Source organism: Anabrus simplex, chromosome 5 (assembly GCF_040414725.1).
Source record: "Anabrus simplex isolate iqAnaSimp1 chromosome 5, ASM4041472v1, whole genome shotgun sequence".
Taxonomy (NCBI): domain Eukaryota; kingdom Metazoa; phylum Arthropoda; class Insecta; order Orthoptera; family Tettigoniidae; genus Anabrus; species Anabrus simplex.
Genome location: NC_090269.1, coordinates 108,801,749 through 109,090,106, shown reverse-complemented (window position 1 = coordinate 109,090,106; position 288,358 = coordinate 108,801,749). Strand labels below are relative to the sequence as shown.

The 288,358-nt window shown below is 41.3% G+C and overlaps 1 protein-coding gene across 1 annotated transcript; it reads right to left on the bottom strand.

The window, feature by feature from the left end:
* Positions 1–54,280: 54,280 nt before the first annotated feature.
* Positions 54,281–213,767, bottom strand: LOC136874663 (uncharacterized). Its single transcript, XM_067148294.2, has 4 exons — positions 213,598–213,767; positions 135,114–135,287; positions 75,850–75,951; positions 54,281–57,110 (listed from the first exon to the last, which is right to left on the bottom strand). The coding sequence occupies exons 1-4, from the start codon at positions 213,745–213,747 to the stop codon at positions 56,961–56,963; spliced, it is 576 nt and encodes a 191-aa protein (XP_067004395.2). The 5' UTR covers positions 213,748–213,767; the 3' UTR covers positions 54,281–56,960.
* Positions 213,768–288,358: the final 74,591 nt, after the last annotated feature.

Below are 288,358 nucleotides of genomic sequence, written 5' to 3'. Positions count from 1 at the left end.
GTTACCATGCGGTGTATCAAAGACTTGTTTGTGTACAGTACCGACCGCATGCGCTGCTGAGCACTGTTGTCACGTTTATTTCAATTACCGCTGTGTAACATATACAGAATAATCTATCGCACGGAATTTCTATCTATCTATACTGACATCATATAAAGAGATAATAATAATAATAATAATAATAATAATAATAATAATAATAATAATAATAATAATAATAATAATAATAATAATAATATTTGTTTTACGTCCCACTAACTACTTTTTAAGGTCTTCGGAGACGCCGAGGTGCCGGAATTTAGTCCCGCAGGAGATCTTTTACGTGCCAGTAAATCTACCGACACGGGGCTGTCGTATTTGAGCACCTTCAAATACCACCGGACTGAGCCAGGATCGAACCTGCCAAGTTGGGGTTAGAAGGCCAGCGCCTTAACCGTCTGAGCCACTCAGCCCGGCCATATAAAGAGAGATTGTGAGGTTGTGTATATGTAACAGGTAACCTCAGAAACTACTGCACCGATTTTCAAATTTATTTCACCACTGGAAAGATAATACCATTCCCGGCAACACAGGATATGTATTATCCCGGAATATCAAAGGGTTGCCGCAAGAACCGTGATTTGAGGAAGACAAGGGGAGCAATAATAAATCTCAAAGTTTGTATGTTTACCTTCTGTGTTTTTTCACGTAAAAACTACTTAACCGATGGACCTCAAATTTGACAAGTTTATAGCTGATAACTTTGATAAACACACAGGCTGCTTAGCGTCACTTTATCTTTTATGTGACTTATGTAGCGAAAGGAAGTGTGAAGCAAGTCAGAGGAATACATACGCTTGATACCCTTAAAGTTGAATACGTTGCCTAAACGGTTAGTCCTATTAAACACTGAAGCGCACCAGTGTACCTGAAATTCGATTGACCAGAAACAAGTTTATATTAATGTTCTTCGTATCCCTAATAGCTTTCGAGAAAAATGTTTTGCTGCGTTTTGACATATGCTTTATCCTTGGTCTGTTTGTATTGGTTTTGTGACCGGCAGTGGGCAAGGAGGCCTGTCAATTTACAATTCAAATTCCTCAACCCGGACTTCACATGAGGAACGGCGGATGGCGATCACCTCGTGCTGTTTCTCGGGTAAGGCAAAGGGCCATGCGTTTGTCAAGAACTAGCATTTCTTATTTTCAGTGCAATGCAGCTAAAAAGTTAACTCGGTTAACCAAACCAAACGAAATGTAATTACATTGTAACGAGCCTTCAGAGACCACGGGTCCCTGATACCAATATACTCAGAAGGTATCTCTGAAGAACCTTCGAAACTTTGTCAGTGGAGTTCCGCTTCACCCTGTGTATGTATTGCACCCGATAGGTGGGGGGGGGGGGCGGGTGCAGTGTGTATGTATGTATGTATGTATGTATGTATGTATGTATGTATGTATGTATGTATTTCAGGAGAAAATGGCTGACCAGAATTTAATGGAAATTGATATGTAAAGTCGGGGAATAAGGCACTACAGTCTAGGCTATAAATAATTTTAAACATGACCATGGTTTTTTCTAGGAAGGCCTTGTCCGAGACTGTGAGAAGAAGAAAGGCGTTTGCCTTTTTTAGTGCCGGGAGTGTCCGAGCAAACGTTCGGTTCGCCAGATGCTGGTCTTTTGATCTGATTCCCGCGATCGACCTTCGTGTCGTGATGAGGATGAAATGACAATGAAGACAACACATACACCCAGCCCCCGTGCCAGCGGAATTAACCAATGATGGTTACAGTTCCCGACCCTGCTGGGAATCGAACCCGGGACCACTGTGACCAAAGGCCAACTCGCTAACCGTTTAGCCATGTAGCCGGACCGCGACTATGAATTAATTCTTTCTGAAATAATATGAACTTTTTTTTTCAGAATTCGTTTTACGTCGCACCGACACAGATAGGTCTTGGCAATGATGGGATAGGAAAGGCATAGGAGTGAGAAGGAAGCATCCATAGCCTTAATTAAGGTATAGCCCCAGCATTTGCCTAATGCGAACATGAGAAACCAAGGAAAACCATCTTCAGGGGTGCAGACAGTTGGGTTCAAACCCACTGTCTCCGGAATATGTACTCTTAACGGTCACTATTTTCATCACCTCACGATAGAACAAAATCTGTGAAACGCATTGTGAAATACATCATTTAATGAAACTTGTGACTGGTAACAGTTTAAATCATTTCATTTACACTGGCTGAAATGGTAGTTTAGGGGAAGGCCTAATATTTAATTCTCAGATATGTATATTACTAGTGGTTCCGTCGATAAAGACTACTAACACAAGTTATATAAAGCACAGTTTATTATTTATGTCGTGTACAGTCTTACCGTACCGGCTGTAACAACACATTAGACATATTCATGAATTTATACTTTTCTTGATTAGTGCATATCAACACCGAGCATCGTGTTGACTGGCGATGATCGTGTTCTTGTCATGATTGTCTTAAGATGAAAAACCGCGTGCTCATAGTGCATATCGGCACGGGAAATTGTAAAGATGACTATAGAAATGAGAAAAATTTGTAAAGGAACGTGTTGAAAGGAGGAAGATGGGCCCCCTTTACATTGAATGTCCTAATATCACAGTGAAAAGAAAACTAGTATCGAAAGTCAATTGATCAAAAATAACATTACATCGACTATTGTTTGTCGTGATGTGCTTTGTTCTCTTCTGCTGACACTCATCTTTGATTGATGGCATTACTGCTGCATGCCGCGTGGGCTAAAGGAGTTACCTACCTGAGTAAAGCAACCTGCCTGAAAGTAGTCGGTGAGTTAGATAACTTTCGTTTTTAGTATCACATTACTCTAGTTCATACATGTTCTGATAACTACTGGTACGTGACTCACTGGTTTATCATAATATTCCAGTTATTCGATCTCTACTATGACGCGCTGATAGGGGTGGAGAGTGTGCACACTTAACGGAAAACGGCAGAGCAGTGTTGACGATCATCGCTGTTTGTGGCCGGATCATTAAACTTAGTAGAATGCCACCATTGTTCATGAAATATGAGAAACTGTGTGGTTTTTCATTTCATCGAACATTTCATATGATAGCAATGCTTTTCGACATTCCAGTCGGTTAACATTTCATTCTGACAAGAATACTGACTTCGTTGAATGACCTACGCTCAGATCAGTTTAATTGCTCTTCGTCACTTCTTCCTCACGATCATTCAACCTCTCTTAAACTACTGACCTCCTATTTGGACAACAGCCTCCCCCTCCAATACTAAGCAGTTAGATAGAGCAGTGTCCTTCTTTGCTGCAATTGTAAGGAACAGAAACCCCAAGCTCAGAAATCTGTCTACGCAGCAGGTATTAATGGCAATTAATATGTCACCGCTGCACATCAGGTGTGTAAATAGTCTCTTAAAGATAAGTTGATGTGAAGGGATTAAACCGCCATCTTGACCCACGACGACTTGCCTATGAACATGGACATTCTCATGGTTTTCTATTTGGACAGTTGTTATTAGTAGGCTGTGTACCTGATCTTGTTATATTTTGTTACGTTTGTTATATTTTATTATGAAAGTTTACGTTTGTTAAATAGTCTGTTGACAGTGCAAGTGAAATTTGCTCAGTGTAGCTGTATCTTGTGCTTCGTGAATAAATAAATAAATAAATAAATAAATAAATAAATAAATAAATAAATAAATAAATAAATAAATAAAGTTGTCAATGTTGACAATATCTTAACAAAAACAATTAACGTATAGACCTAGGTTAATGTTTTAATTGAAATCATTTAACGAATACCTTTTTTTATCTCAGTTTTCATTTTTGATGTTTCTTTAATTTCTAGTAGACCCCACATGTTTAGGTAATTCATTGGATAGTTTTGACAAGTCGTAAGTAATACTATTTAATCCATATTTAGTTAATTTTCTGGGCTGAAGACGTATTCTATTAGAGTATCTTGTATTATACATATGGACATCAGAATTTCTTTCTTTCTTTTCTTAATCTGCTTACTCTTCAGGGTTGGTTTTTTCCTCGGACTCAGCGAGGGATCCCACCTCTACCGCCTCAAGGGCAGTGACCTGGAGCGTGAAACCTGGCATAGGGGATACAACTGGGGAGGATGACCTGTACCTCGGCCAGGCGGCCTCACCTGCTATGCAGAACAGGGGCCTTGGTGGGGGATGGGAAGATTGGAAGGGATAGACAAGGAAGAGGGAAGGAAGCGGCCGTGGTCTTAAGTTAGGTACCACCCCGGCATTTGCCTGGAGGAGAAGTGGGAAACCACGGAAAACCACTTCCAGGATGGCTGAGGTAGGAATCGAACCCACCTCTACTCATTTGACCTCCCGAGGCTTAGTGGACCCCGTTCCAGCCCTCGAACCACTTTTCAAATTTCGTGGCAGAGCCAGGAATCGAACCCGGACCTTCGGGTGTGGCAGCTAATCACACTAACCACTACACCACAGAGGCGGACGACATCAGAATTACTTGGTTAATTTAAAATTTATATAAGTTCTACCTGTGTATCCCTTCAAACTTTTACACGAAAATAGCTCATGGCAACATTTATTTAGAATTTTTGTTCCATAACTTTTCCCGATACAGTGACAAATAAGTGAAATATCAATGGTAGTCGTGTGCAAGTTTAAATCCATGAGACTGTAGACTGTAAAGAGACTGAAAGGATTATATTGTATGATATGATCAATTTTGAGCATATTCCAAAGTCAGTGCCAAATTGATGAAAGTATCACATTCGTTCTTGCCCTTAATCTGAAACTGAGCTTAATTTAGCGTCATGGATGTGTTATGAACTTAATAACATTGGAGTTACTGATGTGACCTCACAGGATTTTACATTTGGTTTACTACATAGCCAATTTTCATAACTTCTGTAAAATGCATTATGTTTTTCCTGACAAAAGCATACACTACAGCGTGTAAGTTATGGAAAATTTATGTACGGTTATCATTAATGTATCTTGGACTATGCCTACGTTTTTTAGGAGACACCTTCTAGAAACTGCCAATTGAACAGCTTGAATTGAAGTGACCCTAACTATTCAACTGAACAGGCAAAGAAACCTTTATTTTTGATTTTGCATTGGTATTTTCCCTTTAAGTAGGGTTCATATAAATTCTTCTCTAAATACACGAACCCAGAAAGATTATCTTCATCAGAGCAGCGTCTCTTGATAATTGTAATTAATTACATGAAGGGTAATGGCGTTATTCTCATTAACAAGCAATTGGTTCAGAGATGTGATTAAACTGCGAATATTTGAGATCTGTAGTGGTTGAAGTTACTTACAGCATTTTGTCGTTCTCTTGAGGGAGCTCACCACAGTCAACAAACACAGAGGATCAAGTTACGATCACATACAAAACATATGAGTAATTTTTTCCACTGCTTCGGTAACAGATCTAGTGTATCCTCGCCTTATTGATCAAACTCTCCGTTTCCAAGGCTCCCTGTAATGTTTCTCGCCAACCAGGAACGCGTCATGTGGGTTCTCACATGAACATTAAGGGGAGGTTCTTATGGAAATCGAAACGAAACTTAACAAGGGGCTTGAGTCTTATAAAACAATCATGTAGCAATATATGAATGAAACAATATTAGCTACAATGGAGGAGATGAACGTTTTTCTCTCATATTGATCCTTGGAGATATTTACTCTAAGGAATTATTTTTTGCTCGGAAGAGGTCTTCGTTGCTCGAGAAGAGAAAACTTTCATAGCTCAATGCGTGCGGATAATGAGCTAACCGTGATCCAATGTTCTTATACTCTGTCTCACAATTACGCCTCCATTAATTGGACAGCGGATTCCGTCGAAATAACTGGATATTATGTCGCTCATATGATTCTCTTCTTGCGATCTATTGATCATTGTATATTGATATAAAATGAGAGATCGTAGTCGATGCATAGTAGCATAGTAGACATCAGTTCAGTCTATGATTCTCTCAGTCTAGAGTGCGATACACTCGAATTCCTAAAGAAAACTGGGAAGGTTAGAAGGTTACAAACACTAATTATGTCGTCCTAAATGTGATAGTATGTGATATATGTGATAGTACATATATCACACCCCCGAATTATATGTAGAAGTTAGAGATATTATTGTCAGTATTTGATTTATTATTATTATTATTATTATCATTATTGTTATCAGTATTCCATTTGTATATTTTGCCATTTATATTTGTAAGCTGGAAGATATCCACATATGTAGGTATGAGTAATTTGTTTTGCACGAGTGGGAAAACATTGCTTTAATAACTCTGGTAATTTGGATGAGTCATGTGGCTACCCCAGTGTTTGTTGTGATGTACTTGTGTCGGGAAATTCCATGAGTAATGTATATATCCCAGCCTGATGAGATGAGCTTGTTGTTGTATTAGGGAAGTTCGTTGACTCATGTAATAAACCCCAGAGTTTGTTTATCTCTTGGGAGCAAGGTTCACTCATGATTGGCTGGCAAGCACCAATCCAGACGTATCATCTGAGAGGAGGGGGATGTAGATGTCTATAAGAGTTGATCATACGGCGGCAACCAGGGACATTGTAAAGGAACGAGAAGGAAGACAACTACAACCAGTGACACTGTATAAGAGAACCACTCGGTACGGACAAGAAGGACAATTGACGCACTGTACGAGTAGGAAGTAGTGCTGGATATAAGGTATTCGAGTGACACGGTTGCAATGGACTGGACTTCAAACGTTCAAGGAACGTAGTCTTGTTATGTTCTTGGAAAGTGGATAATCAACAAATTGTGGAGGGCGTATGCATTGAGTATTGTAGTACTTGTGGAGGTCTGGCATTATATGTTGGTGAAAGCTATCTCAGACTTTCCATAATTTACGTTGAGGATCGACAGACGTGTGTATATATCTTTACAACAAGTGTTAAAATATGTGAACACAGTATTACAAGGTACAGTATCTGTGTGATGTGATAACTGCCGATTATGAGAATCGGTAAGTCGAATTGATATAGAGACAGTGAAGGGTATTTATCTTCATACATGTACATTGTTCATCGGACTATCTACAAATGGTAGCTTAGTTCTCGCTTTCGTTTTCCCACGGTTTTCATTATTGTTGTTGTTGTAAATATGGATTCTTCCAGCAATATTTTGTGTGTGTATTATATGTATAATGTTGTGTGTTGATGAGGTGCTCATGCACGGATTTTGTTAAGAATATAGTTAGCTATTTTAGAATCAGTGGAGTTATTGATGAACCTAGGTGCAGTTCCTACGTATTTAGTCGTTTTCAGGAGGTTAGGTAAGGCCTGCAGCAGATGTACCAGTACGCAGATTATGTACACGCCCTGGGATATATTTATCATGCTCTATCTAAATTCGAGGGATCCATTCTGGTGAACTCTGGCGCCCATACTACGGACATTTCGATTAAATATTTTTATTAATTTATTTCAAGTATTCTATGAAGTTTTTGAGCAATATTTTTTTATTTACATATTTTATTCATGATTTTATTTATGGTAGTCATCAAAATATTACATGGTATTAAGTTCGCTACAACCATTTCCTCTCCAATCCATCCCGTCTTAAGAAGGTCGAGGGTTCTCTCACATGTATATATTTTCTTATTTCGTTGCAATGCTTCATCAACCCAGAGAAGATTAATCTTCTTTTCCCAATACGGTCATTGGATCAGCTTTGCCGTATCCGTCATAATATCTCAACAGCTGTTATTTGATGACGGGGCTGGTGAAAAATGATCAAATACGGTGGTACGTAATATATTAGAGGACTCCTCAGCTTCTTAAAGACACGCACAAAATGACTAGGAAATCCGTTGTTTTGTACACTACGATATAAGGCCCCACTCAGCCAATCACACACTTGCGATGGCTTTACCACTGGGACGTTCAGGATAACACTTGTCCTGATCTGACACGGATTGTATCCGTCTTCTTGGGCCACTGAAGAGGAAGGGATCGAGGGAGTGACTTCGCGGTTTGGTTCACGTAGCTGTCAGCTTGCATTCGCGAGATAGTGGGTTCGAAAACCACTGTCGGAAGTCCTAATATGGTTTCCAGTTTTCACACCAGGAAAATGCAGGCTGGGGCTGTACCTTAATTAAGGCCACGGCCACTTCCTTCCCACATCTAGTCTTTTCCTATCCCATTTTCGTCATAAGACCTATCTGTGTTGGTGCGACGTAAAGCCAAAGTATATTTTTAAAGAACCTCCACTCCTCCAAGGATGGACATGACTTTCCTTTTGTAGATGCAGCTTACGGTGGTCGGTCATCTCGACTTTTGGACTTGTTCGATCCCTTTTGTCTCATCTTTCTTTTTGTTTCTATTTTCAGTGGGCTTGAAATGTCTTTAAACTAAGATATTGAGACATTCCGGAAATTTTCACACAAAATTCTCTATTAGTTCACAATTTATTAATTAAGTTTTCTTACATATATTATTACAGATATTAATGTACCTGGCGTGGAGGGAACGAACGACACCTTTCAGTACAGTACGTGCCATAATGTTGCGGTCCCAAGTTGTAGCCATTTCATTGCTCTCTCCGAGCTCCGACTTCACCACAAAATGGCGGATAAGCGTGCCACTCGCTATTACGTCGTTTGACCTTAAAAGCTATATGGGTAGATTCTTTGAGCCTTCCTCTTTTCAAGACAATGTGTTACATTTTTGTTAGGTTTTGTAAATTTGGAAATTGTCGAAAAAAGTTTGGTGGGAGGGTGATTAGTTGCTGACTCTAACTCGGAGGGCTTAGGATCGAATTACGGCCAATCCGGGGTTGTGATATTCATCTCAAAGGACAAGGTTAGAGGAAGGGTATCCGGCCTTTAAATCTCCTGACAAAAAACAAATGAGCCTGCATAGATCCAGCTACCCCAGAAATACCTGCGGTAACCTGAAGAAAGTTTTTATTGAAGAACTTCTGGTAAACCCTTTTGGGATACAAAGATTATAATTTTTTTTTTGGTGAGGGGCCCACTACTGGAACAAAATAACAAACGTATTCTACGTCAATTAGCGAAATTAGAAGTGTAACCACTCTTGAAGAACACATGTAGAATTTCTACGCTACACAAAAACTATCAAGCAATAGATCCTTTTATTCAGTGTCAGATTCTTAACGGACACACAGAGGTGAGAGGTAAAAGAGGTAAAAGACCTAAATCGTTCCCCCGCGGACGAGGTTTTCTATCAGCAGTTGATGTATTGAGTAGTCTTGTAGCGCTTTCAGTAACATCATCAACATTGCTTCTCTGACCTCGAAGTGAGATAGTTTTCGCGTACGTGTAAAAGGGTAAATTATACGCGTGAAACGTATATCGCATGCGGTAATTAGGAATACATTAATAATAAACAAGTTGAACATTTTTCACACTGTTTCGTTTATTCATTTAAATTCTTATTTGCACAATTTTTGCAATTATTATCAACATTTTATTGACCAATGCGGAATGATGTGAGAAAAAAAGAGATGTATGATCTGCAATGTCTTTTGTTTTACAGGCGGCCAGCACTGTGTCGTTCTTTTGTTTTACAATTTGTTGACGACAATGGGATAGGAAAGGGCTAGGAGTGGGAAGGAAGCGGCCGTGGCCTTAATTAAGGTACAGCCCCGGCATTCGCCTGGTGTGAAAATGGGAAACCACGGAAAACCATCTTCAGGGCTGCCAACAGTGGGGTTCAAACCCACTGTGACGTTCTGTAGATGTACTGTTAGTCCTTGTTTTGCTATTGGCTTAACGTCGCACCGACACAGATAGGTCTTATTGCGACGATGGGAGAGGAAAGGGCTAGGACTGGGAAGGAAGCGGCCGTGGCCTTAATTAAGGCACAGACCCAGCATTCGCCAGGTGTGAAAATGGGAAACCAGGGAAAACCATCTTCAGGGCTGCCGACAGTGGGGTTCGAACCAACTATCTCCCGAATACTGGATACTGGCCGCACTTAAGCGACTGCAGCTATCGAGCTCAGTACTGTTAGTCTTCTTCCATGCCTTGTTGAGTCTAGTTTTCTCCTGCGTATGTTTTCTGCTGTACGTCCGGAGAACTCTTATACCCTTATACAACTTTCAAAGACAAAGACGAAGACACCTCCGTACAGGCCATGAAGACCCTTGGAGGAGTGAAAGGTAAAGGCTTCCACCATTCTTAACTGCGGCACGTGATGGGGTAGAGTGGTTAGCTCTACGCCTGGCCGCCTTTGCCCCCAGGAATTAACCTGGTACTCATTTTTGGTGTAGGCTGAGTGAACCTCAGGGCCATATGCACCTCCGGAGGTGGAGATCTCGTTTCTTAAATTTTACGACTTCCTGACGGGGATACGAACCCACGTCCTTCCGGGCGAACCGAGCACGCCTTTACCGCCTCGGCCAGGCAGCCCCTCTTATATAACTTTCAGTATAATAAAATTAATTTAAGAATGAACTTACGCTTACAGTAGTTGTCCAAGGGATCCAAATGTGTTCTGTCATGTAGAACACACATTTCCACGCACCTCCAAGTTCTTCGTGACAGTTTTTCCAACATTTCAGCCGTAATCGAGCCGGTGGTATCCCGTACTGCTTCTTCTAGTTCAACGTTCCTCTTGAATGTACCCCGCAATGACAGTGATGTGCGCCAATGGCGCCAGGGATCGAGACAGTTGATTCTTGCGAGTCCGAGCCCGCACTCAATCGCGATGACGTACTCTGTGCCACTGAGTCGCCTTTATGCAACATAGTTCATATGAGTGTATGTTAAAATAAAAATTGACATGACGTTTAGTTTCTGAAAGGGAGGCATCCTGATTCAAGGAGAGGTGTTTGCATTAGGGACTACTCATCCATTTAAATGGAATGTCTTTCAAATAGTAATGGCATATGGTCTTCGGAGAGGCCTGGTACAGGTCTTCTCCTAGTAGTCGGTCTATAAGCGACCTGCATATTTATGAGGATGGGACCATTCCTAAGATGATTTCTAATAAAGAAGACGACACACACAGCCACTCTCCAGCCACCGAGCACAGACGAATTACGGTTAAATTCACCGACCTGTCCGGGATAGAACCCCATACCCTCTGGACCAAAGGACCAGAATGCTAACTGTACCGGTTGGTACACCTCTACGCCGCACATTTGAATTTTCCGCCTTAAAGTACTCCTCTACAGCTGAAACTCTGAACTTTAAAACTGAATTAATTCAACCGTTTATCAGAAGATATCACTGTGTTAATTTCGAATTGTTTTTGTTTACTAATTATCAAGAAGTGCGGACATTCTCTCACAGATGTCTCTACCAAAAACTATGATCATGCACCCTGGTGCGAAGTGAAGGAACTTTTCTTGAAGATATTTTGTATTCGTAAGTTTGTTATTTACTAAATGTTGTTCTTTCATTTGTGGGTTGGCAATATTAATATTTCTTTCCGCCAGTTTTGAAATTAGCCAATCGTAAATTTCTGTCATTAATTTTTAGCCAATGGCGTCTTTCTTCCCCATTGTTGAGGTGTAACTGTAAGCTACCCAATAAACGACTGTGGGTGTGTCTTAATCATTCATGAAAGGTCTCGAATCTTCCCCGAGAGTATAAAAACTGCTGATTTTCCTGGCTCTCGGCCACTCGTACAACATCTAGCTTAGTGTATGGAAGTATAGCAGAAGGCGGGAAGCGCCTCTTTCATCCGCCAGCAGCTCTTCTACAAGGTAATGGCCTTTTAACATCTTTAATTTTTGCTAGTTCAGCAGTTTAGCCCTTGGGGAAGGTGCGAAACCTTTTCAATGTAACCTACCTTTCAAAAAATGTAACTTAGTGCCGGCTTATGTAAAAGTTTCTTATTACTTTAACTGTAAATCGGGGATAGAGAGTGCTTTACCCTCTCGAGCTCCCCTTCATCTTGAGTTGAGGTGATTACGTTTTCATAACCGATTTTCTACTCTTAATGTCTTAAAATTTTCTTATACGAGTCACCTCCCTAGCTTGGGAATAGGATTTGTAAACTTGTGCTTTCGTTTGTAAAGTTATAATTGTACCTGCTTTTTTATTGTTATTTCACCTAGTGAAAATTTGTTAAATCTTGTTGTCTATTGAAAATATAACCTTTATTTAAATTTTTAATTCATCTTTCGGACTTGTAGTTAGATCCATTCCAGCCCGCACCTTCTTTCACCTCTGCTGTTCCACAGAGATCTCGGAACACTAACAATTTATAATAGTCATGAAACCGGACAACGTCTTACTGGTTGTTATGAATGAATTATGCCACACAACGAAATAACAATTTAACCCGTAGTCTCGAAACAATATTACACACCTTGACATGCAATTAAGCACTGAACAGTGTTATTTGTGCTTATATCCTGCGTCCCAATATACCTAGTACACTCATTAAGTTCTGAGACTGACCGTATGATGGAGCTGTGGTGCATTATATCGCATAGGTGGCACCGTAGTATGGTACCATGTCAGTTAGTCCTCGTCCCTGAAAGAGACAGTTGAGTGCATACACTGGAAACAGACGTACGGTCGTTGTTGTGACGGTGATTTGAATGCGCCCGTTGGACCTTGACATGTCACAGTTTGAGCAACGGGCAAATATCAGGTTCTCCCAGAACTTAGGCAAAACCGCCGCCAAAACGTTTGAAATGATGCAGCAGGTTTACGGTGAGGACGCATTGAGTCACAGTGTTGTGTTTAGGTGGCACCGACGTTTTGTGCAAGGACGGGACAGTTTGGAAGATGATGTGCGCACTGGTCAGCCACAAACAGTTTGAACGGAACACGAGATCCAAGAAGTTGCAACGTTGGTGCGTGCTAACCGTTACCAATCGGTAGACGATCTCGCAGCAACAATAGGGGTCAGTTATGGTACTTGCCAAAAATTTCTGACGGATGACCTCAACATGTCTCCTGTTACCTAGCACAGTGTGCCACGAATCCTGTCGCAGGACCAACGTGATGATCGCATGAAGATTTATGGTGACCTCATCAGTAGTGCTGACGATGATCCGAGGTTTCTCAATCGGATTATAACTGGAGACGAAACACGGTGTTTCCTTTCAGCGGTGCTTCCAGCAGCTGTGGCAACGTTGGCAAACGTGCATTACGGCCATCGGTGACTATTTTGAGGGTGGATGTGGTTCTGTTTAAGTGGTTGACGGCCAACGACGACTATTTTGAGGGTGGATGTGGTTCTGTGTAGGTGTACGCCGTGTAACGCGGCATCGTGTGCAACATACAGAGTCGTGTGGGTGTCTATCCTCCAGGCGTCAAGGCTCAAAACTTAATGACTGTACTACGTAGTTTTTAATATCACATAGAAGTTGTCTGTGGAAATAAGCGACGATGAAAAGAGTACAAGAAAAAGTTAATTGTACTGGGTTACAGTTACCTAAGAAATATGTTGCTTAATTCTTTCTTAGTCTATTTATCGTCCAGCGTTAGTTATTCCCTCGGACTCAGAGAGGGATCCCACCTCTACAGCCACAAGGGCAGTGCTGTGGAGCGTGAGACATTTGGTAGGGGATACAACTGAGAAGGAGGACCAATACCTCGCCCAGGCGGCCACACCTGCTATGCTAAACAGGGGTCTTTGGGGTTGGGAAGCTTGGAAGGGATAGGCAAGGCAGAGGGAAGGAACCGGCCTAGGCCTTAAGTTAGGTACCATTATTTGCTTGCAGAAGAAGTGGAGAACCCCGGAAAACCACTTTGAGGATGGTTGAGGTGGAATCGAATTCCTCTCCATTCAGATGACCTCCCAAGGACCCCGTTCCAGTCCTCGTACCACTTTTCAAATGTCGTGGCAGAGCAGGGAATCGTATCAAGGCCTCCGGAGGTGGCAGCTAATCACACTAATCACTACATCACAGAGGCGGACAAGAGTTGATGATGATGATGCTTGTTGTTTCAAGGGGCCTAACATCTAAGGTCATCGGCCCACGGACAAGAGTTAAGACTCCAGCACACTCTCGTGAGAGCAGGCATGGCCTAGAATACATTCGTGCTCCCTGTGTGTATGCATCTGCATCATAGATATCGCCACGTGTTCCTCGGAATCAGATGCTCGGTTCCCCAGACCAAGACCGACCATTTTAATCATGTGCCGTCCGCTCCGCCTACATGGGGTAACGATTAGCACAATTAGCTGTCGTTCTCTGCGGCCCGGGTTTGATACTGACAGAGATTTCAGAAACAGGAGGGCTGTTATGTGGTTAAAATGGCACATTCAGCTCACCTCCATTGAGGGTGTGCATGAGATGAACTACACAACATCGGACGAGGATAAGAGTTTACTTTATTATTATTATTATTATTATTATTATTATTATTATTATTATTATTATTATCGTGGTTTGGTAGATCAGCAGAGGTGAAAGAAGGAGCCGGGGTGAATGGGTCTAACTACCAAAACAAAGTTAATTTAAAACTGTAACAAAAGTTATATTTTTGCTTTCTCTTAAAAAAAATTGACAATCAACCAATAACAATATGACAGGTACCAGTAGCAAAAGACAAGTCTAGATAAGACAAGATTGTTGGTATAAACAGAACTTGTGCTTTAAGTCCTCACTTAACAATTCCTGAGCTTCGCACTTATTTTTACAAAGAACACCATATTATGCAAGGGCAGAACACCCCTCAATACATGGAGCACTAGCTCCGTAATTTACAATGTCAAGCCTCCTAGAGGCACTTTTACAATATTTGAAAAAAGCAGTTTTTCCAGCCTAGTCAAGGCAACACCAAAAATGTCTTACACTTTCTGGCCTTCCATGGCCCAGCTTACAAATTGAAACAGAGGTATCTCGTACCCAACCTACAGGGCCTTCGAGGAAAAGAAATGACCGTTAAATAAATGGCCCAAACAAAAAAAGGAAGGAGGCGGATACTTGCACTCCTCTATGTAGCTTCTTAAAACCTAAAAGGCACTAGGCCGATGAAACAGGGGCTATTCCCAACCTATGGAGGTGACTCGTATATGAAAGAAATTTAAGACATTAAGGAAGAGAAAAAAAACAGTTACCAAAACGTAGTCACCTCAAACCAAAATGAAAGGGAGCTCGAGAGGGTAAATCACTCTCTATCCCAGAATTACAGTTACAGATTTAATTAAGTATTTACATAAGCCGGCAGAAAATTACATGTTTAGAAAGATAGGTTACATGGTAAAGGTTTCGGACCTTTCCCGCGGGATATACTGCTGAGCTAGCAAGAAATAAAGATGTTAAATGGCCATTGCCTTGCTGAAGACCTGCTGCCTGATGAGAGGCACCACCCGCCTCCTGCTTCACATCCATACACTTAGATAGACGTTGATAAAATGGCCAAGAGACGTGAAAATCAGCAGTTTATAAACCCTCGGGGAAAGTTCGAGACCTTTCATGAATAAAACAGCCACACCCACTCAATTTAATTGCGTAGCTTAAAGTTACACACCAAATCGAAGAAGAAGCTTGTGATTGGTAGGAAATTAATTACAGAAATTCTTGATTGGTTAAATTCAAAAACAGGCGGAAAGAAAGGATAAATATTGCCAACCCAAAAATGAATGAAAGAAATTTATTAAAGGAAAAACTTATGAAAACAAAATTACTTCGCACCAGGGTGCACGATCATAGTTTTTGTAGTGACCTCTATGAGAGAATGTCCAAACTTCTTGATGCTTGATGAATGGAAAACAAAAACAAGTAGAATTTCACACAGTTCAGGAAAATTACGGTAGTGACATCTTCTGAGAAAATTTACAAGTTGGTCCAGTTTTAAGTTCAGAGTTCCTCCTGTAGAGGAGGTTTTCTTGGCGCAAGATTTAAAAGTACGGCGTAGGGGTGTACCTCCCGGTACAATTATTATTATTATTATTATTATTATTATTATTATTATTATTATTATTAGATTGGGTGGGTATATTGGTGGTGGTATAAATTCCTTGAAGTGGTACTACTCTTCCCCTAACGCACCAGCAGACTGAAATACTGCCATATAGTTCTATCCTCTCCCAATGCCAGCATCCCTGCGGAACGATAAGATGTAGTTTTCGAAGATCAGAAAAATTCATTCGAGTGTCATAGCAAACCCAGTTATAAATATATTCAGTTGACTCTCCCATGCCAGTAAATAATAATTTACGCCAATACTTTGCTCGGAGTGCAAGTTTCATTTCCCGCAATATCTATCCATTTTGAAGTTATTGCGAGTATATCCAATTTTAATAATTTATGGACAATAAAGAAAGGGTATTAAAAGTATAGTTACTGATGCAGAAGTTGGATAATCTCTGAACTGTGACTGCTGGAATGCCGTGAGGTCACGAAACCATTGTGGAACGGAAGATAGGGTAGGAAGTAGTCGAAGTACTGTTATTATATTTGCCGAAGACAGACCAGAAGTCAATAGATGAGCAATTTTTTCCTTCACAAGATGTGTTTTTACTATTGCTATGAAGAAGCTATTCAGTAATATTCAGTCACCAGATTCTGCAGGAATTTCGCCTCATACTCATAATTGACATTAGTAATAAAAGGTTCCAAGAAATGACGATGAGTTAGTAACTCAGATCCTGTTCACCTCACCAATAGGCCTACCTGCAGATAAGACGTGGCAATGAATGATAGTTCCAGTATATACAGGCGTAACCAAGTTGTTGGACTAACATTATGTTCTGAACTTCGAATTTAGCTAGACATTTTCCTAAACATCTGAAAATGCGCTTGTCATTCCTACCACTTCTGAATTCAAGCTTTGCAGCTACACGGGTCGTTCCATGTTTTATTATTATTATTATTATTATTATTATTATTATTATTACTATTATTACACATGCAGAAATTTAGAATGGTAAAAAGGAAAGAAGTCCGCCTCTGTGGTGTAGTGGTTAGTGTGATTAGCTACCAACCCCGGAGGTCCGGGTTTTATTCCCGGCTCTGACACGACATTTGAAAACTGGTACGGTGAATTGAACGGGGTCTACTCAGCCTCGGGAGGTCAACTGATTAGAGGGGTTCGATTCCCACCTCAGCCATTCTAGAAGTGGTTTTCCGTGGTTTCCCACTTCTCCTCCAGGCAAATGCCGGGATGGTACTTAACTTAAGGCCACGGCCGCTTCGTTCCCTCTTCCTTGTCTATGCCTTCCCAAATCTTCCTATCCCCCCACAAGATCCCTGTTCAGCATAGCAGGTGAGGCCGCCTGGGCGAGGTACTGGTTCTCTTTCCCAGTTGTACACCCCTGACCCAAAGTCTCACGCTCCAGAACACTGCTCTTGAGGCGGTAGAGGTGGGATCCTTCGCTGCGTCCGAGGGAAAATCCAACCCTTAAGCGTAAACGGATTCAGAAGGAAAGAAAGAAAAGGGAAAGAAGAATGTAATCCAAAGAGTAAACGCAAGAAAATTGAGCAACAGCCCTTGTACCGTATTGTCCCTAGCCAAACCAAGGTCTTCCGGAATGTACAATTCTATAAGTAGCGGGCGTTGTACAGATACATCGCAACTTATTTACCCTGTGTCACGGTCATAAGGAGGGAGAGGAATGCTGCAGACAATTCAGTTTGGACAGATGTTCTTTCGGCAACACTTCAGAGACTTTTCAAAGTTGCACGCGTTGCCCCTCCTTGATTGTTGCCTGGCGATTAGTTGTCTGATACAGTAATGCATTTTGTGGTATAACTTATTTAGTCTAATGTGGATGAATGTGGACGTATACCTAAAAGTTCCATGGTAGTAGGACACTATTCTTGGACTTCCAGCTCCTAATAGGCCGAAGATATCCGAATGATTCAGGTTCAAGCTTTAGTTCCATAATTGTTTGTTTTCGTAATTTTTATGATTGAGAATGCTCACTGTGTTACACTGAGACATTCTGTAGCTAGCCTACACGTTTTCATTACCAGAGAAATAATCTTACACTACTTAATTTGATAGCACTCAAGTACTGGTTGAAATGGTGAAGAATCCTCTAGCACCAAGGTTTATAACTGTGCTGGTTGGCCACGACAAGTGATTATGGAACAGCTCTGAAGGTGATAACTATTTGTCCCGGAGAAAATCAGACCCATTTCCACTTTTTCAAAAAATAAAGATTTTGAACTGAGAATGATTGCCAACTAACTCTCTGATTTAATGAGGATCCAACGACTATAAATATCATTTTGTTAAAACTTAGGGCAATTGCTAAAGACTCGAGTCACAGTCTTCTCGGTTTCTGGTACGGCGTGCCCATGTTTGTGCGAGTACATGTGAATACAAGTGAGCTGCAAGGAAACGTATATTTTAAAATTTATATAAAAATATAATTACTTATATGTAAGCCTATGTTGGACAGTCGAAATTACTACGTGAAAATTTGAAATGTAGCTTAAAAGCTTTCCAGTCTATTAAACGAACAATTTTCAATATAACCTACCTGTAAAAATACACACTATTAACTATTTACAGGTACGTTATAGTGTTATAATTGTATTGCAATTCATGTGTGTGACAGACTGGAAATCTTTTAAGTTACATTTAACTAAGTTGACGCTAGAATATTTGGCTTCTTTCTTAACAACATTTAAAATGAACACGTTAATATACTGTATACTAGTTCGCTCTCTGTAAACGAAAACGTCAAAGCAGGTAGTAAGTCGTTGTTCAGTCTTACACCGATGGATGAAGTTAATAGTTGCTACGTTCAATAAAATTACAATTATCACCTCACTTAATGAGAGGCATTTTGTCGTGAAAGAATGAATCTTAAGAAATTCCATTTCGCCCTAATCATACCTACAATGTCGCATCAACGATCAGAATTTGTGAGGTGTCGTTCTAAAAACTCTTATAAATGGATGTAATTTCTCAATAAAAACTTGCTTAGTTAGTTACTTACCTTCACTGTAGAACTCCTTCACCAATTCAAAGCTCTTTGGCCTGAGGGAAAGCTTCACCTTCTAAGAGGCCCGCCGTACCCCTTCAGGGTGAGGATAATTCATTCACTTTGGTGATAGGAAATAATCAACAAACAGTACACATATGGTTGTCATCATTGTATTGTTTTTGTCATCTATACTGGTGCCAACTTCGGCTGATGAAATGTTTTTTCCTCAGCATCGCGGAGAAAGGCAGACAGACATAGTATACCGGGTTATTCACCTAAGATGTTACACCAAAATAACTTGTAATCTATTGAAGATGAAATGGCATTAAGGGGCTCGTAGAATATTGTACTACGTTTTCCGTAGGATAATTTGTAACGGATGTATTGAAACTTAATTTTTTTAAAGGAACTACAGTATAATCATGCCTGACACTAGCAGAAAAGTACTTACTATTACAACTTGATGCATGCAGTTAATTCATACATCGGACAATTATTTGTTGATCTATCAATAATACTTTAACTCGCTGTTGTAGTGGCTGAGAGCGGGCACTTGTCTTGAATTATCAGACGGCATTCGCTGGCGCAAACTGTTTCCTTGTTGTGCTCCCAGCTAAACAACTGGTTCTGCATAGTACGTACAAGCATGTCTCGTAAATGCAATGTGATGTATCCCTTGGGTTTTTAACGTGTTTATGACACGCGAACTAGGGCGGTTTATATTTTTAAAAGAAAATGGTGTTGGTTGGTATCATCGCAGCATGTTGTGCGATATCGCGGCAAACTCTTTGGTTTATGGCATCACATCTCGAAAAAAATTGTAGATGTGCATTGCTGTTGATGGTCAATATTTCGAGCACAATAGGAACTTAGTTTGATGATCAATAATTTCCTTATATCCATTGTTCTTGTGATAATTTCACCTACTGTCAGCCAACGAGTGGGCACGAGCAGAGAGTCAGCGTAGTGCCTTTATTACATAAAGAAATACGTAGGCAAGTCAATAAGTACGGTATCTCCAATTTTGCTCCAATTGTCTTTACGTTGTGTGTTCACCAGCCGCTAGATGGCACCGTTGTCTACGTGTGTGTTAGGTTTCAGCGTTATCAGATCAGAACAGCTTGCGCTGTTGCGAGGTAAAGATGGCCGCACCACTCTCTGTTTGTACCAAGAAAAAACAGCGTTCCATAGTCCGTTTTTTATGGTCTGAGGGTGTACCAGGAGAGAAAATTCATAAAAGACCTTCAGCACAATAGGGGACAACGTTTTGCCACAGCAAAGTGTTTACCAGTGGATTGAACAGTTCAAAAGGAGTCGCACGAGAGTGAAGGATGAGGAAAGATCCGGGCATCTGTAACTGATGCCAATATTGAACAAGTGCATGATATGATCCTGAATATCAGTCGAGTGACTGTTGATGATGTGGCGAACCATATGCACATTAGCCATGGTTCCACATATGAAATCATGTATAACAGGTTTTACTTTCACAAAGTCTGTTCGAGATGGGTTCCGAAACAACTGAATGAAGAGCAGAAGCGTAATCGTGTAAGAATCTCTCACTACCTAACGTTTCTGTAACGGATCATCACTGGAGAGCAAACGTCAGAGCATGGAATGGAAGCATCCCGGATCCCCAGTCAAAAAGAAATTCAAGAGTCAACCTTCTGCAGGAAAAGTGATGCTCACAATGTTTTGGACTCTCAAGGACGAACCCTGGAACATTACCAGGAAAAAGAGTGGGAGTGGGGGTGGCAGTAAACATTGAACGTTACGGTGGTATGCAGGTAAACAAGCTGAAACCTCCAATTCGCAACAAACGCAGAGGTCGATTGCCGGAAGGAGTTCTTTTGTTGCGCGTCCACCAACCGCCACCAACACCGTTCAAACTCTTCAGATGCTGCGTTTCGAGATGTTGGACCAATCCTGCGTTCAGTCCCGATCTCGCCCGGTTGGATTACTATATGTTTGGTCCACTTAAAAATGCTCTAATCGGCTGTCCATTCAGCTCCGATCTACAGGTGAAGGAAGCGGTGCATACGTGGCTTGCTGGGCAACCAATATCCTTTCTTGCAGAGGGCATCTGATAGGTTGTGCAACTGTGGACCATGTACATTGGAAAGCAGGGTGACTGTGTTGAAAAACGATATAAATAAAAAAGGTGTACTCCTTTGTAATAAATTATAAAAATTGACTACAGATACTTCTTGACTTGCCCTCGTATTACCTTTGCCTACACCATTTCTAATTGCAAAACTTTTGTAGTGTCATAAGTCACAACAATTAAACAGACGATACTGGATTATTATATCTCCGCACCTTGTCCATTTCCACCATTAACAATGAAACTTAATAAGGAGCTGTTTAGTTTTCGATTCACATGTACTGTATTCTCAAAACAGAGGCAATAAAGCTTTAGTTAGTCTTTTGTAACCAATACTGTTATTTGATTTATTTTAAAAATATAAACCTTCCTATCCTGCCTTTACTACACACGTCATAAAACCACATATTGCACAGTATTTACGAAACATGGTCGTACCTACTGTGCAGTACTAGTTGTGTGATTGGGATCGCAATAAGGAAACAGCCATTCAGCCAAGGAAAAAGTCATAGATATACCTCAAATATTTAGTTCGAATACAAACCTATTCTAGTTTCTCAATAATAAACCTTCTCTAAATGGCAGCCATTAATATGTAGTTATTTACAAAACTTGCGCGTCTTTTATCCGCTAAAAGACAAAATAATGATTATAGTCTTATCACCAAAAATGTCCGACTCCGTGGCTAAATGGTTAGCGTGCTGGCCTTTGGTCCGATGGGTCACGGGTTCGATTCCCGGCCGTGTCGGGGATTTTAACCTGCATTGGTTAATACCATGCCTCGAGGATTGACTGTGTGTACCGTCATTAGCATTAGAATTCATCTTTGATAGGGCCCCATCCTCACAGACGTGCAGGTCGCCTAAAAGGAGTCAACTCGAAAGACCTGCACCAGGCCTCTTCGGAGGCCACACGCCATTATATCACCAAACGAAGCCGAGCATCAATACTTCAGATTCAGTTCTATTCAAATAACTATATGCATTTTCTTTGTAACTCCAATGTTCAGATGTAAGGATTTTCGGGTGTTTGCTCTATTAACCAGCGTTTCGTCTTAGGTCTGACATTAGACTCATCAGAGTGGGATGTGTCAGACCCTACCCACTGATGCTGGGGTGTATGCAGGTGAACTTATCAGAATCCCTTATAAGAGGCACAGTCTGATAACTGCATACGGGAGATAAATCTCCACGATGGAATTATTGCCCGCCTAGCAATTCCGAATGGAAAATTCTAAATTCTCATTGAGGGAATTAAATCCATTAATTCCATTGTGGATATTTATCTCCCGTATGCAGTTATCAGACTGTGCCTCTTATAAGGGCTTCTGATAAGCTCACCTGCATACACCCCAGCGTCAGTGGGTACGGTCTGACACATCCCACTCTGATGAGCCTAATGTCAGACCTAAGACGAAACGCTGGTTAATAGAGCAAACACCTGAAAAGCCTTACATCTGATATGTTTTTGACATGCTCTATTGGTGAAAAGTATCTAATTCCCTCCATGGGAATTTAGAATTTTCCACTCCAATGTTCTCCAGGAATTTCGGCTTTCATGCGTTAAAGCACGCATTTCAAGGCACCTGCCATCCGAGCACTATTTGGCTGTGTATTTAGCCGATTCATGGTGTGGGTCCTGCTAATTCAGACTGGATGCCAGAGTGTGACAAGGCCGCTGCTTAATAATTACTTGTCAACGAAGGTTACAAACAGAAGCCATTGATATTGCCAATCACTGGCTCGTCAGCAAAGGATGCGTTCTGCTAGCCTTCATTGAACTTCAATGTTTGTTCTCATGTCATGGTTCACATAATGAAGTTTCACGAAATGTCCACGAAGGATCCACTACAGGTGGAAGCAAGTGTGCATCATTAAAAATGGTGCCAGTCGATGATTTGAGGCGCCTCTCAAGCTTGCAAGACGTGCGTTTCCTCTCGACTGGTTACCAACACTGTATGACATTGCTCCCACATCTTAGACGAGAATGTATGTAATATAATGTTATTTGTTTTACGTCCCACTAACTACTCTTCTACGGTTTTCGGAGACGCCGAGGTGCCGGAATTTAGTCCCGCAGGAGTTCTTTTACGTGCCAGTAAATATACCGACACGAGGCTGACGTATTTGAGCACCTTCAAATACCACCGGACTGAGCCAGGATCGAACCTGCCAAGTTGGGTCAGAAGGCCAGCGCCTCAACCGTCTGAGCCACTCAGCCCGGCGAGAATGTTTGTTCAGTCCGTCAGCGATTCCACTGATGGGATCCTCAACAGCTCTGCCATCAGCTCTCATAGATGGCCTACGCATCACTGAAGAGGCGTACTAGGGAAATGAGAAGTGAGGTAGTTTCCCGTTGCTTTCCTCACCGAGCCAGAGTTGCTATTACGTGTCAGTCTGCCAAGCCCACTGAAATGCATACACCAACCGACCCTATGAGCAACATCTTCACACCATTCATAGCAGGCACTGGCTGCATAAGGATTGGCATTACTAGCATCGCTCATACTTCAGTCACTTACATATTGTCAAAGCCAAGGATAAGACAGAGACAGATCTATGAAAGTAACAAAATTGCTCTAGCCTATACCAGAAGACATAGTGCACTGTAAACACTAGGTCCTGCCAGCAAAGGCATAGACGAGAATGTAGTAAGATGTATTAAAAATAAATCATCCATCCTCCAGTGAGGGTGACCATAATGGTTCAGAATACATAACTTTCGGTATATACTTACTGTATAATAATGAAAAAACATTTTTTTTCTAGAAAATTCATCGTAAGGTGATCACGATTTCAAGTATAAATGCAACTGTATCATTTGAAGAGATTCTCTTATGATTTGCAATAGGATTGTCTCTGTGTCATAAAAAGGAACTTTAAAATGTTGTTGCATAGTGGTTGTGTCCTTCGGCAGGGTACCTCTGGATCCAAACAGAAGGTCTCTAACAACCCTTTGACCAAGACAAATATTATATTCGGCTGATAGATATGGCAGACTCGGCGTATAAATTGCTTGGTTTTCCAGATTAACGTTCTGAGCCTGTTGCAGGTCCCTCTTGAAGCGAATGGTAGGATCTAACACCATCGCTTTATTCTCTTTCTTAATGGCGGCTATGATGTCCACTTTTCTCGTTGAGTCGTTGGTAGAGACGCAGTGAACTTCTTCGTGCACCTCCCATCCACGCTGCCTCAAGGCCTTGAGCAATTGATGTCCTTACTCGATGGTGACGATTGTTGCGCAGTAATTCAGTGCTCCTGCAGAACCCCAGCACATGTCCAAGTGTTTCGGTCTCGTTGGAACCGTTTTGATGGCAACGGGTTGAACTGAAATGTCTGCCTGGAACTGATCTTACTGCGGTCAGGTTGCACGACATTTTTATATAGCATTTATAAATTTGGATGAAGATAAAGGTGACTTGCGAAACTTCCAGGGGTTTGCTTTTGGGTGATCGGCGTACAAAACTATTCCTCTAATCGTCACTTACCAGTTTATGCGGTTTTGCTGGTCTAGAAGGTACTACACTCTAGATTAACATCAAGCCCCCCCCCCAAATATCTGCAGGTTTCTTTGTCCAAAAATGCTTTTAATTTGAATCAAAAGTGGAATGAAGAATTTTCCTCCATTGGTACGCCATCAAGAAGCAGAACGGAATTTGACCTACCCCGTTTCTTTGGGCTCGTCTTAATGGATCACGAACCAATCATGGGCGCTTTGCTGTATCGGCGGTGAAGTGGGGGTTAAGGTATTTAGCTGACTGTGACTGTGGAAATGATAACCAGACCATCAGTCACATCGAATTTGTGTGTGCTGTCAGGTCGTATGCAGGCAAAAGGGACGACTTCATTGACATCACTACACGTCTGTGATGGCTGAAGAACCTTGATTGTCAGCTGTGAGGGCTGCTCCATCACGGGCCATTGATTTCTGTCCTTTTAATTTTAAAAACATGTACCTTTTTCAATTTTACTTTCTTTAAATGCTTTTTGTGCCATGCGCTAAATGTATACATTAAATAAATAAATCATATGCATTAGATACATATAAAAACAGTGCAAGTAAAAGCGCACCAGTGTGGACATAGCTATAGGGCAAAACCATCACCCGCTTTCAGCCACAAAATCTCAAGTTGAAGTATTATTCATATTTCAAGAAGTATGAATTTATTACATAATATTGAGTCGTAATAGTACAAACTTTTCTGCTAGTGTCAGATATGACTATAGTTCTATTAAGAAAAACTAACTTGATGATAATATGTGCGGAAAACTGAGCTCGATAGCTTCAGTCGCTTAAGTGCGGGCAGTATCCAGTATTCGGGAGATAGTGGGTTCGAATCCCACTGTCGGCAGCCCTGAAGGAGGTTTCCCGTGGTTTCCCCATTTTCACACCAGGCAAATGCTGGGACTGTACCTTAATTAATGCCACGGCCGCTTCCTTCTAAATCTTAGCCCCTTCGTGCCCCATCGTCGCCATGTGACCTATCTGTGTCTGTGCGATATAAAGCAACTCGTGAAAAAAAATGTATCTGCGGAAAAACATAGCACAGTATATTACGAGCTCCGTAATACAACTTAAGACTATGGAAACATAATATCGGTACCTTCAATGGATTAGAAGTTAATTTGGTGTAACATTTTAGGTGAATAACTCTGGATATAGATATTTTGTAATAATTTCAGCTTCTTTATGTAACACGTTTCTAGTGATAATAATCCTATGTATTAATTAGCAAATCAGAGGATTGTACGGTACATTCTTTTCAGAAATACAGCGGTGTATTAATGTTTCCACCTAGTTATCCTCGGATGTAACGTATACTGTGGACTATGTTAATGAAATGCTCCTAAAGGGAGTTGTGCCCCATAAACCTGTCTGGTTGTTATTTCCGCATCAAATGACCACACGTGTGTATGTTAAAGTATGTATACGTGCTCGGCAGGCTGTAAGTTATCATCATGTTGTGTGCTATGACTGACGTGCTACAGAGCTTGGTCGACAGATGGTGTTGTAGACCCCGATGAAATTACTTTCAGCGCCAATGCAGTTACAGTTAATTATTTTGACAGTTAAGAGAGTGCTATCAGGAAAGACATGCATCAGTTAGATGTGAAACTTAAGCACGACTATGGCTTTTACTGAGACTAGAAGAGAAATCAGTTCACTCCTGGGTAATTAGTCTAATTAGATTACGAATAATGGAAGTCTTCACCATGCTCTTCTTCTCCATGGCCTACATTGGAGACGTCTTTGGTAATAATGAATAATGATGGTAGGAGTTGAACGTCCCTTCAAACTTTGTCGATCTTAAGACATGTCAAAGTGCTGGAATATTGCCCTGAAAGGGGCTTCTTTATGATGCATACAAATCTAGTGATATGTGAGGGGTTCAGAACCACAGTGAACAAAATCCATCTGTGAATATTTGAGGGAATGTAGCCTATAAGTTTTTAATCGTCTTTTTTTACAAGTTGCTTTACGTCGCACTGACACAGATGGGACTCATGGCGAAGATAAGGCAGAAAAGGGCTTCGAGTCCGAAGGAAGCGGCCGTGGCATTTATTAAGGTGCAGCCTTGTGTGAAAATGGGAAACCGCGGAAAAACATTTTGAAGGCGATCGAACCCACTATCTCTTGAATACTGGATATTGGCCACACTTAGCTACTGAGCTCGGTTAATAGATGATCAATTCCTCTGAAGCAGCAATGTAAATATAGTACATAATATACAGAGAAAATTATTGATTTATGACTGCCTTACGTTTACAAATTACAAATAAGTTATTTATTAGCAATATTTATCACTGTGGTTAAATTCAGATCTGGATTTAAATCATGAATGAGGAGCTTATTCTTTACCAGAAGATTCAGAATCTTTACTCATTTTTGTTTTTACAATCAATCGAATAGCTAACGATAATTAGATCACACTTAAAAGTGCCTATTACGCCTTATTATTGCACCGCCGTGAGATGTTGTTGGTTAAGAAAAAATACCGAGCTCGATAGCTGCAGTCGCTTAAGTGCGGCCAGTGTCCAGTATTCGGGAGATAGTAGGTTCGAACCCCACTGTCGGCAGCCATGAAAATGGTTTTCCGTGGTTTCCCATATTCACACCAGGCAAATGCTGGGGCTGTACCTTAATTAAGGCCACGACCGCTCCCATCCCACTCCTGGCCCTTCCCTGTCCCATCGTCGCCATAAGACCTATATGTGTCGGTGCGACGTAAAGCAACTACACAAAAAAAAAAAATTCGGTGGCGGTATTTGAGGATCTAATCAGTCACTGAACTGATCCCTGCAGTCACTCAAGATGTACAAAGATGCAACCTTTAAAAAATCATTCACTTCTACGAAATAAAAAAATCGATACACAGAAGATGATAATAAATTCTTCATTTTCATGATAATGACATAGTGGCTTATGGGAGCTTCGCTGTAGTGAACCGAGTCTACCTTTTCTAGTAATTTAAGATAGCTAGTGCAAAAGTTACAGGATACTTTGTTCTCTACATTGTCGTACTGAGCCGAGTTATTAGTTAATTTGCCGTCCCAAACTTGAAATCATTGTAAAGAACAAATGGAAAGAACTGCACTGAATTGAAATGGCGTATGGCTTTTAGTGCCGGGAGTGTCCGAGGACATGTTCGGCTCGCCAGGTGCAGGTCTTTTGTTTTGACGCCCATGGGCGACCTACATTTCGTGACGAGAATGAAATGTTGATGAAGACAACACATAAACCCAGCCCCGTGCCACCGAAATTAACTAATGGCGGTTAAAATCCCCCAACCCTGTCGGGAATCGAACCCGGGACCCCCGTGACCAAAGGCCAGCACGCTAACCATTTAGCTATGGAGACGGACAAAACTATACTGAACCACTGTGAGTGTGACGGCCTCACGACCGCAAGTTTTGTTCGAATTTACCTGTCTGTCCATTTCAGGTGTAGAGGTGGAGAACACTATACAGCAACGGTATATTATATTGTGCGCGCAATGATGTTCTTATTTTCATTTTACGATATCACTAGCCTGCAAAATAAAACTTTTTGTGCGATAAAAACGAAACTAGGTGGGTTTTATGAATTTCTTAACGCAGAATTCGAGAAAACAAATTAGTTTTGGCGAATCACGTCTGGTTTGGTGGCAATTTTACAAAATATTATTTTGTTCTTACGTAAAATTGTTGATACTTAGTATTGATTAAATTTGATGTATTAATGTAAATTTCAGCTTGAAAAACGCAATCATATTTTTCATGCATTGAATACACATAAATGCTGCTTTGTAAGCAAGTAGGTAGTATGTATTATATTTTTAATGTATATTGAAATTCGTGAAACTGAAGCATAAAGCGCCTATTTAGTTTCAACTGTACAGTTGCTTTTAAATTAATATAACCGTACCTTGAATAAAAATTACATGGTTAAACATACATAGTTTTGTTACTTACATTATGTGCAGGTTAGATTCACACCTCCGTCTTTCCCGTTCTCCGTGGAATTTCCGGGTTTTTGAAGTTCTTGAATGATCTCTAGAAGAGTCGTCTCGTGCAATCGACCAACAGTAATCGGCCATCATATTCACATCCCAACGTCCCTGATAGCGTCGTTCTGCATCTTTGAGATCCTGGTGAAACCTTTCACCTTGTTCTTCACTGAGAGCTCCGAAATTTAGAGGGAAATAATCCAGATGCGAAGCTAAGAAATGAAGCTTAAGGCTCATATTACAACCGAGTTCCTTAAACTTTACCAACATTTTCCTTACAATTTCTTTGTATTGAGGGTCCTTAATGTTGCCAAGGAATTTAGTCACTACATCTTTGAATGCGTTCCATGCCTCTTTCTCAATTTTGGTCATCGTGTCTGTGAAAATTTTATCCTTCATCTGATTACGAATCTGTGGTCCAACAAATACGCCTTCTTTGATTTTTGCATCTAATAATGAGGGAAATTTATTGGATAAATATTGGAAGCAAAGGCTACTTTTATCTAATGCCTTGACATACAGTTTCATCAATCCAAATTTGATGTGCAAGAGTGGAAGCAAACTTTTTTCACGGTCAATAAGACTTACATTCAAGACATTTTTGGATTCTGGTTGTAGTTGTTTCCTTTCTGTCCACTTCACTGTATCCCATTGTTTATCCCGTGCCCTGCTATTCCATTCGCATAGGAAACAGGGAAATGTTGTATAGCCTTTTTGTTGTCCCAGCAACAATCCAATGATCTTCAAATCACCGCAAATTTGCCACCCATGCTCATGATATTTAATTTTTTCAAGCACCAACTTTAAGGTCTCGTATGTTTCAGACATTTTTGTGGAGTGTGCAAGTGGACGGATGCCAGAACATTTGTATTATAAAGCAAAACAGCCTTTAAACTTATTTTGGAAGAGTCAATAAAAACACGTCACTTACTAGGATCATACTCTTCCTCTCCCAATCGACGTAGAAGATTTGAAACATCCGTACAAAATACAAGTTCATATTCTTGAGTATAATACTTTCGGACTGTTATCTTTGAAAGGAAACTGCTTTATCAGTCCATCATAAACATTGCATAAGGGCTGGGGCTTTTAACACGTCTGATTATATATTCAAGTGGTCTAAGATGAAAGACAAACTCTCAACTGTCTTATCTTCAATCCTATATACCTCGCGGTCTATTGCGTATCTGGGGGAGTTAGTTATGAATTTACCAGGAAATCCCCAACTACAAAATGACAGCAATAAACCTATAATAAAATGCAAACAATAACAAATCAAATCACATAACTGTATTCCAAAAAATGTTGCGCGAGAACATCCCTCAACATTACATCTTACGAATTCATGCAGATACTAAAACACCGAATTGCGTCAAAACTAGACGTGATAGGAAAAAAATAGCATCATTTTCGGAATCAGGGCAGCGATTTCCTTAAGAATTACATATTTTCTATTTTACCGCAAAATCATGTTGGCTAGTGTATTTGTTATTTTTCATGTAGACAAGTTACAATAGGTCGGCGTCAGGAGATTAGGAATGAAAAACGTGCTGTAATTGTTACTTGCATAAGAAAGGCTGTTCGGCAAGGAAATTAGCATAAAAAGTTGGAGAGGTCCAATCTGTTATAAAGGGTATACACCGATGGTGTAACGAAACCGGAGCAAATACAAGTGGTTCTCGCACTGGAAGATTTAAAGTGACGTCCTAAAAGGAAGATAGATATATTGCTTGTCGCGATAGTTCAGTTTTTCAGGAGATAAAGTTGATGATCTTATAAGGAAAAAAGGAAAACATTACCACAGAGATATGCCGTTCCCTCTGGGAAGAACCTTGTTGGTCGTGGATTTGACCGACAACGGAACAATAACCCAAAACATATTTCTCATTTGTACATAAATTATGTAAATAATAAAGGAAAACCGAAGCGGTGCAAAATACGACCTGGTCAGTTCAGATCCCTGATCTCAATACAAATGAACTTTTGTGTAATGATCTTGATAGATAGGCCAGAAAACAAGGAGCAACTAGTAAGGACCAACTGTGAGAATATTTATAATAGTGCTGGAAATAGATATCCGCTTCGTCATACGATAACTTAACATCTAGGACGCCAAGAGTTTCTTCGACTGTTCAAAAATTAAGAGAGGCTATATCGAAGAAGCAAAGAATCTAAATAAAATTGTTTCATTTCCATGTTTCTCGAATAATAATGCTAATTTTCGTTGTTATATTCACGTTCGATTACACAAGAACTTTGTTTGTCCGGCCCTCATTAATCCGGATTTCCAGTTCATGTGGATCGAAAATAATAAAAATTTAATTTTACTTGTACAGTATTTCTTTCACGGGCTCGATTCTTCTTGAATGTCTTTTCCGCCAAGGATAGCTAAGGACAGGAATTGGAAGTAATTCGGCCACGGTCTATCAAAGGTACCGTCCCGTCATTCGCCTGGAATTGAGAATAGGAAACTGTGAACTTTTCTGATTTTCTGACACATTTGAACGCATTCCCGGATGTTCGGACGTAGATGTGAAGGACTTAAATGACTGCTTGAAAAATGACAGTAATTCAGGCTACACCATAATACCACATGAATAAAGTATTGCCTCTTACTCCTCGGCAGGTAATGATGAGAGTGATGGTGAATTCGAAAAACGAAACCGGCGCTCCATCAGAAGAAACTATGACTCATGGAGAGGCAACAATGCAGCTGGACAAACTGATGGCCTATTTAGAATCCCAGACTGAAACCACACCGGCAGAACTGATGTTAGTAAAACGTCTTCGTGATCGTGCTGCGCGCAAACGCTATACAAATGTCAAACAGAAAAACTCACACATTATTTTAGTGCATAAAACAGAGTCGTAAATGTAAGAAAAGTGTTCTTATATATATTTTTTGCTAGTTGCTTTACGTCGCACCGACACAGATAGGTCTTATGGCGACGATGGGACAGGGAAGGGCTAGGAGTGGGAAGGAAGCGACCATGGCCTTAATTAAGGTACAGCCCCAGCATTTGCCTGGTGTGAAAATGGGAAACCACGGAAATCCATTTTCAGGGCTGCCGACAGTGGGGTTCGAACCTACTATCTCCCGAATACTGGATACTGGCCGCACTTAAGCGACTGCAGCTATCGAGCTCGGTGTTCTTATATTTTTTCGTACAATTGAAAAAAAAGGTATTACTGTACAACTTATGTTAATAGATTATATAACATGTAGTACTGTATTTATTTTTTTAGTTTTTCCGGATTATCCGGATTATCCGGACAAAGTGTGACATAATATTAGCGGACGCAATATTTCTCTTTATTGGTGTGTATACAACCGGTGTCAATAAAGTTCGGCGAATAGTCCTGTACTATCAACATAGATGAACAATGCATGACAGTGATCTTACTGTCCATCGAAATAGTCCCCTCCCTTAACTATGCACTGCTGAGATCGGCGATACATGTCTTGGAAACTTTGCATGAAGGCTTCCTTTGGGATGGTGTTCAAAAGCCTCGTAACGTTTCTTTGGATGTCAGTAATATCGTCAAATCTCTTTCCTTTCAAAGCGACTTTGAGTCGTGGGAATTTGAATCAAGTCTGGAGGATTGAGATCTGGCGAGTGTGGGGGATGAACGCCATTCCATGTTTTTCCGTTTCGTTTCAGCGTCGTACCTGAGACACCAGGCTTCATCCTCAATGACAATACAGTTCAAGATACTTGGTGTCGCATCCGCCGTTTCGACAAAATTCGGCGAAACCTCTGAACGTGCCTGCTTCTGATCGTCAGTCAAGTGATGTGGCACAAGACGAGAACACGTTTACCTCTTACCTAACTTCTGGGTAACGATTTGTCGCTCATCCGCTACCATGCGCACAGATAATCGGCGATCGTTCGTGATTAATGTCCTCACCTTCTCAATGTTTTCGTCACTGCCGGCGGTCGCCGGTCTTCCGCTACCGGGATTGTCAGACACACTCTCCCGGCCTCATAAACACGTATGAGCGTCGCATGCGTTTCTTTCGGTGTCTTGCCAAGCTTAAAAATAAAGCTGTACATTGATCTTTTGGTCGTTCATGTTCCTGTTCGCAGTTCAGAACCAACATACTAAACACGCACTGTGTCAAACAGGTCTTACACGGCACACATACGATGCTCAAGTGAACAACGTTGGGAGCAGGTGGTTAAAACCTGCTGCTACGCAGGTGCAGCGTTGCGTGTCGCCAGTGTTGCCGGATCGACCGTTCTGACTTCATTTGCCGAACTTTATTGTCACAGGTTGTATTTATAATTTTGGCTGTGTTGGGAAGAGTGCTGTTGTGGCCTATTTGGTAGGTGGCTCTCTGACAGTCATGGAAGGATGAACGAGGAATTGTTATTTTGTTTTATGACCGAGCTGGGTAGCTCAGGCGGTAGAGCGCTAGCCTTCTGAGCTCAAATTGGCGGGTTCGATGGCAGCTCAGTCCTGTCGTATTTGAAGGTGCTCGAATACGCTAGCCTCGTGTTGGTAGATTTGCCGGCACATGAACGAACTCAGCGTCTCCGAAAACCGTAAAAGTAGTTAGTGAAGCCAATTTATTTTATAATAATAATAATTTCGTGTGGCTATTTCTAGCCGAGTGCAGCCCTTGTAAGGCAGACCCTCCGATGAGGGTGGGCGGCATCTGCCATGTGTAGGTAACTGCGTGTTATTGTGGTGGAGGACAGTGTCATGTGTGGTATGTGAGTTGCAGGGATGTTGGGGACAGCACAAACACCCAGCCCCCGTGCCATTGGAAATAACCAATGAAGGTTAAAATCCCCGACCTGGCCGGGAATCGAACCCGGGACCCTCTGAACCGAAGGCCAGTACGCTGACCATTCGGCTAACGAGTCGGACATTTATTTTATGATCAGTAATCAGATGTTAATCCTCTTGACTGGCAGGCAGGCAGTTGTAATGATGAATGTGACTGCTTCAGTTATCTTTAAATACCTTATCACCTAATTGATAAAATCTGATTCTGATGGTCCCAGATTTGCTTCACACTCTGGGAAAAGAATGTAAGGTAGCAATAATTCTTTTTACATACTGATCCATACGAACTTGTACCTGCTTAGTACTCGCAGGGATGAACGAATGAACGAATCAGCGACCATAACCGACGTCTTCATCCGCCATTGAAACCCGCTTTCACCTAGGCAGATCTCATTATACTCTTGGACCTCTGATGAGTAAGCCCGTTGTGACGTCTCGCTCAGAACGAGACCCGTAGCTGCATAGACTTTTGACTGTTACGTTTAGGAAGAAGAATGCAATTTTATATCAGTTGGAACATTTCTTTTTCCAGGACGTTGAAATTTGGTTCAGTTCGAAGTTCATGTATTTTTTGTCAGTCAAAGAAATTCTGGAAGCCGTTGCTAGAGATCTGCACAGTCAAACAAATATATGTCTGGGGCCACATAGAATAGTTGCTAGCAAAAACGCTGAAAGCTGGCTTTGGTATCCCCATGTCACTGAACGGGCATCTGGATGGAGAGCGAGGAAAAAAATAGGTGGGGGCGGGGGAGCGTTTGGCAGGCTACGCTGATGTTACTTTTTATTTCTTAAATTTATTTGGCTTTAGGTCAGTGTCAGATCAGTCATCTGGATATTACAACGTGCTGGTTTGAACGTTACAATTTATTACTATTCATTGACATAGTTTGTAATAAATCTATAAAAAGACATATATGTTGCACACCTTCACATTTTAAGCACATAAATATCCATATAAATTCAGTCAAATTTGTAGGCAAGTTTCTGTCTCATAGTTTCTAATAATAGTATACGAAGTACGTCCAGAAAGTAAGTTCCATTTGGTAATAAAACTAAATTGTATACGGCTACAGAAAAAATATTTATTGTACAAAATTCTACAACTCTTAAACTACTTTTCCACATAACTGCCGAAATTTTGCAGGCATTTGTCATAGCGGGGCACAAGTTTTTGTATACCTTCTTCAACCAGTTGGAAACATTTTCTTTCAGCTCTTCGTCACTGTTGAAGTGTTGGCCGCCAAGGAAAGACTTGAGATGTAAGAACAGATCAAAGTCGCTAGGAGCGAGGTCAGGGCTGTACGGAGGATGCTCAAACACGTCCCAGTCAAATCCCTTTAAGGAGGTTTTTCGTCACATTTGCAGTGTGTGATCATGCGTTGTCGTGAAGGAAAACAACACCTTTTCACAGCAATCCTGGGCGCTTATTCTGTATTGCGCGGCGCAATTTCCTAAGTGTCTCGCAATAAACATCTGCTTTATTGTTTGACCACGCGGTAAAAAATCAATGAGTAAGATTCCTTTGCAGTCCCAGAACACTGTGCACATCATTTTTCGAGGTGTCAAGATTTGTTTCGGCTTAACCGTTGCTGGGGATGAAGTGTGCCTTCATTCGATTGATTGCCGCTTACTTTCAGGGGTGTCGTAAGAAACCCATGTTTCATATCCTGTGACTATGTGTCAGAAATTCTTCGCCGGCTTCATTATAACGGGTCAAAAACTGAAGTGCACTACCCATCCGTTTTGTTTTGTGTTGCTCAGTAAGAATCTTTGGTACCCAACGTGAGCAAAGTTTACGAAATTTCAGTTTTTCGGTAACAATTTCATGAATTAGTGATCGTGAGATTTATGGAAATTCCATAGCGAGAGCACTAATTGTAAACTTGCGGTTTTCCCGGATCTTGTCATCAATCGCCAAGGTACGTAGAATACAAGGTAGTGGTCACGAGAGAGGTGTACAGTAGCAAGCAGAGCTGTGACGTCACGCAGGACCCTCGCGTTGAATCTGTTCTGAATGTGGTAGAGGCAGTTCGAATAACAATCGCTGTATACGCAGAAGCTAGGTGCTAATTATACACGATAGTAACATATCTGTGGTGTATAAGAAACGGTGTGTGTTTATTTTATGTGATAAAACGTAAAAAGCAGTAATAGGGTACACTTTTCAATATGCTTTGTCATGCCATTGCTGGCTGCACAAATCATAACAGGCACGCGAAGGAACGAAACATACACATTCATGTATTCCCTAAAGCCACTGACCTAAATGAATGGTGACAGAAGTAATCAAGTCATTATCGAAAGCTATATTTCTCAGCTTCGAGGGTTCGGAAGGCTTTATGACCATCCTCTTCCGACAGCTGTGACGTGAAAGGTGAGATCATTGCTTCTTAGCCTCAATGCTTCCGAGGCGATAAGAAATTCCATCTGTTCTTCGAAAGATTATGAAACATTACGCCCAAATATGTTACATGCTACTGATGAACTCGATCAAAACTCGGATATCGTGTGCCAGTCTAAGGCCAGCGTTGAGCCCACAACATCCCATTATTGACCGGAGGATGAGCAAGGAGTAGTATAATAGGACAGTTCGGCCGCCACCGCCACCGCGGGCTCCCAGAGGCCACCTCCACCGCCACCACAGCCAGAGGCCTCCCAGATGCCTCCTCCACCGCCACCACAGCCAGAGGCCTACCAGATGCCTCCTCCACCACCACCACAGCCAGAGGCCTCCCAGAGGCCTCCTCCACCACCACCACAGCCAAAGGCCTCCCAGAGGTCTCCTCCACCACCCGCGGGAAATTTGAATTTGTAAACAAAGCCACGTGCTTTTTGACAGCTATCATCGACAACAACGCATCGCTAACCTCATTACTGCCATCTTGACGGGCCTAAACCTCAGTAGTACCAACTTAACCTAACTAGCGCGAGATTTGAATAGGTAAACAAATCCACGTGTTTTTTGACAGCCACGTGCTTTTTGACAGACAACAACATATCGCAAACCTCAGTGCAGTCATCTTGACGGACCTAAACCTCAGTGCTACCAACTTAACCTCACTAGCGCGAGATTTGAATTTGTAAACAAATCCACGTGCTTTTTGACAGCTGTCATCCGCCATCTTTAAACTACAGAGCACCGTGCTGCCCTCTTTATCGCAGTAGCTGCAAATTCGTCACCTGTCATCGGCAGTGCTGCCATCTTGGCGGGCCTAAACCTTAGTGCTACCAACTTAACCTCACTAGCGCGAGATAAACAAATCCACGTGCTTTTTTGACCGCTGTCATCCGCCATCTTTAATCTATAGAGCACAGTGCTGCCCTCTTTAGCTACTTACCTTTGAAATGTGGTGGCGGATAATTTGAAAAATGCTTTTTGATAGCAGCCATCTTTAATCTAGAGAGCACCGTACTGCCCTCTTAAACAAACTCACGTGCTTTTATCTGACAGCTATCATCCGCCATCTTGCATCACAAACCTCAGTGCTGCAGTCTTTAGCTAGATACCATTGAAATGTGGTGGCGGCAATTTGAAAAATTCTATGTGCTCTTGCTTGCAAACAAAGCCACGTGCTTTTTTGACAACTGTTATCCGCCATCTTTAATCAATAGAGCACTGTGCTGCTATCATGCGGGCAATTTCGTCAACTGTCATCCGCCATCTTTCATCCACAGAACACCGTGCTGCCCTCTGTAGTAGCGGGCAATTTGAAAAGTTCTGTTAGCTGTCATCCGCCATCTTTAATCAAGAGAGCACCGTGCTGCCATCTTTAGCTAGATACCTTTGAAATGTGGTGGCGGCAAATTGAAAAATTCCACGTGCTCTTGTTTAGTAAACAAACTCACGCGCTTTTTGTCAGCTGTCATCCGCCATCTTTAATCTATAGAGCTCAGTGCTACACTCTTTAGGTACATACCTTTGAAATATGGTGGCGGATAATTTAAAAAGAAAAATTCCACAGCAGCCATCTCTCGACGCTAATTGCATAAGGTGGTGGCTATACATGACTCCTTAAGGGTGCTTACGCAAGATGGCTGCTATACACAGGTTCTTATGAGACGCCCTTGGGATGCTTGCGCAAGATGGCAGTTATACATGGCTCCTTATGAGATTCCCTAGGGATGCTTGCGCAAGATAGCGGCTGCTCTTATGGGACGGCTTAAGGGTCCTTGCACGAGATGGCTTGAGACGCCCTAAGGATGCTTGCGCAAGATGGCGGACACAGGATGGCGGCTATACACAACTCCTTATGAGACGCTTTAAGGGTGCTTGCGCAAGATGGCTGCCGCTCTTATGAAGAAAGCTAGCTTAGAGGCTAACGTGTCGTGCTAGTTCGATTCATTAAATTTGGGGCTTAAATGCAAAATGTTAAATATCTCGAAAACGGTGCACCGTAGAGCTAAACGGACGAAATTTTTCTGACAAACACCCAGGTTCGCAGTATGAGGAACATGATAGCATAAGAAAAACATAGTCTATCAACGGTTCGGTTCCTACTTAGGCCCTTTGGCATTCGCTCTGTTTTAGCTTGTATTGAAGCGAGTCTTCATAAGATGATCAGGCCTAGCTATGGTAGAGAGTATAACGTACCGTGCTGATTCGATTCATTAAATTTGGGGCTTAAATGCAAAATGTTAAATATCTCGAAAACGGTGCATCGTAGAGCAAAACGGATAACATTTTTCCACCTGATACCTAGGTTTGCAGTATCAGGAACAAGAAAAAACATAGTCTAATGATGAGATCGACGGTTCGATCCCTACTTAGGCCCTCTGGCATTGGCAGCTATCTAATTCTACAAGATGGCGGCTATACATAGCTTCTTATGAGACAGCTTCAGAGCGCTTGTACAAGATGGCCGCTGCTCTTATGAGACGCCCTAGGGGTGCTTGCGCAAGGTAGCAGCGACAAGACGGCGACTATACACAGCTCCTTATAATACGGCCTAGAGGTGCTCACACAAAATGGTGGCTGCTCTGATGAAGAAAGCTAGCTTTGCATCGTGCAGGTATCTTTACAGCTCTAAACCTCATACCTTTGAAATGTGTTGGCAGGTAATTTGAAAAATTCGACGTGCTTTTTCTTAACAGCAGCTATCTTTAAACAATAGCGGCTATACATAAGCTGTTAAGGCCTCCTCTTATGTCAAGGCATAGCTCTATCGAACAAGTTTAAATCTGCATCGGGATAGCTAGAGTAAGCACGTGCTGCAGTGATGACGTCATTATGCATGTTTAGACTTGCAAATCACTAAAGAAACATAACAAGACTAGAATCGAACACTGCACTCTATGCTGTTAACTTTATCATGTGATCGGAACATTGATTGAAGTGTTTAGAACACTAAATAAGTGATCAAGACTAAAATAGAACACTGTACTCGAACCAATATGTGTTTAGAACATGTCAGGGGATACCTTTGTTCTAAGAAGATTAGATTACCGCACATTCCTTGTAGGGCTAATAGGCTAAAGGGCTAATGGGCAAAAGGGCTAAAGGGCTAATGGGCTAAAGGGCTAAAGGGCTAGGTGCCTCTCCTCTCTTTATCCGGGCTTGAGACCGGCTCTACAACTAGAGGCGGAGTTAACACCCTAAGGAAGGGAGAATGTAGGGAAATAATCTATACGAATATAGCTACGCGATCGACTTTATACTACAGATGGATGACTTAGGTGAGGGTAAGCGCTTACTTAATAATACCTATACGACGTAATTCATGCTCTATTTCAAAAATATCTTCTTTGTACTGTGTGTAACCAGCATCATGATAGGCTCTTAGCAGTTGTAAACGTTTTACCAGTACGTTGGGGTCTTTACAGTAGCTTATATCTACATAGCGTAACAGAGGCTCGTTGTGAACTTTGAGTCTATATGCAGACAGTTGATGTGTAGGGACTTGTTTTGATGTAATACGTGCTTCAGCAGTAACGTTTCTAGGTACAAACTTAACTTGTTTCGATAGCGATGAAGCGTTGAAATTTCCTTCTTCTTTACCTTGCATCTCTTCTTGAGATGTTTGCACTGCGACAGAACGTGTAGTAGGCTTAGGAAATGAAGTAAAATCATCAAGCTGTAATGGCAATGAAACATTCAGATTTTCTTCTTCTACTTTCCCTTTACTACTGTTTTGATCAACATCATTATCCTTATTATCATAATCATGATCTTGCCTCTCTTTATCTTGAAGTTTGTGCTTAGTAACAGAATTCGCAGCAGGTCTAGACAACAAGGGAGAATTAAAAATCTCTCGCAGAGGTGTACTTTTTAAATATAAATCAGTGTTCGCTGGAATATGGTTGAGCTCCTTGTATTTTGTTCCCGATGAAGCTACATTACACGCGGCTTCATGACGTTGAGCGTTGTATGCGTTCTTGAACTCTCTTCTACAATGTTTGCATTGAAAAATTGTCCTACATGATATCTCATGACGTCTCCTGTGATAGCTTCGGGAAAATGCTTTTCCACACTCTTCGCAAATATACCTAGAAATAGGTTTTCCCATGACGGACTTTTACCTTCTGCTAACAGATTCTTCTTTAAATCTACTTGACATTTGTTACTCTCTACTTCGATGATGCGAACAGCTTAGCGATTAACAGTAAACTAACACAAAAGCGTATAACCAAGGTAGCAACAGTAAGGTTTAAGCCCATCAAGATGGCAAGAGTGAGGTTAGCGACGTTCTGTTGTTGGATTTTAAATTCCGCGCTATAACATGCATAAGGTGGTAGCCTTGAGGTTTACCGCCGTAAAGATGGCAGCAGTGAGGTTAGCGACGCTCTATTATCCTCCAAAGTGAGGTTAGGGTTCGTCAAGGAGACAGCTGTAAAAAAAGCACGTGGCTTGGTTTACCAAACAAGAGCACGTGGTTGTGACGTCATGGTCGCGAAGTATGCTGCTTCAGCGTGCAAAGTTCAATGTCTACACCTACGTAGTTAACACTCTGCTATGTTCACAAGATTTTTACACATAACTGTTCTTTATGTTTTAAGTTCGTGCGCATAGGTCATGCTAAAGTAGCAGCGCAAACACATGTGAACATTGTACATTCTAGCGGAATGTGTTTGGTATAATAGCTGATGCATGCAAAATCGATAGGTGATGTGTACACGCTTTGAAACTTAACTATTCTTCGTGCTTTATGTTCGTGCACATAGGTTATGCTATGATAGCAGCACACTCTAGCGGGAGAAGTTTAGTACTCTAGTTGATGCATGTATAATCGATAGGCAATGCGTACACGCTTTTAAAAACATTGCTTTTCTTACTGCTGCTGCTATGTTCACAAGATTTTTATACATCGCTATTCTTTATTCTTTAAGTTCATGCGTATAAGTTATACTATGTTAGCAGCATAGTTATAAGGTTGTCGCACGGTCTAGTGGAAGAAGTTTAATACGAAAGTCGATGCATGCAAAATCGATAGGTGATGTGTACACGCTTTGAACTTGGCTATTCTTTGTGCTTTAAGTTCCTGCACATAGGTTATGTTAAGATTGCAGCACACACAAGCGATGATTGCACGCTGTTGTAGAAGAAGTTTAGTACAAGAGTTAATGCGTGCAAAATTGACAGGTGTTGTGTACACGCTATTCTTTGTGCTTTAAGTTCACGCACATAGGCAGCAGCACACAATTGCGAACGTTGTACACTCTAGCGGCAGAAGTTTAGTACGATAGTCGGTGCATGCAAAATCGATAGGTGATGTGTACACGCTTTGGAGCATAGCTATTCTTTGTGCTTTAACTTTATACACATACGTTAGCAATACACATATGCGATCGTTGTACACTCTGGCGGTAAAAAATAGTCGATGCATGCAAAATCAATAGGTGATGTGTACACGCTGTTAAACATCGTTATTTTTTGTGCTTTAAGTTCGTGCGTATAGGCTACGCTAAGATAGGAGTACAATCTAGCGGAAGAAGTTCAGGGTGATGTGTACACGCTGTTAAACGTCGTTATTTTTTGTGCTTTAAGTTCATGCGTATAGGTTAAGCTAAGATGGCAGTACAGTCTAGCGGAAGAAGTTTAGTACGATAGCTGATGCATGCAAAATCCATAGGTGATGTGTACACGCTGTGAAACATGGCTATTCTTTGTTCTTTAAGTTCGTGCATATAGGTTATGCTAAGAGAGCAGCACAATCTAGTAGAAGAAGTTTAGTGTGATAGTTGAAGTATGCAAATCGATAGGTAATGTGTACACGCTTTTAAACATGGCTATTCTGCGTACTTTAAGTCCATGCGTATAGGTTATGCTTAGATAGCAGTACAATCTAGCGGAAGAAGTTTATTACGATAGTTGATGCATGCAAAATCCATAGGTGATGTGTACACGCTGTGAAACATGGCGATTCTTTGTATTTTAATTTCATGCGTATAGGTTATGCTAAGACAGCGGAAGAAGTTTAGTGCGATATTTGATGCATGCAAAATCGATAGATAATGTATACACGCTTTGAAACATGACTATTCTCTGTACCTTAAGTTCATACGTATAGGTTATGCTAAGATAGCAGTACAATCTAGTGAAAAAAGTTTAGTATGATATTCGATTCTTGCAAAATCAATAGATAATGCGTACACGCTTTGAGACAAGGCTATTCTTTGTACTTTAAAGTCATGCGTATAGGTTATGCAAAGATAGCAGCACAATCTAGCGGAAGAAGTTTAGTACGAGAGTCCATGCATGCAAAATCGATAGGTAATGTGTACACGCTTTGAAACATGGCTATTCTTTATACTTTAAGTTCATACGTATAGGTTATGCTAAGATAGCAGCACAATCTAGCGGAAGAAGTTTAGTACGAGTGCGTCGATGCATGTAAAATCGATAGGTGATGTATACACGCTTCAAAACATGGCTATTCATACTGCTGCTCTGTTCCCAAGTTTTATAAAAACATAGCTAATCCTAATGTTGCTCTTAACGACTAAGAGCTAAGGATTGATTACGTGACCGTGACGTCACAGCCACGTGCTCTTGTTTGGTAAACCAAGCCACGTGCTTTTTTGACAGCTGTCTTCTTGACGAACCCTAACCTCACTTTGGAGGACAATAGAGCGTCGCTAACCTCACTGCTGCCATCTTTACGGCGGTAAACCTCAAGGCTGCCACCTTATGCATGTTATAGCGCGGAATTTAAAATCCAACAACAGAACGTCGCTAACCTCACTCTTGCCATCTTGATGGGCTTAAACCTTACTGTTGCTACCTTGGTTATACGCTTTTGTGTTAGTTTACTGTTAATCGCTAAGCTGTTCGCATCATCGAAGTAGAGAGTAACAAATGTCAAGTAGATTTAAAGAAGAATCTGTTAGCAGAAGGTAAAAGTCCGTCATGGGAAAACCTATTTCTAGGTATATTTGCGAAGAGTGTGGAAAAGCATTTTCCCGAAGCTATCACAGGAGACGTCATGAGATATCATGTAGGACAATTTTTCAATGCAAACATTGTAGAAGAGAGTTCAAGAACGCATACAACGCTCAACGTCATGAAGCCGCGTGTAATGTAGCTTCATCGGGAACAAAATACAAGGAGCTCAACCATATTCCAGCGAACACTGATTTATATTTAAAAAGTACACCTCTGCGAGAGATTTTTAATTCTCCCTTGTTGTCTAGACCTGCTGCGAATTCTGTTACTAAGCACAAACTTCAAGATAAAGAGAGGCAAGATCATGATTATGATAATAAGGATAATGATGTTGATCAAAACAGTAGTAAAGGGAAAGTAGAAGAAGAAAATCTGAATGTTTCATTGCCATTACAGCTTAATGATTTTACTTCATTTCCTAAGCCTACTACACGTTCTGTCGCAGTGCAAACATCTCAAGAAGAGATGCAAGGTAAAGAAGAAGGAAATTTCAACGCTTCATCGCTATCGAAACAAGTTAAGTTTGTACCTAGAAACGTTACTGCTGAAGCACGTATTACATCAAAACAAGTCCCTACACATCAACTGTCTGCATATAGACTCAAAGTTCACAACGAGCCTCTGTTACGCTATGTAGATATAAGCTACTGTAAAGACCCCAACGTACTGGTAAAACGTTTACAACTGCTAAGAGCCTATCATGATGCTGGTTACACACAGTACAAAGAAGATATTTTTGAAATAGAGCATGAATTACGTCGTATAGGTATTATTAAGTAAGCGCTTACCCTCACCTAAGTCATCCATCTGTAGTATAAAGTCGATCGCGTAGCTATATTCGTATAGATTATTTCCCTACATTCTCCCTTCCTTTGGGTGTTAATTCCGCCTCTAGTTGTAGAGCCGGTCTCAAGCCCGGATAAAGAGAGGAGAGGCACCTAGCCCTTTAGCCCTTTAGCCCTTTAGTCCTTTTGCCCATTAGCCCTTTAGCCCTTTTGCCCATTAGCCCTTTAGCCTATTAGCCCTACAAGGAATGTGCGGTAATCTAATCTTCTTAGAACAAAGGTATCCCCTGACATGTTCTAAACACATGTTGGTTCGAGTACAGTGTTCTATTTTAGTCTTGTTATGTTTCTTTAGTGATTTGCAAGTCTAAACATGCATAATGACGTCATCACTGCAGCACGTGCTTACTCTAGCTCTCCCGATGCAGGTTTAAACTTGTTCGATAGAGCTATGCCTTGACATAAGAGGAGGCCTTAACAGCTTATGTATAGCCGCTATTGTTTAAAGATAGCTGCTGTTAAGGAAAAGCACGTCGAATTTTTCAAATTACCTGCCAACACATTTCAAAGGTATGAGGTTTAGTGCTGTAAAGATACCTGCACGATGCAAAGCTAGCTTTCTTCATCAGAGCAGCCACCATCTTGTGTGAGCACCTCTAGGCCGTATCATAAGGAACTGTGTATAGTCGCCGTCTTGTCGCTGCTATTTTGCGCAAGCACCCCTAGGGCTTCTCATAAGAGCAGCAGCCATCTTGTACAAGCGCTCTTAAGCTGCCTCATAAGAAGCTATGTATAGCCGCCATCTTGTAGAATTAGATACCTGCCAATGCCAAAGGGCCTAAGTAGGGATCGAACCGTCGATCTCATCATTAGACTATGTTTTTTCTTGTTCCTGATACTGCAAACCTAGGTATCAGGTGGAAAAATGTTATCCGTTTTGCTCTACGATGCACCGTTTTCGAGATATTTAACATTTTGCATTTAAGCCCCAAATTTAATGAATCGAATCAGCACGGTACGTTATACTCTCTACCATAGCTAGGCCTGATCATCTTATGAAGACTCGCTTCAATACAAGCTAAAACAGAGCGAATGCCAAAGGGCCTAAGTAGGAACCGAACCGTTGATAGACTATGTTTTTCTTATGCTATCATGTTCCTCATACTGCGAACCTGGGTGTTTGTCAGAAAAATTTTGTCCGTTTAGCTCTACGGTGCACCGTTTTCGAGATATTTAACATTTTGCATTTAAGCCCCAAATTTAATGAATCGAACTAGCACGACACGTTAGCCTCTAAGCTAGCTTTCTTCATAAGAGCGGCAGCCATCTTGCGCAAGCACCCTTAAAGCGTCTCATAAGGAGTTGTGTATAGCCGCCATCCTGTGTCCGCCATCTTGCGCAAGCATCCTTAGGGCGTCTCAAGCCATCTCGTGCAAGGACCCTTAAGCCGTCCCATAAGAGCAGCCGCTATCTTGCGCAAGCATCCCTAGGGAATCTCATAAGGAGCCATGTATAACTGCCATCTTGCGCAAGCATCCCAAGGGCGTCTCATAAGAACCTGTGTATAGCAGCCATCTTGCGTAAGCACCCTTAAGGAGTCATGTATAGCCACCACCTTATGCAATTAGCGTCGAGAGATGGCTGCTGTGGAATTTTTCTTTTTAAATTATCCGCCACCATATTTCAAAGGTATGTACCTAAAGAGTGTAGCACTGAGCTCTATAGATTAAAGATGGCGGATGACAGCTGACAAAAAGCGCGTGAGTTTGTTTACTAAACAAGAGCACGTGGAATTTTTCAATTTGCCGCCACCACATTTCAAAGGTATCTAGCTAAAGATGGCAGCACGGTGCTCTCTTGATTAAAGATGGCGGATGACAGCTAACAGAACTTTTCAAATTGCCCGCTACTACAGAGGGCAGCACGGTGTTCTGTGGATGAAAGATGGCGGATGACAGTTGACGAAATTGCCCGCATGATAGCAGCACAGTGCTCTATTGATTAAAGATGGCGGATAACAGTTGTCAAAAAAGCACGTGGCTTTGTTTGCAAGCAAGAGCACATAGAATTTTTCAAATTGCCGCCACCACATTTCAAAGGTGTCTAGCTAAAGACTGCATCACTGAGGTTTGTGATGCAAGATGGCGGATGACACCTGTCAGAAAAAAAGCACGTGAGCTTGTTTCCAAACAAGAGCACGTGGAATTTGCCGCCACCACATTTCAAAGGTAAGTAGCTAAAGAGGGCAGCACGGTGCTCTCTGGATTAAAGATGGCGGATGATAGCTGTCAAAAAAGCGCATGGGTTTGTTTCCAAACAAGAGAATGTAGAATTTTTCAAATTGCCGCCACCACATTTCAAAGGTATCTAGCTAAAGAGTGCAGCACTGAGGTTTGTGATGCAAGGTGGCGGATGATAGCTGTCAGAAAAAAGCACGTGAGTTTGTTTAAGAGGGCAGCACGGTGCTCTCTAGATTAAAGATGGCTGCTGTCAAAAAGCATTTTTCAAATTATCCGCCACCACATTTCAAAGGTAAGTAGCTAAAGAGGGAAGCACTGTGCTCTATAGATTAAAGATGGCGGATGACAGCGGTTAAAAAAGCACGTGGATTTGTTTATCTCGCGCTAGTGAGGTTAAGTTGGTAGCACTAAGGTTTAGGCCCGCCAAGATGGCAGCACTGCCGATGACAGGTGACGAATTTGCAGCTACTGCGATAAAGAGGGCAGCACGGTGCTCTGTAGTTTAAAGATGGCGGATGACAGCTGTCAAAAAGCACGTGGATTTGTTTACAAATTCAAATCTCGCGCTAGTGAGGTTAAGTTGGTAGCACTGAGGTTTAGGTCCGTCAAGATGACTGCACTGAGGTTTGCGATACGTTGTTGTCTGTCAAAAAGCACGTGGCTGTCAAAAAACACGTGGATTTGTTTACCTATTCAAATCTCGCGCTAGTTAGGTTAAGTTGGTACTACTGAGGGTTAGGCCCGTCAAGATGGCAGTACTGAGGTTAGCGATGCGTTGTTGTCGATGATAGTTGTCAAAAAGCACGTGGCTTTGTTTACAAATTCAAATTTTCCGCGGGTGGTGGAGGAGACCTCTGGGAGGCCTTTGGCTGTGGTGGTGGTGGAGGAGGCCTCTGGGAGGCCTCTGGCTGTGGAGGTGGTGGATGAGGGATCTGGGAGGCCTCTGGCTGTGGTGGCGGTGGAGGAGGCATCTGGGAGGCCTCTGGCTGTGGTGGCGGTGGAGGTGGCCTCTGGGAGCCCGCGGTGGCGGTGGCGGCCGAACTGTCCTATTATACTACTGCAAGGGTTCGTTAAAGCCCTTGAAGAGCTAGTAAAACAGCTCGAGGACAGTCGCGAAACCTACAATCGTGATGAGCTGCTTGAAAACATCACAGGCTATATTGTAGATTTTAGGGTAAAGAAGAAGAACCTCGATGTAGAAAACAATTACGGAGAGAAAACAGGTCAGACTACAAGGGGTGGAAATTAGATTTCAAAAAGAGGTCCATTTTTCTTGCAAGATGCTTTACGTCGCACCGACAAAGATAGGTCTTATGACGACGATTGGACAGGAAAGGGCTAGGAGTGGGAAGGAAGCGTCCGTGGCCTTAATTAAGGTACAGCCCCAGCATTTGCTTGGTGTGAAAATTGGAAACCACGGAAAACCATCTTCAGGGCTGCCGACAGTGGGGTTCGAACCCACTATCTCCCGAATACTGAATACTGGCCGCACTTAAGCGACTGCAGTTATCAAGCTCGGTAGTTTCAATTTTACCACGGGAAAGAACTGAAAGAGGGTTCTAACATCATCACAAACCTTACGGATATCCTGAAGAAGGAATTCCCCGAAATTTATGAGTTTGCAAGTTGCTTCGTGAGAAGCCGTTCTTTTATTCGAATGGGCGCTTTAAACAAAAGTAAGACATTCAAGAGACCGGCTTTCAGTTAATAAAATACCGATATAGAAAGAAGAAAAGCAAAGATATTCCATTGATGCTAGGGATAGGTGTGTTTGATATTCTTTTCTTTTAAATATCAGCATTACACTTTGTGTATAAAGTACCTGTTATTTTTTTATGAAAGGCATTTTATTATGTTTTATATGAAACCAGTGCTAAGAATGTTAATATGCGGGCTCATTAATTTATATGGCCTATCTAATGTTAACGTGGAATTTGTCATTTCCTGGCACTTGGAGAACATTCACTGTACTGTTTGTGTTGTGGACAGTTTCCTAACATTTGCTGTTTGTGTTGTTAACAGTATACATAGTTTCCCAATATTGCTTGTAACAACGGACATACATTTCTTGCAGTCATCAAGCTTTAATGTTCGAGTCTGTAACACTTAGAGCCCCTTGTTACTGTTATCATGCGTGTTGAGAACATGAACATATGGAATTGTCATTCCACTGTGATCACAGTCTTAGCATTGTTACAACCTTTTATACAGATCGAAATACTTCAGAAACGCAGCTGGATTCACACTGTATTTGATCTCCCATTATTACTCTACTGCAATAGTGAAGTGCAATGCCTTTTGTGAGGTGATGTTAAAATATCAATGAAGTTCTCTTATTTCTAACTTGTGGCTAAAACAGAATAGCTTACAGCTGTGTATTAGTCTACCTCATGCAGAACACAAGGCGCTGAGGGTTCACGTGACGTCATCGACGGCCAAGCGTGGTGGGGAGACCTGCGCGTGATCCCTACCTCTTACTCAAACTACCTTGATCAATCGCGTGAACCAGTTCTTCTGTAACCAAAGATGGACGCCCACTTCGTTCTTCATCGTGCACGTCACTACGTCCTTCATTGAACTGTCGGACCCACCTTCTCACCATTGAATCACTCATCGCATTTTGTTCGTAAATTTCGCAAATTTGCCGATAAATTTCAATTGGTTTCACTTTCCTAGCATTCAGAAAACGAATCACAGATCTGATTTCACAAGCGGCGAGATTTTCAATCAACACCGACATTGTAAACAAGCACAACAAAGCGTACGTGGCTGACAGCGATCTCAAAATGCACACGCTTCTACTCCTTGATACAGAGCGTCTACCGTGCATGTGCGGAACTACGATCGCAGCGCTGCAGCGGAGATAAATTGAAACGGAACTTACTTTCTGGACGTGCCTCGTACTATTTTTTTTGTCTTTAGTCGCCAGTAGAGTACTTACACATGTTGGTAACTATTGCTTAGCGTGAATCAGAGATGCAATCAACAAAATTTGCTGTTGTTAGTAATGAGCACATGCAAAGAGAGATGATTTAGCTCCTGAATCGACTGGCTATCACATGAACAGTATGGTGTGTCCACTAGTTGATGCGATAAAGGTGAATTCTAAAACTTCCGTGACTGAAGCGCATTCGAGTGGTTGTCGAGATGAATCATCTTTGAGTGTTCCCAGGACGGCGCGGGCTCTTTGTTTCCTCCCACTTCTTTCTCCACTGACTATAGGCTCTTTGGTACGGTATATAATCACTGTGTAATCCATGAAGTTGCTGGTAGATTCATGACCTGTCCACTGACACATGATTCCTTCGCTAAGGCATTAACGTATTCATGCGGTATCCCGACGTGGGTAGGGACCCATACGAAGTTTACTCTGGAACCGCGTCTTTGGAGTTCATATGTTTTTTGAATATTACTGATGTGGTATATATTGGGTTTCTGGAGGAGAAGCGGTGTAGATAGTGTGGAAAAGACGCTCAGTGAATCGGTAAGGATAGTGATACTGAAACGGTAGAATCGTCTGGCATCTTTGAGGGCTTCTAAAATGGCAATAGATTCTGCTGCATAGACAGAAATATGTTCTGGCAAACGAAAATCTTGAGATTCATGTTGATCAGGACAATAGAATGCACATCCTTCGCCGCTTATTGGTATTTTTGAACCATCAGTATAAACCTTAACAGACGAAGGATATTGGAGAGTCCATTTTGACATAACTGCGCCAATCTGCGATATTTTTGTAGATATGTTAGTGATATATTCACTTCCATAGGTGCTCAAATAGAATGTCATATATGTTTAATATACTCTTTTGACAGTGTTGGGTCAGTAGTGAGTCTATATACGTGACACTTTGCAGCAGGAGATATCTTTGATTCAAAGAAAGCCGGTCTTGATCGTCTGCTAAGTGCTGTCATCTTCGAAGAGAAGTTAGAATTGTTGAATGTTTGGTGAGGGTTTGCTTTAATATGAACTTATTTGAAATAAACTGTGCACGGATATTCAAGGGCATTTCTGCGGCTTCTTATAGAACAACATTAGTTGGCGTGGTTTTCATAGCTTCAAGGCAAATTCGAATGCACTGAAATTGAAGACTATCCAGTTTATTTATGAGGCGTTTTGCCACTGATATAAAGCATGCTTCCGTATTCCAGCTTCGAGCGAATCAGTGTGCGATATAGCAGTAATAGTATAGATGGGTGTGCTCCCCACAAAGTTCGAGTTAATGTGCGTAGAATATTGATCTCTTGTTCCAATTTCGGAATAACATGTTGCATATGACCAGTCCACGTGAGTCTGGAATCGTAAACCAATCCAAGAAATTTGGTTTTTGAACGTAGGTTTTCGTCGCTAGTTGTATTAACATAAAGAAATATGTGTAAGTTATAACTTGAATAAAGCCACTCTCTATATATTTTTTTAATAAAGCCGAGCTTCTCTCCAAATTGCATTGGCCTTCATCAGGGCATGTTAAGTTCTGCTTCCGACAGTGAGCAAAGAAATTCTTCGAAGGAACATGGAAGTCATGACCGTACTATCCACGGCCTACCTCACTAACTGGACTCAAGGATCGTCGCACAGTGCTGTGGCGGTTGGGAGGGAAGTTACTGATTCACCGCCCCCTGTCGACAGTTTCTGGAGTGCGTCCCGCTGTGCCATGGTGGTGTTATGCATGTATTTCTACATTACAGGTCTCCATGTACTGAATTTGATAACTTGAAGCCGTCTTCCCTGAGCTGCGCCAAAATAACATCCACAGGGACCTACTGCTGGTCCAGGATGCATGATTTTATATCCAATAAATAATTTTCTCTTCGAAACAGACTTTCAACGTATTAGCTCGTGTTACGTACGTGTAGTACGTGTTGAAGAGATGTTAAGTACAGAACAAAAATGGCCAGCCGGACATCAGTGGGATCCGAACCCACAACCTCCCGATTTCGCGTCGGTTGCTCTACCAATTGAGGTATGGTGGCCTAGGCCATCTTTGTTCTGTTTGAAAGGATCTGAGCTACAGGTCTGGCACGGCTGCTAGCACATTGTAGAGTGCGTTTAAGTCGCCCGTTGTGGGGCATGTCAATGAATATTGAATTTTTACGACCGCATTGTAATCGAAACAGACTTTCGACGTATTAGGTCGTGTTACGTACGTGTAGTACGTGTTGAAGAGATGTTAAGTACAGAACAAAAATGGCCAGCCGGACACCAGTGGGATCCGAACACACAACCTCCCGATTTCGCGTCGGTTGCTCATGTCGGTAGCTAAATTTTATTTCGAGTTATCAAAATTTCGAGATATAGAGAATATAGTTTTTGAGCATGTATAGCACACAATTGATTCATATGTATCTACGGGGTTATACTGAATACAGTATTGTTTACAGCGTTTATAAATAAATATAAATAAATAAATATAAATAATAAGTTTATAAATAAACTAACAAACTCGTATTTTACGGTATCTTAGAGGTGAAGCTTCCACGGTTTGTAGTATTATTTAGTTTATTTTCCGGTTTGAACCGTGTTGTTGGTTTCTGTACATTCTGTACAGTTTGCCGACGTTTCGAATACATTGCAGTGTTCTTTGTCAACGCGACTGAAATACCCCTACTCGATCCGAGGTTATCAGTTCCCCAGGCGGAAATCACATTACAAAGAGTGGTTCCTGACCTTTGTCCATATATCCTAGCCTTTCTGGCTGATGTAAGCCCCCTGGCTGTCTTGTGAGAATTGTGGAACGTATGTGTCACAGCCAGGTAGTGGGGTTTGCCCGCGCCGTTATGTAATAGGTGTTTCGACCTGCGTGTTTATGTTGTGGTCTGTATTTTTATAGGCATCCAAGAATTACTGATTTTATATCCTGCATCTAAATTCATATTGTTCGCATGTTTCTTGATTTCTATAGCCTCGCGGATTTTCCTTTCCAGATTCCAAGGGATAGCTGCTAAGATCTTGGTCTTGTCAAATGATATTCCGTGTCTTGTTTCGTGGGAATGCTTAGCTACCGCTGAAATATCTGTGTTTGATTCTTGGTGTGACGGATATGTTCTTTTAGGCGGGTGGAGATCAGACGTTTTGTTTCAACAACATAGCACTTTCCGCAGGTACATTCAGTGTGGTATACTCCAGGAACCTGTAGTTCTATTGTGTCTTTTACTGGTAGTAGATAACGGGATAACTTCCGGTGTGGTTTATAGAATGTCGTATTTGTCCAGTATCTTGTCCATCTCTTTAATTATGACCCTTATTAAAGCAACTTTTCAGAAGACGGAGTACAATGCAGTAGTGAAACAAGAAACATACCTCCGTTAACACCTTTGTAAAAACCTCATTAGTTGTTTTTTCGCCGTTAACTTTATTTTCTTCCACATACATTTCAACAAAATTTATTACTTAGAGAAACACTGTCATTTATATTCGACTGACTCTGTATGTAGGTTCGAAACACACAGCCAAGATTCGTTAAATGGAGCTTGTCATCCGCGACTTCGAGGGTTGCTTTCGTACGTGACCGGTAATGAATTCACCACCCGAAAAACAATGAGGCTTCGCAGATTTTCCGATTACTAGAAGTTTGTTTTTCGGTTCCCGTCATATTAGCTCGCAGCATCACTGTATCCCTTTCTTTACTTGTTAACTGTTCCTCACAAACTATAAACGCTGTATTGCTCAGTCAATGTTGTACAAAATTCGAGTTACAGAGTATTTTTTGCTTCAAGAGTGGGAACGTTTGCTTCGAGAAATAATAAATTCGTGTAACCGAATTTCGAGTAATAAAGAAATAAATACACGTGAAGAATAGGATAAACGGCCGGGAATTTGAAGTTTCTTCGAGATACTGAAAATTCGAGTAATGGAGGTTCGAGATATCGATATTCCCCATTGCTTTCTTTATACTGTAAACGTTACACAGAGTCTCTTTATAGGTGTAATACGTCAAACACCAACATCTGACCACCAAAATGGCGCCATTCTTCCATCCATATGACGTACCCTGGTTGCCTGGTTACGGTGTCCGTATTTTGTCGACGCAAAATTATTTACGCTAATTCCAGATTTCCCTGCCCAAAAGCATATCTTTGTTAAAAGACTCAGTTTGATACAATAGGGATTAAATGCTTAATATTGAGTCAAAGAAGCTGCGGGGTCCACATCATGATTTTTGGGTCACAGAAAGGCACGTTTCGAGTAAATGAACTGCACATACTGTGGTCGTCTCACGAGACGGGGTAAGGGGTTGCTGCTCATGCGCCAGTCTCAAAGCTCAAGACCTGACAATAAACATCAGTTCCGTCCACGATGATTCTTGCGAACTGAAGTGCCGTTGTGATGTTTCAAAGTAGTAATGCAAATTGTTCTTTAGTTACACATTAACTGTAAGTACTATTCTCAATGAATAAGCCTCCGTGGCTCAGGCGGCAGCGCCTCGGCCTCTCACCGCTGGATTCCGTGGTTCAAATCCCGGTCACTCCATGTGAGATTTGTGCTGGACAAAGCGGAGGCTGGACAGGTTTTTCCCCGGGTACTCCGGTTTTCCCTGTCATCTTTCATTCCAATAGCACTCTCCATTATCATTTCATTTCATCTGTCAGTGATTGATCATTGCCCCAGAGGTGTGCGACAGGCCTCGGCAGCCGGCACAATTCCTATCCTCACCGCAAGATGGGGACTTCATTCATTCCATTCCTGACCCGATCATTGACTGGAAAACAGGTTGTAGGTTTTTCACTATACCTAATGAACATTTTAATAATAAACATGCGTCTGTTTCAGGGAGCACGCACTCTCTATCACGACTAATGTTTGTAGCTGTTGCTCTGCCGTACTTACAACCTGTCGCGACTTCTCTTCAGACGTAGATAGTACTTTTGGTAACATAACATTTTTATGTGGCACAATCGCCGCGCAGAAAACGTTTGTCACCGGACACAGGATTGATAAAAATAAAATTCTAACAGGTAATACCTTTCAATTCGGAGATTTTGATTTGTATTTACTTTTCAACAAATTGCGAGGAGGAACTAGAAAGAATAATTTGCATGAGCCCCGCGATCTAGAAGTATCAAGCTTACCACTAACCACGTCCGGGAATTTTTACCTGTGCTATATTGACGTAAACCACATAATTAGGTATACTGTGTCTTCTTTTTGTGCGAATACTTCTTGAGTTTTTCCTGACTTCCCCTTATCCTCAAATTCTGTCATATACTCTCTCTTTGTTTTCTTTTTAATTTAACTTAATTTTATTTATAATTTTCCCTTCTCGACCCTACATCACCAACAGTTATATCTCAGGTGTCAATAAAGAGGTGTTCTAGGGAAATGCTGAGTGAGCTATTTTCCAGTTTCTTTTCTTTCCTTGCGCTCTGAAAGATACAAACCAAACACAGTTTATCAAGGAGACTGGCTACGTAAAGAAAGATGTTAGTAGCATCAATCATACATCAATCACTTTCATATTGTCAAAGTCAAAGATAAGAATAAGACAGATCGATTAAAGTAACAAACCTGATCTCAACCATACCAGAATACACAGTCAGTTACGTATCGGTCGTGTAGGTGTATAATTGGCTAAATATGGAGATTAAAATTTGTAGGCAATTAATTTCCTATGTATGTAAACACCTAAGTAAATAAGTATGCATTTATAATCAAATTTATTTCATTCCTTTATTAGTAGTGACTTAAGGTTTAGAGTATATGAATACAACTAAATACAAATTAGGACACAACACTAACAGAATAAAATACTATATAAAATTGTGCTAACATAAAGAATACTTGGGTTCACAAAGATGATGATAGTAGTGAGAAATGTTGAGGAAATACTGCAGATGCTCTTGTGAGGACGTGACTGGTAAGTCCAGTCCTATGATTGCACACCACAGGCATGTTCATTGGTCTCTAATAATAATAATAATAATAATAATAATAATAATAATAATAATAATAATAATAATGTGTTGATATTCCTGTAATATGTCCAACAATGTGAAGATATACAGTTAACACTCAACATCAATTGTTTTACCTTAATATTTTACACTCTGAGATTTCGTGTGACGTTCAGGGAACTTGGCGCCATTTCCGAGCTAAATCTTGACAGAATGTTAATACTTAACGGGACACAGAATGTCGTTTGCTCACAATGTTAAATTATGCATCACATTAGGAACTTATTGAAGTTAGACATTTAATTTGACTAGGTACTGAAACTGATTTCAAAAAATGACTTTTTATTTGTGAATTTTCTAAATGTCTAATTTTCAATATCTTTTCTCAATATTTGTCTAATAACATATGTATATAATGAGTTTCCATGACTCAGGAGGCAGCGCGCCGACTTCTCACCGCTGGGTCCGTGGTTCAAATCCCGGTCACTCCATGTGACATTTGTGCTGGACAAAGCGGAGACGGGACAAGCTTTTCTCCGGGTACTCCGGTTTTCCCCGTAATATTTCATTCCAGCAAAATTATCCAATAACATTTCACCTGTCATTCATTATTAATCATTGCCCCAGAGGAGTGCGACAGGTTTTGGCAGCCGGCACAATTCCTATCTTCGCCACTAGATGGGGCTTCACCCATTCCAATCCTGACCCGGTCGAATGACTGAAAACAGGCTGTGGATTTTTCATATCTCATACATAACCTATCACCAAATTATCAACTCAGTAAAGGCAATATGAAGGGAATTATAAAGATTCAAGAACCTGCATTTTAAAAAGACTGAGAAGATGCTTTAAAGGAATTAAATAACTTACATGAAATGACAGTTGAAGTCATTGGTTGTTTCCATAGAGCATGTGTATTGTTGAGATATTAACATAATATGTACGCCATAATAAGGGAAATTTTCACAAATTAAAAATTAAAGAATTGAAAGGGGACACGGAATACCATAATTTATAAAAACAATCATTTTCTATTTAGTATAAATAGAACTACTTCCATGTTTATTTTCTTGATATGCTTTGCTCAGAAACTATAGTAATTAGGAGAATGCTTTTTTAAGTATGCTAGTAATACGGAGTTTTTAGTTTTAAGTAAATGGAATTTGATATATAGGTTTTAATGTTGTAACTGAAATATTTCTGAAACTTTCACAAACCAGAATTCCTAAATGGTCCAAATTTTACGGCTTCGTTATTATTCTGCATTAAAATGTTCTCAGAAGGAGCATGTGAAAAGAAAACGAAATTATCTCTTTGTTTTTCTGAACTGTGCAGAAACTAATAGGGGCCGACGATCTAGATATTAGGCCCTTTAAACAACAAGCAGCATCATCAGAAACTTACAAACAACACAGTCCTCATGTTCACAACGAGACTTAAAATTTTATATCGTGATGTAATGAAGATAATGTAAAAGTTATTTTGTGTTTTCTCAATACTTTTTATGAACAGCAATCATTGGCTGGAAATCGTGCAGACTGTTTAAGCAAAATTAAATGAAATGGTGTATGGCTTTTAGTGCTGGGAGTGTCCGAGGGCAAGTTCGGCTCGCCAGATGCAGGTCTTTAGATATGACTCCCGTTTGGCGACCTGCGCGTCGTGATGAGAATGAAATGATTATGATATAAAAAGTAAATCTCACTAACGTAAAAAAGTAATAATTCGTTCTTAATTATCAATAAGGATACAAAATTATAGAGGTTAAGTAAATTAATTTTGGTGATTTTTAGAAATATGTGTAAAAAATGATTTTATGTACATTATTCTATAAATTGTACAAAGCTGTTGTATAATATGGTTTGGCATAATAACAGGCTTCATAGCCATATAAGAAAAGCAATAAACTAAACTAAACATACATCTAGACCCCGTGCCAGTGAAATTAGCCAATGATGGTTAAAATTTTCGACCCTGCCGGGAATCAAACCCGGGACCCCTGTGACCGAAGGCCAGCACGCTAACCATTTATCCATGGAGTCGGACACTGTTTAAGAAGAATGACCATAAGTGCTAAGTTTGCTGATAAACATGTTATTCTATGCATTTTAAGCAGCTATAAGAACACACAGTGAAACTGTGTAGGTAATACAATGTTTGTCCATATTAACAGGAGGCTGACAACCATAGTTTCAAGGACGTCAACTTGTGGAATTTAATTTATAATTCAATGTCTACGATATTCTTCAGGAACAAGTGGGGCATCATTTTAACATAGTATCAGCAGTTATATAGAAGGAAGGGATGATCATATTCAAAATCTAGCAGTTAATTTCAGATGATATAATTACGGTTAGTTTTAAGTTAAGGCAGCCAAGTTCCCGTTAAGAATGAAATGAGAATTATACGATAAATTGATGAATAAAGGACGACGACGATGACTGGCTATACGTAGACAGATTTGCGAGCTGGCTGGCGTTGTTCAACGGTCGCTGGGTCTGTTGCCACAGGAGGTTCTTCTTCACGGTACCGCCACATCACATACATAGCAGCTGCATTCACCGCCAGTAGCAAGGCTCCGATAAGACCAAGTGGCTGAAACATAGCGACATTTGTTATCATATGTTGTTTTCAGTCTTGAACGTTGCTTACTACACTAAGAGATCTCTCCCATCCAGCATCACACCCTTCACCTGTCATGTACTGAACTTAAGCCCTCGGGATAATGCTACTGACACGATCGAAGAAAGAAAGAAAGAAAGAAAGAAAGAAATAGCAGTCTGCACCTCGAGTTGCAGATCCAAAGAAAACTAGGGTTGAATTATGGAAGTTTAAAGTTTCACGTCAACACGTTGGAACATGTGAAACTTGAAGGAAAGAAAATAATGCTTCCTGGTTATGAGGAATCCTGGACTGCATGGAAGTCGCTGAAAAGACTAAGAGTTGGAATTGGGAGATCCACGATCGACCTAAAGACATGGTGTTTCTTGAGAGACTTGTGCAACTGTAGTGAACGTTAAACGACCCCCCCGCCCCGCTTCTCAGTTGAACTGCTCCTTGGACCCCATAGCAGTGTTCATCTCTGATCCGGTACTAGTGAGTACCAAGGCCATAAACGACGTAAATATTTGAGGATAATGCTACTGACACGAACGAAGAAAGAAAGAAAGAAAGAAAGAAAGAAAGAAAGAAAGAAGTAGCAGTCTTAACCCTAGCGACTTGTCATTACTATAGCCCGGATTTCCAGGCATTATCAAACCTCAAAGTATGCATGCATTCATGCACTATCATATGGCAAAACATGAACAATAAACTGAAAAATATCCACTATCAAAATTCAGTTCCTTTTTAAACTTTGTACAATAACTATCGTAATTTCTCCAAATTGTCTTGATTTAAGCTCATCCGTTTATCTGTCAGCACATTCTTAATCGCAGAAAATGATCTTTCTACGTCGCAGCAAGTGACAGGTGCATACTTAAATGAAGATATTTGGAACAAAGTGAGGTCAAATTGTACGTTGCTTGCATTTTGACTACAGTGGGTCTTTTATAAGCTTGACGCATCTAAAATAAGGATATGGACGGATCACTTTGTTGAACCTATCTCTACATCCTGCAGTTACTTCTCGGTGCGATGATTGCAGACACATTTGAATGTCCTCAATAACTGGTAACGATTGCCGCTTGCCACGAGTAAGAGTTCCGGGTAGGAAATTCCAGGACAATAACGGAAGAGGGTTCAGTGCAAAACCAAGGTTTGTAAGTCGCTATGTCATTAACGCGACGTTACAGAAGTGTAAGACAATGAGCCGCACAATGAGTAATGCACAATTTACGGTTCAATTTATAGCATTGTATAACTGGGGCAGTTTATTCCAAAGAATTACAGAGATCGACGTGGGGCCTTCCGGCTTACGTCAATGTTTAGTCAAGCAACAGATAAGAAAGTGCCTACCAAGCTCGATAGCTGCAGTCGCTTAAGTGCGGCCAGTATCCAGTAATTGGGAGATAGTGGGTTCGAGCCCCACTGTCGGCAGCCCTGAAGATGGTTTTCCGTGGTTTCCCATTTTCATACCAGGCAAATGCCGGGGCTGTACCTTAATTAAGGCCACGGCCGCTTCCTTCCAATTCCTAGGCCTTACCTATCCCATGGTCGCCATAAGACCTATCTGTGTCGGTTGCGACGTAAAGCAAATAGCAAAAAAAAAAAGAAAGTGCCTGGTTAGTTGGATTATAGGACCACTACCGTATTTACTAACTTCGGTTATCTCATAGGATACCAGAAATACGCCTGTGTCTCTCAGTAATAGACATACTGTACAATGTGGAAAAATGACCCCAAATTCTGAAAAACCAACATTCATAAAAGGCACTATCATGCAAGTTAACATTATATATGCGCCAAAGTCAGAAGAAAAGTCATATTAGGCAATATAAACGTCCAATGTATTCGCTATCAAATCCAAAATCTTCAAAATATTCATTATGCATGAATTTTCTCCTAAAAAGGCCAAAACATGCAAACACACAGGGGAGAAAGAACTGTTATTTGGAATCGTTAAGCCATAAAGCGAATATTTGCAAAGTTTGAGAACTGTAACCAGCTTATTCAAAAATATGCATTTGCATAGAAATCCGGGCTCTAGTGATTACTGATTAGTTCCTCAATATAGTACATTACGCAACAAGTCTATAGTGGCAATAATTAAGACACGAGCATGTTTATAAAAGGAGCGAAGCGAGTTTTATAATTTCTATACGAGTGTCTTAATTACCATTACAGGCGAGTTATATACGACTGTTTATGCTCGTCGATAATTATAAATCTATTTTTTAAATATTCATAAATTTCTGTAGAAATGTCGCTTAACAGTTGAGTTGAATGAAAAGAGCGCAGAGCACATGCGCTGGGTTATTGAGTTTCCGTGAGTGGATCAGAGACCTTGACAATGTCGTATGTTTTCAAAGCTTTGATAGACGGTTATCATAACCTAGCTTTATTTCAAATACAAATTGCTAATTGTGCAGTTGGTGAAGTGAATTTGCGGGAATGTGCCGTGTGGTTGTGGATTATTGGAAGTAGAAGGTGCATTAATGTTAATATATGTGTCCGACATGTTTGATTTTGGAAACCAGTGCGAAGCTAGTGCGTTGAGCGTAGGTGCGATGCTGCCCTTACCTTAGTAGTATAATTGGACAGTTCGGGCGCCACCTCCACCTCAGGCTCCCAGAGGCCACCTCCACCTCCACCTCAGCCAGAGGCCTCCCAGATGCCACCTCCACCTCCACCTCAGCCAGAGGCCTCCCAGATGCCTCCTCCACCTCCCGCGGGAAATTTGAATTTGTAAACAAAGCCACGTGCTTTTTGACAGCTGTCATCGACAACAACGCATCGCTAACCTCAGTACTGCCATCTTGACGGGCCTAAACCTCAGTAGTGCCAACTTAACCTAACTAGCTCGAGATAAACAAAGCCACGTGTTTTTTGACAGCCACGTGCTTTTTGACAGATTTGTAAACAAAGCCACGTGCTTTTTGACAGCTGTCATCGACATCAACGAATCGCTAACCTCAGTACTGCCATCTTGACGGGCCTAAACATCAGTAGTGCCAACTTAACCTAACTAGCATGAGGTAAACAAAGCCACGTGCTTTTTGACAGCCACGTGCTTTTCGACAGATTTGTAAACAAAGCCACGTGCTTTTTGACAGACAACAACGCATCGCTAACCTCAGTACTGCCATCTTGACGGGCCTAAACCGCAGTAGTACCAACTTAACCTAACTAGCGCGAGATAAACAAAGCCACGTGCTTTTTGACAGCCACGTGCTTTTTTGACAGCTGTCATCCGCCAACTTTAAACTACAGAGCACCGTGCTGCCCTCTTTCGTCACCTGTCATCGGCAGTGCTGCCATCTTGACGGGCCTAAACCTTAGTGCTACCAACTTAACCTCACTAGCTCGAGATAAACAAATCCACGTGCTTTTTGACAGCCACGTGCTTTTTTGATAGCTGTCATCCGCCATCTTTAATCTATAGAGCACAGTGCTGCCCTCTTTAGCTACTTACCTTTGAAATGTGGTGGCGGATAATTTGAAAAATGCTTTTCGACAAGCAGCCATCTTTAATCCAGAGAGAACAGTGCTGCCCTCTATGTGGTGGCGGCAAATTGAAAAATTCCACGTGCTCTTGTTTGAAAACAAACTCACGTGCTTTTTTGACAGCTGTCATCTGCCATCTTTAATCTATAGAGCACAGTGCTGCCCTCTTTAGTTTGAAATGTGGTGGTGGTAAATTCCACGTGCTCTTGTTTGGAAACAAAGCCATGTGCAGCTGTCATCCGCCATCTTTAATCAACAGAGCACTGTGCTACTATCATGCGGGTAATTTCATCACCTGTCATCCGCCATCTTTAATCCACAGAACACCATGCTGCCCTCTTTGTGGCTACTACCTTAAGCACGTAGTAGCGGGCAATTTGAAAAGTTCTGTTAGCTATCATCCGCCATCTTTAATCAAGAGAGCACTGTGCTGCCATCTTTAGCTAGATACCTTTGAAATGTGGTGGCGGTAAATTGAAAAATTCCACGTGCTCTTGTTTGGAAACAAACTCACATGCTTTTTCGACAGCTACCATCCGCCATCTTTAATCAACAGAGCATAGTGCTACCCTCTTTAGTTTGAAATGTGATGGCGGCAAATTCCACGTGCTCTTGTTTGGTAAACATAGCCATGTGCTTTTTTGACAGCTGTCATCCGCCATCTTTAATACAGAGAGCACCGTGCTGCCCTCTTTATCGTAGTAGATGTAAATTCGTCACCTGTCATCCGCAGTGCTACCATCTTTAGCTAGATACCTTTGAAAAGTGGTGGCGGATAATTTAAAAAGAAAAATTCTACAGCAGCCCTCTCTCGACGCTAATTGCATAAGATGGCGGCTATACATGACTCCTTAAGGGTGCTTACGCAAGATGGCTGCTATACATAGACTCCCTTGGGATGCTTGCGCAAGATGGCAGTTATACATGGCTCCTTATGAGATGCCCTAGGGATGCTTGCGCAAGATAGCGGCTGCTCTTATGGGACGGCTTAAGGGTCCTTGCACAAGATGACTTGAGACGCCCTAAGGATGCTTGCGCAAGATGGCGGACACAAGATGGCGGCTATACACAACTCCTTATGAGACGCTTTAAGGGTGCTTGCGCAAGATGGTTGCTACTCTTAGCTTAGAGGCTAACGTGTCGTGATAGTTCGATTCATTAAATTTAGGGCTTAAATGCAAAATGTTAAATATATCGAAAACGGTGCACCGTAGAGCAAAACGGACAAAATTTTTCTGCCTAATGCCTAGGTTCGCAGTATGAGGAACAAGAAAATCATAGTCTAATGATGGGATCAACGGTTCGGTTCCTACTTAGGCCCTTTGGCATTTGCTCTGTTTTAGCTTGTATTGAAGCGAGTCTTCGTAACATGATCAGGTCTAGCTATGGTAGAGAGTATAACGTACCGTGCAGGTTCGATTCATTAAATTTGGAGGCTTAAATGCAAAATGTTAAATATCTCGAAAACGATGCATCGTAGAGCAAAACGGACAAAATTTTTCCGCCTAATGCGTAGGTTCGTAGTATCAGGAACAAGAAAAAACATAGTCTAATGATGAGATCAACGGTTCGATTCCTACTTAAGCCCTTTGCCATTCGCAGCTATCTATTTCTACAAGATGGTGGCTGCTCTTATGAGAAACAAGATGCCTTGAGACGTCCTAGGGATGCTTACGCAAGATGGCAGACACAAAATGGTGACTATACATAGCTCCTTATGAGACGGCCTAGGGGTGCTCGCACAAGATGGCGGCTACTCTTATGAAGAAAGCTAGCTTAGAGGCTACTGCGCAAGATAACAGCTGCTGTTATGCATTTGGTGGAGGGCAATTTGAAATTCTATGTGCTTAATCAACAGAGCACCCTGCTGCCCTCTTTAGCTGAAATGTGGTGGTGGATAATTTGAAAAATTCTTTTGACAGCTATCATCTTTAAACAAAGGCGACTATACATAGGCTGTTAAGGCCTTATCATTCTCCTCCTCCTCCTCCTCCTCCTCCCCCTCCTCCTTCTCTACCTCCTCCTCCGCCTCTTATGTCAAGGCATAGCTTTATATCGAACAAGTTTAAACCTGCATCGCGAAGGCAAGCGTGTGCAGCGATAACATTATTGTGCATGTTTAGACTTTCGAAACATAAGAAGAGTAGAATCAAACGCTGTACTCGATACGACATGTGATCAGAACATTGATTGATGCGTTCAGAAAACAAAATAAGTGATCAAGACTAGAATCGAACAATGTACTCAATACATCATGTGTTTAGAATATGTCAGGGGATACGCTTGTTCTAAGAAGATCAGATTGAAACATAACAAGACTAGAATAGAACACTGTAATCGATGTTGTTAACTTCAACATGTGATCAGAACATTGATTGATGTGTTCAGAACACAAAATAAGTGATCATGACTAGAATCGAACACTGTATTCGATACAACATGTGATCAGAACATTGATCGATGTGTTCAGAACACGAAATAAGTGATCAAGACTAGAATCGAACACTGTACTCAATACAACATGTGTTTAGAACATGTTAGGGGGTACCCTTGTTCTAAGAAGATCAGAATGAAACATAACAAGACTAGAATCGAACACTGTAATCGATGTTGTTAACCTCAACATATGATCAGAACATTGTTTGATGTGTTCAGAGCAAAAGTACAATTTTGATTATTTGCGCAGCTAACTCGCTCGGTAAACGATATAGCCAAAGTATATCTTCAAATTATTTACCTTCCATCATTCGTCTTGTGTGTAAAAATCAGTCGAACAAGTTATCGCATAAACATGGCTGAAAAAAATCGTGATAGGGTATGGAACCCAGGGGTTACATCTTATCAGAAGGGCAAAAAGGATGAAAGGACTCTTCCTCCTCCTTACCGCACATTCCTTGGCTAAAGGGCTAATGGGCTAAAGGGCTAATGGGCTAATGGGCTAAAGGGCTAAAGGGCTAAAGGTGCAACAACCTCATCGATCGCTATCAGCAAGAACGCTTGTACTTTGTTAAGTGTAGAAAATTAATCTTTATTGGTAAATGGTTTTATGTTCAGAACAAGGAATGGAACCTAGGGGTTACGTCTTACCTAATAAAATCCCCGAGGTGCGATGAGTTACGTTTTTCGAACTAGTGTTTGGAACACTGAACTTTTCAAGATGGCAAGAGTGAGGTTAGCAATGTTCTGTTGTTGGATTTTAAATTCCGCGCTACAACATGCATAAGGTGGCAGCCCTTGAGGTTTACTCCCGTAAAGATGGCAAGAGTGAGGTTAGCAATGTTCCGTTGTTGGATTTTTAAAATTCCCCGCTATAACATGCAAAAGGTGGCAGCCTTGAGGTTTACCGCCGTAAAGATGGCAGCAGTGAGGTTAGCGACGCTCCATTGTCCTTCAAAGTGAGGTTAGGGTTCGTCAAGAAGACAGCTGTCAAAAAAGCACGTGGCTATGTTTACCAAACAAGAGCACGTGATCGTGACGTCACGGTCACGTAGTATGCTGCCTCAGCATGCAAAGTTCAATGTCTACACCTACGTAGTTAACACTCTGCTATGTTCACAAGATTTTTATACATCACTATTCTTTATGTTTTAAGTTCATTCACATAGGCTATGCTAAGATAGCAGCACAAACACATGCGAACTTTGTACATTCTAATGGAATAAATTTAGTACTGTGTGCGTCATGGATACATGATGTGTGCACGGATTTAATCTTGACTATACGTAATGCTGCTGCTTTGTTTACAAGATTTTTATACATTGCTATTCTTTATGCTTTAAGTTCGTGCACGCACAAGCGATACTCGTACGCTCTAGCAGGAGAAGTTTAGTACGATATTCGATACATACATTATCGATAGGTGATGTGTACACGCTTTAGAACATAGCTCATCTTTATGCTTTAAGTTCGTGCACATGGGTTAGGGATACACAAAAGCGATTGCTACATGCTCTAGCGGAAGAAGTCTAGTACGATAGTAGATGCATGTAAAATCGATAGGTTATGCTAAGATAGCAGCACACTTACATGATTTTAGCACAATCTAGTGGGAAAAGTTTAGTATGATAGTCGTTTCATGCAAAATCATTAGGTAATGTGTAAACGCTTCGAAACAAGGCTATTCTTTGTACTTTAAGTTCATGCGTACAGGTTCTGTTAAGATAGCGGCACAATCTAGCGCAAGAAGTTTAGTACGAGAGTCGATGTATGTAAAATCGATAAGTAATGAGTACACGCTTTAAAACATGGTTATTCTTCGTACTTTCAGTTCATGCATCTTAGTTATGCTAAGATAGCAGCACAATCTAGCGGAAGAAGTTTAGTACGATATTTGTTGCATGCAAATCGATAGGTGATGTGTACACACTTTGAAACATGGCTATTCTTTTTACTTTAAGGTCATGCGTATAGGTTATGCTAGGATAGCAGCACAATCTAGCGGGAGGAGATTAGTACGAGAGTCAATGCATGCAAAATCCATAGGTAATGTGTACATGCTTTGAAACATGGCTATTCTTTGTACTTTTAAGTTCATGTGTATAAGTTATGCTAAGATGCCAGCACAATCTAGCGGAAGAAGTTTAGTACGAGAGTCAATGCATGCAAAATCGATAGGTAATGTGTACACGCTTTGAAACATGGCTATTCTTTGTACCTTAAGGCCATGCGTATAGGTTATGCTAAGATACCAGCACAATCTAGCGGAAGAAGTTTAGTACGAGAGTCGATGCTTGTAAAATCGATAGGTAATGTGTACACACTTTGAAACATAGCTATTCTTTTTACTTTAAGGTCATGCGTATTGGTTATGCTAAGATAGCAGCACGATCTAGCGGAAGGAGTTTAGTACGAGAGTCAATACATGCAAATTCGATAGTTGATGTGTACACGCTTTGAAACATGACTAATCATTGTACTTTAAGTTCATTGGTATAGGTTATGCTAAGATAGCAGCACAATCTAGCGGAATAAATTTAGTACGAGATTTGATGCATGCAAAATCAATAAGTAATGTGTACACGCTTTGAAACATGGCTATTCTTTGTACTTTAAGTTCATGCGTACAGGTTATGCTAAGATAGCAGCACAACCTAGCGGAAGAAGTTTAGTACAATATTTGTTGCATGCAAAGTCGATAGGTAATGTGTACACACTTTGAAACATGGCTATTCTTTTTACTTTAAGGTCATGCGTATTGGTTATGCTAAGATAGCAGCACGATCTAGCGGAAGGAGTTTAGTATGAGAGTCAATACATGCAAATTCGATAGTTGATGTGTACACGCTTTGAAACATGGCTATTCTTTGTACTTTTAAGTTCATGTGTATAAGTTATGCTAAGATACCAGCACAATCTAGCGGACGAAGTTCAGTACGAGATTCGATGCATGCAAAATCGATAGGTGATGTGTACACACCTTTTTACTTTAAGGTCATGCGTATAGGTTGTGTTAAGATAGCAGCACAATCTAGCGGAAGGAGTTTAGTACGATATTTGATGTATGCAAAATCAATAAGTAATGTGTACACGCTTTGAAACATGGCTATTCTTTCTACTTTTAAGTTCATGTGTATAAGTTATGCTAAGATAGCAGCACGATCTAGCGGAAGGAGTTTAGTATGAGAGTCAATACATGCAAATTCGATAGTTGATGTGTACACGCTTTGAAACATGGCTATTCTTTGTACTTTTAAGTTCATGTGTATAAGTTATGCTAAGATACCAGCACAATCTAGCGGACGAAGTTCAGTACGAGATTCGATACATGCAAAGTCGATAGGTAATGTGTACACGCTTTAAAACATGGTTATTCTTCGTACTTTCAGTTCATGCATCTTAGTCATGCTAAGATAGCAGCACAATCTAGCGGAAGAAGTTTAGTACGAGAGTCGATGCGTGCAAAATCGATAGGTAATGTGTACACGCTTTGAAACATGGCTATTCATTGTACTTTAAAGTCATGCTAAGATAGCAGCACGATCTAGCTGCTGAAGTTTAGTTCGATGGTCGATGTATGTAAAATCGATAGGTGATGTGTACACGCTTTGAAACATAGCAATTCATACTGCTGCTCTGTTCCCAAGACTTTTAAGAATAGCTAATCCTAATGCTGCTCTTAGCGACGTCGAGCTAAGGATTGATTACGTGACCGTGACGTCACGATCACGTGCTCTTGTTTGGTAAACATAGCCACGTGCTTTTTTGACAGCTGTCTTCTTGACGAAACCTAACCTCACTTTGAAGGACAATGGAGCGTCGCTAACCTCACTGCTGCCATCTTTACGGCGGTAAACCTCAAGGCTGCCACCTTTTGCATGTTATAGCGGGGAATTTTAAAAATCCAACAACGGAACATTGCTAACCTCACTCTTGCCATCTTTACGGGAGTAAACCTCAAGGGCTGCCACCTTATGCATGTTGTAGCGCGGAATTTAAAATCCAACAACAGAACATTGCTAACCTCACTCTTGCCATCTTGAAAAGTTCAGTGTTCCAAACACTAGTTCGAAAAACGTAACTCATCGCACCTCGGGGATTTTATTAGGTAAGACGTAACCCCTAGGTTCCATTCCTTGTTCTGAACATAAAACCATTTACCAATAAAGATTAATTTTCTACACTTAACAAAGTACAAGCGTTCTTGCTGATAGCGATCGATGAGGTTGTTGCACCTTTAGCCCTTTAGCCCTTTAGCCCATTAGCCCTTTAGCCCTTTAGCCCCTTAGCCCATTAGCCCTTTAGCCAAGGAATGTGCGGTAAGGAGGAGGAAGAGTCCTTTCATCCTTTTTACCCTTCTGATAAGATGTAACCCCTGGGTTCCATGCCCTATCACGATTTTTTTTCAGCCATGTTTATGCGATAACTTGTTCGACTGATTTTTACACACAAGACGAATGATGGAAGGTAAATAATTTGAAGATATACTTTGGCTATATCGTTTACCGAGCGAGTTAGCTGCGCAAATAATCAAAATTGTACTTTTGCTCTGAACACATCAAACAATGTTCTGATCATATGTTGAGGTTAACAACATCGATTACAGTGTTCGATTCTAGTCTTGTTATGTTTCATTCTGATCTTCTTAGAACAAGGGTACCCCCTAACATGTTCTAAACACATGTTGTATTGAGTACAGTGTTCGATTCTAGTCTTGATCACTTATTTCGTGTTCTGAACACATCGATCAATGTTCTGATCACATGTTGTATCGAGTACAGTGTTCGATTCTAGTCATGATCACTTATTTTGTGTTCTGAACACATCAATCAATGTTCTGATCACATGTTGAAGTTAACAACATCGATTACAGTGTTCTATTCTAGTCTTGTTATGTTTCAATCTGATCTTCTTAGAACAAGCGTATCCCCTGACATATTCTAAACACATGATGTATTGAGTACATTGTTCGATTCTAGTCTTGATCACTTATTTTGTTTTCTGAACGCATCAATCAATGTTCTGATCACATGTCGTATCGAGTACAGCGTTTGATTCTACTCTTCTTATGTTTCGAAAGTCTAAACATGCACAATAATGTTATCGCTGCACACGCTTGCCTTCGCGATGCAGGTTTAAACTTGTTCGATATAAAGCTATGCCTTGACATAACAGGCGGAGGAGGAGGTAGAGAAGGAGGAGGAGGAGGAGGAGGAGGAGGAGGAGGAGAATGATAAGGCCTTAACAGCCTATGTATAGTCGCCTTTGTTTAAAGATGATAGCTGTCAAAAGAATTTTTCAAATTATCCACCACCACATTTCAGCTAAAGAGGGCAGCAGGGTGCTCTGTTGATTAAGCACATAGAATTTCAAATTGCCCTCCACCACATGCATAACAGCAGCTGTTATCTTGCGGAGTAGCCTCTAAGCTAGCTTTCTTCATATGAGTAGCCGCCATCTTGTGCGAGCACCCCTAGGCCGTCTCATAAGGAGCTATGTATAGTCACCATTTTGTGTCTGCCATCTTGCGTAAGCATCCCTAGGACGTCTCAAGGCATCTTGTTTCTCATAAGAGCAGCCACCATCTTGTAGAAATAGATAGCTGCGAATGGCAAAGGGCTTAAGTAGGAATCGAACCGTTGATCTCATCATTAGACTATGTTTTTTCTTGTTCCTGATACTACGAACCTACGCATTAGGCGGAAAACTTTTGTCCGTTTTGCTCTACGATGCATCGTTTTCGAGATATTTAACATTTTGCATTTAAGCCTCCAAATTTAATGAATCGAACCTGCACGGTACGTTATACTCTCTACCATAGCTAGACCTGATCATGTTACGAAGACTCGCTTCAATACAAGCTAAAACAGAGCAAATGCCAAAGGGCCTAAGTAGGAACCGAACCGTTGATCCCATCATTAGACTATGATTTTCTTGTTCCTCATACTGCGAACCTAGGCATTAGGCAGAAAAATTTTGTCCGTTTTGCTCTACGGTGCACCGTTTTCGATATATTTAACATTTTGCATTTAAGCCCTAAATTTAATGAATCGAACTATCACGACACGTTAGCCTCTAAGCTAAGAGTAGCAACCATCTTGCGCAAGCACCCTTAAAGCGTCTCATAAGGAGTTGTGTATAGCCGCCATCTTGTGTCCGCCATCTTGCGCAAGCATCCTTAGGGCGTCTCAAGTCATCTTGTGCAAGGACCCTTAAGCCGTCCCATAAGAGCAGCCGCTATCTTGCGCAAGCATCCCTAGGGCATCTCATAAGGAGCCATGTATAACTGCCATCTTGCGCAAGCATCCCAAGGGAGTCTATGTATAGCAGCCATCTTGCGTAAGCACCCTTAAGGAGTCATGTATAGCCGCCATCTTATGCAATTAGCGTCGAGAGAGTGCTGCTGTAGAATTTTTCTTTTTAAATTATCCGCCACCACTTTTCAAAGGTATCTAGCTAAAGATGGCAGCACTGCGGATGACAGGTGACGAATTTACATCTACTACGATAAAGAGGGCAGCACGGTGCTCTCTGTATTAAAGATGGCGGATGACAGCTGTCAAAAAAGCACATGGCTATGTTTACCAAACAAGAGCACGTGGAATTTGCCGCCATCACATTTCAAACTAAAGAGGGTAGCACTATGCTCTGTTGATTAAAGATGGCGGATGGTAGCTGTCGAAAAAGCACGTGAGTTTGTTTCCAAACAAGAGCACGTGGAATTTTTCAATTTACCGCCACCACATTTCAAAGGTATCTAGCTAAAGATGGCAGCACAGTGCTCTCTTGATTAAAGATGGCGGATGATAGCTAACAGAACTTTTCAAATTGCCCGCTACTACGTGCTTAAGGTAGTAGCCACAAAGAGGGCAGCATGGTGTTCTGTGGATTAAAGATGGCGGATGACAGGTGATGAAATTACCCGCATGATAGTAGCACAGTGCTCTGTTGATTAAAGATGGCGGATGACAGCTGCACATGGCTTTGTTTCCAAACAAGAGCACGTGGAATTTACCACCACCACATTTCAAACTAAAGAGGGCAGCACTGTGCTCTATAGATTAAAGATGGCAGATGACAGCTGTCAAAAAAGCACGTGAGTTTGTTTTCAAACAAGAGCACGTGGAATTTTTCAATTTGCCGCCACCACATAGAGGGCAGCACTGTTCTCTCTGGATTAAAGATGGCTGCTTGTCGAAAAGCATTTTTCAAATTATCCGCCACCACATTTCAAAGGTAAGTAGCTAAAGAGGGCAGCACTGTGCTCTATAGATTAAAGATGGCGGATGACAGCTATCAAAAAAGCACGTGGCTGTCAAAAAGCACGTGGATTTGTTTATCTCGAGCTAGTGAGGTTAAGTTGGTAGCACTAAGGTTTAGGCCCGTCAAGATGGCAGCACTGCCGATGACAGGTGACGAAAGAGGGCAGCACGGTGCTCTGTAGTTTAAAGATGGCGGATGACAGCTGTCAAAAAAGCACGTGGCTGTCAAAAAGCACGTGGCTTTGTTTATCTCGCGCTAGTTAGGTTAAGTTGGTACTACTGCGGTTTAGGCCCGTCAAGATGGCAGTACTGAGGTTAGCGATGCGTTGTTGTCTGTCAAAAAGCACGTGGCTTTGTTTACAAATCTGTCGAAAAGCACGTGGCTGTCAAAAGCACGTGGCTTTGTTTACCTCATGCTAGTTAGGTTAAGTTGGCACTACTGAGGTTTAGGCCCGTCAAGATGGCAGTACTGAGGTTAGCGATTCGTTGATGTCGATGACAGCTGTCAAAAAGCACGTGGCTTTGTTTACAAATCTGTCAAAAAGCACGTGGCTGTCAAAAAACACGTGGCTTTGTTTATCTTGAGCTAGTTAGGTTAAGTTGGCACTACTGAGGTTTAGGCCCGTCAAGATGGCAGTACTGAGGTTAGCGATGCGTTGTTGTCTGTCAAAAAGCACGTGGCTTTGTTTACAAATCTGTCGAAAAGCACGTGGCTGTCAAGAAGCACGTGGCTTTGTTTACCTCATGCTAGTTAGGTTAAGTTGGCACTACTGAGGTTTAGGCCCGTCAAGATGGCAGTACTGAGGTTAGCGATTCGTTGATGTCGATGACAGCTGTCAAAAATCACGTGGCTTTGTTTACAAATCTGTCAAAAAGCACGTGGCTGTCAAAAAACACGTGGCTTTGTTTATCTCGAGCTAGTTAGGTTAAGTTGGCACTACTGAGGTTTAGGCCCGTCAAGATGGCAGTACTGAGGTTAGCGATGCGTTGTTGTCGATGACAGCTGTCAAAAAGCACGTGGCTTTGTTTACAAATTCAAATTTCCCGCGGGAGGTGGAGGAGGCATCTGGGAGGCCTCTGGCTGAGGTGGAGGTGGAGGTGGCATCTGGGAGGCCTCTGGCTGAGGTGGAGGTGGAGGTGGCCTCTGGGAGCCTGAGGTGGAGGTGGCGCCCGAACTGTCCAATTATACTACTTACCTTATTGGTCAAAAAGTTGTATCATAATGAAAATATGAACTCTGATTGGTGGAGAACCTGTATCATAATGAAACTTGAAGTAAAATGAGCCTCATTAAGATTCAGTTTTCTGGCATATAATATTTCTATTTCGGCATCGTCGAGCATAAATATGTTTTAAAATCCATATTTATTATTGTGAAAGGAGTAAGGCCACCCGGTGAATTTTAAACTGTGTATTCCACGACTGTGCATCCATCTCTAGGAAAAACCTTGAACTTAATGAAATTATAGTAGCTTTTCCATTTAAGGAATATATGGTTCTGACATCAAAATGTTACCTAATCTAGAGTTCAGATGTCATTACTTGTCAGGGAGAATGTTTGTATTTAGATAATATTCCTACTGTTGATCTTCCATTGTTTATTTTAATTATCTGAAGTTACCTAAGCTGCAATTTTTCCTCAATCCGCACCTCTAGAAGTGTGATATCGAGCTAATTCACCTATCAGAATATCTGATATTAATTTTATTTAATCCAATCAAAGGAGTTTTTTAAAACATCTGGATGGTTCTGCCAAACTACTATAAAATATAAGACGCGAGCTTTGAGGATTGTCTGTCTGACCTGCGGCAGCTTTAGTGTGTGTACTACGGACTAAGGAGAAAGGAAATCTCCTCCGCGAGATTAAAACGGCGGGATTTCGACATCGTGACATCATAAATAAACAAGGTATGGAAGTCTATTTTATTAAGTGAACTACTGCGTGTGAAGCTTGGAAAGATTTCTACGTCCCCTTTAGTATGTAACTACTTAGTCTCAGGCTCCGTTCTCAAATTAAAAGTAGGGCTTTCTCTTTCGAGAACTAATGCAACTTTCATCTTTAGATTTTATATTTTCATTTCCCCTACGGAAATAGTTGAAATGTAAGGAAGCACGAGTGGTTACCCTTGTTGACCTTCCTTTAAATTTGTGTTGGGTGACTAAATTTTTCAACCATCTAAATTTTCTTTCGGTTTTTCGGCTTTTACCTTCTAATACTTTGTCACCCGGTAGCGTGAGATCATAGGGCCGGACGCCCACTTAGGGATCTTGCTTCTTAAATTATTTTGGAGTGCTTGAACTTCGCCTCCATTTCACTGTGTACTTTCGGCCTTGTAAATGCAAACCGTATTCTCCCTTTCTTCGGCCGAGTAGCGTGGGCTATATGCCTCTGTAAATATTTTCTATTTTTCTAGGATAGCTTTCATATTAGTTGTGTAGGGGTATTTGTACAGCAGTGTACTACTGCTTTCTACTGTGATGATGACTGAGGCGGTCATGGTTGAAGATTGATAGCCCACAAGGGACAAACTGTACCCTGATGTAAAACAAACTCTCGGGGTTAGAAAATCTGAGTATTGTAAATCTTGAGGAAGCTAGGGCATCTGTTTTTTTACTATTTCCAGGAGGGGATTACCTCCCCCTTGCTAGTTTCTGAAGACCTGCGGGTCACTAATTTTGACTATGTTACTCGGTAATAATTAATAATAGTCCGCCTCTGTGGTGTAGTTGTTAGTGTGATTAGCTGCCACCCCCGGAGGCCCGGGTTCGATTCGCGGCTCTGCCACGAAATTTGAAAAGTGGTACGAGGGCTGGAACGGGGTCCGCTCAGCCTCGGAAGGTCAAATGAGTTGAGGTGTGTTCCATTCCCACCTCAGCCATCCCAGAAGTAGTTTTCTGTGGTTTCCCACTTTTCCTCCAGGAAAATGCGGGGATGGTACCTAACTTAAGGCTACGGCCACTTCCTTCCCTCATCCTTGTCTACCCTTTCCAATCTTCCCATCCCTCCACAAGGCTCCTGTTCAGCATAGCAAGTGAGGCCGTCTTGGCGAGGTACTGGTCATTCTCTCCAGTTGTATCCCCGACCCAATGTCTCACGTTCTATCATTGCCTTTGAGGCGGTAGAGGTGGGATCCCTCGCTGAGTCCGGGGGGAAAATGCAACCCTGGAGGGTAAGCAGACTGAGAAGCAGGAGAAGAATAACAAGTTAACTCAATGACTTAGATAGCGACATATTAGTGTCACATTTCAGAGTAACGGAGAGTTATTCAAGGCTTATTTGCTGGAATAAATAATTTGTTATTTTTTATGTACAATATTCACCACTCAGCCTACGTGGTTACAACTGAGGATCTATCTGACTGTGAGATAGTGGCACTGGTCTAGAAAGCTAAGAATAACAGCCGAGAAGATTCCATCGTGCTGACCTCAGGCCACCTCATAATCTGTAGGCCTTCGGACTGAGCGGTGGTCGCTTGGTAGGTCAAGGCCCTTCGAGGAATTTGCGCCATGGGGTTTTGTTTTGTGTACATAAAATATTCAACATTCACATAAAAATACAGTATAACGATTAATACATTTTCATAGACATGACGAGCAGTGATCTTTGCTCTTCTAAATAGTTCACTGTTGGAGTATTTATCCTAAAAGATTCTCTTGTGATTGTATCCAGCATCATTTATAACTACAATACAACGGACTCCCGAGCTGAAGCTCATGAAGTGGTACTTAAATCTCCACAATACGACCTTCAAGTGCATCCCAAACATGCTTGATAAGGTTGAGATTGGAAGAGCAAATCGGCCAGTCTAAACGGGAGCCATCCTTAGTTTCCAGGTAATCATTCACCTGTACAGATTGAAGTGGAAAGGTATTCTTACCCAAGAAAAGAAACTGTGTTCCAATTACTTCCGTGAGAAGTCCACCATACTGTAGGAGAATGACTTATCTGAAAACGTGACTTCTTGTAGACCTATTAGCGAACACAACGTGATGTCGGCAGTAAAGGATACTTCCTGATGCCATGAACGGTAGTGGCAGCTGTCATCGCTCTCGAATACGCACAAATAACCTGTCTTCCTATTGTTATTATCATATAAATATGACGTCAGCATAGTGAGGCTTTGTTAAGCCGTACGCAATGCCAGATTCTCTTCCTGCAATTAAGACTCTTTCGAGAACTAATGCAACTTTCATCTTTAGATTTTATATTTTCATTTCCCCTACGGAAATAGTTGAAATGTAAGGAAGCACGAGTGGTTACCCTTGTTAACCTTCCTCTAAATTTGTGTCTGTAATATACTGAATAGACCACCCACACTACGTTCTATCGCATTTCTGCAAGCAAGATTTGAGTTAGACATGACTATCGATCCGAAGTCGCAGGCCGCGGAACGTAACTTTTTACATGGAATCCAAAACACTGGGACATAACTTTCTTTCTTAATCTGTTTACCCTCCATTTGGTTTTTCCCTCCAACTCAGCGAGGGATCCCACCTCTACCGCCTCAAGAGCAGTGTCCTGGAGCGTGAGACTTTGGGTCTGGGGATACAACTGGGGAGAAGGACCAGTAACTCGCCCAGACGGCCTTACCTGCTATGATGAACAGAGGCCTTGTGGGAGAATGGGAAGTCTGGAAGGAATAGGCAAGGAAGAGGGAAAGAAACGGCCGTTGCCTTAATTTAGGTAACATCCCGGCATAACATGGAGGACAAGTGGGAAACCACGGAAAGCCACTTCGAGTATGGCTGAGATGGGAATCGAACCCTCATCTACTCATTTGACCTCCCGAGGCTGGGTGGAACCCGTTCCACTCCCCGTACCACTTTTCAAATTTCGTGGCAGAACCAGGAATCGAACTCGGGCCTCTAGGCGTGGCTGCTAGTCACGCTAACCACTACACCACAGAGGCGGACTGCGACGTGACTTTCCAGTTTAAAATCGTATTCCTATTGACCAGCATTCAAATATCGCTTGGTATTTCAATTGAGTTTGCTACCTATCATATAAAACAGCGCCGGGCTGAGTGGCTCAGAGGGTTGGGCTCTGGCCTTCTGAACCTAACTTGACAGATTCTATTCTGGCTCAGTCTTGTGGTACTCGGAGGCCTCGAGTGTGAATCTCAGAAGTCGAAGGATTTCAATCCTAGATTGAGTGGAGGAATGGAGCTCAGTACAGTAAACTGAGGAGGAGTTATATGACATGCAGAAGGCCCAGTTTAAAAAAAAAAAGAGCCAGTCAATAAGCTGACCAGATGATGCTCTAATATTTGCAGACCAAAGCATTTTATGAGCTGAATGTGTCACAGGGTTTCATTTTTAGTTTTCTATCTGTGAACTTCATATTTTGGAATATTTCATTAACCTGGTCGAAGAATCACATAGACCGCTTTGATGCGTGGAAATAATCTATTTAGAGATCAAATACAAGCTTTCGTAGCTAAAGTTTCATATTAAACCACCTCTCATTTATTTTAGACATTTTATGGGGATTATGCACACACATGTATGTGTGTGTAAAAATTTTTACTTACCCCTGGTACGTAGGACGCTGTGTCTTTACCATTACACATGGTGAAAGTGAGGATGGATATGACGATAGTAAAGATGATGGCCAAAGTGAGTAGCCCCAAGTCCTGAAAAAAAAAAAAAAAAAAAAAAAAAGATGCAATCAGTGACACTGTAAGATAAGTACACCAACAAGTAACCATTATTTAAGGAACATGAAATTGCATAATTACTTTTAATCATTGAAAGTTTTTGTTTTGTGTGTCCTCCGCGCCTACAATCTCCGCAGCCTGCCCGACACATGGATGTTTCCAGAGACCACGAGGCAGACTGCAGTGCGCTGACGTGATCGTCTGTGACGTCAGCCAGCGCTATAAAAGGAGCAACGTTTCTCGCCTCTCCAGGACTCCTACAGTGTCCAACGACCAGACTACACCGCAAGTCAGACACGGAGGTACCCTCTTAAAAATTTGTTCTGAACAGGCTGTGATGTTTCACCTCTGGACATTGCCTCACTCATCCTTCATCCCGTAGCCACGGCGAGCACCCATCCAAGCATTCTGCTACTCACTCAAGTCTCCTACATTGCTCCGACTCCAATAATAGCATTCTGCTATATATGAACACTGGACGCAAGTTCCTTGCAAGTTATACGCCTCCTGTTAGCATTCTGCTAATACGAACTCTCTCTACAAGTTACACTTATTATTATACATGACCGATAGTTTTCGACTATCAAGAACAGTCTCTCATTTGAACAGACTGCCTCATCAAGACAAGATTGAATGTATATAGGAATCTCAATTTGTACCTATGTAAATATTATTCAGGCCCTCAGCCTACTACCTTATATTAATATTAAACGTGTGCAACTCAACAAGCTTCAAGAAAAGTTTCGTTCTATTTCATGTACATCTATGTATATAAAGTAGCTTGTCCTGACTGACTGACTGACTGACTGATTCATCATCGCCGAGCCAAAACTACTGGACATAAAGAAATGAAATTTTGGGGATATATTCATATTAAGATGTAGGTGCTCGCTAAGAGAGGATTTTTGGATATTCCGTCGCTAAGAGGGTGAAAAGGGGGGTGAATTTTTAAAATGAGTGCATCTATATCTCAAAAGTTTTAAAGTTTAGAGATGTAAAAATTGGTATTTAGAATCGTCATTAAAAATAAAGGAACACTTATTTTTTTGTTTTCGGAAAATCCCAATAGGAGGGGTGAAAAGGGGTGAAAAATGGGTTGAATGCCTTTAATGGCGATACTTATATCTCAGAAACTGAAAATATTACAGACCTGAAAATTGGTGTTTGGGATCTCCTTTAAAAATAAAGAAAGACGTATTCTTTTGTTTTTGGAAAATCCAATTAATGGGGGGGGGGTGAAAAGAGGGTGAATTTTGAAAATGAGTGTATCTATATCTCAAAACTTTTAAAGTTTATAGATGTAAAAATTAGTATTTAGAATCTCCTTTAAAAATAAAGAAACACGTATTGTTTTGTTTTCGGAAAATCCCAATAGGAAGGATGGAAAAGGGTGAAAAAGCGGTTGAATGCCTTTAATGAGGCTACTTATATTTCAGAACCTGAAGATATTACAGACCTAAAAATTGGTATTTGGGATCCACTTTAAAAATAAAGAAAGAGGTATTTTTTCGTTTTTGGAAAATCCAAATAATGGGGGTGAAAAGGGGGGTGAATTTTAAAATGAGTGTATCTATATCTCAAAACTTTCAAAGTTTACAGATGTAAAAATTGGTACTTAGAATCTACTTTCAAAATAAAGAAAGACGTATTTTTTTGTTTTCGTAAAATCCCAATAGGAGGGGTGAAAAGGGGTGAAAAATAGTTTAATGCCTTTATTAAGGATCCTTATTTCTCAGAAACTGAAGATGTTTCAGATCTGAAAATCGGTATTTGGGACCTCCTTTATAAATAAAGAAACATGTAATTTTGTTTTCAGAAAATCCAAATGGGGGGGGGGGAGGTTAAATGGGGGTGTATTTTAAAAATCTTAAAACTTTAAAGGTTTATAGATGTAATAATTGGTATTTAGAATCTCCTTTAAAAATAAATAAACATGTATTTTTTTGTTTTCGGAAAATTCTAATAGGAGGGGGTGAAAAGGGGTTGAATGCCTTTAATGAGGATACTTATATCTCAGAAACTGAAGATATTACAGACCTGAGAAGAGGTATTTGGGATCTCTTTTAAGAATAAAGAAACATGTACTTTTTGTTTTTGGAAAATCCAAATAGTGGAGGGTTGAAACGGGGTGAATTTTTAAAATGAGTGTATCTATATCTCAAAACTTTCAAAGTTTACAGATGTAAAAATTGGTACTTAGAATCTACTTTCAAAATAAAGAAAGACGTATTTTTTTGTTTTCGTAAAATCCCAATAGGAGGGGTGAAAAGGGGTGAAAAATAGTTTAATGCCTTTATTAAGGATCCTTATTTCTCAGAAACTGAAGATGTTTCAGATCTGAAAATCGGTATTTGGGACCTCCTTTATAAATAAAGAAACATGTAATTTTGTTTTCAGAAAATCCAAATAGGGGGGGGGGGAGGTTAAAGGGGTGTGTAATTTAAAAATGAGTGTATCTATATCTCAAAACTTCGAAAGTTTTCAGATGTAAAAATTGATATTTAGAATCTCCTTTAAAAATAAAGGAACAAGTATTTTTTGTTTTCGGAAAATCCCAATAGGAGGGGGTGAAAAGTGTGAATAAGGGGTTGAATGTCTTTAATGAGGATACTTATATCTCAGAAACTGAAGATATTACAGACCAGACAGTTAGTATTTGGAATCTCCTTTAAAAATACAGAAACATTTATTGTTTGTTTTTGGAAAATCTAATTAATGGGGGTTAAACAGGAGTGACCAATTGGGGTGAATTTTTAGAAATACTATATCTACAGTATATCTCAGAAACGTAAAATGTTGCAGACGTAAAAATTGGTATTTGGAAACTCCTGTTAAAGTAAAGAAACAGGTATTCTAGGAAAATCCAATGAAGGTTGGGGGGGGGGTGAAAAATTGAAAAATTTATTGAATTAATTGTGTTACCGTGTTTTTGCGGTAGGTAGAGGTGAAAGAAGGTGCGGGCGTGAACGGGTCTCAAACTACGAAATTAAGGTTAATGTAAAATTTAACCAGGTTATATTTTCTATTCAAAATTAAGAAATAACAAGCATGGCAGGTACAGAGTAGTAAGGCAACAAAGTATAGTTACAATATTTACCGGATTTGGGCTTCGCGCCCCGACTTCACAATTCTTGGGCAATCAGCCCAACCTTACTCCAAAATAAGTTTTAACAGAGGGGCAGAAAACCCCATTCATGCTCAGGAGCACTTGCTCCAAATTACACAGAAAAGCCTCCTCGAGGCATACAACACTCAATTTTCAAGAAAGAGCCACTCGCTCTCAAACTTTAAGCCTCTCAAAGGCCACACCAAACTCCACCTTCAAGTTGTCCTCTCAGGACATAGACACAGGGGTAAAATGCCCAACCTACTGAGGTCTATTAAGTGAGAAAAAGATTAATTACATGACCTCTAAAATACCAATTTGAGAGGAGGCGAACTTGCGCTCCTAATACACTTTGTTTAAAACCTACTTGGCACTAGGCCGTTAATACAAGGGCTAATCCCATACTAAAGAGGTGACTTAAGAAAGAAACAATTTACATTACCGTTACGGAAGAATCGGTTGAGAAAAATAAGTTCACCTCAGAACAATATGAGTGGGAGCTCGAGAGGGTTAAGCACTCTCTATCCCAATATGTAGTTTAAAAGATAGAATAAATACAGAGTGTCTTTACATTTTAGGGAAAGTTACATGGTAGAAACGCTTCGGACCCGCCCCGAGAGTTAAACTGCTGAGCTAGCAAGAAAAGAAGTTATTATACGGCCATTACCTTATTGTTGAACTGCTGCCCGAAGAAAGAGGCGCTTCCCGCCCCCTGCTATGAACCTTACACACTGAAAGATGGTACAGAAGTGGCCCAGAGACCCCAAAATCAGCAGTTTATATACTCTCGCGGAAAGTTCGAGGCGTTTCAGGGAAGAAAACACCCGCCCACAATCACTTTATTGGCTAGGGTACAGCAACATATCCCCTTTGGAGAAGATACGCCTGATTGGATAGAAATTAATTTTAAAAATTCGGGATTGGCTAAATACAAAACAAGGGGAAAGAAAGGGGTATACAGCCAACTTAAACAATAACAGAAAGAAATTTAACAAGAAACAAACTTTTGAAATAAAAATTTCTCAAAAAAAAACAACAGTTCTTTCACTTCGCACTAGGGTGCACTATTGTTGATTTCCCAGTAGTGACATCTTCTGAGAAACTTGAAAATTAATACCGTAGATAAAGTTCAGACTTCCTCCAGCAGAGGAGTTTCAATTGGCGCAAATTTTAAATAAGCGGCGTGGAGGTGTACCGCCCGGTACAAATTGTATGAGGATACTTACATCTAATAAAAACTAAAATTGTTACAGACGTAAAAATTGGTATTTAGATCTTCTTTAAAAATAAAACGACGCTTTTTGGGGGGGGGGGGCGGAGAATCATTTTTGGGAGCGAGTGTGAAAAGGAGTTGAATTCGTTTCATGGGGACCCATATCTCAAAAACTGAAGATAATCGGCATTTAGAAGATCCTTTAATATTAAAGAAACAAGTACTTTTTGCCGGAAAATTCACTTCAGGGGGGCGGGGAGTGTGAAAGTAAGTGAAAAAAGTGAATTATTTTTTTGGGAATACTTATATCTCAAAACTGAAGGTAACGCACGTGAACATTGGTATTTGAACTCTCCTTTAAACATAAAGGAACACGTTTTCTTTTTTTTTGGGGGGGGGGAGGTAAATCAACTTAACTGTGGTGGGGTGAAAACGGAGGTGAGGCCAATTGATTTTACTGTTTCTAATGCACTTATAAGGAGCCTCCGTGGCTCAGGCGGCAGCGCGCTTGCTTCCCACCGCTGGGTTTCGTGGTTCAAATCCCGGTCACTCCATGTGAGATTTGTGCTGGACAAAGCGGAGGCGGGACAGGTTTTTCTCCGGGTACTCCGGTTTTCCCCGTCATCATACATTCCAGCAACACTCTCCAATATCATTTCATTTCATTTCATTTGTCATTCATTTAATCATTGCCCCAGTGGAGTGCGACAGACTTCGGGAGGGCTAATTCATTCCATTCTTGACCCGGTTGAATGACTGGAAACAGGCTGTGGATTTTCAGTGTACTTATTCTGATCACATACCGATCATTTTTTAATCTCTCCTGGGTTCGTTTTCAAGAGCCATCTTTTCCTTTGGAGAACCTTCTTAGATTACAGTAGATTCTTCTGGCATATAAACAAAAATTTAAACATATTTGAAATAAACGATAGATATATGATTGACCGTGGAATTGTTCACCTCTGTAATAAGGTCAATAATGCACGGAAGTATGTCATTCGTATCGCCAGAAGTCTGCGCACTTGCCTGCGGGCGACAATGGTGCTGGTCATACTGTCATCATTGACAACGACAGCAGATGTAATTTACCGCCAAGTAGAGGTTCAGTACCGCCAAGGCACCCAAGACGACACTACGCCGGATCTCCTCAAGGATTTGATCCACATTAAAAATGCTTAGGCTATAGGAAAAGATGGCAAAGATTTAGGGACCCAACTGACCGGGTGGAATACCTGGACCTATCCCGGGAAGTACGAAATCGATTGCTGGAGAAAAGATTGAAAAATGGGAGGAACGTTGCCGTAATCTGTCAGAAAACAAGTCAGATCGCGAATATCGGTGGGTTATATATAAAACGATAAGCATTCAATTATAAATTTCAGTATAATACCGTAGTGAAGCACGGGTATCTTGCTAGTATTATATAAATGTGTTGAAGCAAGAAACTTTTATGTTGTGCGTTGTATACAACAGTTTTCCTCGGTTTATGTCTGAAGAAGGGGCTTTAATTACTTGGTTTGGTATACCGAAATACAACAGCGACATCAATAATAATAATTTCGTGTGTGGCTATTTCTAGCCGAGTGCAGCTCTTGTAAGGCAGACCCTCCGATAAGGGTGGGCGGCATCTGCCATTTGTAGGTAACTGCGTGTTATTGTGGTAGAGGATAGTGTTATGTGTGGTGTGTGAGTTGCAGGGATGTTGGGGACAGCACAAACACCCAACCCCCGGGCCATTGGAATTAACCAATTAAGGTTAAAATCCCCGATCCAGCCGGGAATCGAACCTGGGACTCTCTGAACCGAAGGCCAGTACGCTGACCATTCAGCCAACGAGTCGGACGACATCATTAATGACCCACTTGAAACATTTCAGGGCAAAAGGTGACACCATGCTACCCAATGTTTGCAACATTATAAGGAAGTGGAAATTATGCAAATCTTACTTCTTTACAGAGGAGAGATGTGTTCATTGCGATGTCTAGGAACCCACTATCCCACCCTCCTGTACCACCTGACCGCTCCCATATCCTATTTGCGCATGCCCGATCTCCTAATAAAGAGCAGCACCCGCTATCGTCCATTGGTCAATGTGAAGAGAATACGACGTTCCCATCAACAATGATAATTAGATTGAGTCACCAACCATGGCAGAATAAAAGCACAGGTAATTACATGTGAAGGAAACTGTGTGGAATACAGAAGAGCAAATATTCGCGGTATTGTGTCAAATCGAATGCACTGCACTCACCCACATCGCCCTAGGCAAAACAAAATTCGCTGTTACCGCCCTCGAGAATGCTAGAGACCGTAAAGCCACTTCGCGCCCCTTGCCTGGGGGCTTATGGTCGACCTAATCAATCCAGAACAATCGCTTTGTCACTGATCCGAATTATAAATTAATTCCGATTTTCGCCACTGTCCAACATAGAGTGCGCTGCTGTCGCCCTACAGAATACTAGAGACGTAAAAGTCGCTTCGCAGCCCTAAGCTTTGCTTGATCACAGTACAATGGTTTTGTCACTAGCCAGAATTATAAATTAATTCATCTACAGAATGATATTAGTTCCTTAGCAAACAGATTGGTAGGACTGTTGATTCCCCAACTACGTCCTCCGCGAGAACGATAGTCATTCCGCGCGTAGCTGAATGTAGTGAGAATATTGGATAGCACGGCGTAAACTATTAATTATTTCTGTACCGGGCGGTACACCTCCACGTCGCTAATTCAAACTTTGCGCCAGTTGAAACTCCCCTACTGGAGGAAGTCTGAACTTTATCTAAGGTGTTAATTTTCAAGTTTCTCAGAAGATGTCACTACTTGGAAATTTTGAAGTTTCTGAACTGGGTCGTTTTCGATGTATTTTTGTTTTGCCTGTAGTAAGAAGTGTGAACTTTCTCTTCTAGAGGACACTACTGAAGAACTACAATGGTGCACCCTAGTGCGAAGTGAAAGAACTGTTTTTTGGAGAAAATTTGAATTCATAAGTTTGTTCTTTGTTAAATTTCTTGCAGTCATGGTTTAAGTTGGCAATATTAACCCTTTCTTTCCCTTTGTTTTGAATTTAGCCAATCCCGAATTTCTTTAGTTAATTTATGACCAATCAGGTGTATCTTCCCCAAAGGGGATATGTTGCTTAACCCTAGCCAATAAAATGATTGTGGGCGGGTGTACTCATTCCTGAAATGCCTCGAACTTTCCGCGAGAGTATATAAACTGCTGACTTTCGGGTCTCCGCGCCACTCCAGTAACATCTTTTGGTGTGTAAAGTACATAGCAGGGGGCGGGAAGCGCCTCTTTCTTCGGGCAGTAGTTCAACAACAAGGTAATGGCCGTTTAATAACTTCTTTTCTTGCTAGCTCAGCAGTTTAACTCTCGGGGCAGGTCCGATGCTTTTCCACCATGTAACCTTTCCCTAAAATGTAAAGACTCTTAATATCTATTCTCTCTTAAGCTGCATATTGGGATAGAGAGTGCTTAACCCTCTCGAGCTCCCACTCATATTGCATTGAGGTGAACTTATTTTTTTCCTCAACCGTTTCTTCCTTAACGTAATGACTGTTTCCTTTTTAAAGTCACCTCTTTAGTATGGGATTAGCCCTTGCATTAGCGGCCTAGAGCCAGATTAGGTTTTAAACAAAATGTATTAGGAGTGCAGATCGCCTCCTCTCAAATTGGTATTTTAGAGGCCATGTAATTAACCTTTTCTCACTTAATAGGCCTCAGTAGGTTGGGTATTTTAGCCCTGTGTTTATGTCCTTAGAGGACAACTTGAAGGTGGAGTTTGGTGTGGCCTTTTATAGGCTTGAACGTTGAGAGCGGTTTGCTCTTTTTGAAATTTGGTTCTGCGTGCCTCGAGGAGGCTTTACTGTGTAATTTGGAGCAAGTGCTCCTGGGCATGAATGGGGTTTTCTGCCCCTCTCTTGAAACTTGTTTTGGGGTAAAGCTGGGCTAATTGCTCAAGAATTGTGAGTTCGGGGCTCGAAGCCCAAATCCTGTAAATACTGTAATTGTACTTTTGTTGCCTTGCTACTCTGTACCTGCCATGCTTGTTATTTCTTGATTTTGCAAAGAAAATATAACCTTGTTAAATTTTAAATTAACTTTAATTTCGTAGCCTGAGACCCGTTCACCCCCGCACCTTCTTTCACCTCTGCTGTTCCACAGATACCTCGGAACAATTTCATTATGATACATTATATCAAGGTAAAGGTAGGCTACTTCGGCGGTTGAAGCTTCCGTTGGCTGGAGCGCTATGACGTCACGGGATATGAACGATAGCGAGTAAGGTACACAGTCGCAGTACAGCAAGCCTGTGAGTTCTCGTGCCTGTGAAACATCTTCTCAATCTTTCATCAAATAATAGTCTGGTTTAGTCCGATTCGATAAGTAACGGCACTTCCAATAGATTTAAAAACGTGAAAATGCGTTAAATTTCGTCACATGCTGAGCAGATAAAACATCAACTATCAAATACGTGACATATAATACGATAAGAAATAAAATATTGCCATGAATCTCAAAATAATTAATTTATTTCCTGATGAAGTAAATGTTTATATCAAATGGCATAGGAAAATATACATCATATGGACATCTTTATGGAATTATATTAAATTATTAAAACGTACGTGTCAGGAGACTTAATTACTTGATGAACCAGCCCAAAGCTTAGCCTTCTTATTGGCATATTTTCTCAGTGCTAGCTCCTTACTCTTTGCATTAAATGTTTATCCTAATAAATGTCCTGGTCCTTACATAGAGACAAATTATTTTGTCATGGAATGCTAGAAATTTTGACTAAATAATAGAAATGAGAGTTTTCATTATGTTTCTGCATCTGGATACAGTCTTACCGTGAAACACACCATATGAAGTTTCGAACTGGGCTATGTTTTTTAACCACTCATGACTGGGATGTGTGAGGTCCCCTTTTGTAATAACCGAGATCCAGTAACAGGGCTCTTCTCGCACGACATGTTTGTCTCTTTCTTCGTATTTACTGTATATCGGAACACGGATACTGTAATATTTCACGAGCTTCGAAATATATTCAGAAATATAAGTTATTAGCACATAATAATGTTAATGTTATTGGATTTTACGTCCCACTAACTATGTATTTGAGCACCTTCACCACTGGACTGAGATAGGACCTAACCTGCCAAGTTGGGCTAAGAAGGCCAGCGCTCTACCATTTGAGTTGCTACTCAGCCCGGCTATTAGCACATAACAATAATTATAGAAAATATTATTTTTATTCAGTCATTTATATCTGATACTTTTTTACCGTACTAGCTGTAATAATGGAGATATTCAAGAGTTTATTACAAAGTGTTTCAACAATCAAGCATTGCTGACGAGGAAGCATTGTTATGCCATCACAGTAGCAAACTGGCTATGATGGTTGTCGTTATTGTCTTTATAATATGCAAAATAATAATAATGTTATTTGTGTTACGTCTCACTAACAACATTTACGGTTTTCTGAGAGTCGAGGTGCCGTAATTTTGTCCCACGGGAGTTCTTTTACGTGCCGACAATTTATAGCGCCACACACGTTTCCATAATATGTTGACTGCGTTTTAATCAGTACAGTGGTTCTACTTCATATACTGACAACACGAACACTGTTCACGTAGTGAACCACTATAAAAGTATTATGTATCCGTGATCCGATATACAGTAAATACGTAGAAAGAGATAAAAATGTCGGCCGGTCACTTGCTTTCTTGGCTTACGCTGCGTGACCCATCAACGATAGACCCCAAGTGTAAGCGTACGAAATGTAGAGCATAGAAACCTCTACAAAATAGTCCGGGATGGCACATACCTATTTCCAACCGGCTGCCCTCTAGAAGCGATTTTATGCAACAGTCCATGGTAAAAAATATAACTCCTTAAAATTAAATAAATGTTTCGATATTATCCTCGAGTTCCTCATCAAAATAAGTTGTTTGACCTCCTCCAGTATTTTATAAGGATTAGAATAACCTTATCAGGACATTATTTGCATGAATGGTTCAGAAGTTATGACCATTTTAGACTGTAGTGGTAATAGGAAGGGCGAGCGCTGTCTCATATCACATGACGTCACGCAGAAGGCGGCCAGGGAGAGAAAAAAGTGAGCGCGATGCGGGAAGAGACCCCCCTGACATTATACTACAAGTTATTAATACACATGATATGATGAAGAATTTCGTATCATGGCTTAAAAATGTTACTTTTTGTAAATGGCATCCTTCAGATGGCCGTCAGTGTTAGCAGTGAAAGGTCCGGCACGTTCACTCTTACTCGCCATAACCTTACGTAGTGTGACTCTTGTTACTTCCTCAATTTGGGAGCGAATATTGTTTTCAGTTCCTGGACGTTTCATCGTTTGTTAGCAAAGAATTCAGACGTGAGAAATCCCCAGAGACAAAACTGCGCACGCGGATAGATTGGGCGAACACATTACCAAACCGGCAAAGAAGACACTCTGGAAACATTATTTGTAAAGTTGTCATGAACATTTCTGCTTTATGATAGTTTGCTCCGTCCTGTTAGACCCACGAGAACTGCATATTGACAGTCTAACGACGCACTTCCAATGTTACGAACAGCTCTAATATAATTTTATAAACCGGACGAGTTGGCCGTGCGGTTAGGGGCGTGCGGCTGTGAACTTGCATCCGGAAGACAGTGGGTTCGAATCCCACTGTCGGCAGCCCTGAAGATGGTTTTCCCCAGGAAAATGCTGGGGCTGTACCTTAATTAAGGCCGCTTCCTTCCCACTTCCGGCCTTTTCTATCCCATCGCCGCCGTAAGATCTATCTGTGTCGGTGCGACGTAAGGCCACTAGCAAAATAATAATAATACTTTTATAATGATCTGATGTGACTGAGACAGTCCCACCTGCGTCCGTTCTTCCCAAAGAAATGAAATTGCGTAATTACTTTTAATCACTGAAATTAATTCTATTATAAACATTGTAAGGCATCCAGTACCTAAATGTTTGCTTGTTTACATAGCCTAGAAGTAAAAATGGACCTATTCACACACATCATCAGATTGTTTTGAAAATGCAGTTGAGTGTGTATCATCTCCGGAATCTGTGTACTGAAAATTCGATGCGCCTGTAAATCTCTGCGCAATCATTTTTGCACCACTTGCATGTTGTAAGGATGAAACTCAATAAACGGATGCAACACTGACACACATTTCTGTCCGGCTTACGAATGCCGACGTTGGACTTGGCTCGCAAGCAGCTCTTACTGTCGAAAGGTACTGCAAGCTGCAAGCCGTACGTTGCCCACCATTTGTCGTCATGTTTAATACAGATGCTGGTGTTCTGAACTACCTCATCCATCCCGTAATCGTCTTCCACGTTGAGACGTGTCTATTCCGCCCCAGTTCAAAATGTTGTCAAAACAAATGGCATGACACTATTCGCACACTTGAAAAAGGTTTCGACTTCAAACGCGCGATGTTCGTTCGACTGCATACTGACTGCCCAGGACGTGTTGTGGCGAACAGAAAATGCTTTAAACGGCACCGCGTAAAGGTATAATCCTCTTCTTTCTAGGATTCTGTGGCCAGCAGTGGCGCACGTTTTAAAATGAGTCATTGCTCCTGCTATACCACATACAAGAAAAATGGCGGCAAACTTCCTCTTTGTTTCAACACCAATGAATGAGCATTTCGTTCTATTCATTTACTGCTCTTACACCGATAAATGTCCGACTCGTTGGTTGAACGGTCAGCGTACTGGCCTTCGATTCAGAGGGTCTCGGGTTCGATTCCCGGCCGGGTCGGGGATTTTAACCTTAATTGGTTAATTCCAGTGGCACGGGGGCTGGGTGTATGTGTTGTCTTCATCATCATTTCATCCTCATCACGACGCGCAGGTGTAAAATAGAAAGACCTGCAACTGGCGAGCCGAACCCGTCCTGGGATATCCCGGCACTAAAAGTCATACGACATTTCATTTACCGATAAATGATTCCAAAATAAAGTCGAGTTATAAGGATTTCATTTTAAGAATATTTGATAGTAGTTTGGAAATATATGAGGGACAGTCTTTGCATACATACAGGTACAAGTAAGCTTTTACTGATCTGTAGATACCAGTACGGCATATTTGTATTGTGCCAGTCATTAAGTTATATTAGTTTTTAAAGGAGTGAAAAATGAAGCATGCTCAGTCATTGCATAGAAACCTGGTGGACCTTAACCAAAAAGTATCAAAATTCATCGGCACACTCATCCTATGAACAACAAACCAACAACAAACACACTTTGAGGTGACGCTGTGAGTGTGCTCCGTGTTTATCCCGCGCTAACTGCATTTAAAACAGCATATATAGTCCGTAAGTTGTGTGAAAAGTGGTGTTAAGTTGTAACTAGTAACTAGTGTACGTTGGAAGATGCCTTCAGTCAAAGGTGCACACGAAAGACTGGATAAATTTGAAGCAGCTATGAACAGGTTCGAGGCACGCCTAGAACTTGTTGATGGCTCCCAAGGCTCCAGCACAACCAACCCTGCTGGTAATTCCCTGGCTTCCTTGAGGCAGGAATTCATGGAATTTAGGTCAGCGATAACCAGTGAACTCAAGTCGCTTAGAGATGAACTAAATGATCTTCAACATAAACTGGAGGAACATGACGAGCTACTGGATGAGGCAGAGCAGTACAGTAGAAGAAACTGTTTGCTCATACATGGTATCGCCGAGGAACCAAATGAAGACATTTACAGAAAAGTGAAGGACGTATTCTCCAAACATCTAGAGTTGGAAGTGCCCATGGAAGGGATCGATAGAATCCACCGAATTGGAAAGCCTCAGAGGACAGCAGCAGAGGTACTAACAGCGGGTAAGCGGCCGATTATCGTCAAGTTCACTCGCTACTGGGAACGTGAACGCGTGTGGGGTGCTAAGCGCAAGCTAAAAGGCACGAAAATCCTGATCACTGAATCGCTGACAAGAACACGTAAGGCAATTTTAAATTCTGCTCGGGACAGATTCGGCATGAGAAATGTGTGGACACTAGATGGTCGTATTGTAGTTCTGCTTCCAGACGGCACTAAGAAGATTATTATCACGAATGCGGATTTGAAATATTTAAAGTTTTTTTAGTGGGATAAACGTTAACAACTATGTTTCTTGTAATTATTATTGTTGTTGTTATTATTATAGTGTTTTTAAGAATGTGTGAATGTGTGTGTAAATGCCGGCAAGTGATTGTTAGCTGTCTCATTCTCCAGGAAGTCGAGGTGAGTTTCCTTCTTCTAAATAGCATGTATTGTTATCTTATAATCTACTTGTTGGAATTCTTAGTATTCAGCTAGACAGTTATTGTGCACCTGGACCTGACCTTGGCAGTGACAGTATCAATAATCCCTCGCTCTCGGTCTCTCCCTTCTCAGCAAGTACCGGTACTCTGTTGAAACATGCATTGTCGTCCTCTTCTTACAGTCTACAGTGTTGCCATGTAAATGCTCTTTCTCTTCCGGCGCACTACGACGAAATTCAAGCAATACTAACGGAAAATAATTTACATATACTTTGCATCTCTGAAACCTGGCTGTCTCCTAGCATCCCTTCCTCCATGGTTGATATCGATCGATATGATCTAATACGCTTCGATCGGTCGGATGGAAGGCGTGGTGGCGGGACAGCGATTTACTGTAGAAACGATCTACAGAGCCGAGTGATATGTACTTCTTCCCAGGGTGTACGAACACGGCCGGAATTCATGTTCGTTGAAGTAAATATCAACAGACAAAAAGTGATGTTTTCTGTCATATACAAACCGCCTGGTGTAACTGATATGACCGAATTCGAAACGTCTTTACTAGACTTCCAGGCTATTTATGAACACATAATCATTATGGGTGACTTTAACTGTAACCTACTTAATACGACTCATGACAGTAAACGATTAGTAGATTTGTTTAGTACCTGTAACATGCCCATTCTCCCACTACAACCCACGAACCACGTGTATGCAACAAACCGTTTATCACACACACTCATAGATCTCATTATAACGAACAACCCAGGTAAAGTAATAACCCATGGACAAATCCCTGTACCATCCATTTCGACCCACGACCTTATATATTTATCCTATTCCCTCAAACTGCCTAAATACAAACCCAAGTACATAACTGTCAGAAATACGAAGGACTTAAACTTGGATTACTTGAAATATGACGCTTATCAACTACCGTGGGACGATATACGGAGTCTAAATGATACTGACGCTAAAGTTAACTTGTTTAATACGATGGTAAAGAACTTATATGACAGACATGCCCCCAAACGTCGAATAAAGGTTTCTCGCCCTTCTTGTCCATGGCTAGATGATGAAACCAAGAGAATGATGGCCCACCGTGACTCTTTATTTCGACATTATAAGCATACCCTAGATGACGCAGACTTCGAATCTTACCGGATCTTAAGAAATCGCACAAAGCAATTAATCAGAAATAAAAAATGTGCATATTTCCGGAATTTAGCTAACAACATAAATTCTAATCGTGCTTGGGACCAACTAAGAGCTCTGGGAATAGGAAAACATCAACAGAGACAGACAACTCCTGACATTCCACTTGACGAACTGAATGATTACTTTAGTAGAATAAATATTCAACCTACCCCAATTAACTGTACCGTCTCACCGCCCTCCCCTCCAGCCAATCCACCATTCACATTTCACAGTGTCACAGAAAATCAGGTTAAAAAGGCTTTGTACTCGATTAAATCAAAGGCCACAGGTGTAGACGATATTCCTATTGCTTTTATACATAACATTATGGGTGCTGTCCTGCCTATACTGACGCACATACTGAACGTTTGTTTACTAAACGGAACTTTCCCAACTGTTTGGAAAACAGCCAATATTATACCGGTACCTAAGAGTTTAGACCCACAATCACCCTCTGACTATCGTCCGGTGTCCATACTCCCTGCGCTTTCTAAAGCCTTCGAACGTTTAGTACACGAACAGGTTCTGGAGTACCTAAATAAAAATGCTCTTTTGGACCCTTTGCAGTCTGGATTTAAGAAGGGGCACAGTACCGCGACAGCACTTTTGAAGGTTACTGAAGACATTAGAAATGCTATGGACAAACGACTGCTTACTATACTTATCCTTCTTGACTTCAGTAGCGCCTTTGACACTATAGACATTCAGACTATGATAAAGAAAATGGAACTACTAAATTTTGACCTGGCTGCGCTTAAGTTTTTTAGTTCTTATTTGAGTAACCGTCAGCAGCGTGTAACAGTAAACGACCAGGTCTCTAAATGGAAAATTAAACTTAGTGGTGCCCCACAGGGCAGTATTCTAGGGCCCTTACTTTTCTGTATTTATATCAATGACATATCATCGGTGACAGGAAATAACACACATCACCTCTATGCTGACGATCTTCAGATTTATCGACACTGCAAGACTTCAGACTTAGATGAAACAATACAAGATATTAACAATGACCTCCGACGACTCAGTATATATGCACAACGAAATTCTCTTATACTAAACGCCACAAAATCTCAGGCAATCATAATAGGAACACGAAAATTACTGAACTGCTCAAACAATATTGCAATCCCGCCTATCCTACTGAATGGTAACATTATTCACTACAATAAAACAGTTAAAAATCTGGGCGTAATTATGAATGAAACACTTGATTGGTCTGATCACACGAAAATCATCTGTAAAAAGATTTTTGGAGCGCTACACCCTCTTAAACGGCAAAGGGATGTATTTCCATTTGAGCTTAAGGCCAAACTAATACAGACACTGGTTCTCCCTATTCTTGATTATTGTGACGTTGTTCTAGTTGATATGACAAGAGAAGAAACACTTAAACTTCAACGAGCACTGAATTCCTGCGTGCGATTTATTTACAATATTGGGTACGATGTTCACATTACTCCATACTATAAGGCTCTCTCATGGCTGAAGCCTGATAAACGTCGGCAGCTACACATTTTAACGATGGTATTTAGAGTACTAGCGGAAAGTCAGCCACTGTATATTTCTTCTAAATTCACCTTTCTATCATCATTTCACAACTTAAATACACGTTCCAGATCCACTCTTTCTATTCCAGTGCACCGCACAAATAAAATTAATAGATCGTTTGTAGTGACCGGCACTAGATTATGGAATTCCCTGCCAGCTCAGGTCAGAGAAACTAGCTCTTTACAAAGGTTTAAGGTCACCTGCCGAGACTACCTGCTGAGGACAGCTAACTGAATGGTTGAAGTATGAATGTGTGCGCGCCTGAGGATAAGTCATTATTAAGAGTTCTTACTTTTAATTAGTTTTATTATTAACTTAGTAATGTATTTAAAATTGCTCTCAATTCTATTAATTTTTTGTTTGGTTTTAACTATTTTAAATATCTCATAACTTTATGTATGGTTTTGATTAGTATGTGGTTAAATGGAAGAGAGGGCCTCGAGCCCTAACTTCGCCACTGAAAAAAAAGGCATTAATAAATAAATAAATAAATAAACAACAAAACTACTAATACTACTACTGTTATGAGCTGCACTTAACACTTTAACAATCTTGCACAACTTTAAATATGAAATTGTTACCAAATTTAGATTTACATCCATAAGGTTGAAAGTTGAGTTTGATAGGAAGTCCACTCATACGTCACCTAATGTAGGTCATAAATTAATTATCTAACTTTCTAAGCGTCTTTATAGGAGATATGGCACAAAATAGAGAGAATGGCTTCATTGATTTTTATCTTGTAATATTTTCATTTAGAGTAGGGCCTCTCAAACGCCCAAAATCTCACGCGTGCAAACTGCGGCGCAGAGTTCCTGTGCACAGTGCATCGGTCCCACTCGGCTCGGCTCGTACCAACGCTTCGTCTCTGGGCTACTCTGCTAAACTCGGCTCAACTCGGCTCGGATTTGGAGCGCTACGGAGCAAGTGAGGAAGGGGGAGACAGGCGTAGCGAGCGAGACAGGCGTGGGGAAAGAGAAAGACAGTGCTATTGCTCCAAATCGAGGAGTGGGGGTTTGCACTCTGGTCAGCCAAGCGAAGTCGTCTTTTGCACCGTGCGTAGTGGTGCATGCACTCTGATAGGCCCTGATTTAGAGACTGAGACATTCGCTGGCTCTCAGCTTCATGCACTCAGCGCGTCGTCCTTATTGTAAGGGACTTCGTGTGCATCTCCTGAACGAGAAAGAAGGGGTGTTTCAACACTTCAAGAATCAGGTACCGGTATTCAATAAAGAAAGGCAACGACTCTGGAAATTGAAAGATAGATTTTTAAAACTAGTAATATCTGAATCGTGAAAGAAGTATGGCATAAGTAAATGGAAGTGACCGTCATCCATCCAGGGGCAACATAAGACGTAGAACATCATCGAAACAAGAATGGTTCATTTGACATCTGTCACCAATGATGAAATACGTTGGCGATATGGATTCGCACTAATTACAGATAAGATGGGGTAAAGTCGACGGCATGATACTGGCAAACATCCATTGCAGAGGTTTGATCATGGATATTTGAGCAGGAAGTTGGAGGCAGCTCTGTCTTAGCACCCAAAACTACGACCTGAAGATTTCATATTATCACCCTGAGTTTGAAGTTTGATAAATAATCTGGATGAACAACAATTAATAAGAGTTAAATGGAAAAACGATGAGCTCATCAGCTCAGGTCACAACAATGACTTAAAGTCAAACTTTAGTTACAATTAAGAAGGTTTTCAATACAATGGCGCACCGAACGATTTGGACGTGCGGTCAGGGGCACGCGGCTGTGAGCTCGCATCCGGGAGATAGTGGGTTCGAATCCCACTGTCGGCAACCCTGAAGGTGGTTTTCCGTGGTTTCCCATGTTCCCACCAGGCAAATGCTGGGGCTGTACCTTAATTAAGGCCACGGCCGCTTCCTTCCAACTCCTAGGCCTTTCCTATCCCATCGTCGCCATAAGTCCTATCTGTGTCGGTGCGACGTAAAACAACTAGCAAAAAAGAAGATATAGTGGCTGACATATGAATGAGCATGCTAGCTCTATAGGTACATTATTTGAAAAAGCATAATTGCTCCACTTTAGGAGACTGAGCTCTAAAATCTACTACAGTCCGGCCTCTCAGAGGCACAAGTTTCTTAGATCACTTTGAAAACAGGGTTTACTGTCACTTCTGCTCGGCAGTCTGGTCCACAATTGTCTATAAATAATTAGAAAGTAAACATGGGCAATACGTGCCCATACTAAACGGCCTATATGAACAGAAAGCAAAAGGTTTAATAAAATCGGCCTTGAACAAAATGCTAGGAGGCATTTTGATATACACTTTGAAGAACGGCTAAAATCCTTCTGGCCCGAAGTTACAGAGGCTAAGCCTAAACTACAGAGGGTGACTAGTTGGCTACAAATATTAAGTTCCAAAAATGTTTCGAAGAAATTTAGAGATTTAGAAAATCATAGTTATTCCCATACCAAGTTAAATGGGAATTAAAAGGAGGGTGAACACTCTTTATTCCCTAAATTACATATTTCCCAGCAGGGGTTTGAATAGAGTCCTTAGACTTGCCTGAAAATTAACATTTGAAAAGTGATATTAAACTTTATGGAAATTTACACTAAGAAATCATTTTGAAACCTTCCCCCCAGTTTTACTTTCTGGAGCTATGACAAATCTGAATGTCTGCCATTACCTTGAGCTGGTGGGCAAGGCTTTTCCCTGCCTCCACTAACGCCGTATGCATTCTAGACTGAAGCGATGAAGGAGACAAACTGCCCCAAAGCGCCCAGCCTATATAGCAGTGGGGAAAGCTCCAGAAATATCTAGGCAGATGGCCTGTACACACCCCCAATTTTAATTTGCTACAAAAGTATTTACAAAAATGTCTGATTGGTTGATAACTTCAGGAAGAAGGAAGCCGTGGTAGTGCTGACAACTTCAGCACATACAAACACAATGAACGAACACGTAAGGTTTACCAACTTATACACTAGCAAATTCCCTTAGAAATTAATTGTCCGTCCTCCCACCAGAGGGGGCACATAAGTCGACAGTAGAGACATCTGAAAATTAAAAGTTCAAACTTTTCCAATACATAGTTTCAGATTGAGAACACAGATGGCCTTCTAAAAGCCGCGCAGTTCAATTGAACGGAGTAGGTGCACCTCCGGTACAACAACAACAATAATAATAATAATACCTTTCTCTTGTTAACCACGTCTAATAATTCATTACCTCAACTGCTTGGTTTATCTGTAATGAAGATCTAATTCATTTCTTGTTGAACTGGAAGGAAGTAGCTCAGTTCTAAATATGGTACCATTCAAGTATTTAAATCGAATAAGTGAGGATGATCGTTGTTAGAGCCGTAAACTGAATTTCGTTAAGGTTCATGACAGGTGACGGTGGAGCTGGTGGATACAAAACCACCATTTGTGCTGAGTACTTAACATAATGTTCATAAAACGTCACGCAGAATCACGGCAATAGTTATGTGTTATTACTCAAACTGCTCACAGAAATGAATTCTAAATGTGACCGAAAAAATATATTTCAATATATAGGCGGCCCAGCGCCGTACTGTCTACTTATAAATGTCCCGCATGGAATAGTGATTAACGGGATGTCTAATAACAAATGTTCACAGGGGTACTACAGCCTGTAGGTAGGTGACGTCAGGCTATGAAGAGATAACAACCGGACGGCCGCTCGCTGCATGTTCCTTAGCGCTACCCGTCTAATTCACCCTGTTGCGTTAGCAAGCCTCGTTTTCGAACGCTCAGTTGTAGGCTGGTATTTGGTACAGTACCACTACAGTTCCTGTCAACATATTGAGGGTGGCTGATGTGTTCAGCTACGACGAATACACAGACATAATTTTAATCTATGAAGAATCTGGTTGGAATACAGTTGAAGCTCGCAGACGGTACACGCAGGAGTTTTCAAATGGCCGCGTGCCTTCTATATACGTATCTTGACGAACATAATTGAAATCAAGGGCACATACGATATACGAGCAATTTTTTGGTGGAGTAGAATGTTTTATTTTATTTTGTGCACCTTTGGCGTATTTTCAAATGCACTCTGTTACAGAAAGTGTGTAGTAGAATGACTGCAATTTTTTCACATCCGAAGTACAGGGTGATTCCTTCCACCCTGTACAAACTCCAGGGATTGATCGCGGAGAGGATACGAAACAAAATTGGTCTAATGAACGTATGTCCGGAAATGCGTGGTGTCCATGCTAGCGACCATGTATTCAATCATGCTTTGTTACAGAGACTGCTGGCCAATACGCGCTGTACCATCCCGCCACAGTTACAGTATGCGTGGTTCCCTCCTAGAGGGTGGTACTGTTCTTCATACGTCATGCCCTAGCACCTCTCCTGCTATAGTCATTGGTACCGTTGTGTCCGAGGCACTTCTCGTGCTGACTCACCGGTAGTGGATGTGTTACAGCGTTGTACACAATAGATCCGTATTCCACTCGAGAGCTTGCCGGCATGGAGTTTACTTACGGCAAGGCAAATGGCAACGGGCGGCGGGCAGCTCGTTTGTATCGGGAGACCTATCCCCGCCGACAACAACCACAGCATTTAATGTTTGCAACAGTGTTTCGCCGTTTGTCTCAGACAGGGTCGTTTAAGGAAGCAGGAAATCATGAAGGGCATACCTGCACTGTTCAGACACCAGACGTGGAGGAAAATGTGATTAACACTGTGGAAGGCGACCGCCGTGTCAGTGCCAGGCAGTTGGCCAGCCAGTACACGGTAAGCCAGACGACCGTGTGAAACATTCTCCATGAAAATTGTTACCACCCTGATCACTTACAGCTTGTACAGGGCTTACTAGTGACAGAGTTTCCACATCAGGAGCGATTTTGTCAGTGGTTTATTCACCAGGCAACCACGATTCCGGGATTTGTGACATCCATCCTATTCACAGATGAGGCTAACTTTATGCGAAGTGGTATCTTCAACTTAACAGTCGTCTGTGGGATTGTATGCAGAACCCCCATGGTTTGGTGCCAGCGAATCATCAGTAGTGGTTCAGCCGGAATAATTGGCGACCGTGTTTTGGGAACAGTCTTCTTTCTACGTTGCCTAACAGGCCGGAAATATCGGCGTTTCTTGCGGGTGACATTGCCTCCCCTGCTGGAAGATGCACCATTGATGATTCGCAGGGTTATGTGGCTTCTACATGATGGTGCTCCAGCCCACTTCGCCGTGAACGTCCGGGCGCATCTCAATCGTGTCTTCCCTGGTCGATGGATCGGACGAGGTGGTCCAGTTGCATGGCCTGCTCGTTACCAGATCTCAACCCGTGCGATTTTTGATTATGGGGCAATCTTAAAAGTATCGTGTATGCAGAGCCCATTCCAGATGAGTTGCTGTCACTGCTCCGGGTTGGCATCTTGCTATTAGATCGTGCTCCGACGAATACTTATTTCAGTTGTTTGAACTGACAGTTCGACGAAGTTTTTAATAGGTAGTCTTTCACGCTTCGTAATGCAGCTGACACGATGAGACAAGGATATGTCAATACCTGAATGAACATTCTACAAGTAATCATGAAGATGATTCTCCGCAATGGTACAGATGAAGGTGAATTCTTCGAAGTTATGTAGTCATGAAAATGAAAATAGGAACGTCAGTATCATCAGATGATGATTTATCCCTCCATTAAGAAAGCTGCCTCCGAAAGTTGCATACAGGTCTCGGAACTTCTGAAAATTTCAGTTTGCCGATACTAGACCAAATTATTTTTCGATAAGGGAAAGAAATGCTTTACTTTTTGCAACTCTTACCGATGTCTATTTTTTGTACGTAAAAGTCAGTATTTTATATAATCGAAGTCACTCGAAATCAGGAAAGCTTACAAATTGAGATGTATGTTTACCTGTATTTTTCAGCAAATTTTCGGGAACATCAAATCTGATAAGACATGGAGGGAGAGAGAGAGAGAGAGAGAGAGAGAGAGAGAGAGAGAGAGAGAGAAAGAGAGAGATTGCTATTTGCTTTACGTCGCACTGACACAGATAAGTCTTATGGCGACGATGGGATAGGAAAGGCCTAGGAGTTGGAAGGAAGCGGCCGTGGCCTTAATTATGACACAGCCCCGGCATTTGCCTGGTGTGAAAATGGGAAACCACGGAAAACCATCTTCAAGGCTGCCGACAGTGGGACTCGAACCCACTATCTCCCGATTACTGGATACTGGCCGCACTTAAGTGACTGCAGCTATCGACCTCGGTAAGGGAGAGAGAGAGAGAGAGAGAGAGAGAGAGAGAGGCACTTAAGGTATTTCCGCGGGGTTGGAGGACGGTAGCGAACGAGCTCAGTTCGCACTTCATGAATGCAACACGAATTTAGATTTGTCTGTTAGACTCACTACAATAGACTGGACGTCACATGGAGAACCACCAATATAATTCAGCATGAGCCGCCACTAGTTCAAACGTGTCTGATAGTCATGAGGTGGCGTGTTTTCTTCGCGTATATTAAAAAGAGATTGTCGATCAATGGAGTCATAAACCTTCCGGAAGTCAACAAACGTACTGATGGTTGCGAGGTTTTGCGTGGCTCGAAGTTTCAAGGTGGATTTCAGATTGAAGATTTGTTCGACGGTTGATCTGTTTGGTCTGAAGCCAGTTTGATATTCACCGACGAGGGGCTCGAGTTGTTCTTGCGTACGTTGTAAAAGACAGGCGGATATGATTTTATAAGCGATGGGTAAGATGGAAATTCCTGTGTACTTATTTACATCAGATTTATCTCCTTTTTTGTGAAGAGGGTGGATGAGTGCGCATTTCCATTCGTCTGGTAGTTTTTCACTTCCCGAAATGTCTTGAATGATCTGTGTGATCTGGTCCTAAATTTTTCAATAGTTCTGCGACGATTCCGCCTTCTCCTGACGTCTTTCCATTCTTGAGTTTTTTGATGTGGTGATGGATTTCTTCTTGCATTGATAGTTTGTCTTCGGGTCTTATGTGTTCTGGGACTGTGTACACGAATCGCTCAGGTGGTTCAGGACAATTGAAGAGGTCAGAAAAATAACGTGCTAGTTCTTCACACTTTCCTTGGTTAGTGAGTGCCAGTCTTCCGTCTTGTTTTTTGAAGGTCAAATTTGGTGGTACGAAACATCTAATTCTGTTCGGGACACTTTTATAAAAAAAAAAAACTCGGATGTTGTGATTTCTGAAGTCATCATCGTTTGATTTAAGTTGCTTAGTTATGTAATTACCTTTAGTTGTCCTGATAGTTCGGGTTGCCTGTTTGCGGACGTCGAGGAAGTGTTGTAGTCTTTCTGGATTTGTGGATATTGTATTTTTGTAATGCGATTCGGCGAGCAATAATAACTTGATCGCAGTTGGAATTCCACCAGGGGTGTTTTCGTTTCTTTTTAGTGAAATCAATTCTTTAGCTTTTCTGATAATTTTGCTGCAGAAGTTCGTCCAATTGTTCACTGGTTCTTTATCCCATTCTTCCGCGATTTTTTCGTTGAATTTTGGAAGTGTCAAAATTTTAGGATGTAATGTATTTTAATGAATTCTCTTCGGCAAAAATTTAATTCTGATTCTTGTAAAGTAATGATCCGAATCAATGTTTGCTCCTCGTCAGATTGGAACTTCATGGGTGGTTCGTAATGGGCATGGAAGATGGCAGCATGATCAATATGGTATTCACTGAGATGTTGAATGGGAGGTCTCCAAGTTTTCTGTTTGTGTGCAGGTTTCCTGAAATGGGTAGACATAACATTGAGGTTAAATTGATGGTAAATGTCTACAAATCGTGTGCCGTTGGTGTTCGTAGTTTTGTGTGTGGAATTTTTGCCGTTGATTTTTCGATATATTTTTTCTGTGCCAAGTTGAACATTGAAATCTCCCATCAGGATTTTCATGTCATCTCTATGACTGTTATTCATACAGTTTTCTATTTTTTCCAACATTTTCAGGGTTTTTCTTATTGTCGAGATTAGTAGGTGCATGAGAATTAGCAAATGTGTATTTCTTGTTGGTGCACTGGATGCGCACTCTCATAATTCGATCATTAACGGGTGTGACTTATTTGATAGAGTTAATGATGGATTTGTGGACAAGAAAAGCCGTAATTTCCATAGTCCGTAGTTTCGTTGTCAGTCATCCTAGTTTCTCGAAGAGCGAGAGCGATAATGTGAATTTTTTGTCTGTCAATTTCTTGTGTGACATTGTGTAATTTTCCTGTTTGAATTGGGGTATTGATGTTTAGAGTTCCAACGAATGCTTTCTGTTTGTATGGACGGTGACCAGAGATCTCCGACACTCTCAGCTGTGCTTGCCTGGACTCCCCAGAATCCGAAAGTTCAATTGCCGTCTGTTGACGGGTGGAATGTGTACCACCTTGGGTAGAGTTATGTTTGCTTGCACACTTCATGTTTGCTTATACTTGATTGGTCGCCTGGTGACTGCCAGGACCAAATAGAACCAGAGGTTGTTGAGGCCTTTGGAACACGGTATTTCCATCCGATCTCACTGAGCTAACAAACGCTGACCATTAGTCTCTGGCTATCAGTACAGGCGCTGATGGATTTCAGTCGCATCAAAAATAGTTCTTCCACCTTCTTCCACCTTCTTCGCCGTTGGGAATTATTTTCCTCTTCCGCCGTTGTAGCTGTTGAGCATCTTTTTATTTCCCCCAAAACTGATCAGCTCGCCGACCCGGTTTTCCGCTGGGATTGATTACCCAACCTTCCACAAGGTTACTCGACTTAACAGGGGCACCTCTTGTAGGTTACATGTTGGGGTTGAATAATAATTATATACTGCAAAAAATGCTCGATAAATCCTCCACTACAATGCAAATCTTGGTCTTGATAAAGATCCACTACCATAAATTTGACAGAACATTGACCCTTTGAGTGCGGATGAAATCATTATAAAATCATTACGTCCATTATAATAGCACCTAGAAATATAAATTCCATGACCTATGCAACGATGAGGAGTGCATGCATGTAGAGTGACTGTCTTCTTCATGGTTTATATTGCAGGGATGGCAAATAAAACAAGATGGTTGACACTTTGGGCAAATATTTTATCTCTAAATAGTGTTATCTATGGACTGTCGGCAAAACAAGATGACTGACACTCAGGGTACAAGAAACACAAAACATTTGCACCAAGACCAACACTAAATGATGCCATATCCACCAGATAACATCAACATATGCTGCATCATCACAAACACTGGCAGGAAGCCACACATGAAGTACAGCTCCCTTCCACAAACGGAGATCCGATGCACCAAATCTACAGACGACTGTCCACCTCCGCCATTATTGTTGTTATTAGCGAATTATCCCAGTATTGGAAGACGTTAAGAGAATAAATCAATCAGTTCTTCTGGGGGGTCTTGTTCCAATAGGCTTTCATTCTTTCCGAGAAGGCTTGTTTACGTTCTTCCGACCACTTTGGTCTGGATTGTTTTTGTTGTGGTTGCTCTGATGTAGCTTCCCAGTTGTTTACTTTGTGTCTAGAGATGTATCTTTCTTGAATGTCTGTTGAACTTACGTTTTCGTTTTTCACGTCCTTTCGAAGTTCGTTAAGTCAGTGTGTTGAGTTATTAAGTAAGGTTACATAATCTATTATACATTTTATCAATCGATTTCTGGTAATCTAGTGAGATGACCGAATAATTTCATTCGTATTTTACTAATGTCAGCTTCGATGTTTGAGAACTTCTCTGTTGTTTTGATTGATTGTAACCTGTAACCGTCTTGGGTGTATCTTGCTCCTAAGATTTTCCTCTCTTCTTTTATGATTTCTTCAAGTCTTTGTTTTCTGTCGAGGGCCAGTATTTCACTTGCGCAAAGGACTGTTGGTTTTATGACTGTGTTGAAATGCCGAATTTTTGGAGGCGAGTTTGTTGTAAGATCTTTACAAGACCTGACCAAAAAACCAAATCAAACCCCATGGCGCAACCGCCCCTATGAGCCATGGCCTACCGAGTGATCGCTGCTCAGCCCGAAGACCTTCAGATTACGAGGTGTCGTGTGGTCAGCACGACGAATCCTCTCGGCCGTTATTCTTGGCTTTATAGACCGGAGCCGCCATCTCACCGTCAGATAGCTCCTCAATTGTAATGATATAGTCTGAGTGAACCTCGAACCAGCCCTGAGATCCAGGTAAAAATCCCTGACCTGGCCGGGAATCGAACCCGGAGCCACCGGGTAAGAGGCAGGCACGCTATCCCTACACCACGGGGCCAACTCAAGGTCTGACGGTTCGATAAATTCTCCGAGGTATTTAAAGTAAGGGACTCTGTCAATTGTACCATATTTTGTTCTTAAGCACTTGATATCTGTCTTTGAACATAAAAATTTAGTTTTCTCGAACGATATTTGTATTTCTACATTTTCTGCACTTTCTTTAAGTAAGTTTCAGGAGAGCAAGTGAGAATCTGTCAGACCATAAATACAGTGGGTCTTGTTTATTCAGTTGAGATTATGGATGATGACACCCTCCGTGCTGACCACACGACACCCAGTACAGAGGCGAGGACGAGAGCCGCCATTCAGTAGCCTTTGACCCGCGAGTCTCTGAGGGGTACATTTTTTATTCTGTTCGTATTAATACACCCGCTGAACTGTTGCTTGTTGCCTTATGACTTTACTTTATTCTAGTCCAAGAGGAAAATATGGATTTCATTTCTACTGAAGCAAAATATGATGGAAGAGAGACAAATATTACATTACTCACCAGCTCTGTGAGTTAAATCGTATCAAATACACAATATAGTAATATGTATTGAATTACTCTACCTTTTATAGAAGATTGAAATTTCCTCTTCCTCGCCCTCATCGTCTTCAACTGAGATCAAATTACATAGCAATATTTACTACGCCAGCTTTTTCTTCCCCCTCGTCTTCTTTCCTATTAGATGACTGATGCAATGTCTCATGCAATTAGTGTAGCGTATGTCCGATGGAACTGCAGTTCCCTCGACCTTGACGCATACAGTTATACCATACGCACCATATTATTCTCTGTCTCTCAGTCCATCGTATCTACAGTACGACTCATTAAACCGCCTTTCTTGATTGAAGATATTACATCATTACCTCCACATGCAATAAAAATGATAATAGTCTGAAAGTTTCTTTTTTAAATATACAGGGTTATTCACCTAACATGTTACACGAAAATAACTTCTAAACCATTAAAGATATCACCATTCTGTTTTCATATTCGTAAATGGTACGCAGGGTCTTGTAAAATAACGTGCTACTTAGTCTCATGGGATGATTAACAACCGAGATATTGATACTAACTCCATATTTTTAAATGGAACGGCACAAATTTATACAGCTGATTTAAAAGTTCATCTACGTACAAGTTCAAATATGTAAGTCTTTTCAAAATCGGACGATTACTTTTTGAGATATAAATAAGAACAGCATGCGCGGTTTTGCATGCCGCATCAGGCGGCGTGAAGTCGGGCAAGGACATATTGCGGCGCAAGCTGCTTCCTGGCCTTGATTCCAGCCACAGAACGGATACCAGGCATGTACTGTAAACATAATGATGCACCGTAACATACCCTGGGTGTGCAACGTTATTGTATGACTGGCGAACACACAACGGGGAAGGGAGATTAAAGTTGTATTGTTTTGTTTTGACATGTAATAGGCTGCGCTCAGTTTAGCGTTTTTTCTGACAGATGGGAATGGGAAGGATTTGAAAAGAAAGTCGGTCATGGCCTATCACAAAGGTACCTATCCGGTATTTGCCTGGTGTTGAACATGGGACACCATGAAAATCAATGTCAGGTTGGGGGAGGCAGGACTCGAACCTACGCTCTCCCGAATGCACGTTACTACAGTCGCGCTGGAGCTCTGCGGAGATTAATGCGTGTAAAATAAGACATAAATAATAGTGTTGCTGCCATCTCACTACGATCAGCTCTGAACATTTGCTTTTCTAGAAGGAGGTCTTCCGGTGTTTTGTGTTATGTTTATTTCTCTATTCATAGAGTAGTATGAACTGTACACTAAAACCAGTGACAATTGTAGCTTTTGTTATGTATCTTTCAAGGCAAAGTACGTATTTTATTCATTTTAAACACATCAACCCTTTCTGTCCTGTCATGTGTTCACCTGTCATACTAACTTTGCAAACCCATCACATGTGTACGAGGTGCTTACATGCCTGGTTCCCATTGTGTGGCTGACCTCACTTCCAGGAAACTGCTTGTGCCTCAATATATGTCCTTGCCCGACTTCACGCCGTCTGATGCGGCATGCAAAACAGCGCATTCTGTTCTTACTTATATCTCAAAAAGTAATTGTCCGATTTTGAAATTACCTACACATTTGAACTTGTACGCAGATGAACTTTTAAATCAGCTGTATGAATTTGTGCCGTTTCATTGAAAAATATGGAGTTAGTATCAATATCTCGGTTGTTAATCACCCCATGAGACTAAGTAGCACGTTATTTTACAAGACCCTGCGTACCATTTACGAATATGAAAACAGAAAGCTGATATCTTTAATGGTTTAGAAGTTATTTGCGTGTAACATGTTAGGTGAATAACCCTGTATATATGTGATTAATAGTTATATCTTTTTTTCTTGCAATTTGCTTTACGTCGCACTGACACAGATAAGCCTTATGGCGACGATGGGATAGGAAAGACCTAGGAATGGGAAGGAAGCGGCCGTGGCCTTAATTAAGGTACACACCGGGCGAGTTGGCCGTGCGCGTAGAGGCGTGCGGCTGTGAGCTTGCATCCGGGAGATAGTAGGTTCGAATCCCACTATCGGCAGCCCTGAAAATGGTTTTCCGTGGTTTCCCATTTTCACACCAGGCAAATGCTGGGGTTGTACCTTAATTAAGGCCACGGCCGCTTCCTTCCAACTCCTAGGCCTTTCCTATCCCATCGTCGCCATAAGACCTATCTGTGTCGGTGCGACGTAAAGCCCCTAGCAAAAAAAAATAAGGTACAGCCCCAGCATTTGCCTGGTGTGAAAATGGGAAATCACAGAAAACCACCTTCAGGGCTGCTGACAGTGGGATTCGAACCCACGTATCTAGGATGCAAGCTCACAGCTGTGCCCTCCTAACCGCACGGCCAACTCGCCCGGTATTTATCTTTTAAAAAATGTCAGCGGAACACTCAAAAATCTGTATAATTCTCACTTACCTCTGGTGTATAAATTTTACCGCTTTGATTCTTTTCAGTAAAGCTAGATTCAGCAGGAAACCGCTGACGTTGTAAACACTGCGTACATAGTAATTTTCAGTAGTTGGATGACCTGAAAATCTTGTATTGTATGTGGTTTACTACAAGCCGTACGTTTTATGACTGACCCGTAGTAAAATTCTCCCTTATAAAGAATTAGGCCCTAATACTGCACTTTTTATGCTCTCGCCACAGAATTAACTCGGTCCACACGTGTTCTCATATACGGTAAAATAAAGCGAATCACATATCAATATTCTGATCCGACCGCATTTCTCAACCAGTCTGACCAACTACATAGTAGGGAAACAAAGAAACAATGAAAAGAATGTAAACGAATATAGTATGACAATTATTTCTGAGTGTAGATCTCGTTTCACAAATGCATTTCACAGCCGCAAATCTTAAAATCACGGGAATAGAACTAGCTTTGGGTGGTTAGGCCGTATGCATTTGCAGAGGTTCACCCAGACGTGCCATTTGGGCTCATCAGTTGGATTGGCACGCCCCTCCAAGCCTCTGCTTAGCAGTGACAGACCAGTTGCGTTGTCCCGCCGTGTTAGCAAGTAGGCCAACTTGCTAAAGGAGAATTTAATTCTCCGTTTAAAAAAATATGTACTCCCCATGGAGATAAAATTTCAGAAACAGCTTTCCAACTGATGAGCCCAAATGGCACGTCTGGGCGAAACTCTGAAAATCCTTGACCTTACCCCAATTACTTAGGATTAGCACTATGTGTGTACGGGGCCAAGTTTTACGTCGGGATGCCTTTCCTGACGTCAGCCCTTTGTGGACGGCTGTATTCAGTATTACACATGGCCTAATCGTCCAAAAGCTGGTTCCATTGCCGTGATTGTAGTTCTAGTGTTCCTAATGTGAAAATAACACGTTAGAGAGGCAATGAAGTGTGGGTGCAAGAAGTAGTTAATACTGAGTATTTTAGTCACCCCGTAATTTCTATAAAATTAAATAAAGGAATGCTATTCCAGTGATAACCCTCCACCTTTTGCACGTAGCTCGCGCGTCACTAGCAATGTTGCCGTTGCTCTGAAGGCAGAAAACCAAGTCTTTGTCAAGTCCCGGTTGTTGACTTAGATGGGTTTGTTCCTATATACTCGGTTTTCACGATTTTCCGTTCTGTAGTACCTTGAAGTAGAGTCCTTGTGTTATGTCTGTTTAAAGTGGATTTGATCAGGTAACATAATCGAACTGAATGTAGTGTTAGGTATTTTATATGAGCTCAAATTATTTGCAAGTAAGCATGTCAGTGAAACATGTCCTTGGGCAATGGTAGGATGAATGAAAAGGACTGTAATGTCACTTTCAGTTCATAGGAATTTTCTGTGAAATAATTCCCCTTCGTAAACCCCACGTTGTCATAATTATCACGTCATGATCATGATCATGATCATGTTGAAGATCTCCTTAGTGTTGTCCTTCGGGTGCAGAGTCTGCTCGTTGGACCTTCGATCGTCTCTCATTCAATTCTTGGCGCCTGTTGGCTGTATGCTGCAGATTTTTAAGTCTGTAATGGTTGATTCCTCTCATCGTCGTTTAGGTCTGCCACGAGGACGCTGGCCTTCATTCTTATAGTGGTAGGATGTGTTGAAGATCGTTCCAGGTGATGCTCTCAAGACGTATCCAAACCATCGTAACCGTCATCGCAAAAATGTTTTCATGGATAGGTGCGATGCCAAACTGTCTTCAGAGAGTGTCGTTGCGAGTATAGTCTGAAATGGAGGCTTCCAGTGTGCAACAAACCATTAGCATTTCCATGACGTGAAGATTATTTGGTAGTTTTGGTTGTAGGCCAAAACTCTGTTCCATAAAACGCCACAGGACGGATAAGAGTTCTGTAGATCTTCGATTCCAGACGGATGGGCATTTTTTGATCATGTGTTTCTGTGACAGCCATCCACATCTTCCACGTAGCATCCACCCTTGCTCGCACGTCGCCAGCAATGTCACCGTTGCTCTGCAGGCAGAAAACCAAGTATCGGAAGGGGAAGGTTTCTGTAAAGTCCCAGTTGATGAGTTGGATGGTACCAGCGGCTGGATTTGTCTCTATGTACTCGGTATTCAGGATGTTAAGACGGAGTACGAACCGGGAAAGCCTTTCGGTCCAGGCCTGAACCTGTCACTCCAGTTCTTTCCTGATTTTTTTCCGGAAGCACTGCGTCATCGGCGTAGAGCAGGGTCCACGGAACGCCTCGATGTAAATCGCGCATGATGGTATCCATAACTAGAATGAAGAACACTTGTGGACGCCAAGTCTCACAGGGAGTCATTGGAGATGTCAGCTGAGCATCTCACACTGATGATGGCATTTGGGTAAAGCATGCGTAAACCATTTGATGAGCAGTTCTGGAACTCCCTGGTTACGTAGGGCATACCAAATGAGCTGATGCGGTACGTGGTCGAAAGCCTTCTTGTGATCAAGGAAGGCTTTATGTATTTAACAGCATGCGTGCGGTAAAACTTTGCGTCTGGCGTCCACACCCTTGATACTGAGATTAACTATGCAGCAAGGCTATGGTCTAAGATTTGCTCGAATATCTTGAGTGTGTGACACAGGTGTGGAATGGGGTGGTAGTTAAATTAACACATGGTGATCATGTTACTTTATTTGCTTGCTTGATTGATTAATTGTTGGTTTGTTTCTTTCTTTTTTCTTTCTGGAAATGAGTGATATATTTCACATCTTACACACCAGTATCTACTGTTGCTATGCACTCTCATTACTTGTGTTCGGCTTTCGTGATATTAGTTAATCACTCTTCACGTAGAATCTCCGTAGAAAATAGATTATTTTTTCCTTGGAGAGAGATCTGGTTCGATACTCGATTACATTTACACGGAAATATGTGAAGATATGTTCAAGATAAATGCGATTCCATGTGTGTTGTGTTTTTATTGCATGCTTAATAAAGAGGTAACGTACCTGCTTCTTATCCAGATGATCTGGGTTAGAGACCTGCTTGTCCGGCCATTTTAAATCTGCACTTAGGAGGTTACTCAGACTCATGAGGCGAACTGAGGAGCTACCTGATACGGAAGATAGCTGCGGAACTGATGATGACATCCAAGGAATAAGTTTGAGAATGCCTTCAAGCTGATCACATGCCACTCCGGTATCTGCAAGCTATTTTGCGGTCACGGTAGATGGAAGTTACGTCACGGGTTTTGTGTTAACATTTTTTTATCTTTCTCTCTTCTTTTCCTTGACCTTACCCCCAATTAGGGTCAGCGCTATGTGTGTACTGGGCCAAGTTTTACGTTGTGATGCCTTTCCTGACGTCAACCCTTTGTGGACGGCTGTATTTAGTATTGTCTGTTTCTGTGGTGTTTGGTATTGTCATGCGTTGAACGTAAATGATGATGTGTATTAAGACAAACATAAACCCTCAGTCCCCGAGCTAGAAGAATTAACCAGGCAATGCTAAAATCCTCGGCCAGGCCAGGAATCGAAGCCCGGGACCCATGAAACAAAGGTCACTACGCTGACCCTTCAGCCAAGGAGCCGGGATCCTTAATAACATTTAACGGCATTTTAAAACATTGATAGGATTTTTGTTAACAAAGAGATTAATTTACCCTCTTCTCATAATAAATCTTCAAGTGTGTATCGGATAAAGTGTATCATCGACGTTAAATTCCTGATCATTGTCTATTTACCTTCGGGGAAGTTTATTATAATTGTGCCGATGGATTTAACTGCCTGTTGCATTTCTTGATGGATGCAGTATTTTTGTATCCGGCTCTTGGCACAGGCCAGAGCAAAGTGTAGCTTCCACCGAAGTCCCAGTCTCATCCATTGCTGTGACAATATGGAAGCTGCTGGGGTATGGGTGGTGCTGATTAATGACATTTGGAGCACAACTAGTGTCCGAGTGTTATGAAAGGTGTTGCTCATGGGATCAGTCGTGCTGCAGTGGCACCTTCTGGTCCAGTGAGGAAAGCAATGGAAAACTTTTTTTTTTTTTGCTATTGGCTTTACGTCGCACCGACACAGATAGGTCTTACGGCGACGATGGGACAGGAAGGGGCTAGGACTGGGAAGGAAGCGGCCGTGGCCTTAATTAAGGTACAGCCCCAGAATTTGCCTGGTGTGAAAATGGGAAACCACGGAAAACCATTTTCAGGGCTGCCGACAGTGGGGTTCGAACCTACTATCTCCCGAATCAATGGAAAACTACCTCACTCCTCATCTTGCCTAGTACGCCTCATTTGGGCTCTGCCATTGGTTTTTGCAGTTTCCCTATAACTGCATAACCTTTAGTGGTGCTATTTGAGAATCCAACCAGCCTCTGGGCTGACGACCTAACAGACAGACGGATGGATTTAAAATTGCATTTAATGTTGATTTATTTTAATCGTTATATGATTTGACAGTTAATATGTATTGAAATCTAGATGATCACAACCCTTGGTGTAATTCCTTACAGGCTCATGGGTACTAACATGCCGATTCTTGTACTCTAATTTATTCCATTATACCCTCGTATTTGTGAAATCGTGACATACCCTGCACTAATTTTCTGTCTTCGTTTTATGCCGCTATATTTTCCATGTACTGTAGTTACTTTTTTAATTATTTGATGCATGCGGATAAATTATTTATTGTTTTTATCTCGGAGAATTGAGCAAAATCAAGGTCGAAATATATATTTCGTTAGAATAATATATATATATATATATATATATATTCGTTTACGGCCATTAGAGACCACGTTAGATAACAATTACATGTTTCTGGAAGCCTTCCTCACAGCCCAGAACTTCAGCATCCTCTCTCTGGCAGCCTGTCTTCTTTCGTCCGTCCACCCACGGTTAAGTTTTGGTTCGTCATGGAATCCCTGAAATCTGTCGATCACTGACCTAAACTTTGTTCGGTTTGAGATGTCTTCCGAATTTAGTCCCACCTGTCTGAGATCCTTTCTTACCTCCCTGAACCATTTGTCCGACACTTTAGGTCTGTTGTCTAGTATTGTGAAAATCCTTTTCGTTAGTCTCTTCTCATCCATTCTAAATAAATGCCCGTAGAATTTAAGTCTCCGTTTTCTCATGGACTCAGCCTTTCATTGTCTCGGTAAAGTTCTTCCCTTCCTCGCAGCCTATACTGTCCATCCACAATATTTGGACCCATTATTTTGCGAAGGATCTTTCTTTCAAATTTCTCAGCTTCTCTCAGTCCCGCTTTTCCTGTCATTTAGAGGCATTCACTAGCATAAAGACATTCCGTTTTAATCACTGTGTTGTAGTGCCTTAGTTTAGCTCGTCTGGAGATGGTTTTCTTCTTGTATATAGGATATGTCCTACGAAAAGCCGCAGCCATTTTCTCCCATCTGGTGTTGTTTGCTTCTCTTTCATTTGTTTTCAGTTGCACTATTTCACCCAAATACTTAAAGCTATCAACTCTTTCTATTTTACCGTGTTCTGTCTTCAGGTACCGAGGGGCTGTTTTGATGTTTGTTATATATTTAGTTTTTTCGAAAGAAATCTGTAGTCCTGCTTTTTCTGCTTGTAGTTTTAGTACATTCAGCTGTTCTATTGCTGTGTCAGTATTCCTAGATAGCAGCGCAACGTCATCAGCAAAGGCAAGGCAATTAATCATGACACCACTTTTTGACCCTCCAATGTATACTTGGTTAAGTAATCCTTTTATAATAATAATAATAATAATAATAATAATAATAATAATAATAATAATAATAATAATAATAATAATAATAATAATATTGTAATTGGCTTTACGTCCCAATAACTACTTTTACGGTTTTCAGAGAAGCCGAGATGCCGGAATTTAGTCCTGCTGGAGTTCTTTTACGTGTCAGCAAATCTACCGACACGAGGCGGATATATGTGAACACCTTCAAATACCATCGGACTTTGCCAGGATTGAACCTGCCAAGCTGGGGTCAGAAAGCCAGCCCCTCAACCGTCTGAGCCATTCAGACCGGCTATTTCGTTACATTTTTCTTAGTCATATAGATTCCTGCATTGAAATTACAACGTGATTAATATCCTAAACTTCCAAAATGGACTTACCTTTCTCCTAAATTTTCATAGAAATATCAGAGTTTCAGAGTCGACCTAGATAGACACAACCGCGGTTAGGGGCGCGCAGCTGTGAGCTTGCATCCGGGAGAGTGTGGGTTCGAACCCCACTGTCGGCAGCCCTGAAGATGGTTTCCAGTGGTTTCCCATTTTCACACCAGGCAAATGCTAGGGCTGTACCTAAATTAAGGCCACGGCCGGTTCCTTCTTACTCCTAGCCCTTTCCCATCCCACCGTCGCCATAAGACCTGTTTGTGTCGGTGTGATGTAAAGCAAGTCCGCCTCTGTGGTGTAGTGGTTAGTGTGATTAGCTGCCACCCCCAGAGGCCCGGGTTCGATTCCCGGCTCTGCCACGAAATTTGTAAAGTGGTACGAGGGCTGGAACGGGGTCCACTCAGCCTCGGGAGGTCAACTAAGTAGAGGGTGATTCGATTCCCTCCTTAGCCATCCTGGAAGTGGTTTTCCGTGGTTTCCCACTTCTCCTCCAGGCAAATGCCAAGATGGTGACTAACGTAAGGCCACGGCCGCTTCCTTCCCTCTTTCTTGTCTATCCCTTCCAAAATTCCCATCCCTCCACAAGGCCCCTGTTCAGCAAAGCAGGTGAGGCCGCCTGAGCGAGGAACTCGTCACCCTTCCCAGTTGTATACCCCGACCCAGAGTCTGAAGCTCCAGGACACTGCCCTTCAGGTGGTAGAGGTGGGATCCCTCGCTGTGTCCGAGGGAAAACCCGACCCTGGAGGGTAAACAGATTACGAACGAACGAACGTGATGTAAAGCAAATAGCAAAGAAAAGTGAAGGTAGACACAAGCCATCTGTTCACGAACCCCTTCTGTATATGCAATCTGCTAGACACTTCTGGTTTACGGGCAACATATAACATAGGGGCCACGCCAATGCAGAACGGACATCAATCACGATTCTTGATTGCAGTGAAATGATTATAGCAATATTCATCATTCATGAGTATGTCTTAAACATTAGGTGAGTTATAGGAAGGCATTAGCATAAACTAGTTCTAATTTTGAACAATTGGCGTAATTCTACTAGACCGAAATTTTTTGGAGTTATTTTGTATCACTTCCGCAGCAGACTGAAACAACGAGGATGTCATTCAACCCGTTCCGCAACATCACTTAAGAGATCAATTAGGACAATGGGACATCATCTCATGTATTCTCATGTCAGTGTACTCAATGTGCTAAAAATCACAAGTCTTTCTCTTTGATATTTCCATTTCACTTCCGTTATTCATAACCGCTGCAGGCAGTTAAATTTGTGAACTTCTTGTACTATTCTGGATCTTTGTGCTTACCTGTAATTTCAGGCAGATTTATATAAAATAACAGTTATTATTAACATTGCATTTTTATTGGCGTATAGGGTCATATTTTGTCGAATAAGTGTGCTGTTAACTATTTTATAGCCCGGCTTCATGGCTAAATGGTTAGCACGCTGGCCTTTGGTCCATGGGGTCCCAGGTTCAATTTCTGTTTGGTTCGGGTATTTTAACCTTGAATAGTTAATTCAAATGGCTCGAAGGCTGTGTGTGTGTGTGTGTGTGTGTGTGTGCGCCGTCATCATCATTAGAATCCATCACAGGTAGGGCCCCATCCTCACAGAAGCGGTGGTCGCCTATACGGCATCTCGCTGTGGGTGGGGGTGGTAGAAAAACACCCAGGGTATCCCTGCCTGTCGTAAGAGGCGACTAAAAGGGGCCGAGGGGCTCTTAACTTGAGAGCGTGGGTTGGCGACCACGGGGCTCTTAGCTGAGTCCTGGCATTGTTTCAACTTGCTTGTGCCAGGCTCCTCACGTTCATCTATCCTATCCGACCTCCGTTGGTCAACTCTTGTTATTTTCCGACCCCGACGGTATTAGAGCACTCGAGGCCTAGGGAGTCTTTCATTGTCACGCCCTTCGTGGCCCTTGTCTTACTTTGACCGATACCTTCATTTTTCGAAGTGTCACTTCCATTTTCTCTCTGATTAATGTTATATAGATGATGGTTACTTGGTTTTAATTCCTCTTAAAACAATAATCATCACCACCTATACGGCGTCAACTCGAAAGACCTCCATCAGGACACATGCAGTTATAAAAACTGGTTTAAAATGTTGTTAGTACTTGCTAATTGAGGGCAAATATTCGTTTATAGGAAGGGGAGATGTTCAATAAATTTCCAGTTTCTTTGCAATCATTTAAGAAAAGGCTTGGAAAACAGATAGGGAATCTGCCACCTGGGCGACTGTCTTAAATGCAGATCAGTAGTGATTGATTGATTGATTGATTGATTGATTGATTCAATCAACATATATATCATCTGATGGCCGGGCAGGCATCAATTTTTGGAAATGAGACAAAATCTCTCATAGTGAATGATTTACTTCCAAGTAGCCTACGCGGTGGCTTCCATGGTATGCACTAGCCATGCGTCTTCATAGGTGTGCTATTTACCAACTGATGAGCCCAACTTAGCACACTGGGGCGAAACGTTGGCAACCAGGAATGAGTTAGCTGGAAAATTTATAATGTCCAATAACAGACCATTTATATTGGTATTATAAACTCGTCGTTGTTGCTTTAGAATTTGAACAGTATTAAATAATCAAATTCAAGGCATTATCGGAATACTTCAAATATTCAAAAATAGTGTTATGCAGTGAAAATTGTGGAGTATATTACACATTGTATTCATTGTATTGTAAGACACTTAGCCATACCAGATTCTGAAAGAAGGATTAGTGCTGTTGTACGCATTTGAGGCACTCGGACAAACTGTACTGTATTCCACAGACAAACGGTTAGAAATCCCAATGTCAAAGGAGTTTCAAAACCAACGTTAGCAATTGAAATATATCCTCTATGAGATGAAATTAATCCATTATTTCACTGCAGTCTGAAATTTAACACTTTGGCGACTATGAGACTCGCCGGCGGGTCTCAAGGCGTATTGTTCACAGACAATACTTTCATACTAAACTTCTTTCGATGTGGGACATGCAGGGGAGTACAGGTAACCCTAATTTTTCACTTCATCACTAATGAATGAACTCGGAAAACAACATGCCGTCGTCAATATGTTAAAGGAGCAGACACAATATTTTTAAAAATAATTACCTAGACAGGTACAAAATATTACGTTCTTCATATAATATTTAATAATATATAGAGTGCCTTTATGCTTCAGAATGCCTACGATTAACAACCAGAAAAGACATTGAAAAAATCGAGAAAAAGGTAAGATTATAAGAAAAATTCTAGAACCAAAAATATGTGCTGACACATACCGATTACGCAGTAACAAAGAAGTATATAAAACGTGCAACAGAATTTCATATACAATAAGCAGACGGAGGGTTAATTTCTTTGGACATATTTCAAGAATGCCCAACGACAGACTCACTAGGAATTGTTTTAATCATTTCAACAACCCCAATAGAAAAGAAAAACCGGCCCCGTGGTGTAGGGGTAGCGTGCCTGCCTCTTACCCGGAGTCCTCAGCTTCGATCCCCAGACAGGTCAGGGATTTTTACCTGGATCTGAGGGCTGATTCGAGGTCCACTCAGCCTACGTGTTTAGAATTGAGGAGCTATCTGACGGTGAGATAGCGGCCCCGGTCTGAGCACACGACACCTCGTAATCTGCAGGCCTCCGGGCTGAGCAGCGGTCGCTTAGTAGGCCATGACCCTTCAAGGGGCTGTAGTGCCATGGGGTTTGGTTTTAATAGAAAAGAAAACTCTTATGATAAATGGTTTGTTAACACCAAGAAGGATGTTCAAGAAATGAACATCATGATTCAAGACATCCACAGCAAAACCACTTTCAGGAACAAGAAACACACATCTGAGGGGTTTCTAGAGCCAGAAACAGCGAGTAAAAAGAAACGACATTGCACGGCTGAAAAGAAAGAACCTGTTAGCAAGAGAATGAAGGAATACCAGCGCCAAAGAAAACTGAAGTCATGAAGAGTTATTTACATGGTCCATAGTTGGCCAAAATCGATTATGATTGAACGACTTTAAGAATACAGTGGAACCTCGATATCTCGAATCACCTCGGGAGATACATTTTATTTCGACTTATCGAAATTTCGAGATATAGAGAATACCGTTTTTGAGCATATATTTATTTATTTATTTATTTATTTATTTATTTATTTATTTATTTATTTATTTATTTATTTATTTATTTATTTATTTATTCAGTCTTCAGCCCTAAGGCTGGTTGGATCCTCAACAGCTCTGCCATCAGTTATCATAGATGGCCTAGGCATCACTGAAGAGGCGTACTACGGAAATGAGGAGTGAGGTAGTTCCCCGTTGCTTTCCTCACCGAGCCAGAAGTTGCTATTACATATCAGTCTGCCAAGCCCACTGAAATGCATGCATCAACCGACCCTATGAGCAACACTTTCAGACCATTCATAGCAGGGACTGGCTGCGTAAGGATTGGCATTACTAGCATCGCTCATACCTCAGTCACTTTCATATTGTCAAAGCCAAGGATAAGACGGAGACAGATCAATGAAAGTAACAAAATTGCTCTACCCCGTACCAGAAGGCATACTGCACTGTAAACACTAGGACCTGCCAGCAAAGGCATTTTGAGCATATATAGCGCATAATTGAATCATATTTATCTACCGGCTTATACCCGAAATATTATTTTTAACAGTATTTAAGAATAAAAAACAAACTCTATATTACGGCGTGAATTTAATTATAACACTTATTATAGTAACTTTTTAAAAGACAAGATACAGTACATACTGTAGCCTAGTGAAACAAGAAACATACCTTTGTTAACACGGTGAAATTTCTCGTCAATACCACGCAGCCAAGATGGAGCTTCTCATCCGCGACTTCGGGGGTTGCTTTCGTACGTGACCGGTAATGAATTCACACCCGAAAAACAAAGAGGCTTCACCGATTTTCCGATCACTAGACGTTTTAGTTTTTCGGTTCCCGTCATATTAGCTCCCAGCATCACTGTGACCCTTTCTTTACTTGTTAACTGTTCCTCACAAACCAGAAATGCCGTATCGCACAAAATTCGAGTTACAGAGAATTGTTTGCCTCAAGGGAGGAAATGTTTGCTTCGAGAAATCAAGAAATTTGTGAAACCGAATTTCGAGTATTAAAGAAATAAATACACGTGAAATATCGGACAAACGGCCGGAAAATTGAAGTTATTTCGAGATACTTCAGATTCATGTAATAGAGGTTGGAGATATCGAGGTTCGACTGTATAACCATATGAGAACCACCGTTCGCCGACATTTTCCACAAGTAGAGGGATAGAATGTGTAATCACATAAGGACCCGGGTCATAGTCACTATGTCTGGTTACTGTTAATTTTGAAACCAAGCCGTTTGGAGTACAAAAATTCTTGCACCGAGCTCGATAGCTGCAGTCGCTTAAGTGCGGCCAGTATCCAGTATTCGGGAGATAGTAGGTTCGAACCCCACTGTCGGCAGCCCTGAAAATGGTTTTCTGTGGTTTCCCATTTTCACATCAGGCAAATGCTGGGGCTGTACCTTAATTAAGGCCACGGCCACTTCCTTCCCCGTCCCATAGTCGCCACAAGACCTATCTGTGTCGGCGCGACGTAAAGCAACTAGCAAAAAAAAAAAAAAAAAAAATCTTGCAAGCCTGCTGAGAATCACTTGTTTTTCTTCCAAGACACGATTGATTCTTCTCCCCTTCCTGCTCAACCCATCACTGTTTTTCTCCACTATAGACTTGTTTTGGAAGTATTTTATCGTTCATATTACTCTCTTTTCTCTTCCAGGGGTTGTTTCTCTCGTGACGTGATGAGAATAACGTGTTTACAGATCCATCACGCACGTACGTGGCGTGCATTTCAATCCATCTTATTTGCGACGTGTTGTCATGACTAATGACGTCTTATCAGCGGGTTTTTTAATGTGACAAGTTCACCTCAGGTTGTGATGCCGTGTAGCTGAGCTTTTCGATCATGCTAAGGAATATAATGTTATAAGCAGAATGAAATGCCTGATTCTTACAAGTTTTTGTGTGTGTGTTCTGATTAACAGGGCCACGATTGTGATGACCTAAAAATGTAAAAAAAATGATGTATAAAATCAGTAGTGGCGAAAATATTACATTTTTATTCCATTTTAGCCGTCTGAAAGTAGCAATTATAGGAATTATAAAAAACAATTTGTACAAGGCCTGTTGTCTTATAAGCTAATTATTTTCTTTAATTATTAACAAAATTATTTGCGGATATACACACAAAATACCGTTAATCCCGTCTAACCGATTTCTATAGCTCCACATCAAGTAATGGACATTTTGCATATGCTGTGAGGAAAGGTAACAGGGGTATATATTTTTGCCAAGGTCATGGACGCTGGGGTAATGAAATGAAATGTCGTATGGCTTTTAGTGCCGGGATATCCCAGGACGGGTTCGGCTCGCCAGGTGCAGGTCTTTCTATTTGACACCCGTAGGCGACCTGCGCGTCGTGATGAGGATGAAATGATGATAAAGACAACACATACTGTACACCCAGTGTCATTGGAATTAACCAATTAAGGTTAAAATCCCCGACCCGCCCGGGAATCGAACCCGGGACCCTCAGAACCGAAGGCCAGTACGCTGACCGTTCAGCCAACGAGTCGGACGACGCTGAGGTATGATTCACCGACTTGCTGAGCGCATTCGTCAGTCTGGCAGTCACATTAGTGTCTGTTTGTCCTGTAGTCAAATACTAAATGATTTTAATTGAATAATCACACCGTACTGTTTGTCACTGTGCAATGTTGTTCCTTTGGTGGAAGTTTTATTGTACAGTATTGAATTAAAATCTCCGAAATCAATTATTACCGCAATTAAATTGCCTCTCTGTCGAAATTCGCTCACAGAGTATAAAAATATTACCATTTTGTATTTTTTTTAAGTTTTGGTGTAGCCTATGTAATCCCCGGATGCTGTTTGTTGTCTGTATACCTTTTTGCCCCCGCATTTTTAATTCCCAGTCGCCGCTACTGTATAAAATGACGGCAAAAATCCAGTAAATTGACCCGATCCGCCTCTGTGGTGCAGTGGTTAGTGTGATTAGTTGCCACCCCCGGAGGCCCGGGTTCGATTCCCGGCTCTACCAGGAAATTTGAAGAAAAAGTGGTACGAGGGTTGGAACGGGGTCCACTCAGCCTCGGGAGGTCAAATGAGTAGAGGTGGGTTCGATTCCCACTTCAGCCATCCTGGAAGTAGTTTTCCGTGGTGTCCCACTTCTCCTCCAGGCAAATGCCGGGATGGTACCTAACTTAAGGCCACGGCCACTTCCTTCCCTCTTCCGTGTCTATCCCTTCCAATCTTTCATCCCTCCGCAAGGCTCCTGTTCAGCATAGCAGGTGAGGCCGCCTGGGTGAGGTACTGGTCATTTCCCTCGCTGAATCCGAGGGAAAAACCAAACCTGGAGGGCAAAAGCAAGAATAATAATAATAATTATAAGAAAAAGAAGAAAATGACCCGAAAATTTAAAAAAAATACATAAATTTGAAATGAATTTTTACAATCAGTTTACTAATCGAGTTGGTATATTATGTTATAGACATAATAAGCTTTTAGACTTATGCCATGTCAAGAAAACAAGGTAAAACTGTCATGTTTCGCACAGAACTTTGCTACGCGTCTTCAGGAGAAAATCTCATCTGTTCACGAGGAAGTCTTCCCCAACTTGAGGTGTCTCCCACTCGAATTTGGACATTCCCAAGAAGTGGTAAACAAAGTTTCTTTAGTCCCCACATTGACAAAGCGTTGTGCAGTTTCTCAAGTCTCCGGATTCATCCTCACTTAAAGCTGTGATAATATCCAATACTACACACCGTCCGACTCATTGTTTGAATGGTCAGCGTTGAGACCTTCGCTTCAGAATGTCCCGGGTTCGATTCCTGGCCGGGTCGGGAATTTTAATCGCCTCTGATTAATTCTGACCCGGGGACTGGGTGTTTGTGTTTCTTCCAACGTTTTTATCTTCACATTCAGACAACACATTCAACCACCACAGAAACACGCAATAGTGATTACATCCCTCCATATAGGGATGGCGTCTGGAAGGGCATCCGGTCGTAAAACAGGACAAAATCCACATGTGCGACACTGTTCGCACCCGCGTCCCCAAAAGTGTGGCTAAAGCGGTAGAAAAATAAGAAGAAGAATATTCAATACTACACACATATGATTGAATGAAAACCTACAACCTGTTTTCCAGTCATTGACCGGGTCAGGGATGTAATGAATGTATCATATATAGACTATTAGTACGATGGGGTCGCCACTCCCAAAGTGATTTGTTAATGACTGATAGATGCTACGAAATGAGAATGGAGAATGTTGCTGGAATGAAAGATGACAGGGAAAACCGGAGTACCTGGAGAAAAACCTGTCCCGCCTCCGCTTTGTCCAGCACAAATCTCACATGGAATGACCGGGATTTGAACCACGGTATCCAGTGGTGAGAGGCCGACGCGCTGCCGTCTGAGCCACGGAGGCTTTTACTACACACGTAAATGCTTCAAAATTCTCAAACAGGCAATAAAATAACTCAAACAGTGTAAAATAGACTACAAAATTCCATAAAATTACCAAATAAAGACGTATAATTATAAGAAATGACCTAATAATACAAAATGACAAAAAATGACAAGAAAATTGACCTAATAAATTAGCATTTCTACATTGTGGGAACTATGATAACGATTTCTGTACAAGTTAACAATGTCTCTTGTGAACCAATTAAAATATGACATATCATAAAAATACTAAGCTGCCTCTGTGGCTTAGTGGCAGAGTGTCGGCCTTCAGATCCCAAGATAGCGGGTTCAATCCCGGCAGAGGTAGTCGGATTTTTGAAGGTCGGAAAAAAGTCCATTCAACACTCCATGTCGTACGATGTCGGCATGTAAAATATCTCTGGTGACACTTTTGGTGTTTACCCGACAAAATTAATTAAATCTCAGCCGCAGACCCCCAAGAGAGTATCGCTTTACACGGTCTGCCATCCAGTGGGCCTAAAGTAAAACGGAACGTCGAAATTGACGAGCAAACAGCCAGATGGCGTCAAATTGATGTCCACTTATTATTATTATTATTATTATTATTATTATTATTATTATTATTATTATTATTATTATTACCGAGCTCGATAGCTGCAGTCCCTTAAGTGCGGCCAGTATCTAGTAATCGGGAGATAGTAGGTTCGAACCAAGATGGTTTTCCGTGGTTTCCCATTTTCACACCAGGCAAATGCTGGGGTTGTACCTTAATTAAGGCCACGGTTGCTTCCTTCCCATTCCTAGGCCTTTCATTCACTTGGGACTGTATTAAAAGGTTCCTCAAGTCCTCAGAGGCTCAGTCAGTTTGTCGTTACTATTTTGCTCCCAGGACGTCAAATCAAAAGATCTGCATCTGGCGAGCCGAACTTGTCCTCGGACACTCCCGGCACTAAAAGCCATACGCCATTCCATTTCATTTTTTTTTTTTTTTTTTTTTTTTTGCTCCCAGGATAGCGAGCTCGATCCTCACAGAGGTCGGAGGCATTTGAAGATGTATAAATGCGAGAACGTCATATTAAAGAACGTTGAATTTTTTTTGCTATTTGCTTTACGTCGCACCGACACAGATAGGTCTTATGGGGACGATAGGACAGAAAAGAGCTAGGAGTGAGAAGGAAGCGGCCGTGGCCTTAATTAAGGTACAGCCTCAGCATTTCCCTGGTGTGAAAATGGGAAACCACGGAAAACCATCTTCAGGGCTGCCGACAGTAAGGTTCGAACCCACTATTTCCCGAATACTGGATACTGGCCGCACTTAAGTGACTGCATGAATAACTCTAGCGGGACAAAATTCCGGTGTCCATTATCTCTTAAAATATACTGCAATCGAAATTATATCGAACTTTTGGCGCCCGCAATTTTTTAAAATTCATTGTTTCGAAATTATGTTGAACTTTTGGCGCCCGCATTTTTTTAAAATTCATTATAATTGAAGTGGCGTAAATATTTCGGCACATGGCGTCTTAAATGTTACTGCAATCGAAGTGACGTTAACATTCTGGTACCTAGCTTCTCTTAAAATCTGTTACGATTGAATCGACGTTACATTCCAGTACCTAATGTCCCTTAACCTCTATCGTGACTGACGGCACTCCCCATTTCTTAAGATCTATTCGACTAAGTGACGTTAAAATTCCTACAGATGGCATCTTTTAAAATGTATTGCAATTGAAGTGATGTTAAACAAATATTATTATTATTATTATTATTATTATTATTATTATTATTATTATTATTATTATTATTATTGTTATTGTTATTGTTGTTGTTGTTGTTGCTATTTTTTACGTCGCACCGACACAGATATGTCTTATGGCGACGATGGGAAAGGAAAGCCCTAGGAATGGGAAGGTGCGTCCGTGGCCTTAGTTAAGGTACAGCCCCAGCATTTGCCTGGTGTGAAAATGGGAAACCACGGAAAACCATCTTCAGGGCTGCCGACAGTGGGGTTCGAACCCACTATCTCCCGAATACTGGATTCTGGCCGCACTTAAGCGACTGCAGCTATCGAGCTCGGTATTATTATTATTATTATTATTATTATTATTATTATTATTATTTATTTATTTGTGTTTCCCAAACCTCCTTGATTAAGAAAAAGGTGCAGGTCTCCTTCGACTAGAACCGTCCGAAATGAAAATTATATTTTAAATAATTCGGGACTAAAACTCGCGTGCTTGAACCAGCTTATGGTCATTCGAAATGTGTTTTTACACGAGTATTTTTAAGCTTTGACCGTCGACATTCTAGCAAGGTAAAACTAACGTCACTTCTGGACAGCCAACCAAAGGAGATTCTGGAGAGTAAAGCTCCACATATTCTTGCGACTGGAGAGAAGGTTAGATAGAGCAGCGTAGTACCAAACAATGGAGTTAGTTAATTCCTGATGCTAGCGAGGAAGGGATTTCATTGGTTTTTCGTAAATTAAGCCTCAATGTTAAACCTACACGATACCAGAGAGAAATAGGTTGATTCCTCATTTTTATGTTTCAGGATATTTTTCTCAAACTGGGTTTAAATTAATATTGCAGATACACAATAGTGGTGGTGGTGATTATCATTTTAAGGTGAAATACAGAGTAATAACCGTCCGCTCTTAATACTAATCAAAAGTTGGATGTCAAGAAGAAATATTGGGGCAAATATTAATTTATGGGAAGAGGAATAAGGGATTGGAATAATTTACTAAGGGAAATGTTAGGTAAATACTCCTTGGCTGAATGGTCAGTGTTGAGGTCTTCATTTCAGAGGGTCCTGGCTTCGATTCCCGGCTGGGTCGTGGATTTTTTTGTTTGCTATTTGCTTTACGTCTCACCGACACAGATGGGTCTTATGGCGACGATGGGACAGGGAAGGGCTAGGAGTGGGAACGAAGCGGCCGTGGCCTTAATTAAAGTACACCCCCAGCATTTGCCTGGTGTGAAAATGGAAAACCACGGAAAGCCATCTTCAGGACTGCCGACAGTGGGGTTCGAACCTACTATCTCCCGAATACTGGATACTGGCCGCACTTAAGCGACTGCAGATATCGAGCTCGGTCGTCGTCGTGGATTTTAATCGCGTGTGATTAATTCTTCTGGCTCAGAAACTGATTGTTTGTGTCTGTCCCAATACTCTCCTCGTCATATTCAGACAATACATCGCACTACCAGCTACCACAGAAACACATACAGTTGGCGTTAGGAAGGGCATCCGGCCGTAAAAAGGCCAAATCCACATGTGCAACACAATTCGCGACTCCACAAGCTGTGGGAAAAGCGATAGAAGAAGAAGAGAACTTCTTTGAAATCATTTAAAGAAAGGTCTACCGGGCGAGTTGGCCGTGCGGTTAGGAGCGCGCAGCTGTGAGCTCGCATCCGGGAGATAGTGGGTTCGAACCCCACTGTCGGCAGCCCTGAAGATGGTTTTCCGTGGTTTCCCATTTTCACACCAGGCAAATGCTGGGGCTGTATCTTAATTAAGGCCACGGCCGCTTCCTTCCCATTCCTAGGCCTTTCCTGTCCCATCGTCGCCATAAGACCTATCTGTGTCGGTGCGACGTAAAGCAAAATAGCAAAAAAAAGAAAGGATTGATTGATTGATTTGATTGATTGATTGATTGATTGATTGATTGATTGATTGATTGATTGATTGATTGATTGACAATGAAAAGCTTCCTAAGTCTTATAACCGCAGCGGTCCGAGGCGATCGAGAGTTGATCAAGGGATGTTGGATGGGAAAGTATGTGGAGAATGCCAGATTCAGCTAAGGACTCCGTAATCACCAAAATAGGCTTCCAAGCTGTGAACATATGCATTGAAGATACAGAGCTGAACATGAGGTATTTCGGTTCTAAAAGAAGCAACCAAATACTTGGGTCGTTTGACTGCCTGTCGGTTTCATGGTGCCATTTGGACCCCGGCTGGACAGACATCACATCCGGTCCGTACATATAGCCTTTGTTTTCGAGTGATAAAACAGGAAAACTGACTTCCCTTTATAAGTCTACGACTATAAAGAACAGTTTCAAAGGACTTAATATGCAATATTATGATACTTTGTTGTTTTGGAGCTCGATCAAACGCAGGGGCACTCCGGTAATATATCAGTCTTTAGAATCTGTACCCAGCAGGATGTTGTGGGATTTCCATATGAGTGACGGCCTTCATAAAAGTTTTTATCGTGCTATTTCCGAAACGTCGTGTTTCCGCAGCTCCGTTCCTGTTCTTCTGTGGTTAGCGTGCGGCTCCGTAATCACGCACAACTTCAAAGCTACGGGTGTGGACGGAAATGTCTGCTATTCCAAATAGTAAAAAGTTAGCGACAAAGGATCAAAGATTTTAACTGAGAAGAAATATGTGATAGCCTCTGCGGTGTAGTGGTTAGTGTGATTAGCTGCCATCCCCGGATTTGATTCCCGGCACTGCCACGAAATTTGAAAAGTGGTACGAGGACAGGAACGGGGTCAACTCAGCTTCGGTCAACTGAGTAGAGAGGGTTCGGTTCCCAGCTCATCCATCCTCAAAGTGGTTTTCCGTGGTTTCCCACTTCTCCAGACAAATGATGGGATGGTATCTAACTTAAGGCCACGGCCGCTTCCATCCCACTTCCTTCCTTATTCCTTCCAACTGTCCCATCCCCCACCAGGCCCCTGTTGAGCATAGCAGATGAGGCCGCCTGGGCGAGGTAGTGGTCCTCCCCTCCAGTTGTACAGTATCCCTATCAAATGTCCCACGCTCTGGAGCACTGCCTTTGAGGCGGTAGGGGTGGGATCCCTCGCTGAGTTCGGGGGGAAAAGACCAACCCTGGAGGATAAACAGATTAAATAAATAAATAAATAAATAAATAAATAAATAAATAAATAAATAAATAAATAAATAAATAAATAAATAAATAATACCGAGCTCGATAGCTGCAGTCGCTTAAGTGCGGCCAGTATCCAGTATTTGGGAGATAGTAGGTTCGAACCCCACTGTCGGGAGCCCTGAAAATGGTTTTCCGTGGTTTCCCTTTTTCACACCAGGCAAATGCTGGGGCTGTACCTTAATCAAGGCCACGGCCGCTTCCTTCCCACTCCTAGCCCTTTCCTATCCCATCGTCGCCGTAAGACCTATCTGTGTCGAAGCGACGTAAAACAACTAGCAATAATAATAATAATAATAATAATAATAATAATAATAATAATAATAATAATAATAATAATAATTAAACTTGTGTCCTCATCCCGAGTTGGTGCAGATCTTTTCAGACACATCCCCAATAGGGGTAACGCGCATGTGCCATTTCAAACTTCCTGCCATTCGTAAATTTCTGGCAGAATCGGTAATCGAAACCGGGGCCCGAGGATGGAAGCTAATAACACTAACCGCTATGCCAGGAGGTTGACAGAATAATAATAATAATAATAATAATAATAATAATAATAATAATAATAATAATAATAATAGCGTCATTTCAGAAATATTCTTAAGTTGGTATTGATCTCCAGGATATCAGATGCAGAAACTCTGCAGAGATGGAGAAAAAGAAGCAGATGGCACATGAAAGATTCCCCTTCATCATTCATTATCTCACATCTAAAAGGATAAAGAAAGAGAGCTTGAACATTGAGCAACACCATTGGAAATCCAGGCTGAGGTCCGGTGACTGTCACTGCGTAAAGGACCTGTGATAAGAGATGGTATAGTCTTTCAACTCGAAGAGAAGATTCTGTATGGACACCAGTTACTGTTCCTTGGAGAACAATGAACGGTCTAAGAACGAAGATATCGAAACGCAGAAGCAATGTGAAGAAATTGAGTTGTGTTAATGGCGAGAGATTTGGGCATCAGACCGTTTACTTCTCTTAACTTGTGAGCGTGGATTGGCGACCACGGGGTCTTAGCTGCTTCCACTCACTTGTGCCATGCTCCTCACTTTTATTTATCCTATCGGACCTTCCTTTTTCAACTCTTGTTCTTTTCCGTCTCCGACGATATTAGAGTATTCGAGGTCTAGGGAGTCGTTCATTTTCACGCTCTTCGTGGCCCTTGTCTTTCTTTGGCCAATACATTTTCGAAGTGTCGGACCCCTTCAATTTTTAGCTATGATTGGTGTTAATAGGCGACGGTCGCCTAGTCGTACTTTCTCTTAAAACATTAATCAGCACAACCACCACCTCTATTTAAATTTGTAAAATGTTCAAATCAAATCAAATCAAAATCTCTTTATTTGCAAATGAGGTGTCTACCACGGTGGCAAATGGTACACTAAAATACACTATTGTCAAACACTAAATATTAAATTAACAAGAGAAGAAAATTTTCCTATAATACAATATTATACAATTTACGCTAATAATATTTTCTATTAAACCCACAGCTCATCCTTAATAAATTTATATTGTTTACACAATTCTACTTATAATATCTCCTGTACTACTTACAAATATAGTCAACTGATATACAGTATGTGGAATTACTTCAAATGATACTATACAACTGGTATAAGATTAAACTTTACATTGCATTTATTTACTTTTTTTTTTTACACATTCTGGAATCTAAGTAGCATAACGACCTGCTGCGCCTTAACCAGAGCCCCTTTTGCCACCACTTTTCAGAGTTCCTGAAGGGCCTTCACAGCTACCGTAGCGGTCCCAGGGCCCTCGAAGTCCCCACTGTACTTCACCCCTACAGGGAGTCTCCTACTTTGGCTGTCCAAACTCCTTAGACCAGGGGATGGAATTAATTTATTCACACACATTTTTTATTTACATTAATCTGCACTTGTCGAATGCCCTCTAACATTTCATTTATTTTCTCTGTTCCTGTTTATTCTCTTCTTGAATATCTGTACAGATTTTGGAAAAGGATCAAACACTACCCCTGGTTAACTGTTCCACTCCTTCACACCCTTCCCAATGAATGAAAATTTACCCCAATCGCTTCTGCTAAAATTCCTTCTAATTTTATATTTGTAGTCAGTCTTGCCGATATAATTATTTTCCAACTGAAGCCTCTCACGGATATCTCCCCACGCTTCTTCTCCTGTATAAGCTCTATATAATCCTATAAGTCTAGGTTTCTCCCTTCTCTTACTTAAAGTTCCCCACCCAAGTTCCTTTAACATTTCTGATACTCGACTCTTTCTCCTGAAATCCCCTGCACACAAGAGGACAGAAGGTTGGCAACTGACAAGTTTTAGATGGTATTAGGAATTCGAACCACACCCTTTCACAACCTTCTATACTATCATATATTTAATAGGAGTATTTAATAATAATAATAATAATAATAATAATAATAATAATAATAATAATTTATGGCGTAGGGATGTGGCGAACCCATCTCCCAGTGGGAAACCACTGCAATCAGCCACCCGAGTATTGGCGGGAAAACCATAACTATTCGGGTAAGGAGGAAATGCCTGCCCGCAGGCGGAGAACATCTAGGGCTAACAACCTTGGTTGTATTCAGAATGAGCAATTTGCTCTAAGCTAAGCTAAAGTTTCTAAAGCATGATGGTAAAACAAAGACATGAAGTTAATGCCCCAGGTGGCTACTTTTCAAATAAATCCACCGTCGCCGACAAGCGGGGGGGGGGGGGATGCAACATCATGCTAAAGACGAGTCGGAGCGTCTTGGAAATCCTGAACAGTCACGAAAGCTGAAACCCATATCTAAGACTTTTTTTGGCAACGTTCAACATAAACAGTCTAATACAAACTGGTAAGATGAAACAGTTGACCAATGCCCTCCACGAAGATAAAATCGCAGTAATGCCTTTGCAAGAAACTCGCTTCACTGACGAAGATACGTTTGAGTCTGAAGGGTATCGGTTTTTCAAGAGAAAAACCCATAAGGGAGTAATGAAAAACACTCCTATCTTCGGTACAGCTTTTGCTGTCAACACCAGAATCCTCAGGCCAGTCTCAAATTTCGAAGCTGTTAATGATAGGTTATGCCTACTATTCCTGCGTTGTGCAAATGAAACATATACGCTAGTCAATGCACATGCTACAACTAACGAACAAACCAAAAAAACCTGGAAGGCACAGATAGATTCTGGAACGTCCTGGATGCCAGATTAACGAAAATCCCAAAACACCACGTCAAGATCATAATGGGTGATTTTAATGCACAGGTAGGACGTGAACGGAAACACAGGGAAGTTGTTGGGCTCTACCCAGCACACAAAAGAACTAACAAGATTGGAGAACGCTTCGTTGAACTATGTCATAACCACAACCTCCAACTGATGTCTACACACTTTCGTCACTTACCAAGAAAACAGATGACATGGAGATGCCCAAACAAAACAATAGGAGAGTTCCAAATTGACCATGTTGCTATATCTCGAAGATACAGTCCGGAAATCATGAACGTTACCGTAAAAAAGGAAATAAACATAGTCACAGATCACTACGTATCACTAATCAAGTTTCGGCCAATCCCTGTCAACAAAAATAAGAACGAACCTACCATATTTCGCTTTGACACAAAAAGCTCAGAGAAAGAGAGAATGAATTCAAGGAACTTGCCCAACCAGTGGAAAAAGACTTCAACAGCACGAGAAAGCAGATGATACAAGCTGCAAAAGGAGTGGCCGAAATCAAGAAGAGGAAGTAGCACACGTGGTGGAACGATAACTGCGAGAAGACCTTAGGGGATCGTCTGAATGCCTGGAAAAATTATTACTCCTCGAAAAAAGAAGAAGATTGGAAGATGTACAAAACACAACAAGCACAAACAGCAAAATTAATACGCAGTGAGAAACGCAAGTATGAAAAGGAACTACTGGACAAGATTGAACAAGACTTTCATAGAGGTGAGACCCGTGAATACTTCAGAAATTTTAAAAAGAACGTACAACGATACAAGACACCTTCCCTTTGCTTTCTAAGGAAATATGGAACTCTTGCAACATCAAATGAAGAAAACTGCGAAATCTTAGCTAAGTATATTAACGACCTTCTAAACTGTGAAAAACCAGCCAATCCCATCAAAACAAACAAACCAGTGAGCCAAAACCTGCCATCTTCTCCACCAAATCGCGATGAAATCAAACGCCACACAAAGAGACTGAAAAATAACAAGGCTCCTGGTGAAGACTCCATGATTGCGGAACTGTGGAAACATGCCCCGGAAGAAGCAATTGACACCCTACACCAAACCATTGTAGATATATGGGCAAATGAACAACTACCAGGGGACTGGAAGCTAGCCTTGATCCATCCTTTACACAAGAAAGGAAATATAAGAGATGTGAACAATTACCGTGGAATTTCTCTTCTGTCAGTAGCCTACAAGATCCTGTCACTATCCATCCTTGAAAGACTAGAACAGCAAGTTGAACACAAACTCGGGGAATGCCAAGCAGGTTTCCGAAAAGGCCGATCAAGTGCAGAACAGATACTTAACCTAAAAACCATAATAAGATACCATATCATGAGAGGTCGAACCTACGTATCTACATTTGTAGACTTCAGGAAAGCATACGACTCCATCGACCGTGATGTGTTGCATAGCATCCTTGCGGAAATGGGAGTCGATAAGAAACTGCTGGCGATAATAAGGGCAGCACTAACTAATACCAAATCCAAAGTAAAATTCCGAGGATGTCTCTCTGAACCCTGTGAGATCAAGACAGGCGTTCGACAGGGAGATGGGATGTCACCTTTTTTGTTCAACTGCGTACTGCGTTAAAAGAAAGAAACCTTTACAAATCCGTAAGGATTGGGACAAAGAAAAACGGAGTGGAAATAGATTGCTTATCGTTCGCTGATGATATAGCCCTTATGACAAAAAATTTCGGAAGCGCAACAGAACAGATCAATGTGTTGAAGGAAGTAGCAGAACAAACAGGTTTACAAATTTCCTTTCAAAAGACAGAAGTAATGTCAAATATCAAAGATGATACGGCACAACTAAACACCAAATATGGAACGATAAACCGTGTTAGTAAATTTAAATACCTTGAGGAATGGATTCAGCAAAATGGACTTGACAAAGAGGCCATAAAAGCAAGAATCAAGAAAATGTCACTTTCCAAACCACCCGCAACATATACAACAAAAAGTGCTTTTCCCTGAACACAAAAATTCGTCACTACAACACTGTCATCAAACCAGTAAAGCTGTATGCATCTGAATGCCTTATCCTGTCTGAGAAATGTTTGCTTGCGGATTTAGAGAGGAAAGAAAGAAAGATCCTACACACCATACTTGGCCCAAACTATAAAAATGGCATCTACATTAGAAAATCCAGACAAGAAGTATACTCTAAGATAGAGAAGATCACGGACACAATGCGTAAAGGCAGAATTCGCTTCTACGGTCATATACGACGGATGATAGACTCTCGATGGACGAAACGTATCTTCAGTATATTTGACTCAAAACCAAAAACGGCAATTCGATGGTACGTTAATGTCAAGAAAGATCTTAAAGAATTGGGCCTACAAGCAGAAGATGCACTAAAGCGAAATCTTTTCAGAGCAGCCATCAAGACTTTTGGGACTTTTCGGGACGAAAAACGGGCAACTGGTGCTAAATGGACAGAAGAACGTCGTGCTAAACACAGTGAGCTAATGAAGACGATGTGGATCAAGCGAAAGATGAACAAATGCCAGAATGTAAAGTGAGGCTTATCGTGGTCCCTAGTTGGCCGATTAGCGAAGTTGAATGAATAATAATAATAATAATAATAATAATAATAATAATAATAATAATAATAATAATAATAATAATAATAATAATAATAATAAAATTTTTAGATTCCAAAGAAGCATATAACACTTTTCAATACTCTAGAATAATTTCAAGTGGATAAAAAAACAAGGGCATTAATCAGACAAACATTAACTGGCACTACTTCAAAAGATAAATTCTTAGGCGAAATATCTGAGCCTTTTACTATAAACACCGGGGTCCGTCAAGGAGATGGAATATCTCCGTTACTGTTCAATCGCGTACTTGAGAAAGTAATCAGGACCTGAGAAGAGGAAATTAAAGGAATAACCCTTGGTAGACTACTTGCACTGTCTGGCCTTTGCGGATGACATAGCAATCCTTTCCAATAACAGGCAAGAAGCAATTCATTTAATTGAAAAATGACATGAAATTGCCATCAAAACGGGGCTTAAAATCTCGCATGAGAAAACTCAATACATGGAAGGAGCTTCACGATATTTATGGTAACTAAATTCGGCAAAATCTTTCAGGTGAACCTATTCAGATATTTAGGAGAAATTATTCAGCCCTCTGGTTCAAACTGCGAAGCAAATAAAGAAAGAATTTCCGAGTTACAGAAAGCTTACAGGGTCACTTGGAACAGGTGAAACAAAAATTAAATATCTCGGAAAGCAAAACTTAGAAATTCAGTAATCAAACCTGAAGCGTTATATGCTTCAGAAACTGCAATCATTGGTGGCGGACCAAGGACATAGAGAAACAGGAAAGGAAAATTTTTAGAAATTTTTTGGCCCAGTTTGTATAGAGGGAATGCGGAGGAAAAAATCATCCCAGGAACTATATTGTCTTTCTGAAAAAATATCTCACACTTTTCGGAAAAGACGTCTGAAATTTTATAGACACATTATGAGAATGAACAGTAACAGACCAATTAAAAGAATTCTCAACCTGGCCCTTTCATATGAAACGAAGAACAGCTGGCTTTTTGAAACTGAAACAGATCTCCAGGAAATCAACATCTCGGAAGACGTTATACAGGACAAATGTAAATTGAGAACCGAAATCGACAATCACCAGTTTGAAGACACCAGAACCACTATAACTTGGACAGAAGAACGAAGGAAGAAGCTCAGCGAGAGGATGAAGAGATTTTGGGAGCAGAAGAAGGCCAACACATCAGCTAAGCTGGTTCAATCGAGCTCCTAAGTAGGGCATAACGATGTAAGTAATAATAATTTATGGGTAAAATATCTGAATTACGTAGAATAAATTAAGGCAAGGTGATGCTTTATCTCCATTCCTATTCAATTGCGTCCTGGAGAAAATACTAAGAATTTGGAATGAAAAACTGAAAGAACACAAACTATCGCCAATAACACTCGAAAAAAAGAACAGAAGTGTTGAAATAAACTGTCTAGCATTTGCAGAAGATTTTGTCACATTTTCAGAAAACCTGAAAAATGCAGCAATACAAGTCGATCTCTTGGAAGAAATAGCCAACAGAACAGGTTTAACCCTAGAACACTAACCCTATTTCGCCACACATTATTACTAACCCTTCGTAAATTTGACTACTCCAAATCATAATTGTTATATTTTTTACGTAACAGCTTATATTTGGCAAGATTTTGGTTATTTAGGGTGCCTATAGTGTCGTAAACTTATCATGAATCAAAATACGTAGATATTAAATAATTTTTTATGATTATTTATTAAATATAGAAAACTTGACAGACAAAAAATATGTATTAAATGAACACGTTTTATAAGAAATGAATTTTATAATACAACATATTCAAATAAACCCGTAAAATTATGAATGTGGGTTATTTACATTGCAAAGAAACCAAAACTACCAAGAAAATAAATAAAATAAGTGTAAATGTAAAAAAGGCATGAAGACACATTATACTTTTAAGTTCACACTATCACTAACCGTTCGTCAATATGACGACACCCACCTAATTATTACAAGAATGAGCAAAGATATCAGCAATCGCACATGCCACAGTCAATAACTGCTCGAAAAAAATCAGCTACCGGTTCACAAAATGACGGCAGGCACGCATGCGCGGAAGGCAATAAACTATACCGTTCTGCTACCTACCGTCGTAAAATGTACCAAGGGTTAATGTTCTAGAGTTAAGAATTTCTGTAGAAAAAGCGAAGTTTATGACAAACATAAAAAGAAATGATCCAGAATTTCTAATAACAGAAATTGGTTGAATAAGGAAGGTAAATAAATTCAAATATTTGGGAGAAACAATTCGAGAAAATAGCTTGGAAAAATCCGCTGTAGAAGAGAGGATACACAAGATGGAAAGAGCATGCGGTATAACTAGAAATGAAATGGCGTAGTGCCGGGAGTGTCCGAGGACATGTTCGGCTTGCCAGGTGCAGGTCTTTTGATTTGATGCCCATAGGCGGCCTACGCGTCGTGATGAGCATGAAATGATGATGAAGATGACACCCAGCCCCCTTGCCAGCGAAATTAACCAATGCTGGTTAAAATTTCCGACCCTGCCGGGAGTCGAACTCTGGACCCCAGTGACCAAAGGCCAGCTCGCTAACCATTTAGCCATGGAGCTGGACGGTATAACTAGGAATATCTACAACTAAAAGTGTTTATCTAAAATGAAACTTAAAATACAACACTACAACACAGTAGTCAACCCGGAATTCCTATACGCGAGTGAATGGCTGGTACTGAATTACAAGCTGAATAAATTGGAAATACTGGAAAGAAAAAATTATACGGAAAATACTCGATCCGCTGAGAACTACAGAGCTCTGGAAATCAAGAAGTAATGATGAAATATACCGGAACATAGAAAACATAACAGATACAATGCGGAAGAGGCGATTGATATTTTTTGGACATTTATACAGAATGGTTGACAACATGTTAACCAAACAGATCTTCAAATAGCTTTGGAACAAGAAGTCAACAACAACCTGGATTCATGATGTCAAAAGAGATGTGGAAAGAAACAACGTAAGAGAAGAAGAAGGAGCACAGAGAGAGATATTTAGAAAGAAAGCGTTAAAAATGGAAAGATTCCAAGGTCGGAAGGGAAAGAAAACAGACTCAAAATGGAGAGGAAAGGGAGGCAAGAGCAGAAGAAGAAATATTGGAGGAAAAAATAACAAAGGATGAAGCATTGAAATTGTCATGTGGTCCGTAGGAGACCGAAACGGAGAAATAATAATAATAATAATAATAATAATAATAATAATAATAATAATAATAATAATAATAATTGGCAAGTTTCGGAAGGGGTTTTATGATTTAGGTGTTCCTGGACATGGAATAATAATAATAATAATAATAATAATAATAATAATAATAATAATAATAATAATAATAAGAAGAAGAAGAAGAAGAAGAAGAAGAAGAAGACGTAAGAAGGTGGTGATCGTAAAACTTGGGATCGGAAGTTTCCTAATCGGGCTATACGCTTATTTATTATTTTGTGTAGAGTATAGCTTTTAGCGCCAGGAGTGCCCGAAGACATGTTCTGTTCGACTGGTTCACCTATTTGACATCCATGGGTGACCTGCGCCTAGAGGTTTGAGATGCCGATGATGAAAATTCACGGTATCGGAACATAACCTACTCGTGTTAAGTAACACCAAGGGGTCTGCTCAGGGCTTACCGTCTCCATTAGACGAACGAATCACCATCAACAGCGTCATATGCCTTCACTCTATATGAACGCTGCGGCGTCCCATTGTGTTATTCTAGGCTCATTTAACGTGTGTGCACCCTTCCTTTGTGAGTCCTTCCTTCCTCGCCATCTTCGGAAGTCTTCAGGTGTAATAGCATTCGTCACTGCTTAAGATACAGCTGGCAAAAGATAAAAAGGAACGTCGATTTTCACAATTACACGTACCATAACTGAAAACCAAAATATGTTTTCCATGCTTCGAAAATTCAGATAACTGAGCTCGATAGCTGCAGTCGCTTAAGTGCGGCCAGTATCCAGTATTCGGAAGATAGTGGGTTCGAGCTCCACTGTCGGCAGCCCTGAAGATGGTTTTCCGTGGTTTCCCATTTTCACACCAGGCAAATGCTGGGGCTGTACCTTAAATAAGGCCACGGCCGCTTGCTTTCCAATTCTAGTCCTTTCCTGTCCCATCGTCGCCATAAGACCTATCTGTGTCAATGCGACGGAAAGCAACTTGGAAAATTCAAATGCACATTTTCATCGTTCTTATAGTAGTCTGTGAAAGGAAGCATCTTACAAATACATAAAGAAATCTGTGCAGGTCACTGACTCATGAAACACTGAAACATAAACATGCGATACTTTACCAGTTTGACCCATAGGTTGATGTTGTCCTCAGCATAGCCCAGCATGAAGAGCGCATACATGATGCACATCACGATGATGATGACGAAGGCGATGAGAGGAAAGAACCACCACACTGGCGAAGAACAGTCTGTGCTTGCAGCCAGGAACACTGCTGCAGCGATTAGGAACACGACCTGGAACATATAAAGTATGTTTTGTAGTGTAGGGGAAATATTTGATCGCGTGTTGTTACAGACGCATCGTTGACCTATCTCATTGTTTATGTCCAATGTGGTTGATTCTTCCTGCAACCGACGGGCTGTTCCCACTACTATCCCTAGACCTAAACAACGATTGGCTGATTCCATTGCATTTGTGTTTTTGTGGATCATTTGTGCACTATGTGCACTTTGACAGAAGCGAAATTTACTCTACAGCAAAGTGAATTAATGTGTGTTCGCAAAATTCACACATTAAATATTGGTGAATACTTCAGGATCTACTTTCCATATAAGATACTGAGTGCTGATAATCTCATTGATGTGGTCAATAAAACCACCACCACCACCTCTACCTTTCTAGTCTTTGTGATGGATTATTTTACTAGGAAACACAGGAACTAAAAATCTAATTGTATGATGAAGGAAAATTTTTTAGTACTGCTTTTCTTATATTTACAGTGTTCATACGTGGAAGTTATGAAGTAAAATTAGTAACAGTGTTATTCACTTAACGTCCTACTAAATACTTTTACGGTTTTCGGAGACGCCGAGGTGCCGAGATTTAGTCCCGCAAGATTTCTTTTACGTACCAGTAAATCTACCGACACGAGGCTGACGTATTTAAGCACTTTAAAATACCACCGGACTGAGCCAGGATCGAAACTGCCATATTGGATGAAGAAATGTTGAAAATAAAAGTATTTTCATAATCATAAAAAAACCGATAGCTTGAATATTATTCAGTAACCCTCGACAAGATCTCTTCTCGGTCAGCAAGGAAAATATTAGGAGTCGTCGAATATTCACTCTTGCACGTTATTTTTTTTTAACTTACAGTTCTACGGAAAATAATTCACATTTTCTATTTACGAATGTTTGCATTGAATGGAGATCTTGGCATTGCTCCCACGAGATTGAACGGTGATCGTTCTATGCAAACCGCTCTGCTCGGTCTTGCCTTCCTCACAGCCAACCGCTTAGCATGTGAAATTGCTCGGACGTCAAAGTCAAGTTAATCGAAGGCTACTGATCTAACGACAGACCAATAAACATACAGATGGGCGCTGAGTACATGTAATGGTTAAAGGTTGTTTCCTGTACTTTACATGAGACATATAGCAAGTAACATTACGATGTTCCGCCCTGTCTGACGATCAAAGGAAGTATTTTAAATTGCCTGGAGTACCGAGGAGAATCTCGAAACTGTTCCTCTGATGTGATATTTATGCGGCGATAACTCATTCATGATCGCTGTAATTCGCTAAAAGCCCTCGAAGCGTAACAGATAACAGGACATTATTGAATAATAAACAAGCAAAAGAAGCGTAAAGAAAAATCTTACGTTATCTTTCTTTCTCTTACTAGTCTCTCTTCACGGAAGATTTGCCTGGGACTTCGGACGTAATGAAAGATCATTTGAATACCAAAAAGCAGCGTCTTAAACATGGCATTTAATACAAGGACTCGGCTGGATTAGAGTATTATCACTTGGGCGTCCTACCCGCCGAGATGAAACAGAACAGTGAACATGCTTTGTGAAGGAACTGATCGAATCTCATCAAAGGGACAACGTTTTAGCATTCACCAGTATGTGGCCAAACAAACGACACTGAAATGTTATTTACTTGCGTTGGTACGGTAAAAATATGTGTACCATCACGTGCCAAACATTGTTCATAACGTTTCTCAGTATTATTGAAACCGGGCGAGTTGGCCGTGCGCGTAGAGGCACGCGGCTGTGAGCTTGCATCCGGGAGATAGTAGGTTCGAATCCCACTATCGGCAGCCCTGAAAATGGTTTTCCGTGGTTTCCCATTTTCACACCAGGCAAATGCTGGGGCTGTACCTTAATTAAGGCCACGGCCGCTTCCTTCCACCTCCTAGGCCTTTCCTATCCCATCGTCGCCATAAGACCTATCTGTGTCGGTGCGACGTAAAGCACCTAGCAAAAAAAAAAGTATTATTGAACATCTTGTCACACAAACGTTCCTCTAAGGACACAAAAGTGATGTTATATTCTCGCGTAATAATAATAATAATAATAATAATAATAATAATAATACCAAGCTCGATAGCTGCAGTCACTTAAGTGCTGCCAGTATCCAGTATTAGGCTGATAGTGGGTTCGAACCCCACTGCCGCCAGTCCTGAAGGTGGTTTTCCATGGTTTCCCATTTTCACACCAGGCAAATGCTGTACGTTAATTAAGGCCACGGCCGGTTCCTTCCCACGTCTAGCCCTTTCCTTTCCCATCGTTGCCATAAGACCTACCTGTGTCGGGCCGAAGTAAGGCAACTTGTAAAAAAAATTAAAAACAATTGACTTTACGTTCCACGCCGAGGTGCCGGAATTTAGTCCTTAGGATTTCCTGTACATGCCAGTAAATCTTCCGGCACGAGGCTGACGTATTTGAGCACCTTCAAATATCACCGGACTGAGCCAGGATCGAACCTGCTACGGTGGAGTCAGAAGGCCAGCGCCTCAGCCACTCAGCCCGGCCCAACGCGTAATTTGGAATATTTCTAGGTGGGTGATCTGTCTTGAAAACGGATTCTTTCAACATACTCCATATGTATAAATGTTGTTATTGACGAGAGGCTGGCATATTTCCGCACCACCAAATAATTCCGGATGGGACGGAACCTCTTAAAACGGTTTCGGAAAGCCAGAGCTCCAGTTTCGGTATCACTCGGTCCAGCTCACACCAAGCAGGGCAGGAGCTTAATTAAGGTCAAGGCAATTTCTGGGACCCCGTGAGATCTGGGGAGCAGGAAAGGTGTAGTTGGGGACACAACATGACGGCCTCAGTTTCTGGAAGCGAAACTGTCAATTACACCCTGCACCCTGCTGAGTTAACGAGTTCTAAGTGATCCTTGTTTGGTGGGAGAGGTGGCCAAACCACTTTCTTCACACTCTCTTCAGTCTTTACCCTTTCTTAGTGTAGAGTCTTGTGGACGATTTGGTAACTCCGGCTACAGTAGAGATAGTCAATCCTATAAACCACTAATAGACACCGGGCTGCCGCTGGAGAGGTGAGGTCGTCATGTTTTGTCGTCAACTATTCAGGAATGGAGGGAGGTCCACGAGAAATTAATCGATCTCCAAAGTGTCGTTGCAGAAGGATGAGTGACTCCCCCGCGGCGTGGGCTATAGCTCCGTCTTGCTGCATCATGCATTATCGTTCGAGGGACAAGTTTCTGGTGGGAAAGGAATTAATGAACGAATTAATTAATTAATGAGTAAATAAATGCCGCCTCTGTGGTGTAGTGGTTAGTGTGATTAGCTGTCATCCCCGGAGACCCTGTTTCGATTCCCGGCTCTGCCACGAAATTTGAAAAGTACGGAGTCCACTCAGCCTCGGGAGGTCAAATGAGTAGAGGTGGGTCCAATTCCCACCTCAGCCATCCTGAAGTGGTTTTCCATGGTTTCCCACTTCTCCTACAGGCAAATGTCGGGATGGTACCTAACTTAAGGCCACGGCCGCATCCTTCTCTTATCTATCCCTTCAAATCTTCCCATACCCCCACAAGGCCCCTGTTCAGCACAGCAGGTGAGGCAGCCTGGGCGAGGTACTGGTCATTCTCCCCTGTTGAACAATGTTTGGCACGTGATGGATGGTACACATATTTTTACCGTACCAACACAAGTAAATAACATTTCAGTGTCGTTTGTTTGACGACATACTGGTAAATGCTGAAACGTTGTCCCCTTGATGAGATTCGATCAGTTCCTCCACAAAGCATGTTCAATGTTCTGTTTCATCACGGCGGGTACGACGCCCAAGTGATCCACTGATAATACTCTAATCCAGCCGAGTCCTTGTATTAAATGCCATTTCTAAGAGACTGCTTTTTGGTATTCAAATGATCTCTCATTACGTCCGAAGAGAGTTGTATCTCCCGATCCAATGTCTCACGCTCCAGGCGGTAGAGGTAGGATCCCTCGTTGAGTCCGAGGGAAAACCAACCCTGGAGGGTAAACAGATTATGAAGAGATGGGTAGATTTCCATATCACATTCAAGTTGCGCCGTTTTATTTATTTATTTATTTATTTATTTATTTATTTATTTATTTATTTATTTATTTATTTATTTATTTATTCGTCATAACACACTACAACAGAAATTACCAGCAGAACACATGGAACTGTCTCTTGCATGAAATGCTCAGCATGCCCTCCGTTGGCATTGATACCTGTATCAACCCACCGTCACATTGATTGTCGTGTCTAAGTCTGAAGTATTACTCTTTGTCGATTATCTAAAAGTTTTTTTTTTCGATTAAAACCACTGATAACTGAAGGAATTTACAAAATGATCTAAATGCTATATCATTGTGGAGTAAGGATAATAAATTACCATTCAATGTAAATCATCATCATCATCATCATCATCATCATCCTTTCACGTATTAGTCCTACGGAAGAACTGTTACGGTCTATACAAAATTTTCACGCCATATGTTCCTGGAGCGTCCCAGAGATCTCTTCCCACCGGGGCAGTAGTTTATGACTGCTTTACGGATCCTGCTTCTGTCCATCCTGTTTAGGTGTTGCAGCCAATTTCTCTGGTATTCATAGATGTATTCCAATATGGGTCTGCTTTTAAGTTCATTCAGCACTTCGGTATTTCTCTTGTGTTCCCACTTAGTGACACCTGCTGTTCGCCGCATGTACTTCATTTCAGCTCTAGTTATTCTTCTCTCATCGCATTTCCTCAGGGTTCGCGCTTCACTTCCATAGCAAAGTACAATTCTTGCCAAGGTTTTGTAGATTCGTGTACGGGTGTGTTTTTGAAATAATGATAGTCTAAAATCTTTATTGATGATTCTCAAACATCTCTTGAATTTGGAAATTTTCTCAGGTATGTCTAGTTCTTCAAAGAAAGACAGTGTGTAGCCGAGGTATTTAAAATCGTTTACTCTTTCCAAAATGTTGTTATTTAAGCATATCTTGCTTCTTACTGGTTCCTTGCCAGCACACCGGGTATACTTATTACATCAACGGTTCCGTCTTGAAAGAAGTCACCACAAATATTGATTTAGGTATTCAGTTCACTATTGATTTTAAATTTGGAAGTCACATTAAATGTATTTTTAATAGAGCCTATGGGAACGAGGGTGCACATGACCGGGGACAAGGGGGGGCCGCAGCCTCTCCACCCACTAGCCATCAGGGAAAGGCAAACATCTAATGTAGTCAGGTGTTTTTCTTTCAAGAAAATGATTTAAAAGTCGATATTACGTATAAGTGGTAGTACCGCCCCCCACCAACAAGAATACGCAGGGGATACCTTGGATGTTATTTTACCGCGGAATGCAAGTCCCATTAATCTTCCAAAATATTAAAAATAAATCATACCCCCAGGTCTGCCCAGCCACCCTACAATCTGTCATATGGGCGTCCATGTATAGGCATTTGTGTTTCATATTTCGAAATTCGTTAAATTTTCAACGTACAACGTTATTTATTTTATACAACTCATTAGTAAGACCGAAACTAGAATATGGTTCTATTATCTGGAGTCCTTCAGAGACTAAGTAGATCAAATTAATTGATACAGTACAGTAGCAGTTCTTAAAGTATGTGTACTGGAAACAGCCACACGAGTACCCGACATTTCTGTCTTCTCCACAATGTCATCACACTATGGTGTTAAAACTTTGGAACAAAGATGTAAAAAGTACATGATGTTAGTTTTGTATGAAATGTTGAATAGGAAAATTAATGATGAAGAGTTACTTGGAAATATTCCATTTTACGTTCCTCAGAAGCCTGGCAGGTTCAAGAAATTATTTTACATTAAGAAATGCTACACAGAAGCACATAAGAATTCTCCTCTCAATAAAATTCTGAAACTTTATAATAAATTAAGTACATGTAATTTGGATATCTTTTTCATGAATCAAATAAACTTTGAATTGGCGTGTGATACTTTCCTATAATACACATACTGTTGAATATTATCTCCGTTTTCTGCACGTCTGATTTCATTCTAATTGTTCTTGTATTCTATTTGAATCCATAGTTTTTAAATGACCTATAAATTAAACACTTTATTTCTCTTTTTAGAATATTATTTTGCACCACGAGTCATGTTTATTTCGTACTTGTTTTAAGACTAAGACTGTGTAATTTAACTGTATAACTGATTGTGTTACTTTGTATTAGGCACCACTGTAAAATAATTATTATTGTAGTAACTGTATATATTTATTTTATTACCAGCTTTGTCTTGTTTGGGTAGTTCATTGTATTCTTTGTATTGTCTTGTTTTTCAGTTAATGTTTAGTAGTGTAATTATTAATAAATTGTACTGTACTGTATCTTTTCAACATCATAATTGGGCGACAGCCTGTCATGTTCATCATTAAATAAATAAATAAATAAATAAATAAATAAATAAATAAATAAATAAATAAATAATAGTATAATTGTTATTTACTGATACGAGGCTGGCATATTTCCGCATCTTCCAACAATACTGGACTGAGACGGGATGGGACCTACCAAAACGGCTTCGGCAGCCCTGAAGATGGTTTTCCGTGGTTTCCCATTTTCACTCCAGGCAAATGCTGGGGCTGTACCTTAATTAAGGCCACGGCCGCTTCCTTCCAACTCCTAGGCCTTTCCTATCCCATCGTCGCCATAAGACCTATCTGTGTCGGTGCGACGTAAAACCCCTAGCAAAAAAAATCAGCTTCGGGAAAACCAGCGCTACACTTTATGAATCACTCGGCCCGACTCACACCAAGCACATGCTAGGACAACAGCTTAATTAAGGTCAAGGTCGTTACCGTTCCAATTCTAGCCATTTCCCATCTCATCTTCACTAAAAATGTGCCGGTATGATATTAAATCGCTAGCAAAAAAAAAAAAAAAAATAAGGTGGGGATCACTCGGCTGTCAACCCCCTCCTACGCACCCCCTTGAATCTTCCAGCTGTTTTATTCACATAATTTAAACATTTACCTTCTACGAACCACCTCATTGTCTGTGCTCACACATTAAAAATCCTTAGTGCTTTTATGAAAAGCCGGAAGATTAAAATCCAAAGACTTTCCTTACCTCTGATCGACATGATTTGTTGATCAAATATTATTAGCTATCCAAGTGCATATTTCCCTTTGTATATACTTTTATTTACAGTAATTCTCAATAATGCAATTTCCCTTTTGTATATGAATTTCGTCGGGAGTGTACTGTTTTTCTAGTAGAAAGGGTACATGTGATGGAATACGGTTTGTACGCCTGCTGTCCCTTGATAGACGCACTTAACTGCACGAACATTCCAAATGACTCTAGACTTAAACACATGTCGTTAAAGGCGTTTCAAGTGTGAAAAATGTTGCTGCAATTTTTCTCTTGTCATGCTTTTCTATTTTGCATTGCAGATACACTAATCCATGACACGGTAATAATTTCACTTGGCATGCAAGGGAGGGATGCATTTCAAATGATGTACATGATTCGCATATATTCTAAATACAGTAATTCGTTTCAAATATGGAAATACTACTTATTTTGGCATGCAAAAGTTGTCAGTACTGGGGCAGTAAAGAGAAATAAGGCAGCAAGCCGTTTAAGACAGCCATTAACATGCTGGTTCTTTAGAGTGAAACTTCAACACGTGTATATGAAAATTACGGATGTGACTCCTTGGTAATGTGAATAATATAGGCCACATTTTGAAAGGTGTACGTTGTCAGAATATGAAAAAACGAACTCTCTTTCATAGATTTAAAATTATAAACAGGTGACCCAGGAGGATAGGGAAATATTCTGGGATGTGATATTGTGATCAAAAAAGTTCATATGAACATTGGGTCAATATGGAGCCCCAGACACCAGATCGCACATGGTAATGTACACACGAATTTTCAAACACGTTGCTCATTTAATGTGTAGTATCATATGCTGGATGACCGACTGATAGGACCCGTTGTTTTAGAATTCGTATGAATGGGGCAAGGTACTTGCAATTTTTCAATGTACATTACTTGAACTGGTCGATGATGTTCCTTTGGCTACACGTCTTCCTTTGTACTTTCTGCATGATGGAGCCCCTCATTATTGGCACCACGTAAAGAAGCATACCAATACCACATTTCCTAATCGGTGGATTGGTGGTGGTAGTACCATTCCCTTGCCACCAAGGTCTCCAGACCTCAACCATTTAGATTATTGTTTATGCGGTTGGGTGAAGAGTGAAATGTCATCATCATCATCATCATCTGTTTACCCTCCAGATTCGGCTTTTCCCTCGGACTCAGCGAGGGATCCTACCTCTACCGCCTCAAGGGCAGTGTCCTGGAGCTTCAGACTCTTGGTCGGAGGATACAACTGGGGAGAATGACCAGTACCTCGCCCAGGCGGCCTCACCTGCTATGCTGAACAGGGGCTTTGTGGAGGGATGGGAAGATTGGAAGGGATAGACAAGGAAGAGGAAAGGAAGCGGCCGTGGCCTTAAGTTAGGTACCATCCCGGCATTCGCCTGGAGGAGAAGTGGGAAACCACGGAAAACCACTTCGAGGATGGTTGAGGAGTGAATCGAACCCACCTCTACTCAGTTGACCTCCCGAGGCTGAGTGGACCCCGTTCCAGCCCTCGTACCACTTTTCAAATTTCGTGGCAGAGCCGGGAATCGAACCCGGACCTCCGGGGGTGGCAGCTAATCACGCTAACCACTACACCACAGAGGCGGACTGAAGAGTGAAATGTACAAAAGAAAAATCAATGCACGACACGAACTTCTTGCTCGCATACTGGATGCTTTTGCTGGCGTACGGTAAGACATCAAGTTGCCTATTATCTTTAGAAATGAGCCTTATACTTAGAATTTCATGTTTTTCATCTTGAACTTTTTCGTAGCTTACAAATTATTCTTTCACGAAAATGAATACTCCCCCTCCTACCATTCGTATCCTATCTCTAGGCAATATTACCTAGCAACCGTGCAGGCTGTGATATAAATGTTGTGGATGGATGGCCAGTGAGTGTTACCTAGCAACCGTGCTGGCTATGTCTCACGACTGGCGGTTATTTTTTTAGCAACCATTGATGGGTGGCATGACCACGAAACATGTAAGATATTTATGATCATTTGATTTACCCATACTGAAATTTGACACAATTTTCTTCAAGGCATCTTCATCTCTGTGTTTAAAAAAAAACTGTAAGTCATATTATTTTTAAAGACAATCTTCTTCTTGCTTCCGAATTTGGCCAACTGTGGACCGCGTGAAATTTAATGCTTTCTGGCCAGTCTTCATTTCTCTTCCCAGAACTTCTTCATTCGTTCACTCCTTATTTTTTTCTGCTTCTCAGATATTACAAATTTGGGCCTGTTCTTCCGCTACTCTTTATGGAATTTGTGGTCATCTACTCGAGTTCTGAACTTCTTTCTGTTGAGGACCAATTCTGGTGTTATTTTAATTTCTTCTGCGTCCTTCTTAACCTTCTCCACCCATTTCGTTATCCTCCTCAATCCAATTATATATTTAAATATTCTTTTAGTCAGGCGGTTGTCATTCATTCTAACGAGATGTCCGTAAAATTTCAGTATTCGTTTTCGCATTGTGTCCGTGATCTTTTCGGGATACTTTTAGAGATCCTCATTTCTTCTTTTCCTCCATGTCCCATCCGTCGTTTTTTGAGGACCAAGAATTTTACTCAGAATTTTCCTTTCCTTCTCGATTTCTTTCATTTTCCTTTTTTTTTATTTAAGATAAGGCATTCTGAACCGTACAGCCCCTCTGAAATGAAAATGAGATGGCGTATGGCTTTTAGTGCCGGGAGTGTCCGAGGACATGTTCGGTTCGCCAGATGCAGGTCTTTTGATTTGACTCCCGTAGGCGACCTGCGCGTCGTGATGAGGATGATATGATGATGAAGACAACACATACACCCAGCCCCCGTGGCAGCGAAATTGACCGATGATGGTTAAAATTCTTAACCCTGCCTGGAATCGAACCCTGGACCCCTGTGACCAAAGGCCAGCACGGTAATAATTTAGAAATGGAGCCGGAAAATGTTGGAATATTATTTCGTTTCTGATAGATCGTTGATTACTTTCAATAACATTTTATTTTCAAAACACGTTTTCTATACCTGTGGTGATCTAATTCACGACTGATTCCCATTTGGGGCTTATAGTAAATGATAGTTATTAAAAACAAAAATCCAAAATCAAAGTCATCCCTGTACAGGCCATGAAGTTCCTTGGAGGAGCTGAAGGCAAAGGCTTTTACTATCCGTAACCTCGGCTCTTCGTGGTGGAGTAGAGTGGTTAGGTGCACGCCAGGCCGCCTTTGTCCCCAGAAATTAACCTGTTACTCATTTCGGATGTGCGGTGAGTGACCCTCAGGGTCATGTGGACCTACAGAAGTGGAAATTCGTTTGTTAAGTTTTCTACTTCATGACTGGGAATCGAACCCACGTCCTTCCGTGTGAACCGAGCACGCCTTTACCGCCTCGGTCAGGCAGATTGGTGTTCTTTTCCGCCTACTACTGTATTTCAACAAGAACATTCGTACATACAGCAATGTATGCCTCCAAGTATCCTGAATTCCAAATAATAGTGTACATGGTTTTATAGTACAGTGGAAAAAAAATAGCAAACGGTAATTAATTGGAAAGAAGAGGCACTTCATGCAATGGAAATGAAGATACTGCCATGGTCCAATGGCTTGACTCTACTAAACCCTATCAGGAACGATGTTGTGCGGATGAAATTCGAGATTGCCCCAGTCACAGAGAAATTGCGTGAATCACGTCTGCGATGGTATGGGCATGTACTCCGAAGCAGTGAAACCTCAGCTGCAAAGACCGCCCTTCAACTGAACGTGGAGGGTCGCCGACTTCGAGGGCGACCTCAAACACTCTGGCTGGAGAGGGTGAGATATGACATGCGGCTCACCAAACTCAACCCTCGGGACGCTATGGGTCGATTGAAGTGGAGGAAACATTGCAAGAAGGCAGACCGCATATAAATGGGAAAATGCAAAGATGATGAATTAAGTAGAAAGAAACCTAGAATGACTGATAAATATATACTATGCCACCTTGAAATTCTGAACAAATAACAGTTATAAATGTACTATAATTCAGTAGGGAACGAAACCTGAAAACATCGAGAAATTAACCAAAGGTCGAAACATAATTTTGTAAGGTACAGATGCTTAAAGAGTAGATGTGAGATTTGAGTGTGTAGTACTTCTGTAATACCAAGCACACCATCCATTTGCAAGTCAACGGTCAGACAGACCTAAATTATATGGTTTGTAGAAAAGGTTAAAACTAATACGCTGTCTTTTTCTTAGTCGTTCGCCAGTATGGTCAAGTGATTAACGTATTACATTCTCACCTGGATGGCCTGAATTTTATTCTCTGTATGTACGTTTGAATTTATTAGAGTAGGTTTGGAACAGGATGTTCATATCCTCGTGAGCGTAAGGATAAAAGTTGGTTAATCCCATTGATGGCTGTCATGAAAGTGGTTTGCAGTGGTTTATCTTATTATTTCAGACGAACGGCAGAATGGTATACCTAATGTACAGCCTTGGATCACTTTGCATGCCAATTGTCAGGCAGACTACACGTATACTAAAATGAGGCAACAAAGATGACCTTCTGATATCCCTGACCAACCCGGATGCCATAACTCTACTAAAGAAGTATCTCTCATCCATATCGTTTGAGATAACATGATTGCACCTTTGTACGTAAGTACAAATTGATATCCGACATTCCTTCGTTTCATTACTGAAAATGTATGTGTTAAAATTCCCACTTGATGCCTGTATGATGGAAGTTGCATTGTGCGTTAAATTTTGAACTGAAATATTTGTAATATGATCATGATGTGCCTTTGCTGGCGGGACCTAGTGTTTACAGTGCACTATGTCTTCTGGTATGGGCTAGAGCAATTTTGTTACTTTCATTGATCTGTGTCAGCTTTATCCTTGGCTTTGACAAAATGAATGTGACTGAGGTATGAGTGATGCTAGTAATGCCATTCCTTCTGCAGCCAGTCCCTGCTATGAATGGTGTGAAAATATTGCTTATAGGGTCAGTTGGTGCATGCATTTCAGTGGGCTTGGCAGACTGATGTGTAATAGCAACTTCTGGCTCGGTGAGGAAAGCAACGGGAAACTACCTCACTCCTCATTTCCCTAGTGCGCCTCTTCAGTGATGCCTAGGCTATCTATGACAGCTGATGGCGGAACTGTTGAGGATCCAACCAGCCTTCGGGCTGAGGACTAAACATACACATGATAATGATGTTTTAAGTGTTGGCGGTACTTACATTTTAGGAGTATAATCACCTAGATAGTCAGGCCTTAGGGAAAATAATGGTAACCAAGTGCAGTGCTTAAAAATCTGGACATTCCTAATTCTGTCGGCACCCACTGTATATGTCATTAGATGCGGCATGTAAAAAGAAGTTGGTATTTATTACTCAATAAATAGTGCATGTTTGCTTGCTGTTTAAAGGGGCCTAGCATCTAGGTCTTCGGCTCATTCAATAAATAAAGTTGTTGGTGTGAATTCTTAAAAAAAATTCTTATAATTGGTTTCTCCGAGTTTTGTGTCTATCGGGTGCGTAACTTGCTTTACGTCGCACCAACACAGATAGGTCATATGGCGACGATGGAATAGGAAAGGCCTAGGAGTGGGAAGAAAGTGGCCATGGCTTAATTAAGGTAATACCCGAACATTCGCCTGGTGTGAAAATGGAAAACTGCGGAAAACTTCAGGGCTGCCGACAGTAGGGCTCAAACCCACTATCTCCCGGATGCAAGCTCACAGCTGCGCACGCCCCTAACCGCATGGCCACCTCTCCCGGTCATCCATGAAGTAGAGAACTACAGCAATATGGGCCGCTTATCTTGGACCACGCATCTGCTTACACCCGTCATCACCCACTGCCATCCGTCATCTCTTTTAACAAACACCCTCACATTTGTTTTAAGACGTTTCATGTTCAATGCTCTTATAATTTATATGTGGAATGGAACATCAACCTTGTTATACGTCTTCAACAGATCCATTATTCTTTCTCCACCGTCCTTCCCGTATTTGTTTTATTTTTAATGTCTCTGTTTCTTATCCTTTTTGTATGATGAATTGTTTCCTATTTCAGTGGAATTTCCTTGTAGCATTTTGTGATGAAGTACTATGGAATATTAGTCTTTATTCCAGAACAAGATGTGGTATTCGAAGCAAATACTTGTACGAATGAAATAAATTTCCCTCGTAGAGGTTAACAAGTGTCCGCCTCTTTGGTGTAATGGTTAGTGTGATTAGCTGCCACACTCGGAGGCCCGGGTTCGATTCCCGGCTCTGCCGCGAAATTTGAAAAGTGGTACGAGGGCTGGAAAGGGGTCCACTCAGCCTCTGGAGGTCAACTGAGTAGAGGTGGGTTCGATTCCTACCTCAGCCGTACTGGAAGTGGTTTTCCTGTGGTTTCCCACTTCTCTTCCAGGTAAATGCTGGGATGGTACCTAACTTAAGGCCACGGCAGCTTCCTTCCCTCTTCCTTGTCTATCCCTTCCAATCTTTCCCCCCCCCCCGCAAGGCCCCTGTTCAGCATAGCAGGTGAGGTCGCCTGGGCGAGGTACTGGTCATTCTCCCCAGTTGTATCCCCCGACCCAGAGTCTGAAGCTCCAGGACACTGCCCTTGAGGCGGTAGAGGTGGGATCTCTCGCTGAGTCCGAGGGAAAAACCAACCCCGGAGGGTAAACAGATTAAGAAAGAAAGAATGAAAGCAGTTAACAAGTTATGAATTTATGAATTTCGTTACAGTAACTTTGCTGTATGAATGATGTACATTCTGAAGTAGTACAGTACAGGTACTGCAATGTACTGTGTAGGTACAGTAAATAAAACACGCAAGAGAGAAACCGTTATTTACATATCCTTTTGCTGTGGCAGGAAACCCTTCTCTTATTTTCATCCCTCTTGATAACAGTGCAAATAGCATTAAGTACAGTGCCTGTCGCATCGTAGTACGGCAATCATATCGCGAGTAAGAGGACCGTGAGGTTCGCGCTTCACGCTCGGGATGTAATTGACCTATTGCGATGAAACAAATGCCATTACTTATGTGATTTTTCATGTTAACGATTGCGCACGAAATAATACAGGGTATACATTTAAAAAACATGTTGGTGTTGAAAATACTATTTTCCTACGTTTTTGACTGGCTCATAGTATTTACTTTAATTAGCCCCTTCCCTGCCTTCATGCCTGTGAAAGTCATTTTTCAATATCTCTTGTTGTTCCAGATATATCTGCAGTGAAAGGTTCAAGTGGGCCACCCTGTATAAAACAAGAGTTTGTACACTGCTGGGAATTTGAAAATAATGGTATTTCTGTATCGGTCGTGTCCACAGCAACAAGGAAATGCACTTTTTAATTTTCCGTAATTTCTGTCTGTCTGTCTGTCTGTCTGTCTGTCTGTCTGTCTGTCTGTCTGTCTGTCTGTCTGTCTGTCTGTCACGAGAAAACGGTTGAAGAGAAGACTATAAATAATTTTATTCACGCAGAGCGAAATGGTAGTTTAGGGGAAGGTCTAAAATTTAGTTCTAAAATATTTATATTATTAGTGGTCCTATCGATAAATACTACATAATTAAAGTTACATAGAATTAAATTTCCGATCATTTATGTCTTGTACATTTTTACCGTACCAGCTATGACAACACAGATATTCACGGATTTGTATTTTTGTTGCTAACTCCATATCATCGCCGAGCCACGAGAAAATGGGTAAACAGAATTTAATGAAAATCAGTATATAGAGTCGGGGAATAATAAACTACAGTTTAGGCTATAAAGAATTTTATTCACCCTGGATTAAATTATAGTTTAGGGGAAAGTGCCTTAAATTTAATTTTTAAATACCTATGTTATTGGTCCTGTCGAAAAGTACTACATGACAAAAGTTATAGAGATTACATTTTCCGATCATTTCTGTTTTATTCAGTTTTAGCGCACCGACTATGATAAGAGTAGAATTTCAGAGTCGGAAGAAAACTAAATGTGAAGGCCTACAATATTGAGAGTGCATAACATTGATCAACAATAACATTACAATGACCATTGTTTGTTGTGATGTTCTTTATCTCTTATGCTGCCACTCAACTCCGATAGATGGGATTACTGCTGCGTACCGAGTATAACAGCCTGACTGAATATTGGCGGGAAATAGCTGAGGAGTTAGAAAACTTTCTTCTTTAGCATGCCATTCCTCTGGTTCATACATTTTCTGATAGTGCTGGTACGTAACACACTTGTTCATCATTGTATTCCAGCTATTCGATCCCTACTCTGCCGCACTGTTTTGAATGAGCAGTGTGCACACTTAAGGCAAAGGTTCATTTATTAGTAGTAGTCGTAGTGGTAGTGCAGTATGACCTGATCTAGAATTACAGTTTAGGCCTAATCCAAATTTTAGCATCACAATAACTCACAGTTCAACCCTGAAAAGCGCCGTTTCTTAAGAAAAGCTTCTTCCTCTTCATTTTTATTAAATTCTACATTCATTTTATTCCAAATTAGCAGTTAAGAGGGGGTTTCTCCTTTGGCTTGGAGGAAAAAATTGCCTCCAAGTCAGATAGATTATTCCGCCGCCAGTGTAATGAATTGAGATTTTCCGACCCATCGGGTACTTCTAGGAAACTGATTAGTAAAAGGGACTGGGACTCCTCACTATTCGACCCACCCACTGCCCCACGCCGAAAAAACACGAAGAGTGTTCGCGGATCACGGCTGTCTGCGGCTTGGTCATTCCAGCTCTGGAACTTTGAATTGTTGGATCGGCAGCGTAGTACTGTTCGTTAAAATTGAGAAAATGTGTGGTTTTTCATATGATCGAGTATTTCATATGAAAGCATTGCTTTTAATCGCGCCATTCCTACTGACGTCACTGTAATGAACTATGTTTATTTCAGTTGGGAAAACCACTAAGACACTCTTTATGAGGATGTAAAAAGGCAGGTGGACAGTGAGTGTCTGCCATTATAATGAAAACTCCCCAACCTGATTGTGACTAATGGTAGGCAAGCAGGTCTACCATTACAATGAAAATTTCCTAACCCAGTCTTCATATTAAAAGTGACGTTTGGTGATTTCCCCGTCGCGTTTCTAGGGTAACGTTAAGAGCTATGCAATTTAATACAGTCTTGCTCACAAAGTGTACACTACCTAACCTAGAATTCTGTATACAATGTAGAATTCCGTAGTGAAGCACGGGTACATCAGCTAGCATAAAATGAAGTTTTGTGTGCACATTGCTCAGAATTTAAAATAATATTATTTCTGTATCGGTCGTGACCACAGAACAAGGAAATACATTTTTACTTTTCCGTAATTTCTGTCTGTCTGTCTGTCTGTCTGTCTGTCTGTCTGTCTGTCTGTCTGTCTGTCTGTCTGTCTGTCTGTCTGTCTGTCTGTCCACGCATCACGAGAAAATGGCTGAATAGAATTTAATGAAAATCGATATGTAAAGTCGGGGAATAAGAAGCTGCAGTCTACGATATAACTGATTTTATTCACCCTGATTGAAATGATAGTTTAGGGGAAGGGACCTAATTTTTAATTTTTAATTACGAATGTTACTGGTCATATTGAAAAGTACTACATAACAAAAGTTATAGAGAATACAATTTACGATCATTTATGTCTTATTCAGTTTTACCGAACCGACTATAATAAAATTGATGGTGATGATTAAATTGTGAAGATGATTATAAGAATGAGAAAGAAATCATGAAGGAACGATCGCTTGAATAATAACACAAGACGGAGCCATGAAAGAAAGGAGGACTCACTTTACATTAGATGCTCTAATATCACACAGTCTAAAGAAAACTAAATGTGATGGCCTGCAGTACAGAAAGCTCATAAAATTGATCAACAATAACGTTACATTGACCATTGTTTGTTGTGATGTGCTTTGTCGTCTTCTCTTGCCACTCATCTCCGATAGATGGGATTACTGCTGCGTACCGAGTATAACAGCTTGCCTAAATAATGGCGGGAAGTAGCTGGGGAGTTACATTTCTTTCTGTAGCTTGCCATTCCTCTGGTTCATAAATTGTCGGATACTCGTGATACGTAACACACCGGTTCATCATAGTAATCCAGCTATTCGATCCCTACTCTGACCTATGTTGACTTCAATTGGGAAAACCATAAAGACAGTCGTGCTGAGAATTCCGTTGCAAAGCACGGGTACATCAGCTAGTGTGTTAATAAAGTTCATGCACGAAGGTTCGATACAATGGAAGTGATCACAGGAAAATGATAAAATTGTAGCGTCTGTTGATTTGTTGAAGTTCCTGATATTCTTATACCATTCTAGCTGTGGTACCTGTCGTTCACGGGAGAATCACTTACATGATGACATTTTTGACCACTCCCACATTCTGTGGCACATAATTGGGAATGCCTCTCCCTGTCAGCGGCTTGTCGTGACGTACTCGCTTCTTTTCTCTCTGTGGCCCTTTAGAGTTTTTTTTTTTCATTATTGCAGATCTTGGTTCGATCTCTTCCTTCCGGTATAAAAGAAAACCAAGTATGGGGTTAATATTTAAAATATATATTGAGGGGCGAACAAAACCTTTAAAACGTTGCCAGAACGACTACATAGTAACCCTCTTGTCAGTCTCTAGAGCTAGTTACTGGCTCTTATGCCCTGTTTAGAAAGATCCATCAAGTCAGTCCTTAATGGCAGATCAGCTGATTGCCAATCAACTTTAATTCCAGAGTGCGTTGCAGAAAACCTGAACACCGATCAACTTTCTTCATTTTACTGATTGAAGATCTGACAAGTTAATAAATCTGGCAACAGCGCAATTATTTATTTATTTATTTATTTATTTATTTATTTATTTATTTATTTATTTATTCAGGATCAGCAACAGCATAACGCGGAATTACAAAGATCCGTGTTGATTCATTAAGGATGGTATCTATTTTATCCTCTTTGGTGTCTAGCAAAGACATTGAAGTGGCAGGGAATCAGGGAACAGGTGATCCTGATCGTGTTTGAGAAAGGTGAAAAAAAGAGCTGATTTTGAGGCTTTCGTTTGATTTAATTAATTTTCGACAACATGAGTGATATTCCCACTAAGAAAGTAAGAGGGCCAAATTTTTAATTGAATGATAGAGCCCTCTTACTTAATATAGTTGAGGGATACTTGCATATAATTTAAAAAGAACCGGATGCTGTGTGGGCAAAATTACAAAAGAGTAAAAACTACCATGATGCGGATAGGTTGATGTTTTGTCACGTTGGCTGATTAATTCTAAAAGGTCTGGGTTTACGTGGATATTAATGTGTCAGAAATAAGTATTTATTTCAAGATTTTATTGATATAAATTAACTCTTTCCGTGTTCAAGATTGACGTTATATGTGAGAATAATGGCTACGGAAAACAAAATACGTAGTACGTCGCTCAAATCACACTTTCTACATGAACTTGAATTTATTTATCATTGAAACGCTTAATCAGATGTATTTAATGAAATAAAAGCATCCTTGAGTTTAAAGACTGCAAGTACTGATTGGAGAATCAGCATGAATTTGCTGGTCAAATCTGATGGGAGATTGATCGTTGATCAAACACTGATTACCAAACAAACTCGCATTAGACTTGAACTTTCACATGCCTGCCACTAACCCTTCCTCACCCCTTAGTTTTCATTGTTTCGGAAGTCCGACTTGGCTGAATTGTCAGCGTACTGGGCTTCGGTTCAGAAGGTCCCGGGTTCGATTCCCGGCTGGGTCGGGGATTTTAACCTTCATTGGTTAATTCCAGTGTCTCCTGCAACTCACACACCACACATAACAGTATCCTCCACCACAAAAGCACGCAGGTACCTACACATGGCAGATGCCGCCCACCCTCATCGGAGGGTCTGCCTTACAAGGGCTGCACCCGGCTAGAAATAGGCGCACGAAATTATTAATTATTGTATCGGAAAAAAATGTATAGAAAAAAATTCGCCACGAGCTATTTTCATGTAAAATTAACCGTAAGAAGAACATGCCTACTTTGAGTTTTATGCTTTAGGCCCCTTCTGAGGCATCCCCTACTAGTGAAAGTTTTTGGACAACATATACCTAACACCCTACTCGACCTTATTCTAAACCGAAGTACCTCGTATCATTAAAATATACCCATCCAGTTTCCCGTGATGTTGTAACAGACACAGACAAATATTAAACTTAATTCGAAATAGGCCATTATAATGAAATCGGTAATTTCTTGTCAGAATACAATATCAACCGGCTGGGTAGACTCCTAGCATACAGAATCCAGCATATAACACATAACTTCACGAGTTTATCGCCAGCAGTGGCGTATACTGAGGGCTACCAAGGCTATCAGTGAAGCCCAAACTCAATCGAGAACGATGGAAGTAGGCTATAAAGCACATTATAAAGTAAGCATCTGACACAGTGTTCCATTTTTAAAACTTGAAAGCAGTGAGAAAAAACGTCGCACGTATTTCTGAGAGCTAAGCATCGGAGACTGATATCGCAGCCCAGACTCTCGTCCCTCTCCCCTCTACTCACCCATAGCGGCTTGCTGCTGTATTTCGGATAGGAGCGGTGACCCGGGTGACCGGGGCGATAGGTGTGCGAGGCTTCGGTCCGTCAAATCGCCACTACTACAACCATGCGTTACTCATCGTATATACTTCCTCATCTCATACTTCTGACTTAATCATATAGATAACAGAGTGCTGATATTTCACTCCCGTTTCCTTCTACATCCTTTTAGGAAGACACTGCAGGCTGTTGTTATAGGAGCAATATAGTTTTCTTTTTATAGGCACAACTGCTAAAATGAAATGCTATCTTTCAGGTTCTCTTTTGTTGGTTGGAATCGAACCCGTGATCATGGGTCAGACACCAGCACTGATCTGCCGAGGAAGCTAATAAACCAGTGAACGATAGGTACGGCCGCTGTAAAATTCAGCATTTGTATTTAATAATAATAATTATTATTTATTTATTATCGTTCCGGCCATCTATGGACCACGTTTTACAGTCTTTACGTTATTTTTCACCAGTCCTGACTTCACATTCTGCCAGTACTTCTTCATCCTTGCACTAACTTCTTTCTTCTGTTCTTCTGTGTAGGTTCTCTTCTTCTTCTTCTTCTTCTTCTTCTTCTTCTTCTTCTTCTTCTTCACAAGTTCTTCCCCAGTCTCCTGGAAACCCTTGAACTCCTTCACTTTTTGTCTAAATTTGTTTCTGTCCAGTACGTCCTCTTTTTCTACTCCTATCCTGGCCAGGTCGGTCCTTACTTCCCGAAACCATTTTGGTTCCGTCTTCCTTAGGCTGAAGAAGCTGAAAATCCTTTTTGTCAGTCGGTTGGTGTCCATTCTCTGTAGATGTCCATAAAATTGAAGCCTTCGCTTTTTCATCAATACGACGACTTCCTCTGTCTTCTGGTATAGTTCTTTGTTGGATCTAAGTCTCCTCTCCCCAGCTTTCATTTTCGGGCCCAAGATCTTCCGGAGCATTTTCCTCTCTTTCTTTCTGATGTTCTCTAGATCTCCCTTTCCAATCATGTCCAATGTTTCTGCTGCGTATAAGCATTCAGGTCTGATGACTGTGTCCAAATGTCTTAATTTGGCTCCATATGACAAAGAATAATAATAATAATAATAATAATAATAATAATAATAATAATAATAATAATAATAATAATAATAATAATAATAATGGTGCATGGCATCTGTGTAGGGTTGGTGGTGTCCTAATGAGGATAAAATTAACGGGGAACACTCATAAACATCCAGTCCCCAAGCCTGGGGAATTAACAGTATGAGGAGGTTGATTCTGAAAATTGATCCGGGGCCATCCGACCAAAGACAAGCATTCTATTCATTTAGCCACAAAGCCGGACTTTAATTTGCTAAACCTTAGGCTACCATCTCCACTGATCAGTGGTTGAGCATTGGCAGTAGCAGAGGCCAGGACAGAAGCTTGTGAAGCAGCCTTCACAACACAGCAGGCTTCTCCGTTGGCTATTGGCTGCAGCTCAAAACGCTGAAGGCTTGCCGTTCACTATACCAACCATCGAAAAGGGGTATACTAAGTCTATTGGTAGCCCACGTCTTGAACCCAGCATAAGCCACTGATCAATCAATCAATCAATCAATCAATCAATCAATCAATCAATCAATCAATCAATCAATCAATCAATCAATCAATCAATCAATCAATCAATCAATCAATCAATCAAGCAATCAATCAATCAATCAAGCAATCAATCAATCAATCAATCAGTCACCACTGATCTGCATTTAGGGTAGTCGTCTAGGTGGCACATCTCCTAATCTTTTCGTAAATAATTGCAAAGAATTTGGAAATTTATTGAACATCTCCCGTGGTAAATTGTTCCAATCCCTAACTCCTCTTCCTATAAACGAATATTTGCTCTTGAATTCCAACTTTATCTTCGTACTTCTTTCCTACTTTTAAAAACCCCACTCAAGCTTATTCGTCTAATTATATCATTCCACGCGAGCTCTCCACTGACAGCTCGAAACATACCACATAGTCGAGCATCTCGTCTCCTTAACTCCCAAGTCTTCCCAGCCCAAAGTTTGTAACATTTTCGTAACACTACTACTCTGTCGGAAAACATCCAGAACAAATCGTGCTGCTTTCCTTTGAATTATTTCCAGTTCTCGTATAAAGTAGTCCTGGTGAGGATCCCATACATTGGAACCATATTCTAACTGCGGTCTTACCAGAGACGAATACGCCCTGTCCTTTGCATCCTTACTACAACTTCTAAATACTCTCATAACCATGTGGAGAGATCTGTAACCTTACTTGACAACCTCCTTAATAAGATTTCCGCAATATACCTTGCCCTGTACTATTCGTTAGTTTCTAGTCAAACAACCAGTAGTAACAACGTTAATATTACGGGGAATTACCTCCAGAAGACCAGAGACGAATGCTAGTCGAGATGTGAAGCTCGCCATGTCAGTTATTTCTCTTCCACCACACATAAAGTTTCTGCGAGTGTTAATATACTTTAAGTTGCCTTGTGGGTGGGGGCAGTAGAATAACACCCACCATATCTCCCGTCTGTCGTAAGAGACGACTAAAAAGGGCTCCCGAGACTCTTAACTTGGAAGTGTGGGTTGCGACCACGGGGTATTTAGCTGAGCCCTGGCATTGATTGTGCCATGATCCTCACTTTCATCAGTCGATCAACTCTTGTTCATTTCAGATCCCGGCGGTATTAGGTAACGAGGCCTAGGGAGTCTTTCATTTTCATGCCCGTAGTGGATTGTCTTTCTTTGGCCGATACCTTCATTTTTCTAATTGTCGGATCCCCTCTACTCCCCCCCTCCTCTGATTAGTGTTGTCAGAGGATCATTGCCCAGTTGTACGTCCTGTTAAAACATTATTCACCACACCAGCGCTGTGACAACAATGGTGCGGCACCACGTTCTCTATGCGGTCCGTCCTTAATGTTATAAGTTGCGGCTGCAATAATATCCTAATTTGAAGGGGGTATGCGAAGTAGCTCCTTAGGGAAGAGCTTTCGCATTACTGGCCATCCGCATGGTCGTTTGCAAGACTACTTTTTATTTATTCTCTCTCGACCGCGCGTCAAAATTTCTTTTTTTATTTTATTATCTTCTCCATTTTCTACCTTGAAAGCCTTGCAGGCGGCCATGGACCGGGGGTGACAGTGGCTCTTGAGCGGCAGTGGTCTAGCGCCTGGGATGACTTGGTATGACCGCGACAGGGTAACCAGTGCCGAAAGGAGATATGGGATTGCCTGGTGGGTTTAGGGAGGTTTCTCATAACTTCTCCTTTACGGAGGGGTGGAAGTAGCTGGCAGAAGACTAGCCTTTGCACCTCAAGTTATTCTGTACTCTTGTACTAGGCTATGTTCCTGCGTTAGTACTCGCTTGTCGGTCATTTGTCCAAACAGGTAGGTCACCACGGGCTGTGAGGCGGGGCGGAGCCTCACGGCAACCCCCCCCCCAAAAAAAGACACATACTAACACAGCTCTATTCCCCTTTATCTCACCTAGAAAAAGGCAAACCTTGTCGAGGTGGACTGAGCGATGACCGTCCGAAGAGGCCTCCAGTGATTTCCATCTCTTCGGATCGATGATGAAGCTGGGGGATGAACGTCATGACGTGGCTTCAGAAACTAAAAGCAGATTTCTGTCTTGCCAACATCGATATCTTGATGTAGAAGAACAAGAACTTGGATAAGAATAGTGAGTATATGCTGTATATCAATGTGTACTACCATATATTTTTTTATCTGCCTGTAAAATAAAGTTTCTCCTTGCAAGATCTTGTTTCCTTATTTTTTAAAAGGTACATTGTGCTTATAACACATGGTGTAGCCTTTGCTGGTGGGACCTTGTGTTTACAGTACACTATGTTTTCTGGTATAGGCTAGAGCAATTTTGTTACTTTCATTGATCTGTCTCTGTCTTATACTTGGCTTTGACAATATGAAAGTGACTGATGTATGAGCGATGCTAGTAATGTACCGAGCTCGATAGCTGCAGTCGCTTAAGTGTGGCCAGTATCCAGTATTCGGGAGATAGTAGGTTCGAACCCCACTGTCGGCAGCCCTGAAAATGGTTTTCCGTGGTTTCCCATTTTCACACCAGGCAAATGCTGGGGCTGTACCTTAATTAAGGCCACGGCCGCTTCCTTCCCACTCCCAGCCCTTCCCTGTCCCATCGTCGCCATAAGACCTATCTGTGTCGGCGCGACGTAAAACAACTAGCAAAAAAAAAAATGCTAGTAATGTCATTTCTTATGCAGCCAGTCCCTGCTATGAATGGTGTGAAAATGTTGCTCATAGGGTCGGTTGGTGCATACATTTCAGTGGGGTTGGCAGACTGATATGTAATAGCATCTTCTGGCTCGACGAGGAAAGCAACGGGAAACTATCTCACTCCTCATTTCCCTAGTACGCCTCTTCAGTGATGCCTAGGCCATCTATGACAGCTGATGGCAGAGCTGTTGAGGATCCAACCAGCCTTCGGGCTGATGAGTAAACATACATACAACACATGGTGCCCGTCATCGTTGAAGGGTCTACCTTACAAAGGCTGCACCACTCTTAGTAATAAGCCATACAAAATACACCCTGGGGTGTACAAAATTCCCTGCACTTGCGGCAAGGTATACATTGGCCAAACATTCTGGTTCCATTGGAACTCGTATCAAGGAACACCAACGTAATATCCGTCTCAACCAGCCAGACAAACCAACAATAGCTGAGCACGCCCTATGAACGGGTCATGATGTCGCGTTCCAAGATGGGTTGTTTGCTTTTTTTGCTAGTTGCTTTACGTCGCACCGACACAGATAGGTCTTATTGCGACGATGGGACAGGAAAGGCCTCGGAATGGGAAGGAAGCGGCCGTGGCCTTAACTAAGGTACAGCCCCAGCATTTGCCTGGTATGAAAATGGGAAACCACGGAAAACCATTTTCAGTGCTGCCGACAGTGGGGTTCGAACCCACTATCTCCCGGATGCGAGTTCACAGCTGCGTGTTCCTAACCATACGGCCAACTCACCCGGTCCAAGATGTTCAACTACTACTAACATGTTTTCATTCCTTCCTTGAAGAAGGAGGTGAGCCTCTTAGACGGTTACGCCGTGTCTCAGACCAGGAGATGCTTGGAGAAAGTGAGGGGGTAGGCGTTCGTTGCCTATACTAGGAACTGTCTTGGCATTCACCTTAGTGCAGGAGAATGGAAAACCACGGAAAACAACTTTCAAGACAGCCGAAGGTGGGGACTAGCCCCTCTCCGTCTCCCGAATTCTGAGGCGTAGAGTCACGATAGAGCCGTAGGCACCCCTCCTCTGCTCGGTCGTCCGGTCAGAGTGCAGGGCTGTCTGACCACGGACCAGCCGTGGCCACTTGTGGGCCCAGACTCACCCTGCATCCTTCGACCAGATGTTCGAGCTCTTACCCACACTAAACACTACAGGTCTGAGATTATAGGGGAAGCTGTGGAAATACGTATTTCAACAGGGACATTCTCTGTTACTTATGTAATACCTGGTTGCCAGCCATTAAGAATTTATATAGGTAGTTCTCTCCCCTGTCCTTTCATCATTATTATTATTATTTCTTTCCGATTTTTTCCAAATTCGTGTTCTCCTCATCGCGTGATGGTTCACGCTGCGCAAAGGGAGCCATCTAGTGGCGAACGAGAGTCCCACTTCCTATAGACAACGGTAAAGCATTCTTAAGTTCATTCATTTCTAGAGAAGTCTTCTTCGTGAACAGACGAGATTATCCATTTTAGTAGTAGTAGTAGTAGTAGTGGAAAGTGTGTGTTTGGTGGTTACTTACACTAATGCATGTACTTCATGTACATCATCCATTAATTTGTCAGTTTCATTGGTAAATGGTCTGAAGGAATGCAGTTTATCAAGTTTCTATTGACTCAAGGGGAAGTATAACGTTAAAACCATCCTAAGCAAAATATGAAAAGTTTCAACAGTGCTTAGAATGAATGTATTGGTCAAAGAAATACAAGCACCATAAAGGGCTTGAAAATGAAAGATTCCCCAGGCCTCGGAAACCTAACACTGTCGGAACAGAAAAAGAACAACAGTTGACCAAGGGAGGTCGGAAAAGAAATATGAAAGCGAGTAGCCTGACACAAATAACTGGAAGCAATGTCAGGCTCAAAAATGTTACAAAAATGAAAGCCTCTGGGACCCCTTTTAGTCGCCTTTTACGAAAGGCTACAGATACCGTGAGTGTATTCTACCGGCCTCACCCACAGGGGGAAGTAACATTATTATTGCTATTATTATTCCTGTCCTGTTACTAAATTCATTAGTCAGCCCGTACCGTAGTTAGGTCTAGTTTTACGGCTGAATATCCTTCCTGACGCCAACGCTGTGTGGTGGGACGTCATCGGTATTACATGTTTCTGTGGTGGATGGTAGTGTGATGTGTTTCTGTGTATTTGAGGATAATAATAATAATAATAATAGAAAGGAGAAGGGTTGGCTTAAAGCCGTAAAATTACAGCCAGAAAGCATCTTGAGGCAGACGGTTGAGAGGTGAAGATAGTCAACGGTTATGAAGGTGGATGAGGACATCAATGTCCCATCGGTGGATTAAGTGGAGGAACCATCTTCAGAGAGCAGCGTCTGTTCTTCAGTGAAGCGGCTGCAAAAGGCGTCTGTACTCCAGAGGAGCGGCCTATTATTCAGCTCTGGGGCTTACACCCCGGTTCTATTACCCTCTCTCCAGGGGTCATAAATATGGAGGTTCCAGGCTCAGGGTAAGATTGAAGACCTCAGCTGCTACAGCAGAACACTAGCTACCCGTACGGATTAACAACCCTTACGATGAGAGTGAATCAGATATCAGTGATTCATTCGCTCCGGGCTTATGCCCCCAGCTAAAATCAACCATGAATGTAGCATGATGGAAACAACGGCAACAAAGCAACTACCTCAGGCCCGAGCTGACAACAGCAAAGGTCTCCTATACAACTGCCGCTGGCACAGGGGGTGTGTGGTGCGCAGACAACACACCTGCGCATCAGTGCTCCGCCATCCCACGACATTTGCTCAGTCAGTGTACATCTCAAAAACAATAAAGCACCAGGAGAAGATGGTACAATAGCCGAGATGCTGAAGATTGTGGGGGATCAAATGATCGACCAATTACAAGTCATCATTCCGAACATCTGGGAAAGTGGAGTCATGCCTGTAGATTGGAAAACTGCCCTGATCCATCCACTGCATAAGAAAGGTGACAAGATGGATCCAAACAACTACCGAGATATTTTTCTTCTACCAATAGCATAAAAAATTCTTTCACGTGCTCTGCTTACCAGATTGGAACAACAGACAGAAGATACGATCAGCGAATACCAGGCTGGCTTCCGTCCACATCGATCGTGCGTGGAACAGATCTGGAACCTGAAGCTCCAACACCGCCAGTCAAACCGTACAGTGGTCACTTTCATAGATTTTTAAAATCATATGATAGACCGCGCTGTCCTGTTCAATGTCCTTCGAGAATACGGTGTTGATAACAAAACAGTCACGTTAATCCAACAAACCTTAACAGATATAAGCTCTAAGGTGAATTTCATGGGTGAAATCTCTGCACCCTTTGAAATAAAAACAGGCGTTAGACAAGGTGATGGTTTGTCCCCACTTCTGTTCAACCTAGTATTGGATAAGATCATTAAAACATGCGAGAAAGAAGTACCCGGAATAAACATGGGAACGAAAAGTAAACGGATTAACATTAAATGCCTTGCCTTTGCTGACGATCTAGTAATAATTACCCGAACTCCCGAAGAAGCCAGGTACGCCATTGAGAAGCTTCACGAGATTGCCATCAAAACTGGTCTCCACATCTCCTATGAAAAAACGCAATACATGGACTCCAAGCGCACACACCTAACATCACTAGCGATCAAATATGGCAACATTTTGCAAGTCAAACAATTCCAGTACTTGGGCGAAATTATTGGTAATTCAGGCAACGAAAAAGCAGCCAACAAAATGCGCGCAGAAAAACTACGTAAAGCTTACCGTCCTAATCACCTGGAACTTCTGCAATAAGAAATCATTATCCACAAAAGCCAAACTCCGACACTACCACACTGTTGTCCTCCCTGAGGCACTCTACGCAACTGAGACGTCATCACTCACCATTAACATCAAGGTCATTGAGAAAATTGAACGACAGATACTGAGGAAGACATCCGGGCCCAAGTTTCAAGAGGGTATATGGATAAGAGAAAGCTCGGAAGAACTCTATGCATTAACTGAGCGATTCACTTTAGTCGCCTGCAAACGGCGTATGAAATTTTATGGACATTTAGCACGAATGGATGACTCACAACTAAGATTTTGTCAGGTTCACTGTTGTCTGGAGCGTGTGCATTAATTAGTGTATAGGCCTTATTGGCGCATTTAACTGTGAGCAAGGAGAGGCGTTCTGAAGGTGACGCGAAGTCTATCACAGAGTTTTGGATAATGCTGTGTACTCGGAATCCAGTTCCCAACACATATAGGTTGCTATTTGGCACTTTCGTTGCTGGCTTCCCCTTGTACAAGCAGTAACCACCGGAGTCAAAATGATCGGAGTCGCGAAATCGTGTTTCTTGTATTGTAAGTATCAGGATCCGAAATCTGTCACAAGTATCCGTGACTGTCTTGAGTTTCCCTATTTTTGTCAGCGTCTGTGCGTTAAGTGTGCCAATGAATTTGGTTTCCTTAGATTTGAGGAGTTTTAGGAAGCTCCGACTCTTCCCAGCATGATGTCCTGGTTCCCCAGAATCCGAATGACCAGGTTTACCTTTGAGCAGTGGCTGTGCATGTGACAGCTGTAACATGGAACGTCGTCGTGAGCTGACACCGTTCGAACGGTGTATGGAGGTTGGTAAATTCGCCTTCACACGATCAACCGTGCCCAGGGTGTATCGTGAATGGTTGAATGCGGGTGTCACCGTCCACAACAGACGAACGACCGGCCGTCCAGACACCCTCGATGACCGTGAACGGCGACAACCGTGCACCAAATCATGGCTCAATTCAACACAGACCGTGCTAGACACGTCTCCCAGTGGTTTTCTGTGGTTTCGCATTTTTCTTTCTAAATAAATGCTGGGGCAGTTCCTATTCATTGGCCACAGCCGATTCTATCCGACCGTAAAAATATACCATATAATTTCATCTCTCCTCATCCCTGACCTCGTATCAGAAAATGGGATACGAATTATACTACGACTCCTAAGAAATATTTAGGTCATTTCGATATGATATTTGTACAGACAGCCGGTTCCGAAACGTTGAAACCATACATTTAGCAAGGGTTGACTCAATAAAGTAAAATTGTAGGCCTGTATTGGAAAAATTTCTGACAAAAACAAGGTTCACAAATTTTGGTCACAACTCGAACGGGCACTTACCAAGATCCCTCAGCATCATGTAAAAATCTTCCTTGGAGATTTTAATGCGCAAATCTACAAAGAAAGGGAACACAGGCATATCACTGGATGTTTCTCAGCACACAAGACGACTAACACAAAAGGACACCGTTTAATCAAAAAACCCTGTGTTCAATTCCAAACCCCGCCGCAGTGTTCATATGGCGCTGTTGTCTCCCGTCGGACGGTGACGTTAAGCCTTGAGCAGACGTCGTGTTGTTATTTGAGACACGAGTAGGCTATGTGCCGATACCAAGTTTCACACTCTCCCTACCTCATCATAATCATCATCATCATGTCGGGTTCCATGGCTAAATTGTTAGCGTGCTGGCCTTAAATCCAGCCTGTCCCGGGTTCGACCCCTGGTCGGGGATTTTAACCTTCATTGGTTCATTCCGATGGCTCGGGGGCTGAATGCGTGTGGCGATTTCATCATTACAATTCATCATATGTAGGGCCCTATGCTCATAGACGCGCAAGTCACCTACACGGCGTCAACTCGAAGGACTTGCACCGGATTTCTTTGGAGGCCACACGCCATTAATTATCATCATCATCATCATCATCATCATCATTGTCATTACCATTTTCGCACATCCAGATGCGCAGCTCGTCCATGGGTATCAACTAGAAAGACCTGCACCAGGCCTCTCAAGATGTCTCGTGGCATCGTGTCGTATCGTATCGTATCGTATCGTATCGTATCGTATTATGATCCTGCTCGGCTGGTACAGTGTGACTCCGGAGTAGTATATATGTGCTAGGAAAACATTCGGCATTCATCTTGTTATATTATTCAACGAGGGACATATCAAGAGTTTGCTGTAGTAACGTACATACATTGTCATTATGTACCATTATGCCTTTCAGCGTTCAGTCTGCAAGCCTCTGTGAATTTCGTTTTTTTGCTAGAGGCTTTACGTCGCACCGACACAGATAAGTCTTATGACGACGATGAGATAGGAAAGGGCTAGGAGTTGGAAGGATGCGGCCGTGGCCTTAATTAAGGTACAGCTCCAGCATTTACCTGGTGTGAAAATAGGAAACCACGGGAAACCATTTTCAGGGCTGCCGACAGTGGGATTCGAACCCTGTGAATTTACTAAACGTCGCCACAATACTTTATTTGAACTAGTGCTGTGGTCTCATTTACTTCCATACCTCTTATCTTGTCCGCTTCTGTGGTGTAGTGGTTAGTGTGATTACCTGCCACCCCCAGAGGTGCGGGTTCGATTCCCGGCACTGCCACGAAATTTGAAAAGTGGTACGAGGACTGGAACGGGGTTCACTCAGCCTCGGGAGGTCAACTGAGTAGAGGTGGGTTCGATTCCCACCTCAGCCATCCTAGAAGTGGTTTTCCGTGGCTTCCCACTTCTCCTCCAGGCAAATACCGGAATGGTACTTAACTTAAAGGCCACGGCCGCTTCCTTCCCTCTTCCTTGCCTGTCCCATCCAATCTTCCCATCCCTCCACAAGGCCCCTGTTCAGCATAGCAGGTGAGGCCGCCTGGGCGAGGTACTGGTCATTCTCCCCAGTTGTATTCCACGACCCAAAGTCTGAAACTCCAGGACACTGCCCTTGAGGCGATAGAGGTGGGATCCCTCGCTGAGTCCGAGAGAAAAACCGACCCTGGAGGGTAAACAGATCAAGAATAATAATAAGAAGAAGACCACTTACCTTTAGATCGTTAGAAACTGGATCTAACCATCGTCGTCTTGGTCTCCCTCTACTTCTCTTACCCTCCATATCAGAGTCCATTATTCTCCTTGGTAATCTATTCTCCTCCATTCGCCTCACCTGGCCCCATCACCGAAGCCGGTTTATGCGTGCAGCTTCATCCATTGAGTTCATTGCTAACTTAGCCTTTATCTCCTCATGCCGAGTTCCCTCCTGCCATTGTTCCCATCTGTTCGTACCAGCAATCATTCTCGCCACTTTTATGACTGTTACTTCTAACTTATGAATGAGACATTCTGAGTCCACCCAGCTTTCCCTCCCGTAATGCAAGATTGGTCTGAAAACAGATCTATGTAAAGATACCTTGATCCGGGAGCTAACTTCCTTCTTACATAATACTGTTGAGCGCAAATTGCGAGCTCACTGCACCTTGAATGAATGAATGAATGAATACTAATCTGCATTTAGGGCAGTCGCCCAGGTGGCAGATTCCCTATCTGTTGCTTTCCTAGCCTTTTCCTAAATTATTTCAAAGAAATTGGAAATTTATTGAACGTCTCCCTTGGTAAGTTATTCCAATCCCTAACTCCCCTTCCTATAAATGAATATTTGCCCCAGTTTGTCCTCTTGAATTCCAACTTTATCTTCATATTGTGATCTTTCCTACTTTTATAAACGCCACTCAAACTTAATCGTCTACTAATGTCATTCCACGCCATCTCTCCGCTGACAGCTCGGAACATACCACTTAGTCGAGCAGCTCTTCTTCTTTCTCTCAGTTCTTCCCAACCCAAACTTTGCAACATTTTTGTAACGCTAATCGTTTGTCGGAAATCACCCAGAACAAATCGAGCTGCTTTTCTTTGGATTTTAAAAAAAATCAATCTAACATACTACGTTACTATCCTGGTAGAACACACAACCTAAATACTTAAAATTATCTACCTGTTCCAGCTTTGTATCACCAATCTGATTCTGACTGTAGCAACAACCTGGATATAAAGATAATTTCATACAAGCTGTTGAGAATCTATGAAGAGAAAGATTAAATACTGTGTAGTATTAATAAACCCTATGTATAATGCTGTGTATAAGAAAAGTCAGTGATGTCAGAGCAGAACCGAAGATCCATTGTGTTAACTGCGGAGAAAGGAGCGAACTTCGTTCCTTGCGGACGGCGTATCTATCTACATAATGGGACCAGTTAAGAGATAAATATCTTTACCTTAGTAGCTATGCTTGCTTACAAGGCAAATGGAAGTTATCCAGTCAAGATCAGAGATTTCTATCAAAGAAATCTCACACTTGTGGCATATATCACTGTTATTGCTCTGTTTTCGTAACTTGGCCTTCACGTCATGGCCGTGTTATCAGAACATTTTGTGGTGTAAGTGTCACTGGCCTAACTGAGGAGTAAACTGGGAAGATGCACTGTTTGAAGGTCAGATGTTCAAATTACACCGCAGACGGCGGAGGTCTTGAATACATTTTTACCCATCCTCTCCCCTAGTTAAAGTGCTGAGACGGTACCTTACTGTCTTGATTCTAACCGGCTGCGGACTAGGTCAACGTCAGAACAAAAAGAGAAGGCTACTCTAGAATATAGACACATTTAGATAAAACACAAAGTGAATAATTTTAACGTACAAGAAAATATTGAATTTCCAATATATCATCCAATTAATATTATTAATTAATATTCTAAATAACCACACACAAGGTTTCACCTTACGTGGTATTTTACTGATATCTACTCGACTCTGTTGAGGTTGGTGTGATTTTGTATAATAATAATAATAATAATAATAATAATAATAATAATAATAATAATAATAATAATTTATTTAATGTGTGCAAGAGATAGTTAGAAGTTCAATTTATTTTAAGTATTAATATGTTGATAATAATACTACTACTTCTGTAATATATGTGGTTTAGTTATAAGATTAATATTTCTCAAGTAATAATGTTATTAGAAGAGTTATGTATATATAAAACAGAGTCCTGTAAATATGTAAACGACATAATGAATAAATACTACTACTACTAAAAAAAATTCTCAACGTACCAGGACAGACGTCTTAACATCTTATGATAATCAGTCATTGGATAACTATTTTACCCTTCGATAATAGTAAGCATAACTGCGCATATAATTGGTATCGTCATAGATATTAAGTCAACTAGTAGTTGACACGTGTATATTTTCGGGTCGATTAAGCCTGGTTTGATTTCCGGATCTACCATTAATATGAGCCCGAGTTGAAGGCTGGAAAAGGGTGTACCAAGAATCAAATACTTAGAAGGTGTTTGAAAAAAGTAAGGTCATAAGGACTTCTATTGCATAAACTTAGGCGACTCTTACACATATCAAATATCTGTGACTTGGTACACATTACTTTTTACACACATTCCTCATGCTTTTATTTGTTTTAAGAGCATTCCCTTACTCCTATCTCAGTATAGCAAGACTGTGGTTCAAGATTCAGCGTCAACTTCGATTCCTATCCTGTTTCACCTACATGTTTCTTTTATCTATCTATCTATCTATCTATCTATCTATCTATCTATCTATCTATCTATCTATCTATCTATCTATCTATCTATCTGTATAAAGCTGAAGGTGTCGTTGTTTTTGCGGACAGTCCTATACCATTCTACCAATTTTACTAAAATTTTGCATAGCTACCTTTAAGGACCCTGTGAGAAACATTCCATATTTCATTTCTACCTCAATTCGTAGATTTCGGTCTTTCGATATTTTGCTGATTTTTAGTCTTATGTGCCGAAATTGTCGATGAAGAGTGGTAATACGGTCATTTAATTCCTGTTTATGCAGAGAAAAGGACTTAGAGTGTCCGAGGAGTGGGACACAGAAACCCATGTTTTAAGGCTCTAGTATACACGTTTTCCAGGGAATTCATCACGAACTGTGCGCCGTAAGTTGTTTCCCATCCCTTACCTGCAGGATCCAGGCCTCATTATTTCTTCTCTCAACTACTAGGACACGTTACCTGCATAGCTTGACGCTCGCCATGACTGCCTTTGCCCGGCATTCGGGGAGTATCGACGTACTTCTCTCGGGAGCTGGTAGCATACTTTTCAGTGGCGAAGCGTGCTCGTATCCACTGTTACCACTGGTAACAGGTTGAAAATATAATTTAATACTAATACTTAATATTCTTGTTTCTTCGCCTGGACGTGCCGCAGGAAGTCTGTTGCAGTAGATCATCATCGTTAAATCTGAACGAGAGGCTGTTACCACTCCATGCACTGGTTACGCTTTGAATCTCTTCTAACACCTAGGCGAGTATTACTGAGCCTGCGCCAAGCAAGGCCCCTCTCTCCTCGACACTGAGATGTATCCTGCTGCGTTCTCTTGTCGTGTTACCACAATGGAAAGTGGAAACGTTATCTTGTAACGTCCGTTCTTTCCGCCGCGCTCAACAGTGCATTCTTATATTATTGTTATTGTTTTCTATTATAATACGATGTGACTTTTCTTATTAAAGTGTGAATTTATATTTAATTTATATTAGGTAAGGATAGCCTATAGGAATGTACAACGTATTAAACATTAAAATTAGTGCTGACGCTACCACCTCGAAAATAAGTGAGTTGGTGGTCCCAGAATGTACATGTATAATAGAAAGCATAATGAACACGCCATTTTCCTTAAGAACTTTTGAAGAAAAGAAAAACATTATTGAAAAAGATAAGACCGACGCCTTCTCTTAAAAATTTAGTCAAGGAATCAAAAAGACCAGTACGATATTTTCATGACTCGTGCTGCATAGATCTGTATTGGTTACGTGGTTGTGCAAAAATGAATAAATACTATCGGCAGCCCTGAAAATGGTTTTCCGTGGTTTCCCATTTTCACACCAGGCAAATGCTGGGGCTGTACCTTAATTAAGGCCACGGCCGCTTCCTTCCAACTCCTAGGCCTTTCCTATCCCATCGTCGCCATAAGACCTATCTGTGTCGGCGCGACGTAAAGCCCTTAGCAAAAAAAAAAAGAATAAACTGTATTGTTGGCCGTGTGTTCCATTTTCCTCAGTAAATAATGCTTGGAATAAAGACGGTGTGGACAATTGATATAGTTTCAGAGTTTTAAGAAGACATTACGACGTGTCTCAAGCACACATCAACGCTGTTGCCAACATGATTCAGTTCGGAAGGACCAGAATAGAGTACAGCTCACAGAAAGAAAATTGACGAGCATAATGAGCAGATATATTATCAGCGCTTTAATAGATACTGTGTGTTTTCTTTCAAAGTATTACCTTTTAGTGGTCATCGAGAATCTGAAGAATCTAATAACAGAGGTAATTACAAGGAGTTAGTAGTGTTAATTACTTAAGAAAGTTGACATTTCGGCATCACTTAGAAACATCTACAGTTTTCTCGGGACTTTAATCTGACATTCAAAATGATATTTAGATATGTTAGTCCCGAAGGCGAAATTCAAGAGAGAGATTTTTAAGATTCACTGATGTAAGCGGTGACCGTTCTGCTCTAAACATATCTTTGGAGTGTTACAAGAATTTCAGTGTGGCGAAAAGTTAGTAGAAGAGGCATTTGATGGCGTAGCAGTGTCTCGTGGTACATAGATCTGTATTGGTTATGTGGTTGTGCAAAAATGAATAAACTGTATTGTTGGCCATGTATTCTGTTTTCCTCAGAATGGAATGCTTGGAACGAAGATGCTGGACGTCACGAGTCGCCATTGCTTTTTATATGGTGCTATAGGCTTCTGGCTTCAGAGTGGAAATATCAGACTTTTGTGCACCAGAAGCAAGAACAACAATCACCAATGATATGAATTTAGGGCTGTCACCCAAGTGGCAGGCTCCCGATCACTTGTTTACGTAACATTTTCTTAAACAATTTCAAAGAAGTTGGAAATGTAATTTATTTAAATTTAAATGTAAATTATTTCGGTCCCTTATTCCTATTGCCATAAACAAATATTTGGTACAATTTGTCCTCTTGAATTCCAACTTTATCTTCATGTTTTTGATCTTTCCTATCTTTAAAACCACCACTCAAATTTATTCGTCTACAAATTCCTTTCAACGCCATCTCTCCACTAGCAGCTCCAAATATATAGCTGAGACGGGCAAAGCGTACCCAGCGGCATTCAAAGAGTTCGGCAAACGTTTGATCTCCCTGGCCACTCACTTGCCTAGCAAGGGGTGATTTATGACGGCAGCGGGCTTTAAAACGGAAGTTCGCAATCCCCTTCAGAAATCCTCACAACTCTGTTGCCAATGAACCTCTTGTTAAATAGACGTCAGTCTCTTTTTACAGCTCAGACAATTCACACTTGCTTTGTTCGCTGTTTGAAAGTTTTGGATTATTTCTTCGCTTCGTTAATTAATATTTGTGAAGTGTGTTGCTTTTCATTTCACTTCATGCAGTGATGTGGAGACCATGGGAATCACACCTGGAAATTATACAACCGGTTAGAATGACCAGTACCTCGCCCAGGCGGCCTCACCTGCTATGTTGAACGGGGGCCTTGGTGGGGGATTGGAAGATTGGAAGGGATAGGCAGGGAAGAGGAAAGGAAGCGGCCGTGGCCCTAAGTTAGGTACTATCCCGGCATTTGCCTGGAGGAGAAGGGGGAAAACACGGAAAACCACTTCCAGGATGGCTGAGGTGGGATTCGAACCCACCTCTACTCAGTTGACCTCCCGAGGTTGAGTGGACCCCGTTCCAGTCCTCGTACCACTTTTCAAATTTCGTGGCAGAGCTGGGAATCGAATGCGGGCCTCCGGGGGTGGCAGCTAATCACACTAACCACTACAGTACAGAGGCGGACAATTATTATTATTATTATTATTATTATTATTATTATTATTATTATTATTATTCCAGCCCCTAGTTCGTGATTTTACTTTTCCTTTGCTGGGCGAGTTGGCCGCGTGGTTAGGGGCGCGCCGCTGTGAACTTGCATCGGGGAGATAATGGGTTCAAGCCCCACTGTCGGCAGCTCTAAAGATGGTTCTCCGTGGTTTCCCATTTTCACACCAGGAAAATGCTGGGGAAGTACCTTAATTAAGGCTACGGGCACTTCCTTCCCACTCCTAGGCCTTTCCTAGCCCATCGTCGCCATAACACCTATCTGTGATGGTGCGACATAAAACAAATTGTAAATAATTGTTGTACTTTTCCTTTCTTTACTGAAAGCGAGACACTGATATTAGCAGCATGAAATTGCGTATAATATTTGAATAGGCCTACTTTGGTATCAATTTAAGTTTAGTCTTTGTCGAGTTTATTTGCCAATTCCTTCTTCCTGTTTTTCTTTCTTTCTTTCTTTCTTTCTTTCTTTCTTTCTTTCAACATCTGCGACCACCCCACGTGTTAACCACGAAACAAATTATTCTGCGATATCGGTGTGTGCTGTGGTTCATGATCAAGTTTTTATATTTATATTTTGACTTTAGCATAAATTAAATGTTAACATGTTTAAATAATCGACGCAAAATATGACAACCTTGCTTTTGACAGGGCTCACTTGCCTTTTAAACAACACGCGCCTCTTGTGTCCAGAGGAAAGGAACCGACTGACAACCCTCACTATCACTAGGGCGGGCAGAATGACAACCCTCATTATTACCAGGGTGGGCCAAGTTTTGAGATCAGAGGATACCGCGTGGGTATGCTTTGAGCGTCAGGACTATACCACTTGGTCGAGCAGCTGGTCTCGTTACTCCCAAGTCTTCCCAACCCAAACTTGCAACATTTTCGTCACAGTACTAGTTTGTCGGATATCACTCAGAACAAGTCGAGCTGCTTTTCTTTAGATATTTTCAGTTCTTGAATTAAGTAATCCTGGTGAGGGTCCCGTACACTGGAAGCAAACTGTAATAATTGCCGTCTTGCCAGTTTTTTTATATGGCTTCTCCTTTATATCCTTATTACAACCCCTAAATACCCTCATAGCCTCTATTTACAATTCCATTTATGTGATTACGCCAATGACCACCTTTCTTAAAAACATCTAGGTCGTCCGTCCTCTTTACATGGCCAAACCAGCTTATTTTAGCTTTATAGTGTCTGAGGAAGATTGCTCTAAGTGTGCTTGGTTTCGAATCTCTTATTTTATAATTCCTTTCTAGTTTTCTGGGTCGATATAATCAAATACTTCATATATACAACTTGATGCTTCTTGATAATTATAATAGTCGGTGTCGACATCATCATCATCATCATCATCGCCCGTCTGGTGAATATGATCGTTAAGGCGTCTTTTATTGTCTGACACCGCGGTTAGCTTGTTCGAGTTCGTTTGTTGGAAAAAATCACACATCAGAATGTTGGCCGACAGGGTAGGAGAAGTGGTAGTATCCAGTTTTTAATCATTACATTCAGCGTTAAAAGCCTTGGTTCTGTTCTAAACCTCTCCGCAGTGTGTTGATATGGCGCTGTTGTTAGTGATTCATCCGTCGGATGGAGACGTTAAGTCTTGAGCACACCTCTTGGCGTTATTCGACAGGAGTAGGCGATGTCTCGACACCGGCTTTCACCCTCGCCCTACCTCATTATCATCCTGATCACTCACAAACACACACACGCGTGCGCGCGAACTGCGGAATCTCTCAATCGAAGATCTGCGTGCTGACCATTCGGTCAAGGAGCCAGATTATTTAGGTCATCAGCCTGAAGGTTGGTTCGATCGTCGAATAGCACCAGTGAAGATTATATTTTTATAGGGAAATTGCCAATACCGATGACGGCACCAAAATGAGGCATACCAGACAGGATGATGAGTAGGGTCCGGATGTTTATGCAGTAATAGGTTTGAATGCAAACTTAATGAAGCGAGTAATACGTAGAGTCTACCCGCATGACGGCATTGCCATGGGGGTTGCATAAACATTAGGGGTTCGTCCCATTAGAACCCCTAGAATTTATGTTACTCACACTACATTACTTTAGAGCGGGCTGGTCGACATTTCCTACTAACAACAATATTTAGTAACAAATCCATTTAGTAGGGAATGTCGACTAGCCCACTCTAACGTAGTGTAGTGGGATTAACATAAATTCTAGGGGTTCTAATGGGGTGAAACCCTAATGTTTATGCAAACCTCATAGCATTACCGTCGTGCGGGTAGACTCTACTTGTTACTCGCTTCAGTAAGTTTGCATTCTCACCTATTGCTGCATAAACATCCGGGCCCTAATGATGAGTGTCGTAGTTTGCCATTGCTTTCCTCACTGGACAAGAAAATACTATTGCAGCATGATTGACCCACGACTGGCACATTACATAACACTCAGATGCGCTAGTTGTGCCAGAATGTCATTATTCAGCACTCCCCGTACATCAACAGCTTCCTACTGACACAGCTAAAAGTGAACCTGGGAATTTCGTGCAGGCTACACTTTACTCTGACCTCTGCTAAAAAAAAAAAAAAAAAAAAAAAAAAAAAAAAAAAAAAAAAAAAAAAAAAAAAAAAAAAAAACTGCATCAGTCAAGAAGTAACAACTCTCTCTCTCTCTCTCTCTGTGTGTGTGTGTGTATGTGTATGTGTGTGTGTGTGTGTGTATGTGTATGTGCGTGTGTGTGTCGGCTGGTTCACCAGCCCCTTACTTTTTCGGAGGTAGGTAACCCACCTAACGCGTATTGTATATCATAGTCGTACGAAAAACATTAGTAGGCCTACCTGCTTCTTTATGGCCTGCCGGGCTGAGTGGCTCAGACGGTTGAGGTTCTGGCCTTCTGATCCCAACTTGGCAAGTTCGATCCCGGCGCAGTCCGGAGGTATTTCAAGGTGCTCAAATACGTCAGCCTCGTGTCGGTAGACTTACTGGCATGTAAAAGAACTCCTGCGGGACTAAATTCCGGCATCTCGGCGTCTCCGAAAACCGTAAAAGTAGTTAGTGGGACATAAAACAAACAACATAATTATTATTTTTATGGCCTTAGTACAACTGTACTGTTTATATAATGTTCGCGAATATGGTAGAAATCTTTTTTTTTTTGTTGCTATTTGCTTTACGTCGCACCGACACAGATAGGTCTTATGGCGACGATGGGATAGGAAAGGCCTAGGAAGTGGAAGGAAGCGGCCGTTGTCTTAATTAAGGTACAGCCCTGGCATTTGCCTGGTGTAAAAATGGGAAACCACGGAAAACCATCTTCTTGACTACTGACAGTGGGGCTCGAACCCACTATCTCCCGATTACTGGATACTGGCCGCACTTAAGCGACTGCAGATATCGAGCTCGGTGTGGTAGAAATTATTAACGGCAGTGTTAGTTTTATTATTTATACTATAATAAATGTGGAAAACGATCACAGCTGCGAATAACACTATCTTACGTTTGGACAGTGTCTGTAAGGACTATAACGTGTTATCGATGCATCGAGACTCGCGGTAGCTAAAGTAGTTAAACCACGCATCACTCCAGTTTTATCAGCCAAGCTGTGCGGTGATAGGTTCGAATCACAGACTGGTGCACTTTTTCCTTGGATTAACGCCGTTTACAGTGACTGTAATACGGCCGCATAGCATTCTGTTCCAAAGAGTGAACTTTCGTTTGGTCCTGAAAAGGACCGTTTTTATCCGATATTACGTTACCAGGTTGGACCACGACGTGATGGTCTGTAGGTAGGAAGTAAGGTACCGTGCATACTCAGAGTAAAAATTGGTCGAAATGTTGACCACTGTATTGTCCCCGTGAAAATTGGCGATTTTATGAATATTTTAACAAGTGGAAAGCAAAAATTTTATTGTCTGCTTGAAGCCGCAACACATCACTTGGGAACTTGTGGCGAGCCGTGAACGAGTTTTTTTTGTCGTTCAGAGGGGTGCGATACGTCACCGGCAGGACTGTGTCAAGGTTATAGCTAACCACGTGACTGCCTTCGCACGCGCGACTCAGCCTGTTTCTGGAATAGTCTGCGCAAATTAAAGGTGATCATCAGCCAATTACCGGTACTCGCTGAAGAACACGCCTCCCTGGGCTAATTAGATATAAGGCCTTGCTTCGAGTGAATCGCTCTCTTAATGCTTAATGCTCTTCGCTTTACGCTCTTCTTAATGCTTGTTCGCTGCGTGAGACATCACCTCATCGGACCACGTGGAAGGAGAAATTTCAAGACAAGTCGACGCCCGTTCTACCAGAATTTAGTCTGATAATTAGTGAATTCTGTGGAATAAAAACACCTAGGAGCCAAGTTAAGTGTGACAGTGTAGACGAGCTGTTTATATTCTGCGTGTGCTTGTTCAAAATACTTAATTTTGTTATCTCAGTTACAGCTTGTGACCAGCAATCAACGAAGACGTCTTGGAATTGAAGATCTCAAGATGAAGAATTCCGCAACTACCAGCATCATTTCATCGAGGGACATCCATCGCAGAGCCTCCATGGAGCTGTAAAAATGTAAGGCGTCTCTGGTAATTGGAAGAAGACTGGCCGGAGTATGCTGAAATAACTGACTGTCGACGGGAATCGAACTCTACAAAAACTTGAGTACCTTTTTAATTTAATTTATCTGTCCTATCTTTTGTACAACTAGAGGTCTTTCTTCTTAAGTCGTAGATCTATCAGTTTGCTGTAGCTAGAAATGTTTCATTTTCCTACTTCTTAAGGTGTCATGGTAGACTAGGTACGTGTGAATGAGATTTTGAAATCTATTAGAGTAGATGTAGGTTGTCTTTGACTGACTTCCCATGCTTAAGGAGCTTAAGTTTAATAATCACTGACCACACGATAAATCTACTTTATTTGTAATATTGAAAGTTACCGGACGGAAAATTTGCGTGTACATCTTGAATGAATAGGGTCGAACCTAGTGTCTTTTAAAATCACTTGTTTTTTTTTATGATGAAGTCATCTAATTTTACGACATTCCAGGAGAATCAGTAGATGTAATAATCACTTAAATAATAATAATATTGGTTAAAGATCGGGTAAAACAGAAGTAAACGCTCGTGAGCCATAAAACTACTGTAGAATTCCTAAATGTGAGATAGAATGTGCTCTGTTCATGAAGGGTCTGGAATATGGCCTATCCTGAGGGATATTTGTTGCATAATTGAGTAAATGATGAATTAGTGGTGATATTGATTTATTCTTGTGTATTTGGAGCGCAAGATAGATTATAATTAGTGGAGCACGTGTTTGTGAGTGTATTTCACAGGTAGGAAGTAAAAATAATGCGAGTAAGGCTCACGCTTGCGGTAAATTCAACTTGTAGCCCACATGATGGTAGTGCTTATGGATTTTACTAGAATCTTCCATTATAATCTCATGAATTAGATGAACTTACGCTGATATGTGAAATATATTTCTATCAAGTGATACTCATGACTTCGATCACTAGCCACCATTAATGTAAGAGAATTTCTGTGCACGAATTATTTTTGCGAGACATTACACGTCCCGACCATCGATAAAAATCATAACTAAAATTGCCAAATCAGGATTCGTTGTAAATAGTGTACATAAAACGTGTTTCCCTAGTGTGAATGTGTGTGTAAATGTGTATATTTCTCTTGTGCCATGTTTATTTCATTTAATTCTGATCTGGTCGCGCACTCGCCGTGACGCGGATCACATTCATCGTTGTGTGTTGCCTTAAGAAATAATTTCATGCCCTTAAGGGAAAGTTTAATTAAATTAAGTCAAGGAAGACTAGGAAGGAGTTTAATTTTTTTTATTTGCGAGATTTAAAAGGAAAGATCATCTCGTTACTTTGTAAAGGCACTCGATTTGTAACAAAATTTATTTAACTAGCTCACACGTTGGTAATGTAAATTTCTAAAAATCTGAAATACTTTAAGATTAATTTGAATAGAAATGAAATGCAAAGATTAAAGGTAGAAATTTGTCAGCCGCATGATTGCTTTGAAACATTGTAAAAATAAGTCATTAATAATTAATCAAAAATCATTACTCTGAAATATTAATGATGAACATTAGATAAATGATGCGGTGGAGAATTAGTAAGAACACGATCGTGTTACAATGAAACAGATTAACTGTATGACAAAATAATGAATAATAATAATAATAATAATCGAGATAATAATTAATTAATTTTGAGAATTTTTGGAAACAGTTTTTCTTTGCTACTGAAGTTCACGTTAGTGTCATTAACCATTATTAAATATTGTAAATGACTAATTCAGCTGTGTACATAGTAGAGACCACGTGTTGAGGCAACTTTAAATTGGTGAAACTTTGAACACATGTTTATTTAGTTCTTTCAGTCAAATGTTTGGTTTAAAAAGGCAAGTGGCCTAATTACTTCTTTGGTTTCATTTACAGCACAGTAGAGCTGGAGATATGAACACAAGTCATTCTAGATCGAGGAAGAAACCCGATATTATGAAAGCTCTGTTATGTTAAAAATATTAGCAAGAATATTTTTGTTGTTTAATTGCTTATGTGAATAAATGTCAGAGTGTTGTTTTAACATTTCTTTTTATCCTGCTTGGTCATCAATCCTTACAACCCTTAAATGCCTCTAGAAAGTGATAGCCAACGATCGAACGGTCCACCTTGGGACTCATCGCTCGATGGCTGGGCTTAGCTCGGGAAAAATGGGGGCATTTAAGATGGCTTAATCCAAGCGTGGGGCTCGAGATTGGCTTATCCAAGCTCGAAAATGATCTTGTGCTGTCCAGTGTTTATGACATTGACAAGATCAGATGACCAATTAAATTAGGCTGACTCTGACACATTTATTCGCCCAAATTCTTGTGGCTAACATAAGCACATGTTAAATGTAACTTGTATGAATATTGTTAAAAACAAATTCTTGCTGGTAATTAGAAATTTGAATTTGCTGCGATGATAATTAATTAAAGTTAGACTCATAATTGCGACCGATATTGGTGAAAATTTGGAACTTTCATGATATCGACAAATCGGTGCCTTCACAAATTTGATAGAGTTCGATTCCCAATATTTCAGTAGTCCGGTTAGAATTCTTCCAATACCAGAATAGCCATTTAATGAATAATTGTAACTATGGAGGACTTAAGGCAAATGTTGTTAGCAATGGAGGAGAGGATCAATGCTAACTTAGAGAAAAACTTAGAGAAAACCTTAGAGAAAAAACTTAATGAAAATCAGGCTCACTTAGAGGAAAAACTTAGTGAAAATCAGGTGAACCTAGAGAAAGGACTCTCTGAACTCCACAATAGTCAGGTACACTTAGAAAAAGGACTTAGTGATCTCAGTGACGCACAAATAAACCTCGAAAAATCTCTCGGGGAAGCTATTGAAGAAAAGTTGACGGACATTAAAAACCAAACTGAAGAAGGTTTAGGAAAAATATGTTCGGACATTAAACTTTTTAACGGCAAGCTAGCCTCAGTGCAGAGCGAGCTCGTAATAGTCAAAAATGATTTCGCTACTATGAAAAAGGAGGTAAACGAAAACATTGCCAAGTCTATGGCGGGCATGTCCAATGAATTCAGTGAACGACTGGCGAACGTTCAGCAGGACATATTAACTGGAATCGACAAATACAAGGGCGAAGTTGAACAATCATTCCTGAATATTGAGGAAAAGATTGACACAAATTCAGAGGACCTTAAGGTTACGAAAACGGCTTGGGCGAAGAAATTCATTGGATTAAACGAGAAACTACAACAAGTCGAAAAGGGCATTCTCGACAAAATCGAGACATCCCAAGTCGATACCTCGGAACGGATGGATTATATCCACGAGTCGCTTGAGGATAGTTGGGGCGAAATAAAAACCATCAAAACCACCCTGATGAATGCCATACACAAGGTCACGACTGAGTCAAAAACTGAAACCGAAGGGATTCGAAAGGAGTACACGGATGGAATTAAGGAGCTTGTACATGAAATGCATCTCCTGAAAATCCAGAACGAGAACACTAGCAAGGTCACCAACTCATTGCTAGAGAAGCAGGCATTACTGGAGCAACGTGTAACCGGCACGGGTCTGACGTCAACTCCACTTGCAACTGCAGGGACAGGCGCTGCGAATACAATCGACATTTCTTCAGAGCCGACAGTAAATGCGTCTCAAATGAATACAACCGGCCAGACGCAAATAGTAAATATAATTCGTCTTCACGAAGACCAACCCAAGAAGTTCAATAACGTTAGAGGAAACGTGACTCCGAAAGGCTTTATTCGGGAACTGCAGGATTACTTTCGCGATGCGAAAATTCCACCAGAAAGGCAGCTAAGAGTCACCGAAAAATTCCTGGAAGACTCAGTTCATACCTGGTTTGTCGCATTTCGATTTTCGTTTGACGATTTCGAAAGTTTCAAGAAAGCATTCCTGGAGAAGTACTGGAATAGCGACGTTCAATACAACCTTAGGACGGAGTTATACGCCAGGAAATATGCATCATCTACGCCCACGAGATATGCGGACTTCCTGTCCAGCCAATTAAGAAAATTAAGGGAACTAGACTCACCGCCATCAGAACCTGAGTTGGTTAAGTTGATCACCCGACAGTTACCACCAGATGTGCAGAGGATCATGATAGCCTCAAATACGCAATCTGCAATTCAGGCTGAGGCGTTGTTAAGACAATTAGACATGACGTCCAAAGAACCAGTTCGTCAGGGACGAAATTCGGAACCTCAGATCCATCAGGTAACTACGAATAAGGAGGAAGAATCGAAATCAGTCAACCAAGGGAGAACGTGGAAACGTAACCCTGGAGGGCAAGATTCACCTCGTGATCGATCGCCCGTACGCAGAAATAGACCCATTAGAAACTGGGAATATTCCAGACGTAACGAGAGGAAGCGTCCATACTCAGATTACCGAAGGAGCTGGAACCGAAACCAGGACTTCCGCCACTCAAGAGGAAGGAGAGACTGGCGAGAAGAAGAAAAGGAAAAATATCTAAAAGACCTTCAAAACTCGACGCAGGAAAACGAACGATGGCGAAGAGCAATCCAAACCCAGGATACCAACCCTGATATCGTGGGAGCGGAAAGCCTTCAATACCAAGAGGCCAAGGCTCGGGGAAGCCAACATAACAACTCGAGTCAGGAGCACAGCCAAGGTGCTGACAAAAAAAAACTCCATCTCCAGTAAGAGGAGATAGCCTGAATCCTGAAGGCAAAATCACTAAACTTCAAGAATGGATTGTGGTACAGGTCGACTCATGGACTACCAAGCCCGAAGACTTGTTGGATGAAGTTGGTCAGCGTAACAGCGAAATACCATCGACATTACCCATCATTTCAGCACGAATCTGCAATGTTCACGTAAAATGTCTCATAGATACTGGATCGACGATTAGCGTCATTTCGACGGCATTTTTGAGAGACCTGAGGGACCGAAATGATATACCTGTCATACCGGTATCTCACGTAAAAATTAAAGGCATAATACCGGACAAGTCTGTCATGTGCAAACAACAGACATTGTTGGATGTCGAGATTGGACGGACGATATTTCCTCAAGTATTCCTAGCCATGTCCAACATTAAATTTAATATTATTTTGGGTGCAGACTTCCTAATGTCTTACCAAGCCATGATTGACATGCAGTCAAACTCCATTCAATTCAGGAAGGCGGATTTTTCCGAGACTGCCATGCTAAACCCTTCCGATGTAAACGACCCATCTGCTTATTGCGGGGAAACAGACGCCTTATCTCCGAGGGAAACCGAAGACCATGAGGCCTCTGAGGAAATTTTAATGGCCATGGATAAAGTGTTAGAAGAAGGCGATAACGACATACACCCCTTCGATCTCATTTTTGAGAAATCAAGGCAAGCCATGGGTACGGAAAAAGAACAGATTCAACTGCAGAATTTGCTACTGAAATATAAGAACTTGTTCGATTCCAAACCAGGTCTTATTCCCAACTTTCAATACTCACTTCTTGTGACAGACTGGCTACCCTTCAAGAAGAAGCCGTATCCGATACCGGAAAAATTTTACTCCAGAGTCGGCAAGATTATTGAAGAAATGGAGAGGGATGGAATCGTCATGAAAGCTAGCAGTCCATTCATTAACCCTTTAGTAGTCGTGTCTAAGCCAGACGGATCGCTGCGCGTGTGTTTAGACGCTCGATCCGTGAACGAAAAGCTAATTCCGGAGAATGATCAGCCTCCGACGATCAAAGACGTCATTAGAAAATTCAGGGGTATGAGATACTTCTCTTCTGTTGATTTTACGTCATCCTACTTTCATATTCTGCTTGAAGAAAAATCTAGGCTATTGACAGGCTTCATATACGACCAGCAAACCTATGTTTTCTGCAGGCTACCCTTCGGAATCCGTAACGCTGGCTGCGCGCTTATCCGAGCACTCGAAAGATGCCTAACCGACGAGGTTAAAGCCTTCACAACGAGGTATGTTGATGATCTCCTCCTAGCGAGTGAAACGTTAGAGGAACACCTCGTTAAATTGGAGAAACTCCTTAAGAATTTATCCGACGCTGGCTTCCACGTGAACCTGAAGAAGTCTCACTTTTGCAAGTCCGAGATTTTATTTCTGGGACACATCATAGACGGCGATGGCGTGAAACCCAACCCAGTCAAGATCGAAGCCATTAGTAATTTTCCTAAGCCTGTGAGAGTGAAACAGGTCCGGCAATTCTTGGGAATGGCCCAGTTCTTTTCGAACCACTGTCCTAACTACACTCAGACAGTTGCTCCATTGCAGGATCTCCTAAAGAAGGGCAATAGATGGAAGTGGAGTGCCGAATGTGACAAAGCCTTCGCTAAGACGAAAGAAATGCTCGTAAACAACGTTAAGCTGGGATACCCTGACTTTACTAGGCCCTTTATTCTACAAACTGATGCCTCAAACATTGGGATAGGAGCCGTTCTTTTCCAAGAAGACAAGGAGAACCCTGAAAACAGGACATACTTGGCTTTCGTCAGCAGGAAGATAAGGAAGCACGAAAAACATTACTCCGTAACTGAACTGGAAATGTTATCCATAGTCTACGCTCTCAAATACTGGCAGAAATTGATTTACGGATTTCCCATCATTGTCAGGACTGACCATCGTGCATTAACTTTCATGTTAAAAACAACTATGGCTTCCGAACGAGTTTTCAGATGGACACTCTTTGTACAACAATTTAACCTCCAGTTAGAACATTGCTCCGGGAAGAACAACCTGTTAGCCGACTGCCTGAGTCGAAACCCTAATTCCGAAGTCGCAGAGATACATCAGATAACGTTAATTCAGGAAGACCACGAGTTCCTACGCAAACTTGGTTACCTTCGACAGGCACAGAAGCGGGACCCTAAGTTACGGCCTATCATTGACTGTCTCGAAGACAAACTTACCCCAAACGAGCCAGGATTTCGGAAAATAAAGAGACAAGCTAGAAATTTCCGTTATATCAATGGAACCCTGTATAAGTTCATTGACTCTGCTAGGACGAAACTACGAGCTGTTATACCGCCGAAGCTACGGGAACTTCTTACTTGGCACGTCCATAGAATTACAGGTCATGGTGGAGTAGATAAGACTGTTGCCACGATATTAGAATCATTCACATGGGAAGGATTGAGAACCTTTGTAAATGATGTCGTCAGGACATGTGACACTTGTCAGAGAGTCAAACCAAGCTCTCATTTATTACAGCAAAGTCCCATTCCTATCTTGCCATCTGCTCCGAAAGAACTCTACGCAATGGACTTGTTCGGTCAGATTCCAACTTCTAAGCGAGGGAACCGTCATGTGGTTGTGACCATCGATGTGTTTTCCAAGTACGTGACGTTATATCCAATCCAGAAGGCCACTACTAAAGCCGTTCTGTGGAGAATCACCCGGAATATAATTCCTCACATGGGAAAGCCTCAGGCTATTCTAACAGACCACGGACCGCAATTCACCTCGGCCGAATTTAAGCAAGCCATGACCCAACTGGGCATCAAACATGTACTAAATTCCGTGAGACATCCGTCCAGTAATCCAGCGGAACGTGTAATGCAAGAGCTGGCCAAGTTCTGTAGAATATTCTGCGGGAGTGCTCATTGGAAATGGGTAGATGTACTTCCGATTATTATGGAATGTTCTAATGGCACTATTCACGAAGCTACTTCCCAAATTCCATCAGTGCTTCATTTTAATAATTACCCTGTGAGATCTTGGGATCATATCATTCAGTGTCCTGGAACCATAAGACCTACTCCCCAGGAAAACATTGAGAAAGCAACGGAATCACTGAGACGCCACGCTGAGAGACGAAACCGAAGAGTTCAAGGGAGGAGATTTCACCGACCTCTCCGATTAAACGAATACGTATTATTGAGGAGACCAGCTGTGTCCGAGCCTACAAGCAAATTTTATGCTAAATTTGCACCCTTGTTTGTGGGACCCTACAAGATCATTAAAGTCTTTGGCAACAACTCCTATAAAATACAAAGTTTGGATAAATCTTACGAAGCTGTCCACAATGCCGCTAATTTAAGACTCTATCGAACACCTACACCACTAGCTGACACCGTGTAACCATCTGTTAAAAGGGAAAATTAAGTTACTGAAGATGGAAATAAAACTTGAGAAACACCCTGTATGGAGAGACTAGGCTACTGGATGCCAGGAGCGGAACGAAGAACTCCGAGTCTCACACCTATCGCGAGCTCAACTGAGTTATTACCAGGTGATTCAACAACCAATTTTCCGGAACAATAGTAATGGACACTGTTATGTAATAATTTCATCTACAAATGAAATTATATTCCAACCAAGGGAGAGATGTCCCCGTGAAAATTGGCGATTTTATGAATATTTTAACAAGTGGAAAGCAAAAATTTTATTGTCTGCTTGAAGCCGCAACACATCACTTGGGAACTTGTGGCGAGCCGTGAACGAGTTTTTTTTGTCGTTCAGAGGGGTGCGATACGTCACCGGCAGGACTGTGTCAAGGTTATAGCTAACCACGTGACTGCCTTCGCACGCGCGACTCAGCCTGTTTCTGGAATAGTCTGCGCAAATTAAAGGTGATCATCAGCCAATTACCGGTACTCGCTGAAGAACACGCCTCCCTGGGCTAATTAGATATAAGGCCTTGCTTCGAGTGAATCGCTCTCTTAATGCTTAATGCTCTTCGCTTTACGCTCTTCTTAATGCTTGTTCGCTGCGTGAGACATCACCTCATCGGACCACGTGGAAGGAGAAATTTCAAGACAAGTCGACGCCCGTTCTACCAGAATTTAGTCTGATAATTAGTGAATTCTGTGGAATAAAAACACCTAGGAGCCAAGTTAAGTGTGACAGTGTAGACGAGCTGTTTATATTCTGCGTGTGCTTGTTCAAAATACTTAATTTTGTTATCTCAGTTACAGCTTGTGACCAGCAATCAACGAAGACGTCTTGGAATTGAAGATCTCAAGATGAAGAATTCCGCAACTACCAGCATCATTTCATCGAGGGACATCCATCGCAGAGCCTCCATGGAGCTGTAAAAATGTAAGGCGTCTCTGGTAATTGGAAGAAGACTGGCCGGAGTATGCTGAAATAACTGACTGTCGACGGGAATCGAACTCTACAAAAACTTGAGTACCTTTTTAATTTAATTTATCTGTCCTATCTTTTGTACAACTAGAGGTCTTTCTTCTTAAGTCGTAGATCTATCAGTTTGCTGTAGCTAGAAATGTTTCATTTTCCTACTTCTTAAGGTGTCATGGTAGACTAGGTACGTGTGAATGAGATTTTGAAATCTATTAGAGTAGATGTAGGTTGTCTTTGACTGACTTCCCATGCTTAAGGAGCTTAAGTTTAATAATCACTGACCACACGATAAATCTACTTTATTTGTAATATTGAAAGTTACCGGACGGAAAATTTGCGTGTACATCTTGAATGAATAGGGTCGAACCTAGTGTCTTTTAAAATCACTTGTTTTTTTTTATGATGAAGTCATCTAATTTTACGACATTCCAGGAGAATCAGTAGATGTAATAATCACTTAAATAATAATAATATTGGTTAAAGATCGGGTAAAACAGAAGTAAACGCTCGTGAGCCATAAAACTACTGTAGAATTCCTAAATGTGAGATAGAATGTGCTCTGTTCATGAAGGGTCTGGAATATGGCCTATCCTGAGGGATATTTGTTGCATAATTGAGTAAATGATGAATTAGTGGTGATATTGATTTATTCTTGTGTATTTGGAGCGCAAGATAGATTATAATTAGTGGAGCACGTGTTTGTGAGTGTATTTCACAGGTAGGAAGTAAAAATAATGCGAGTAAGGCTCACGCTTGCGGTAAATTCAACTTGTAGCCCACATGATGGTAGTGCTTATGGATTTTACTAGAATCTTCCATTATAATCTCATGAATTAGATGAACTTACGCTGATATGTGAAATATATTTCTATCAAGTGATACTCATGACTTCGATCACTAGCCACCATTAATGTAAGAGAATTTCTGTGCACGAATTATTTTTGCGAGACATTACACGTCCCGACCATCGATAAAAATCATAACTAAAATTGCCAAATCAGGATTCGTTGTAAATAGTGTACATAAAACGTGTTTCCCTAGTGTGAATGTGTGTGTAAATGTGTATATTTCTCTTGTGCCATGTTTATTTCATTTAATTCTGATCTGGTCGCGCACTCGCCGTGACGCGGATCACATTCATCGTTGTGTGTTGCCTTAAGAAATAATTTCATGCCCTTAAGGGAAAGTTTAATTAAATTAAGTCAAGGAAGACTAGGAAGGAGTTTAATTTTTTTTATTTGCGAGATTTAAAAGGAAAGATCATCTCGTTACTTTGTAAAGGCACTCGATTTGTAACAAAATTTATTTAACTAGCTCACACGTTGGTAATGTAAATTTCTAAAAATCTGAAATACTTTAAGATTAATTTGAATAGAAATGAAATGCAAAGATTAAAGGTAGAAATTTGTCAGCCGCATGATTGCTTTGAAACATTGTAAAAATAAGTCATTAATAATTAATCAAAAATCATTACTCTGAAATATTAATGATGAACATTAGATAAATGATGCGGTGGAGAATTAGTAAGAACACGATCGTGTTACAATGAAACAGATTAACTGTATGACAAAATAATGAATAATAATAATAATAATAATCGAGATAATAATTAATTAATTTTGAGAATTTTTGGAAACAGTTTTTCTTTGCTACTGAAGTTCACGTTAGTGTCATTAACCATTATTAAATATTGTAAATGACTAATTCAGCTGTGTACATAGTAGAGACCACGTGTTGAGGCAACTTTAAATTGGTGAAACTTTGAACACATGTTTATTTAGTTCTTTCAGTCAAATGTTTGGTTTAAAAAGGCAAGTGGCCTAATTACTTCTTTGGTTTCATTTACAGCACAGTAGAGCTGGAGATATGAACACAAGTCATTCTAGATCGAGGAAGAAACCCGATATTATGAAAGCTCTGTTATGTTAAAAATATTAGCAAGAATATTTTTGTTGTTTAATTGCTTATGTGAATAAATGTCAGAGTGTTGTTTTAACATTTCTTTTTATCCTGCTTGGTCATCAATCCTTACAACCCTTAAATGCCTCTAGAAAGTGATAGCCAACGATCGAACGGTCCACCTTGGGACTCATCGCTCGATGGCTGGGCTTAGCTCGGGAAAAATGGGGGCAGTATAGTGTTCATTTAACTTTTTACCATTATGGAGCACGTGGCGTACATTTTAATTCGACTGTAATTCTTTCTTTCTTTCTTTCTTTCTTTCTTTCTTTCTTTCTTTCTTCCTTTCCTATCTTTCTGAAAAGGTTTACCCACCAAGGTTGGTTTTTCCCTCGGACTCAGCGAGGGATCCCACCTCTACCACCTCAAGGGCAGTGTCCTGGAGCGTGAGACATTGGGTCAGAGATACAACTTGGGAGGGGGACCAGTACCTCGCCCAGGCGGCCGTACCCGCTGGGCTTGTGGGGAGATGGGGTGATTGGGACGGATGGACAAGCGGCCGTGGCCTGAAGTTATCTAGGTACCATCCCGGCATTTACCTGGAGGAGAAGTGGGAAACCACAGAGAACCATTTCGAGGATGACTGAGGAAGGAATCGAACACCCCCCTACTCAGTTGACCTCTCGATGCTGAGTTGACCCCGTTCCAGCCCTCGTATTACTTTTTAAGTTTCATTGCAGAGCCGTGAATCGAACCTGTGCCTCCGGGGGTGGCAGCTAATCACACTAACCACTACATCTCAGAGATGGACATTGTATTTTTATTATTATATCCCAGGAAGCCTCCGTGGCTCATGCGGCAGCGCGTTGGCATCTAACTGCTGGGTTCCGTGATTCAAATTCCGGTCACCCCATGTGAGATTTGTGCTGGACAAAGCGGAGACGGGACAGGTTTTTCTCCGGATAATCCGGTTTTCCCTGTCATCTTTCATTCCAGCAACGTTCTCCAAACAAAGATGATTAAGTTTTATAAATCTCACGTTAATAAGTATCCCACAAGTAATTTGGTTTATACATAGGGACTGAGACGTTTCCGGGCCGGTGTTCCCTATCTCAAATTGATAAATGTGCCCTTCTCCAGCGCCCCCGAAAGTCTGTATCATCAGCACCACGGAAATACCCTGTATATAATTGTACCGGGAGGTACACCTCAACGCCGCGCATTCAAATCTAGCGCCTAAATGAACTCGTCTATTGGTAAAACAGTGAAACTGAAACTACACCAACTTGGAACTTTAATCAGAAGAGGTCACCACTAAAATATTGAGTAATTTTGTTATTGTACTGTTTCCTAACCTGAGTGAATTTCCACTTGTTTTGTTTGACATTCATCAAGAAGTTTGGACATTCTTCCACAGAGGACACCACCTTGGTGCGAGGTATAAGAAGTTATAATTCAAAGAAGTTTTGTATTCGTAATTTTTTTTATTGATATTCATTTATTTTTGGTTTGCCAATATTTCCTTTTTATTTCCGATAGTTTTGAATCTAGCCAATCCCAAATTTCTGTAATTAATTTTCAACCTATCACAGTCTTCTTCGATTTTGAGTGTAACTTTTAAATTGACCAATAAAATTGCGAGGGTGTGGCTGGTTTATTCGTGAAAGATCTCGAACCTTCCCTGAGGGTTTATAAACTGCGGCTTTGCAAGTCTCTTGGCCAATTTATCGTCATCTTACTAAGTGTATGTGTCAAAGCAGGAGACGGGCAGCCTCTTTCATCGGTCAGCAGTACATCTACAAGGTAATGGCCACATAACATCTTTCTTTCTTGCTTACTCCGCAGTTTAACCCGAGGGAAAGGTCCGAATCGCTAGCTATGTAACCTTCCTTTCTAATGTAACTTTCTGCCGGCTAATGTAAAAACTTCATAAAATATTTAACTTAAATCGGGGATAGAGAGTGATGTACCCTCTCGAGCTCCCCTTCATCTTGGTGTGAGATGACTACGTTTTTATAACTGTTTTTCATTCTGTAATGTGGTAAAGTAATTTCTATACGAGTCACCTCAGTAGTTTGGGAATAGCCCCTGTTTCATCAGCCTAGAGCCCTTAGGTTTTTAAGTGTTCATTATATTGGAACGCCGTGTGCTTCCATTCCTTTTATGTTTGGGCCAGTTATTTAACCTGTTCTTTTCTATGAAGGCCCGGTAGGTTGGGTTTTAAAAACCCCTGTATAAATCAGTTTTCACATCGCAAGTTGTGCCTTGTGAGGCCAATGTTTGTTAAGTTGTTGCCTTAAAGAAACTGAGAGGCTGTTAGCTCTTTTCCAAGTTTTTGTACCTGTAAAGTGTGCCTCTGGGAGGCTAGATATTGTGATTTTGGGGGCAAGTGCTCTTGAATTAGGGTATTTCTGCCCCTCATTAAATAATTCCTCTTCCTTTTGTAAAATTGTAAAACTAGGGACTTAAAGCCCAAAGAGTTAAGGTTCTGAATCTTGGATTTTTTTCCATATCTTGTTTGATGATTGCTACTTGTACCTGTAATATTGTCATGAAAAAATTGTTACGTTTGAAATTCTGAAAATATAACTTTCAGTTTAAGTTTTAAATTCAATTCTTGACATTTTATTTAGACCCATTCACCCCGGCACCTGCTTTCACCTCTTTCTGCTCCACGGGTAACCCCGTAACAATAATATTTCACATTTATATTTTGTTCCTTTTTACAATTTGCAATTTGCTTTACGTCGCACCGACACAGACAGGTGTTACGGTGACAATGGGATAGGAAAGGGCTATGATTGGGAGGGAAGCGGCCGTGACCTTAAGGTTCAGCTCGACCATTTGCCTAGTTTGAAGATGGGAAACCAGAAAAACCATCTTCATGGCTGCCGACAGTGGGGTTCGATCTCACTACATCCCGAATGCAAGCTCACAGCTGCACGCCCCTAAGCGAGCGGCTAGCTCGCTAGGTGTTTCTTTTTACTTTTTTTTTTGCCTAATGCGAATAGGCTGTACCTCTTAATGCGTATGGGATTGGTCGGTACCTACAGCTTTAATACCGGTAGCAAAAATCTAATTAATTTGATAGTCGCTAAATTTTAAAGGAACTAACTCACTCGTCTCCCACTGCTCTTTACGGAAGATTCTGTAGGACTAACGGGACGTTCCTCTATTTTTTTCCGACCAACTTCCTCACCTCCAGGTCTTATTTTCATTGAAAAGAAAAAGGAATATGTCCGTCTTCTTGATTGGTTATCGGACTGATCTTCCGTTCGGAAGGCCCCGGGCTCGATTTCCGGCCTGGCCAGGATTTTAACATCTCTGGTCATTTCCTAAAACTCACGGACTAAGTGTTTGTGCTTGTCCTAATAAACATATTCATTTACATAGAATACATCATACTGCAAACCAGCAAAAAGGCGTTCAATTGTGAGTATCTCCCTCCACATAGGTTTGGAGGCTGGAAAGGCATCCGGCCGTAAAACTGGGCCAAATCCATGCAACGAGTCGACTCAAAATAATTCCAAAGAAGTCAGGAAGGAGAAGAGATAAAGTAATATAACTCCTATGACTAAGATAATATTTTCTGTAATATTTCCTTTCAGGACAAAATTATACACAGCTCTTCTTCTCATCTGAACATTAAATATTAGCCATGATTGCATGTATATCTGTTTTGTAATTTTCTGCAATCATTACAATCACTCTGTGTTCCAGCCCATTTACTTTGTCAGTCATACTGTCAAGGGAAATAAATGCATGCATGTTAGTGTAGCCTACTAACCAGGAATGAATTCAGCAATATTTTTCATCGAATGTATTTTGAGGGAAAAGGACAATATACAGTACAAGGCCTTGATAGCTCAGGACTTCCAGTTGAGAGTTTCAGTTGATTTCTACTGGGACTAGTAGTTCAAATTCTGTCGTTGATCATCCTCCTCGAAATGGTTCTGCTGGGAGAGTACCTCCCTTATTGGTTGCGATGAATTCTTCTCAGTTGCTTGTCAGACTAACTCTACCTTCCATTCAAATGACACACGTCAGAGTTCATGAAGGATATGTGTTTTCTTAAGACGCATTACCCATATCAATGCAATTCTTACGTCTGTACAATTTTGTTTATTGAGTACTCTCAAAGCTTGCATTCTTGGCTTGACAAACAGATAGACATTCCTGACGCTGTAGACTATTTATAGCCCAGTTGGATCGCGGAACTTGCATAATATTCTGAAGCACAAAGGAGAAAGTACTCTGCCAATAATCCTGTGGAATCTTCTAGGGTCCTTGAAGAAGACAGTCGCCAGGGTGGGATTAATTATTCCAAGAAGTCCGAGAACACTCAGTCTCAAATATAATGCCTTGCTTATTGTCATCATTACAAGATTGAAAATCTTTGGAAAAGTTTGGTAACAGTTACACTTAACTGGTTCCGTTTCTATCAGATTTTTTACGCAAATAGTTCCGCTTCGAGCTTAATCAGTTTTCAGTTATTATTTAACATAGGGAATACCCTTCTCCGGAATTTATTTTCCTATTTTACACGTTCCCCGTATATAGGATGTCTGATTTAGGCAGGTTTTACTGTCTTCTGTTAAAATTTCACTCTTATCATTGTTCGGTAACGGTAGCACAATTCATATGTGATATAATTGTTATTGATCAGGTCAAACAGAGATACGAAAAAAATAAAAATTAACGGCCTGTTTCCAGCCATTCGACTGGGTCAGGAATGGAATGAATGAAACCCCATCTAGCGGCGGGGATAGGAATTGTGCCGGTTGTCGAAGCCTATCGCACTCCTCTGAGGCAGTGATCAATGACTGATTAATGAAATTATATTGTGGTTTCCCATTTTCACAGCAGGCAAATGCTGGGGCTGTAGCCCTACATTAATTAAGGCCACGGCCGCTTTCTTCGCACTCCTAGACCTTTCCTATCCCATCGTAGCCATCAGACCTATCTGTGTCGGTGCGACGTAAAACAAATAAAATAAAAAAAACCAGAAAAGATATTGGAGGGTAGAGTGTTGTTGGAATGAAAGATGACAGGGAAAACCGGAGTACCCGGAGAAAAATCTGTCCCGCCACCGCTTTGGCCAGCACAATTCTCACATGGGAGTGACAGTGATTTGAACCACGGAACGCAGCTGTGATATTCCAGTGCATGCCGCCCGAGCCACGGAGGCTCTCAAATCTATTCGAATATTGGACTATCTATTAAATGAAGACCCTTCTTTGCCTTTATATGTCAACAGAGAATCGTTCTATCATAATACTCGATAAATTCAAAAATCTTTTGAAGGATATTCTCGACTATGCAATACATTCTGTGAAGTTGTTGCTCAGCAATCAGAATGGCTACTACACTCCTGAAGGGTAATGTTGTCAATTAAGTGGTTTACCCGCTAGATCTAACTCTTTTTTGGAAAAAAGTCTTGGAGCTCCAAACTTGTGAACATGGGTTGGACTACTACGAAACGTTTTCATTCCTCCCCTGAAGGGGGAGGCGGGCCTCTTAGATGGTTACGCCGTCTCTCAGGCCGGGAGATTTGTTACGGTGAAGAAGATGTGCGGAGAAGGTGAGGGCGTGGGCGGCCGTGGCCTATACTGCGAACTGTCCCGGCATTCGCCTTAGTGCAGGAGAATGGAAAACCCATGGGTTGGAGAACATAGTTCCCTTAGCTAAGTCTGGGAGTGCTTTCCACTTACTCGTGCCAGGTTCAACACTTTGGTTACGTCTCAAAATTCACGGTCTAAAATTAGTTACAAATAGTATCAAAACTCGCGACTACAAACTGGTTGTTAAAGTAAACATTCTAATGAGTCTCAAAATTCACGACTCCGGACAGCAAGTGCTTGCGATGACCGCAGGAGGGATGAGGATACTGTGGATGTCATTCTGCCACCCCAACCCACAGGGGAAAAACAATGGCTGGTGAATGAAGAGACCGAGTATTATTATTATTATTATTACTATTATTATTATTATTATTATTATTATTATTATTATATTTTGCTGTTGTCTTAAAGCTAATATAATGCATTTTTTACCTCTCACATATATATTTTTTTTTTTTTGCTATTTGCTTTACGTCGCACCGACACAGATATGTCTTATGGGATAGAGAAGGCCTAGGAATTGGAAGGAAGCGGCCGTGGCCTTAATTAAGGTACAGCCCCGGCATTTGCCTGGTATGAAAATGGGAAACCACGGAAAACCATCTTCAGGGCTGCCGACATTGGGGCTCGAACCCACTATCTCCCGATTACTGGACACATAAAATTATAATAAAACGTGCGGCCTCCGGAGAGGTCTGGTGCAGGTCTTTAGAGTTGACGCCGTATAGGCGACCTGCACGTCTGTGAGAACACCCAGTTCCCGAGCCATATGAATTTAACTAATGGAAGTTAAAATATCCGACCCCAACGGAAACCGAACCCGCGACCCCCTGGACCCCTTGGACCGAAGGCCAACATGCTGACCATTTATGCATGCAGCCAGACGACATTAAATTAAAGTTAGTATATTGCCTGCTTCTAGTAAAAAAAAACTGTCAGTTGGTAGTACTGGGACTTAGTTCCAGAAGGCGGCATTTACTTGATTAAGGAATTTTATTTTGGCATATTAAAGATCAAGACAGCGTTAATGATAAAGACAATTATTGTTACATTGACACATCTAATGTCAAACAAGTTGAAGACTTGGTTAACGTAGCGACATACCTAATTGTTTTTCAGTATCTTAATGCTCAAGTGCACAAAATATTCAGCATGTTGAGCATCGCCCGCTTCTGTGGCGTAGTGGTTAGTGTGGTTAGCTGCCACCCCCGGACGTCCGGGTTTGATTCCCGGCTTTGCCACGAAATTTGAAAAGTGGTTCGAGGGCTGGAATAGGGTCCACTCAGCCTCGGGAGGTCAGCTGAGAGAGGTGGGTTTGATTCCCACCTCAGCCATCCTGGAAGTGGTTTTCCGTGGTTTCCCACTTCTCCTCCAGGTAAATGCCGGTATGGTACCTAATTTAAGACCACGGCCGCTTCCTTCCCTCCTCCTTGTCTATCCCTCCCAATCTTCAAATCCCCCACCAAGGCCCCTGTTGAGCATAGCAGGTGAGGCCGCCTGGGCGAGGTGCTGGTCATTCTCCCCAGTTGTATCCCCGACCCAACGTCTCACAATCCAGGACACTGCCCTTGAGGCGGTAAAGGTGGGATCCTTCGCTGAGTCCGAGAGAAAAGCCAACCCTGGAGGGTAAACAGAAGAAGAAGAAGAAGAAGAAGAAGAAGAAGAAGAAGAAGAAGAAGAAGAAGAAAAAGAATGTTGAGCATCGTAAAGTTAAAGCTTCGAAACAGGACGCGAACGGATTGAATCAACCAAATTTCACAATAAGGACTAGGAGTGATGACAAATTTTGCAGGAATTATGAAATACTATCAGATCTCTTGAGGTAAATGCGGACCTTGGATGGATTGAGACCCACACTGCAAGCACCTCACAATCACAAGATTGTATTTTTGAGTTAGAAGTTCCAGAAAAAGATACCGATGATCCAGAGAACCTACTACTTCCAAGACGTAATTCTTTTTTGTCATGCACTTAATATATTTAGGGGCTACCTGACAGAGGCGGTAAATGCATGCTCCTTTCATCCGGAAGCACGTGGGTTCGATTCCCCGCCAGGAAGTCATAATTTTTAACAAACGAGATTTACACTTCCGGAGGTGCACATGGCCCTGAGGTTCACTCAGCCTACACCAAATATGAGTACCAGGTTAATTCCTGGGGGCAAAGGCGGCCAAGCGTAGAGCTAACCACTCTACCCCACCAAGCACAGAGGTTACGGATAGTGGAAGCCTTTACCTTCCACCCCTCCAGGAGCCTTCATGGCCTGTACGGAGATGACTTTGCTCTTTGTTTTGCTTCTTATTCTTCTTAATCTCCAGGGTCGGTATTTCCCTCGGACTCAGCGAGGGATCCCACCTCTACCACCTCCTCAAGGGCAGTGTCCTGGAGTTTCAGACTCTCAGTCGGGTGATACAACTGGAGAGAATGACCAGTACCTCGCCCAGGCGGCCTCACCTGCTATGCTGAACAGGGGCCTTGCAGGGGGATGGGAAAATTGGAAGGGATATAGACAAGGAAGAGGGAAGGAAGTGGCCGTGGCCATAAGTTAGGTACCATCCCGGCATTTGACTGGAGAAGTGGGAAACGACGGAAAACCACTTCCAGGATGGCTGAGGTGAGAATCGAACCCACCTCTACTCAGTTAACCTCACGAGGCTGAGTGGACCCCGTTCCAGCCCTCGTACCACTTTTCAAATTTCGTAGCAGAGCCGCGAATCGAACCCGGGCCTCCGGGGGTTGCAGCTAATCACACTAACCACTACACCACAGAGGCGGACAAATATGATTTTCTACAAACAAAAAGTATCCTCAGAAGGAATAGATCGCAAAGTTTCAGAATCAGCTCAAAGATTAAAAAGCTAAAGTATTGAATTAAATGTTATGTTGAGCGGCATCGTGATACAGCGACCATTTTCGCCGGACACGACTACCAACACGGGTGGCATTTTTATCGCGCCACGTAGCGCAAATGAAAACATCGCGTGTGAAAGTAGTTCGTTTGAAAGAGAGAAAATGATACGTTTATCGCCGACGACAGCAATTACGTTATCAGGGTGTATCGCAGTGTGACGTTCACTTATCGAACTACATTTACCTGGATGTGGTACATCATAATTATGATAACCTGCGTGGATTATGGGTCAAGAAGACAAGTATATTGTGTAGAATGGTGGTTCATATTTTAGTAGCTAGTGTTGCGAAAATTAACGAAATATTTCATCCATTATATATTGTTGTAGAACTATTCCTAGAAAGGCGTGCTTTGTCATTTGCAGAACTAATATGATTACTGGAGGAAATATCCTGTTCTTTTTGGGGTCTTGGGAAATTACGATCAGTACTCCTTGTTTATTACATGAATTCTGTGGTGTTTGTTCAGAAACCATTATTTCTACTGTTGCCTACCTAGAGTTAGTACGATGGTCGACAAAATGAATAAAAATAAGAGATTCTAGAAGTATTTTTCATGGTAAATTCAAATATCATGTCAGTTTTTCCCCATTAGGCAGAAGTTTTTTGTCACATCATTTGAATTTGTTGTAAGTTATAATTTGTACAAGAAACTCTTCGTTGTGTAAGACTGGCCTCATTGCAGACGGCAAATTTGGATACGTAACTATATATTTTGATTTAGATGCGATTCTTTTAATATTTGTTAAACAAAAGTAAGAATCGCTTCGATGGTCCTTCAGTTCCCTGCAAATCATGGAAATTGCGAATGGCATATGGTGTGTACCATTTTTCCACCCAGTCAGCAGTCTAACACACGAAACACAGCATATATCTGGGGCCCAGATCTAATCAAAATCATCCAAACAAATCACTAAAACACAACATACACAATACACTGTAAACAGAAAGGAGGGAAAATTTCAATAGTGATAATCGTGCTAACACGCTCACAGTCTGCTCAACAGGTCTGCACATGTCAAAACAGGAATGAACCTGCGCAGGCCAAAACTACTGAACGCAAAGAAATGAAATTTTGAGGATACATTTATATTACAATATAGGTGCTCGCTAAGGGAGGATTTTCGGATATTCCGTCGCTAAGGTGGTGAAAAGGGGGGTGAATTTTTAAAATGAATGTATCTATTGAACCATACAATTCATGGACCAATAGTATAGATTTTAGTATTAGATATTGGGATTACCTGAGGCCACCAAGGAAGTCATTGTCTTATAGTTTATTTCATAAAAGATTCCAGAAGAAGCGTTCTCGTGGGAAGAGAGCTAGAGCATCATTATGAAAATTTCCAGAGACTCATTAAAGGGATTTATGGCCCAAGCCAAGCCTGTTAATGGAGATCGGGGACGCTCCCCGGATCGCGGCAAACTAACCTTCGGAGGGAAGAAGGAATTAATTTAATATCTCTGGTTACGAACGAGATGCATTGGATCCGATACAAGAATTGCAACCTGCATAATTTATGCTAAATTTTGATATGCAACATGGCTGTAATCATAAATGCATTCGTTAAGTAGGGTACTTGACGTGCTTTGTGCGGGAAAACTTCGAGTCGCGGGCGCGCGTATCCTACACGCGATCAAGCGGCGTGGCTACGCCAACCTGATTATAAATGCAGGTCCGCCTGGCACGTCAGCCTCATTCTCTGACCGTAAGGCTGCTTGAACGAAGTCGTCATGCTGCGAGTCGGCACCGAGAACAACGTTCTATCTTCGAGCTGCACATACAACTAGCACTACTGAATCTGGAAGAAAGTAAGTAATTAACCCGCATATTCAGCTGAGTTCTTGATATTACCTGTGTTGATCTGCTGTGGTGAGATGAGGTACTGCCTATAATAGACTGATGAACTAGTAGCTTCATATTTCTGTGAGGTCAAGTTGTAACTGACGTAATGCTAGAATAAATGTAGGCTCAGGGTAGTTATGCTACCACGACATGTTGTCCAAGTGAAAGAATAAAATAACAGTGTTACCAAGTTTTATGAAGAAAACTATAGTGTACCAGGTTTAAAATTCAGAACAAGACTTGGTCAATGTAACGTGTGAGGCACGATATTAGTGGAAACAGGCATCGAGCCTGGACAGTCTGTAATAAGTAACTTTTTTTTCAGTTACCCCTGCATCAAGCCAGTACGAGCTTCTACATAATCATTGCGAGGAAGCCACAACGGGAGCTGAAGCCGGCACGACATCGGGAATCGATCCAGGAACGTGGGGCGTACCTGATCAGCGCGACGTCGAAGGGGACATCTTCCAACCATCTAAGGAGCTGCACGAAGGATTCATACCAGATAGAATGTCTCCAGTCGTCCGCCGGTATCTGCTGCAAGCGTCGCAGTTTGTCATGATGTGGTAAATTCAGTGGTCCACAGGAAGGGCCGCTCCGTCATGTCATCAATCATATAAGGTCAGAGCTTTCCAATTCTGTTTCAAGCATGTCATTTAAATTTAGATAGGAACAGGGGGGCCGTCAGCCAACAGGTTAGTTTATGGTAGGAAAATTCTTGGTAATAAATAGCTATGCCTCAAGCTCGAACCCAGTACATTAGTGTAGGCAGTAGGTTGTACATTCCTTGTTGGTGTGATTAGATTTCATTTCGATAGTATTATTATTAGTGTACGTGTAATCTTCATGGGTCAGGTAGAACTCCCTTGGTCATGTTAGGTAAGTCTGACAGACAGGCACAGTTTATAGTGTAGCGTTTAGGCATATGTCTCTGCAGACGTAGGTTGTGTACTTGAGATCAGGATTTACCCCTTAACTCACCTAGCTTATCCGACAGGGTGGGCGTGTCCGTATGTTTGAGAGATTTGGGCATTATGCATGTAGCTGACTGTATGAATTGATATGAGAGAGCCCCAGCACAGATTAAGAGTGTATTAGATGCATATGAGGTGCCTTATTATGGCTATGTGATGATAGCTTACTGAATTGTGCCTTTGTATTATTAAGGATGAGCCCATTGGAGGTGGAAATGAGATTTGTTGTATTGCTTGTGGCATTGAGATGAGGGCGTGTAGCCCATGGGTATTTAAAAGAGCGCTTTAGCAGCCAGATTATGCGAGATACATTGAGTAGCGAAGTTTCCTTGCACTCAGCCTACAAGTCAGTCAGCTGAGCTCATAAAGTGTGTGGACAGCCGCCTGTCTAGTGCACCGCTGGTGAGGGTTGGTGTGTCTGATGTCACAGTCTTGAAACTCGGTTATATTGCTGTCTGCAGCTTGTCGAGTGCGTAGAGGGAAAGGACGACCTTGATGTTTTGACGCCGGGAGAGATTTTAGTTCTGTTTGTTCTGCTTTATTTTAACGCTTTGCCTGTTTTATGTTGACCCCTGGACAAGATGGTTGTGTTCCTTTTTATATATTTTTCGTATATGATTATTCAACGCCTTGCTCTTCGTTGGACCAGGGATCGATACCGGGTCAGGGCACTGTACATTATGTGTTTATATTTGTTTGCACCGGGGTTCGATGTTACGAGGCATAGTAAAATTTTATGATGTGGAGATTACTGTTAGATGTGTATTTCAGCAGATACCCATTTTCTCTTTATTTCATTACTCTCACAATTGTACCATGCTTGTTACAGCAAAGCCATTTCGTGAAGGCAGTGAACTGGTAACCATCGGCTCAACATTATCTTTACCCCAGTCACATTTGAAAGCTCTTATATTTGTAAATAGTATTTTTATGTAATAAATCCCTGATTGTAAAACTTTGAATGCAGCGATGTTTCTGTTAGATTTTTTTGTTGGATTTTTCTGTTACCCTGCATCATTTCGTATCCACCTAAGTTATTTTATATGCCCTCATTTCTACCCAGATACCCTGATTCATGTTCTACTGAGCTGCAGGTTGTGGATACGCCCCGCAAGGTAAGACGTGTGCCGCACATACATCTTTTCTTGGATGTATTGGTCACTATAATGTTCTTGGTTCGAATTCGGCATTTGCCTGACTGGAATCAAAAGCATTATAGGGCACACTATATCTCAAAACATGAAAAGTTTACGGATGTAAAAATTGGTATTTAGAATCTCTTTTAAAAATAAAGAAAAACTTCTTTTTTGTTTTCGGAAAATCCCACTAGGAGGGGTGAAAAACTGGTTGAGTGCCTTTAATGACGATACATATATCTCAGAAACTTACGATATTACAGTCCTGAAAATTGGTATTTGGAATCCCCTTTGAGAATGAAGAAACACGTATTTTCTTGTTTTTGGAGAATCCAATTGGTGGGGGTTAAACAGGAGTGACAAATGGGGTGAATTTTTAGAAATTTTTAAAATGAGTTATCTATATCTCAAAACTTTAAAAGTTTACAGAGGTAAAGAATGGTATTTAGAATCTCCTTTAAAAACAAAGAAACACGTATCTTTTTGGGAAAATCCCACTACGAGGGGTGAAAAAGGGTGAAAAAGGGTGAAAAAGGGCTTGAGTGTCTTTAATGAGGATACTTATGTCTCAGAAACTGAAGATAGTACAGACCTGAAAATTAAAAAGAAACAAGTATTTTTTCGTTTTTGGAAAACCCAATTGATGGGGGTTAAACAGGAGTGACAAATGGGGTGAATTTTTAGAAAGACTATATCTACAGTATATCTCAGAAACGTAAAATGTTGCAGACGTAAAAATTGGTATTTGGAATCTCCTGTAAAAGTGAAGAAACACAGGTGATTTGTTTTCGGAAACTCCGCTTAAGGGTGACTAAAAATAGGGGTGAAATTTTAAAATGAGCATGTCTACAGTATATCTCAAAAACGTAACATGTTACAGAAGTGAAAAATTGCATTTTTAATCTCTATTAAAAATAAAGAAACACGTATTTTTTGTTTTCGGAAAAAACTGGGTTGAATTATTTTTATTAGGATACTGATATCTCAATAACCGAAAATATTACAAATGTGAAAATTGATGTTTGGAATCCCCTTTACAAATAAATAAATATGTAATTTTTCTTTTTCGAAAATCCACTTAAGGTGGTGGTGGTGGTGGGGGGGGAGAGTTGAAAAATTAGTTGAATTATTAATATGAACATACCATTAGCTCAAAAACGGAATATGTTGCAGACGTAAAAATTGGTATTTGGAATCTGCTTTAAGAGTAAAGAAACATGTATTCCTTTGATTTCGAAAATCCAATGAAAAGGGGAGGGGGTGAAAACATTGAAAAATTAATTGAATTAGTTGTATGAGGATACTTACATCTAATAAAAACTAAAGTTGTTACAGACGTGAAAATTGGTACTTGGATCTCCTTAAAAAAACGCATTTGGGGGGGAATCATCTTTGGGGCGGGGATGAAAAGGAGTTGAATTCCTTTTATGAGGACACATATCTCAAAAGTTGAAGATGTTACAGTCGTGATAATTTGTATTTAGATGATCTTTTACTAATAAAGAAACACGTAATTTCACCCGGAAAATTCACTTAACCTTAGGCGGGGGGGGGGGGGGGAGGGGGAAGGGGGAGTGGAGTGTGAAAGGAAGTGAAAAAAGTGAATTCTTTTTTATGGGGATAATTAGCCTATATCTCAAAACTGAAGGTAACAGACGTGAACATTAGTATTTGGAATCTCTTTTAAACATAAAGAAACACGCCTCCTATTTTGGGGGAGGGGTAAATAAACTTAACGGCGGTGGGGTGAAAAAGGATTTGAGACCAATTGATTTTACTGTTCATAATGTACCGTACTTGATTCTGATGTCCGACTCATTGACTGAATGGTGAGCGGTGAGGCCTTCGGTTAGAGGGTCCCGGGTTCGATTTCGGGCTGGGTCGTATATTTTTTCTGATTAATTATTCTGGCCCGGGGACTGGGTGTTTGTGTTTGTCCCAACACTTTCCTCTTCATATTCAGACAACACACTACACTACCAACCACCACAAAAACACGCAATAGTGATTACATCCCTCCATATAGGGTTGGCGTCAGGAAGGGCATCCGGCCGTAAAACAGGCCCAAATCCACATGTGCGACACAGTTCGCACCCGCGACCCCACAAGTGTGGGAAAAGCGACAGAAAAAGAAGAAGAAGAATGTACTCGATTCTGATCATAAACCGATCATTTTTAATCTTTCCTGGGTTCGTTGTCAAAAGCCATCTTTTCTTTTGCAGAACTTAAAGTTAGATTACAGTAGGTTCTCCTGGCATATAAATGAAAATGTAAATACATTTGAAATAAACGATAGGAATGAGATTGGCCGTGCAATTGTTCACCTCTATAAAAAGGTCAATAATGCACGGAAGTATATCATTAGTATCGCCAGAAATCCCGCTCACTTGCCTACGCGCGACAGTGGTGCTTGTCACATTGTCAGTAATGACAATGCCAGCAGATGTAATGTAGCGGTCTTGTATCTTGCTGCAGGGTCCAGAACATCAATAATAATAATAATAATAATAATAATAATAATAATAATAATAATAATAATAATAATAATAATAATGTCCGCCTCTGTGGTGTAGTGGTTAGCGTGATTCGCTGCCACCCCCGGAGGTCCGGGTTCGATTCCCGGCTCTGCCACGAAATTTGAAAAGTGGTACGAGGGCTGGAACGGGGTCCACTCAGCCTCGGGAGGTCAACTGAGTAGAGGTGGGTTCGATTCCCACCTCAGCCATCCTGGAAGTGGTTTTCCGTGGTTTCCCACTTCTCATCCAGGCAAATGCCGGGATGGTACCTAACTTAAGGCCACGGCCGCTTCCTTCCCTCTTCCTTGCCTGTCCCATCCAATCTTCACTTCCCTCCACTAGGCCCCTATTCACCATAGCAGGTGAGGCCGCCTGGGCGAGGTACTGGTCATTCTCCCCAGTTGTTTCCCCCGACCCAAAGTCTGAACTCCAGGACACTGCCCTTATGGCGGTAGAGGTGGGATCCCTCGCTGAGTCCGAGGGAAAACCGACTCTGGAGGGTAAACAGATAATAATAATAATAATAATAATAATAATAATAATAATAATAATAATAATAATAATTGGTACACCTATACGCCGCACATTTGAATTTTCCGCCTTAAATTACTTCTCTATCGGAGAAACTCTGAACTTTAACAACTGAATTAATTCAACAGTTCCTCAGAAGATGCCACTGTGTGTATTTCGATTTGTTTTTGTTTTTATGGTTGATCAAGAAGTGTGGACCTTCTCTGACAGATGTCTCTACTAAAAAAACTATGATCACGCACCCTGGTGCGAAGGGAAGGAACTTTTTGAAGAAATTTTGTATTTGAAAGTTTGTCTTTATTAAATTTTGTTCTTTCATTTTTTGGGTTGGCAGTATTAATCTTTCTTTCCGCCAGTTTTGAACTCAGCCAATCCCGAATTTCTTTAATTAATTTTTGACCAATAGTGTCTTTCTTCTTCGATGTTGATGTGTAACTTTTAGCTACCCAATAAAGTTGAGTGGATGTGTCTTAATTATTCATGAAATGTCTCGAAGCTTCCACGAGGGTTTAAAAACTGCTGATTTTCACGGCTCTTTGCCACTCGAACAACATCTAGCTCAGTGTGTGGATATGTAGCAGGGGGCGGGAAGCGCCTCTTTCTTCTGGCAGCCGTTCTTCAACAAGGTAATGGCTGTTTAACATCTTTATTTCTTGCTAGCTCAGCAGTTTAACCCTCGGGGCAGGTCCGAAACCTTTAATATGTAAACAATCCATTGAAACATGTAAAATCTTTCCGGTCTTTGTAAAATTTTCACGTAACTTTAACTGTAAATCGTGGAAAGAGAGTGCCTTACCCTCTCGAGCTCCCCTTCGTCTTGAATTTGAGGTGACTACGTTTTTGTAACCGTTCTTCTATTCCTTCTTAATGTGTTAAATTTTTTCTGTATACGTGTCACCTCCATAGTATGGGAATAGCCCCGCTTATCGGCCTAGCGCCACTTAGGTTTTAACAAGCTTCATGTAGGAGTGCAAGTTCACGCCTCCATTCATCTTGGTATTTTGGGGCCATTTAATGAATTTGTTCTTTTTCCACGAAGGCCCATTAGATTGGGTACGAGATACCCCTGTTTATATTTGTAAGTTGTGCCTTGATGGCAGTATATTCTGAAGTCTAGGTAACGTCTTTAATAGGCTTGAAAAATTGAGAGCGGCTCAGCTCTTTCTTGGGTTTGAAAAGTGTCTCTGGGAGGCTTGAGGTTGAAAGTGGGGAGCAAGTGCTCCGTGTAATTAGGGGTTTTCTGCCCTTTGGTAATTTGTGGTGGTGAGCTGAGGGCTTAGGAATTGTAACTTGGGGCACGAAGCCCAGAATTTGTAAAGACCTCTTAACTTGTGCTTTATTTGTAAAACTACTATCGTACCTGAATTTTCATTGTTATTTCACCTAGTGAAAAGTTGTTAAATTTTTGTTGTCTGTTGAAAATATAACCTTTATTTAAATTTTTAAATTCGTCTTTCAGACTTGTAGTTAGACTCATTCCAGCCCGCACCTTCTTTCACCTCTGCTGATCCACCAAAACACGGTAATAATAATAATAATAATAATAATAATAATAATAATAATAATAATAATAATAATAATAATAATAATAATAATGTTCTGGACCGTCGTCAAAATATGCGGACCGCGCTGGAAATGGGTCCTGGCCGGGTAATGACTACGAATGCAGTCCGTCAGTGGGTTCAGTACCGCCAAGGCACCCAAGACGACACCACGCCGGATCTCCTCAAGGATTTGATCCATATAAAAAAAATTCTTATAGGAAAAGATGGCAAAGATTGAGGGACCTAACTGACCGGGCGGAATACCTGGACCTAAGCCGGGAAGTACGAAATCGATTGCTGGAAAGAAGGATTGAAAAATGGGAGGAACTTTGCCGTAATCTTTCAGAAAACGAGTCAGATCGCGAATTTTGGCGGATTCTCTCAGAAAACGAGTCAGATGGCGAATTTCAACGGATTATATACAAAACGTTAAGCATACAATTATAAATTTTAGTATAATACCGTAATGAAGCACGGGTATCTTGCTAGTGTTTGAATAAAAATAATGATTGGATAAACAAGAATTCTTGGAGAACGTTTCATCCTGTATTCGTGCACTGGTCTGCCTCTGTGGTGTAGTAGTTAGTGTGATAAGCTGCCACCCCCGGAGGCCCGGGTTTGGTTCCGACCTCAACCATCCTCGAAGTGGTTTTCCGTGGTTTCAAAATTCTCCCCCAGGCAAATGCCGGGATGGTACCTAAATTTAGGCCACGGTCGCTTCCTTCCTTCTTCCTTATCTATCCCTTCTGATCTTTCCATCACCCCCCCCCCCCACAAGGCCCCTGTTTAGCATAGCAGGTGTGGCGGCCTCGGCGAGGTGCTGGCCCTACTCCCCGGTTGTATCCACGATCCCGCTCCAGGACACTGCCCTTGAGGCGGTAGAGTTGGGATCCCTCGCTGAGTCCGAGGGAAAGACCATCCCAGGAGGGTAAACAGATTAAGAAAGAAAGAAAGAAAGAAAGAAAGAAAGAAAGAAAGATTCGTGCACTGAAATTAACGGAGAATGTCAGTTTTTTCGTAGTGGTGGTTCGATTTACACCCTAAAGCACGGCAATAACTGAGAACAGAGCTTTTGGTAACTGGAGTAAGAAAGAACGTAAGGGAAAGTGAGTGATTCTCCACAAACAATACATTGCAGCAAATAAATTTCGAGAACAAAAGGGTTTAACATTTAGCGAATTAAGAGAAGAGATCGAGATGACTGCGAATGTATCAGCTGTAAGCACAATGCTGGGCAGATCCCAAGGCAACGACCTTGGTCGACGTTGCCACAGAGAGATCGAAACTCTGGCTCACGTTCTGGGAACTTGTCCTCATGATGATTTCTATGCAATCCTTGTCATCATAGAGCCAGATCACAAGTGAAGGAAAAGGGATTTACTACCTATGAGGAGGTATATGGTCTGTCCAGTGAGGATTCTAATAGGCGAAATGATATCTGTCATTAAACCAAACCCTCCTCTAGGGTACATCACGTAATCTACCATCAGGTTTGGTGCTCATGAGAGCCAACCGGAAGAGGCAGATGCAGGAAATAAATTTAAATACCGGCCAAGTTGGTGCGATGTTACGGTCGCGCGGTTGTGAGCTTGCATTCGGGAGTTAGTGGTTCAAATCCCTCCGTCGGAAGCCCTGAAGATGGTTTTCTCGTAGTTTCCCATTTTCACACCAGGCTATACCTTAATTAAGACCACTGCCTTCAGAATCCTAGCCCTTTCCCATCTCTCCATCGCCAAAAACTCTCGATGTGTTAGTGCGACATTAAAGAGGTTGCAAGACAAATGGAGGAAATTTAAAAAAAATGAGCCAACATGGAATAAATATTCTAAAGAGAAATAGAATTTGAAAAACATGACTATATTCCGTTTGATGGTTGGTGCCGGAGGGACCATTCCACGTTTCTTTGAGGTCCTCTGAAAACATTTTGGATTATCGAAGGCATTCTTGATCAATGTTGGAACCGCTGTGCAGAGGAGCTCCACAGCAACATTGAGACACTACTCCAGTGTGTGTTGTAACACCACTCACAGTATACAGTCGAACTTCGATATCTCGAACCTCCATTACTCGAATTTCAGTATCTCGAAGTGATTTATATTTCCCGGGCCGTTTGCCCTATTCTTCACGTGCATTTATTTCTTTATTACTCGAAATTCGGTTACACGAATTTCTCGATTTCTCGAAGCAAATATTTCCTCCCTTGAAGAAAAAAAAACCCCTGTAACTGGAATTTTGTGCAACATTAACTGTGCAATACGGCATTTGTGGTTTGTGAGGAACAGTTAACAAGTAATGAAAGTGTTACAGTGATGCTGGGAGCTAACTTGACGGGAACCGGAAAGCAAAGTTTTAGTTATCGGAAAGTCGGCGAAGCCTCGCTGTTTTCTCGGGTGTGAATTCATTACCGGTCACGTACGAAAGCAATCCCCGAAGTCGCGGAAGACAAGCTCCATTTACGAATCTCGGCTGCGTGGTATTGACGAGAAGTTTCAAAGTGAAGGGATAAAAGGTTAACCGTAACAGAAGAGATTAACGGATTTTTTCAAAGGTGTTAAAAGAGGTATTTTACTTGTTTCAGTACTGCATGTACTGTATCCTGTCTTCTAAAAAGTTTCTACAGTATAATAAGGGTTATAATTAAAGTGATGGCATAAAATAGAGTTTATTCAAATAATGTATTCAGTATAAGCCCGTAGATACGTTTGATTCTAATTATGTGCTCAAAAATGACATTCTCTATATCTCAAAATTTAGATAACTCGAAATAAAATTTAGCTCCCGACGTAATAATAATAATAATAATAATAATAATAATAATTATAATAATAATCGTATGGCCTCAGCTACCGTGTGCAGACATTTCAATTTGACGCCATCTGGCTGTCTGTTCGTCAATTTCGACGTTCCGTTTTACTCTAGGCCCCACTAGATGGCAGACCGGGTAAACCGAAACTCTCTTGGGCGTCTATGGCTGAGATTTAATGAATTTTGTCGGGTAAACACCAAATGTGTCACCAGAGATCTTTTACATGCCGACATCGTACGACATGAAGTGTCGAATGGACTTTTTTCCGCCCTTCAAAAATCCGACTACCTCTGCCGGGTTTGAACCCGCTATCTTGGGATCAGGAGGCCGACACTCTACCGCTGATCCACAGAGGCAGCTTAGCTCCCGACGTGACTCGAGATATCGAGGCTCCACTGTATTAACTAGTTAGACTGCTGAACTTAATAGTCATCTCTTGTCACGGTACTCTTGTCTCCGTAGCAGCCTGCATGCAGTTTAGCTAGAATTTAAAGTGAAACAATTATTATTATTATTTTGCTATTGGCTTTAGGTCGCACCGACACAGATATGTCTTATGGGGACGATGGGACAGGAAAGGGCTAGGACTGGGAAGGAAGCGTCCGTGGCCTTAATTAAGGTACAGCCCCAGCATTTTCCTGGTGTGAAAATGGGAAACCACGGAAAACCATCTTCAGGGCTGCCGACAGTGGGGTTCGAACCTACTATCTCCCGAATACTGGATACTGGTTGCACTTAAGCGACTGCAGCTATCGAGCTCGGTATGAAACAATTAACGATACTGAGAAATTATCTTCGTATTTCCAGAAATGTACCATTCCTGGTAATAGATCTCTTCTTTTGCTCTAAGGGACAGAATTAAACGCTGAATCATGTATCACTAATAACTATTACTGAAACATTAGTTTACTCTACAAAGTAATTCTTACGTGAGTCTACCGCTTCCCTGTCGTAGCAGCTTGGAAGATATCTTATCTGACAGTTCTGTACCGTTTCAAGACGTGATTGACAGATAATGGCCATCAGGAGATAAACGAACATTTTGATAACATTACTGCTCCACAGTACAGATTTAGGCCTATATGATCGCTTTGCTTTGCATCATTATTTCCTTTATTATTATTATTATTATTATTATTATTATTATTATTATTATTATTATTATTATTATTATTATTATTATTATCATCATCATCATCTGTTTACCCTCCAGGTTCGGTTTTTCCCTCGGACTTAGCGAGGGATCCCACCTCTGCCGCCTCAAGGGCAGTGTCCTGGAGCTTCAGACTCTTGGTCGGGGGATACAACTGGGGAGTATGACCAGTACCTCGCCCAGGCGGCCTCACCTGCTATGGTGAACAGGGGCCTTGTAGGGGGATGGGAAGATTGGAAGGGATAGGCAAGGATGAGGGAAGGAACCGTCCGTGGCCTTAAGTTAGGTACCATCCCGGCATTCGCCTGGAGGTGAAGTGGGAAACCACGGAAAACCACTTCAAGGATGGCTGAGGTGGGAATCGAACCCACCTCTACTCAGTTGACCTCTCGAGGCTGAGTGGACCCCGTTCCAGCCCTCATACCACTTTTAAAATTTCGTGGCAGAGCCGGGAATCGAACCCGGACCTCCGGGGGTGGCAGCTAATCACGCTAACCACTACACCACAGAGGCGGCATTATTATTATTATTATTATTATTATTATTATTATTATTATTATTATTATTATTATTATTATTATTATTATTATTTTGCTATTGGCTTTAGGTCGCACCGACACAGACAGATCTTACGGCGACAGTGGGACAGGAGAGGCCTAGGAGTGCGAAGGAAGCGGGCTTGGCCTTAATTAAGGTACAGCCCCAACGTTTGCCTGGTGTGAAAATGGGAAACCACGGAAAGCTATCTTCAGCGCTGCCGACAGTGGGGTTCAAACCCACTATCTCCCGGATCCAAGCTCAAAGCCGCGCGCCCCTGTACACACAAACGCCAGCCTCATGTCGACAGATTTACTGGTATGTAAAACAACTCCTGCAAGACAAAATTTCTAGCACCTTCGCGACTCCAAAAACTGCGTTACGTAAAATCAATTATTATTATTATTATTATTATTATTATTATTATTATTATTATTATTATTATTATTATTATTATCGAATTGACCACCGACCACCTGGAATCACGCTACAATGTCATTTTTTCTCTTTGTATGGAGTTTCCTCTGTGTCCAATACTCCTTCATACGTTCCCTAGCCTGCTTCTGTTTTTCTGTCCAGGCCCTTCCGGTCTTCTTAGTTCTTCCTGCGGCTTGAAACACTTCCACTTTTTTACTGCGTTTCTAAATTTATTTGTCTAACATTTGGACCTCCGACATCTTTAACCTCTCCATATCTTTCAGAGTTTCCTTAATCTAGGCTGTAATGGTGTTCTTGTTCTAGAAGTAATCAAATATCTACTGTATTTTGGTCTTTCCCTTCATTCTGCACAATTAATGTCATAGAAATGCTATTCTCTCCATCTTCTGGTAAATTTCTTTGATGCTCCGAAGTTTCCATCCGCCCCCTACAGCGCCCATAATTTTTCTGAGATTTCTTCTTTCTTTGCCAACGGCCGTAGTCGTGTTGAAACACCGGATCTCGTGAGATCTCCGAAATTAAGCAACATTGGGCGTAGTCAGGAGTTGGATGGGTTGCCACGCGCTGTTAAGGGGCGGGGGTAAGGGAATGGAGGAGCGGAAAGGAACTGGCCACCCTATCGCACGTAAACTCCGGCTCAGGAACACCTCTGCGGAGGTTCGGACCTGCCTTCGGGCAGAATAACCCTTACCTTACACCTCTTCTTTCTAAGACCTCTGGCTTCTCCAGCTTGTTCTTCATGGACAGGCATTCAGTTTTAACCGCGATGTTGTAGTGTTATATTATTTTGCTTCTTCTTCTCCTCATTGTTATTGCTAAAAAAAATTAAAAAAAATACCTTGAAGGAAAAGATTATATTTTTGCACGTGTCACTATTAGATGTTAGTGCTGTGGAATATTCAGCAATCGAGGATTCTTCCTCTTGTGTAATCAATCCTAAGATTGGTTTGCGGCGTAGTCAGTTCTTCACTGTCTTGGGCTAGTGACGACTGGTATCCCTCATGACCTGATCGGTGTACTGCAACCTCGTTCTGCCTGTAGCATTCCTTCCTTTATCAGATCCTTCATGAATTGTCTTCAGCATTCCCTCGAGCCTTAAAACATGCCCAACACACACACATCCCTTCTCTTGCAAATTAGGTTCAACAAACACGGCTTTACAATTCAACCTTTCGTAGAACCTCCTCTTTAGTAACCTTTCCCAACCAGGAAATTTTGAACATCCTCCGATAACACCACATTTCAAATGCCACGATCCTCTTCCTCTCAGCTTCCCCGAGTGCCCAGGTCTCACTTCCATGTAATGCAGAAGTTTTCAACAGATTTATTTTGAAGTGCTTGTCTATGCTACTTGAGGTGAAGAGATTACGCCTCTTATTAACGGCGTTCCTAGCCTGGTTTACTTGGCTTAAAATCTCACTCTGTGATCTCCTATTTGATGTTATCCTGCTTCCGAGATACGCCAATGTACGCATATTAAGGATTATCTGTCAAATATCCTAGACGATATCACTTGCGCACCTGGAAAAGAGTAACGTGTAGTTTCAATAGCCACACTCTGTTTTAAAATTGTGTTGAACGTTGTTGGTATGCCAAGACAAAGTTCGCGGGCGTCGTTTTATAAATTAACAGAGTCTGCGTGACTATTACTATTACTTGCTTTCATTCCTTCCATGAAGGCGCAGGCGGCCCTCTTTGACGGTGATGTCTTCCCTCAGACCAGGAGATTTGTGATTGTAACGGAGATACGCAGTTAAGGTGATGGGATTGGCGGCCGTGGCTATACTAGGAACTGTATCGGCATTTGTCTTAGTGCAGGTGAATGCATAACCACGGAAAACCATTTTCAGGGCTGCCGAGGGTGGCGACCAGCCCCTCTCCGTCTCCCAAATACATTGGTGTAGAGCCACTCTCACTACTGAAGGGCAGTCGTCCAGGTGGTAGATGCCTTCTTTGTTGTTTCCTAGCCTTTTCTTAAATGATTGCAAAGAAATTGGAAATTTATTGAACATCTCCCTTTGTAAGTTATTCCAGTCACTAACTCCTCTTCTTATAAACGAATATTTGCCCCAATTTGCCCTCTTGAATTCCAACTTTATCTTCATGTTGTGATCTTTCCTGCTTTTAAAGACACTACTCAAACTTATTCGTCTACTGATGTCATTCCACGCCATCTCTCCGCTGACAGCTCGGAACATACCACTTAGTCGAGCAGCTAGTCTCCTTTCTCCCAAGTCTTCCCAGCCCAAACATTGCAACATTTTTTGTAACGCTACTCTTTTGTCGGAAATCAACCAGTTATTGAATCAAGTAATCCTGGAGAGGGTCCCATACACTGGAACCAGTTGGGGTCTTACCAGAGACTTGCATGCTCTTACCTTGGAGCCATGGCTACCCCTCCGCTGCTCGGTTGGTCGGTCAGAGTGGACAGCTCTTGGAGAACGGATCATCCGTGACCACTTGTAGGCCGAAGGCTTTTCTGCAACCGCGGACATCTGTGTGCATTGTTAGCGCTTTTGGTCAATTCAAAGCTCACGCTTCTGATTCTGGACAGCATCGACTTGAAGATGCACGCTAATACTATCACATCGCATTGCACGAGTAGCCGTAGAGAATTATACAGTTTCAAGAGGATAGATTTGATGTAGTGTCGCGGTAAGGGTAACAATTACAACGTTCCGCAATAACCACGGTTGCCGTATAATATGATTATACTTAGTGCATTGGCACTGCCGGTGGCTCCAAATAGCCTACGCAGTGGCCTCCACGGTATAAACTAGCCATGTGTCTTGGTAGGTGGGCTATTTACCAACTGATGAGCCCAACTTAGCACACTAGGGCGAAACGCTGGCAACCAGGAATGAGTTAGCTGGAAAATTTATAATGTCCAATAACGGACCATTTTATATTGGTATTATAAATTTACTCATACGGGACAAATATTTCAGGTTCCCTATGGGAATCAACATCCATATCATGGTTGCCGTATGCTAGACTTCCGCTCACCCTTTACTACTGTAGAGCTGGCCTACAATGTTGTAGAGAAAATAGCACCAGAACGGAAGAATGGTGGAACGTTGTGTTCTGTGTCGAGATCAGATTCTGCCACGGCCGCTTCCTTCCCTCTTTCAGCCCCTTCCTGTCCCATCGTCGCTATAAGACCTATCTCTGTACGTGCGACGTAAAACAAATTTAAAAAAAGAAGAAAAATGAACAACACAGAACATGTACGCGGAAGTACCAAGCAGAAGTAATTTGTTGTTGTTGTTGTATATTTCTTTGACCCAGAGTTATGACAGCATTGGGATGCTGTAGACTGGATAGGATAGGATAGGATAGGATAGGATAGGATAGGATAGGATAGGATAGGATAGGATAGGATAGGAAGCGTCCGTGGCTCTCAGTGAGGTGGAGTCCCTTGCATTTGCCTCCTGTGAAATTGGGAAACCACGTAAAACCATCTTCAGGGCAAAAGTTAAAGAATACGGAAGAAGAAGGAAACAGTTCATATGACTTGGTCCCTAGGTGACCGAAACGAGAGAAGAAGAAGAAGAAGAAGAAGAAGAAGAAGAAGAAGAAGAAGAAGAAGAAGAAGAAAAGCTTTGTTTAGAGTCCCTTCAATTGCTAAAGATTTTAAGAGACATTCAGATATTTGAACTGTTTCCTATAGAAATTATTTAACGGACGAAGGTCGGTATCACGGAGCTGACGGGTTTTAATATCCTCAATTGCCACCAACCTCAACCGAGATTGAACCTATTATCTTGAGAACAGAAGGACAACAACTAATCGACTGCACTATTGAGATCGGCACACATTTTGCCAGTATAACGATAATAATTGTTCCTTCCCACTCATAGGCTGAATGGTCAGCGTTGAAGCCTTCGGTCCGGAGGGTCCCGGTTTCGATTGCCGGCCGGGTCGGGGATTTTAATCGCCTCTGATTAATTCTTCTGGCCCAGGGACTGCATATTTGTGTTTGTCCCAACACTTTCCTCTTCATATTCACACAACGCACTGCACTACCAACCACTAGATAAACATGCAATAGTGATTACATCCCTCCATATAGGGTTGGCGTCAGGAAGTGGATCCGGCCGTAAAACAGGTCCAAAATAGACGCGCACGCGCGAATGTGTGTGTGTGACACAGTTCGCACTCGCGACCCCACAAGTGTGGGAAAAGCTGTAGAAAAAGAAGAAGAAGGATGATATTGATTGTTGAGTTACATTGTACTCACAATGACCACTATTTTGAGGATCCCGGCGGCGGATGTGGCGAAGTTGGTGCTGGAGAACCTCTTGATGGCCTTCAGTTCAGACACTGAAGCTTGGTGTTTGAGAGCCGCCTGGCTCGATATGTGGTACAAGGTACCACGACGACCCTGCATCTTGTAGCTACCACTGATCAGTACTGACTACAGCTCATGATAAGCAACTGTTGTCCCACTAACATTAATCTTATTATTTTATCAGCCAACCATCGGGAGGGGATTAAATGAAACTTATCTGAGATAGATATGCATGTCACATTCAAATACAAATACAGATAAAGAGCCGCATTACGTAGGCATTGCTACTCAAGTGTCACTTTTTGCAATTCAGGTAATCACTTAACTAATCCTAGTTTAATATGTTGAATTGTTATGCCCGCTGAACTATTAATATAGGGTTCTACATTCTTGTTTTAGTTATATGTTAATATGTCACAAACTTCGTCATTTTGTTGTTGTTGTTGTTGTTAAATATTCTGTGTAACCGCGACAGTTGGTACGACTTTTGTCAGCCATAAATCAAGGGACTAATACTTGATTGTTTTGATGAGTAGAATGGAATACTACAAGTTATTTGTAAACAATAATATTGATTTTAGAGTGAATACTATCTATCGTGACAAGTCACTGACTGCCTGGTCCTGCTCTGCGGCTAATTGGTTAGCGTTCTGGCCTTTGGTCACAGGGATCGCGGGTTCGATTTCCTTCAGCGTCGGGAGAATTTTAACCATAATTGGTTAATTTCGCTGGCACGGAGGCTGGATATATGTGTTGTCTTCATAATCATTTCATCCTCATCACGATACGCAGGTCGCCTACGGGAGTAATTTCAAAAGACCTGCACCGAGTTCGATAGCTGCAGTCGCTTAAGTGCGGCCAGTATCCGGTAATCGGGAGATAGTGGGTTTGAGCTCCACTGTCGGCAGCCCTGAAGATGGTTTTCCGTGGTTTCCCATTTTCACACCAGGCAAATGCTGGGGCTGTACCTTAATTAAGGCCACGGCCGCTTCTTTCCCACTCCTAGGCCTTCCCTGTCCCATCGTCGCCATAAGACCCATCTGTGTCGGTGCGACGTAAAGCAAAAAAAAAAAACCTGCACCTGGCAAGCCGAACTTGTCCTCGGACACTCCCGGCACTAAAAGCCATACGCCATTTCATTTAACTGATTGATTGATTGATTGATTGATTGATTGATTGATTGATTGATTGATTGATTGATTGATTGATTGATTGATTGATTGCGTGTGACGTCCGGAAAGGCCTGTTCTTATGCCCCACTCCATATGAATACGGCAGAGAGGTTTGCAATTGAACCCAGGCTTTTGGCACACAATTTAGTGATTAAAAATAGTGTACCGCCACCTCCCCTACCCTGCCGGCCAACATTCTAGTGGTCAACATTCTTTCCACCGACGGGACGCTACTCAGCTAACCACGACGTCAGCCCTAACGCCGTAACGATCGTACTCACCAGACGGGCTACACGTCGCTGACTTATCCTGGTGAGATGGGTGTAATTTGTATTAGTAAACTACTTCAAACTGAGACAGTCGTCGATACTTTTCTCTGGAATTTAACATTGTTAGCCCACGATCTATGAAATCCAATCTAACAATTTTACATTTCGTACTACAATTCGTTTATCATGGTAGTACGATTTAGGTGTAGATTTTACCACAAATCAATCCAATTCCGAAAGTTCAATTTTTTACTTTATTCATGGTCATCCTCAGTCAGTAAATACAATAGAAAAACATGCTAAGTTTTGTTACATAACTAGAGACTCTCTATACGTACTAAGGTACATGAACATATCAAAAACACAATTTAAAAAAGGATAAACATACCTTCGACGGAGTTAAGGTTATAGACGTCAACACAAGGTGCTGACAGGAAAATCGGGAAGTGGAAATACGCTAAGTGGTGGAACTGTACAATTTATTTATTTTATTTATTTATTTATTTTGCTAGTGGCATTACGTCGCACCGACACAGATGGGTCTTAGGGCGACGATGGGATAGGAAAGAACTGGGAGTTGGAAGGAAGCGGCCGTGTCTTTATTTAAGGTACAGCCCCAGCATTTGCCTGGTGCGAAAATGAGAAACCACGGAAACCATCTTCAAGGCTGCCGACAGTGGGATTCGAACCCACTATCTCGCGGATGCAAAATCACAGCCGCGTTCCCCTAACCGCACGGCCAACTCGCCCGGTGTACGATTTATTAATCACTGAGTGGTCAGTAAAGGAAGTTTGTTATAGTATAGTTTGATATAGTATAGTATTTCTAAAGAATTTAAAATTTTAATATGAAGAATTTTGAGGTGCTGATCCGGATTGAAGAAATTAGTTTAATAAGGTGTTAGGCGAGCTCTTATTAGTTTTACGTTTCACTTGCTTCTTTCACGGGTTTCGGAGGCGGCGTTGTGTTCTTCTCTTTGTGTTAAGTATACATTTTCGACAAAGCAAATATTAATGGAATACTAGAGAACCTGTGTTGCTCCACAGCATTCGTTCCAAATAGGTCAGATAACTCGTCTTGATATGCTTCTCGTTGTCATATTGTTTTGCCTGTCCTTTTCAATGGTTTTATGAACATTTAATAAGAAGCGCCTCATGGTACGCCGCAGATCGTAGTCAGCATTTATTCTGACCGTCATCATGCCGTGTGTTTGCTAAAAATCTATCCATATATTAGCTTTTTTAAAATCCTACAGTTCTTGACGTAAAGCTTCGTACTGTGTCGTAGAAGGAAATTGTATTTTGAATCGTAGTTCTTCTATATAGAATGGTTGTCTTGTGAGCTCATAGGCTAGTCTCCAAGGAGCGTTTTTTGCCAGGCAGAGAGCTTTTTTTAAGATACATCGCCTTCACTCTTCTGGTGTAGCTAGTTCATCCTTCGATAGGTGTACCCGGATAATGTCTAAGGTGTATGTCATGATGGGGTCTGCTTGTACGTAGACTTTTTTCTCTCAGCAGCATGCAAGTTATTAGGAACCCTGTGCCATCTGTTGAACATATTTGCAAGCTGGGAAAGGTTAGAGAATCAAAGAGTATATAGGAGCGAATAGTATTCTTCCGCGATCAGAGACTTTGCAGGTAGTCATCAAACATGGCTGCTTCCAATGACATTACTAAGGATGAAAATCACATATCAGAATATTAATGAAAGTGTTAGTCACTTAGCAACCTGCTAAGTACAGAATGCCACGAACCTGCTACGCAGCCGTAGCAGGGGAAGAGGTGATACTCCCACGTGGCGCGTCCCACGTGGCGGATAGGGGGGTCCTAACCGGCTTGCCGGCGGACTTGAGGGAAATAAAATACCTCTCGCGGACCAAACACACACCCCCTGTGGGTGGGGGAGGCTGACGAATAATACGCCCACGGTATCCCCTGCCTGTCGTGAGAGGCGACTAAAAGGGACGACCAAGGAATGATTGTATTAGAACCATGAAACTACTTTTGATTAGTACCATCACGCGCGGAACACCATCGGTCGCTTTTACTTGCGAGTAGTACCACTCTGTTAGGTACTCCATAGTTTTGTGATTCGTAGCACTCGAGTGGGGTTCGGTGTGGGTTTACAGTACCCGTGAGTCGTGCCCGTGTGTGCAATACCACAGGTCTGGGCGTTGCCTGTGAGTTGTACCCGTGTGAGCGACACCACGCGTCTGGGCGTAGCCTGTGAGTTGTACCACTATACGAGCGACACCGTGGGTCTGCGTTGCCAGTGATTAGTACCCACTCTGTAGGAACACCACGGGAATGCCGGCGCCCGTGCTTAGTACACCTAGGTGAGGAACCTCATCGGTTTGCGTTGGCTATGAGTGGCGCCATTGTGTGAGAAACACCATAGGTCTGCGTTACCTTTACGACGTACAATACTTGTGAGTAGTACCTTAATGTTTGGAACACCGTGAGTTTACGCTACCTTTGATTAGTACCGCAGCTTGAGAAATATGGTTCTCCTTTACTACCGATAAGTGCCATTATCATCACTGTGCTTTATAAGTGGTCCCTTGGTTACTAATACTATTATTTACAATCTTTTTTGAGTATGATCCACCGTTTTTGTTTTGTTTTTGTTTTTGTTGTGTTCATGTCCATCCATTCATTCTTCATGACTTTTTATTTATTATTTTTTTTATTTTGGTCAGTGGATGCTTTTCATTTTTTGTTGTTATCTTATGTCGTACCATTAGGGGCCGATGACCTCGATGTTAGGCCCCTTTAAACAACAAGCAAAAAAAAAATGTACAGAATGTATTGCGGGTTAGGATAAGCCTTCGCCTGCAATTGTTGGAGTGATCATTTAATGATTTGATTTTATGATCACTCAAAGTTGGCTGAACTTAGAGACTTAGCAATGTCTCATGATTCACAGGCAGGTAATTTCGGAGAGAATAAAACAAAAATGAAGCAAATCGGTCCAGTAGAACGGACGGACGGATTTGCCAAAGTTGTTTTTAATGAAGTATTTAAATATATTCATTCTCGATGTATCTTTCTTACAGTTGGTTTTACACGAAAAAAAAAAGCTTATGGCGAATTCTTGTTTTATACCGGTTGTCATACGGTGGAAACCGTGTTAACTATGGACATGACAATGAAGAGTAATATTGAAGTTGATCATATGAGAGTAAAAATATTATAACCTAACAATTCTGCAACTGAGGTACTTGTCGGAAACAGAAGTTATTTGACTGATGTCTTGAAGTGTATCCTGTAGAAATTCGTTAACGGGTGAAGGTCAAGATCACGGAGTTGATATATAGCAGAGGTGCTCACGCTGAGCATTTCGTCCCCCGGGGGCCCAGCGCTGTGAGTGGCGGGAAGGCAGACGATGAGCCACAGTGACGTTGTGCTTACGTCACAAGCCGTGAAGGTTGAGAAAAGTTCTCCCAGTCACTCTCGATCACTGCGGCGATACACGAGTTTGAAATGGAGGCAGAAAATAATGAAAGAAAGAGGACAGAAATCGATATCATTTTCAAATTACGTTCTAAGAAATAAGTTACGTTCATAGCAGTTTATGTATTTTGACCGGATATAATAAAGAGTTAATCCTACAACCACAAATATTTTTGTAATGTACGTGATGAATTATTTTCATTGTTAAATTTTCAAGGGGTGCTTTAGAAGCATTTATAAAATAATGCAGAGTTAAGCTGGATAAGCTGTGGCCTATGTTTGCTTGGGTTTGAATTATCTGATTAACCCACCAATCCAGACGTGCTTACCGTGAATAACATCCGTTAGGTTATTTATTTGAAGGCATATCGTACATCTATCTGGTAGATACATTTACTGAACATCTATCTGGTAGATACATTTACTGTACATCTATCTGGTAGATACATTTACTGTACATTGTAGTTGTACGTTAATCTTGGATAGTAAATATCTATGTCCTCACTCATGATGAAACTCTCTCGCCATTTATAGGCTAGCTATTATCATCGGGCGCCTGATAAGTTTTAAATACTATTTTAAAATTCAGTTAAATTTAAACAACACTACAACACTGTGCAAAAACAAGCTGTAAACATTTTTATTATGTAAATATGTAACTTTTTGCTGAATGAATAACAGGAATTTTACTTTTTAAGAAATGGATATACTGTCATTCCCATCCAAGGAATTGTAAATCGTAGCTTGTACGCTTAAACTCTGTACCTTTCTGTACACAAATTATGACGTGTTAGTTTTCTTTGAATGTATAAATATAAGACAATAAAACTGACTGTTTATGTCAAGCGCAGTGTAAATCAAACCAGAATATCGTAGAAATGTCAGGTTTCTTGAGATTATAGCGTTACTTTTCATTTCGCTGAGTAGTAGAGGAGAACTTCGTAATGACAATCAAAAGTCATCGTTCCCTTCCGCTTTATTGTGACGTATGCTCGCTACGTCAGCTGCCCGCATTTACGTCACATCAGCCCGACCGCACTGGGCTAGCCTCAACGGGCGCCTCTGATGCACAGTATCTAATCTTACATACTAAGGTACATGAACATATCCTAAACATAATTTGAAGTGCGGCGCACATGAGACACATCTGTTCACAACGACAAATGTTAGTACTATGCGCTATTTCTTACCATTATTGTATACCAGAACTCAAAATAGTGATCAGCTAGAGGACTGTTTCATAGTACCACGCCAACATTTCCTGTTGTTGAAAAGTAGGCGAATGATCGGATTCATACCACCTGATGGGAATCATCCTTTTTACGGTACCTCATCCATACACCCAAACTTTGCCACAAGAATCTGTTTTCATCCGACGGACATGCCAATGGAAACTGACTTACAATAATGCTCACGCACCCAGGGGCCACGGGTTCAAGGGAAACCTCTAACAACCCGACACGATCAAAGTAATAATAATAATAATAATAATAATAATAATAATAATAATAATAATAATAATAATAATAATGTGATTACGAACAGGACAGAGCCAGCCACCAGCCTGCGTTTGAGAAGGGAAGAGAATTTAAAAAAAAAGAGGCGGTGGGGTTGATGGAGGACTAACAGATATATAGACCATTTCAATAAACAAATTATGTGACGAAGATCCGCTCAAGCATACCTCAGGTGTCTAATAGATTTACTCTGATGATTCACAATTATCATGTCTTAAAAACTACCGGAGCGAAATATTTAACCATACCACACCGTTCTAAAATGCCACTGCACCGAACACTAATCGAAATAACAAGAAGTCCGAGTTCCAATCTCTCTTTGACTCAATTGAAATACACAGTTTCATGAAATCAGCTCCTTCTCGCGTGATGGTACACAAGAGAAATAGACAGAAATGCAGTTGAACATATACCCAGACTTCATTGATTCCAAGTAATAACCTGTTAGTTATTTATGGCATAGACTGAGTAAGCCCCAGGGCCAAATGCCTCTTCACAAGTGGGAAGCATGTTTCTAAATTCTTTTGCCCCTTATTGGAGAATCAAACCTACGGCCTTGCGTGTGAACTTTACCGCCCCGGCCATTGTGGTGAGGAACCAGGGACAATAGCATTCAGCAATCATGGCCCAAATAATTGGTTAAAGTACAGTTTGGTAGAAGGAAAAACAAACAAACAGATGTTGAGTTGAGATTTTCCCGCATATGGGGGGCTCGACAGTGCGAACTCTGTCACACGTGTGAACTTGACCCTTTTTTACGACAGAATGCCCTTCCGGCGCCAACCTTATATGGAGGGGTGTATTCATTATTGCGTGTTTTTGTGGTGGTGCATTATGTGTAAATTAAAATGAAGAGTTATTTATTGTGACAAACACAAACACTCAATCCCCGAGCCAGATAACTAACCAGACGCTGCTAAAATCTCCGTCCCAGCCGTGAATCAAACTTGGCACCCTCTAAACGTACATGTGTGTGTTTGTGATGTTACGTGTTTAACGTCCATTCAATTCCTACTGACAACAGTGCGCCAACATTTCGTCCCACATAGCAGCTCCTTAATCTGCTGGAAGACAACGATGAAGTTGTTTCATTTAAACACCCTTAAATGACACCGATCTCAACCGGGAACTGAAGAACTACCAACCGACTGCGCCACATAATTTTACAAGCAAAATATGTGCAACAATACGATTAATATCAATATAAGAACACTGTAATTCTATATTTTGAAAGTTTTGGATTTTTTTCCGTTTAACTCTATTAAAGAAAGATAAAAAGTATAACATTTTTATGAAAACAAGCCATCTCTAAGTTCTAAGGAAATGGAAAAATAAGCAATACTGTTACAAAACTTTGATGGCATTTTGTGTAACAACTCGTACTTGAGTTTGAGATGTAGGAGAACCTGTATATGTCTATTGTATATTGACCATGTTTGGTATTTCTTTTGTAAAATTAATTCTCGTAGAAATGACTGCCCCTCTGAAGATGCAGATAAACTCAGAAAAGCCATTATGGCCTTAGTTTCAATGACGGTGAAATCCTGACATTCACCTCCCCGCGGTAGAGAGGGGGCAACGACTGCTTATGACAATTTTGTTATATGCAGTCGGCTAACGAATGAAGGGACCGAGTATCTTCCGGTATAAGAAGATCCCCTCTACCAAGTGCCAACAGCCTCCTTGAGGGTGTATAAGCGGGTAGAGGTTAGGGCACTCTATTTTCTTTGGGACAGGAAATGGTACCAAAATGCGGAAGAACCTATAACTAGTCAACGGCATTAGGATGCGGAAGGCAACGGGAAACCACTGCATTAAAGATCCTGAAGAATATCCCTTTAACTTCATATGGCATGCCTTTATTTAACGTAAAATTATTATCCGGAGATTCTATTTCCCCGGGGGAGGGGGATGATTTGAACGCTGCTATGAATAGAAAGCCCGGCAGTTCTGGAGAGATCAAAGTGTACGACAATAAAGTTCGAATTGAAGGACATCCGAAGATGGCACAACTGCACTTGGGAACCGCCAACCTCCGCTAGAAGAAGGCGCGTCAAGAAGAAGAAGAGATGACTGATTTTTAAATTCATCGAATCCGTTCTGGAAGGAAGCTTCTAGTTTTACGCGAAATGTAAACTTCAAGGACGTGACTTTTCGTTTCAAAAATACTTCACGCATTAGTCGGGATTCGAATCGTGACTATTGTGGTGAGAAACCGTTGACAATATGGCTGCTGATGATGCTTGTTGTTTAAAGGGGCCTAACATCTAAGGTCATCGGCCCCATTGATAATATCAATCAGCAATCATGGCCCCAATAATTCAAAGAGCAGTTGGCTATAAAAAAGGAATTAAAAAATAGTAAATGATACAGAGTTAAGCGGATTACGCCCCTGGTACAGGTAGCACCATTAGCGGCAGTCCAGATGAATGGAGCTAGGCCAGTTACACGCAGATTGGTCGCCATATTTCATTGTGGCGGCACTCATGGTGTGCTTGTGATTTATGAAGCGAGCTGGCAGCAACACATTCACACTGAGCCAAGATAGGTGACTCCAAAATCTGGACCAGGACAACAGCCGCCATATTGTGCAGTCTCTCTCAGTACAACATTCATCATGCCCAGGTTTAATTTTACCTGAGGGAATGCACCGGAACACCTTTCGCCACACTTTGGCTCGAGCTGATACAACTTAAGAAAAAGCTTTAAATTTGTGTACCGCTTCCATCAAAAGCTGCTAGTATTAGTTTCAATGAAGAAAAGTCTGTGACGGGCTTTAGACCTGCCAAGACGGCTGCTGCTTACTTAGATAAACCGGCACATATTCGAGGTTCGTGTGATGACATCCTCAGAAAGTCATTTGTGACAGCGAAGAAAACAAGACATTTTTAAATAGATTTGTCATCTTGATAGAGCGTAATACGATGATGTTTGCGATTTGGCTGTGAAATTAGGGGCGCACAGCTGTGAGCTTGCATTCCAGAGTTAGTGGGCTCGAACCCTACTGCCGGCGGCACTGAAGATGTTTTTCCATGGTTTCCCATTTTCACATCAGACAAATGCTGCGGCTGTACCTTAATTAAGGCCACGGTCGCTTCGTTCACACTCCTAGTCCTTTCGCATCCCATCGTCACCATCATAAGACCTATCTGTGTCGGTGCGACGTAAAACAAATTGTAAAATATGTTTGCCATCTATTGTTCGATTAGCACCACGCAGGGGACACGTGTATGGTATGAAAAGGTAAAAACCTATAGGTGTGTGCAACGTTGATTCCCATAATAATAATAATAATAATAATAATAATAATAATAATAATAATAATAATAATAATAATAATAATAATAATAATAATAATAATAATTGTACCGGGCGGTACACCTTCACGCCGCTAATTTAAAATGTGCGCCAGTTGAAACTCCTCTGCTGGAGGAAGTCTGAACTTTATTGACGGTATTAATTTTCAAGTTTCTCAGAAGATGTCACTCCCTGGAAATTTTGGAGTTTTTGAACTGTGTCATTTTCGACGTATTTTTGTTTTGCTTGTAGTAAGGAGTACGAACTTTCTCTTCTAGAGGACACTACTGAAGATCAACAATAGTGCACCCTAGTGCGGAGTGAAAGAACTGTTTTTTTTGGAGAAAATTCAATTTCAAAAGTTTGTTCTTTGCTAAATTCCTTTCAGTCATTGTTTAAGTTGGCAATATTAACCCTTTCTTTCCCCTTGTTTTGTATCTAGCCAATCCCGAATTTCTTTAATTAATTTTCCACCAATAATGTGTTTCTTCTTCATATTGTGTAGGGGTTTTCTCGGTTAGCCAATAAAGTGTTTGTGGGAGGGTGTTCTCATTCCCCTAACGCCTCGAACCTTCCGCGAGAGTATATAAACTGCTGATTTTAGGGTCTCCGGGCCACTTCTGTTCCATCTTTCAGTGTGTAAAGTACATAGCAGGGGGCGGGAAGCGCCTCTTCCTTCGGCGGCGGTCAACAACAAGGTAATGGCCAATTAATAACTTCTTTCTTTGCTAGCTCAGCAGTTTAACTCTCGGGGCGGGTCCGAAGTTTTTCCATTATGTAACCTTCCTTAAATGTAAAGAAACTTGTATCTATTCTATCTTTTAAACTCCATATTGGGATAGAGAGTGCTTAACCCTCTCGAGCTCCCACTCATATTGTTTTGAGGTGAACTTATTTTCTCAACCTATTCTTCCTTAACATTATGTAAATTTGTTTCTTTTCTAAAGTCACCTCCGTAGTATGGGATTAGCCCTTGCATCAGTGGCCTAGAGCCAAATTAGGTTTTGAAACAAATACATTAGGAGTGCAAATCGCCTCCTCTCAAATTGTTGTTTTAGAGGTCTTGTAATTAACCTTCTTCTTATTTAATAGACCTCAGTAGGTTGGGTATTTTACCCCTGTGTATATGTCCTTAGAGGGCAGTTGGAAAGTGGAATTAGGTGTGGCCTTTGACAGGCCTGAATTTTGAGAGCAAGTTGCTCTTTTCCCGAAAATTTTGTTTTCTGCGCGCCTCAAGGAGGCCTTACTTGTGTATTTTGGAGCAAGTGCTCCTAGGCATGAATGGGGTTTTCTGCCCCTCTGTTGAAACTTGTGTTTGGGGTAAAACTGAGCTGATTGCTCAAGGATTGTGATCGCGGGGCTCGAAGCCCAAATCCTGTAAATATTGTAATTGTACTTTTGTTGCCTTGCTACTCTGTACCTGCCATGTTTGTTATTTCGTGATTTTGAAAAGAAAATATAACCTTGTTAAATTTTAAATTCACTTTAATTTCGTAGCCTGAGACCTATTCACCACCCCGCACCTTCTTTCACCTCTAACTACCACGGAAAACTCCGTAACAAGTGGTAGCAGAGCGTGGTTGAATGGGTCTCAATTTAGCCCCTTTTGACGGCTAAACATTGCTTTGATTACAACTTTAACCATTTTCTCAGTTGCTGGACTTTTTTGAGTTTTTCAAAATTGTTCTGTCATCATGCCCGGCCCTCGCGATGTTCTCCATCTTAACTATTTGCGCAAGGAGGAGTTGATCTATGAGCTAACTATCAGAAATGTGCAATCTGGAGGCACGGTTGCGATAGACTCCAACAAGCTTAGAGAGTCCCTTGACTTGCCCATTTCCATCCCCGCTTTGGGAGAGAAAGAAATTGACGACTCTCTTTCCACGATCGTCGAGAATATTACTGGGCTAGCATCTGTAGTTAGTTTTTTTGATGAAAATGATCCTTCTCCTAATCAAATCAAACGTGTGCAAGCCAGGCTGTTTCATTTTTCAAATAGAGTTAACGATCTGTTGTCTTTAAAGTTGAATGACGTTCAGAGGAAGGAAGCTAGTACGCTGCTTGAAAATATTTCTGAATTATCTTGCAAGGTCACTCAATTGTTAACTGGGGAGGTTCCTCCCAAAACTGATCAACCCGCCACGATGAATGTAGGTAGCGAGGAAGAGCCTCCTAAGGGAGAAGTCAATAGGATAACCGTTGCTGCTCAAACTATCTCTGCCCCATTGGACAACGAGTCTGAACGCCGTAACTCATTGAATAATATACGTTCTGAATTAACTTCCTTGCCACTGAAACCTTTACCTACTATGTCACCCGGGTTCAGCAGCTTGCCTCATCCATTGGCAATGTTGCTCAGAGGTATATCGAAGTTTTCCGTTAATACCACCAGTGAAGTAATTTCATTTTTAAGATTTCTAGTTGAATTTCAGGATCATGCCCTTGTGTTTTCTCTTTCTCCATGTCAAATTTTGCAAATCATCTATCCTTATGCAATTGGTATTCTCTCCGACAAAATAGTAAGAGCCATAGCTGAACAGTCATCTATTGAAGATTTTCACGCACATTTGCTTGCAAATTTTATTCCTGCTCGCGCGAGGTCATCTCTGATTCAGAAGTACTATTACCGTGTACAGCGCTTGGATGAAAACTTGGCTGATTTCATACAGGACATTAAGTTTTATACTAGGGTGTTTGCTCTTCACTTCCCTGAGGATCAGATTGTACAATCCATTGTGGAAGGTATCTCACCATCCTATAGGTCATATTTGTGTTTCGCGGCGTGCCCGCAAACTTTCTCTGAACTTGAAGCATTGGCCGTCTCAGCGGAAGGAGTTAGATATGCCGATTCTCTGCGTGTCGCGAAAGAACCCCCTCCTTCTTTTAGTAATCCTCGGCCTCCACCTCGCCGACCAGTCAATCCCCGTAAATGTTATGCTTGCGGGTCGCCTGACCATCTTCGCAATAAGTGTCCACTGATCAAGTCGAGTGGGACAAGGAATGGGGATGGTTCATCACAAGGCTGTTTTAAATGTGGGGCTTTCTCACATATCGCCAAAAATTGCCCAAATTCAAATAGCACCCCATCCTGCTCAACTTCTGGTGCAACTTCCAACAACAATCAAAAGTGACTAGTGGCTTCGGCTGAGTCAACTAATCCATCTTCCCGAGACTCAGCCCCGGGTAAACAGGTTGTAAATTCAGGGAACGATCAGTCATCAAATTCATCTTTTGAATGCCCTAAAGAGTGTCTTAGGATTGCGGCGGGTTCCCCCGCGCCTGTTACTTTTCTTAAGATTGAGTTAAATAATGAACCTGTAACAGCTCTCTTAGATTCAGGCAGTGTTTGTTCGATTATTTCGGCTGAATGGTATTCTAAATTGAAATCTGTTTGTAAACTACCTGACTATGTCTCATCTCCTGTTCAATATGTTTCGGCTAATTCATCCCCATTAGAAATTCTAGGTTCTTTACATGTCAAAATTCGTATTTTTAAATTTACATGGAAAATTAAATTGTTTGTGGCCAAGCACTTGTCTTGCCCCCTTATATTGGGAGCTGACTTCATTTCCTACACTGGTCTTGTGCTCGATCTCCAGAGCAGGTCGTGCTCTTTCAAATTTGCGTTTAATTGTAAAATCCCATTATTGAAATGTAATTCTGTGTCATGTTCATCTATTTCGCCTACCCAGGATGAGATGTTGTTAGACCTTAGACATCTACCTGAGGAGCAGGCTGAGAGTATTCGTAAGTTGTGTCAGTCGTTTCCAGAGGTGTTCTCGGATACTCTTGGTGTTACTGACCTTATCGAATACAAAATTGAGGTCACGGATTCGATTCCTGTCCGTTTTCCACCATATAGGCTATCTCCACCTAAAATGAAGGCTCTGAAAGAAATCATCGATCAAATGTTGAAGGATGGTATTATTAGGCCCTCTAAGTCGGCGTATTCCTCGCCTATTTTTCTAGTCCCGAAACCCCAAGGAGGCTTCAGGCCTGTCATTGATTATAGGGCTCTCAATCGGAAGGTGGTGTTGCAATCCGTGCCCCTTCCTGACCTTCATTCTTGTTTTCCATGGTTTCGTAAGGCCAAGTTCTTTACTATCTTGGACTTGAATCAGGCCTATAATCAAATTCCCCTTGCCGAAGAGTCTAAACATCTTACAGCGTTTGCCACGGACTGGAATTTATACGAATACAACCGCGTGCCTTTCGGGCTCCCCACGGGAGCAGCTGTACTCACTAGGCTGCTATATAGGGTCTTCTCCGACATCAAATTTGAGTACTTGTATCACTACTTGGATGATGTCGTCGTATTTTCAGAGACTTTTGAAGAACATCTAGATCATCTGCGAGAAGTTCTCGATCGCCTTCGTAAGGCTGGGTTAACTGTCAAGTTGTCCAAGGTTGCCTTTGCTAAGCCCTCTATGTCATTCCTAGGGCATATTGTGTCACCTGATGGTGTAGCAATCGATCATTCTAGAACACAGGCCATCCGTGATTTTAAACCTCCCAAGGACATTAAAGGTATCGCCAGGTTCATTGGTATGGTGAATTTCTTCAGGAAGTTTATTCCTAACTTCGCTAATAGAGCGGCGCCCTTAAACCTTCTTCGTAGGAAAGGCATCAAATTCGAGTGGGGACCTTCTCAACAAGCCGCTTTTGAAGATCTTAAATTAGCTCTCTGTAATGCCCCTGTACTTGCTATGCCTGATTTCTCGAAGAAATTCATCGTCCAAACCGACGCGTCGTCGTCAGCAGTAGCTGCAGTCCTTCTTCAAGAGACTGAACTAGGGAGGCGACCCATCGCCTATGCATCTAGGACCTTGTCGGCTCAAGAAGCCAAGTATTCCATCTATGAGCTCGAAGGTTTGGCAGTCTTATTTGCCTTAGAAAAGTTCCGTCTCTATCTGGAACATGTCAAATTCGACTTGGAGACAGATAATCAAGCCTTAAGCTGGGTCTTAGGTAGGCCGCGTCGTACTGGTCGTATAGCCCGTTGGGCCATCCGTATTTCTGCCTTCCAATTCGATGTCAGGCATATCAGAGGTACCGAAAATGTTGTTGCTGATGAACTCAGCCGTATGTTTTCCAACGACGTTGAGAACCATGAACCGGTCGATAGTTCATCTCCTCCCGCGTCCATGCTATCTGATGTTAATGCTATCTTAACAGATGCTCCCATGCTCTTTAGGGATATCGAGAAATACCAACGTGAAGATCCGACGCTGGCTCCGATAATGGAAACCCTTTCTTCTGGGGAACATGTTGTCCCTTATGTTCTGAGGAATGGTGTTTTATGTTGCCCATCGAGGCATGATAAGATGATGAAAGTTTTCGTTCCAGCTGTTCTTGTACCTATGATCTTCAAGTATTATCATGAGACCCCATTAGGAGGGCATCTTGGTATCTTTAAAACTCGTGAAAAGATTCGTGAAATGTTCATCTGGAAAGGTATGGACGGTGAAATCCGTGAACTAGTGAAGGCTTGCAAATCCTGTTTGCTTAGTAAACCAACCATGTCCACCAAGGTAGGCCTTTTGTCTTCTCATCAAGCGTCGCGCCCCATGGAACGCCTGTATATTGATTATGTAGGACCCTTCCCCCAGTCTAAGGGAAATGCTAACAAGTTTATCTTTGTATGCGTAGATGGCTTTACTAGATTTTCCTGGTTATTTCCGACTAAGCTGGCTACCGCTCAGTCTACCATTACTTGCTTAAATTCTATTTTTGCCTCCTTTGGTCCGTGCCAATATATTGTGTCTGATAATGCTAAGGCGTTCACATCAAATCTTTTTCGTAAATTCTGTTTTGACTTGTCCATCTCTCATGTAACTACTTCTGCTTATTACCCTCAACCATCTCTGGCTGAACGGGTTAACCGTAATCTCAGGTCCGCGCTTATTGCCTATCATCATGAAGATCACTCCAGGTGGGACACGTCCCTGCATTGGTTAGCTTTTGCTTTGAATTCGGCGGTTCATGAATCACATAAATTTACTCCAGCCTCGTTGATGTTCAAGTTTGTTCCCAACACGCCGCTCTCTAACCTCTGGTCTCTGAGTGACATTCTACCCGAGACAATAGATCCGGACAACATTAAAGATCTTTGGAAGAAGGCTAAAGCCAATCTTAAAGTGTCTCATGAAAAGGTTAGGGAAAGGTATGAACGTGGACGGAGACCCACCCCTTTGAAGGTAGGTGACCAAGTAATGGTCAAGAATTTTGTTCCCGCGGGCAAGCTTGCCCCCAGATTCCATGGGCCGTGTGTCATTCTCGATTTCCTTACGCCGGTTACGTTGTTATTAAGCAATCCAGCCACCGAGAGGATATTTAGGGTTCACGTGTCACAGGTGAAACCTGTATAATTTCTGTGCTAACTTGCCTCATATTATTTTGAAAGGAATATGAAGGTTATATTTTTTTTGAGTTTTCACTTTTAAGGCATTCTGCCCCTTCTATAAGATTTTGTATTAAATGTAAGCATTTTTGTGAAACCCGCCCCGAACCATTAAACTGCCATCCTGTTCTTGCCACGGCCATTACCACGCTCCCGTCTCCTGCTCCACTCTACACAGTGGCTTAATTAATGCCATGGATATCTACACGCCGCTGGCCCCTCAACCTCTCCACAAGCCTGTGCCCTCAAAAAAAAGATGATGGTCCAACAAATTCTGCCGCCTAGTTTTAATGTTTCAGTGCCCCCGCAGCCGCGCGGCGCCGTGCCGCGACTGAGCTAGAGGAAGGGCCCCCTCGACCCCAGCGAGGACGACATGTGCACGGCGAGCCGGAGCTCTCCTCCCGGCCAAGGCTGATGTGCGGCGCACGACCTGCTACTTGCCCGCAGCCTGTATATGTTCACCGCGGGCGCGGCGTGCTTCAATACCACTGCTCCCCTCATAGTGCGGGCGAGCGGTATCTCAGGGTACTTGTGGGGTTCGAGCGGCCGCCTTTGGACGCAAGCTGCAACGGCCGGTCTGGCCATCCAACTTTATCAACATCAACTACATGGACAGTTACTATTAGCAATTACTACACTTGGGAATTCAACAGCAATATTTGGTGGACCTTGCAAAATTTTTATTCACTTTCAAGTATTAAAAGTTTATCTTCTGAATTCAACTACTACAAACATAAAGACTTTACTTCATCAAGTCACAACAAAAATTTTGAAACTGAATCAAACCAAATTAAGAAAATCTTATAAATGCTTCTGCAATCAATCTTCATATCCACATCATAACTTGGACCTTGTTTCAAACAGATTTCATGTGTCACCCCTGGAGGAACTTTTGGGGGGGGGGGGGAGGTCTGTACCGGGCGGTACACCTTCACGCCGCTAATTTAAAATGTGCGCCAGTTGAAACTCCTCTGCTGGAGGAAGTCTGAACTTTATTGACGGTATTAATTTTCAAGTTTCTCAGAAGATGTCACTACCTGGAAATTTTGTTTTTGAAGTGTGTCATTTTCGACGTATTTTTGTTTTGCTTGTAGTAAGGAGTACGAACTTTCTCTTCTAGAGGACACTACTGAAGATCAACAATAGTGCACCCTAGTGCGGAGTGAAAGAACTGGTTTTTTTTTTTGGAGAAAATTCAATTTCAAAAGTTTGTTCTTTGCTAAATTCCTTTCAGTCATTGTTTAAGTTGGCAATATTAACCCTTTCTTTCCCCTTGTTTTGTATCTAGCCAATCCCGAATTTCTTTAATTAATTTTCCACCGATAATGTGTTTCTTCTTCATATTGTGTAGGGGTTTTCTCGGTTAGCCAATAAAGTGTTTGTGGGAGGGTGTTCTCATTCCCCTAACGCCTCGAACCTTCCGCGAGAGTATATAAACTGCTGATTTTAGGGTCTCCGGGCCACTTCTGTTCCATCTTTCAGTGTGTAAAGTACATAGCAGGGGGCGGGAAGCGCCTCTTACTTCGGCGGCGGTCAACAACAAGGTAATGGCCAATTAATAACTTCTTTCTTTGCTAGCTCAGCAGTTTAACTCTCGGGGCGGGTCCGAAGTTTTTCCATTATGTAACCTTCCTTAAATGTAAAGAAACTTGTATCTATTCTATCTTTTAAACTCCATATTGGGATAGAGAGTGCTTAACCCTCTCGAGCTCCCACTCATATTGTTTTGAGGTGAACTTATTTTCTCAACCTATTCTTCCTTAACATTATGTAAATTTGTTTCTTTTCTAAAGTCACCTCCGTAGTATGGGATTAGCCCTTGCATCAGTGGCCTAGAGCCAAATTAGGTTTTGAAACAAATACATTAGGAGTGCAAATCGCCTCCTCTCAAATTGTTGTTTTAGAGGTCTTGTAATTAACCTTCTTCTTATTTAATAGACCTCAGTAGGTTGGGTATTTTACCCCTGTGTATATGTCCTTAGAGGGCAGTTGGAAAGTGGAATTAGGTGTGGCCTTTGACAGGCCTGAATTTTGAGAGCAAGTTGCTCTTTTCCCGAAAATTTTGTTTTCTGCGCGCCTCAAGGAGGCCTTACTTGTGTATTTTGGAGCAAGTGCTCCTAGGCATGAATGGGGTTTTCTGCCCCTCTGTTGAAACTTGTGTTTGGGGTAAAACTGAGCTGATTGCTCAAGGATTGTGATCGCGGAGCTCGAAGCCCAAATCCTGTAAATATTGTAATTGTACTTTTGTTGCCTTGATACTCTGTACCTGCCATGTTTGTTATTTCGTGATTTTGAAAAGAAAATATAACCTTGTTAAATTTTAAATTCACTTTAATTTCGTAGCCTGAGACCTATTCACCACCCCGCACCTTCTTTCGCCTCTAACTACCACGGAAAACTCCGTAACAATAATAATAATAATAATAATGTAATTTTTCTTAATGTACCTCCAATTGATATGCATTGTAAGAGGTTCTGAGGTGTCGAAATTTTGTCCAATAGGAGTTCTTTAATGTAGTGGAAGCCAACAGCATGGAGTTGTCACATTTACACACTCTCAAATGCCCCCCGATCTCAATAAGGAGCGAACTCATAATCGTGAGAACAGATGGACAATCAGAATTAACATCAACTGTTGTCTAATGATTGTAAACACTATGCTTGTATATGGTCTCTAATTAATTTGAGTGTTTTTTAATTATTTAATGTGTATACAGTACATGGTCCATAAAAATAGGATTCACACCGAACTAAGTAGTTTTAAAGCAAGATGTAGACTATAAAGCATGTAATTACTGTGTTAATGACCAGAATTCGCCAGATGATATAACACGCGGAATTACCATCTAAGCATAAGGAATTAGTAAAAAAGCGTGAACATTTATTATTCTGATCTACATAAAACTAATCCCTTATATACTCATATTCGTATCAAACATACACGATAAAAAACATTAGCAATGCTCCAAGGTTCCTAAACACTAACTAGTGAACTAATTCAAGTACCTTGAAGAAGTAAACCACCCAAACGGCCTGGATAAAGAAACAAACAAAATTGGAGCTCAGAAATTGGAATTAGAATATCCATTAACAAATGCCATTTACAATAAACTATCATTCTCACTTAAAACAAGAGCCTCCGTGGCTCAGGCGGCAGCGTGCCTGCCTCTCACAGCTCCTAACCGCACGGCCAACTCGGCTGGTAAACATAAAAAGCATTCTGATATTTCTTCTTCTTCTTCTTCTTCTTCTTCTTCTTCTTCTTCTTCTTCTTCTACTGCTTTGCCCGCAGCCTCGGGTGCCTACTGTGTCGCACTCTGACCATTCAGCCAAGAAGTCAGATTTGTAATTTCTTGCATATCTCCATTATAATATCTCATGGATATACGGTACCAATGGCATTTGGAACGTGTTTTGCCCTTGTGATGCCATGACCAACAGAGAATGGACACAAGGTGGCTAATAAATGAAGCATGTCATTACAAGACTCTATGTGCATGGATTCCCACCACAGGAATAGGAAATAACACACTGGAGGTAGCATTGGCGCCACCGTCTACGAGAGAATCACCGTAGCGAGCGGAGCAGCTGTTTGGCAAAAAGCTCACTCTGCTGTACTCATCAATGTAAATAGGGGACTGTTAAAACTGTGTAGATATACATAAGGTTTAAAATTCTTACATGTAAACATTCTCGGATACTACAGTATACTTGCGATGCTTCTTTCCAGTAGAAAAAGAGCCCAAAAAGAAGAAATACAGGACAAATGCTTAATAAGAGACGACGGTGTTCAGTTGCAGTTAAGTAAACAGAATCGATTTACTGTTCATGTTAAGTTTTCTAACAACATACTTTTGGAATGGGGATACGTATATTTCGCTATCTTTTGTGTACATGTAATTAATGGACAGGACTTAGGCATAATTCGACTCAACGACCGAAAACATTCTCTCACGTACGCAGCGGATAAGTGAGTTTTTAGGCCTAAAAGCGTTGGCGAGGTTTTGGAACAAATTAGAGAAAATATTGTCATCGCCACTTAAGGCGCTGGCTTTCTAAGCCCAAGTTGACAGGTTCGATCCTAGCTCAGTTCGGTGATATTTGGTGCTCAAATATGTCAGCCTCGCTCGGAAATTTTCCGGCACGCAAAGGAACTCCCATCGGACAACATTTCGGCACCTCGGCGTCTCCGAAAACCGTAAAAGTAATCAGTGGGACATAATGCCAATGACATTATTATTATTATTATTATTATTATTATTATTATTATTATTATTATTATTATTATTATTATTATTGTTGTTGTACCGGGAGGTACACCTCAACGTCGCGCATTCAAAGCTAGCGCCTAAATGAACTCCTCTATTGCTGAAACGGTGAAACTGAAACTACACCAACTTGGAACTTTAATCAGAAGATGTCACCACCTAAATATTGAGTAATTTTGTTATTGTGCAGTTTCCTAACCTGAGTGAATTTCTACTTGTTTTGTTTGACATTCACCAAGAAGTTTGGACATTCTTCCAAAGATGACATCACTAAAAACTATGATCATGCACCCTGGTGCGAAGTGAAAGAACCTATAATTTAAAGAAGTTTTGTATTTCTAATTTTTTAAACTAATTGATGTTCATTTATTTTTGGGTTGGCAATATTTACTTTTTCTTTCCGCCAGTTTTGAATACAACCAATCACTGATAAATTTTCCACCTATCACAGGCTTCTTCTCCGATTCTGAGTGTTACTTTTGAAATCTACCAATAAAATTCGGACGGCGTGTCTTGATTAATCCTGAATGATCTCGAACCTTCCCTGAGGGTTCATAAACTGCGGCTTTTCTCGTTTCTTGGCCAATTGATCGACGTCTATCTGAGTATGTGTGTGTGCTAAGCGGGAGGCGGGCGGCCTTTTTCGTCAGCAGCTAGACTATCTACAAGGTAATGTTCACATAATTTCTTTCTTTCTTGCTACCTCCGCAGTTTAACCCGAGGGAAAGGTCCGACTCTTTAGTGATGTAACAAGCTTTTCTAGAATGTAACTTCTTCTGGCTAATGTAAAAACTTCATAAAATCTTTAACTGTAAACCGGGGATAGAGAGTGATGTACCCTCTCGAGCTCCCCTTTCATCTTGGTTTGAGGTGGCTACGTTTTCACAACCTTTCGTTTCTGTAATGTATTAAAGTTATTTCCATCCGTGCCACCTCAAGTAGTTTGGGAATAGCCCTTGCTTCATCGGCCGGGAGCCCTATAGGTTTTAATGTTTCATTATCTGGGAGTTCAGTGTACGCTTCCACTCAGTTTGTGTTCGGGCCGTTTATATAACCTGTTCTTTTTCGTCAAGGCCCTGTAGGTTGGGTACTAGATACCCCTGTATAACATTATCTTTCAATTTGTAAGTTGTGCCTTAATGGGCGAGTGATTGTAATTTTCTGATATTGCCTTGAATAGGCTAGAAGATACTGAGAGCCTGTTTGCTCTTTTTCAAAATTTTGGTAAGATTAAAGAGTGCCTTTGGAAGGCTAGATATTGTAATTTTGGGAGCAAGTGCTCTTGAATTAGGGTATTTCTGCCCCTCAGTAAATAATTCCTCTTCCTTTGTTAAATTGTAAAACTGATGGCTTAAGGCCCAAGGTATTAAGGTTCTGAATCATGGATTTTTCCCAATCTTGTTTAATGATTGCTACTTGTACCTGTAATATTGTCATGAAAAAATTGTTAAGTTTGAAGTTCTAAAAATATAAACTTCAGTTTAAGTTTTAAATTAATTTTGATATTGTAGTTAGACCCATTCATCCCGGCACCTTCTTTCATCTCTGCGTTCCACGGATACCCCGGAACAATTATTATTATTATTATTATTATTATTATTATTATTATTATTATTTGATCATCATCATTATCATCACTGTTTCCTAAACGTGATTACAAATAGAAATACGACACTCAGTTGTGGTTTTAGTCTATTATGGAGTATTTTTAAATTTAGCTTTTCGTGAAACGTTTGATTTGCTTTAAGATTTTAAGTTGTAAAATGACTTCCTTTAATGGAAAGTGAGAGGGGTAAATGATATGACTGAAGAGAACTGAGAAAATCTTTGCAATAATATTTTGTTTGTTTACGATTTACTTTACGTCGCACCGACACAGATAGGTCTTATGGCGACGATGTGATAGGAAAGGGCTGGGAGTGGGAAGGAAGTGGCCGTGGCCTTAATTAAGTACAGCCCCATCATTTGCCTGGTGTAAAAATTGGAAACCACGGAAAATCATCCTCAGGGCTACCGACTGTGGAGTTCGAACCCACTATCTCCCGAATGCAACTTTGTAGCTACCCGACCCAAAACCCGCAACCACTCGCTCGGTATCATGCATATCATTGACATTACAAGGAAGGAAAGTAAATACATCAGGTTAACCTCTAAATACTGAGTATGGCCACGAGGAGCCAATTATACCCGTCAATATAATCACTGCTGTAAGAAATATGTTGAGAAATCAACATTACTTTCAGATTATAATGAAGAGTAACAGTGTAACAGTTGTCTTTTTCAACCTACTTCTAACAGTGGGATCGTGCATGTATGATCTGCCAACACGATGTATACATAGGCCTATATTAGTGTATTCTTTCACTGGATTTTTTGGATATTCGCTTTCAAAGACATGGCTATTCAGTGAAAGAAAAGTGTCTTCCCTTACATTTCCTAAAAAATTGATTTCAATCTTCATGGTAAAGTCCAAAGAATCTCATTCACGCCGACAGGGAAAGAAACCGTGAAGTCAGCGCAACTAGGCCCAACCACACATGACGATACGTGTCACACAAATTATTAGTTTATTGGCACGAAAATGAATTTCAAATAAACATAGCCCTACCTGTGAAATGATACGCCATTGCGCTTAATGAACCCCCCACCGGGCGAGTTGGCCGTGCGCGTAGAGGCGCGTGGCTGTGAGCTTGCATCCGGGATATAGTAGGTTCGAATCCCACTATCGGCAGCCCTGAAGATGGTTTTCCGTGGTTTCCCATTTTCACACCAGGCAAATGCTGGGGCTGTACCTTAATTAAGGCCACGGCCGCTTCCTTCCAACTCCTAGGCCTTTCCTATCCCATCGTCGCCATAAGACCTATCTGTGTCGGTGCGACGTAAAGCCCCTAGCAAAAAAAAAAAAAAAAAATGAACCTCCCTGTGCAACCATAAGCTGCGCAAGAGACTAACATTTTCCTTAAGAGAAGTATAAGACTTCAGTTTATCGAGAAACTCTAGTAGTGACAGCAAATAGAGTAGAGACAATACGCGACACTTACGGATTTAGCTTTGTTAAAATGGGAGACAATTCGACGGTGGCGTTCCTAGTAACTTGACCTGAAAAGTCGCGCTAAATTCAAATATCAATGGAAATGCATGTATATGAAAATGGATAAATAAATTACGTCTAGAAAGAAAGTATTATTTAGATATTAAATTCGAAGTTGCTAAAGCAATTCTGGATAAATGAATGAAGAATTATTTAAAAGGTTATTATTTACAGATTAAAATTAGACACATAAACAAGATGTGAAATGGACTGCTGTGAAATGGGTTGATCTTTCATTTATGCATTACTTTTTTTTTGCTTTAGCATTCCTGCCTGAACTTTTAGGGTTAGATTTTTTTTTTCTCGTTTAAAAAGCATTGTATCATCACATTAAGACACTTGTCAACAAAAATATCGGCACATTCCTTACACACATGATGCAATGAATTAACATTTAAAAGCTGGACAATTATCCTCTTAACATGAAGCCTACTATCAGAAAGAAAATCTATAAAATGCCGGTTTTAATCTGAGAAGAGGGATAAAAGAAAGAAAAGTATGAAAATGTTGTCGATAGTGATGCTTTGAGGAATATTTACGTACAGAATAAAAATGTAACATACTCTTGGATGTATAGTCGAGGATTTTTAAATTCGCTGGCCTGGAAATGATCTGAACAGATCTTTTAATTCTTATATAAGCGTAACGTCCCTTCTTTCTTGTACACCTTATCCAAATCACTTCTGTGACATTTCAAAACCCCCAGATCACACCTACAACAACACCTCGGTATTGAAGGTTAACTGCTGCACTATTCAATAAAATATGCGTATTATATTTTAAGCCAGTTAAAATATTGGTCGAGCAGGTCAGAAGATTATGAACTATTAAAAAAATCTCTTTGTCACTGGAAGAATATATATGCAAACACAATATTACTTACGGTACATTTTCTTGTCACGAGGGTAGCTAAAGAAAGACCGCGCATTCTTCTCTACTTCATAGTTACTGCAGCCAAACCCAGCACATACCTTTCCCCTCATGTTGAGAGGAGATATCAAGGAAAGACACACGCTACTATTTAATTATGTCAACTCACTGAAAACGCATGAATAACACCAAAAACTTCACATACAAATACACGTGCTCTTATGACAGAATCAGTAGTCCTCAGGTCTACCCGCTAGAGAGAGCTCATAGCTGTCCCTCGATATCTCGCTGAGTGTCGCATATTGTCTCTATTGTATTTGGTGACAGTGCCAAACAATCCAGCTTTTGCCAATCAGCGCGCTCGTTGGACTTCGCACGTGACTGCAGCGCCAGTGCTACCTCTAGTGTATTATTTACTAACTCCATGATTCCCACAAACTGTGCCAGACTAGAAGTTTTCATGAGCCAGGCTCAGAATGCATAACTTATGTTTTAGATTTCAGAATACCCGTGAGTGGTACCACGTGCTGAAGTGCAACCACAAGGGCATCTCTAAGAAATGTTAAACTGGGCCGATGACATTCGATGTTAGGCCCCTTTAAGCAACAAGCATCATCATCAAATGTTGAACTGGGGAATGAGTTGTGTGGCAATTTGGTTGCAATAAATCTTTTATTATTTAATATTGTGTAGATGATGTTATATTGTACATAGAGTAATAAATAATTAAGGATTGCGAGCAACTGTCCGACTCGTTGGCTGAATGGTCAGCGTACTGGCTTTCGGTTCAGAGGGTCTCGGGTTTGATTCCCGGTCGGGTCGGGGATTTTAACCTTCGTTGGTTAATTCCAATGGATCGGGGGGCTGGGTGTTTGTGCTGTCCCCAACATCCCTGCAACTCACACACCACACACAACACTATCCTCCACCACAATAACACGCAGTTACCTACACATAGCAGATACCGCCCACCCTCATCAGAGGGTCTGCCTTACAAGGGCTGCACTCGGCTAGAAATAGCCACACGAAATTATTAAATTATTATTATTATTATTATTATTATTATTATTATTATTATTATTATTATTATTATTATTGCGAGCAACTGCAAAAGGACCCCGACAATGTTGTGAGGAGGACAGCAGGCAATGGTGTGATGATAAATGTGGTGAAAAGTCAGGCTGTGAGTTTCACAAAGAGGAAGAGTCCTCTCAGTTACTGCGCTGATGGTGTGAAAATTCCTCACGGGGATCATTGTAAGTCCCTAGGTGTTAATGTAAGGAAAGATCTTCATTGGGGTAAACGGGATTGTAAACAAAGATTAAGGATCTCTCCATATGGTTTTGATAGTATTTAGACGATGTAGTAAGTATGTAAAGGCGAGGGCGTATAAGTCTATCGTAAGACCCCAACTAGAGTATGGTTCCAGTACATGGGACCCTCAGCAGGATTACTTGATTCGAGAACTCGAACAAATTCCAAAGAAAAGCTGCTCGTTTTCTCCTGGGTAATTTCTGACAAAAGAGTAGCGCTAGGAAAACTTTGGAAAGTTTGGGCTGGGAAGACTTGGGAGAAAGGTGGCGAGCTACGCGATGTCCCGTCTATAAATGGAGAGAGGGCGAAATGACATCAGTAGACGAATAAGATTGAGTGGTGTTTTTAAAAGTAGGAAAGTGAGATGTAAGGTAAATGTACAAATTCGTTGAAATTATTTAAGAATAGACGAGGTAATCAACTGATATGAAATCTACTACCCGGGCGAGTGCCCTAAATGCTAGGGGCTTTACTAGGGGCTTTACGTCGCACCGACACAGATAGGTCTTATGGCGACGATGGGATAGGAAAGGCCTAGGAGTTGGAAGGAAGCGGCCGTGGCCTTAATTAAGGTACAGCCCTAGCATTTGCCTGGTGTGAAAATGGGAAACCACGGAAAACCATCTTCAGGGCTGCCGATAGTGGGACTCGAACCTACTATCTCCCGGATGCAAGCTCACAGCCAAAGTGCCCTAAATGCAGGTCAGCAGTGACTGATAGCATTCTATTATTAATGTTATAAGGGCTGTTCAATTGAAACACAGACTGGTATCTAGAAAGTTACTGTACGCTACACTGAGCGGCCAAAAGTCACGGGAAGGGGTGTCCCATTAGAAAAAGTGCCGTTGCGTTGCGGCTAGCTGCGGCGTTGCTGAGCAGTCTGTCACAGTCACCAGTGTCGTGAAGATGGCAACACGTCGCGAGTTAACCGATTTTGAACATGGGATGTTCATCAGTGCGCGGCGCATGGGTCAAAGCACTGCGCAGATTACACGCGAATTCGGGTTTCCGAGGTCGCCAGTGTCGAAGGTCGATCTTAAATATCGGAGAGAGAATGAGACCACCTGCGTATACCGCCCCACGGGAAGAGCACAGATGTTTAACGAACGGACATCACGTCACCTGTGCAAAACCATACTGGGCGCTCGACGGGCTACTGTGAGACAGATCACCGTCCAATTGAATGTTGGAGTCAGGAACCCATTTTTACCAGGAATGTAAGGAGGCAACTGTACCGCTTAGGCTTCACCAGCCGACGACCAACTCGACACAGAGCTCAACGACGTGCATGGGCCCGCGAACATCGGCAGTGTACCATGGAACAGGGGCGGCGTGTGGTATGGTCCGATGAATCTCTGTTCCAATTGTATCGTGCTGATGGGCGCGTGAGTGTGTGGCGTATGCCCCATCACGCTATGGATCCTGTGTGTCAACAAGGTTGTTTCCTGGCAGGAGGTGGCTCAGTTTAGGTCTGGGCGGCGTTCTCATGATCACAGTTAGGCCCCATTGTCCGGCTGCAGGGAGTGCTGACAGGTGCATGTTATGTGGACGTTCTTTCAGGCCATCTGCATCCATTTTTTTTTGCTAGGGGCTTTACGTCGCACCGACACACATAGGTCTTATGGCGACGATGGGATGGGAAAGGCCTAGGAGTTGGAAGGGAGCGGCCGTGGCCTTAATTAAGGTACAGCCCCAGCATTTGCCTGGTGTGAAAATGGGAAACCACGGAAAACCATCTTCAGGGCTGCCGATAGTGGGATTCGAACCTACTATCTCCCGGATGCAAGCTCACAGCCGCGCGCCTCTACGCGCACGGCCAACTCGCCCGGTGCATCCATTTCTGGCCCTAGAGTACCCTGATGGAGATGTCATCTCACCGCTCTGTGGTGGCACGCAGGTGGTTGGAGGAGCACTTTACTGAAGTTGCGACCATGGATTGGCCCTCCAGATCCCCCGATCTTAATCCAGTGGAGCATTTATGGAATGCTGTCGATGCTGGTGTACGCCCTATGAACCGCATACCAGTGCATAGCAGTGCAAGATGCGTGGGTTCAGATCCCTCCAGCACCTTGTAGAGTCGATGCCTCGCCGTATTGCTGCCGTTTTGAGGGCTCGCGGAGGAGCAACTCGTTATTAACATCACATTCAATGTCTTCCCATGACAATTGGTCACTCAGTGTGTATGTGTTGGACGACGTATACTATATCGAAACGACAGCTTACTAACGATAGTTTGAGAGGATCTACCCCCACCCTTGAGGCATGTGTCCCAACACCGGGGAAGTTTCTCTATACCCTTCACAATGAAATACACGGTTTGCTGATTGAACCACTCTATCATAGCATCGGGAACCGCTTGGTCGGTGGTGAAACGGTTACTCTTCAGGGCTGTCGCGAGGAGAGAGATCTTGGCTGCAAGTTGGGTGATCCAGAAGACCCCATTGTAAACAGCGTCGACTGTCCGTTTTTACCCTGGCAGTGCTACCATCAAATACAGTAGAGATAATACGCGACACTTACGGATTTCGCCTTGCTAAAATGGGAGACAATTCGACGGTGGCGCTCCTAGTGACTTGACCTGAACAAATCGCGCTAAATTCAAATATCAATGGAAACGTAAATACGGAAATATAAATAAATTACGTCTATAAAGAAAGTATTATTGAGATATTAACTTCGAAGTTGCTAAAGCAATTCTGGATAAATGAATGAAGAATTATTTAAAAGGTTATTATTCAAAGACTGAAATTAGACACATAAACAAGATATGAAATGGGCTGCTGTGAAATGGCTTGATCTTTCATTTATGCATTACTTTTTTAGCTTTAGCATTCCTGCCTGAACTTTCACGGTTGGATTTATCTTTTTTCTCATTTAAAAAACATTTTATCATCACATTAAGACACGTGTCAATAAAAATATCAGCACATTCCTTACACACATGATGCACTGAATTAACAATTAAAATCTGGACAATTTTCCTCTTAATATGAAGCCTACTAACAGAAAGAAAATCTATAAAATCCCGGCTTTAATCTCAGAAGAGGGATAAAAGAAAGAAAAGTATGAAAATGTTGTCGATACTGATGCTTTAAAGAATATTTACGTACAATTAGAGCAAAAATGTAACATACCCTTGGCTGTATTGTCGAGGATTTCTAAAGTCGCTGGCCTGGAAATGATCTGAACAGATCTTATATAAGCGTAACGTCCCGTCTTTCTTGTACACCTTATCCAAATCGCTTCTGTGACATTTCAAAACCCACAGATCACACCTACAACAACACATCGGTATTGAAGGTTAACTGCTGCACTATAGAATAAAATATGCGTATTACATTTTATGCCAGTTAAAATTGGGTCGAGCAGGTCAGAAGATTATGAAGTACTATAAAAATCTCTGTCACTGGAAGAATATATATGCAAACACAATATTACGTACATATTCTTGTCACGAGGGAACCTGAAGAACGACCGCGCATTTTTCTCTACTTCGTAATTACTGCAGCCAAACACAGCACATACCTTTCCCCTCATGTTGAGAGGAGATATCAAGGAATGACACACGCTACTATTTAATTACGTCAACTCACTGAAAACGCATAAATAACACCAAAACCTTCACACAAAAATACACGTGCTCTTATGAGAGAATCGGTACTGTTCAGGTCTATCCGCTAGAGTGAGCTCCAGTAGCTGTCCTTCGATATCTCGCTCAGTGTCGCGTATTATCTCTACTGTATTTGCTACCATGGAGCACACGCACATTTTGTGATGGTTTATCTGGTCAAATCATGTTCTTTGCACATAAAATTGAATCATTCCACGTTGCATTTATTGGGAAGTAATCTTTAAACAGGAATGTTGCTTCAACTTTCTCTGACTAGCGGACGCGTGTATGTAAGTGACCACATTTTGAGCTGTTACTACGAACACCAAAACATGCTTTGCTTCCACCTCTTGGCTGTCCCGTCAGTGTTGCCAGCTCTGTGTGTATTTCAACTGAACTACCCTTATAGGCGTTAAAATGAAGAATTCCGAGCGCACGCATAAGAGGAGCATGTGGAATCCAGGTCATCGTGACCAATGAGAAAGCCACCAAACGCCTAGATGGATAATTGAACATATCCTCAGGAACAAAATATTATGTGATGTTGAAAAAGTCAAGCTTTTAGCCTAAGATAAGATAAAAAGGAGCAGGAGGAGGAAGAAATTTTACGTCGAGTTGGACAACGAAATGCCGGAAAATAGGTCACACAGGCTGGAATATTTGAGCACTTTCAAATACCACCGAACACGTCTTGTTAAACTCAGAAAGCCAGAGAAAACCTGCGCTCTTCCTTATGTGCTTCTTAGTCGAGCTTAAATATCCCATTTTTTAAGATATACAGGTTAGGGTTCTAATCTGTTTGTAAACCTAAACATATGCACCATATTCTTGACAATGTTTACATGACACTCCAGAACCTCGTTGAAAGATACAGAGCATCAGGGGTGAAGTGTCAAGGATCGATATTGACAGGTGTTCAAGTAGTATTTGATGATGTTAGCGGGGGATCTTACGAGCTGTTGGGAGGGCACACTGTGAATATAAATTTCCAAGCAATGACGTAACGTGCTCATGAATCATTCTCAGCATGCGTCTGCTGTTCTTGAAGGGTGTGGCGATGGCACCTTAAACGCTTAACAACATTTTTCCGTTAGCTTAGCTGTAAACTCAGCTGACGGAGATACTCCATACAGGATTTTATCTTTGGATGGAGTGGTAACAGAGGTTTATGAAATCAATCAGATGTGAAGTAGTGTGTTGTGTCCTTGCACTCGGTCTATTATTATTATTATTATTATTATTATTATTATTATTATTATTATTATTATTGAATGAAACCTACAACCTGTTTTCTAGTCAGTGACCGGGTCAGGGATTAAATGAATGAAGCCTCCACCTTGCGGCGAGGATAGGAATTGTGCCGACTGCCGAGCCCTGTCACACTCGTCTGGGGCAATGATTAATGACTGACAGATGGAATGAAATTATAGAGGAGAGTGTCGCTGGAATGAAAGATGACAGGAAAAATCGGAGTACCCGGAGAAAACCTGTCCCGCGTCCGCTTTGTCCAGCACAGATCTCACATGGAGTGACCGAGATTTGGACCACGGAAACAAGCGGTGAGAGGTCGGCGCGCTGCAGTCTGAACCACGGAGGCTCCCAATAATAATAATAATAATAATAATAATAATAATAATAATAATAATAATAATAATAATAATAATAATAATAATAATAATAATAATAATAATTGTACCGGGAGGTACACCACAAACTTGAAACTAGACCTACTTAAAACTTTACTCACAAGATGTCACCACTGTTATCTGATGGAATTTTGTTATTTTGAAGTTTCCTATACTGTTTTGTTTGCCATTCATCAAGAAGTTTGGACTTTCTTCCATAGATGTCACTACAAAAAACTATGATAATGCACCCTGGTGCGAAGTGAAAGAACTTTTGATTTAAAGAAGTTTTGTATTCATAAGGTTTTTTTTAAACTAATTGATGCTCATTTATTTTTGGTTTGGCAATATTTATCTTTTCTTTCCGCCAGTTTTGAATCTAGCCAATCCCTAATTTCTGTAATTAATTTCCTGCCAATCTCTGCCTTCTTCTTCTTATTCTTATTCTTCGGTTTTGAGTGTAACTTTTAAAGTACCGGTACCCAATAAACGTGAGAGGGCGTGGCTAGTTTAATCTGGAATCGTCTCGAACTTTCCCCGGGGGTTTATAAACGGCGGATTTTCACGTTTCTTGGCCAACTGATCGTCATCTGACCTAGTGTGTGTGTCAAAGCAATAAAGTAATATGAAATGCAGTTTATCTATCACTAGTACCAACTATGAAGGCGTGTCATTTACTTGTTCTATAATTAGCTTAATGTAACTCTAAACTAATGCAGTCGCTCTAATACATATGGTGGGCGTAGCTCTTGAAGTAAACTAGCAAAAAGTTATAGCGTTCAGTGATGACCTCATGACCATCACTCGACATTCCTTTTTAGGTTAAATCAAATAAACTCCTGAGCACTCCTTAAATTCAACATATTTTGTCTTCCTCTATCACTTTTCCCACACTCTGGTGGACATGGCCCAGTTTTACGGCGGGATACTCTTCCAGGGCCTGTATTGACTCTTACGTGTTTCTATGGTAGTCCACAGAAGTGTGCATTGTGTGTAAATGAAGAGATATGTTTTAGACAAGCATAGTCAACCCTCGAGTCAGAGGAATTAACCAGGCAATGTATAATTAGCAGCTTAACCGGGAATCGAGCTCGGTAACTTCCGAACCAAAGATCGCTACTTCATTCAGCCAAGGAGCTAGAGGAATTCAACGTATAATTTAGTGTGCATACCAACATATATTGTTCTTTAAAGCAGCGTAATAATTATTACACTTCAGTTTTAATTTAATTTATATCTTTTAACGACTTTTTTATTTACAATCCTTTTCATAGGTATATTCACTTTCATGTAAAATAGTTCCTAGTAATATTATTTCAATATCACTTATCTCCAAAAATGATGCGACAGATCGAGGTAACCCGTCCTGCAGGCTTCATTGAACATCTGTTACACTACTGAAAATGGACTAATGAATCTTACTTTACGATACAGAAATCCATAAATCTCGTGAACGTAACTTCAAAGTGAGACCAAAATCTTTGCGAATCAGAACATAATGGTCGATGAAAGCGAAGCAATACGACTGAGGAAGTCGTTATGCTGACCATATGACATTCCAATTTCTACTGGCCATCTGGTCTTGGCGAGCTGAAGTCTTCAATGGGATCTACGGATTACTAGTTTAGTTTTTATGGTACTTTATAATCGCTTTTGTTTTTCAGAAAATAAATGGTTTTTGTCAGGGCCTACACGTGTCCTTTATAGAACACACTCAAATTCTGGAGATAGGAAACGCGAATTTATAAAGAAGGGTAGGGGCTGTACACCGTTATATGTTTATTCTGTCTTTACGGCGATGCTATTGAGATAACCCCTCACAAACACTGGGGAATCTGATTTTAGAAATACCTCCTCCGTTTCCCTTCTCCTTAAGCTGTCTCTTTGAGGGAAAGAGAAGTGAAGAGTCTAATATTAAATCCCAGAGATCTCATCTGAATGCACTCAACATGCTATCACAATAAGAGAGCTGGGTTATGATTAGAAACACGATTGACGAACAAGGTAAGAGCTTTTAGCAGACGGAAAACCGGGCAACAAGATATTATTTCTGCCGCGCGTAGAAACCGTAAAACGTACACCACCAACGGGCAAATTTTTACAGACATCTCCAGTTACGATTGTGGGTTACAATACATTTTAAATAAGGTTTCTCTTGTGATTTAAAGTGCCAGTTTGAAGTTTATCTCAATTCTGTTAAGATAGAATATAATCGAACTGAGACTACTGAGAAAACTCACTCTTCAGCTGCATCAATCAATCAATCAATCAATCAATCAATCAATCAATCAATCAATCAATCAATCAATCAATCAATCAATCAATCAATCAATCAATCAATCAATCCTGATCTGCATTTAGGGCAGTCGTCCAGGTGGCAGATTCCCTATCTGTTGTTTTCCTAGCCTTTTCTTAAATTATTTCAAAGAAATTGGAAATTTATTGAACATCTCTCTTGGTAAGTTATTCCGATCCCTAATTCCCCTTCCTGTAAATTAATATTTGCCCCAATTTTTCCTCTTGAATTCCACCTTTATCTTCATACTGTGATATTTCCTACCTTTATAGACACCACTCAAATGTATTCGTCTACTAATGTCATTCCACGCCATTTCTCCGCTAACAACTCGGAACATACCACTTAGTCAAGCAGCTCGTCTTCTCTCTCCCAAGTCTTCCCAGCCTAAACTTTGCAATATTTTTGTAACGCTACTCTTTTGTCGGAAATCACCCAGAACAAATCGAGCTGCTTTTCTTTGGATTTTTCCAGTTCTTCAGTCAAGTAATCCTGGTGAGGGTCCCATATACTGGAACCGTACTCTAGGTTGGGTCTTACCAGAGACTTATATGCCCTCTCCTTTACATCCCTACTACAACCCATAAATGCCGCCATAACCATGTGCAGAGATCTGTACCCTTTATTTACAATTCCATTTATGTGTTTACCCCAATGAAGACCTTTCCTTATATACGTAGACTACTGAGTATTTTGAAATCTTTCTGGGGTAAATTTATGTATTTTTTCAGTCAGGATATTTCCTAATCGAGAAACTGTCCTCACAGCCTCAAGAGATGTGATTGAGCAAAAGATAGCATTAAATTCGAAAATTCGAAAATACAGTTCTAGGAGCGTATAAGTATTTTTTGGAAAAAGGGTCAAAGTAAACATGCATGGAGATGCCACTTGAAATGCAGTTTATTTCCTGTAATTTGATCTAATTTTTTTAAATTACTCCATATGTTTAGCAGTTACTGGGACAAATAGGTATTTTGGGAAATATCATCAGTTTAGTTATTTCATGATTTATGCCGTCTTCAGACTGTCTCTATAGTGACACTAGTCCCATGCTGCCCAACACACCTACGATATGGCTGATATTTTAAACAAAACTTTAAGAATACATGCAGCCTCCGTGGCTCAGACGCCAGCGCGTCGGCCTCTCACTGCTGGATACCGTGGTTCAAATCCCGGTCGTTCCATGTGAGATTTGTGCTGGACAAAGCGGAGGCGGGACAGGTTTTTCTCCGGGTACTCCTGTTTTCCCTGTCATCTTTCATTCCAGCAACACTCTCCATTCTCATTTCATAGCATCTATCAGTCATTAATAAATAACTTTGGGAGTGATGACCCCATCGTACTAATAGCCTATATCTGCTTCATTCATTCCATCCCTGACCCGGTCAATGACTGGAAGGCAGATTGTAGGTTTTCATTTCATTTTTCATTTAAGAATACAATGTTTGGAGGATATGCATAAGTGTAGATTATGTTACCATGTCCCATTGAACCCATGTAGGCCTATTACATCGCTAAGTATGTGGAGGTTATCTGCTCGAGGCGGCAAAGGCATTCTCGGAAACATGTGAGTTCAGTTCCCTGTTAGGGTGTCAAACAATTCAGACACGAGACTTCCGCTTCTGAGGCCGAACATGGCCCTGAGGTGCATTCAGAATACACTAGGTATATTCCTGGCGGTACCGGGATACCGAGCTCGATAGGTGATGTCGCTAAGTGCGGCCAGTATCTATTATTCGGGAGATAGTGGGTTCGAACCCCACTGTCGGCAGCCCTGAAGATGGTTTTCCATGGTTTCCCATTTCCATACCAAGCAAATGCTGGGGCTATACTTTAAGGCCACGGACGCTTCCTTCCCAATCCTAGTTCTTTTCTGTCCCAACGTCGCCATAAGACCGATCTGTGTCTATACCAGTAAGTATCGAGGTTAGGGTAGTGGAAGCCTTTACCTTCCACTCTTCCAAGGGCATTCATGATCTATACGAAGATAGCTTTTGTTTTCTTTTTTCTGTAAATGTGCCCACCTGCTGGTCATTTTAACGGAGACAATTGGGCCACTTTGGAACGTTTCAGAATTTTTATCCATTTCTTAAAACTGACCATCTAGTATCTTGTCTCTGAAGGGCGTACTCTGTGATATTGACAACAACTGTTATAAAACAGAACGAGGTAGTCACATGAAACGGGTCTTTGCTTGTCAGCTTGTATTCTAGAGATCTTAGGTCCGAGGCCCACTGTTGGCAGTCCTTTGGATTTGTTCACTCTAGAAAAATGCCGGATTATACTGTTAGGCTACCGTTAGGCTGTATTCCCAGTCACAGCCCTTTCTCATCCCAGCGTCCCTGGAATCCCGTAAAGAGCATGCATTAACACGCCGTTAAACTGCTACAAATCCTATCGTTGACAAACCAAAACATAGTTTTCCGTAGTTCTTTGCACTCCAGCCTGTACTTCAATTAAAGTCACGGTTGATTCCTTCCTTTTCCTTCCCCAGTCCTAACCCATCACCACTGAAAACCTGTACACACACAAAAAAATAAGGATTATGGTACCTATTAAAATTATATGTGAATTAAGTGACCTTTCAACTTGCTCTATCGAAGAATACTTCAGTGGACTTACTTACTTCTTCTTCATGGATTAGGCTAATAGCCTGTTCCGACATCAGATTTCATTCCACCTCTTCATAGGACGACCAATATCTCTTCTTCCCGTAGGATGGTATTCCAGGCCAAGTTTGGGGATTCTGTTGTTATCCATCCTCAGAACGTGGTTTTTCCAATTTATCCTGTTTAGGAATAATCTTTCATTCACTGAGAATATATTTAATTGTTGTCTTCTCTCATCATTTCGTATTTTATCTTCTAGGGAGTATCCTTTCACTGATCTTAGGAATCTCATTTCAGATGATTGTATTTTATTTCTATAGCTTATTTTATCCACCCATGTCTCACTTCCATATAACAAAGTTGGTACAGCCATAGTCTTATAGAATTTAAGTTAAGTATCTTCTCTTACTTTTCATTTCTGTGTTCGGCGAATTGTCCCACACATGTGTTGAAATCGATGAAGCTTCTTCTTCACCTCGTCATCATCATTAAAAGATATTTCATAACCAAGGTACTTAACATTTGAGACTTGTTCTACTGGTTGATTGTCAATTACTATCTTCGCTCTGATAGGATACTTCCCTTGCCATGCCATAGCTTTGGTTTTCGTTCTGGATAGCCGAAGATCATAACTTTTACAAATGGTGTTTAACTGATGTATTGATTTCTGGACTTCATCATCCTGCAGGATAAATTGATCATCTGCAAAGAGCATAGCATTTATGTATGTGTCTGTGTTCGATTTTATTCCAGAGTGCACAATTCGTTTCCAATTTCTGATTACTTCATCTATGTATATATATTGAATAGTGTTGGAGAGAGGCTGCATCCCTGACATACACCTTGATTAATGAATATTTCTTCCGTTAGTTTGTATCCTAGATCTAACATAGTTCTCGTCCTTTTGTACAGACTTTGGATAACTTGAATAAGATGTTTAGGGTGTCCATTTTTTACAATTATATTCTATAACTGTTCTTATCTACCCTATCAAAAGTCTTTTCATAGTCGACAAATTATTATTATTATTATTATTATTATTATTATTATTATTATTATTATTATTATTATTATTAATTATATACAATCGTATCAGCACAAACTTTATTAAAACTAATCGGTTTTTGGACACTAAGGTCCATCATCAGTGTTAAAATTTAAATTTAATTTCACATAAGTGTGTCCTATGTTGATGTCAACAGGGCTACATTTTAAACTCATTTTAACCAATTTTGACGACACACTTATGTGAAATTAAATTTAAATTTTATCACTGATGATGGACCTTAGTGTCCGAAAACTGGTTATGTTTTAATAAAGTGTGTGCTGATACGACTGTATATAATAATAATAATAATAATAATAATAATAATAATAATAATAATAATAATAATAATAATGCTGAAGTTCTGGGCTGTGAGGAAGGCTTCCAGAAACATGTAATTGTTATCTAACGTGGTCTCTAATGGCCGTAAACGAATATATATATATATATATATATATATAATATAATAAAATTAACTACATCAGCACTGTTAATAAGAAATGGCTTTGATATTTTATAATGATTATAAATAGCCGACAAAAGCGACGTAAGTGTTCAAGTTAAATTCTCTTCTCTTCTCCAGTATCTGTTTGAGGCTAAATATATTATCTGTACAGGATTTTCAATGGAGTGAGATAATAGTTCTCCTATTTTGTGGTATGTTGTGATTAAGAGAGATTTCCCCTCTTGCGCCTGCTCCCCAAACGTCTAGATGAGTCATGTGATAACGCGAGTAGGTACTACACAGGTATAACAGTGTCTATCGATTTGTGTGGTGTACACAGTGATTCATAGCAACTCAAGCCGCAGGCGCCGCTAGGTCTGTGTAGGGGCTGTGGAGAGAGAGCAGTAGAAGGCTGTGACATGTAATCACGATCGTCGACTTCTCCCTTAAGCGCTGGAGATGCCCACACACAATTTCCGGGGAGACCTTGCCATAACAATTTTGTACGTAATATGTTGCCACGCAGTAGTAGTATTTATTTATCTCCAGATCTTACCTGTTCGATCATATTATGGAGAAAAAATAATGTCATTAGCCCACACAATTAAATCAGCATAACAAACCAATATATACCACCTAATTAATAAATAAACAAACAAAGAAGCAAAACAAAATAAATTTGAATAATTGAATAATTTGAATCAGCAACATGGCTAAATGGCCCCCACCGGGCGAGTTGGCCGTGCGGTTAGAGGCGCGCGGCTGTGACCTTGCATCCGGGAGATAGTGGGTTCGAATCCCACTGCCAGCAGCCCTGAAGATGGTTTTCCGTGGTTTCCCATTTTCATACCAGGCTGTACCTTAATTAAGGCCGTTTCCTCCAACTCCTAGGCCTTTCCTATCTCATCGTCGCCAAAAGACCTGTCTGTGTTGGTGCGACGTAAAGTCACTGGCAAAAAAGAACAAAAAAAGCTAAATGGCCCGCGGCCCACTCCTATTGGAGATCGGATAGCCAGGCAATACAGCATATTGCCACGTGCAGGGAAACTGTATACATCGAGGTAAATTCTCATTTCGCGGATATTTTATTAGCAGTATTCAGGTACACACTGTGGGAGTAAAATGTAATATTTACACGTTACTCTTACTATTATTTCTGTTATGATTTAAGTTCGTAGAAAAGGGGAACTCTGGAAATAAAATACAGTTATTTAATATGGAAGAGGTAGACCCGCTACCAGGCCAGGAGAACATGAAAGTAAATGAAAATTTCTTGTACACTGGCGGTAAATGAAATCTCAACACCAAGAAAACATCAGTTTAGAGGAATGCAATTCTGGCTAAGCAATTGTCTAAATGACATATTTATTTGATTTAAGTTTCCAGGTCACAGGTTCAAGACTACGTAAGAAGACACGTGACATTCAAACGTGCATGCTTTGTGTCGTACAGGTGCCGTATGTCATTGTGTGGGATGGAGTCCCATGCCCGTGCACTTGGTAAGTCAAATCAGCAGCGGGTAATTCTTTTATTGGATGACGCTGGAGTGGTTGTCCCATACGTGCTCAATGGGTGAAAGGTCTGGTGATCTCGCAGGCCAAGGCACCTGGTCGACACTCTGTACAGCACGTTGGGTAACAGCTGCGGTATGAGGAGGAGTGTTATCCTGTTGCAGAACGCCCCCTTGAATACTGCGAATGAATGACAGCACAACCGGTTATGCCACCAGTCTGGCGTACAAATCCACTGCCAAGGTTCTTGGACTAATGACGAGAGTGCTCCTGCTGTCAAAGGAAATCGCTCCCCAGGCCATAACCCCTGTCGATGCCACAGACAGCTTGGTTCCAAGCGATCACCAGGCCTCCGTTTTACCAACCTACGGCCATCACTTGCACCAAAACAGAAACGTATCTCGTCTCAAGACACAGCAGATATCCACTCCGCCCTCCAATGAGCTTTATATGATAAAAATGAATTAGCAGATGGCAGTGATTCGGAGTTAGCAGCATGAACGCTATAGTACATCTGGCTCAGAGCTGTCCCACAAGTAATATATTGGTTACAGTTCGCTGTGTCACTCTGGTGCCAGCTGAAACTCTAATGGCTGCTGCAATTGCAGTACGATCCACCACAGCCGTGCGGCGAATACGTCGGTCTTCCCTCTCTGTAGTAACCCGTGTGCGCCTGTACCCCGATCTTCTTGAGAAAGTGCCTTCTCGTGAGCATTGTTGCCAACATCGATGCACTATGGATGTATCTCTGCCAAGTCTTTCTGCAATATCGCGGAAAGAACCTCCACCTACACGTAGCCCTATTACACGGCCTCTTTCAAACTCAGTAAGCTGCTATACTGCCTTCTTCGTCTCCTTAAAAGCAAGTCTGTCTCACACCTACCTCACAATGTCAACACCGGACGCGTACTTAAAGTAAACTTGCTTTGCAAAGTCGTAGTGACGCTACTGGCACCACTCTTTACCGACTAGCGCGCAAATTATTTTTATATTATTTTTTCATAAAGAAGAATCGCATTTTACAACGATATCATTGTCACACACACACACACACACACACACACACACACACACACACAAAACCTAGGAATATTGGTGCAAGAGCTATATGTAATGGCTATAAACAGGAGAAAACAAATCTACTCACGGCACATACAACTCAGTCAGATGATCTGCAGATAATGGAGTGCCACATGGTCAGTGTGACGAGGTCCTAAGCTGTATTACGCGTCTTACTCGCCCGGGTTCACTGACTCTCAATCGTACAGACCCTCGGTTAAACTTACGAGACTGAGTGAAGCCCTCCCAGCCCTCTGTCCAGAGGATTACATTTCTTCGATTGGTCGAGAATCGAGCCTTGGGTTAGGATGAGAAGCACACACGTTTCTTCACCAGAGGCCTGGCTAAGAGAACATTAAAGTAAATGCAAATTTGTTCAGTATTTCGAGATACAGATCCAACGGCCTTAGCCGTGTTGAAACACCGGATCCCGTGAGATCTCCGAAGTTAAGCAACATTGGGCGTGGTGGGGAGTTGGATGGGTTGCCACGCGCTGTTGGTGGGGGTAAGGGAATGGAGGAGCGGAAAGGAACTGGCCACCCTACCGCACGTAAACTCCGGCTCAGGAACACCTCTGCGGAGGTTCGGACCTGCCTTCGGGCAGAATAACCCTTACTTTACCTCAAGATACAGATAATAAGATTCACATTTTACAGTTATATCGGATTTCGCCCTCACATGATAATTTGTGTTAAATATTGATTTCCTTATTTTCTTCAGAATTTGTCATCTTTAACCCACTAGTACAGCCTATCGCTGTCTGTTGATGGATGCAATATTATAGTATCTGTCTCTTGAGACAGGCTAGAGGTGGAAAATGTAGCTCGCATTGAAGTATCAGTCTCATTTATGGCGGTGACAGTATGAAAATTGCTAAGGTATTTGTACCGGGTGGTACACCTCCACGCCGCTTATTTAAAATTTGCGCCAATTGAAACTCCTCTGCTGGAGGAAGTCTGGACTTTATCTACGGTGTTAATTTTCAAGTTTCTCAGAAGATGTCACTACTTGGAAATTTTGGAGTTTTTGAACTGGGTCATTTTTGATGTATTTTTGTTTTACCTGTAGTAAAAAGTGTGAACTTTCTCTTCTAGAGGACACTACTGAAAAACTACAATGGTGCACCCTAGTGCGAAGTGAAAGAACTGTTTTCTTTGGAGAAAATTTAATTTCAAAAGTTTGTTTCTTGTTAAATTTCTTTCTGTTATTGTTTAAGTTGGCTGTATACCCCTTTCTTTCCCCTTGTTTTGAATTTAGCCAATCCTGAATTTCTCGAATTAATTTTCCACCAATAATATGTTTCTTCTTCGTATTGTGTAGGGGTTTTCTTGGTGAACCAATAAAATCCTTGTGGGAGGGTGTTCTCATTCCAAAAACGCCTCGAACTTTCCGCGAGAGTATATAAACTGCTGATTTTCGGGTCTCGGTGCCACTTCAGTACCATCTTTCAGTGTGTAAAGTACATAGCAGGGGGCGGGAAGCGCCTCTTTCTTCGGGCAGCAGTTCAACTACCAGGTAATGGCCATTTAATAACTTCTTTTCTTGCTAGCTCAGCAGTTTAACTCTCGGGGCGGGTCCGAAGCGTTTCCACCATGTAACTTTCCCTAAAATGTAAAGACACTTTGTATTTATTCTATCTTTTAAGTTACATATTGGGATAGAGAGTGCTTAACTCTCTCGAGCTCCCACTCATATTGTTTTGAGGTGAACTTATTTCTCACAACCGATTCTTCCTTAATGTAATGTAAATTGTTCTTTTCTAAAGTCACCTCTGTAGTATGGAATTAGCCCTTGCATTAGTGGCCTAGAGCCAGATTAGGTTTTAAAACAAATGCATTAGGAGTGCAGATCGCCTCCTCTCAAGTTGGTATTTTAGAGGCCATGTAATTAACCTTTTCTCACTTAATAGGCCTCAGTAGGTTGGGTATTTTACCCCTGTGTTTATGTCCTTAGAGGACAGCTTGAAGGTGAAATTTGGTGTGGCCTTTGACAGGCTTAAAATTTGAGAGCGGGTTGCTCTTTCTTGAAAATTTTGTGTTCTGCGCGCCTCAAGGAGGCTTTACTGTGTAATTTGGAGCAAGTGCTCCTGGGTATGAACGGGGTTTACCGCCCCTCTGTTGAAACTTGTGTGGGGGTAAAACTGGGCTAATTGCTCAAGAATTGTGAGGTCGGGGCTCGAAGCCCAAAGCCTGTAAATATTGTAATTGTACTTTTATTGCCTTGCTACTCTGTACCTGTCTTTCGTGTTATTTCTGAATTTTGAAAAGAGAATATAACCTTGTTAATTTTTACATTAACTTTAATTTTGTAGTTTGAGACCCGTTCACACCCGCACCTTCTTTCACCTCTACCTACCACAAAAATACGGTAACAGTATTAATATTCAGAGCACGACAAGTGCGTTTGCTTGTTTTGAAGGGCGTTAGGCTTAGTTGTGCAGTAATAGTACTTTCTGGCTCAGTGAGGAGTGCAGTGGTAAACTACCTCCTACTTCGTATGTATGTTTGGTATTTAGGCCGAATGCTGGTTTGATCCTCAACAGCTCCACCATCAGCTGTCACAGACAGCCTAGATGTCAATGAAGAGGTATTCTAGGCAAACAAGGAGTGAGACTCTTTTTCCCGTTGCTTTCTTCACAGAGCTAGAAGCTGCTATTGAATATCAGTCTGCTCAACCCACTGAATTCCACGCACCAGCCGACCCTACAGTACGAGTGGCATTTTCACGCTATTCATACTCCGCATTATAGCATTGCTGCCAGGTGTTATTGTTTTCTTATCGTAATATCTCAACACGTCCGGCTCTGTGGTGTAGTGGTTAGTGTGATTAGCTGCCACCTCCGGAGGGCCGGGTTCGATTCCCGGCTCTGCCACGAAATTTGAAAAGTGGTACGAGTGCTGGAAAGGGGTCCGCTCAGCCTCGGGAGGTGGGTTCGGTTCTCAGCTCAGCCATCCTGGAAGTGGTTTTCCGTGGTTTCTCACTCCTCCAGGCAAATGCCGGGATGGTACATAACTTACGGCCACGGCCGCTTCCTTCCCCCTTCCTTGTCTATCCCTTCCAACTTTCCCATCCCCTCACAAGGCCCGTGTTCAGCATAGCAGGAGAGGTCGTCTGGGCGAGGTACTGGTCATCCTCCCCAATTTTATCCCGCGACCCAAAGTCTGAAGCTCCAGGACACTGCCCCTGAGGCGGTAGAGATGGGATCCCTCGCTGAGTCCGAGAGAAAAACTGACCCTGGAGGTAAACAGGTTAAGAAGAAGAAGAAAAACGAGCCACCGGTGACCACGACTCCCTTATACCAATATATTCAGAAGGTATCCCTGAATAAACTCCGAAAGTTTGTTGGTGATTTCGGGTTCATCCTATGTATTAAAAATGAAATGGCGTATGGCTTTTAGTGCCGGGAGTGTCCGAGGACAAGTTCGGTTCGCCAGCGTGCAAGTCATTTGATTTGACTCCCGTAGGTGACCTGCGCGTCTTGATGAGGATGAAATGATGATGAAAATGACACATACACCCAGCCCCCGTGGCAGGGAAATTAACCAATTATGGTTCGATTCCCGGCAGAGACCTGTGACCAGAGGCCAGCACGCTAACCATTTAGCCATGGAGCCGGACCATCCTATATATGATTTATAATGTTTGTTTAAGGTAAAATTGATCCCTATCAACATTATTGAAAACACCGGTTTACGGTGATACATATTAATTAACTAAAAGGAATTTTCAAAACAACAGTCAGAAGTTAAACATTTTAACTGTTGAATAGTGTGAACAGGTTCATTATTAGCTCCAGCCGGAACAGCGTGCCCGTTTGTAATTGGCACCTCTGTTATCAAGAAGTGGACCTGCCATGTAACCCTCACAGAGCTTACGCTGCAGGGGGTTGAAATACGCCATGGACCCGCGCGGATAACCGCACGCAGTTCCAGCTGGCGCTAGCAATGGAGCTGTTCACACTGTTCAGGGCTAATTAACCTCTGACAGTTGTTCTGAAAACGTATTTCAGTCCCTTTATGTATCGTGTCAGAAGCGAGAAACATTACATTGAGGGAATAATACATACTGTAGCCTATATAGATTTAAAACATTTTGAAATAAGGAAAAAAAAACCTCATAAACTACGGTATATTGAAGACCAAAGGATGGCCACCCCGAGAACATTTATTATTATTATTATTATTATTATTATTATTATTATTATTATTATTATTATTATTATTATTATTATTATTATTATTATTATTATTATTATTTATTTCTTAATCTGTTTTCCCTCCAGGGTTGGCTTTTCCCTCGGACTCAGAGAAGGATTCCACCTCTATCGCCTGAAGGGCAGTGTCCTGGAGCTTCAGACTCTAGATAGGAGGACTAGTACCTCGCCCAGGCCGCCTCACCTGTTATGCTGAACAGGGGCCTTGTGGGGGATGGGAAGATTGAAAGGGAGAGACAAGGAAGACGGAAGTAAGCGGCCGTGGCCTTAAGTTAGATACCATTCGGGCATTTGCCTTGAAGAGAAGTCGAAAACCACGGAAAACCACTTCCAGGATAGCTGAGGTGAGAATCGAACCCACCTCTACTCAGTTGACCTTCCAAGGCTGAGTGGACCTCGTTCCAGCCCTCGTACCACTTTTCTAATCACACTAACCACTACACCGCAGAGGCGGCGTATTATTATTATTATTATTATTATTATTATTATTATTATTATTATTATTATTATTGTTCTGATGTATCTGTGGAACAGCAGAGGTGAAAGAAGGTGCAGGGGTGAATGGGTCTAACTACAAATGCCAAGAAAAGCAAAAAAAATGTTAAACTTAAACTGAAGGTTATATTTCCTTTTTTTTTTTTTAAAAAAAAATCAACTTTAGCAAATTTTATAACAATGAAACGTTAGGTAAAATGGCAATGCTTTAACCAAAACAAGAAAATCCAAAATTTAGAGACAATTTAACAATATGGGCTTCTAGCCCCATGTTTTACAGTTTCTGAGCTCTCAACTCACAAACACATATTTACCAAAGGGCAGAAATCCCCTAATAACATGGAGCACTTGCTCCCACCTAGCAATGTCAAGCCTCCTAGAGGCACATATCCAATACTTAAAAGAGCTGACCCGCTCTCAGTTTTCCAAGCCTATTAAAGGCAATACCAGGCTTTACACTAAATTGCCATCAAGGCACAACTTACACAAAATGAAACGGGGGTATCTTGTACCCAACCTACTGGGCCTTAGTAGAAAAAGAATAGGTTAAGTAAATGGCCCAAAATGCAAAACAATGGAGGCGTGAATTTGCACTCCTACATGAAACTTCTTAAAACCTAAGAGGCACTAGGCCGATGAAACAGGGGCTATTCCCAAACTATGGAGGTGACTCGTATAATGAATAAATTTAACACATTAAGGAAGAGTAGAAAATTAGTTACCAAAACGTAGTCACCTCAAGTCAGAATCAAGGGGAGCTCGAGAGGGTAAAGCACTCTCTATCCCCGATTTACAGTTACAGATATATGTAGTTTTTACATAAACCGGCACAAGTTTACATTTGTAGAAAGGTAGTTTACATTGTAAAAGTTTCGGACCTTTCCCGCGGGTTAAACTGCTGAGCTAGCAAGAAATAAAGATGTTAAGCGGCCATTACCTTACTGAAGAACTGCTTCCAGATGGAAGAGGCGCTTCCCGCCTCCTGTTACACGTCCATACACTAAGTTAGATGTCGATGAAGTGGCCGAGAGACAAGAAAATCAGCAGTTTTAATACCCTCGGGGAAGGTTCGAGACCTTTCATGAATAATTAAGACACACCCACAGGCGTTTATTGGGTAGCTTACAGTTACAGATCAAACTCGAAGAAGAAAGACACGATTGGTCAAAAATTAATTACAGAAATTCTGGATTGGCTAAGTTCCAAACTGGCGGAAGGAAAGATTAATATTGCCAACCCACAAATGAAAGAACGAAATTTAGTAAGGACAAAAACTTATGAGTACACAGTTTCTTCAAATAAAGTTCCTTCACTTCGCACCAGGGTGCATGATCATGGTTTTTCTTAGTAGAGACATCTATGAGAGAATGTCCACACTTCTTGACAAATAGTTAACAAAAACAAGTCGAAATTCACACAGTGACAACTTCAGAGGAAAAATTTAAGTAGGTCCAGTTTTAAGTTCACTGATTCTCCTGTAGAGGAGTACTTTAAGGCGGAAATGCGGCGTAGAGGTGTACCACCCGGTACAATTATTATTATTATTATTATTATTATTATTATTATTATTATTATTATTATTATTATTATTTTTATTAACAAATACATGGCAATTGGGAAATATCCCGGCGGCAATGGTCACTTATAGCAGTGTAATAAATGTAAATTTAAAACATAATTATCCAACAACAAAAACAATAACAACAGTAGCCTACAACAAGCAGTTCCACGGAAAGAAAATATTACAGGAAATACTACTAGTTTAACATTCTAAATCCAGCCGAAAATCACAAATTGAGTGTCCATCATTTACAAACTTTACTTTTCACTTTACACTAGCACTAATGATTTTCTTAAACGATTTGATACCGGAAGGGAATCTATCAGAGACTGCTGCATGTCCATTCCCTTCTGGTCCTTTTGGCCCACATCCGTATCCCTAATGTTTTGCTTGTGATCATGTCTCGATTAATACGAGGGAGGTTCCAGCCTATTCCTACTCCAGGCAACCCTTCCCGTGTAACTCTTGTAAAGGATACACAGGTGATCTCTAGTTTTTCTAGATTCAAGACTTTCCCAATCAGTGATATTCCTCCTTCTCCCGTTTACGAAACGCATCGCTCTTCTTTGAACTTTTTCTAGGGAATGTTTTAAACCTACCCTGTACGGATCCCAGCACGCAGATCCATACTCGAGAATCGGACTCACCAAACAGAATCGGTTTTGCCTTGAACAGGTCTTCCACTGTATAAGGGATGGTCATGCACCACATTGCTATACGTGTTCTGCGGTCTGATCTTCTTCACCTTCACACAAACTGGAATCTACACTGAATCCCACTTCTGCAGGTTTGACCTATATCTCGTGACATCTGAACGCAGTCTGTTGAGTAATTTCCAAGTCACTCAGTCTGCTGTGTGAACAGGAAGGAAATGTTAATTTGGTATCACCCAGTCATTTAGATGCTGGCTTCTTGCCTGTTACTCTTTAATTCTTCCTTGACTCGATGTATCTTGAAGTGCCTTAGTAAATTTTAAGAAGCTTATTCTTAATCTAAGGCGTTGGAAAGCTGGCTGATAACCAAACATTTTCTCACTCTTAACGAACAGTCTACATTTGCAGAGCTGTAATGACCGGACCGCAGACAGCCGTGACCCGTGAACACTCTTCATCTTTTTTCGGCAGGTGGGGGGAGGGGGGGTCGGGTCGAATAGTGGAGAGTCCCAGGCCAAAAACTGTGCCCTTTTACTAATCTGTTTCCTAGGAGTACCCGGTGAGTCGGAAAATCTTAATTCACTACACTGGCGGCGGAAAAATCTATCTGACTTAGATGAAAATTTTCCTCCATGCCAGAGGGAGAAACCCCCTCTTCACTGCTTTTGGAATAAAATGAATACAGAATTTAATAAAAGTGAAGAGGGAGAAGCTTTTTTTAAGAAACGGCTCTTTTCAGGGTTGAATTTTGAGTTATTTGTAGAATTGTGGTGCTATAATTTGGAATAGGCCTAAATTGTAATCCTAAGCCAGGACATACTACTACCACTACTACTACCACTACTACTACTACTACTACAACTACTAAGTGAGCTTCTGCCTTAGTGTGTACACTGATCGTTCAAAACCGCGTCAGAATAGGGATCGAATAGCTGGAATACTATGATGAACCAGTGTGTTACGTATCAGCAGTGACAGAAAATATATGAACCAGAGGAATGGCATGCTAAAGAAGAAAGTTTTCTACCTCCCCAGATATTTCCCACCAGTTTTCAGTCAGGCTGGTATACTCGGTACGCAGCAGTAATCCCATTTATCGGAGTTGAGCGGCAGCATAAGAAGAACACCACAACAAACATTGGTCAATGTAATGTTATTGTTAATCAGTGTTATGCGCTTTCGATATTGTAGACCTTCACATTTAGTTTTCTTCCGAATCTGAAATAGCACTCCTATCATGGTCGGTACGGTTAAAGTGAATAAAACATAAATGATCGGAAATTGTATTCTCTATAACTTTTGTTATGCAGTACTTTTCGATAGGGTCAATAACATAGGTATTTAAAAATACATTTTGGGTGCCTTCCCCTAAACTACAACATTTTGTCCAGGGTGAATAAAATTTTTTATAACTTAGACTGTAGTTTCTTGTTCCTCGACTCTATATACGGATTTTCATTAAATTCTGTTAATCCATTTTATCGTGGCTCGGCGTTGATATGGACTTAGAAACAAAAATACAAATTCATTAATATGTGTGTTATATCAGCCAGTGAGGTAACAATGTATGACCAATGATCGGAAATTTAATTCAATATAACTTTAATTATGTAGTATTTATCGATAGGACCACTAATAATATAAATATTTGAGAATAAAATTTTAGGCCTTCCCCTAAACTACCATTTCACTCAGCGTAAATACAATGATTTATAGCCTAGATTGTAGTGGCTCATCCCCCGATTTTACATACCGATTTTCATTAAATTCTCTTCAGCCGTTTTCTCCTGATGCCTGTACAGACAGACAGACAGACAGACAGACAGACAGACAGACAGACAGACAGACAGACAGACAGACAGACAGACAGACAGACAGACAGACAGACAGACAGACAGACAGACAGACAGACAGACAGACAGACAGACAGACAGACAGACAGACAGACAGACATTACGGAAAAATAAAAAGTTCATTTCCTTGTTACTGTGGACATGAACGATGCAGAAATACAATTCTTTTCAAATTATAAGCAATGTACAGACAAAACTCGTATATATTTATGTAGATTATTCGCTGGATGAAAGAGTAATGAATACCAACATTCGAGATCTTTCAATGTTGCCAGTGTTGCGAAAATTGTCAATTAAAAAAAATATACAACAGAACGGCTCATTGCAATGATTTCGTACTTGGTATACCTTTAGCACTAGTCATGTTTTTTTTGTTTTGTTTTTTTACAATTTGGTTTACGTCGCATCGACACAGGTCTTTTGGCGACGAAGGGATAAGAAAGGGCTAGGAATGGGAAGTAAGCGGCCGTGGCCTTAATTAAGGCACAGCCCCAGAATTTGCCTGGTGTGAAAACGGGAAACTACGGAAAAACATCTTCAGGGCTGCCGACAGTGGGGTTCAAACTCACTATCTCCCGGATGCAAGCTCACAGCCGAGCGCCCCTAACCGCACGGCCAACTCGCCCGGTGAAAATAGCTTTAGGGGTCGATATAGCTGAGTGTCGTTGTCCCTGGCTCCTCACCAAGGTGGCCAAGTTTCGAATCTCAGTCAATGTATGAGGGATTTTTGAAATGAAAACCCATGTACATGTTGTCCGGATCCCACGAAAAGCTGTAGGTCCCGTCGCTAAAATAACGATAGGTATCAACAGGCACATGAACTGCTTGCTTGCTTGTGTGGCAGTGACTTTCTTCTCTAGCGTGCTCCAGTGTTCGTAGATGTGACGATACGTTTCAGTGGAAGGGGTGTCCGGCTCCATGGCTAAATGGTTAGCGTGCTGCCCTTTGGTCCAGAGGGTCCCGGTTTCTATTTCCGGCCGAGTCGGAGATTTTAACCTTAAATGGTTAATTCCCTTGGCTCGGGGACTGGGTGTTTGTGCTGTCCCCAACATCCCTGCAACTCACATACCACACATAACACGCAGTTACCTACACATTGCAGATGCCGTCGACCCTCATCGGAGGGTCTGCCTTACAATAGAAATGGCCACACGAGAAGAAAAGTGGAAGGGGTAATCACCGACACAGACAAACTAAAGATGATACATGGATCAGTTTTGCCCATCTTGCAGCCAGAATATGCTGTTCAGAACAGAGAGGAAACAATGCAATAGCTAGCGCAGAGAAAGCAAGAAATAAAACTGGCAATAGCCCAACTACACGAACGGCGGTGCTCACATATGTATGTCCCAGTCACGGAATAGTGTCATGAGCAAATTTTATGCCTCATTTGAGCGTCCCGTGAATGCACAACAAGCTTACTGTGTTTGTCAACTTGGCTAATCCACAAATCACAAGTACCTAGCTCAACCTTGGTTTGTAGCACTTTGTAAGAGAACGCTAATCCTTAACTAGATGAGAACGCGATCCAAGTTGTACCGGGAGGTACTCCTCAACTCCGCTCATTCAAAATCAGCGCCTTAATAAACTCATCTATCGATCAAAAAGTGAAACTAATAGCACAACAAGTTGGAACTTGAATCAGAAGATGTCACTACTGAAATATTAAGTAATTTGGTTATTGTGAAGTTTCCTAAACTGACTGAGTTTCTCCTTGTTTTGTTTGCTATACATCAAGAAGTTTGAACATTTTTCCATAGATGACACTACCAAAAACTCTGATCATGCACTCTGGTGCCAGGTGAAGGAACTTATAACTTAAAGAAGTTTCATATTCCTAGGTTTTCCGTAACTGAATCTATGTTCATATATTTTTGGGTTGGCAACACTTCTTTTCCTTTCCGCCAGTTTTGAATCTAGCCAATCAGGAATTTCTGTAATTAATTTTCAACCAATCCCGCATTTCTTGTTCACTTTGAATCTGTCAATAAAAATTGAGAGGGTGTGGCCGGTTTAGTCTTGAATTCTCTCGAACCTTTCTTGAGGGTATATAAGTTGCGGCTTTTCGGGTTTCCTTGTCAATTGATCACCGTCTTTATAAGTGTGTGTGTTAAGGCAGGAGGCGGGGCGCCTTTTTCTTTGGTCTGCACAACATCTATAAAGTAATGGCCACCTAAAATTCTTTCTTGCTCTCTCCGCAACTCTATCTGAGGGGAAGGTCCGAATCTTTAACTATGTAACCTACTTTTCTAAAATGTATATTTTCTTTCGCCTAATGTAAAACTTCATAACATCTTTAACTGTAAATCGGGGATAGAGAGTGAGTTACCCTCTCGAGCTCCCCTTCATCTTGGTTTGAGGTGACTACCTTGTCGTAACTGTGTTCTCCTGTAATGTGTTAAAGTAATTTCCAAGCGACCCACCTCAGTAGTTTGGGAATAGCCCCTGTTTCATCGGCCGAGAGCCCCATAGGATTTTAATTTTTTCATTATCTGGAGCGCAGTGTTCGCCTCCATTCGGTTTGTGTTCGGGCCGTTTATTTAACCTGTCTTTTTCGCAAAGGCCCTAGATACCCCTGTATAAAATTATTTTCAATTTGTGAGCTGTGCCTTGAGAAGCCAGATATTGTAAGTTTTTGATGTTGCCTTGAGTAGGCTGGAAGAAACTTAGAGTCTGTAAGTTCTTTTCAAATTTTTGTAACAGTAAAGAGTGCCTCTGGTAGGCTAGACATTGTAATTTAGGGAGCAAGTGCTCTTGGATGAGGGGATTTCTGCCCTTAACTAAATCATACCACTTTCAATTGTAAATTTGTAACTTAGGGGCTTGTAGCCCAGAATTGTCAAGGTCTGAATCTTGAATTTTCCAAGTTTTGAAATTGTCATTGTACCTGATGTTTCGTTGTTATGTTCATTCAGTGAAAAATTGTTGTTAAGTTTGAAGTTCTAAAAGAAATATAACCTTTTACAAGTTTTAATTCAATTCTTGACATTGTAGTTAGACCCATTCATGCCCGCACCTTCTTTCACCATCTCTGCGTTCCACACATGCCCCGGAACACAAGTAACCAATACATCCGTGTCAGATTTTGACTCTAATAGAGAAAAACAGTCCCTGGCAAATCAAAACTATAGTCACCATCAGTCTCAGAAACCTATCTCTAAACCTTGTGTGTTTTATGGAGGTAGAATTCTGCACCCTTTAACGGCTCTCACACGGGTAGTATCGAGGCATTCACATATATTCTTACTAACAGGATTCTTCTTCTTTTTCTGCTGGCGAACATAAGTAAAACCGATGAGAGATACTTACCTCAAGTGGTGGACGATCTTTCCTTATCGTTGGCAGGTACGGTTTATTTATTCGTATCAGAAGCACACATTTTACATAGCATAATGGTACTTAAGTTAATGACATACATATCAAATAGTGTCTGCCCAGAATTTTGCCAAATCACGGGCATTATGTGTCGCAGCCATCAAGTCCTCTATTGTGTAACTTAAAGGACATTTACTACAATTCATGAAATGGGCTGTGGTTTGGTCTTCACCACATTCACATTGTCTGGATGTGCCAGGAAAGTCCCACTTTACCATATTGATTCTTGATCTACCAACCCCAGTGCGAAGCCTGTTCAACGATTTCCACGTAGACCAATGTTCTTCGTGTCCTGGAGGAAGATGTTCAATTGGTAGCATCCAACCAGCAAGTTGAGGATTTCTATTCCTCCATAATCTCAACCTTGTGGATTGAGCAGATTCGTTTAAATCTTCGGTGGTATTCAGGAAACTCCTCCTAGACCTCATTCTTCAGTGGGCAGGTTCATATTCATTCGTGTGCACATGAGGCAAGTGCTTTAGTTCTCTCATTCGTGGATGCAACTTCTCTTCTTATATCTGGTGGGGCGATTCCAGCCAAACAGTATATTCTATCTCGTGGAGTTGGTCTCAAGCAGCCGGTAATGAGTCGACATGTTTAATTTAGAGAAATGTCAACTTGTTTAGTGTACTGGGTGGTACACCTTCATGCCGCTTATTCAAACTTTGCGCCAGTTGAAACTCCTCTACTGGAGGAAGTCTGAACTTTATCTACTGCGTAAATTTTCAAGTTTCTCAGAAGATGTCACTACTTGTAAATTTTGAAGTTTCTGAACTGGGTCGTTTTCGATATATTTTTGTTTTGCCTGTAGTAAGAATTGTGGACATTCTCTTCCAGATGGCACTACTGAAGAAATACAATTATGCACCCTAGTGCGAAGTGAAAGAACTATGTGTTTGAAGAAATTTTGAGTTTATAAGTTTGGTCTTTGTTAAATTTCTTTCAGTTATTGTTTATGTTGGCAATATTAACCCCTTCCTTCCGCCAGGTTTGAATTTAGCCAATCCCGAATTTATTTAATTAATTTATGACCAATCAGGTGTATCTTCTTCAACTTGGATATGTTGCTTAACCCTAACCAATAAAATTCTTGTGGGAGGGTGTTCTCATTCCTGAAACGCCTCGAACTTTCCGCGAGAGTATATAAACTGCTGATTTTCGGGTCTCCGCGCCACTTCAGTAACATCTATCAGTGTGTAAAGTACGTAGCAGGGGGCGGGAAGCGCCTCTTTCTTCGAGCAGCAGTTCAACCACTAGGTAATGGCCTTTTAATAACTTCTTTTCTTGCTAGCTCAGCAGTTTAACTCTCGGGGCAGGTCCGAAGCCTTTTCCATGTAACTTTCCTTTAAAATGTAAAGACACTCGGTATCAATTCTTTCTGTTTTAACTACAAATTGGGATAGAGAGTGCTTAACCCTCTCGAGCTCCCACTCATTTTGCTTTGAGGTGAACTTATTTTCTCAACCGTTTCTTCCTGTCTAGCGTAATGTAAATTGTCTTCTCGTATAAGTCACCTCCTTAGTATGGGATTAGCCCTTGCATTAACGGCCTAGTGCCAAGTAGGTTTTAAACAAAATGTATTAGGAGTGCAGCTTCGCCTCCTCTCAAATTGGTATTGTCGAGGCCATGTAATATTTCTGTTTCTTCACTTAATAGGCCTCAGTAGGTTGGGTATCTTTTACCCCTGTGTCTATGTCCTTGGAGGACAGCTTGAAAGTTGAGTTTGGTGTGGCCTTTATTAGGCTTAAACTTTGAGAGCGGATCGCTCTTTTGAAATTGATTTTGGGTGCCTCGAGGAAGCTTTACCTTGTAATTGGGAGCAAGTGCTTCTGAACATGATTGGGGTCTTCTGCCCCTTTGTCAAATCTTGTTTTTTGGGTAAAGTTGGGCTAATTGCTCAAGAATTGTGAGTCCGGGGCTCGAAGCCCAAATCCTGTGAATACTGCAATTGTACATTTGTTACCTTGCTACTCTGTACCTGCCATTCTTGTTATTTCTTGATTTTGCTAAGAAAATATAACCTTGTTAAATTTTATCTTAACTTTAATTTCGTATTCTGAGACCTGTTCACCCCCGCACCTTCTTTCACCTCTGCTGTTCCACAGATACCTCGGAACATTTAGCATGACTTGATCTGTACCAAAAAGGGCAAGCGTACTCTGCAGCGGAGTAACACAGAGCCAGGGCTGTAGTTCTCAACGTCTTTGGATGTGTACCCCAATTGTTTACAGACAACTTGCGAAGGATGTTGTTTCTAGCCGACACTTTCTGCTTGATGTTCATGCAGTGTTGTTTGTAGGTGAGAGCACGATCCAATGTTACACCTACATATTTAGGTGTTGGGCAGTGATCTAGTTGAGTATACTCCAATACTACCTGCAATTTCCTTTATGCCTGTCTGTTCTTTAAATGGAAGGCACATACCTGAGTTTTAGATGGATTAGGCTTCAATTGGTTTCCTCTGTAGTAGTAGGATAGTTCAGAAAGAGCCTCTGATAACTTTTCTTCTACAACCTCAAAGCAGTTTGCTTGAGTAGCAATAGCTCGATCATCCGCATATATGAAGCTTTTGGTACCAACTGGAAGAGGTTGGTCATTCGTATATATATTAAAGAGCATAAGGGCGAGAACACTGCCTTGTAGCAAACCAATCTTTTGTTTCCTCCATCGACTTTTCTGATCCTGAAATTCAACGAAGAACCTACGATTTTGGAGAAGATTGCAAATTACTTGAGTCATCTTGTAATCTTTTGTCATGTATAATTTGCGCAACAGTATACGATGATTAACTGTATCATATGCAACAGATACGTCGATAAAAGCCACCCCTGTGATTTTATGATTTTCATATCCATCTTCGATATACTGTGTCGGATGGAGGACCTGTGAAGTACAACATTTTCCTTTACGGAATCCTGCTTGCTATGGGATAAGAAGTGGTTCAATGATCACAGTACGTCTTTCCAGGATCAGCCGTTCTAGGATCTTGTACAGATGACACAACAGTGAGATAGGTCTATAATTTTTCGGATCATTTGGGTCTTTTCCTGGTTTGAGAATTGCGATTAACTTGCAGGTGTTTATACAGTTGTTGAACAGTTCTAGTAACCATTGTTTAGCAACAGGTCCAAATTGCTTAATTTGCTCAACACATATTTCATCTAGGCCGGCAGCCTTACCATTCTTACACTGATTTATTGCTCTGTTCAGCTGAGATAAAGTAAAAGGTTTAGTGAGTGTATCTGTCTCCTGCTAATAATCCCTCTCAATTCCTTTATTATGAAGCCGACATGGATTTGATGGTTGTCCATTTCGTAGAAGTTGATGTGCTATTTGGTTTGCTGTGACACTGGAATGTGTTGAACTTTTATTAGGATCACTACTGAGTCGTCTAAGTAATCGCCAAGCTTTTTTACTACTTCTACCCATGTCAATCTCTTCCATCAACCTTAACCACTGTGCCCGTTTTACGTCATAAATAGAGTAAATTACTTGTTGTCCCATTGTGATGGTGTCATTGCTGAAAGGGTTTTCTTCGAATAGTTTATGATACTCTGTTAGGAGGGCAGATGTTTCTTGAGTTAGACCTTGTATGTAGTTTGTTCTACACCCTCTAGGGATTGTAGCTCTTGAACACTCCCTGATTATATTATTAAACTGTCCATATGCTTCTGGAATTGCATTGTGTGGTTTGATCTTCTCGTTCAGTAAGTTGGTGAATCTTTCCCAGTTAGCTTTCTTAAAATTATATCTCCTTTTAAAGTAGACCTCTTGAGGTCTAATGGCAGCTACCAGTTGACACATTATTGGGCGATGCTGTGTATTCGGAATAGGAGCACATACAGATTTAACACACTGATGTGCTATCATTTCCCTCACAAATATTAAGTCTGGATTATAACCCCGCTTCCATCTACCACTGTTAAAAGAAGAAGGGAGCTTGCTATCATGGATAAGAGACAGATGGTGTTCCTCAGCCCATTCTAAAACATTCTCACCACTCTCGCTGTCTTGTTCATAGCCCCAGATACTGCTATGGCTGTTGAAGTCGTCAATGAAGAAAGATACCTTCCAATCATCGAGATTGTTAGGTGGCATGAATGAGAATGTTACATTAGGAAGTTTATAGATGGAAACTATAACCAAATTTCTCAATTCCATTGCGATCAATTCTATATCATTTTCTTCTGTAAATTGATGTGGAGAGTATCTGGAGATCTGGCTTGACGAAGACTGCACTACCATATCGTCCATGCGGTCTCTCTGCTGCCAATTTCATACCTGGTATTCTAGGACGTGGTTAGTGTACATCCCTGTGAGTTTCTTGTACACATATTACATCACAGTTTGTTGTTTGGCAAAGTTCTTGTAAGAGCTGTTGTTTACAAGTTGACATACCTTCTATGTTTATAGGTATGATGGTCATTTTTGGTTCTGAAAATAACTTTTCCCGACTTATGAATGTCATTATATAATAGTTGATTGATGTTACTTCTGGATTGGAAAGATCAGCCGGTGTTAACACCTCACCGTTGCCCAGGGAACGCCCGAATGTAAATCATACACTCTTCGGGGAGGCTCTTTCCGTGTCCCCCGGCAGGTACGGTGAGAAATATAAACAAAAATTGAAATGAAAAGACAACGGACTTGGCTTTAAAAATTTTAACATAAATTTATTACATTCCTGTCCTATACATTTGGAGTAAATTAAAATAATTATATACATACATACAGTACATACATACATTATCATTATAGACTGTTATGCCTTTCAGCGTTCAGTCTGCAAGCCTCTGAGAATTTACTAAACGTCGCCACAATCCTCGATTTGCAACTAGTGTTGTGGCCTCCTTTAGTTCTATACCTCTTATCTTTAAATCGTTAGAAACAGAGTCTAACCATCGTCGTCTTGGTCTCCCTCTACTTCTCTTACCCTCCATAACAGAGTCCATTGTTCTCCTAGGTAACCTATCCTCCTCCATTCGCCTCACATGACCCCACCACCGAAGCCGGTTTATGCGTACAGCTTAATCCATCGAGTTCATTCCTAAATTAGCCTTTATCTCCTCATTCCGAGTTCCCTCCTGCCATTGTTCCCACCTGTTTGTACCAGTAATCATTCTTGCTACTTTCATGTCTGTTACTTCTAACTTATGAATAAGATCTCCTGAGTCCACCCAGCTTTCGCTCCCATAAAGCAAAGTTGGTCTGAAAACAGACCGATGTAAAGATAGTTTCGTCTGGGAGCTGACTTCCTTCTTACAGAATACTGCTGATCGCAACTGCGAGCTCACTGCATTAGCTTTACTACATCTTGATTCAATCTCACTTACTATATTACCATCCTGGGAAAACACACAACCTAAATACTTGAGATTATCGACCTGTTCTAGCTTTGTATCACCAATCTGACATTCAATTCTGTTGGATTTCTTACCTACTGACATCAATTTAGTCTTCGAGAGGCTAATTTTCATACCATACTCATTGCAGCTATTTTCAAGTTCCAAGATGTTAGACTGCAGGCTTTCGGCACAGTCTGCCATTAAGACCAAGTCGTCAGCATAGGCCAGGCTACTTACTACATTTCCACCTAACTGAATCCCTCCCTGCCATTTTATACCTTTCAGCATATGTTCCATGTAAACTACAAACAGCAAAGGTGAAAGATTACAGCCTTGTCTAACTCCTGTAAGTACCCTGAACCAAGAACTCATTCTACCATCAATTCTCACTGAAGCCCAATTGTCAACATAAATGCCTTTGATTGATTTTAATAATCTACCTTTAATTCCATAGTCCCACAGTATAGCGAACATCTTTTCCCTCGGTACCCAGTCATATGCTTTCTCTAGATCTACGAAACATAAACACAACTGCCTATTCCTCTCGTAGCATTTTTCAGTTACCTGGCGCATATTGAAAATCTGATCCTGACAGCCTCTCTGTGGTCTGAAACCACACTGGTTTTCATCCAACTTCCTCTCAGCGACTGATCGCACCCTCCCTTCCAAGATGCCTGTGAATACTTTGCCTGGTATACTAATCAATGAGATACCTCGATAGTTGTTGCAATCCTTCCTGTTCCCTTGCTTATAGATCGGTGCAATTACTGCTTTTATCCAATCTGAAGGTACCTTACCAACACTCCACGCTAATTTTACTACTCTATGAAGCCATTTCATCCTTGCCTTCCCACTATACTTCACCATTTCAGGTCTAATTTAATCTATTCCTGCTGCCTTATGACAATGGAGTTTATTTACCATCCTTTCCACTTCCTCAAGCATAATTTCACCAACATCATGAGCTTGACTGTTTGCAACACCACCATGATGATTTCCTTTTACATTGAGAAAATGTTCAAAATATTCCCTCCACCTCTCCAGTGATTCCCTGGGATCTATTATGAGTTCACCTGAATTACTCAAAACACTGTTCATTTCCTTTTTCCGTCCCTTCCTAAGATTCTTTACTACTCTTCAGAAAGGTTTCCCTGCTGCTTGACCTAGCCTTTCCTGGTTATTACCAAAATCTTCCCATGACTTCTTTTTGGATTCAACAACTATTTGTTTCGCTCTGTTTCTTTCATCTACGTACAAATCCCTGTCTGCCTCGGCCCTTGTTTGGAGCCATTTCTGATAAGCCTTCTTTTTACGTTTACAGGCTGCTCTCACTTCATCATTCCACCAAGATGTTCGCCTTTTCCCATCTTTACACACAGTTGTTCCTAGGCATTCCCTTGCTGTTTCTACTACAGCATCCCTGTATGCCACCCATTCACTTTCTATATCCTGAACCTGCTTACTGTCTACTGTTCGAAACTTCTCACTAATCATATCCATGTACTTCTGTCTAATTTCCTCGTCCTCGAGATTTTCTACCCTTATTCGTTTGCAGACAGATTTCACTTTCTCTACCCTAGGCCTAAAGATACTTAGTTCACTACAGATCAGATAATGGTCTGTATCATCTAAAAATCCCCCAAAAACTCGTACATTCCTAAAAGATTTCATGAATTCAAAGTCTGTTAAGATATAGTCTATTATGGATCTGGTACCCCTAGCCTCCCATGTGTAGCGGTGAATAGCCTTATGCTTGAAGAATGTATTCGTAACAGCTAAACCCATACTAGCACAGAAGTCCAGCAAACGCTTCCCATTCCCATTAGCTTCCATATCTTCCCCACATTTACCAATCACCCTTTCGTATCCTTCAGTTCTATTCCCAACTCTCGCATTGAAATCGCCCATTAGCACTATTCTATCCTTGCTGTTGACCCTGACCACGATGTCACTCAATGCTTCATAAAACTTGTCAGTTTCATCCTCATCTGCACCCTCACATGGTGAATACACGGACACAATTCTTGTCCTAATTCCTCCCACTGACAAATCTACCCACATCATTCGCTCACTTACGTGCCTAACAGAAACTATGTTGCGTGCAATGGTATTCCTGATAAAGAGCCCTACCCCAGACTCTGCCCTTCCCTTTCTAACACCCGTCAAGTACATTTTATAATCTCCTATCTCTTCCTCCTTATCTCCCCTTACCCGAATATCACTTACTCCTAGCACATCCAGATGCATCCTCTTTGCTGACTCAGAAAGTTCTACCTTCTTTCTTCCATAAGCCCCATTAATATTGATAGCTCCCCATCGAATTCCATTTCGTTCGCGAAGTTGTTTCCAAGGAGTCCCTCGCCTGTCAAATGGGAGTGGGACTCCATTACTCCCATAGGTCCGAGGCTTGCTTAAAGTGTTCTGAGCTCGGTAAATTCATGAAGCAGGATGCTGCCCTACTTGCACATAGTCCAAGTGAGGATCTCTCCTCTAACGGGTTATGGACCACCGGTGAATTGTGTAGTCCTAGCCGCCTGAGCACAAGGAGGACCACGACTCAGATAAAATATCCGGTCTTGTATAAAGTGAAAATAAGGCACACATTTGTCACTGATATCTTTAAAAGTATGTTCTCAAGTCTCTTGAGCAAAAATTCTGTTAATAGCCAACAGTAGGCTCAGATTGTTCGTATATTAAATGAGCATGGCAAGGCAATGATCCTTTCTCTCTATGGATTCTGGAGATGAATTTAATCTATGAAATTACTAAATTATTTTCTTTCCAAAAATTATCAAAATTCCAAATAAAAGTCCAAAGCATTCCTACCATTAAATCAACCAAACATTGCAAACACAAATATTTAAACAAAAACTACAACAAAAGATTTTCAGATTTAATAATCTTAAGTTTCTAGAACAATGGGCAGGACGAAACGTTAATCATGAACATGGTTGAACAAGAAGCAGTTACACTTTAAATCATGCTTAAATTACATGATAGTACAAGGATTGACTTATCCGGTCCAATCAGACACCAAAAACATACCACTAAATAAATGATTAATGAGCACAATTTAATTTAATTATTGCTGAAATTATTATCTCATCGTATTATTAATATTATTATTATTATTATTATTATTATTATCATTGATACGGGGTTACCCGCCGAGAAGAAAGAGGTTAAAGGAGGTGCCGGGGTGAATGGGTCTATCTACAAAATCAAAATTAATTTAAAACTTGAACTGAAGATTATATTCTTCAAAAAACAACAACTCAACAAATAACAACATGTCAGGTACAAAGTAATCTTGAAACAAGTCTAGGAAAATGCAAGATTCGGAACTTTAACAATAATTTTTCGCTTCAAGCCCCTAGTTTACAGTGTCAGAGATACCGGATTCAATTTACAAACTCTTTAATTCAAACTAAGGAATCAATTTCCCAAGGGCAGAAATCCCCTTAATTAAATAGCATTTGCTCCCTAAATACAATATCTAGCCTCCCAGGGGCACATTTTACAGTTACAAAACTTTGAAAAAGAGCAAAACAGGCTCTCAGTTTTCCAAGCCTACTCAAGGCAACATCAACCTACAATCATTGGCCTCTCAAAGCACAACTTACAATTTGAAAAATGATTTTATACAGGGGTATATAATACCCAACCTACGGGGCCTTCATGGAAAAGAACAGGTTAGATAACTGGCCCAAATACAAAGTGAATGGAGGCACACTGCACTCCAATATAATGAACTCTTAAAAACCTAAAGGGCTCTAGGCCGATGAAACAGGAGCTATTCCCAGACTACCGAGGTGACTCACATAGAAGTTATTTTAACACTTTACCGAAGGAAAACAGTTACAAAACGTAGTCACCTCAAACCAAGATGAAGGGGAGCTCGAGAGGGTAACTCACTCTCTATCCCAGATTTAATGTTAAAGCTTTATGAAATTTTTACATTAGCCTGAAGAAGATTTACATTTTAGAAAAGATTGTTATGTAACTAAAGATTCGGACCTTTCCCTCAGATTAAACTGCGGAGTTAGCAAGAGAGAATGATTTTATGTGGCCAATACCTTGTATATGTTCTAGCTGCCGACGAAAGAGGCCGCCCGCCTCCTGCTTAAACACACACTCTCTCAGAAAGACGACGATCAATTGGCCAAGAAACGTAAAAAGCCGCAGTTTATAAACCCTCAGGGAAGGTTCGAGAACATTCAAGATTAATCAGGACACACCCTCTTAATTTGATTGGGTAAACACAAATTGAACAAGAAATCTGGGTTGGTGAAAATTAATGACAAAAATTAGTGATTGGCTAGATTCAAAACTGGCGGAAAGAAAAGGAAGTATTGCCAACCCAAAAATTAATTAACATAGATCAGTTATGGACAACCTAGAAACACAAAACTTCTTTAAATTACGAGTTCTTTCACTTTGCACCAGAGTGCATGATCATAATTTTTAGTAGTGTCATCTGTAGAAAAATATCCAAACTTCTTGATGAATAGCCAAACAAAGCAAGGAGAAATTCAGTCAGTTTACGGAACTTCTCGATAACAAAACTACTTAAATTTTCAGTGGTGACATCTTCTGATTAAAGTTCTAACTTGTAGTGTCATCAGTTTCACTGTTTGACCAATAGAGGAGTTCATTACGGCGCTTATTTTGAATGCGCAGCGTTGAGGTGTACCTCCCGGTACAGACCTCCCCCACCCCCAAATATCCTTCCTTGGGGTGACACAGAATAATTTAGAAAAAAACATTTCCAATTGAGAACAAATTTTCTAAGTTTTTTGAAGTTGATTAGTAGAAACAAATTTGTAGATTCAAATTTAGTGTGTCCTTATGTTCATTGAAGTTAAATACATGTTGATAGGTTTGGAGGCAAGTCCTGCCGCCGCTGCCGATACCCAGCTGAGGTCGCTCGAACCCCCTAAGTACCCTCAGATACACCTTTCCCGCTATTGTGAGAGGGGTAGTCGTGGTGATGGTCGCTGCAGATGTGATATCTGGGTGTAGTACCCAGATGAGTTGGCGGTAGGGTCACCGTACTTCAACCTTTGCCGGGAAGATGGACTCCGGCGCGCCGTTCATAAGGAGGCCTTACTAGAGCGAAGTGGGCCCTTTCTTCTCTCCTGTATCCCTCACAAGATGTTACAATACGGTGGCAGACAACTGAGGGGGCACTGAAACAGTAAGATGTAGGCTACAGAGAAGTTTTGTTGCTTGAGATAGGAGAGTACGATCTTTATTGGTGATGCAGAGGGGCGGGCGGCGTGGAAAGTGCTTGAGTGCCAATAGTGCGTGGATGCAGGAGACGGGGGCTTGGTAACGGCCACCAAGGAATTGACAGCAGGAAAACCAGAGGGGAAGATCGTACATAGCAGGTCATGTACGTATGTATGTATGTATGTATGTCTGTCTGTCTGTCTGTCTGTCTGTCTGTCTGTCTGTCTGTCTGTCTGTCTGTCTGTCTGTCTGTATGTATGTATGTATGTATGTATGTATGTATGTATGTATGTATGTATGTATGTATGTATGTATGTATTGCACCCATAAGCGAATTTACGTAATTAATTTACAAATTAAAAGTTGAATATTTCGCATATCGAATACTACAGTAGGCTGTGAATCTAGCAGCCACAAAGGAACTTTCTGGCGCCAGTCAGTCGGCAAGGAAAATCCTCGAAACTCTTCTTAGAGCACGAGCAACTTGTAAACCGCCCTGAGTACTGCATCCAATAAATTTTATGGTACCGCCTAGGAGTGACAACTTTTTACTTGGTTCTCACGAGAAAATCACGCGTTGAGGCCTGACCTACTTAGAAGGACAAAGAGACAACGATGATACCCACCAACCCTAGGGAGAAAATGGAAGCATCCACGCTACGAAGAGCGCGAAAGTCTCAGCCAATCACAAAATTCTAAATTTGAATGTCCTGTCATAGCGGGAATCTACAGTCAGTATTTCGCTATTTGAAGCCCGGAGTAGTGGTGAAAAAACAGTGTCCTGGCTTCCTAATAATATTTGGAAATTTATCAGTGCGAAGGTGTGGTTAATTATTGGCTAATTAATAAAATTTTAACTACACACGGAAGAGTAGTATCGCCCAGGAAATGAAGTGTCATGGCGGGAAGGAGCCATTCGCTGGAAGAAAATAACGCCGGTGACGCGCGCCGTCGTGTGGGTTATCCTTTGATCGTTTCCCACGGCGCAATATAATAAGTAAGTCAGACCGAAGTTAGGAAGATTTTGTACATAAATTTTGAAACTTTAACCTACGGATGTATGATAAAACGCTCCCAAGTGCTGGATCACTACGCCACATCCCTTCCACAGAACTATTTTCAAGGTGGGGGGAGAACTCATTACATAACCAGCGAGCAGGGTGGTGAATTTTCAGTGTGTGTGTATTCTGTGTTCGTGGGTTAGTTGAATATTCAGTGTGTTTAGAGTGTGTCAGCTAATTCAGTTAGTCAGCTTTGAACTTTACTTTTGTCTGGTAAGAGAGCGATCAGAGACACTTGTTGGCATCCGAGTGAGCCATGTATTTTTTTACTTGGGAGAGTAACATTTCAGAAATGAACACTTTAACAAACTTTACTTTACTTTGAATTTATGCAGAGATAACAGGCAATAGCTACACTTTCAACACTTGGCTTAAATGAACTCACATTACGAATCGAGAGGGACAAGTCCATGTTTCAGCGTAGCTGCATAAAACCTTTCTAATCCACGTGTAGTTTGACATTTGTTGGAAAGCTATTTTATTCTTCATTTTTGGAGGACGATCAGCATAAATTTCTCCACATCATTGGAAACTGTACTTTAGCTTGCTTTTACCACTTACAATAAACTGTTTTGGCAAGCGAAATGTTTTTGGGAGAAACTAGTTAAATCAGACAGGGAGGAGAATGACTTTTCTTTAATGAAGGCCGCAATGTTGAAGACCTTGAGCAAACTGTTATGTTCCGAAGGGGTGAACAGCCGGTAAGCTGTAGGTAAACAAAGCTGAGAGAGCGGTGTGGAGATCAGCAGGTGTTCTTTCAGGCAGGTAGCGGAGAGGAAACTTTCGACTTCACGTCAGGAGTCTATGCAGTGCTATCGTCTAATCTTCACTGGAGTGCGAGAAAATGCGAGTGTTTATGTTAATGTAAGCGTGTGTAACGCCATGATAAAAATGTATCAAGTTTGCGTGTGTGGAAATTTGGAATACCACATCAGCTTCAAGATGGAATTCTAATTCACCATGACGGAGCCCGGAGGGTGATCCAACATCCTCCATCACCCAGGTATGAGCATCAATAAAATAATGTAAATAAATATGTAGGACCGTGCCTAATCGATGATCAAATGTAGCTTAGACTGTTAGGTAGGATTGTAAATAATTCACATTCTAATAATCATAATAATAATAATAATAATAATAATAATAATAATAATAATAATAATAATAATGTTGCACTTTCAGCTAGGGTTATTTGCGCACTTCCTTTATGTAGATGTGCTTGCGTATTGTTATGGATTATTCTGTAGTATGTCACTTTGACAGTTTAGGATGCTATATTATCTGATCTCAATGAGTGTAATGCCGATTTGTAATTATAATAATAATGATCGTCATGTTATTATATCGTTGGTTTTGAGTGATATTTCTGTTGGAGTTGTGATCTTGCAGACGCCGCCTTGTTGATTTTAATGCTTATTTTGCTATTTTGCGCATTCAGCTTGTTTTATGTTGTGGAATCATCCTTCAGATCACCGTTTCCGGTAGTTCTTATACCGTGTATTTTGCGACGATATTTTGGTAGACGCGAGTATATATTTTTGTGTAGTTGCGGTTACACATCTTTCAATAGCTGTGTTTTGAGAGGCAATCTCGTAATTTTTCAAGAAACAGGTAGTGACAGGAAGCCATTGATGAGTCAGCTCTGATATTTTGTGATATGTGAAGCAGAGAATGATCTAGAGATCGAGCTAAATGAATAATATCCCTGATGATCTACATTGATAATGGAAATGTGATATTTGGACCATGTCATGAACTGTCGTAAGAAATTAAGATGTGCACGACAGATATTTCGCCCGCCGGATACGAGCGAGGCCGTATTATGAAGTACTACGTCGAAAATAATGATGAGTAAATAGAATTGAGAGATGAATAATTTAACAAAGAGTGTTAAATACGTTACGACATGGGTTAAGATTGTAGGCAGAAGCCTGTATTTTGTTACAAATAATTCCAGGGAAAGTAGATGCTCGGCAAATATGCTAGCCGTAGTACATGTGAGCAGAGCGACGAGTCAGTGTGTATTTTGATAGTCATGTAGTGTCATGGTTGACATGGAATAGCAGTAATTATTGTCCATAAAGGTTAGATAGTGTCGTGGCCAGACATTTGTCGTCTGAGGTTAGAGATTGCCGTCAAATCCACAATTTTGCTACTCGTAGCGGGGTAAATGTTTTCTGTAGACTCCGACATTTTGCGCATTTCATCCTTATTAATTTTCAGTAGGCAGCGATGTTGGGATCTAGTTTTGTTTATTTGTTATTCTCTCTTTGTGTACCTTTTATTACAGTTTATTTATAGGATGTGATCGTATGTGAATTATTTGTATTTCACTTGATGTAAATAGATAGGTGTAGTTAGGCTAGTTTTGATTTCTGTATTTTCTTTTGTTGGAGCAGTGTTTCTCCATTAACAGATTTAATTATGTAAATAAGATTTCATGTGTTAGGATAAGAGATCATCGATTAGGTCACAGTCAAAACCATAGTAGTGGTATGCTCATACCAGGCATTCAGTAATTACCAAACCTTTAAAATCCACTACATTTTTAATTAGGAAATGAAGCGATCTTTAATGAACCAGTTGTATAAAAACTGCCGCAATGAATGAGGTAAATAAGATGGGGTCTGCCTCCATCTAATGGTGGTACCACAAATAATGAGTTCATAATGAAATGCAGTCAGCGGCAAATTAAGTAAAATTTTAATGTACAAGGATCGCTTTCATTTGAAATGTAAACATGAGGCACTTGGCCTAATCATTTGGATTATTTTAAAGAAGTCCAGGCTATCACAGTCATGCAGGTGAAGTTTAAATAATTAAATGAGTGGTTGTAACACTCAGGTTCATGTGTCAATAATTTCCCTTTCAACCACGAGTAGTTTGAATGTGATGGTGGTTACGTGGTAAATGAAGTACGATGTCCATGGCTGTTTTCTTTGAATTATTTCTTATTTGTTACATGGTTAGTGCAGTCCACGATTATTTAAAAGCTGGGTGTTTCCCAACTAAGCCACATGTTTTAAAGATTTGATAAACACCTCTGAGTCAATGTTGATTTGATGACGTAACTAATTAATTAATTAATTATTCAACTACGTTAATTTATTTTGAGTGACATTTTCTACGTAATACAATTCTGTACTTCAAATGAGATGGTGTTTTCTGACCAGAGTTTTGAATGTATTCACGTCATCGTCTTGAAGACAGTGTCAACATAACCTGGAATATCATTAATTTTAATTGACCTTCAGTCAGCTTTATTAAGCAGTGAATTGAGTTATTGTAAGGCAGATCTTTAATTTTCTCATTTTAATTTCTTTTCACTTTACTTATTCTTCACCAGTTTACTTTCGTTTTGGCACTTTATCCAATAAATCAGTTTGTTATTTAAATTTTAATTCAGTCTTTGTGTACAGTCATTTATAGTTAGTCTACCCCAACTTTTCATTTCCTCACTCCCTGATCGACGTGTGGCCTATCTTCGGGGATAGCATCGGACGGTCCGCGACTGAGGAAGAAGAGTCTACATGCAGCGATGAGTATCATTTAAATGTCATTTATTACAGGAGCAACCGGCGCACAGAAGAAGGAAGAGGTTCACCGCAGTTGTTGCCTTGAAAATGGCACAGTATGTATGTATGTTCAGTCCACAGCCCTAAGGCTGGTTGGATCCTCAACAGCTCCACCATCAGCTGTCATAAATGGCCTAGGCACCACTGAAAAGGCGTACTAGGGAAATGAGGAGTGAGGTAGTTTCCCGTTGCTTTTCCTCACTGAGCCAGGAATTGCTATTACAGATCAGTTTGCCAAGCCCACTGAAATGCAGGCACCAACTGACCCTATAAGCAATATTTTCACACCATTCATAGCAGGGACTGACTGCATAAAGAAAGGCATTGCTAGCATCGCTCATAACTCAGTCACTTTCATATTGTCAAAGCCAAGGATAAGACAGAGACATATGAATGAAAGTAACAAAATTGCTCTAGCCTATACCAGAGGACGTAGGGCACTGTAAACACTAGGTCCTGCGAGAAGAGGCATATATACAGAAATTAATAAAACAGTTGGGGCAGAAGGCCTCGTTCTAAAGAAATATAGCCTTCACGCTCCTGCTAAATGTTGATGGCTAAAGTTATCAATGAAATTACACAGGTTTTACCCGGAAGAGGTGCACTCTAAAGATCCTCTCTGTGGCTGGATTGCTTACCAATAATGTAACAGGAGTCATGAAATTTAAAATAATGCACGGCCCATGGAATCTGGAGGCAAGCATGCCCGCGGGAACATTCTAACCATGACTTGATCTCCAACTTTTAAATTGGTGGGCCTACGTCCACGATCATATCTTTCCCTAACCTTTTCATGGGACACTTTAAGATTGGCCTTAGTCTTCTTCCATAAATCTCTAATATTAACGGGATCTATTGTGTCTGGTAAAACCTCATTAAGTGACCAAAGGTTAGAGAGCGGCGTGTTAGGAACAATATTAAACATAAGAGAAGCTGGTGTGAACTTGTGAGACTCATGAACCGCCGAATTTAAAGCAAAAACCAACCAATGCAGCGACGTATCCCACCTGGAATGATCTTCATGATGAAACGCAATTAGAGCAGATCTAAGATTACGATTGACCCGCTCAGCCAGAGATGGTTGAGGATAATACGCCGATGTAGTTACATGTGTTATAGACAGATCAAAACAGAAGCCTTTATCTTTGAAAAAAAATTATACACCGGCGTCTCCTCGCATTCACTGTGCCGTACTGTATATCTCAATCAAGCAGCATGGTTTTCTACCAGGTAGCTCTTGTCTAACAATCCTGGCCACTCTGCATAGCTTTGCATCACACGCCATTGCAGTTAAATCACAGCTGGATATCTGCTACGTAGACATTTCGAAAGCTTCCGATTCTGTAGACTATACTCTGTTGCTCCATAAACTCTCCGAACGATTTAATATACATGGCAGTCTTCTGACCCTTCTTGCTGGCTTCCTACATAACCGTTGGCAGAGAGTGGTAATATCAGGCACTTCATCCTCATGGTTACCAGTCACCTCCGGTGTCCCACAAGGCAGTACTCTTGGCCCCTTGCTGTTTTCTTTGTTTATGGACGATCTGCCGTCCGAACTCAACGAAACAGCGAATACCCTACTCTTTGCTGACGACTGCAATATATTTAGGGAGATCAGGAATCCAGCAGATGCAGCTCTGCTATAGTCCTCACTTAATGCCCTCTCGAACTGGTGCCGTACTTGGAAACTTATCCCCAATCCACAAAAATGCAGTCACATGACCATAACACTACGTAAATCTCTCTACTGACATCATATTACCTACTCGACAAGCCCATCACCGTAGTTACGCAACAGCGTAACCAAAGGTGTAATATTCGATACAAAATTACAATTTAAGACCCACATAGAAACATATACAACCAAGGCTATGAAACTACTAGGCCTTCACTATCGCTTCACATAAATTTCTGACCCCATTGCCCTTCGTCACTTCTTCCTCACGATCATTCAACCTCTCTTAAACTACTGCTCTGGACAACAGCCTCCCCCTCCAATACTAAGCAGTTAGACAGAGCAGTGTCCTTCTTTGCTGCAATTGTAAGGAACAGAAACCTCAAGCTCAGAAATCTGTCTACGCACCAGGTATTACTGGCAATTAATATGTCACCGCTGCACATCAGGCGACAGGTAGCTGACCTGAGTTTCCTTCAAGGAATCTTAAATGGGCATTACCGCTCGGAACATCTTGTCTCACTCTTCTCTCTCCGTGTTCCTTCCCGCTCCACCAGAACCAAAGTACTTCTCCACATTCCCCACATTCAGCACTCAATATTTCAACGATCTTTCCTAATCCGCCTCCCAACACTCTTTAACAATATTAATAGGAGACAAGAGCTTGACAGAACATCAAATAAAAGTGTATTCGAGAGGTGTGTAGATAGTCTCTTAAAGATAAGTTGATGTGAAGTGATTATACCGCCATCTTGGCCCACGACGGCTTGGCTATGAACATGGACATTCTCATGGTTTTCGATTTGGACAGTTGTTATTAGTAGGCTCTGTACCTGATCTTGTTATATTTTGTTATGTTTGTTATATTTTATTATGAAAGTTTACGTTTGTTAAATGGTCTGTTGACAGTGCAAGTGAAATTTGCTCAGTGCTGCTGTATCTTGTGCTTCGTGAATAAATAAATAAAAAATTTAAAAATATGGAATTTAAACAAGAAATGGTGGACTGAGCGGTTGCAAGCTTAGTCAGAAATAGCCAGGAAAATCTCGTGAAACCATCTACACACACTAGAATGAATTTATTGGCGTTTCCCTTTGATTGGAGAAATGGTCCGACGTAGTCTATATAGAGGCGTTCTATGGGGCGCGACGCTTGGTGAGATGATAATAGACCTAGCATAGTTGACAAGGTGGGTTTACTAAGCAAGCAAGATTTACAATCTTTTACCAATTCACGAATTTCACCGTCCATACCTTTCCAAATGAATATCTCTTGGATTTTCCCCCGAGTTTTGAAGATGCCTAAGTGCCTCCCTAATGGGGTCTCATGATAATACTTGAAGATCATAGGCACAAGAACAGCTGGAACCACTACTTTCATCTTTTGGTCATGCCTCGACGGGCCACACAAAACCCCGTTCCTCAATACATAAGGGACGACATGATCCCCAGAAGAAAGGGTTTCGATAATAGGGGCCAGCACGGGATCTTCACGTTGATATTTGTCAGTGTCCCGAAACAACATGGGGCATTAGTTAGAATGGTATTAATACCCGAAGGCATGGGCGTGGGAAGAGAAGAACTACCTTCCTCTTCGGTGGTCTCCATGTCGTGAGAAAACATGCGGCTTAGTCCATCCCCAACAACATTTTCAGATCCTCTGATATGCCTAACATCAAACTGGAATGCAGAAATCCTGATGGCCCAGCGGGCCTAGCTAATACCCAACTTAAGGCTTGGTTATCAGTTTCCAGGTCGAATTTGACATGTTCCAGATAGAGTTGGAACTCCTCTGGCGCAAATAAAACAGCCAAACCTTCAAGTTCATAGATGGAATATTTGGCCTCTTGGGCCGATAATGTCCTAGACGCATAGGCGATGGGTCGCCTTCCGAGTTCAGTTTCCTGAAGGAGCACAGCACCCACCGCCGATGACGTGGTGTCGGTTTGAACGATGAATTTCTTCGACAAATGAGGCGTAGCAAGGCCAGGGGCGTTGCAAAGAGCTAATTTCAGGTCTTCAAAAGCGGCTTGTTGAGACGGTCCCCACTCAAACTTGACGCCGTTCCTACGAAGTAAGTTCAAGGGCGCCGCTCTGTTAGCGAAGTTAGGATTAAATTTCCTGAAGAAATTCACCGTGTCTATGAACATGGCAATATGTTTGATGTCCTTAGGAAGTTTGAAATCACGGATGGCATGTATTCTGGAATGATCGATAGAAACACCATCGGGCGACACAATATGCCCTAGGAATGACATGGAAGGTTTAGCAAAAGCTACCTTAGATAACTTCGCAGTCAACCCGGCCTTACGAAGGCGATTGCGTACTTCCTTTAGATGATCTAGATGTTCTTCAACGGTCTCAGAAAATACGACGACATCATCAAGATAGTGATACAAGTATTCAAATTTGATGTCAGAGAAGACCCTATCTAGCAGTCTAGTGAGCATAGCTTCCCCCGTGGGGAGCCCGATAGGCACGCGATTGTACTCATACAAGTTACAATCCATGGCAAAGGCTGTTAGATGTTTCGATTCTTCGGCTGGAGGGATCTGATTGTTCGCCTGATTGAGATCAAGGAGGGCTTTCCGAAACCATGAAAAACAAGAGTGAAGGTCAGGAAGAGGCACAGATTGTAACACCACCTTCCGATTTAAATCCCTATAGTCAATGACAGGCCTGAAGCTACCTTGGAGATTCGGCACCAGGAAAATGGGCGATGAATACGCAGACTTAGAAGGTCGAACAATACCATATTTTAGCATTTGGTTGAGGATCTCTTTAAGAGCCTTCATTTTGGGTGGAGACAGCCTATAAGGCGGAAATCTAACTGGGATCGAGTCCGTAACCTCAATCTTGTATTCAATAAGGTCAGTAACATCAAGAGTATCAGAAAATACATCCGGAAACGACTGACACAACTTACGAATATTTTCAGCCTGCTCCTCAGGTAGATGTCTAAGGTCTAACAACATTTCATCCTGGGTAAGCGAAACAGATGAACATGACACAGAATTACACTTAAGCAAAGGAATTTTACACTCATTAGCAAATTTGAAAGTGCACGACTTGCTCCGAATGTCGTGCACTAGACCAGTAGAGGACATGAAATCCGCTCCTAATATTATGGGGCAAGACAAGTGTTTGGCCACAAATAATTTTTTTCCAAGTGAATTTAGAAATATGAATTTTGGCAAAGATGAAACCTAAAATTTCTAATGGACAGGAATTAGCCGAAACGCATTGGACTGAAGACGAACAATAATCAGAAAACTTACAAACAGTCTTTAATTTGGAATATTATTTGGCGGAAATAATGGAACAAACACTCCCCGAGTCTAATAGTGCAGTGACGGGTTCACTATTCAATTCAATTTTAAGAAATGGTACAAGTGCGGGGGTCTCCGCCGCAATTCTGAGGCATTCTTTAGGGCATTCAAATGCTGGATTCTTCTACCCTGTCCCGAGCTTTCGGTGGGTTTAACGGGGGCTGAGCCTTGGGGAGATGAACTTACCGACTCAGCCGGTGACACTAGTCACTTTCGAGTATTAGAGTTCGCGGAGGTTGCACCAGAAGTTGAGCAGGAGGGGATGCTATTGGCATTAGGGCCATTCTTGGCTAGATGAGTAAACGAGCCACATTTAAAACATCCTTGTGATGACCCTGCTCCATTCTTGGTTCCACTGGATAGCACTTGCGGGTGGTGAAAGTTCGACGCGGTGGAGGCCGAAAACTACTAGAAGATGGAGGGGCTCCTTAACGAATCGTAAAGTGCCAGCATACCTTACTCTTTCGGCTGAGACCACCATAGCCTCTAATTCTAAAAAGTTTTGAGGACGCGACGCGAAACACAAATACGACCTATAGGGCGGAGAAATACCTTCAATAATCGTCTGCACAATTTGATTTTCGGGAAAATGAAGAGCGAATACCCTGGTGTAAAACGTAATATCTTGGATGCAGTCTGCAAGATTTTCATCCATTCGCTGTACTCTGAAGTAGTACTTGTGGGTTCATGAAGACATGGCTCGAGCCGGAATGAAGTTAGCTAACAGATGGGCGTGGAAGTCTTCGATGGAAGATTGTTCAGCTATTACTTCGACTATTTTGTCCGAGAGGACACTTATAGAGTAAGGGTAAGTAATTTGAAGAATTTGAGAGTGAGAGAGGGAAAACACTAGTGCGTGATCCTGAAATTCAACTAAAAACCTTAGAAATGAAATGACCTCGTTAGTAGAATTTACAGAAAACTTTGAAATTCCCCTAAGCAACATAGCCAATGGATGAGGCAAGCTACTAAACCCAGGTGACATAATTGGCGACGACCTAGACGGTTGAGAGGCTTCAGACACAGCATTGTTCAAAAAGAAACGTGGAATTTGTGTACGATGATCAGACTCATTTTCTAATGGGGCTGATGTTTGTTGCGTTGCCACAGATTTTCTACTTTCTACCATCTTGGAAGGATCCTCCTCACTCACAATTTTTATCACAGGGGCTTGGTCGGTTTTGGGAGCAGCTGCCCCAGATAACAATTGATTGACTCTATTAGACATTTTTGAAAGGTGATCAACAAGATTACTAGCTTCCTTAGCATGATCATCTTCGAACTTTAGAGACAATAGATCGCTAACCCTGTTATAAAAATGGAACCCTCTAGCCTGTACTCTTTTGTGTTGGTTAGCAGATGGATCGCTTACTTCAAAAAACTTACAGTACTACAGACGCTAGCTCGGTGGTGTTGTCCGTGATAGTGGAGAGAGCTTCAACAATTCCCCCCCCCCCCCCAAAAAATCGGGATACAAATAGCGAATTCTAGGGATTCTTTAAGTTTGACAGTATCTGCCGCAACCGTGCCTCCAGATTGAACATTTCTAATCACTAACTCATAAATCAATTCCTCCTTGCGCAAGTACCCGGGATGGAGGACTTCACGAGGGCCAGACATAATGATAGAAAATTTACAAATTTAGAAAAAAATTCCAGCGACCGAGTTCGGTGCGGATACTATGTTTAGCCGTCAAAAAAGGCGTAATTGAGACCCATTCAACCACGCTCTGCTAACACTTGATACGGGGTTACCCGTGGAGCAGAAAGAGGTTAAAGAAGGTGCCGGGGTGAATGGGTCTATCTACAAAATCAAAATTAATTTAAAACTTGAACTGAAGATTATATTATTCAAAAAACAACAACTCAACAAATAGCAACATGTCAGGTACAAAGTAATATTTAAACAAGACTAGGGAAATGCAAGATTCGGAACTTAAAATTTTTTTGGCTTAGAGCCCCTAGTTTACAGTGTCAGAGATACCGGATTCAATTTACAAACTCTTTAACTCAAACTAAGGAATCAATTTTCCAAGGGTAGAAATCCCCTTAATTCAAGAGCATTTGCTCCCTAAATACAATATCTAGCCTCCCAGAGGCACACTTTACAGTTACAAAACTTTGAGAAAGAGCAAACAGGCTCTCAGTTTTCCAAGCCTACTCAAGGCAACATCAACCTACAGTCACTGGCCTCTCAAGGCACAACTTACAATTTAAAAAATTACTTTATACAGGGGTATATAAAAACCAACCTACGGGGCCTTCATGGAAAGGAGCAGATTAGATAACTGGCCCAAACACAAGGTGAATGGAGGCACACTGCACTCCAGTATAATGAACTCTTAAAACCCTAAAGGGCTCTAGACCGATGAAACAGGAGCTATTCCCAAACTACTGAGGTGACTCGTATAGAAGTTACTTTAACACATTACCGAAGGAAAAACAGTTACAAAACGTAGTCACCTCAACCCAAGATGAAGGGGAGCTCAAG

Excerpts from the sequence above, each read along its gene's own strand:
- LOC136874663 (XM_067148294.2), bottom strand. The coding sequence starts at position 213,747 with ATGCAGGGTCGTCGTGGTACCTTGTACCACATATCGAGCCAGGCGGCT. Across the intron at positions 75,952-135,113 it reads TCAACCTATGGGTCAAACTG|GACTTGGGGCTACTCACTTT; the intron begins GTAAAGTATCGC and ends TTTTTTTTTCAG. Across the intron at positions 57,111-75,849 it reads CAGCGTCCTACGTACCAGGG|CCACTTGGTCTTATCGGAGC; the intron begins GTAAGTAAAAAT and ends GCTATGTTTCAG.